At 48.2% G+C, this 204,350-nt stretch overlaps 2 protein-coding genes, 1 long non-coding RNA gene and 2 pseudogenes across 25 annotated transcripts; 4 read left to right on the plus strand and 1 right to left on the minus strand.

Annotated features, from left to right (window-relative positions):
• The first annotated feature begins 15,451 nt into the window (after positions 1-15,451).
• On the plus strand, positions 15,452-31,619 carry LOC141424808 (collagen alpha-1(XIII) chain-like). Its single transcript, XM_074079060.1, has 2 exons — positions 15,452-16,300; positions 31,363-31,619. Exons 1-2 carry the CDS (start codon positions 16,019-16,021, stop codon positions 31,504-31,506), a joined length of 426 nt encoding a protein of 141 aa, XP_073935161.1. The 5' UTR covers positions 15,452-16,018; the 3' UTR covers positions 31,507-31,619.
• A 43,314-nt stretch (positions 31,620-74,933) lies between these two features.
• Positions 74,934-156,789, plus strand: Col13a1 (collagen type XIII alpha 1 chain). 20 transcript variants are annotated; one of them, XM_074079040.1, is made up of 38 exons: positions 74,941-77,649; positions 80,560-80,595; positions 83,584-83,610; positions 85,393-85,443; positions 93,068-93,103; positions 93,926-93,952; positions 95,043-95,069; positions 99,329-99,355; positions 99,451-99,477; positions 100,142-100,168; positions 101,682-101,738; positions 105,700-105,807; positions 107,606-107,632; positions 108,406-108,441; positions 118,129-118,173; positions 119,057-119,089; positions 119,760-119,786; positions 121,735-121,788; positions 122,642-122,728; positions 124,132-124,185; positions 125,327-125,371; positions 125,711-125,779; positions 127,448-127,471; positions 129,273-129,335; positions 130,218-130,262; positions 130,557-130,709; positions 131,212-131,310; positions 132,561-132,605; positions 134,973-135,014; positions 135,821-135,847; positions 136,673-136,753; positions 139,880-139,915; positions 142,991-143,044; positions 145,167-145,220; positions 146,127-146,162; positions 151,190-151,276; positions 154,823-154,861; positions 156,486-156,789. In XM_074079040.1, exons 1-38 carry the CDS (start codon positions 77,590-77,592, stop codon positions 156,486-156,488), a joined length of 1,875 nt encoding a protein of 624 aa, XP_073935141.1. In that variant the 5' UTR covers positions 74,941-77,589; the 3' UTR covers positions 156,489-156,789. The 20 variants fall into 20 exon arrangements, with proteins under 20 accessions (XP_073935160.1, XP_073935144.1, XP_073935142.1 ...); XM_074079039.1 differs by lacking the exon at positions 101,682-101,738 and adding an exon at positions 102,933-102,998 and having other exon boundaries at positions 74,942-77,649; XM_074079043.1 differs by lacking the exons at positions 101,682-101,738; positions 107,606-107,632 and adding an exon at positions 102,933-102,998 and having other exon boundaries at positions 74,935-77,649.
• On the minus strand, positions 126,702-169,622 carry LOC141424809 (uncharacterized). 4 transcript variants are annotated; one of them, XR_012449737.1, is made up of 7 exons: positions 169,301-169,622; positions 163,388-164,121; positions 163,152-163,282; positions 159,466-159,603; positions 158,311-158,492; positions 137,459-137,656; positions 126,702-127,578 (listed from the first exon to the last, which is right to left on the minus strand). It is a non-coding gene; the product is annotated as an uncharacterized lncRNA (long non-coding RNA). The 4 variants fall into 4 exon arrangements; XR_012449734.1 differs by having other exon boundaries at positions 163,190-163,282; positions 169,301-169,620; XR_012449735.1 differs by having other exon boundaries at positions 163,190-163,282; positions 163,932-164,121; positions 169,301-169,615.
• Positions 169,623-173,664: 4,042 nt separating this feature from the next.
• Positions 173,665-174,044, plus strand: LOC109685002 (small ribosomal subunit protein bS18m pseudogene; annotated as a pseudogene).
• A 21,151-nt stretch (positions 174,045-195,195) lies between these two features.
• Positions 195,196-196,157, plus strand: LOC109685010 (N-lysine methyltransferase KMT5A pseudogene; annotated as a pseudogene).
• The last annotated feature ends 8,193 nt before the right edge of the window (positions 196,158-204,350 follow it).

The following is a 204,350-nucleotide window of genomic DNA, read 5'->3' on the forward strand; positions in this document are numbered from 1 at the left end:
CTGTTTTCTGTCTGGGGATATTGTCTCAGGAATATGGGCTAGGTTTTCATTCCATACCAGTAGTGAAGCCAGTGAACACTTTCCCTTCTCCTGCCCCCACTGATTGGCCTAGTGGTGAGCATGTGACCTGAGCTAGTCCAATCAGAATGATAACACTGAGAGAAGGCCTACTTCCTCTTTTGGCAGGATGTGAAAAGGCAGCCACATGTAGCTCTGGGAACTGTGAACAGTCATCTTGGGACCAACAGGGAGGTGAGGCTGAAGGCGTGCTGCCATATTGGAAGAATTAGGAGGAGGAAGGTGGGAAGAAAGGAGGGAGGAAGAGAAAAAAGAGGGAGGGAAGAAGGAAAAGAGTGAAGAAACAGAGCCCTTAGTGATATCATTGCATTCTAGATCAAGCATCACTTGAAGCCATCTACCTCTGGATTTTTCAATTATGTGATTTAAATGTCTTCACTTTACTGTTCCAACCAGTTGGAGTCAGGCTTTCTTTCTTGCAACTGAAATCATTCTAAGTGGTTCACTCAAAACAATTTGAGCTGCTTTGAAGTCTAGGCAACCCATGAAGTGCTGCTTGCAGGACTGTGTAACAAGTTTTCACAACAGATCAATACTGGAAGATGGTCCCTTCAGAACACTGGGGAAGAGCCACAGGTGTGGGAGAGTCAGGCCTTTCTTTAGAGACCCAGGCTCTTAAGCATGAGAAAGATGCTTTACAGACCACTTTTTTAAGTTCCTGTGGCCTGGAAAGACTGTTAGAATTGCTCTGCTGTACTGTTATGTGTCTGTATCCCAGGGGTCCTTTGGATGGAGTGCCTGGATTCAGGTAGGGAAAGTGGGGAAGAAGGGAGCTTAGATACAACCAGGGGAATGCCTGATTCCTGAATTTTCCTGGCTTACTGGCCACACAGGTGGCTGCCAGGAGTTGTGTGTGCAGCCTGGGTCTGAAAGTTCAAACAGGACTGGAGATTTTCATGAAGAGCATGCTTCTGGGGCTGGCAGAGTGGATCAAGTGGTAGAGAGCCTGCCTAGGAAGTGAGAGGCCCTGCATTCAAATCCCAGTACCTACAAAAGGAGAGAGGGAGAGAGGGAAAGAGGGAGGAAGGGAGGGAGGGAGGAAGGAAGGAAGGAAGAAAGGAAGAAAGAAACAAAAAGCTGAGCTTCTGCTCCTGTCTGCCTCCTGCTGGGCCAATTTTCACCTGAGTGCAGTGGATCCACCATCTGGCTGCTCCTGGGACAAGGTGTTGGCTGCTGAGGGTTTACACATGACAGAGGAGATGGGCCTCACCCAGTACCACACTGCCTCCGTGGGGTCATCCTTATCCTGGGACTGCTGCTAGGGCAGATGTAAGAAGCCAGCCTGGGACCCTTCAGTCCTGGGCAGTTTTGAAGGGCATCTGAGCTCCGATCTCCCCATGAGGTAGGCTAAGATCTTCCTTGCTACTGCATCACAATCAAACTTCAGTTTCCACCCAGTGCTGCTCACATTCCTTGTACCCCCTGTGTGCACATCCTGTCTCTGTCTGTCTCCTTGAGAGCCAAGGCCACAAGCCCAGGTGAGCAGGTGGTGTTCCAGGAAGCATGGTACCAGAGGGCTGTGTCCAATTATAGCTGTGTGTTGCCAAACAATGGGGATGTGCCCTGAGAATGGCATAATGAAGCACTGTCATCAATGTGCAAACATCACAGTGTGCTCATACAAACTAAGACAGCTGGGACATCACGAGACAATGTGATCCTGTGGGGCCACTGTTGGATGAGATATGTGATCCATACTCAACTGAAATGCATTATACAGTGCATAGTTACACTCCTTTTCCTAGACTCTTGGGAATACTGCTAAGAAAGGAAATGTGGTTAAGAAGCACCTTGTTTGAGTTTTAATTAAAACTTAAAGAATACTTTTTATTAGAGAAGTACTACAAGTTCATTGTAGAAAACCCAGAAAATTCCAAATAGCCAAGGTAATGAATCAATTAACTAAAAGACCCCCACATCTTTCCATAAAAAACAATGATGGCTTTGTGTGATTTGAATTTGAAAACATGTCTTGAGTCCCTTCTCTGTACTAGGCCTTCATACTCCCACAGCCCCTTATCCCTGAGGGCTACGCCGTGGAGTTTGTCCATGTCTTCTGACTCCAGATTCAGGGCTTTCCTCACCACGTCCCTGACCAACTGGTTGATGTCAGATTTTCCAAGCATATGTTTTGGTGGGGCAAGGACCCTTCCCTCCAGTCCTGGCTCTGCCATTCACTTTCCAGTTAACCTTAGACAAGTATTTTCAGCTGATGGAGTCTGTCTGTGGGGCAGCTAGCTGGGGAGTCTGAGTGCAGCATGGTAAATGTAGATAGGCGAAGAAGCAATGGCTCTGGCTGCCTGCAGGGGGCACCACTAAGAAGAAGAAAAAACTAAAAGTGGGAGATGGGACACTTCTCCCCAAACAAAAGCCAGGATTCCTACAATAGATCCCCATAGACCTCACAGGGGCATTGAGGAGGGGTTCTGGGGCTGCAGGAGCTTCCAACAAAGCTGGGGAGAGTGGGGCCCAGGGCTGGAACCTGGTATGTCTGAGCAAAAGGCTTAATTTATCTTTCTCAGTTCTCTTTGGCCAAGGGAGACGACAGGAGAATGTTTTACTTTCTTTCTCTTTTTAAAGAAAACTTTCCATTGTGGAAATGACATGTGTTTATTTTTAAGAATCCAGCCACAGGCTATGTAAGTTCTTGGGGCGGGAAAAGGGTCAGGAACCAATACTGGCCCTCTTGCCATTATAGTTGGGTCTGGCTTGCTTTAACCATTTGATTCTTTCCCCCTGGGCCTCCTTCTAGCAGAATGGAAATCTGCTAGAATGGAAAACAAGGAGAATGACAAAGAAGAGACCTGAAATCCAAGGAGTTAAAATACTATTATAATAACTAGGACTGATGTTTATTGAGTGTCTACTATGTGTCAGACACTGAGCTAGGTACTTTACACATTGTTCCAGACAATGGTGTTACTGTCTCTACACTATTGGTGTGAAAATCCACTCTCAGAGAAGTAGTTACAAGCCCACGGTGGTAGTGAAGTGACAACCACACACAGGTATGACTGATCCCAAAGTCATAGCTTAGTCTTCTGTTGTGGCAGAATCTTAGAGCTCTGTACTCACTGCCTCAGGTGGGAGCCTTCTGTTTGGGGGGAAGGACCAAGCTCCAAAGGAGGGAGCCTTTTAACAACCCAGCCTTCCTGGACAGTTCTCCCTGACATGGAGTATGCCTGGATCAGTCAGCTCCCTGAAGCAGATAGCTTCTTCTACAGGATCCATGAAAATTCACTTCCTTCCTCTTGGCCTCAGACTCCCTATGGAAAATTCTCTCCTGGGTAGAAAGGAATGAAAAAGGAGGCACTTGGGGAAGAGGCTGGATCCCACCCTGGGGACATAGGAGGAAGCTGCCCTAACTGTGATGAGCTGGAGGTGGCATCCAGAGCCCAGACCATGTGACTTCCCATCCTCCCTTCCTAAGTGCGGCCTTGAGTGAGTCTCATAACCTCTCTGTACCTGGATTTTCTCATCTGTACGGAGAGGAATAGAAACACCTACTCTTGTGAGGATTCCATCCTGTGTGATGATGTATATAATGTACTTAAAACAGTGCCTGGCACGTAGCAAATGCTTCACAAAAATTAGCATTGTTATTCTCCAGAGATGACTCATTTTCACCAAGTAGACCATGGCAAGCAAAAATTCACAGATATGCACAGCTGAAGAACAAATGGTCAGACACAAGGCCCAGTGCTGCTTAATGTTTGTTCTCCCACTGGCCCGCAATGTAGCCCCTCTCCTTTGTTCATCTTGCCTGATGGTTGATCTCTTGGATGGGGGCACTTGGAATTCTCAAAAGGATGTGCATTGGGATTGGGGACCCCAGTGTCTCTGTTTTAGAAGTATCCAATACAGTTCTGTGACCTCCCCTCCTCTCCAGGTCCAGGTTTAGCTAGAAGTTGTCCAGCTAAGAAAAGAGATAGCACCTGATATTGTAGAAGAACTTGTTGTCCCCACCTCCAGACCCTTTCTAATGATCCTTTTGTGGGTCTTTTGGGCCTGTGTTTCTAAGATGCAAATCCAGATTAAGCTGGCAAAGCTTAACATCTTTGCATTCATCACCTTCTGTCACATGATCACTGCCATCATCACCAGTATCACCCTGGTCAATGTCACCATCTAATCTAAACTACTATTGCCATCACCTCCGTTAGCAACCATCACATCCCACAACCCCCTCCATCACCCTGGTGGTCTTTCCTCTCTACCACCACTACTGCTGAGATGTCTCACAAGACCATCTTTACACTGGCATGGTGGCCACTGCTCAGAGTCACCAAAATCCATTAGCAATAAGCAACAGAAACCCAAGGCATCTAACTTAAGGAAAAAAAGTAATGGCTCCCACACTGAGAATGGAAATGGATAACATCCTCAGAGTGACTGTACCCAAGGGACTTGAACACCCGACACCAACAGGAAGCTTCCTTTCTCCCCATCTCTCATTCCTGCTTCTCTCCACTGTTCTTTCTCTTCTGAGAACAGACCCCGTGCATAAGCTTCATGGACTCACATGCTGGCTACAGAGTGGCCCCAAAATAAAAGTTTCCACCTTCCAATTGCTGATTGAAAACTCCCAAGATCCCTGATTGATTTAGTTTGGTAAGTGGGGGAAATTTGGTGAACAGGTGATCACCCTAGTTTATGTCCACATCTACCCAATGCACCAACACCACCAGCACTTACCGTCACCACTACCATCACATCACATCACACCACCACCATCACTATCACCACTGCCACTACAACCACCATCACCAGACCAAACCATCATCACCGTCATGACATCAGCACCCCCACCATTACCACCACCATTGTGACACCACCAACACCAACACCATCGGCATGATAACACCAAAATCACCATCATCACTACTACCACCACCTTCACCACACCATGCGGCTTTGTCAGCACCATCACTCTTTAGTTAAGATGATGCGTCCTGTCCTGAACCTTCACATTTAACAGCAACAGATTTGAGTTTGATGAGGTCTCCATGCCTGCAGGAAGTTACTGTCTCTGGGAAACAAAGTCAATACATTCACGGAGGTGGACTCCTGGTCCTTGGTCATAGGATGAGGGCAAAAAGAGAAGCTGTGAGGACAGGGTCTACACCCCTAACCCCTGGGCAGACCAGCATCCTTGGAAACTATCAGGGCTGTGCTGTTAGGCCAGGCCATTTGGAAAACAGCAGCCCATGCCCCAGCCCAGAGTGGGGGCCATTCCTTTATGTTTGCACAGCTCCCGCACCAACCCATTGTCCTGGGCCCCCACAGAGCCCTTGCCACATCTTCCCCTGCTAAGGGTTTGGGATTGTTTTTGACGCCATGCCTTCTACTCCTGCTCCATCTCTGAGCAAACATCTGTTTCCAGATGTTGTTTCGCAGCCTTATAAAGTTGAGGAAGGGCCTGAGCTGATTTATCTACAGCAGACCCGCCTGTCGGCAGTGAGTTAACGTCAGCCACAGATCACTCAAGGAAAGCAAGACCCTCATTTCCTGTTGGGGGTGGGGCGTACAGGAAAGACAAACAAGGCATACCCCTCCTCATTTCAGAAATAACCTTAACAAAGCAACTGCCTCAGGAAAGAGAGAGAGAGAGGGGGAGAGAAAGAGAGAGAGAGAGAAGGTCTTTGTAATGATGTTTAGAGAACCACATGTTCTGCCTTCACAGTTACTGCTGCAGATAAAAAGAGAGAGGAGAGGAAGAAAGGAGAGTTCAGTTAAGGGAGCAAAGCCTCCTCTGGGTTTATTGACCATTGGCCACAGTCCAGACCCAGGGCTGAGCATCAACCTGTAGGTGTGTGACTTGGACCACACTCTGGCCTCTCTGTGCTCAGTATCTGCAGATGTCACATGGCAGTGGCACTTCAGAAGTTGTATAAAGGTCCTTCAGGGTGACAGAGGGGTTCCTCTGCATTTCAAATGTGGAGAGCAGCTCTGAGAGGAGATTCCAAGGTTGCATTCCATGGTCAAGACAAAGGCGGGATGAGCACAGTGCCCGGGGGACAGGAAAGCGAGCAGACACAGTGCCATGGTCACAACCCAAATTCTGGTAAACAGGGATCTGCTGCAGTAAACAAATCGGCTCTTTATTATCTGTCTGTCATCAACCAAAAACATCTGTCTCTTAAACCGCAGATGTCTATCTTTCCGATAGTGCTCCCGCCTGTCACAGAGCACTCAAGTCCTGAGCTGCTTCTCCAAGCACATGTTTGGGGCTCCCTTCCACTGCCTCTGTGTGGGGGCCCGGATTCCAAGCCCTGTTTCCATGGACTGACAGCTCTGAGGGTCTGCATCTCACTCTCGCTCCTGAATTGAGTGTTCTGCCTCCAAAAAGCTGTGAACGGGGCCCGAATGGATGCATTTGCTCGTGGTTCCTGACGTCTGGCTTCAGGATGACCATCCCATGCTCTCTCCTGGATTTTGTGTTTTATTAGGGCCTCACACTCATGATCTCATTTGAGTGTTTCAGCATTCCCCTGAGTAGCAATTACTATTCCTCTGCTCTGGACAGGAAGCTGTGTTCCAGAGAGGTTAAGATATTTGCTGAAAGGTACACAGGTTGCAGATGGAGAAACCAAGGTGGAGAACTTCTGGGTGCTGGGTTTTAAACTCAACCTGACTCAACAAAATGGTTTCATCCCCAGTGCTAATCTCAATAGGTTGATGATAGCTTCCTGCTTTGAGAAGCCTAAGGTGTGTGTGGGTTGAGAATGGTGCTCTGTAGTTGATTGGTGTGGTCTGACAATGGTGTGGGAATAGGAGTGTTGGTATCTGTGCCAAATGGGTCCAGACCATCCCATCTGAGAAGGGAGAAATGGAAGGGAGTAAAAGTTCGGACTGTTTGGGTATATCATTTGATATATCTTGGCATGGATGGATCACAAAAGTTTGGAACTTCTGCTTTCCTCCTTGTCCTCCACGCCAGCTAGATCCTTCCATCTCCAAGGTCCAGCTCAGGACTTTCTCTTCCAGGAAATCTTTCTGGACCTTCACCTCAGCTCCATGTCTTAACTGGTAACTTATCCCCCTCTCCAAGTCCCAAGGTACTAGTCCTCTGTCTGCTTGTTTAGCCCTTAGCTTATGCTGCTGGGCCCTGCTTTTGTCTTCTGTACACTCAAGTCACACAGATGCCCCTGGGGCTAAGAGTCCCATGAGAAGCTGGGTCTGGGTTTTGTGCACCAGGTGCTCAATAACAAGGATGGATTGATTGATAACAATGACTTGGACTTCCAACATACATTCAAGATACCTGCACACCCATGTTTTTATCAGTAGTATACACAACAGCCAAAATATGGAATCAGCCCAAGTACTCATCAACCAATGTAGCAACAAAGAAATGTGGAATATATATACAACAGAGTATTATTCAGCCATAAAGAATGAAATTATGTCATATGTAGGAAAATGGATGAAACTAGAAATAATCATATTAAATGAAATTAACCAGACTGAGAAAGACAAGTATCACATGTGCTGTTTCATATTCAAACTCTCATCCTTAAAAATGGATGATGGTAGTACAAAACAGGTTTCTGGTTGAGGGTACATATCAGTGGGAGGGGGGGTGAAAGGAAAAAGTGTAGAGAGAGTGAACATGGTCAAAGTAATTTATACACATGCATGAAAATAGAAAATGAAACCTATTGAAATTGTTAGAAGGAGGATGAAGGATGAGGGAGAATGACAGAGGGGGTTAATTTGATCAGGGTACATTGTATCCATGTATGGAAATATCACAATGAAACCACTTTATACTGTTAATATATATTAATGAAAAAGTAAATAAAAAATAAATGATATGCAATATGAGTGGAGCTTATAAATATAATATTGGATACAATGTAATTTTAATTCTGTAACTTTATACAATAAACTTTGAAAATAAAAGTAGACTGCATTGTCCATGCAAAAAAAAAAAATGACTTGGACTTCACAAATAGGCAAGTAGCGGCCCCCTTCTCAGCTGTAGGAATGCAGAGCATCAAGGGAGGGGAGAGCCCTTGTTTGATCTTTGTCTGTGTGAGCTTTGTCATAAATGTCTTGTGTGAGCTCTGCTGTTGTCATAATGACAAAGATGCTGTGCCCCTGAGTACAGACACTGCACTTTGCATACATCATTGCTTCCAGTCCTCACAATGACACTAAGTGATATGAAGTGTTCTCTCCATCACCCACATTTTAAATTCAGAGGCAGAGGCTCCATAATTTGCCCAAAGTCACACAGGTAGTACTCAGTGGAGCTAGTAACTGAAACTACCTGGAATAGCTTCCAAGTGAATAGAAAACGAGTCCAGAACTGTCCATGTCTGACCTTGGAATAAGGCCAAGGAGGAGACGTGATCTGAGTTGTTCTCCAGCCACCTGAGACCAGAGGGCTGGGGGCTATATGGGGCCTCAGCTGCTCTTGGAAGAAGTCACAAGAGAGAGTGGTTTGGAAAGACTCTGAGGAGGGCCAAAGGCTGTTGTTGGGCATGGCCTTTGCTAACCACATTTCCCTGCATTTCAGGGTCAAATGATTACACAGGCTCCTTGCCCTCTTACCAGGCATTCACTCCTTCTTGGGGAAAACTCATCTGTGACCTCCAGTAGGCCAGACATCCTGGAATCCACAACCTTGGCTAGTTCTAGACTTGGCCATGAGTTGTTGGAGTCAATGGGACGTTGATAGCTGCATGTATGCAGATGCCTGAGAAGCCCCCCTTGGAGCTCTCCTTTTGAAAGCCAGTCATGCTGTAGGGAAGCTCAGGAGGGACTGCAGAATGTTCAGAGGCCACCTAGAGTGGCCCTTGGAGGATGAGAGGCCATCTTGGACATCCTAGTCCCAGCTGACCTCTCCACACATACACAATGCAGCCACACAAGTATCCTCAGCTACACTACTCAGAGCAGAAGAACCATTTAGCTGAGCCCTGTCAATTCATAGAATTAAGAAAAATAACAAATCAATGTTTAAGCATCTGCATTTTCGAGTTGTTTATTATGCAGCTACAGAAGACAGAAACACTATCCCTCCTTACTGCTACTCAAGACCACAGCAGATTATACACATGGAGGTCAGCACACATCCCTTTTTGGGTACATGTATAGGCACACCCCTTAACACACACACACACACACACACACACACACACACACACACACACACACACCACAAACACGGAGTCACTCATGGTCTGTAACCATAAGTGCCCAGACTCCTCCAAGCTCCCCAGTCTGTGAAAGAAAGAGTGCCCCCAAGATGTTTTCATCAGCATAGCCTCCACACTTGGCTCTGATCTTACAGAGTTTGGTTTGGCCCTAGTTAACAAGGCTCCCAAGGCCTCCTGAACAGCCTGGTCCTTCCCCATACATCTGCAGTCCCTGTCCTCAACCCCATCAGGGCCACAGCCAGTGAATTGATCCATGTGGCTATGTGGAAAGAAGTAAGAACTAGGAACACACATTTCCAAATATCTGGTCTGCTGTTTCAACAAGGAGCTTTGGCTGGCTCTGAGGCACCAAAATGCTGCACACTCCTGTCCCCAGACCTGGGACAACATTTAATCTTACAGCCTGCACAAGGGTAATTTTGAGAGTCAAGGTCACAGAGGTTGCCTGCTTTGTACATCCTAGCTCTACTTGGGATGGGCCTCAGTTCAGGCTCCCTGGGATCTGCATCTGGTACAGATGGATAATTCTACATCCGGCACAGATGCACCTTTGATGGCTCCAGTTTGCCCTCAGGAAAAGGTCAAAGTCCTTATCATGCTGAGTCCCTTTCCCTTTGCATGCCATATTTCAGCAACAGCTTCTCCAAAGTACCATGGATTTTCTCCCTCCCCACCCCAGGTCTTTGTAAAGACCTGCTTGGCAGGATTCCTAGTGTCCCTCCATCTGACTACACTGCTCACCCCTCAGTTCTTATGCCCCAAGCCTAGTAGGGGATCGTCTTCTGTGCTCCCACACACACACTGTTTCCTGCATTGTACTACTCAACAGCGTTCACTTGCCTTGTTCACGGCTGTGTCCCTAACACAGGCACAGAGCCTGGCACCAGAAAGGGCTCCAGAAGTACTTGCTGAATGGATTTTTGGAGGCTTTATATATATAAATTTGGTAGTATTAGGATTTGAACTCAGGGCTTTGCAATTGTGAGGTAGGCATTCTACTGCCTCAGCCAAGCCTCCAGTCCTTTTTACTCTGGTTATTTTTGGAGATAGGGTTTCCCTTTTTGCCCAGAGTAGCCACAACCTTGATTCTCCTATTTTAAAGTTCCCATGGTTGCTGGGATGACAGGTGTGCCATGCTGCCCAGCTCTTTATCCATTGAGATGGGGTCTCGCAAACTTTCTTTTTCAGTGGGCTGGCCTGGAACCACAGTCCTTCCCATCTCAGCCTCCCACTTAGCTTAGAATGTACATAGCTACTGACTGGATGGGATCTCATGAACTTTTTGCCTAGGCTGGCCTCAAACTGTGTGATCCTTCCAATCTCAGCCTCTGAGGTACCTAGAATTAGAGTAATTCTAGGGTACCCAGCTGAGTATGTTTTTGAACTGGGAAAGCTCTTTTTTTTTTTAAAGTAGTACTGAAGACTCAGGGCTTCAGACTTGTGAGACAGTCACTTAAGCCACACCAGACTCTACTGTTTGAGCCATGCCAGGCTCTAAGCTTGAGCCATGGCTCCAGCCCAAGCTGGGAAGGCTTTTATCCATTCTATTTTTCTCTTCTCTTCCTTGCTCACCAATCCCTCCGTGTTTCAAAAGGGGAAGTAGAGACACTGGTTAAATAGCAGAGCTGGAAGAAAGCCAGAACTCATCCATTCATCATTCACTCACTCATCCACTCCCACCACCATTTTCTGGGTCTCTACACATGCTGAGTGCTGAGGATGCAGAGGTGGGTACAGGCAACCTTCCTAGGAACTCACAGTCTCAAAGGGGATGGACACAGGTCAAGTTAGGACAAGTCTTAGGCCACAGAAGACAGTCCAGGGAGAAGGATGGCTCCACTATTTAGGTGATTTCTCCCTCATGTGAAAGTCTAGGCTTACTTGGAAACTTCACTTCATGCAGCCATCAGGGCCCAGGCCCATTCTACCTTGGTGCGCACCACATGCTAGAACTGAAGCAGAGCTGGAAAACTGTGCTGTCATACAGGGATCGTAAGGTTTGGGAAAGAAATATGAACTGGGAAACCCAGAGGGTGTGGGGAGGTTCTGGCAGGTCCCCAGCCCAGGGCCTCCTTGTGTTGGATTTTCCAGTCGTGGCTACTGTGTGGGAGAGTTTAGTCCCAGCAGCAAGGCAGAAAAACCAGAAAGGAGAACTGGGTCTGAAAGAAACCTGGCCTGTGTGATCCACAGAACCAGTCTCAGCCAGGGGAAGGAGGTTATGACAAGGGAGAGAGCAAGCATCCAGCCTGAGGCACAGGGTGACACTAATAGCCCCTACCAAGGTAACAAAAGGCAGAAAGAGCTAGGGAGGCTGCATAGAGGAGCTCCCAGAGTACCCAGGAGGCAGCTGGAGAGAGGTGGGTGACATGTGTGTGGGGCGGGGGAGAAGTAGTCTGCTTTGCACAGGAGGGTCATGGGCAGAGAGAAGGAAAGGAGCCCAGTAAGAACACATCATTCCCAGGGCCAGCGTGCAGTGACTCTACCTTGGAGGCCCCTCTAATCCTTCAGAGAGCTTCTATGAGCAGAGTGGGAACTTGTACGTCCCTGCTGCCCCTTCCACTAACCATGAAGAGATTATAAATTGGTGAGGGGCTGAGGTGACTGTTGACTTGGGCTCTTAGACTTTTAAGAAGAGAAACCCAACTCAAACTGGCTTGAGCAAAACTGATGAAAACAGCAAGAGAGCTCTGGCCTGCATGAACTTCTAGCCAGTGTGATCCAAGGGTCTAGATAATGTCTTCAGGACTCAGTCTCTCAGCACTGATTGCTTCCTCCTCAGGCTCCATCTTATTTATCAACAGTGCTAAGGTGACTACATGGTACCCTCTGTAGAAAGCCCTGCCCAAAGAAACAGCTATGCTTCCCACTCATTCCAGCTTGAACCGGGCCACTGCCCATCTCTGACCCAATCAGTGTAGTCAGGGGAGATAGAGAAGCTCATTGGTTAGGTTGGTTCATACACCCTAGGGCCAAGTACATGGGCCCCGCTAAAGCCATAAGAAGTGAGAGGAAGAAAGTTCCCCAAAGGAAACTGAGTCACAGTTACTAGGAGAATGGGAATAGGCTGGTATAAGATAAAACAGCAGGTGTCTCCTCCTCTGTGGCATCCACAGGTGTGGCTGCTGTGTGGTCATGGGCAGGATAGACCAGCAGAGGACCCACAAGGGTCCTGTGATGTCTGGCTGCCATTTTTGACATGGCGAGACTGAGAGGAGTGTTCAGGGAGGGATGGACAGAAGGCAAGAGCAACAGGAGACCTCAGCAGACTCCAGGAGCCAGGATAGAGAGGTTTCAGGAAGAAGAAAGCCAATGTTGTCAAAGCTGGAGAGAGAGAGGAAGAGAAATGGGATTTATTCAATATGACGGTCCTTAGAGCAAAAGGCAAGACTTTAAGGTGCAGACAAGTGAAGGGGGACTTCATGGCAGAGGGTCTGGCAGCAACACATGTGTAGAGGCAGAAAACCACAGAAAATTCTTGGAGAACACTACAGGTTGTATGCATAGGGAATATTTCCCTTAGTTCTCCATCCCAGAACACAGCATGGTATAGCCATTACCACAGATCAAAGTCAAATTCTTCGGGTTAACATTGAAAATAATCTATCTCTGTTGCAAACTAGAAGTTCTATTTCCTAGGGACTCTTCTTGGGCCACCAGCCCCTGCCCTTCTTCCCTGAGGTCCCCAAAGCTCCTTATTTTGGCCTTCTAGCATCTTCTGGATATTCACTACTCTGCCTTGTCTGGAAGCCACATGTGAACATGACTTAGCTTCCCCACTGGCCTCTGGACTCCTGGAAGGAAGGGTCTTTTTATGTCCAAGTCCCCAGTTTCCTGGCTCATCTCTGAAGAAACAGGAGTTGAAGATAGGCCTAGCCACACTGTAACATTTACCTGGAGTGGAAAATATTTAACTTGAAGTGACCATCTCCAGGTTAAGAATTTCAGACAATACAGAAGAAGGGAAGGGATATCTGAGACAGGACCCCTCAATGTAGGCAAAGTCTGGCTTGTCACAAGCTACTTCCCTCAGCCACCAACTGTGGAAAAGTAGAAGCTAGTTGCAACCCATTTGCTTTCTCCTGGGATCTAATTTTTTCCCAGATTTCACAACTGGGAGGTCAGAGGTAGCTGTGTCTGACACTAGCAACTAGAAATTCCTAAAATGGGTACCTTTTATTGAGTGCCTCATATACACCAGACACCACGATAAGTGCTTTACATGCATTACTCATTTACTTCTCCCAAACAGGTAGGTATTTTTATTATCTGCTCATTTTATAAATGAGAAAACTGAGGCTAGAGAAGGTTAATAACTCCAGCATTGACACAAGTGGGATTTATATCTGGGCTTCTCTGACTCCAACAGCCCCCTGGGAACCTTGGGTTTGGACAGGTTTCCAAAGCTGGAATCAGGTCAGGCAACCAGGGCACCCTTGTCCTTCAACCCCCTATCACAAAAATTCTACAGCCCCAAACATTTTAGCTTTAGCATTTTAGCTTTAGCTGAGGACCCCTAACGTCCTGACTGGAACAGATCAGTTTGCAGAACAAGGAATGAACCGAACTCCCTAGTTCAACTCCTCCATTCAGACTGTTCTGAGAGGCATGGGAGAAGCCCCAAGTCCCTGAGCTTCCTTCCCCAGCTAGAAACTCGCCAGCGCCCCCTCGTGGTATTTAATGCCGCTGTGGTCTCAAGGATTAGTACTCTGGTGACTGGTTTATCCCATCCCAGGAATGGGGACTCAGAGGTTCACTTACTCAGTGAAGCACATCAAGGAAATCCTAGAGCTGGACTGGAACCCAGAGCTTTTAACCACCAGCCCTTTCTGCAGCATCACTTTCTATCCCTGAAGTCCTCAATGGTAGCTGACTGACCTAACAGTCAATGTTACAGTTATTGTATGGAGGTACTATGTTACAAGTTCAATACACTCTATTAAGTGGGCCACGTCTATTAGAGGTATATTATATGTTAATATATGTATTATATTTAGTCTTCAATATCTACAATGGGAAGTTCTCAACGACACAGCCTGTTATTAGGAAAGGAAACCCTAATACCCCTGTCACCCCCACTTCTACTTCACGTTTCAAGCTCCAGACTTCTCTCCTCTGCCTGATGTTCCTGAGTGGTAGGCTTTCTCCAAGACCTCGACCCCACCACCTCATTTGCAGGAATGTCAAGAGGTATAAGGAGATAAAGTTTCTTGGAACACAAATGTTGCATAAAGTGGGGGGAGGTGATAAAAGGAGAGAGAAAACTACAGATGCAAAACACCCTCCAACCACCAGCTTTTTTCAAAAGGAGCGGGAATGAGAAATGACAGCAGGGTGAGTTGAGGGGGGTAGCCCTAAGGTTAACCCCGCAGGAATGGAGTGTAAGCAAGTGTAAGAATGATGACTGCGCAGTCCAGTTAGGGAGCAGTGGGAGGATGGAATGGGTCACAGATTAGTGCAGACAAGAAGGGGAGAAATCCTGCCTGCAGGCTGCAATACTGATCTGTCTCTCAGATGCCCTAGAATAAACCCAGACACGAGGGGGGGACTCCAGGCTCTGTTTCTGTTCCCCTGTACCCCTGAAAGAAAGAAAGGGGTGCCAGTTCTGCTACACCCTGGAGGTCCGACTCCCCCCCCCCCCCACATACACACTAATAAAGAAAGCTGTGGGTGGCAGAATGGTCCCAGCACAGGAGCTGCCAGAGCCCAAGGGACTCAGAAGTTCGAGCCCAAGGTGGGGTCCAGTAGGGGAGAGAAGCAAAAGGTGAGAGGTTGGCTGGGTGCAGTGCTAGCGGAAGGGATTCAGGTCGTTCTGTTCCGGAGGTGGATGTCCATGCAGATGCCTTAACAGAAACTCAGCTGGAGGCCGCGAGGGTCCTAAAGCCTGCCTTTGCCCGCTCCTGGGAAAACAAAGGGCAGTGGTGCCTGGTCCCAGGACTTTGAGGAAGGCGAAATGGGCCCTGGGTGTGAATCTAGGGAAAAGGAGAGAAGTGCAGCCCCAGCTCCACTCCACACCCCCTTCCTGCCTATAAATAACCTAAGTGTCACTTCAAAGAGGACAGGGAGCGCGGGAGAGGGGCTCCCGGGGCGGCGGGCTGGGGGCCCCAGGGCCCTGCACACCACGCCCCCCACCCGGGGCGAGTTTGCATAAATAAACAAATCCAAGTCGTTGGCCCCGCAGCAGGCGGAGGAGGAGTGGGGAGGAGGAGGAGGGAGGGGGCGGGAGAGATTAGTTTGGGAAGTAGCACGGATTGCTCATCCGATCCGTGCAGCCGCAGCGAGTGTGTCAAGTTACAGAGGCGCCGGAATCGGCCCCAGCGCTCCTCCGCAGCGGCCACGACCCACCTCAGCCCATGGAGCCCTCCATGTGCGTCCCTTCGCCCGGGGACTGAAACTGGCTTGCCTGGGAAACGCAAAACACCCAGAAGAACCGACTGCGCGACACCAGATCGAGGACTCTACAGACACTTGAAGGCAAAGACGGGCGGAGAGCCGGCCAGATTCCCCCAACTTTCCCGGACTTGGAACGTTCTTCGAAATAACTTTTTTCCCCTCACTTTGGTGTAACGATTGCCACCCGTTGTGGGTTTTGCCTTTCCCCCCCACCCTCCTATTGCTAATTTTTACGTCCTCTTTGCCGGGAGCAAAGGAAAGGGACGTTTTCCAGCAACACAAACCCTTTCCCCCTGCCCGCAGTTTGGATCGCGCCTTTTGGAGGCGGCTCTCGCCTTTATTTATTCTATTTATTTATTTATTGGTTCTCAAGACGCGAGAGAATGGTAGCGGAGCGCGCTCGCAAAGCGGCAGCGGCCGGTGCCCGCGGCCCTGGAGAGCTGGGCGCGCCGGGCACGGTGGCACGGGCGGAGCGCTGCGCGCGGTTGCCCAGCCCAGGGTCGTGCGGGCTGCTGGCGCTGGCCCTGTGCTCGCTGGCGCTCAGCCTGCTCGCTCATTTTCGGACGGCGGAGCTGCAGGCCCGGGTACTGCGCCTGGAAGCGGAGCGCGGGGAGCAGCAAATGGAGACGGCTATTTTGGGACGAGTCAACCAACTGCTGGACGAGGTCTGTGCTCTTTGTTGCTGGCTTTTATCCCTCCCCGCGGCTCCCTCTCGAGCAGCCTCTGGACTCTCGACCAGCGGGTGCCCGCGGGCGCGCAGGCTCCTCGTCGCCCAGTGCGCCCGGGGCTTGCACAAGTTGTCTGCGGGAAGAGTGGGAGCCTAGACCCACGCCGCCCTGCCAGGGACAGCAGCACCCGGTCGGCTTGCGCGTCATCCCCTGGCTCCCGCCCTCGACAGGCAACCTGCGTCCAGCGCTGGGAGGGCACTGGGCGACCTGGGCAAGTGGAGGAAGGCAGGGCGCTTTGAGGTGCGCGGAGGCGGGTGAGATCCATTTAGCCCTCCTGGGACCCGGCCGGGGTAGTGTGAGAGCTGCCTGGCGCCCACGCGACGGGAAACATGCCATGTGGGCCCAGCCTACGCTTGCTGAGCCCGGTTAGTCCTCCCCCTCCATTCCACGAGAGTGGCGCTGCCTGACTTTTATGGCTACATTGGGAAGCAGAGTGAGAGAGTTAGTCGTCCAAGTGCGCTTTGCTCGCTGCTCCAGGCCACTAGGGCCAAGGTGTGGGTCACCTGGCTCTGCTGTCCTTGGGCTCAAATTAACCCACACTTTCTTGTTTCTAAAATGGTTTTCTTACACAGTGGCCTCCGGAATGGTCCCCAACATCTCTCCCCCTCCACGCCCCTGCAAAGGATGCTGGATGGTGAACTTTCTCCCATTCCGCAAATATCCCACATCCCAGGTAGACTAAAAGCTACTCAGGTGTCTTAGCCATGCCAATCTTGGCAGTGAGAAGATGGCACCCTTCCCAGGAAGGACTAATATTCAGTCTCTGTGTGCCATCCACCAGAGGAAAGGCTGGGCCTTGACTGGGAGTGGCCTGGGGACTTTGGTGAATGTGGCCAACACAGAGGACACAGGGCCCAGACAGGGAAAGACAGGTGGGTGAGGGTGGTAGCCCCTGGGAATGTGGTCCTGGAGCAGGCTGGCATGTAAGGTTCACATGGGGAGAAGTGGGGGGGGGTCTCTTACTTAGCAGGAGGGGTGTGGAGCAGTGAAGCAGGGGGTAGGGTCCAGCAGCCCTGGGTTTTTTCCCACTCTGGTTCATCGATGCTGTGTGACCTGGGACAAAAACTCCAACCCCTGTGAGCCTGCAGAATGGTGGTGAAAATGTCAAGCATTGAGGCCCAGCTGTACTGGTGTTGATTGCCAGGACATTTTGGCACAATGCAGCCAGGTTCCTCTTCAGTGCCTCTGCCACAGCAGTTCCCTAGGGTGGCCAGGGAGGGCACGATCGCTGGCCAGAACACAAAAGATGACCAAAGGGCAAGTCATTGGTGATAATGATGCCACATGCCTGCTGCTGTCAGCTCATCTCATGCCCAGCCAGACAAGGGGGAATGCAGAGGGCTGGGTCAGGCCACCCATGTCCCCTGAGCCTGGGGACAGTCTAGGGCTCAGCCCTAAGAGGAGGCAGCCTTTGCTGGCTGACTAAGTGGGCAGAAGGCACTAGCTGGGCAGTGAAGAGGGTGGAAGACAGCTCCCCAGGTACTTCTGGCTCCTGGCTGCTACAGGACCAGTATCTGACCTTGGTGCTTTAGCTTGTTTCTCCTTCCATGCTGTTCCCTTCCTAGACCCTCTTTGAGTGAGGGTGGCCCCAGCCATTCCTATCCCTCCTAGACCCTTGCTTCCTCTGCTAAGACAGCTGTGCCAGGTTGTAGGCTCCAGAGCCTAGGATCTGACTACTTTATCTGTCATGCCAATTCCTCCTGTCCAAGCTGGAGCTTGAGGGAAATCCATTTATCCCACTGACTTCCAGACCTCCTCAGTGCCAGAGCTGAACATCTCCCCAAAGACCATCTAAAGTGACCCTCATTTTACAGACCGAAAAAGTCAGGCCCAGAGAAGGGCAGTGATTCTCAGATTCACCTGTTTTCTGACCCTATATATAATCCTGTCTTTACTGTGTCCTGCCAATGTTTCTGGCAAGCCAGCAGAGGGTCAAGCATCATAAAAGACACACTTCTGCCCTCCTTAACAAAATGGGCACAAAAAGAAAATGACCATGTTGTATGGAAAACACAATAATGCAAAGAGGCAATCTAGGAATGTTCTTATAGGCAACAAAGTCTGATGGTGCTAGGAGTCACGGTGTGCTTCCTGGGGAAGAGATTTTTAAGCAAATTGAAGGGCAAATAGGAGTTTTCCAGGCAAAAGAGGGTAAGTGTGGGGTCTTGCACTCAGAAGCTAAGGGAACAGCTTCTGAAACCAGAGGGAAGCCCTGGGAACTAAAGAACGTCCAAGATCCTGGGGGCTGAAAGAGAAGAATAGATGAAGATGTTGCTAGAGAAAGACAGGCAGTCCAGATCAAGAGAGGCCTTAGAGACAGTTAGATTTACATAAGGGCAATGGGGAGCCATCAAAGGGTTTTAAAGAAAAGCACTTATATCCCTAGGATGAAAGTTTAAGAGTCAGTTATGGTGGTGCATGCCTGTAAGCCCAGCACCTGGGAGGCTAAGGTGGGAGGATCCCAAGTTCAAGGGCAGCCTTGGCAACATAGCAAGACCAGGTCTCAAAATAAAATTTAAAACGAACTAGGAGCATGGCTTGATTGGTAGCTAGGCCTGAGATTCAGTAGAGAGACAGAGAGAAAGAAAAAGAAACAGACAAGGCTTAAGGCAGGAAGATCAGTGAGGCAGAGCAGGAGGCTGTGGTAGGCAGGGGGAAATAGGGCCTGTAGCAGAGGTGGGAGTGGGCAGAGAGAAGTGACTGTCACATCTGGGGGCAGTAGCAAAAAGTGAGGGAGCCAGAGGGAGGAGCTGTCCAGTGGGTGGAGCCTCATCTTTTGGGGCTCCTGAAGGGACACTCTAGGGTCACAGGGTCCCAAACAGTAAACACTAGTCACATGTGACTTATTATATCTACACAGAAAAATATTTGAACTTGAGTTCAACATTTGAACATGAGCCCAACATTTGAACATGAGCCCACCTGTCCAGGTCAAGGGCTTAGCTGCCAATGCAGCTAGAAGCTGCTTTTTGAGCAGTGCAAGTTCAGTGCCCATGTCCCTGCAAAAAGTCCTCTCCACAGCACTGATCTAGGGGCAGCTTCTAAACCTGCAAAGGTATCCCCAGAGCCACTCGAGGGACCCACCTGGCCTCTTCTTTCCTAGGCTGGGAGAAGAGCAAGAGAGGAATGGGTGGGACAGAAACTTCAGTGGGAGATGCACAGGCAGGTTGGAGGAGGACCATGTGGTTCTGTTACAAAACATCTCTGTGACACAGTTGTGTGAGAGGCAGCCAGTGAGCGTAGAGAGCCAAGTCTAGATTCTCCTGGGCCTTGCGGCCCTGTGACCCTAGGCAAGCTGGGCCACCCCTGCACTTGCACTTTATTCTCTGTGAAGCCCAGGCCTGCTTCCCTCCTGGGATGAGCTCCTCAGAAGGCAGCAGAGAGAATGCAGTAAGAAGCACCACCACCAAAATCCATGCTCAGAACAGGAGGATGCAAAGGGAGAGCTCTACTCCGGGGCCTGGACAGGCTGTCCTTATGGCACATGAGCCTGAGTCACTCCCCGAAGAATGGAGAAGGCATTTGAAGGACTGACGTGGTGGATGGGGGAGAGCCTGTGCAGTATCCCAGAGGCAGGAATCCAGGGGCACATGGGCAGAGATGGTATCTGTGCAGGAGGAGGATGCTAGGAGGAAAAGCCAGGACGAGGGGACCCAGTAGGTGATGAGGCCTGGAATGAGCAAGCCAGAGGCGGATCTGAGGGGCCAAGCCTCTGGGCGGGTGGGTCGGAGTGGGAGAGAAGGACGGGGGAGTTGGAAGTGTGGTTTCCAGACCTCAGCTGACTCTTCCCCCATCAGAGCCTCTCTCCTGGTCTGGGACCCTTAACGAGCACTCCAGCTGCCTGTTATTTGATTTTCTTGCTGTGACGAAAGAAACTGGAATGTCCCAAATGGAGAAAATCAGATGACACCTCGGACTGGGCAGCGGGTGTGCAGAGAGAGGAGGGAGGGGAATTGAAAAGAGCCAAACCTATGTTGGAGGCCAAGGGGGGAGCATGGATGGTCTCAGCAGCCACCTTCAAGGTGAATTGCAAGGGAGGCCAGGCAGACTCCTATCCTTGATAATAACAACAGCAACTACAATGGGACCATTCAGTGCTTGTTTCTAGGGTTCCCCACCCAGAGGCCAATGTCATGTGTCACAGGATTGCGCTTCAATCCTCACAAATTCTCGAAGGGATTAGTACTCTCATTACCCCATTTCACAGATAAGAAAATTGGCACCACTGTACCTTCCACTGCCCGTGACTCATTCTTCCCTGCATTGAGGGAGCCTGGGAAAGGAAGTGGTTGAAACTTCCAGGCTAAGATGTTGGTGGACCCCAGGCAGAGCCCTGTGTCCCAAAAAAGAATAATTGTAATGGGAATACCTCACACCTACAGGATACATGTACAAGGGCCTTCTGTAGGGTCTTAAGGGAGAGATCAAAGCAGTGACTGGAAGACTGGGGCTCTGGGTGGAGTCCCCGTAGGGCTGAAATGCTGGATGTGGATAGATGCAGGCTCTGAAAAGGGTAGAGTGGGTAGCCCATGCAGTGCCCTGGGTAGATGATGACTACTTGGGCCTCAAGAGGTGACAATACATGGCAAGTGTGCTATGCATCCAGCTCAGTGTCCAGGAAGCTACTTGCAACTAGCGAGAGTTGGTGTGAAGGGCTGTTCCATGACTTGAAATATTTTTGTTTTTTAAAATACCAAGTATAGTTAAAATGAATAAAGTCAGGGAGAGTTGTCACAACTTTACAATTTGTCTAAGGCCTTAAAACTGGCAGGTAGCTCCAAACTAGACAGAAGGCTTCATGGTAACCAGCCCTCATAGGAAGATGTTGGGAAAAGTAAAATGAGGTTCCATATGCCTGAAACATAGCTTCATGATTTTATCACTACCAGAAAGACGCCTTTATTCCCATTCTAGACTTGCCCCAAGGCCCTGCAGAGAGCCTTCTAGAACCACCTAAGCCCCTGCTCTGACTGCTTGCAGCAATTCCTGTTGTGTCTGACCTATAGGTCAGAGAAGGAAAATAGATGTGGCAAGTGCTGCTGGCTTCCCTATGTCAGAACCATGGCAGACATTACTAATAATTCACAGACTCTTTTTTCAATTGAGCCTGGAAGTCCTCAGTCCTTCTCCACTCTGGACTCCAACTACGCCCCCAGTCCATTGAAGCCAATGCATAGGTAAAATCTACTTGCCCCCTATGGCTCATCCTTAACCACACCACACAGGTGCCTTCCTCTCAATGGTCTTTGAGTGTCTGCACTCTCTCATTGCTCATCCACTCCCTGATGACAGGGACAGGGGCTTCAGGTCTCTTACTGAGTCTAGCTCAGGATTTTGCACATTGTAGGTGAACTTCTGCAATTTGTTTGATTTAAGATCTTCCTGCTGGAGGCTAGGGAGGATGTCTCAGCTACTGTGCCCCAGCTGTGGGCTCAGCATTTGCTCAGGGGTGTCCCTTGGAAGGGGTACATCACAGCAGGCAGCAGAGAGTGAGGTGAGCATCTCCTCATTGGTCAGGCTGCAGGCCTGGAACTGGCTGGAGGGTAGGATGGCTCAGGGTTGTGAGTTTCTCTTCCCCTCCCATCTCCTATGCCCAAGGGCAGGAGCTCTGTCTTCTGCCCAGGATGCCTAGAAAGATTTGGGGGTTGGGGGGTGCAAGCAAGGCCAGAGTACCCATGTCACACAGATCTCTGCCACTAATTGTGTGTGGCCTGAACCTCAGGATCCTGATCAGAACAGAAGAACAGAGATGACCATGGCCTCTTGGCAGGGTTGTTGTAAGATGAAGAAAAACTATTCAATCAGTGGTGACTCTAACCATTGCCACACATTAGGTCATTGGAGGAGATGAGATGCATCAGCACAGCTCCAGAATTTGTATTCACGATAATATTTACTGAACACCTGTTGTGTGTCTGGCACCATCCAAAGAGCTTTACATCTATTGAGCCACAAAGTCCCCAATAATCTTATGGCGTGGTCACTACTTTTACCATTCCCCTTTTACAGAGGAAAAAAATGGAGGCACAGAGAGGTTAAGTAAATTACCCAAGGTCAAATTGCTAGTAAGTAGTAGAGCCAGGCTTTGAACTCAGGCAGTGTAGACCCAGAGCTGGCATTCTGAGCCATTATCATATACTTGTCTGCATAAAGTACTGTACCCTCTAACTCTGCTGTGCTTGCCCAGTGGACCAGAGTTAGGGACTGGTCACACTTACTAAACTGACTTGGCATCAGGCCCATCTTACCATCTTTGTAGTAAGAATGACCCTGACCTTGGTAACAAGGCCCTTAGGTCTAGTCCTGGCTTCTAGAATGCTCCGAGTTCCCAGGAGAGATAGGCCGTTGCTACCTATCGCTTGGACTCAGGACCGGCTGGTAGGAGGCTCAGCACCCAGTCCAGGGTTCTCCCGATGTTATGGTATGGTCCTCTTGGCAGGTTTTGTGTAAGCCACAGTCCGTTCTGTTTGCTCCCTCAGCACTCTCTGTTCTTTTTTCCTCTCTTACCTTGCCCGTTTTACTTCCCCAAGTGTGTCTTCAGTGTCCCTCTCTGAGCTGTGCCCAGCCTCTCAGTAGGCAGTTCCACCCCTTTGTGCTCAGCTCTTGCCTTGCTCTTTGGAGGGCCAGGGCACCTGCTGCCAGCCCCCCCACTTGGGTCCCCAGAGTGCTTGGGGGGGGGCTGCGGTGGCAGTAATGAGGGTCACAGTGAGACGTCAATGCAAGTCCTTTCCGGAAAGCCTGAGAGGTTTGAGGAAGAGTCAGCTCTAGGTTCTTTGTTGCTGTGTCTTCCAAAAGATAAAGTCAACTGAAGACTTGTCACCCAGGAGAGGTCTAGGAATCCTTCTTCTCTTCTCTTCTCCTCTCCTCTCCTCTCCTCTCCTCTCCTCTCTTCTCCTCTCCTCTCCTCTCCTCTCCTCTCCCCTCCTCTCCCCTCCCCTCCCCTCCCTTCCCCTCCCCTCTCCTCTCCTCTCCCTCCCTTCTTTCCTTTTTTTTTTTTTTGTCATGCCGAGATGGAATCCGGAGTCTGACGCATGCTAGGTAAGCCCTCTACCACTGAGCTACACCCCAGCCCATTTTCTGCCTCTTTTGATTGGGTTCTGCCCCATCACAGCTTATTGCATCCTCAGTAAGTGAGAGGAGTAAGCAGGCTCCTCCAGGGGAAACTGAGGCCCCAGGCGGGGCAGGCTGGCATCCCTGGGTCTCACAGGTGTCATCTTAGCCCCCAGCAGACCCCATCAGCATCCACTCTGACACTTCCCCTTTTCCATGCAGCCAGTGCTGCCCCTCGCCCTGGGTGTGGCATCCGGCAGAGGAGCTCCCTGTGGCCCAGAGAGTGGGCAGGGCCTCTGGCAGCAGGTGCCCTGGCCCTTCAAAGAGCCAGGGCCAGCTGAGCACAAAGGGACGGAACTGCCTGCTGAGAGGCTGGGCATGGCTCAGAGAGGGACTCTGGGCTCCTGTTTCCTGCTTAGAGGCTATTGTGGGGTTTCCCGAAACCCCACAGTCCAGCTACAGTCCACTCAGGCTAGGCCTCTGCCTCTCCAGTGTTTTCCTTTCCTGGCCCCTATCCCAGCCTTGCAGGTGGAGTCACCCTGGTCCTTACTTCTTTGAGGCTTTGCTGAGATGCAGTCCACTGCCACGGGCTCTCTCTGCTCTGCTCTGCTCATCTAGCCTCACTTTTTCCTGGTCTTTAAGTTGCAGTGAGGAAAGCCGTGCGCCACTGACTCACACTCGTAATCCTAGCTACTCAGGAGGCAGAGATCAGGAGTCTTGTGGTTTGAAGCCAGCCCAGGCAAATAGTTCATGAGGCCCTATCTCAAAAAAAAAAAAAAAAACCATCACAAAAAAGGGATGGTAGAATATCTCAAGGTGTAGGCCCTGAGTTCAAGCTCCAGTGCCACAAAAAAAAGTTGCAGTGAGGAGGCCTGGCTGCTGCCATCAGCTGTCCTGGATCCTGGGCTCCTGCCAGCTGAGGGACTTTACAGCCATTGCAATCTGTTAACTCATGGGTCCTCTTGATACACTTTTTCTGACCCAGGTCATGCATCCAGATGCAGAAAGGGGACCCTGCTAAAGGAGCTTAGCTGGGGCTCTTCTCCCCTTCTTCCTGGACTGGCTCTTGGGGTTCTTGGGCATGGCTGGAGGTAGGGGAGTTTCCAAGGTGGTTCTGTCCTCTTCACCCTCTCCCTGCACCATAGGATCTGAGTGTTGGAAGGAAGGGCTCGCTTGTATGCCATGTGTAGTACCAGCATCCCTGCCATAGCCCGGTCTTCAGGCCTACCCTCATCCTCCAGGATGGGGAGTTCATTGCCATATGTCTCTGACAGTTCTGTGGTTGGACAGCTTTGATTCTTAATGTCACGTGCTCATCTGGTTCACGTCTTCTCCACACTACAATCCCACATCTCTAGCATAAGCCAAAAGCCCTCAAAGTCATCACGTATGAACTGATCAGAAAGTCTGGCCTCCCCATATGCCTTCACCTGTGAGTGCACTGGGCTCCAGGCAAGCTCTGCTGACTGTGCCTTCCAGCTTCCCACACACCTGTTGTCTTCCCTCCATCACTGGCCCCCTCCCCCAGCCTGAAGTGCCTTCCCAACTCACCCACTCTGTCCTGACCCCCTTCTCATCCACACAGCAGTCAGGCTGACCTTTTTATAATCATGCAGCCTCCCTGATTGAAACTCTTCAGCAGGGCTGTGGGTATGGCTCAAGTGGTACAGTGCCCACCTAGCAAGTTCAAGGCCCTGAGTTCAACCCCAATACTGCCAAATAAATAAATAAATAAAACTCTTCAGCGACTACCCATTGCTCTCAGGTCAGAGGCACATCTTTTCATGTGGCCTATATGGCCCACAGGGCCCAGTCCTCTCACTCTCCAGCCTCCGAGTTCACCTTTACCCTCACTTTCGGAGCCCCACCACATGGTTGTGCCCTGTCATGTTGGAGTACAGACTCTGGAATCAAAGTGCTGGTTCAAATGAAATATGTCTGTCAAATTGCTCATTACTAGCTGTGTGACCTTGAAGAAGTTATTCCACCTCTCTGTGCTTTGGGGTGATGGTAAAAGAGTATCTCTTCTTACAAGGGTTATTTTCAGAATTTAAAAAAGTTGAAACATAAATGCTTTGAGCAGTTCCTGGGGTAACAGATATTTTAATCTTGAAAGAGCCAAGATTGGCCCTTTTAGACATGGAATGGAGGGTGTGGGCTATGTCAGGCTTCCTGGGTCCAAATCCTGCCTCTGGCCCTCTAGCTGGGTGGAGGTATCTTGCAGGTCACCTCCTTTCTCTGTGCCTCAGTTTCCTTGCTCATGACATAGGTGGCTGTGAACACAAAATGAATGGCTGTAGGCAAGATGCTTGCCTGGTTCTAAGAAATGTACAGTGCCAGGTTTGAGCCATTGTCCCTTACCTGGTCCTTTCACCTGGATGCTTGCCACCTGTCATTTCCCCATGATCATTCGGGCTAGTCTGTGCTGATTGTGGCCACTTCTTGTTGCTGCGTGTGCTGGGTGAAGAAAGCTCCATATCTGCTTGGCTCAGACACACATGCCCAGCACTGCACTGCTTGGCACATGGTAGGTGCTGCATGCTCACCTCTGGAAGGGAAGAGAAGAGAGAATTGGTCTCAGACTCCACCCAGAACTCTTGCTCCCAGCCCCTCCCCACATGGTCAGGTGGCCCCTGCCTCATCCTGCATCAAGCCTAGCGATGAGCTGTGATCTCTGAGATACCTGAGGATCTGGGCCCTATGCACGTGAGCTCCCATTCACAGTCAGTGCAGGGCCCAGCTCCTCTGCTCTCCCAAGGCAACAGCAGGGCCTAGAATTAGCTGGAAGGACTTCCCCACGTGAAGGCTGGAGAGTTCCCACAGGGGTGGGCACCTCCTTTCCCCTGCCCTTTTCTGAACTGTAGAGCTTGAGTCTCTCTGAGGTTCTGATGAAGCGGGGAGGCAGGAGCAGCACTGGCATCCAGCAGACCCTCAGGCCCCTGTTTCATGGCCCTGGGAGTCTGTAATCAGGTGCCAAGTCCATTGCACAAAGAGAGCTGGGGACGGAGCAGGAAGACAGCTCCTCAGGCTCCCACAGCCCCTTTCTTCCTCCCCACTGCCACCTCTAGCACCCAAGCCCTCAGAGCAGCCCGGGCAAGTCCAGTTTGGGTGGGTGCATGTTGGATGTCTGGGTTTCCTCCACTTTGATTTCACCCTGCCAAGCTGCCTGCACCCTGGGGCGGGTGGCAGCACATGGGCCTATCGCTTAACAAACTCCTTCTGAGCCCAGCCCTCTTGTGCCATCTCTGGGTTTGGCCAGCACCTAGCAATCAGTCCTGCCTTGGAACCCTTGCTTCTCACCAGAAGACCCTTCTTCCCATCTCCAACCAACTTAATCCTGCTCAAGCCCAGCCCAAAAGCCTCCTCCTGGGACCCAGGAATTTGGCATAGAGGGCAGACCTTAAAGTGAGTGACTGGGTCTTGTGAGGACCAGAGACACCAGACACAGGCCCTGCCTCCACAGGGCCAGCTCAGTCTCCAGCCCAGGGACACTTCAGCTAAGAAAAGATGGATGTAACCAAGAACTACTCTGTGCCAGGAATGGGAGACAGGGAGCTGGCTCAGAGGCCAAGGGCCTGCCTGCCACGGTCATGTCCGTGGGTAGGCACTTCCTTTTCTTGCAGCTTTTAGGCCTCAGGATCAAAAGGGGATGCAGGTAGAGAGAGAGCTAGGTTGCCCAAGGATGGAGGGATGTAGCAAGTACAGAACCCTTGATCCCTTACTTTGCTGGTACACCCAATGCACCCAAGCAGCCAGTCCAGCAGGGGCCTTGACAGTCTTTCAGTCTTTCAGGGGTTTGTGGAGGAGACAGGCAGAGTGCCCTTCACCTGGCCACCGAGAGCACCACGGCAGCTGAGCAGGTACTCACCCGTCTTCACAGCCCTTCCGCTTGTTTCCGGCCCCACTTTCTCCTTCCAGCTGTCCTGCATGGCCTAACAGATTACTCATGTCATCCCTGTTTTATGGGTGAGCACACTGGAGCCCAGGGGGGTCTGCCTCTGCCTAACATAGTTAGGGGAAAGGTGAAGTGAGACCCCCTAAGGCCCCTACACCACCACATCAGTTCAAGCTCCTTGCCCCACACTGAGGGCACACTTCATTGGAGTTTGGGGACCGTCTTTGCCAGTCCCAAATACAGTTCTAATAGGAGTCATACTCTTAATTATATCTAAAATTAATCGTTAAGTGACATTTTTCCTAACCCACTTACCACAGTGCCTGGTGTATGGTTTCTATGTGTGTAGCTTTATCATTGGTGATTATTACAATGCTTCCTGGTTTCCATGGCAACTGTCAGCTCACTCTTGTCTCCACAGCAGTGTTTAGGAAGTTCGCAGGGGACAATACTCCACTTTGCAGGCTCCCCTTGTAGGCAGCTGCCGGGCTGAGGGTCACCGTGTGATATGCAGAGCTCACCCAGCCTGTCCCTCTGGGCTCGCTCCCCAACTATAACTTAGATCCAACCCATGTATAACAGAGGCCCAGGAGCATGCTGGGCCCCTTTAAAAGCCTTGAGGCTGGGGCAGAGTGGGGGAGTGCCCCTAAACCCAGGGCGGGCTGGAGCTGCATTCTCTGGGGGAGCCAGTGACTGCCTGGCGTTTCCCTTTGATACTGATACAGGCATTTTAATAGCTGCGACCCATCAGGCGGGTGATGTTTCAGCTCTGGCCACACAGGCCATTCCTGGAGGCCCTGGCTGCCAACTGGGGAAGCAGGCAGGCATCTTTGCCCAGTGTGATGGGGTCCACCCTGGGGTCTCAGAGAGTTTCTCACCCCACTCTAGTCTCATCCTGAGGTTCCTCACCAAATCTCAACCTCAGATGCCTAAGGGGGCCGAGCTGGCAGCCTGAGGAGGTGAGGCTTGAGGTGACATATGCTTTGTGCTAAGTCCTGTTCTAGGCACTAGGATGTGGTAGCAGGTCAAACAGAACAAATTATCCATGTCTTTGAAATTTACCTTCTGATAACAGAGGGAGACAATAAGCAAGATAAATAAGAGGAAAAAAACCCTAAAGAGAAAATGAAACAGGGAGGGGGATAGAAAGTGTCCCATCGGGAGCATGGTAGATGCAAAAGAACGTCCCAGGCAGAGACCATAAGTGTAAAGGCCATAAGGCAGGAAAAAGCCTGGCATGTGAAGGAGAGAGAAGCCTATGTGATTGTTCTGGCTGCTTTGTCAAGAACAGGTGGCGGAACAAAGGCAGAAGAGGGGGTGGATTAGAAGGTTATGGTAGTTCTTGGGAGAGAGATGAGATGTGGTTACGGTGGAGGTGGTGAGAAGAAGGCCATCTGGATGTGTCTGAGAGGCAGAGATGAGGAATTGCTCACTACTGGGCATTGGTAAGAGAGAGAGGTATTGATCATCAAGGATGAGTAATTGGTGGGATGCAGTTGTGTCACCTGTGGTGGGAAGTCACTGAAAGGGGCAGTCTGAGGAGTGGAACAGTCAGGAGCTCAGTCTTGGGTGCCAATTCTGAGATGCCCATTACTGGCAAGTCAGGTAGATATGCAGCTAGCTGTCCACCTGGAGCTGTACAGCCAAGTCTAGGCTGGAGGTGCAAATGTGGAGATGGCTTAGAAGCTGTAACACCAGGTGAGGTCCCAGATGCACCTGGACTGCTCTGGACTGGTCCCTTGCAGCCAGCAACATTTAAGCATCAAGCAAACAAGAAGGAGCCAGCAAAGGATACAGAGAGAGGGAACAGTCAGGGCAGTAGGAGGGAAAGAGAACTAGCACAGAGTCCTGGAAGCCATGTGCAAGAGGAAAAGAAGCCAGCAAATAGTGATGCTGCAGGCTGGGGAGGACAAGGACTGGCTGCCAGACTTAGCAACATGGGGACACTGGCCACTGGAGGAGAGTCCTCTGCAAGGCAGGAAGGAGTGAGAGTGGACAGGAGAGGAGAGAAGCAGAACTGCCAGGAGAATGGCTGGCATCCAGGAGTTTGTCTAGGAAAAGCACAAACTCCAGTGCGGAGATGTTTCTTTTCTTTCTCATGATGGGAGGAACAGCATGTTTGCACAATGATTGTTTTAGGGTGGGCCAACCACAGCTCAGTCCATTCGCAGCCTGTTTTTGTAAACCCCTTTTTATGGGACCACAGTCACGCTGATTTGTTTTTGAATTGTCTGTGGCTGCTTTTGTCTACCACAGAACATTTGAGTAGTTGGGGCAGGGGCTGTGGGGCTCAGAGAGCCTTAAAATACTTACCAGGGGCCTTGACAAAAAGCACGTGCTGGCTCTAGTGTAAACGATGAAATGCTACAGGCTGGGGGATTCCAGCCTGATCAGGCAGGAGGGCCAGGGACTTGCTGGTGTGACATCCCTGAACAGGCAGAAGGGTGAGATTGGGGTGCAATAGAGGGGTTGGCCTTAGTGGGGAGCACAGGCGGGGGATGCAGAGGGGCACAGACGTGGATGGACAGACATGTGTGGTGGTAGTCACCTCTGGGACTACCATGCCTGCTCCTGTTGGCATCTTGCTCCACCTGCCATTGAATGAGTGATGAGCCTTTTGTTACAGTCTTTTCCAGATTGTTGTAAACTCTACTGGCCTTGGCTTGTGGGTCATTGACTAGCTCGGTCATTTAGCAGAGTGATGTCACATGCTCACTGGGTGCCAGGCCCATAGGTTATTTGTGGGAAAGGGGTGTAGAAATAGACTCTTGAAGTCCCTTACTGGAAAGTGACATTGATGAGTCAGGCTCAGAACTGGGCATCAGAGGGCCCGTCACCAACCTTTGTCCTGGGAGGTCACATGTTTGCCCAATAGCCACTCTGTGCCTATGTGAAGTCTGGGCTCAATGTCTATCCATCTGTAGCTGCGTGCCCAGCCTAATCTCTCTAAGCAAGGATCTCTTCTTAGAAATGTTCCCCCTCTTTCTGTCTGAGACCAGACCTTCCTTCTGGTTTTTCAAGAGAAATTAGAAGTGCAAATTTGCATGGGCCACCACGTGCTTCAAAGCAGTGGTAACACATTCGATAATAATTTTAAAAGTCTCTGTGGGGATCCAATGGAATACGCTAAGGAGCACCTGGGGCTACCAGTTTCCTCCTGCTGCTCTGGAGTGAGAGTGTGAGATCACCCCAGCTCCATCCTTACTTCTTGTGACCTTGGCCAGTGGGGTCTGCCCTCCACATTTGGAGGGCACGAATGCAATCATGGCTGGCATTAATTGAGAGCCTCCTCGGTGTCAGGCACACTCTTTGTGTATACCCATCCTCCCAGTCCTCTCAGTCACCTAAGGAGGTGCTGACCGTGATCAACCAGGGTCCGGGCCTCGCATGTGAACCCAGGCAATCTGGCTCCAGAGGCTCCCTGTTGACCCCTGTGTTAGTCAGGTTGCATTGTTGCAAGGGTCACCTAAGAGTCCTGGTGAGGCTCCCTGCCTCTGCAAAGCAGGCACAGATGTTGGGCTCTGTGGGCAGCCTGCCATGCCTGGCCATTTTGCATGCACTTGTCCACTCACCATCACGCAATCAGTGGTTTCAAGCTGTGCAGGAAGAGGTTTGGTGGAGGAATGCCAAGGAGTTCACCTGCCTGTGCGGTTTTGTGAGGGACACCAGAAGACTCTGATCTGGCCTGGGAGCCCAGTCTAAGAAGGAAAACAGTTAACAGAGCACTGAGAAAAGCATGTCACTGTGTGCCTGAGTGTGGGATGCAGGCAGGTGGCCACTGGTTTCTAGGGCCCTTTGCCTGGACTTAATTTCTTTAAGCACTCTGAACATCAGACACAGATTGCCATCATAGACCCTCTCTGCTTCTTATTACCCAGATGCCTGATGGCCAATGGAGGGCCATTAACTGCCAGTCTTTGATCCAGGAGCTGTCCCCCTGCCAGTCCCCTATGCGCCCCTCTCCCCTTCCTCCCTACTGGTCCCAGATGCTTTTCAGAGCTCAGTGTTTATGAGTTCCCACTTAGTGACCCCTCTTTTCTGTCTCTTTGTGCAGAAATGGAAGCTCCATTCACGCAGGCGCCGGGAGGCCCCAAAGATGTCTTCAGGATGTAACTGCCCACCAGGTAAGGGAGTCCACGAATGGGTGAAGCCTGCATCTGTAGGACAGGCACCACACAACCAGAGGTTCTCTGCATGATCGTGCTGGATTCATGCCCTACTCAGGCCATCACTTCTTATTTGAAAGATGAGAATGACAGTATCTATGATGGCTACTTTCCAACACTCACTGAAGGACCCACCTGTCCCCATCCATCCTTCCATCCATCCAGGCATTATTTATTCAAGCATGCACTCATTCATCCAGTCATTCACAACTCTTCTTTGGACCTGGTATTCTTTAAATCAGGTTGTAGTGAAACAAGATAATTTGATAGACATGTCCATGTTTTGAAAATCATGATGAGCCACAGAGTCCAAGGGTAGATAGCCCCACAGGAGTGGGGACCTGACTTGCTATGTTCACTATTGTACCTCTAGTTCATGATGCATATAAGGTGCACAAAATGTTTGTTGCCTGAGTGAATGAATGGCCCTCAATGGTTAGACTTTGTTTGCCCTAGCTAGGTGGCTTAGGATGATACATGTCTGTTGTATGGCATCTGGGCTACCTGTGTCAAACAAGGGATCCTCAAGATACTGCTACTGGTTGCCAGGTGGTATGGTACAATACATGTAACCAGTCCAATATGGATTCGGATTCTACTTTTGTCATTTACCCCGCTTGGATGGGCAGATCCCTTACCAAGCATGACCATAATGCCAGCTGTCATTGGTCTATTCCATAGCTATGGCCTTTCATGTGTTTAAAGCTGTGTGCAGAGCACCTGTTCTGTGCTGGGTACCATGCCGAGTGCTAGATTCAAGTGTGTTGCTCACAGTTAACACCAGTGATACATGGTAGCTCAGGAGGACTTCCAGGCTCCTGATCATGTTAGTTAAGCTATGAGGATAACAGATGAGTAAGTTTCCCTGTTTCCTTGACATCTGGAAAGGAATATAGCCATGTGGGGGTAGGGAAGGAAGATCTAAAAAAGGGTCGGGGGGGACAAATAACACATGTAAGTAATTGTAGGGAGTTTAGTCCTGTTTGGGGTCTCTACCAGCCCTGTGTGGCCTTCTAGACACCTGCTAGGGTCAGGTGGCACTTGCTGGGCTTTTTGGCAGGTCCTCCTGTAGCCACAGGAGCCAAGAGCCTCAGGAACCCTCACCCAGGGTCCCCAAGCTGAGGAAGAGAGGGCAACAGATGCTAAGCACATGGGAAATAGAGGACCACATTGGCAGGAGCGTGAGCAGGCTGGGGTGGGAGTCACAGTTCAGGCATACTGCCCCAGGAGACGTGAGACTGCAAAGAGATTCAGCTGATCCCATCAGAGGAGGGTTGTCCAGGAGACCTAGGATGCTTCGCTCCCTCCCTGTGGGGCTGGCAGGTTGGGCCTTGGGATCTGGAGAAGCTTTCTGCCAGATTAATGAGATGCCAAGATTAATGAGATAAGCTGGAGACGAAGGTGACAGTGACAGTATGCATCTGGGTTTTGGGGTTGCCCGTGTTCCAAATCATGTCTGTTGTCCCTCTAATTCTTGGGCAACTGTTTTTTATTCAAAGTATAGGATGTTGCTTAAGGGCAGGAGCTTTGGAGCCAGTGATGATATAGGTGAATGCCATCTCTGACATTTCCAGCTAAGTGAACTTCAGAGAGTTTCTTCGCCTCTCTGTGTGCCTCAGTTGCCTTGTTGGGAAAACAGGAATAGCCATCTGGCCAATATGTGGTAGAGATTCAGTGAGATGATGCTGGATTATCCAGTTATTAGCACTATGCCTGATCTGTATTGAATGCTTTTTTTATTATTATTTCTTCAACTGCCTCATGTGTCAGATGCACACAATTTCTTTCCTCAAACACCATACCCTGATGTTCAGGGCAATGTGAGCTGCACATTGATGGTCAGGCAGAGGCTTGTCCTTCTCCCTTCCCTGCCTGATTGGGAAAAGAACCACAGGGGCTGGTGGCCCTCAGATGTCCTGTCCACTATCAGAGTGTCTGACCAACAAGACTCAGTTTTGTGCTTCAGAATGTCGGGTGCAGGTGCTCCTGGGAGGCTGAGCTGGGGAGGGATGGGGCAGAAAGGAAGGAGATTGGAAGAGCATGTCACCTCTTCCTTATCTCCTTGTCTGCAGATAGGCCACATGGTATCCAGGAGTCTTGGATAGTGAGGAGGACAGAGGCTGGTGGGGAGGAGGGATGCACCAGAAAAAAGGAAGGGCTTGGGGCAGGCCCTTGGTGGGGAGGAGACACCAGCAGGGCCCTGCAGAGCAGGCAGGAGGAGAGAGCAGAGAGAGGACCCTGAGGGTGGAGAGTTTTCCAGAAGGCAGTTTGATACAATAGATAGACCAAAGCCACAGAGAGGACCCAAATGGAGGCAGAATAGAAGGGTTCTAAGAGGTTTGTGGGATTTTGGAGAGCCAGCTGAGCACTGGGAAGGGTCAAGGAATCTCAGAGCATATCGTGGAATCTCAGAGCAAATGCATCTCTCAGGGTGGCTGGGTTCCACTCAGCCTGCCTCCCTCTGGCATCCTACCCCACCCTATAATAAAACAACTTCTTCAACACAAAAACCAACCCATTCTACACAAGAACAGATTTTGTCACTGTCCTCCAAGTGAGCTCCTACCGTGTGCAAGCACAGTACTGCCTCGTGTTGAGGGGTGGCCTCCAGGGGAGTTCTAACATTCCAAAGACTTGAAATTTCTCAAATGTGTCAGCAAAACACCATGCTCTTCACACCTGCCTCGTGTGTCTCTGATTATTGCCTTAGGGTTTAATAAACAGAGTTTGCTAAAGAGCTCAATTCCAAGTCTTGTTCACTCTTGTCTTGCAAGCACTTACTGTTGTCCCCATTATAGTGGGCTCTCGATGGATGCTAATTCAGTAATCATTCCTGGTGATTAGATTCTTTCTCATGGTCTCTATCTGCTGGTTAATTGGCCTCACTTGCCTGGTGCTGAAATCGCCACCACTGGGACACAGCAAATAAAGGCACTCTTCCTGCCCATGGTTGCCACTGGGATCAGAGCCTACCACCCCATACCCACGCCTGTCTCCTTTGCTTCTGTGGCAAACCAAGGCTGAGGCCAGAGTCCTGTGGCTGGGTGTGCTCTTCCTTGTGGCAGTCCTGGGCCCCTGGCCTGCATTCAGAGAGCTTGGGACACATAATCATGGGCAGAAAACCTACCTCCTTCCCTTCCTATGCTGACCTCGCCAGCATCCTCCTGGGGTCCTCCCTGTCCCAAAATAGCCCTGTCTTGGCTGAGCACTGGCTGTATCCTGCTGCTGGACTGCACACACAGTTTGCCAGGGAAGCAATAGGCTTGCAGGCCTGGGATGGGATACCAAAGGTCAGGCCTCATTGAGGAGGGTCACAGTGGCCAGAAGTTCAGAGGAATAGGTGTGGGCCCTTTGCAAAGCATATGACCCAGTGCAATAGGAGAAGGGCTTGGGAACAGATATACATACCGTGGGACTTCCTAGGCCACTTGAGACGAATACAAAGATCAGGGAAATTTGCCCATTCTCTGTCCCTGTTCTTATGAGCAAACGAGGAGCAGGACAATATATGTTCCAGCTGGCAAGGAAGCAGCTCCTTCAGGACTGCTGGGCTGGGGCTGGGCGTGGTTGGCATGCACCATGACCAAGCTGGGGCTAGTGGTGTGAGGGGTGGTACGTTGTTGCACATGGAGGAAACCAGGGCCTGCCCCTCTGCCTGTGCCTGGTCTCTAAGAGGGAAGGATAAGCCAAGGCCTTGACCACCAGGCTGAAGGGCTTTGGCTGCCCAGTGGGAGCAAGGAATCGTGGAATCAGTTCTGGGTGTCAGTGCCCTTACTGGCACCTGGGTAGAGAAAGAATGGAGTTACTTCACCTAGTCTAGTGGGAGACACCTCAGCTACTCTGGTTCACAAGTGCTGGTGAGAGTCACCTATCATGAAGGAGCTTGGGACTCTGGGAAAGCTTTCCTGAGGTGGCCAAGGAGGTTGGGCACATGGAATCAGGAAGCAGGTGGGAGGGAATAGTCACAGCTGCTACCATACTCAAAGTCCCCAAACACAGGGACTTAAAGTAGAGATCTTGCAAGGCTCTCTTACTGAGCAGGTCAAGGTACCCTGGTTGAGGATTGGGAGATGACTCCGCCATCTTTATCTTATGGCTCCCTTCTCTGGGCCCCTGGCAACTGCTTTGATTCTTGCCATCCCATGGCCAGCATGAAAGGGGGAGGGACAAGGAGAGGACATACCCCAACCCCCAAAAGCAGGACTTGAAAAAGGAGGCCTACTTTGCTCTGCCTACCTCCCCCTGGCTGGAACTTAGTTACATACTTACTCAGGTCCGTGGGAGGCCAGACAGTATTCTTTGCTGGGTGGCTAAATGCCCACTGAGAAGTGGGCATTACCCTGGGGAGTGGGAGAACAGATATTGAGGAACAACCCACAGTACACACACAGGACATCCCAGGAACTGTCAAGGACAAAAGCTTTGAAGAGCACAAATGAGACATGTGTGCTTGGGGATGCTGAGTAGTTTAAGGAACTTGGAGCCTGGCGTGTAATAGGAAATGGATGGGCAGGGACAAGGTGGAAAGAGACATTGAGACCACAAAGAGCCAGGCTGGGAAGTTTGACTTCTTTGTTCAACTGGTTTTCATGCTGGGGGTGACTGATGGCAATGGCTGCCTCGGGGAGGCTGTACTGAGTCAGCTTCAAAGGCTGTATCTGTGTTCCAAATGTGGTAATTTCTTAGTGATATCTGCCACAGATGCAGGATCAGTAGGCAATGACGCCAGTGCCCTCGGTGTTCTCACAGGACACAATGTGGCATCAGGAGTTTTGTTTCCTGAGAGCTCCTATTTGTGTTCAGGTTGGGATGGCCTCTCCAGCCTTGGTTATTTTCCACAGGTAGTGAGAACTACCAAACCCTTTTCTTTGGCTGGCCTTTCCCTATTTTTCCTGGCACCAGATTTTGCTCCCAACAGCCTCATGACATTTACATGGGCAAAACCTGTGGCCAGGGCTTTGGTCCTTTACACGGGCTCCTTGTGAGTAAACCCACAGCTGCACCCCTTCTGTTTCCAGACTCAGCTAACCCACAAAAGGGAGACTTCAAATCAGAGGATCACTTGGTGCCAGTTACAAAGAAAAGGATGGCGTCAGTGGTCGTTTCGGGAAGAACATTTAAACTAAAGAAATACTCTCTTCAGGTAGCTCAGAAACCCGGCTTTATGTGCAAACAGTTGATGGCTTACTTCTCAGTCACTCTGGTTGTTCCTTAAAGCAGGTCCCTACTACGTGATTGCTGTTGTCACTGCTGCAGTGAAGGTATGCTCCCACCAGCAATGTCAGCCTCATCACCTCCCTTGTCCCCTGACTTTGCAGTCCTTGTCTGAATTCATCTGACACCACACCCCCACCTCACCCCAGCAGCCAGGCTCAAACACACAGAAGCAGAAGCAGCAGCAATGCCTCCTTCACCCTCACCCACTGCACTCCATTCATTGCTGGGTCCTCTCACTTCTCCTCTGCTCCAGAATCATCAATGGCTCCATGTGCTTCTACCTGCCCCTCACCCCAGTGACAGGCCCACTTTCTCTCTCTAGCCTGAACTCTAACCATGGGAATTCATTACCTCCTTCTGTCCTCCTTGTCTTTCAGTAAACCAGGCTGCTCATGTGCTAGACCCTGCAGTATTCCACCTGCCCCCCACCTCTTTTCCTGCTGTTCCTCCATCTTTGTTCTCACTTTCTACCTACTGAACTCTTAACCCTTCCAAGCCTGCTGCATTGGCCCTGCAACACCTCCCGTCCATCTCGTCCTACTTAGTTCCGCTATTTGATGCTGTGTTGACTAAGCACCTGATGGATGCTCAATGCATAATCCAGGCAAAACACCTACTGAGACAAGTAGTGAGAAGTACAAACAGACCCAGATGTCTGCACCTGCAACGGTTTCTCCCTGGCTGTGGCCATTAACCCTCTGATGTAGATTCTATGGACATTTGAGAGCGAGTCACCATGAGATTGACAGGGTTAGAGCAGCTTTTGCAAGTTTTCAGCTAGAGACAGCGTCCCCGCCTACCAACCATGCTAGGCAGCCTCCTTGGCCTCTCACTCAGAAGCCACCATTCTCAAAGGGCACACGACTGAAGCCAGTATCTGCCTCCTACATTTGGTCCTTTCCCATATTCCCGGTGTCAGCCAGCACCTAAGCTGGGTCCTGGGAATGAGCCGGGACCCTACCTTTTCCCTCACATCCCATCAGTCCCCTTGGTCTCTCTCTGTCAATTCCCTCATCTCCACCATCATCGCCTGTTCACCCTGTCACCTTCTGCACTGCAGGATCCTGCTAACTGGTCCCCTCACTCCAGTGACAGGCCCATCTTCACACAGAAGCAGAATGGTGTTTTAAAATTAATGTACAACCCTAGTTAACCCAGCACTTAAGCATTTTTGCATTGCCCTCAGGATAGATGTCAAATTCCTAGCCCCTGGCTGTCATCCTTTCTGCATTGCCAGCAGGCTTCATGGGGAGACCAGCACTGCTGATCCTCTGACCACATTGGGGCTGCCGTGGCTGTGGGTGAAGGGACCATGGCCATTGGTTTTAGAGATCAGTCAGCCATCATCCCACCTCCTTCTTGTCACCTGCTTTCTCCAGAAGGGAGGGCTGCTGTTACTCTGTACTTGCAGGACCCCGCCCCCAACTCCCAGCCACAGCTCCTGTCCCCCTTGTGGGAAGGAGGGTCAGGTGACCAGCATGGAAAGAGCCAAAGAACCCACGGCTGCTGGGAGACCAGGTGCTACCTGGTTGTGAAAGTGCTTTGCCATCTGGCCCTGAAAGCGCCTCCTCTCTCCCAGACCCTTGGCTTGCATTTTAGGGCCACCAGGGGAATCCTCCTAAGCTAATTTCTTCCTCATTTCCTCCCAAAAGCACTTCCAGATCCCCAGCCCTCCTGGATAACGCTGATAATGTGTTTCTCCTAGATTAGCTCTGATAACACCTGGGTGGTCACAGAAGATTTGTAGGGAAATAAAAAAGGAAATGGAGGATTCTAAAAAGGCCAGGAGATCCTTGGACTGGGACTTAGATCGTGGGGGACTCTGAGCAGGTTGCTCTCCTCTCTCTGGACCTTCAAATCCTCACTTATATAAAGAGGCAGCTGATTTTGGAGAACCATGTGGCAATATCTGGTGAAAGGAAGAGTTGCCCCACGATGTAGCTACCCTCCTAAGCACAGCAGAGAGAACCACTCATGGGAAAGAGGAAGGATGCTCTGTGGGGCATGGTTCCTACTGAGTGAAGAAAAGGAAGGGAGCCTGAGCATCTGTCAGCAGGAGGGTGGACAGTGTGCTGTCCATGCTGTAGTACTTGTGCAAAGAAATACCATCCACGAGATTGCAGACCAGCTAGACCTAGGGATGAGCAATTTCACTGAAGAATCACATCCTATGGAGAGGAAAAAAGCAAATGACAAGAGGATATTTACAATATGAGCTAAAAACATATGCAAGAGCACAATGCATTGTTCAGGGAATATATGCGTAAGCCATAAGTATATAAAGAAATGCATGGGAATTAAAAACACCAAATTCAGAGGGGAGGAGGGACAAGGTGGACACTGAGGTCCCTAGGGAACCCTGGTGTATGGGTAATTATTCGGCTGGGTGATGACTACGCTGGATAGGTTATATGGTTTTCATAACAGCTTTATTAAGATATAATTCATCCATTTAAAGTACACAATTCAACAGGTTTTGCATAGTCACAGAATTGTGTCACCGTCACCACAGTCAATCTTAGAACATTTTCATCACCCCAAAAACGTAACCCAACCTTTTATCAGTTACCCCTCCATTTCCCACCAAGCCCCCATCCCTAGACCACCAAGAACTTCCTCCCTATCTGGTGTAGTGTAACATTTTCAAGGTTTATCCACGTGGGAGCATGTGTTACTACTTCATTCCTTTTATTGCCAAGTAACACACCTTTGTTTGGCAGTACTGGATTTTAACTCGGGGCTTTGCTCTTGCTAGGCAGGCACTCTACCATGCCTCCAGTTTCCCCGCCCCACCCCTTTCTTTGCTTTTTTTCCCAGGACAGTCTCAAACCCAGATCCTCCTACCTATGACTTCCTGCAGAGCTGGGCTCACAGATATGAGTCACCAGGCCCACCTGGCTTATTGATTGAGATGGGGGTCTAACTTTCTGCCTAATCTGTCCTTCAACTGAAATTTGTCTGACACCTTCTGAGTAGTGGAATGATGTTGTGAGCCATTGTGCCAGGGCTTAATTATTTTTAAGTTTTTTGGCTATCTGAAATGTTTCAAGATAAAACATTTTTAATCATGGAGTCGATTAGAGGATGTTGTTGGGTTAAGGGATATTAAGGATTCCTTCAGGCCTGACTATATATAATAGGTGCCTTCTACCGACAAGGATGTGTGATTGCCTGATGCTTAAATTCCTCAGCCACCTGTGGGATGCCAGTCTTCCCAGGCTCACTGGGACAAATCCTGCCTAGGGTCCCCTCTGTGGTGATGTGCTGCCCCCTTGCCCATCCTTTCCCTGCTCAGGGTCACCACCTCCTAGACATCTTCCATGAGTTCCCTGGGCATAGCTGGTGGTCCTGACTGCTGACCTCGCACAGAGCTGTGTTCTGGCAGCTGATTGGCTCCATATAAGAGACTACAGCCAGTCTCAAAGCCTGGCAAGATCCTTGACTTTTGTGAGCATCAGTCTGTACCACTGTAAGATGAAGATGTCATGCCCATCTGATAGATGATGGCAACAGTCAGCCAAGTGAGTTATACACTAAATTGTCTAGGGGCAGCATAAGGATCTGCTTGGATATCTCTGACTGCCCCCATTGGGTGGGGCTGGTCTTGGGCAGGCAGTGTGTATAAGAAGGAGTGGATGCCTGACTTCACTGGCTCTGCCTGGCATCTAGCTGACATGGCCTGCAAAAGGCAGGCTAACCCAGGGGTCATAAGTGGGGGCTCAGACTTCCAACATTTCAAGTTCAATCCCAGGAGTCCCAGTTCTACTTAAAGTACTGGGACTGTGTGTGGATGAGTCATCTCCTAACCCCATGTAGATGGAGATAATGGTAGCTCGCTGGCTGGTGGGCTCCCCATGGGGCCTGACATATACTGGGCTCCAAGTGACTGTTAGTTGGCATCAGGATAACAATAGTGATGACAATATGAGTAGAAAGCAGCTTCTGGGGACATGGGGTCATGAGGAGAGGTTATAGACTTTGCCCATTTGTGTTTATCCGGGTGGAGTCCTGGGAAGCAATGCCACTTTGTCACAAAGTGCGGTAGGGAAATGGGACCTCAGCTGGCCAAGTTGCTGCCAGCTCACTCCTACCACCTCCTCTACCCCATTGGAGGCCAGGCCACTTCAACAGGATGAAAAATTCTGATGCCTCTATTGACAATGCACCAGAGGCACTACAAGAGATGTAAAATAGGTGAGATGCCCACCCATCCTCCAAGATGTGCTGTGGGGTGAGGAGCCCTTATTTGCACCCCAGCTGTCTTGAGTCCAGCTGTCTTGAGTCCAGCTCTCCATCTCTGGAAAAGCCACTTCCCTCTCTGTGCTTCCCTTGGCAGGTTTCACCTGGTTATTGTGAGATTTCTTGATAACTCTGGAGTGCCACACAAATGGAAGCTATCAGGGTAGACTTGCTTATGCCCCCATTTAATAGAAGACAGACTGTTGAGTACTGTGGGTATAAATAAAGGGCTGTGGACCAAGGATTAATTGTGAGTGGGAGAGTGCTTATTGGCCCCTTGAAGGGGATATTGGAGTTCACTATTGATGCATAAGATTGCAGTCATGGAGCCCTAGTTTATGAAGGAAGTCTGGCCCTCCCTACCCGCCACCTATCCAGCCACCATGTAGACTGGGAGTCACTGGATAGCCAGACTTTCTCAGAGGCTACACTCTTGCCCCTTCTCTTGAAGCTTCACTGTGTGGTCAGAGGGAATGGGTTACAAGGTAGCAGCTGTTGGGTGGGTGGGATCACTCCAGATCTTTGCAGAAACTCCATTGTCCATGGACCCATGAGAGAGTCAGAAGGAGGCCACGGGACAGCTTTCTGGCAGGTGGACTCTCAGGTAGACACTAGTATTCACTGGCAGGGAGATTTCCCCCTCCTGGTACAGATCCCACATCAGAGAGGCCAGCAGAGGACACCTGAGAAACCAGAGGCCATTCATCCCTTGTTCCCAGGATGACTCTGCATTGTGGTGCTTCTAGGGGTTTGTGTCACATGCTTACTGATCAGAGCCTTTCCTTAGACTCTACACTGCAAGGACAGAAACTGCAGTCCTGGGCTGACCGTGTGCTCTGAGGGCTCCAGGCCACCCACAAGCTACATTAGCAAATGACCTGGGCCCACTCATGGGTACAGAGCTGCTCTAGGACATGCTCCTTGCCTCAGGGGACACAATGCTCAGACACAGCCCATCCTGTGCTAAACCTTCAGAGTATGCAGGGACAGGAGTGGCTACTCTTGCAGGAGAGATCAGGGAAAGCTTCCTGGAAGAAGTAGCATTTGAAGCAGGTCCTGAATTCAAGGCAAGGAAGATTTCAATAAATGAGAGCTGAGAATGTGGCTCAGTGGCCTTGCCTAGCATGTGCAAGGTTCCGAGTTCCATCCCCAGTACTGAAAAAAAAATCAGGAAGTAAAATTGTAGATAAGGACTTTTTGACAGGGAAACAATGTAATAAAGAATAGAGTATTAAAAGACCTGGAAAGCAGACTCTCTGCTGTTTGAGCCACACCTCCAGCCTTTTGTGTTCTGATTATTTTTGAGATAGGGTTTCTCTTTTTGCCCAGGCCAGTCTGGACCTTGATCCTTCTATTTTAAGCCTCCCACTGTCATTGGGGTGACAGGCACATGCCACCACACCCAGCATTTTTCTGTTGAGATGGGGTCTCACTAACTCTTTCCTCAGGCTGGCCTCAACCTGATCTTCCCCATCTTAGCCTCCTAAGTAGCTAGGAGTACAGCAGTGAGGCACTAGCACCTTGTGGCTTTTCTTTGTTTGTTTTTTCTCCTCTCCACTCCAGAATCTAGAATGCTAGAGTTAGAGATAAAACTACAAAGAAAAGTTGGGGGTTCTAGGAGGGAGGCTGCAGAGGGGTTGGACACCATCCTGAAAATCAGCTCCATTTGGTGGGCAGTGGAATTCATAGAAGTTTCCTCAGAAGTGATGTGACATGATCCAGCTGCAATGTAGAGGATAAATGAGAGGCAGGAAGAGGCTACAAAGATCCTGCCAAGGGACGACGTGGAGAAGCCTCTGGAGGGGGACAGAGAGAGTGACAAGGGAGACATGGCAGAGAGAAAATTGGCAAGCGCCAATCGCCTGGTAGGTAGGTGTGGATAAGGAAGAAGGTTACCTGAGCCCAGGTAACCAATAATAATGGAGACATGTATTTAATTAAGAGCTGAACTTGGGCCTGGCCCAGTGGCTCATGACTGTAGCCCTAGCTACTCCAAAGGCAGAGATAGGAGAATCCTGGTTCAAGGCCAGCCAGGGCAAAACGTTCTCAAGACCTGCATCCCAACCAATAGCTGGGTACAGTCACACAGACCTGTCATCCCAGCTATGTAGGATGTGTAAGTAGGAGGATCACAGCCTAGCCACCTGGGCATAAACTTGAAACCCTATTAAAAAAAAATAGCTAAAGCAAAAATGGCTGGCAGTATGGCTCAAGAGGTAGAGCACTAAAAGCGAGAGATGACCTCATAGCCTGCTTCAAAGAGAGTTGGCTTATATTCCAATCCAGCACCTTGTGATATAGGCTGAAGTTTGCAAAGATGAAAATACTGAGGCTCAGAGGTGTTAAGTGACTGTCTGTGGTCCAAGGCTAAGAGCCAGAGTCAGACTTGAAGCCAGGATGAAGCCCAATGAAGTGCCTTGCTCTTGGGGCAAGGGGCGCAGAGGGGGGTTAGGTTGGATAGAGTTCGATTTTGGATAAGCGGGAGGAGGGGATACAGGAAGCCTCTGTGGAAGTGCTAGGGGCCCTGGAAGGGCTGGTCCCAGAGAGGGGAGGAGGTCAGCTCTAATCTGGTGACCTCAGAGAAGAAAGGGCCTCTTGTAGCCATCGTCTGGCTGGCAGCCAGCGTCACCACTCAGGGCAGGGAGGGACAAGAACATCTTGCTGAAATGCAGGCTGAAGGCACAGAGACTAGAGACCTGCTGCTTCAGGAGAGGCCAAGGCCAGAGCCTCCACTCCTCTCCCACTGAGGGATTCAGGGCCTTGCCCACCAAGGGCTGTTTCACTCACTCCCTGAGCAGTTTTTAAAGCACTGGCCCTGGGCTCAGCCCTGTCCTCAGGAAGGGAGAGGTGACCCCAGCCTCAACTCATGTGTGCTACGGAGCTTGTTCTAGGCGGCTGAGGCAAGGAGCTCTGTGCCCAGACTCAGGAAGGCCACTGTGGCTTTGCCCAGAGGAAGTTCCCACAGTGATGCTAAAGGAACACGGATGCTACTTTAGAGAACAAGGTCACAAAAAAAGTAGTGCTTTTGCAGTTCTAAGGAACTAAAAAGAGGGGCACGCCTCACACATGAATGCACCCCTCAGTTGTTCCCCTTGAACTCACCCCATTGCCCTTACTGCTTGTCATAACCCTGCCAGCCTCTGTCCTTGGTTTTGTTTAGCCATCAGGGTAGCCTGATGGGCTTTGCTGGCAGCTGGCATGAGTGCCCATGTACCTCGTCCCCTCATTGCATCCTCCTATCATCTCTCTGAGGTTAAGACTCACATTCCCTGAGGCTCAGAATATTCTGCTCAAGGATACAGGATTGGGAAGAGACAGGGTGGACTGGAAGCCAGTCCTGAGACATCAGCCAGTAACTCCCCTCAGTGACTCGAGAGCTACCCTGGGGCCCAGTGGGAAACCGAGGATAAGCAATGTCTGTAAGACTTGTCCAGGGAGAGTGGTAAGGAGGAGTCAGATAAGGCAGGAGGATGTTAAGTGCTAAATGTTAAATGCTGGCTGTATTCCAGGCACGGTGGTAAGCACTTTATTGCATGATCTCATTTATTCCTCAGAAATACTGAATGTGGCAGGTACTATCACTGTCTCTACTTTACATCTGAGAAAACTGAGGCCTTGAAGAGGTCATGTAACATGGCCAAGGCCACACAGCTAGTGCATAATGGAGCCACAATTTAAACCCAAGCAGTCTGACTCCCAGCAAACCAGAGCAATGTGAGAGTGCAGACACGCTCTCCATCTCTGTCCACTGTTTTTACTCACTCACCCACCCATCAAACAAGTTTTGAGCATGGGCCCTGGGCCATGCCCTGTTGTTGGCTGCAGAGAGGAGCTCCCAGGCCAGGTAGCGGGGCACCAGGTAGAGTCGCTACTGCAGAGTGAGGACCTGGTGTGGGCATGTGAGTGCCCAGCATGGGCTGCAGTGCTGGGGTCCCATGCTCCAAGATTCTAGCCCCTGTGAAATTGGCTGCAAGTCTGGGACTAAGGCAAAGACACAGGTCTAGAGCCATCCTTTTTGACAGGTAGCTGTGGGCTCACTTTGGCCCTAAGCATCAGATCCAAGGTCAGAAGGGAACCCACAGCCCAGATGGCTGGGCTCCTTAGTGAGAAGCAGGTTCTGCAAGTGGGGGAGAGGTAGGGGCTGGGTAGAGGCAGGACAAGCAGGAAGGGAAGGGAGGATGGAGCGGGGTCAGAGCCTCCAGCTGCTGATTGGCACCAGGGCTCTGCCTGCTCATTCTTTCCAGCTCACTTCACACACTCGTTTTCAGCCTGGCTTTTCCTCCCACCCTTGCAGCTTCTGCCATCTGTCTGTGTGTGGCAGGTACACCGGGCAAGGAATTATGGGAATGTCCCTAGTGGACAAGGGACTGGTGGCTAAGGAAGAGTCTGTTGCATTCAGAACCATGATGCCTCAGTCTGGTGCAAATCCTGGAGAGCCCCCTAGAGCCTAGAATGGGAGTGGAGCCTGGGCAGGGGCTCCAGCACCTGCCCACCACTTTAAATCCCAACTGAGGAGGAAATGCGATGAGCCAGTCTGGCATGGAGCCACAGAGAATGCCCAGCAGGCAACATGTATATAAGTGGACACCAGCTCTCTACATAGTTATGTGAGCTGTCACAGGGTAGCCTGCGGCAATAGACTGGTATGTGCACCCCAAACCAACCCAAGTACTGGCATGGATGGGGTCTTCTGGCAGTGCCTCCAGGCTTCAGGATACAGAGGGCCTGAGAGCTTTGACAGGCTGAAAGCCTTCTTCATTGTCCTTTAGGCATGGAACATGGATGTGTGTCCTCCATGAAGAATTTTCTTTTCCCTCAGGGTTCTCATGAGTCTGGACAAGTGGCCATATCAATATCCCTGGGGCCCTACTGATGAGTCATTGAAGCTCTTGGGTGTGATTGGTGGGCCTCTGTTCAGGTCCACATATGTGAGCACAGCACATGTCTCAGAGACATGGATGAGTATGTGATGGTCTGTTTTACTTCAGGAACCAAGAGGCAGATGATTCATTGGGTGAAATGTGCGCTGACTCTGAAAGAAAACATTGGAAGTCCATGGAGAATTTTTTAAATCTCTATTATGCTGTTATTTTGAACTCCTGTCCCCTTTCTCCTATTAGTGTGTTGTTCTGGATAATCAAACTCATTTCTGGTTAAGGTGCGTGTGTGTGTGCGTGTTTGGTGCCCAACACACATTATTATTATTATTTGAGATACAGGTAGTTCATTTCCCATCCCCATCCACCCTTTTGTCTCTTCTTCACCAATCATGAATAGAGAGAACTTGACTTTGGAAAATCTGTTCAACTCTAGAAGAATTTGGCTCTCAGCCTGAAAATAGGAACACAGGCATCTTTCAGCTGCTCCCCAAACTTAGCAGGAGAGGGAGGACGAGGGGCCTTTGAGCTGTGTGGCAAATTTTATTTCTTTATGGCCCCTCTGACCAGGCATAGAGGAAGGGGTATCTGCTCCCTGCCCTGGCTCTCTGAGGAGCCAAGGGGAAGCATATGCTCCATCTACAGCTGCAGAGTCAGGACTGTGAACACCAAAGGGATGACAAAGGTCATCTCAGGTAGATAGGGCAGGTAGGGTAGGGCAACAACAAACCCTTTCTTTGGAGGAACTCTTACATGAAGCCCATACTTCACCATGTGTAAGAGCAGAGCCTGAGGCTAGGACTGGGGAAAGGTGAGGCATGGGGTTCCCAGACTGTGTCCCACTGGTGACTCCCTCCGGCACCTCTGGAGACCCCTAGAGCTCTATTGGCACAATATGCAGCCCACTGACAACATCCACCGCCTGCATTTTAGAGTTGAGAAACCTGAGGCTGAGAGGAAACAGGGAACCTGCTCTAGCCACATAGCCAGAGAGGGCCGGAACCACAGGCCAAGTTGGCCAGGCTCTTTCCACCATATGTCATCCCTGAACGGGTCCCCGGAGCCACTACAAGGACACAGGGAGGTAGAATTTGATGGAAACTGAGGCCAGGTGGAGGGATGTAAAACAGCCCAGAAGCCAGGGTCAGCCAGCACCATAGGCCCCTGATGGCTCCTGAGGCCAACAGCTCCCGCCAAGCCAGGCAGGTGGTTCCGGATCCATTTGGCCCTTAGACAGCTTGTCCTTCCTGACAGGTGACACCTCTGGTAAACAGAACCAAAGATGCTGCCACATCCCTGAAACTGATTGGCCCCTGAAACCACCACCCACATCACAACTATTTCTAGGGGTGAAGTCATAGCCAGTCTTCTGTTCCTTTCCCGGGGCATTTTCCTACTGTCCCTGCTGCCTGTGTCTGTGGAACACAACAGATTCCCCTAGAGAGTCAATTCTTGGTCTTGATTACTATTCTTCTCCATTCTCCAACCCCACCCTAGGGACTGAGGGGAGAGCACGTAGGGCAGTAGGATCATAAGATTCTTATTCAGAGATGCTCAGATTGGAGCTGATTTCTGATGCTTGTTTTCATAGCCCTCTAGTGGGACTGGATGTTAATCAGAGCATCTGCCCGCCTTGAAATCTGCTTGTGATATGATGAGTCACTTTCTTGGTCTTGGGAAGCCAAGGATCACCCAGCCCCTCCATGTGATCTGGTCCTTCTCTTTCAGCAAGTACAGGGGGCTGGGCCCTGTGGATTGGTTATCCCTGAGCACTCTGCCCAAAGAAGAGTGAGGGGGTCCAATCCTGCTCCCAGACATTCAGGCAGCCCCTTCCTCTTGTTGTAAGGAGCCACAGGAGCCAACTAGTGGCTGCGTCCTGCTGTCTTCCCTGTCTCACCACGTCAAAGCTGGGTAGGCCTATATAGTCTCTGGTAGGAACAGATAATCTAAACCCCAGAGAAGGCGAAAGGCTATATCAAGGCCACCAGCCATTCCTAGAAGTCCCTGGACTAATAAGTGACAGGATTGTCTACTGGCTGAGTTTCCACATCCAACTGGGTTACCATGGACAAATAAGTTGACCTCTCTGAGCTTCAGCCTTCTCATCTGTCATGGGGAATAAGGAGATGCATGAAAAGCACAGAGAAGGTGCTAATTACTGGTAAATGGTGCTGAGCTATCAATCCCAGCTCCCCTGAACCCCAACCTACTACTCTTTTGATCACTTTCATTGCCCTTCCTCCTGAGCCTCTGAAACACCACTTGCTTGGGGAGCAGCTGTTCCAGGGCAACCTGTTGGGACAGGAGCCTCTGAGCCTCCTGTTGGCTACAGTAAGGCTATCTGCAGGGAGCCCATGCTGAATACAAAACACCAGTGCTCAGGTGGGTACAAGCCCTGGTAAAGGCTTCAGATCCTCATGGGGGTGACAGGGCTGGGCCCTGCTCCCATCTGTAAAATGGGGTTATGGCCTCACCAAGTAGCTTCGAGAGGTTAGCAAGTTCACACCTGTGAAGCGTCCTTGAACACTCTGAAGTGGACTGCTGTTTGCTGCAAATGTGCCAGTTGTTATTTTCGTGTTTATGTGATGATGGACAAGACCTGACCCCTGCCTTCTAGACATAAATTCCCTGATTGTACCTCCAAACAGTGTCCACAGGAAATATCTCACCAGATTATATCCTGCAGTCCATATGTGGCAGCTGTGGAATTTAGAGGGTGCTGGTCTCAGAAGCCTCCTTGGGGCAGGTGATGCTTCACTCACTCACTCAACAAATGTTTACCACTGGCTTCCAGCTCCAGAGACACAGGGCCAACTTAATGACAAGTCTTTCCCTCTTGGAGCTTCCAGTCTAGGGAGAAAGACAAACCAAATAAGCATATAAAGAAGGAAAGAAGAAAATATCATCATTGTTATGAAAAACATAAACCAAGGGGACTTGTGTGTGTGTGTGTGTGTGTGTGTGTGTGTGTGTGTGTGTGTGTGTGTGTGAGATACCAAGTATTGAATGCAGGGCCTCATGAAAGCGCTTTACCATTTGGGCCACACCCACAACCCTTTTGCTTTTTTAGTTTGTTTTTCAGATAGGGTCTCATGCTGACTTTGCCCTGGCTGGTCTCTGACTACATCCTCCTACTTCTGCATGCCAAGTGGCTGAGATTACAGATGTGCAGCTTCACAGCCACCCTAAGGGAACTCTTTTTAAGGTTTTATTCCCACCAGCTTTATTGGAGTATAATTGGCAAATAAAAAATATGCATATTTAAAGTTTACAACTTGATCAAGGAGATATTTCCAGTAGTGCCTTGTGGGTAGCAGTGCTGTAAGTGTTGGATGGTGGTCAGGGAAGGTCTCCATGAGAAGGTGACATTAGAACTGACAAGCAGAGCTAACTATGAGAAGAGTTAACAAATGATTCAGACTGTGAGAAGTACTTAGACTGAGTCTGGCATGGAGTAAACCACCATAAAATTGTCTATTAAGTATGTTAGATAATTAAGTCCAAGCATTCCAGTCAGGCGGAAGGAACGGCTTATGCAAAGACCCTGAGACAGGAATGAGCTTGGTGTATCTGAAGAGGAGAAAGAAAGTCAGAGTGGTCTGGTGAGATGACTGAGAGGCTGCAGAGCTCAGACAGATAGTAGAGCCACCCTCTAACACTGTTTGGGACCCTGGCTTGTGGAGTATGTCAATTTCTCTCTCAATGAATCAGGAAGACTCTGGAAAGTTTTAAGAGGGGGAGCCACAGGCACTGGGTGTTCTGTTTCTTGTTCCTTTAGTGTAGATCGAATGGATTACTGAAGTGGTTTGGAGACACAGGGAGAGAGGAGCTTGCTTTGGCTGTCCAGTTAAGAGGTGATGGAGACAGAGAAGACTAGGAAAGAGGATGCATTTGGGATATGACATAAGATGGCATTGGCAGGCTTTGCTGATGGCTGGTTGTGGGATTAGAGACAGGGAGATACTAACAGGACCCAAGATCTTTTGACTTGAGCCATTGGCTATGTAATACATGAGGGGACAGAGCTGGGACTCTCTGCAGCCCAGCTTCTGGCAGGCACAGGTTTCTGAGGGCACAGGACAGGCTGGGAGAAGCCAGAGGCCAAGCCAGTGGCATGGAAGGAACTGGTGACTTAGGGGTCCTGTGAGTTGCATACCCCACTGTGAAGTCCCTTTCTAGAGAGAGAAGTCCGCAGGATGAATGTCTGGGTTCACTTCCAGATCATGAATGCATGCCTGGCTTGGAGTGGAGGGCCAGGGCTGGGAGGGAGGGTTGGCTGCCAGTCTCCAGGCCTGGTGAGAATGCAACTTGTTGGCTGGTGGGATGGAGAGACTGCTGGAGCCGACTGTCCTGAGATCCCCTTCCTACCTCAGCATCTTGGGGGCTCATTTCCTCATTCACTAAATACAGAAATACTAGGATGAGGCCCCCTTTGAAATTTGAGTGAGGTGAGTTTAGGACAAATTAAAGGAATCCCTGCTTCTCACAGTGGCTCAGGACCTCAGGGGACCCGTTACCCTGAGAGGTGGTCCTGGCTGGGAACGTCATAAGATCCCTAAGGGATCTGGGTGAAAGAAAAGAATGAGGGGCACTAAATGGCCCCAGAAAGGAAAGCTGGGACTTGTGTGGCCTTTAGGTTGACGTCAGGGAGGAAAACTAGTCTCCTGAGGTCTGTGCTGGCAGCGAAACAGAGTCATCCTACCCTGCCTGGGGCTCTCAGACCCTGGGCGCCAGACTGCCTGTTCAGTCCTCTCCTTTTACCCAGGCGGATACTGTTGGGTCGCCCCTCTGCCTGAAACCCCACAATGGCGCCAGTGCTTCATGGTCACAGCCAATCCCACCCCATCTGGCCCTGCCTCGCAGTCTTCACCCAGCTATGGAGCTTATGGAGCTGGGCTCTCCCACTACCCAATCTTCATCCCCACTCTCCCCTCCACCAGGAGCCCCATCCTTTCTCCATCTTGGCCTGTTAACTCTACTTACCCTTCAGATTTGGCCTTAGTTATGATCTCCTGGGTCCATGGCCCCTGATTCCCAGTCCTGTCCCACCTCCCTAACCAGCCTTTGCCTGGTGCTGGGGACCCATGAGGGAACAAAACATAGCCTCTGCCCTCATGGAGCTTAGCTTCGTAAGGGAGGCAGCCTCCATCTATTGCACCACCAAATGTGAAATTGCAGTAGTGACCACCAAAAGAACACACTGGGTTTCATGAACAACTAGAAAAAAATCCTCAGTCAGAGATGCAGGAAGGCCTCCTGGGGGAGGGACCCAAGCTGGAGCAGAGATCAGGCAGAGGAGTGGAATTGACCAGACACAGAGAGGGAGAGCGCTCTGAACAGCATGTACAAAAGCCCTGAGGCAGGAAGGAGAATGGAGAAATTGAAAAATGGAAGAAAGAGCAGTGTGGCTGGAGCAGGGCACCTGGGGGTAGAGAGTGGTGTGAGACAACATATGGAGCAGCAGGAGCTGGAATGTGTGGGATTTGTGGACCATGTCACAGTTTGAGTCTTTAGCCTAAGAGCAACAGGGAGTCACTGAAGTGCATTGAGCAAGGCCATGATGTAACCAGATTGGTATTGTGAAAGCTCTGATTGGCTTCTGTACAGAGAAAGGACCAGAACCCAGGTATCCTGACACAGTCCCGCTATGGTGCCCATATTCTGTAACCCTGCAAGTCACTGCACCTCTAACAACCTCCCCACCCAAAGCACTATCTGCCCAAGCTCGTTCTGGCACTCACCTTACTCCCACCTTCCAGAAGGCAAAGGCAGGACCTAAATGCTAGCTTTCCTGGGCTTATGTCATAGGCATGCTCCGTGAGGCTGGGGACCACTCTACACCCCTGTCTGCAGCAACCAAGACAGCTGTGAGTGCCCAGGTGTTGGCAGCAGCAGCACCTGTGTAAGTGAGACCTGCTTCCCCCAGAGGCTGCTCTGTCCGTGCATGGAGCCCAGATTCCTAACACACCTACTAGGTCCTGCTGCATGGGGACCTCAGATAGGGACCCCATAGGTCTGCACAAATGCATGTGCAGCAGGTTAGATCTTCCCAGTTGCCTGGCTGCAGAAATGCAGAAATCAACTGCTTGTGTTCTTCCACTTCTGAGCCTGTGACTGAAGCCCCTTGCAGAGAAATTGTAGCTCCTAGGACATCCACACTGAAAGGGGTGGATGATCTCCCCGTGCCCACTGTCACAGCAGAGCAGGGAGCCCAGGTACAGTCAGCAACCCAGTCACCTCACACTGTTCCCATGGCCACAGCATTCAGTCAGCAGCCTGCCCTGTAGCTTGCTGGTGATGTTCAATCCCTCCCCATTCCACCCATAATCTAGAGGCAAGGAAAGGAGATGTGGCTCAAGGGGAGTAATTCAAAATCTGGGTTTCAGGCTGGCATATTGTTACACGCCTGTAATTCAAGCTACTTAGGAGGCAGAGATTGGGAGGATTGCAGTTTGAGGTCAGCCTGGATCCAAAGTTCACAAGTCCATCTCAACCAATAGCTGGTTGTGGTGTCATGTGTCTGTCATCCCAACTACACTGATGAATAAAAGGGTCATGACCTAGGCTGGCCCGATATAAAGCAAGACCCTATCATTTCAAAAATAACCAATAGTCCGTGCTCTGTCCATGCACGGACAGAGCAGCCTTTGGGGAAGCGGGCCTCACTTACACCAAAAGGGTTGCAGGCATGGCTCAGGTACTAGAGCTCCTGCCTAAAAAGTGCAAAGCCCCGAGTTCAACCTCTAATACTGCAAAACAAACAAACAAACAAACAAAAAACTGGGTTTCAGACAATCCTGGGTTCAAGTCTTGCTGCTGTCACTTGTCAGCTGCAGGCTCTTGGGTGAGTTTCTTAACCTCTTGGGTCCTCATTCATCTGTACTGCAGTGTCCACTGTGTCACCAACCACATGTGACCCTTTATATTTAAGTTAATTGAAATTAAATAAAATTAGTTCCTCCACTGCATCAGTAGTATTTCAAGTGGTCTTGTGGCTGTGGCTATTGCACTGGACCTCACCCATTTAGAACATTTCCATCATCGTAATGTGTGCCCTGGGCATGATTTCAGTCTGTAAAAGGATGCTGATGAGAAGACTTGTCCCGTGGTTCTAGATGAGGATTGCATAAAACAGTGACTGTAAAGCAACCTGTCAAAGCACCGGCACATCCAAGTGCTCAACTCATTTTCACTGTGCTGTGATGCTGGTGATGGGGTGGGCGAAGTCCACTCCTTCTGCGTGCATCCTCTGCGTCCAGCACGTGAGGGGCTGCAGCCCCATAAAAAGGTGCTACAGTTGGGCTTCCATACACCTGGATTTCTTTATCCACACAAAGGTACTCATGTGCTCTGAGCCAGGTACTGGGATACGTTTGTGACATGGAACAAACTCAAATAAGACAAGGTCTTTGTCTTCCAGGAGAGATGCCCAGATAGAATAAAAATCACCCAAGGAGTGTCAGAGCAAGAGGAAAGGAGTAGCAAACCTGAGGGCTTCTTGGAAGAGATGGTATTTGCTCAAGGTCTTGAATGTGTAGGATCTGAGCCGAAGAGGGAAGGAAGACCACCAGACAAAGGGAGCAGCACATGCTGACATGTGTAGCCTGAAAAGCTGTCTGTGTCTGTGCTGGAGCTGGTGCAAAGGAGACAGGCCGCAAATCCTGTGCTCAGCAAATGCCAGTCGGTTAGCTTCTGCTCCTGAGTTCATTCGCTGTCTGCAGTGGGTTTGCTCTGGCACTTTTATTTATTTATTTTTTTAATGAAATGAAATGGGATAAAGAAAAATAAGTCACAAAAGGACTACCATCCCACAAAGCTTTTCACTTTGGTGGGTGTGTTCTAGGTTTTGATTTTCTTTTTTTCTTTTTTCTGTTTTGTTTTTGTTTTTTTTGTAGTTTTTGCCCTACTGGGGTTTGAACTCAGGGCCTACACCTTGAGCCACTCCACCAGCCCTTTTTTGTAATGGATTTTTTTCGACATAGGGTCTCATGAACTATTTTGCCCAGGCTGGCTTCAAACTGTGATTCTTCTGATCTCTGCCTCCCGAGTAGCTAGGATTCCAGGCGTGAACCACTGGCGCCTGGCTGTGATTTTCTTTTTATTTTATTATTGCCGTCATTATTTTTGGCCATGCTGGGGCTTGAACTCAGAGGGGATCTTGCCCTTACTAGGCATGCACTCTACCACTTGAGCCACACCTCCAGTTCTGGGTGTGATATTCTTACACTAGGTCAAACATTAGAAAGTCACAGACTTAGGTTCACTGTCTCGCAAACCTATGTCTTCAGCTCTTTTTCCTTCCTGTGCCCAGATTCATATGTCCACTGCCCACTTCCACTAGGAATGCCCATGGGAGCTCCAAGTTACTGGATCCAAACAAAATCTGCCATTTTCTTCCGTGAACCAGCCCATCCTATGTAAGCCCAGCCTCAGGGGTGTAGCAACATTCTGCCCATTACCCAGCCTAGAAATTCGAGAAGCATTCTAGAAGCTTCCTTCCTCTTTCTCACCTCTCACCCCTGCCAGGCCCTCTGCCTCGTAGCTTCCACCTCCTTGGCATCTTCATGCCTGTCCCTGCCTCCCACCCTGCCACTGCCTCGCTGCACCCACCATCAGTCTCGTGGAGGTTCTTGCCTTAGCCTCCTAACACGTGCCTCCCCCATGCTGCATCTCAACCATGCTCCACTGAGCCACTAGGACAAAAAGCCAGTAAAGCCCTCCTTGCTTAAGACATTGAACTGAGGAACGTCAAGACCTCATGTACCTTCTTGCTCAGCCTAGTCTTTGTTTACACTCCCAAGGCTGCTGCAGCCACACAAACGAGGAGGTATCCCTGACTCCTGAGCCTTGCCCCCCTCCTTCCTTCTTCTCCCTCTTTTCCTCCATAACCAGGTTCAGGTATCCTCCTCTGGAGAACGTTTTCTGCCTGCCATTCTGCCCTTCCACCCTATCTTAGCATTATCCTTCCATTTCAGTCTCTCCAAATCAATTCCAACACCCATCTTCAGCACAATCACTTGCTCTGCTTGAAAATGCAGGTGTGCAGGCCCCAAGTCAGCTCTGGGACACCATACTCTCCCAAGCTATGGCCTGAAGCTCTGCATTTAGATCAGAGGTCCAGGCCATCTTTTGTCATTCAGGTTCAAAAGCCACACTCTGTTCTCACCTCTCTCTTTTCCACATGACACCGAGATCTCCTGGGGGCAGGACCTAGATGGTTACAGGGACAGTGCCTTGCTATCTGTTTCCCTAGGACCTGGCACAGAACTGGTATCCAGGCATTTCTGAATGGACCATTCCTGGACAGGACACAGCCCCCATGCCTCCCTCTTTCCAGCTTGCGACGGAAATAATCTTTATGAAGGCTTTTGCATATGGTGTGAATCTCTCTTGGTTACAGATGAACCTAGACGAAGAGCGGCCCAGCCCTGAGTGCAAGGGGGGCCAGGGTAGCTGCAGGACAGGGAGCCTGGATGAGGAGGGTCTAGTGGAAGTGGAGGGGCTGGGGGAAATTGTCCTGGTTTCTTGTCAACAGGAAGAGCCTTCTTCCTCCAGGATCGCTTTTCAGCCCAGCTGCTTGGGCAGAACCTGAGCTGGGGTTGTGGGGGGAGGGGCGGTGATAGACAGACAGGCAGATGGGGAGGCCAGTGCCTGGACAGACAGCCACCAAGCTGCCCTGCCAGCTCCCACTTGTGCACCCCCAATGCCTGGAGAAGTCCTGCCCAGTAGCCAGTTCAGCCAGAAAGCACAGAGCAGCGCCCTTCTGCACCCCACCCCCAGCCCATCCTCCCCTCCTCTGCTCTCTCCAAGCTTAGGGACATTCAATCCTTCCTTTGATGGACAGCCAAGAAAAGACTTCTTCCACATCCTAAATTTGTTAGCACCCGCGCTAATCATCTTAACTTTCCTCCCTCCTGTGCTCCCAACAGGCGCCTCCTTAAAGACACAGGGTGTTTTTTTGTTCTCAGCAGAGAGCCCCAGGAGGGACTAGATCCCCAGGGCCACAGAAGTTTTCCCTCTGGGCCTCTCTATGCATTGGTGCTGAGGCCCCAGGGTGTTACGGAACTTGGGGTGGAGCCAGCAGAAGCTGTTTGCAACCCCCTACATATCCTGTCATTCATAGCTGGGGGTCTCCCTGCGGGCATCCTGGTCCTTCTGAGGGACCAACCAGGGGTGCTGCTGATAGGCTGAAAGTGGCCAAATCCAGGTGGAGCAAGCAGGAGAATGCTCCAGCTTAGACACTCACCCCTGTTTAATGCGCTATTTCCTCATCTTACCCACTGCCTCTTCTCCAGCCTTTTCCTCCTCCTTCTCCTCCTGACAGTCACCATCTACTGACTGCCTCACAGTATGAAAGACACCATGCTTAGGCGGGGCCCCAGCTCCTTCAGAATCCTAAGAGACAGGAATTCTTGTCCCCATTGTACAGAGGAGATAACTGAAACTCAAGAAGTAAAGTAACAGTCAGGCACAATGGCTCGTATCTGTAATCCCAGCTACTCCAGAAGTGGAGATCGGGAGGATCATGGTTTGAGGTCACTCTGTCAAAAATTAACAAGACTCTACCTCAACAAACAAGCACGGTGAAGTGGCATGCATGTACAATCCTAGATAGCTCTGAGGGTAGCCAAAGCAAAAATGTAAGACCTAAAAAGGACTGAAGATGTGGCTCAAGTGCTAAAGCACCTGCCTAGTGAGCACGAGGCCAGAGGCCCCAAGTTCAAACTCCAGCACCAACAGAAAGAGAAGTGAAACAGTGTGACTGTGTATGTAAAGTCAGTCCCTTAACAGGGCTGGGCTTGATGTTGAGCCCTGTCCCATCCTGTCTCCAAAACATATTTCCACAGTGCTCACACACATGCACACATTTAATCAAAGTCACTAACTGTGATCCGTTAAATAATGTCATCAATAAACGTCTTGGTCAGAGACACAAACATGGCAGGACCCTAATATGTGCATGCCCCTTCCTTCATCTCCCTTCTCTCCCCTTGCCCTTTCTTCTTCCCTCCCTGCTCACAACCCAGGTGAGAAGAGCCAGGACAGCCAAGAGTGGTCTGTGGCCTCCAGACCTCATCCTGGCCCTAAGCCGCCAATAAATAATGAATCTGTGTCAAAGCTTCGGCTCTGCAGCATCTCAGCTTGGGAGACAGATGCTTGCTTTGCTGGCTGAGGGATTAGGAGCCCTGGGAGGCAGGGCCAGAGGCCCCCCCGCCAATGCAGCAGGGGAGGGGTCCTCAACCCCTCTCCCTTTCTCCTCTCCATCTGCGACCCATAAAGGCACGGCAGGCCTGGCACAGTCAGCCAAGAAACCTAAAGAAAGTTCAATAGGTTCTCAGCATCAAGGTCTCAGTGGGGCTGGGACTGGCCCACTGGGAGAGGGGCGGGAGCTGCAGAGGGTCCTTTTCCCTGTAGAGGGCTGGACTCTGGTCCAAAGGAATGAGAGACCCAGTGTGCTTGGAATGCAGGCAGGAAATAGCCCTCCTGCCCCCTGGTTCCACCCACCTTCCTTTTCCCAGCTTGCCTGGGCTCCTATCGTGGGGTTGTCCGGCCAGATAGAGTGTGGGTCATTGTTCCAGTTCACTAAACCATGGAGGCGGGGAAGCCACCAGACCAGCTGAGATGGAGGTGCTTTGGGAAAGAGGACAGGACAAACACAGAGGCTTCCAAGAAGAATCAGATGGCTCCACAAGTGTCACAAGTCAGTACAACTAAGGTTGTTGATGAAATACAGCAAGCTGTGGGCCTGAAACGAGTTATAATCACCCTGCAGCAAATATCCTAAACCCACGTGGCTGCAGCTTAGTAATGAGAAGCAAAGCTTCTGCCTACTGAGTGTAGGGCCCTTTTGTGTACATATGGAAGTTTTGGCCTAATAACCGTCCCGCCATCTGCTGCTATGAGTTCCATTTCATCATAGAGAGGCTGTGGCTCCAAATATCAGAGGAAACCTGCCTGCAGCAACACTGCTATGGACGGTGGCAGGGGTTCACGCTCAGGTCTGTTGGTCCCCAAGCTCAAGCCCCAGGATTCCTCTGGCAGACCCTCAGCTGCAGTGTCAGGAGTGATGCTCAGAGCACAAACAGAAAACCACTCAGCGTGAGAGCGGGAGTGGCCAATGGCCACAGGGTGATGCTCTATCCCCTCAGCTGCCATCTAAGTCCCCTGTCTTCTCCACCCCAGACTCGGCTATCTTCCTGGCCCCTGGATGGGCCAGGACATTTTATTGAACCAGAAAGGAATGTCTTCCCTCTCCCCTCCATGAAAACAAAATAACCTCTCTCACAAGGAAATGTCTGGCACCAAAGCTTGAGACAAGTTGGGGGGACCACATCATCACCTCCTGATTTTCCCTACTGATGGCTCACCTTCTTCTTGGGGCCATGCCCTTGGTTACCATGGATGTCTGTACAGCCCCAAGCTGCTACCTCCAGCTGGCATTGGCTCCTGTATTGATGCCTCCTTGTGATTTCCATGGGCTGCCTCTGTACCTAAACACCTGGGATACCTTGACCCTCCTCCTCTAATTAAATACCATGCTCCCCTCCAGCTCACAAGAACTGGCATTTTCTCAACAGTTTACCAGACCCAAAGAGAAATATTAAGGGCTAGTGGAGTGGCTCTAGTGATAGAGCGCTAATCTACCAAAGAGAAATATTAAAACAATTTTTTAAATGTCTCAGAAGTCTGAAAGGGTGTTAGATAGCAGCACTTATAGAGGACAGGTTTTTAAACCAGTGGAAGATCACATCCAGGTCTCAAATCATCTCTTGACCCATCACAGACAGATGGGACAGCGCTCCCCCTTCCCATTTCTCCTAGGACACTCAGGTCACCTAGCCTGGTGCTTGGGGTGGGGGTGGGGGACAGCAATGGCACCCTTGTCATGTCCCATGGCCTAACATGAAGGCCCACACCTAGGACCCAGTTCAGTAGCCCTCTTGCCCTTTCTTTGGGGAGAGCTGTGGTTGTAGTCCCTCACAGTGGCAAGATTTCATTTTTATTTATTTTATTACAAGGAAAGGATATTATTTCTTTTTCCCATCTCCTTTTGATGTTGGCCAAGTCCTCCCCTGTCCCCAGTTCTGCAGGACTTTCTGACCTTGGTATCTTATGGAGCCTGCTTCTTCAGATGCCAACTGTATAGTCTTCTGTTGTCTTCAGGGGCTGGTGACAAGCACAGGGTCTCCTTCCATCTTCCCAGTATGCCTCAATCTGTCCCTGGGAACATGGCTGTTGTGGTCCCCCACACATTTGCTGAAGTTACAATGTTCTGGCCTGCTTCCAGGCTCCTTGCCCCAGTGAGCTGCTAGGTGACTTCAGCTTCTCCTACTTGTCCCTCCCAGTGCCTCTTGGGACAGCAGCCATCCCACAATGAGCTCCTGGGTGAGGTCAGAGGTCAGGAGAGTAGGTTGGTTCTACTTAATGATTTACTAGCCACTGTCCCCATTAGGGACCATTAGCACATCAAAGCAGTATTTGTAGAGCCTGGAAAATTAAATGTATTAGCATTAACTGGAGCTGGAGCCCAGCCATAAAACTCCCACTGGACAAAGTGGGGCAGAGTGCGTCCCCTTGGTCCTTGGCTACAGCAAAGGCTGAGGAGATCCAAACATTCACGTTCCTTCAGACAGCTCTGCACTCACACATGGATGTCTCACACCTGGAGCTCCATGGGAGTTGGGGCTGCTCAGTGCAGCATGGCTCTGAGCAAAAAGAGCAGCCACAGAACACAGAACGGGGTTCACATCCAGGTGGGACTTGCAGGTAAGAGCTTTAGAAAGGCTCTCTCAGCCTCACTTTGTCTCCAGTGGGACAGGTTGGGGTAACAACAGTGCCTGGTGAGGAACCTGGGAGCACAAACTGCCTGATACAAAAACAACACACCACAGGGCCTATACCTTACCCTATAGAGCAGGTTCAGTGTGGGTCTTCTTGGGGCTTTTCCAGTGGTAACCCCCATTGGGAAGAAGCTACCTTCTTAGAGGTCCTTGTGAATTTGGCCAGTGTGGTGCTTGACTTAGTGCTGTCACCATGGTGACTCCACTTTCCTGACTCCTGGACTGTCTCCTAACTAAGGTGAGGTGGGCTCTGGCCCTTGGCATTTTGAAGCAGGTTGGGTTTCCCGGGCAATTAGCTACCTGCTCCCTGGAGTGGCACCTTGGGAAGGGAGGGAAGAAAGCAGGCAGGCCTGGCAAAGGAGAAGCTAAGCTGTGACATGGTCTTAGTGGTGGTCACAGCCAGGCCAGGCAGTTTGGAACAGAGACAGCTCTTCAGAGTTGTCCCCAAGTATGTCATTGGGGCCGTGCCACAAGGGGACCCTGAACCAGCAGTTCCTGAAGAGGACAGACACCAGGGCCATCTGCCAGCAGCACTCTCAGAGTCTAGGGAACGAGCCTTTCAGCCCCACAGGAGAATCTGGGTGACAGTGCAGAGTCCTCTACTGGCACCAGGACAGAGGACAATGCTCTTGAGACCAGGAGCTCTACCTCTGCCTTCATTGAGGGGAACCATGTGTCCCTTGGGAGAACATGGAGTCCTCAGAGTTTTCTGTGGCTTCAGAACTTGTAGGTTGGGAAATGAGAGCTTCAGTCTCAGCGAACACATCTGTCCCCCTTCGTTCTGAGTTAGGAAGATTCTCAGGCTCAGAGAACAGGGAGGGAGGGTCAAAGTGATTTGCCAAAGTCTGGACTCCTCAAAACATTTCCAGTGTGCTCAGGAACAATGCTAGCTCCTTACTGTGGCCTTCAAGTCCTGCCGGCCCTGCCTCTCTCTCTACATCATCTCAGCCCAATCTCTTCCTTCCTCCCCAAGCCCCAGGCTCTGAGAAAATGTCCACAATGATAAAAAATATTTTATACCTGGCTAGGGGTGTAGTAAAGTGGTACAGCACCTACTTAGCATGTGCAAGGTCTTGGGTTCTATCCCACCAAAAAGAAAAAAGTATACCTGAGTTGTATACTTACCGTAGCCACTAGCCACATGGGTCAGGCATAGACTTGATAGTGAGACCAAGAAACTGAATTGAATATTTATTTTTTCTTAATTAATTTTAATTTTAATGGCTACAAGAGGCTAGCGGCTACCATATGGAACATCGCAGCTCCATCTACATAGGCTTTTTATCTGCATCCTGGATGCCCAAGGTCGTTCCTACCTCTGTGCCTTTGCACTTGCTGTTGCTTGCGTGGAATGATTGTCCATTAGATGCTCTGCAGGCTCCCTCTCACATAGGCTTCCATTTCCAGGACACATCCTAAAAGAAAGGCCTTCCTCAACTACCTAAGTCAAAGCGTTTTCCAAAATTCCAGCCCCTTCTATTGTACTTTAACCTCACCACCCATAACCAGAAATAGTAGTAATAGCAGTGTGAACACTAATGCTTACGTGGCACTTACTACATGTCAGGTGTTGGTTTAAGCACTTCACGCATGTGATCTCATTAATTCCCATACCTCTCTGAGATGAGTACTGTTTTATCCCCATTTTTACAGATGATGATGCTGGGGTTCACAGGCAACTTGCCCAAGGTCTTTTTCCTTCAGTAGTCTCAGTACCACCTTAGAGCAGCCAGGGCTCCATGCATCACCGTCACCTCAGCTGGCATTGTGCTCAGTCTTAGCTGGGCAGAGAGCCTAGGTGGGTGTGGGCCAGGAGGTCTCTGGCCCTGGCTGCAGGCACCAGCTCTGCAGCCCTATTGAAGCCCAGGCTGGAAGGATGGGCTGGGGGCAGTGATGGGGGCTTGCCCGGTGTGGCCTGTAGTCATCTCCTTCCCCATTCTAGAGCCCCCAGGGGGCTGGAAGGGGTGAGGGGTGGTGCTGACTGGGCCAAACTGGCAAGCCCTTCTCCTAGGCAGTGAGTGACACTATTGACCCAGTTGGACTCTGCCAGTTTCATTGTCCTCATCACCATCGTGTGGCTGGGGCAGAGCTGGAGCCAGTGAGGCTACACAGCCTGTTTATTGTGCTTTCCCAGTGCTGCCTCCAGCAAAAAGAGAGCTGATCTCAAGACCACCCAGTATCTTCCTCTGCAGAGCTTTCTCACGCCCACCTGCCATCCCCTCCCAAGCCTGTCCAGATGCAGGGAGTGAGGGGCCTGCACACAGAAGGAGGGCGAGATGGGGGCCAGGAGCTGCTCCATGGGAACCGGTACTGATAACACAGCCTGCCCCCACCCATCTCCAGATGCCCAGGCCTCCAAACAGCATCTCCTAATTAAAAAGTCAGGCAGGGCCTCCTGTGGAGAAGGGGCATCCTGGAGGAGGATGAGAGGAAGCGACCAGAGAACCTTTGGCCTCCTCTTATGCTGTGATGCTATGGTCCCCATTTCCTGTGCACAGTAGCCCCATCCCCCAGACCCTCCTTGCACCCAGATATCCTAAGAAAAGGCTTTGGACAAGGACCCTGAACTGCCAACCTCCAGTTCCACAAGGCTTCTTTTCTTCTAGGTGATCTGGAGCAAGCATCCTAGCCTTCTGGCCTCAGAGTTCCCATGGGTGTGCAGGAATGGTAGCTCTCCAAGGAGAACCACAGTATCCAGGGAAGTACAATACTGGAAACTCCCAAGAGTCTATGCACGTGAAGCCAAAAGCCATAACGAGGCATGCACCAATTGGCTCACACCTATAATCCTAGCTACTCAGGAAGCACAGATCAGGAGGATCAGGGTTTGAAGCCAGCTCAGGCAAATAGTTCTGCAAGACCCTATCTCAAAAAAATACCCAACCAAAAAAAAAAAAAAAAATGGGCTGGCGGAGTGTTCACTTGTAAAGCACCTGCCTAGCCAGCAAGGCCCTGAGTTGAAACCCCAGTGTTGCAAAAAAAAAAAAAAAAAAACCTTAAGGATGTTCCTACAGAGCTTTCACTAGTTGAAAAATGACTTATCAAAAGAAGAGTGCTGCATATAAATGATATTTGTTGTGCCATTGGATATAAAGGGCATAGAAACGTCATGGTGTAGTAAGCAATGAATTGTGGTTCGCAGTGCAGCTGTTTACAAAGTGTCGTTGAGTGCTGCATGAAAGGTGGGAACGTGTTTGCCTCGTGTGAAATGAAAGGAGCCTCGGGCCTGGTTATGAGCGTCTTTCTGCTTCGAGAACACAGGTATGGTTGTGGACGAGGATCAGAGGGGCCAGAGAAAAACGGAAACAGTTGTGTGCAAGCAGGGGGTGGGGATTAGCGATGATGCTGCTCTTTCACAAAATGGCCTTTAAAGTTCTCAAAGAGCTGTTTCAACAATAAATAAATGTCAGAAAAACAAGCCAACTTAAAAAAACAAAGCCAAATGTAAGTTCCAAAGAGTTTTCACTCTTCTCAGTTCAGATGGACCCAGTTCCTCAGCTCTCAGTCACCCCAGCACTGCACACACACAGCACATCTGCAAGAGGCCACACAGCTGGCTGTGCAACCGGGCACAGCCCCTGCTTGTCTGGCCAGTGTGTGCCGCTGCAGAGCCTGACTTCATTCCCCCCCTTCCCTCATCCTTTCTCCTCCCTCTTGCGTAAGCCTGAGGTAGTGGGGGTTTCTGCCCATCTCTGCTGGCCACCAGACCCTGGCCAGAGCTTCTGCATCCTCAGATATCAAAGTTCCGTCACTCACAGTTGTGCTGAGACCCCGCCATGGGTGGCACATAGGTTTCTCATAGAAGCTGCCCTGATCGATTGGTTGTGACTGCCAAAAGTACAAGAAACAGTGCCGCAAAAGACTAGTTATGTCTGCCGTGGGCCCTGGACAGAAGCTAGTAGAATGTAACCCAGACATCGTCTATCCCAGCACATTCTGGTATGAAACACAAGGGCTCCGAAGTCTCAGCTTACATGCTAACTTGCCAGTCCTTTCTGGAGGATCGTGGGCACTGCACAGCTCAGGCCTGGGTATAAGGGCACTGGAGGCTCCCATTTTCCAGGCAGTGTGCACACCTCATTTCCAGGTTGAGACAAAGACGGTCTTTGAGTCTCATGGGCCAGGCCACAGTCGCAGCTCCATTCTTTGCTAGTGATTTGACCTTGGATGATCTACCTAACCTGTGGAGCCCGGCTACTTTTATCTGTAAGTTAGAATGCTGGTGGATCAATGGAGTTACAAAGATTAGAAATAACGGCTAGAAAGGGTCCAGTCTCCTGTGGGCACATGACAGGTGTTAGACACACAGCAGCTGCTACCCTGGCCACCTGTGGGGTCCACAGGCTTTGGTGTTCTCTTTGGACAGGTGGTGTGGCGGAAGGCCCACGTCGGGGAGCCAGGATGCTGTCCCTGGGGCCATGCATTCTTTATTTCCTGGCTGCAGTTATGTGTATACACCTTGACCATGGACCTATGGGCAAATTTACACAGCTGCGTGAGGAGTGCTTAACCGAGGGACACAGACAAAAATGAGGTTTCGCTGATTATGTGATTATAAGTTAACACACTCTGCATTTTAACCAAGTATTAGCATGCATTTGTTACTAGTCACAGTATATGTTTTAAATTGTGTATAGTTGATAGTAGAATTAAGAAAAATAGGTCCAATTAAACACCATAATTATTCAGAAATAATTTAGCAGGTCTGTCTCCTCACCTGGCAGTACTTGGTTGCATGACAGGAGGTCAACCTGTTTTAGACACACAAGCAAGCCCTTGGCACCTTGCCACAGTCCCCAACATTCCCTATTGCCCCATGTATCATCTACTTCACTCACTTATCCTGCCTACCTGGTTCCTTATAGGCAATGAAGTATCCAGCAACTAATATCCTTCTACTTCTCCTGGAGTAATGACCAAAGAGGCAATGCCTAGGCCCATTGTAAATCTTACAGTTCAATGGAAAACATAAGGTAGAAAACGTGAATTGACGTCACGTGTAGAAAGGAGAATATGATGAACACACTGTTTTGGTACAAGAGCCCATTGCCTGGAGAAGGTGGTGTGGGCTGCAGTGTGCATGCTGTGTGACCTTTGCTGGAGAACTGGCTGTGCTCTGTGGTGTGGAAAATGGACCACAGCTTGCACAACTGCAGACTTCCTGAGGAGGACAGAGGTGAAGGTAGGGGGTGGGGCAGGATGTCACTTTCTTTGGGAAGATCTCTCCAGGTCATGTGGGAGGATCTGTCTGCTCCTGGGAGATTCAGTCAAGGGTGACAAGTTCAAGTTCAGAGATCCTGAGACTTCAGATCCTTATCGAAACAGAGTTGAGGGGTCGCAGCTGGCACAGTGTGATGGTGAGCCCCAGCCCTGATTGATATCCACCTTGACCTCATAAAGGCGACTTGACAGAGAACCTGACCCCCTTCCCTGGGCTGCTGCCCCCATCTGGGCTTGCAGACAACCCCTCAGCCCTGCACCGGAAACTGCTCAGCTAAGAGCAATGCCTGCTCTTGGCCTGAGTCTGCAAAACTCCCCTGTAATCACCAGCGAGACCACCCCAAGATTCTGCGCTCAGGACTTGTGACTCTGACCCTGGCCTGGAAGTGTCAGGGGCCCACGGAAGTGAGAAAATGCAGTGTGTCCCACTGAGCCCGAGCTGGTGACGCTAATCCGTACTGATTTACTCAGTGTTCCTCAGCCCCATCCCTCCTGGCTTATCTCGCCTCCTCCTGGGCAGGCCTGCTTGTTTTCCGGCTTCCAGGGCTTTGGGGGTTCACGGGAGAGGCAGGGTGGCCCAGACCCTCAGCCTGCCCTTCCTCAGTTTGTGAACCCAGCAGAGATGCCACCTCTCTGTGCCTCAGTTTCTTCATGTGCAAAATAAGGCTTGTAAGGTCAAACATGACAATACCTGTAAGTCATTAAGAAGAGTGTCTAGCAATGGGAAGAGCTGTCTGAGTGCTAGCTGGTTAGCTCTTCTGGCTAGACAGCGGAGAAAGCTGTCACATGTCATTTTTCCACTTCATACCTGTAATAATTTCTATAGCACCATGCATGGTACACTTACTCCACACCATGTATGATGCAAACAGTTTACTCAGATTCTCTCCTCTGCATCTCCAAATCCAGTGAGATAGATGCTATCATTACCTCAATTTGACAGAGAAGGACATTGAAACTCAGAGAGGCTAAGCACCTTGCCCAAGGTCACACAGCCAGTAAGTCGAAATGTCAAGGCTCTAACCTGTGACTGTGTGGCTCCAAAGCCTGTGCTTCTGACAGGAACCCAATTCCATTGCTTCTCAGGCTGATTATAGTCCTTTCTCAGATGGGCCAAGTCTGGATGGGGTTAGCAGTCAGCCCTGGAGTGGGACACTCCGGGAGCCAGTTTCAGCACAGAGATGAGAGTGATCTGAAGTTGGCCCAGGGATGAGGCCATGTGGTCCTCAAAAGGACTTGAAAGGACTGATCGCAGACTTTTCTTTTCAGCCGTCCAAACATCTCTCCCCACTCTTGATTTGCTTTCACAGCTGAAGCAATAAATGCAGGGGTCAAGAGGGAAAACTTTAGAACATCACTGATTCCAAATGCTGGCTCTGCCTCTTACCAGCTGTGTGACCTTGGGCAAATTACTTAACCTCTCTGTGCCGGAAAAGCCCCATCTGCAAAGTGGGGCAGTGAGAGCTCTCATCCTGTTGTCAGGGCAGGGAGCTAAGACATACGTTTGGAGCTACGGCCATGCCCAGGCTCCAGCTGCATGATTATGGGCCTTAGTGTCTCTGTCTGCTCTGTGTGGATAGTAGTGGGACAGTTGGGAACAGTGAAAGAGACAGCAGAGCTCAGTAATGCCAGTGTGCATGCCTGTGGTGAGACAAGGCTTGGGGAGATACCCTCCTGCCAGCGGTAGCCTGTGGGACCTGCCAGTGGAGCCCCAACTGGAGGCTGAGCTGTTCAGGCAGGGCCTCACACAGCAGCATCCGATATCGTGGTGAGATCCCATGTCAGAAAGCGGCCTGGTCGGAGGTGGTGTCCCAGAGGCTTTCCTCTGCAGGGGCCCATGTGACACTGGCGAGAGAAAGCTACCCCGGCTCAGGCTGGAGAGCTGGGCTGGCAGTCAGGAGTCTTGCTAAGCCCACCTGTGCCTCCACAGTCTAGTCGCTGGCCATGACCACAGGCAGGGAACAGGGGAGGGCTGACGAGGAGGAGACAGGATCCGCTGGAAACGCTCTAGGGGTTAAGGACCACACGCTCCCTGTCTGCACTTCACTCCTCCTCCTTTCAGGGTTTGCCTTTTCATTCAAATAAGAAAAGGTAAAACAGAGCCTCAAGAAGGAAGACAGGCTGGATGTGTATAGACAGGATCAGTCCAGCCGTGTGGCACCCCACAGATTATTCGGGCATGGGGTCCAACATGGTGGCAAAGAGAACTCAACATCACCCTGAGGTCAGCAGCAAAGCCAGCTCTAACCTGGACAGAAAGGAAGTCAGGGCCAGGGGCCTGACCCCAGGGGAGGTGCAGGAATTCCTGGCCACCATCTGCAAAGTCTTCTGGAAGCAGGCGGTTGGGAACCAGAGAGGAGCCCTGCTCCAGCCAGAAGTTGCCAGACCTCATGCCTAAGGGTCTGGGGTTGGGGGCTCTGTGGGAGGGGAATCTGAAGCCCCCTAAGGATGGGGCAGTGTCTGACTCTCCCAGCATCCGACATAGCAGCCCACACGTAGCTGGTATTGAGCAGGTGTTTCTGATGACACAACAGTCCTCCCTTTCTCATGGGGGACTTTCCCAGACCCTAGTGGAAGCCTTATATATATACAGTACTATGCTTTTCCCCGTACATACATATCTATAATAAGGTTTAATTTATAAAGTTAGGCATATAAGAAATTAACTCTGATGGCTAATGATGAAATAGGACAGTTGTAAAATATACTGTAATATAAAGTCACCAACATCACTACTCTTGCAGTTTGGGGCCACTAAGTAAAACAAGGGCTCCTTGAACACAAGCTCTGCTATACCATCACAGTTGCTCTGATGACCCAGACAGCTGTCAGTGACTGATGGACAGGTAGCATATAGAGTGTGGATACGCTGAGGACGGGTTGCTTCATGCAGCAGGCAGGACAGCAAGATGGCATGAGATTCATCGTGTTATTCAGAATGCTGTGAAATTGAAAACTTATGGATTGTTTATTTCTGGAATTTTCCATTTAATATTTTTGGGCTGCAATTGACTGCTGGTAACAGAAACCTTGAAAAGCAAAACCACCGATAAGGGGGGACTACTATAAACACTTGTGATGTGGGCATGAAGGGAACAGCTGAAGTGTGCAGAAAGGCGACTTTCTTTATCCTCCTGCTTCTGTGTTCAGCTTTGCTTTCAAGCCCCTGCCATCTGCTGAAGGGTGAGAAAATAATTCTGAGGAACTCGCCATTTCCTGTTTAATCCTCAGCCTTTCAGGCTCCTGTCAGCAGTTCAGGATGCCATTCCATTCTGTCTCCCTCTCTCCTTTTCTCCCCGCCCCCCAACTCTCCATCTCTCCTATTATCCACGATTACAACTGGGTAGGGGGACTATTGATGTTATAGGGTCAGGAGGGGACACAGATGTGTCCTCTGGCCACCTTGGGTCTGAGTTGTCCACCTTCCCTGGACTGGGCATGGCCCTCCTTCTGCAGGTGGGGCTTTGCAAGCCAGGCCTCCTCCCTCCAGCCTCTTGCGGCCACTTCCCAGCAGCCTTAGGGCTGCTTTTCCTGGTTACAGGAGACTTAGGGTGGTCATAACTACAGTAGTGGGAATGGGATCTCCTGTCCTTCTGTGTCCTTGCTGTGGGCTGTCCCTCTCTGCCCACTCATTCAAGCAGACTCCCACCAGTCATTTGCCCTCACCCCTTCCCAGCTAGGCGTGGAGTCATCCTTGGAAACACAGGGCTGTGTGGACAATGGGTAGAGGCCGGGTAAAGTCAGGGTTCTATTAGGAAGGAGAAGGGGAGCATAGCTGCTGGGGAGTCTGCCATCCTGGCATATCCTGAGCTTCCTCCCACACATCCCCAGGCATGGGGACACAAAGGGACAGCCTCCAGATTGAAGGGCAGGGTTTGCCAAAGGCAGAGTGGTAAAGGAATTCATGGAGACCCTATCAGGAGAGGAAGCCCACTTCTATGGAATCCATAGGAAAGTGGCCACTCAAATTGCTCCCCAGGAGCTCCAGGTGTGGCAGCAGCTCAGTTTGGAAGTAATGGAGATCGCCTGAGGACTTGTGGGGCCGGGGCCCAACTGAACAGGCATGACCCCTGGATCGCACCTCCCAGTCCTTCTGCCAGTCTCAACAGCTGGATAGAGAGGGGAGGCGAGGGCTATATTTCATGATCGTCCCACACTTGGTATGAGGTATGCCTGGGGGGTACAGGCCACCCAGCCTGTCCATCTCCATCTCTGCTGCTTACCAAGGTTGGACCCAGCCTGGTAAATCATAAAAGGGCCCAGCTGCTTTTGTCCCTGTGTCTCTCCCCCAAATGACTCTAGTTCTAGGTTCCATCTCATGTGCCAGTCCTGCTGATTGATAGTGGTTGTGGTGGAAAAAATTGTGAAGCCTTGTCTAGGCTCATCGAAGGAAAGTAATTGTGATTGATTAGTAACGTCTGCTATGGATGAGTGGGGAGGGGAGGCAGAGAGAGAGAGAGAGAGAGAGAGAGTTGCATGCTCCTCCAAGGACTGTTGCTCTCTTTCACCCCAAGGTGGAAAGGTCTGAGAGATGTCACCCTAGCACAGATCTGAGCTATAGTGTGCTGGCAAGTGTTTAACAACTGGCTCTCAGGATGGAGTGGAGCTGCTTTGTAGCTTTTCCCAACTTCTGCAATGGGAGTACTCCCACTGCTGCCATCGTGAAATCACCCGGCGCTGTGTTAGGAAGAGATGAATACACACTGGTTCTGGTTCTAAGCCGTCAGAGGTTTTATTTTGTTTTTGTTTTTTTCTGCCAATGGTGGGCTGTTCTGGGAAGAACACTAGGACTCCGGATCACTTACCATGAACCACTGACAAGCAACCTCCCTTCTCTGAGCCTCAGTCTCCTCATCCATGAGATAGGAGTTGGTTGTAGTGAGCTATGAGACAGGAAGTGCTTTTGTCAAAGTCACAAATCATGATTTATCGAACATATGCCCGGAGCATCCAATTCAGACTGCCCAGAAATCAGCCTCAGCCTGCCCTGTACAGCCAGGGTCAGGCTGCAGGGCTGGGGGTGGGGGGTTGGTTGCTCCCTTTGATGTCAACCTCAAAGGCTGGAGGCTGCTTCCACGAAGTTCATGTGACTTCCCTCAGCAGCCATCATGCCTGCCATGAACAAATTTCGCTAGTGTGTTTTTGAAGCTTCGCAAGAAGGAAAGATTCCCTTCTCCGAGGCTCGATGTAGCAGAGGCTGCTCCTTTGATTTCTCCTGTGTGCCAACCTCAGACTTCCATGGTCCAGTGATCCTAGGAGGCTGAGTTTCACTGAGCGAGGCTGTGTTCCTGCCGTGCAGTATCAGACCTTGACATGAGTATAAGCTCAAGCATGTGTGAGCTGTGTGACTTAACTCTCTGGGCCTTAGCTTTTTCATCTGCAGAGTGGGAATAATAACCATTGTAACTACTTTGTTGGGATGTTGGGTAGACTGAGTTCTTAGCACCAGAGTAGGGCATAGGATAAAGTCTCAATACCTGAGTGGAGGTGGATGAGGCAAAACTGTAAATGAATGGAATCCCAAAGTTGGTAAACCTCAGATCAAGTAAGGCCCAGGCCTGTAAGGGGGGCATCTCATCCTCAGCTCTATTGACATCTGACACCAGATTTGTCCCTCACCTGTACCCTCTAGAGACCATTAGCAGCCTCCTAGTTTTGACAATCAAAAATGTCACCAGACATTGTCAACTGTCCTCCAGGAGCAAAATTGGCTCCAGCTGAGAGCCCCTGCACTGCAAGCAGTGTGACTGGTACTGTTTGTCACTCTCAACGTCCAAGAGAAACCCAGATTGCAGAACATTTGTCCTGGCTGAGATGGGTGGGTCTGACATGTGGCAGAGCCAAGTGGCAGGTGCAGCCTGGCAGCAGGCACTCAGAGGCATGCCTGGGGGCTCAGACCCCCGCTGCTGGGAGCCACTGGTCCCAGCTTATGTGGCATTGAACTCCCCTGCCCAGGAGCACGCTGGGTCCAGAGACTGGCAGAGCCAAGCAGGTCACCCCTACCACCCTCAAGGACCTGCGTGACCTCCAGCCTGGAGAGCACAGGCTTTGGAGCAAGAGAGACTAGGTTCAAATCCAGGGTCCACTGAATGGAAATTAAACCTAAAACATAAAATGTGAAGAACTTCAAAAAACAGGTGTTGTCCAGTGATCTCCTTAGGGCGGTTGCTTAACCTCCACAGAATAAGTTCCACCTATGAAATGGGGACCATCCTACCACCCTCATAAGGTTGTTGGAAGAGCCACTACAACATTACAGTTACAGTCAGTCAATGGACTGACTGAGTGAACGAATGAATGATGTCTCCCAAAACAGGTCTTTCTCCCTCCATCCTCATGGCTCACTCAGTTCTCTTCTCTGGACATTCTCCAACTTTCTCACATGGGACATGTTGATTTCTCAGCAGAAGAAAAGAAGTTCTTCATCTCCATATCACCAGAACTTAGCATTGTATCTGTGGATAGTAGGTGCTTAAAAATGCAGTTTTCCATCCTTGAAGGGCAATGGCCATGTGTTATTCATCTTTAGATAGCCACAGGCCAGCACAGGGACTGACACAGAGAAGACATTCTTCAAATGTTTGCTGAATCAATGAATGACTGCACAAAATGTGCTTGAAAGGCACACCTAGCATCCACCCCAGGATTCTTCACAGGGCCATTCCTGCATTTCCTAGTGCTGCCTAGTGTGGAACACAGTGCCAGATGAAATCAAGGGGTCCCTACTGCAGACCTTTCTGGTTGACAGTTGTCAGGGGAAGGACAACAGTTGGATTCCTCAAGGGGCCTAGCTATTTTCCAGAAGGACCCATGGAAATGAGGGTGACCCCCACCATTGTCGGGGAAACATTTGTGATAGAGCCTAGAGATTCTCCGAGTCTCTTCCCTTTCCTACAGCACAGTGACAACACATAGGAGCCTTTCTCTTTCCTGAAGTCCCTGTAAGTGACAGGTGCAGGTAATGACAAGATCTTGGCAAAACTGAATTCCCTTGCATAAGTCAAAAGAGCCCCAAGAGAATAGAAGGTTGAGTATGGACAGGGGTGGAGGCTGAGTGGGTTGGACATCCCAGGGAGAAGGTTGGAAGGACATGGTCTACAGACACTTTTGGGGGTGGGGTGGCTGCTTTTTGAGTGAGAGGCACTGTAGCAAGGGGTCAAGAGCACTTCCAGTGACTAACTGCTGGGCTATGGGGGAGTTGCTTGACCTTTCCCTGCCTCAGTGTCTTGGTCTGCAAACTGGGGTCTACTTTGTAATGGAAAACACTTAGACCTGTGCCTGGCACCTGGGAAAGAGGGGTCTGTGCAGGAACGATGGTCGTGGTGATGCAACACCACCCCAGAAATCTGAAGTAGCATTTATAAACCTTGGGGAAGACCCAGAAAACTCTCTTCTGGGACCTGGCTGAGTGACCGCTCTAGCTTCAGCTATCTATGTATCTATTTAAGACTGCTAACCTTAAATAGGCTGCCACCAGAGCTCCAGCCTGTGTGACCAGGGACTTCACCAGGGCCCTGTCAGGATCAGTGGGCTCAGGGCATCTGCCCTCCATGTGGCTGAACCATCCAAAAATTGCCACAGGCTAAACTTCGTCACCAGCCTGCTTTTCATGCTGAGGACACATCCCCGACCAGGAGGCTAGGACTCCCCAGCTGGGCTGGCCCCTGGCAGGCTGCACTCAGGATACTTTCAGGTTCTGGGTGACATTTCCCTGCCCCTTTGCCTAATAGGTACCAGATGTTCCCCCTCCCTACTCCACACTACTGCTGGCTTACTCTGGAACCTTGCATGCAGGCCGGCCCACCAGCCTGGGGCTTCCCAGCCAATCACTACACAGCTTGATTTTTTTTGTTGTTGTTTTTAATTCAAAACATTTTGCTTCCCCTTAAGACGATGGCTTGATAGAGGCCAGTATGATTTGGGCTGTTTCCTCCTGTGTGGGGACCACGGGCAGATCAAGGAGAGAAGAAAGCCAGTTTGGGGAACCTGAGGAGCCAGAGGAAACATAAGTAGTCTTTATTTGCCAGGCATGAAAGTAGCACAGGAGTAGCTGTAGCCAGGTCACCGAGGCTGAACAGATGCACAGGCCCAGCTGGGAATCCCAGGGACCTGTGAGGACTCTGTGGCTCATGTGCTGCAGAAATGTCTTCTGGTTCCCTATCTTTCAGCCAGTTTGTTTCCCTGCCTTCCTATCCCACTCCCACCATTCCTCCTTCAGAATCCCTGAACTTGTAATTCTTGGCTATTGCCAGTAAAGAGATACGGCAGCTGCTGAGGCCCACTCTGGTGACACAGTAGACACAGGAGGAAGGGGAAAAGAGGCTGCAGGGACCAAAGGCTGGGCTGGAGGCCAAGAGGTGGGCCTCGGCAGACCCAGGAGCACAGGATACCTGCCTGGCTCGCTACCTGATAGAAACCAGGACAGCTGATAGACATCGGTGGTAAACCTAGTGAGGAGCTCCTCCCACACTGGCTCTCTCCTGCTCATTTTCCATTGTGGGGTGTGGGAAGCTCGCAGGGCAGTACTAACAGTCTAGACCTCCCTGGGTTCTGTTATTTTGATCTCTTTCTGTGTGCCGTGGTGCCCACCATCCCGTGCCAAGTAAAGGAACCTGAATTTAGGCAGGCCCTAAAGAGCCCATTTCTGGGGGGCAGAAAGCTGAGGCCTGGGAACCATCATTAGGTCCCCTGCAAAGCTGAGCCTGGGGCCAGACTTCTGGGCTTCCCACACAATAATGAGAATATAGAGATGAAATAAATGGAAGAGAGATTATACCAGGAAAGTGAACGAGGAAAATACAAATTTTGAGGACCAGATGGAAATCCCTCTGCTAAAATCTTAGATGCTTCTTCTAAGGCGACCTCTCTGCCGCCCCCTACTGTCAGCAGTGACGTTGATCCTGGCATTTTCTCTCTTTCAGGACCTCCTGTAAGTATGCTGCAGCCTGGTCTGGTGCATCTGAAAGCCTAAATCATCTACTGGTAACGGGGTCCTGGGTGGGGTTCTAACAGCCAGACTCTTGCAGTCTTGCAGGGGCCCTATGCAGACTGCTTCCAAGCCCCCCTAGATGGGGAAGAAGGATGCTATTTAATTTGAGCATAGCTCTGTGTACAAGAGCATAGCTGTGCAGGGCAAAGTAGGCCTAGTTTCATTCTGCAAGGCAGGTTGTCCTTGTTGTGCCAGCTCCTTTGTACCCCAAATAAGCAACTGCAGACAAAGAAGCAGCAGGTATTAGAAAGAAGAGGGTTATCACCCCGACTCAGTTCTGCCCCTGGAAAGTCTCCACCTCATCCAGAAAGCAGGTCAGGGCTTGGCTCCAAGTGTAGAGTGCCCAGGAACACTGATGTTCACACCCCTGCGTGGGCAGCTGTTCTGGCCAGGTCCCTTGGGGCAAGTGGAGCCAGTGGTGGTGGTGGTGGTAGCCATAGAGGTAGTATGTCAGTCCCAGGGTGGGCAGGGGAGCCCAGCCATTTCTAAAGAACCTGAGAAGAGCCCAAGGAGATGTCTCCCCAAGGTAATGGATCCAGAGAACAGGATTACGTGCTCTTTGAGGGACAGCATTTGATATCCCAACAAAAGACTCAAAAAGCACTGGAGGAGCTGGGGACCAGGAGATAAAAGGGCCGAGCCTCAACTCAGCTCTTTCTCAAGGTTACTGAAATCCACCCACCCCGTCCCTCATTCAGAGAAGTCTGTTCTATAGGTGATTTCCTCCCTCCCCAACACTGCCCCGGTACCTGGTACCTGGGAGAGCAGCCGCCCAGCGTTAATGAGATCATTATCTAAATTCCACCAGTGCCCTGACACCCTTGGACCAACTGAGGGTCGTGCCAAGCCCCCTGAGTGGTAAGACACAGGTGAAGAGGAAAAACCTGTCATTCTCTGAAAGGAAGAGGGTGATTCATCATGACATGTTTAGGATGTCAGATCACAATTCCTGTCATCCATCTTCTAACATTGACAGCCATAAGGGACTTTGACAGACCACCTGGGTTGTATGTCCCCTGTCTTTTTTTTTAATGAAATCTCCACCTCCCTCCTCCTGGGGCCTCCTCTACACATGATGTCCCCAGAGTTGATGGAGTTTACCCCAGTGGCAGCATTGACTCTGAGTCCTTGTCTGACTCAAGGATTTTTCCCAAGAATTTAGCATCCTGAGAACTTGTGCCAGCCTGGCCCAGGCACTGTTCCCAGCTGGAACAGGAACTGATATTCCTAGGGTCTGCAGTGTCAGACAAGAGTTGGGGGGTATGAGTCTCTGTTCACAGTCTGCCCACCTGACCACAACTGAGCCAGAAAATGAGGTGCAGGGCCCAGGTTAGCTTTCCCACCTACCCAGACTGACACTAAAGAAAAACACTGAATTTTGCCCAGCTCTGGCTGAAAGCACAAGAGAGGAAGTGGAGGGAGCGGGAAGCCCACCAGGATGGGGATAGCCTCCTCAGCCCTGTTCTCTCCACTTCCTTGAAAAGAAGGATGCCAATGGCCAGAGGTAAGGGCTAGCTGGATGCCTGTCTGCTGCCTTGAGGGTATCTCTCAGGGGCTGGCCCAGCCTCCACTCAGAAGACCCAGGTTCCCATGGGCACAAGGTTGGCTCACACCATGGAGGATGGATTGATGAGGCAACAGGAACCATGAAATTGATAGCAGATTGGTAGCCACCACTGGCCCACACTCATGCATATGCAGACATTGCCAATGGATTCAACGTAATCAGTGAGCCAGCTGACATCCATCATTCCCGGGGAACTTACTTAATACTGGGAACTGTGAGACTGAAACAGATGAAAGGGAAGTAAGGGTATACTTCTCTGGATAAATACGGAGAAAGACTTAAGGTCAGCTACCAGGCCTAGTCTCACACGATTCTCGCTGCAACGCTAGCTGACGCTGTGAGAGGCCCTGTTTTGATTTTATGCAAGCTGTGTAACAGTGATGACTTCCTGCTTCTTGTGCCCAGTCCTGGCACTGCCACTCTTAACTGTGGCTCAGCAAATTATTTATTCTCCTGTGCCTCATTTGCCTCATCTGTGGAATGGGAACAGTATTGTATCTGCCTCGTGTGGGTGTTGTGAAGACTATATATGTATATGAGTACACAGTATCGGTATATATTTTTCTGCTTGGAATATATCAACTCATTTTATCCTAGAAACGGGACTTTTCCAGCTGATCCACAAAGGTTCTCATAAGCCTTTAATTTTAAGAGAGAAATTATTATTATGTGAATTTTTGTTGATTAGTTTATTTCATTTCTTTCTGTCCCACCTCATCCCAAGGGAGGGATTTAAAACTAGATAAGGAAGCCAGAGTAGGGAATGGAGAGCAGAGCAGGAAAATTTGGCTTTGAGCTCCTCAGAGCAAAAGCAGCTTTTGCAAGATTCGGGCTGCAGTGTGGTAGGAGTACACAGAACAGTCCGTGAAGCACAGCTGTTCTTGGTCCTACACCTCCACCATCTGTCCCCTCTATTCTAATAGTGGCAGCAGCTGGCATTTACTTAGGGCTTGCCCTCTGCCAGTCCCCGAGTTCAGTGCTTTACATACATTATCTCTTTTAATTCTGAAAGATGGGTGATGACTTTTCTCCCATTTTCAAGATGAGGAAATAGAGGCACAAGGAAACCAAGCCACTTACTTAAGATCACCCAGGTAGTAAACGGCATAGCCAAGATTTGAGCACAGGTGCGCTCAGAGCTGCTGCCGAGAAGACACACTGTCTGTCTCACTGAGACACCTTCACCGCCAAGACCCTGGGTCCTGCCATGCCAGGCTGCAGCCCAACTCTTGAAGGTCTCTTAGGAGTGTCTCCCTTCTTTACAAGGGGCTTCACGATTCCCCAGGAGGCACTGCTATGGGCAGTTTCTCACCTCTGCTTCTATCAGATTCATCAGGAAGTCAGGATCCAGTGCTAAAAGGACATGACTTCCTCGTGATTTTCTTGGTTCTCAAGCTGCCTCTAAGCATATTGCTATGAGAATAATTAGTATAATTGACTTTTTTTTTCTGCACTAGTGATTCAACTCAGAGCCTTATGAAGCCACTTGAGCCACACCCCGAGTCCTCTCTGCGTTTTTTTTATTTTGTTTTGTTTAAGTTTGTCTTTCAGACAGGCTCTTGAGCTAACTTTGCCTGAGCTGGCCCTCCTATCTCTGCCTCCCTGAGTACCTAGGCCAACATAAAAGTCCCGCTGCCTGTCTTGTGATCCTCTGTGGATGCACCCACACACATATCCATGGTCTTGTACCATGGACTCAGATGTGACAGGTCCAACAGGGGCATCTCAGGGGCTGAAGGACTCTGCCCTGAACCTGGCTCCTCCAGTGTGGTGGAACAGGGAAGACCAGACCCTAACATGATAGCCCCTTACCTAGGCCATGGCCAGGATGCATGAGTGGCAGTCACTATACAGCTCTGAGTGAGGCAGTGCTCTCAGAGAGAGGGCCATGCTGGTGAGGCCCACGGGCCCAAGCAACCTTGAATCAGAAAAAGGATAGTCTCTTCTTTCCGTTTCCTGTTCCTAGAGACCTTGGCTATCTGGTTTTATTAATGAATGAATCAATTAATCAATCAATGAATAAATGCTAGGAAGTAAATAAATAAATGCCTAGTGGTCACAGCACACCTGAATTTTGCTAATTAAATAACAGAAGCTCCCAGAGCACAGGGAACCTACCCGAGCTCATGCAGGATCGAACAGTTAGCTAGTCGATATCCCGACCCATGTCGACTTCACTCTTCACCCCTTTATTTCAGGGCCCCACTGGAAGACCCGGACTCCCAGTAAGTAACTTTCTTCTTCTTTCCTCTGCTCTTCTTTCATGTGCTTTGTATTTATTCGTTTTCTTCAGTGTAGGGATGGAACCCAGTGCCTCACACATGTTAGGCAAGCACTCTGCCACCGAGCTATTCTGTAGCCCCTCACATGCTGGAGGGTGGCTGGGTTGGGTGGCTGGTTCCCTTCCAGGTGTCTCCAGGCCAGGCCTCTCCCTGGAGTCTCTAACCTGGAGCTGAGGGTGGGACCCACTGAGCCTCTCTGCCTTGGAGCCCTTGAGAAACCTGGAGCCACCAGCTGTAGCTCTTGGTCCCCAACAGCCCCCGTCACCCCTGCCCCGGGGAAATCAGGCAGGTAGGTGGATCTCAGCAGCAGACTGTCCTAAGGCTGGAACTGACCTCTAGACTAATGGTCCTGTAATTGGGTGCTGGAGGGGGCAGCAAGCCACTGACTCACTCAGATCCTCCCACATACCTCATGGCACTCAAACCACTGTCCCTCCCCTTTCTCCTCTGGCCTCTTGTGAAAGAGAGGACTCAAAACCTTTGTTTTCATCTAGTTACCATTTCTGAATTCTAAAACTACTGGGCAACAGAGACTTTGGAACAAAAGTAAGACTAATACTAATAGTTTCTTGGTGAAACTCTAATAGATCCAGCCACTAAGCTAATCATTCTTTATGCTTGATTTGTTCAACAACTCAGTGAAATGAGTATGGCTAGATCCATTTTAGAGATGAGGAAACTGAGACTCAGAGAGGCAAAATACATTGTCAACTGTCCAAGCTTCAGTGGGAGAGCTGCTGGAGACCCATGTTGTCACACACCATTCCATACTGAGATTTCTTGTGGTCCATGCTTGGTATTTGAGAGCCAGCTTCTCAAATGTCTGCACATTGTCCTGTGCATTCCTGGATAGATGAGATGAGTGCTAGACATGGATACTGTGGGCCTTCAGGTGGAGAGTGACTCAAGCAAGATGTAGCCAGTCAGAGGGCAAGGTGGAGTGTGGAAGTGGGCCTGGGGTGGCACCTAACTGCCCTGTCCCATTGCTCAAGGCTACATCCATTGAATTCCAGACCCTTCTGTTCTTTCTTCTCCACTTACTCCCCTTTTGGACATGAATTGTACTATAGCCTTTTGACTAATCCAACAGCTTCTAAAATTCATGCCCAGCAGTGTCTTTCTTAATGAAATGCATGTGGGAGAATGTTCAGCCCAGAGCACAGGAGAACTGGGGAATTGGTCCTGTGAAATCCAAGGAGGGGAAAAATCATATGATTATGGGGAATGTGGTCAGACTTTTTTTTTTTCTGACAACGTCCACCTTTAAAACACATTTAGGGGGCAATTTACAGAGCAGGGACTGCTACAGAGTTTCCAGTCTCTGGCCATTCCACGCCTGTCCCTAACCCGAGCATTTTATGGCCAAGACTGCAAAGAACATTAGTTTTTAAAAAGAAATGAAAAAGAATCCAAAACACACATCCTGAAATATCATTGAAAAGCTCAAGAGTGAGTGGAACTGTGGGGCTGTCACAGCCAAGAACCAGCACCAGCTTGGTGTTCTTAGCAGGAAACGTGGGTCTCAGACCCACAGGTCATGGTCCTGTTTAAGCTTTTCATGTGAAGGGACAGGGAGTGACCCATGAGAAGATGTGCAGACACTGGTCCTTTGTTATGAACTGCAGTGGGTGTGAGGCCCAAACATCCTTATACAATTCACCTGCCCTTGACTGTGCTGGGCTTGGCACAAGTATATGCCATTGCTCAATACATACTGAGCGACAGAGACTTCATCTCATGGGGTCCTCCCAGCAACCTCATGAGCGAGAAGCTCTGATTACCCTTGCTCCATAGAGCTGATGCCCAGGGGGGCCAAGGAAACTGTTGGTGCTACCTTGCTCTACCTTCTTCAGCAAAAGCAGAGTGCTTTGCTCAAAGACACCACTGACCTTGACAATGTATGTGTCAAGAAGCCTAAATTCAGAGCTGACTGAATTCTCTGGTGTGTTACAGACACATCTTAGGATGCCACTAGTCTGTCGAGGCATTCTTTCTCAGTGGGTCAGCAGGATCACCCAGAAATGCCCACACATCTCAGGGGAATGCTAGAATGCAGCTCTCTCCTACCCAGCAGGCTAAGAAAATATGATCTTATTTTCTGCACCCCATTGCTTTCCATCCTTCCAAGCCCCACCCCAGCTTTTATGATGTCTGCATGCATATGATTGCAAAAAAATATTTTCTACCAAAAGGGAGAGAAACAAAACTTCATAAGCAGATTTCCAGAGTGAGAAGATGTCACCCCTGGCTGCAAAACAAAGCAGCTCCCTCCAAGCATCTGAAACTCATGGTGTGGCTGAATCCACATGGCTCACGGTCCTTCCTGCCATGCTGGAGGTGGCTGTGAGGAAGGAGGGATGGAGTGGAACTCCAACCATAGTCTCTGCAGACAGAGGGGTAGGGGAGGAGAGGGGAGCGTGGATACTGCTTGCCAGCTCTGGCAGATAGACCTAGGGAGTAATTCACCCATCTGTCACATGAAAGCTGCCAGTCACTTTACTCTGTGCCTTGCAATTGAGTGTGGTGAAGCCGAGGTGCATTCTGGTCATCACTTGATTGGGTTGCAACAGGGAGAAAGGGTCTTGGAAACACAAATGACACTGGGTCCCAGACTGGGGACCAGACTCCTACATTAGCACTCATTCCACAATGAGTGTCAGCAGTCATACAGGTGGTCACTTAGTGAATAGTGTGGGAACTGCCTGGGAAATTCACCCATGTGACACTTGGGCATCATGTCCCAGCTGCCCCTGCAAAGCTGGCTAGCTGTGCCCCAAAGCAGGCACACAACTAGCCCTAGGTGCACATCTGCTAGCTCCAGCCACATCTGATTGTTTCTGCCTCCTTCATCAGGGGGACAAAGGTGCCATTGGGATGCCTGGACGTGTGGTGAGTTAGCCCCTTTAATCTGCTTGGGTGGCCATTGCTTGCTTCTCCATGCTGGCCTGTCCTCCAACATGGCAAGGCTCTGCCCACCCCAACCCCAAGAAGGGACAGCTTTAGGGAGGGACAGGAAAAAAGAAAGGAAGAAATTTTATTCCAGTCTCCAGATCTCACACTATGGCTTTACTGAAGCTCACCCTTGTCTGTGGTCAACCATGGTCTGAAAATGTTATGATACAATAAGGTATTTTGAGAAAGAGAGAGAATATATTCACGTGACTTTTAAAAACATTGTAATAATTGTTCTATTTTACTATTAGTTATTGTTGTTAGTCTCTTACTGTGCCTAATTTATAAATTAATCTTTATCATAGGTATATTTAAGAAAAACATAGTTATACACAGGGTCTGGTACAATCCATGGTTTCCAGCATCTACTGGGGGTCTTGGAACATGTCCCCTGCAAATAAGTGGGGACAACTGTACTCTGCAGACAGATGCCACAGCAAAGGAGAAATCCAAGAAAGTTGCAGAAACACAACTCTTTGCTGATCACCTACTGGATATCAGTGAGGCCTAAGCCCCAGCATCCAGAAGACTCCAATCCCCTGCACCAGGGCAAGCACCTCACCCTCTGATCTATAGCTGCTTCTGCTACCATCCCAAGTACAACTGGAGTTTCCAGAGGTGTCTTCTGTAGATGGAGAGTCACTCAAAGATGGTGAAAACCAGGCTAGGTTCCAGGATGTGCCTCCAGATCCTCACCAGGAGGCCAAGTGTGAGGACATTTAATGTTTCCTGCTGAAAAATGAAGATGGAGAAACGGAGATGAGGGTCATTTAGGGAGAGTGTTTCCCAGAAATGAGAAGGCTGGCTCCAGACCCGGTACCTGGGTCTCCCCAGCAGCCTCAAGATTATAGTCTCCAAGGGCCAGAAATGTAGCAGCCGGAGGCAGCAATGGGCATGCACCAGACTCACCAGCACACAGACTGGTCTAGGGCATGGCCAGGGCTGCCCTTTCTCCATCTGAGTCCTAGCTTCCTGCTAGCATCAGCCTCTACTTCCAGCCTGACTCCCAGCCCCCTGTCACTCCTGGCTTTGCATCTAAATCTTACCTCCTGGGCTGACATTGGCTCTAGGCATGGCTATGGCATCTGTGTGAGAATTTGCATGTCTAGTATAGGCACAGAGCCAAGGCACCCCAAACTTAGCCAAGCTCTGCAAGTGCTGACATCGTGCTGGGCGCCAGGCTAATAGCCTCACACACACAAGTGCTTTCAGTCCTCACAAGAACTGCATGTGGAGGCACAATTCCCACACCCATTTTTCAGATGAGAAAACCAAGGCCCAGAGTTAAACGTCTTTCTCAAGGCCACACAACCAGGAAGTGGCTGAGCAGGGACTTTAACCCAAGTAGCCAGACTCCACACTTGTGATTTTGCCCTTAGCCATGAACTCACAGCATCACAGTTGTAAGGAGGATCTGATCTTCGGCTGAAGCCCCAGAGACATTCCAGAGTTTAAGACAAGTGCTCCATGCCACAAAGCTGTGAGACCCCTGGGGCCCATCCTAGGCCTGTCAAGGCATGGGGGCTGGGGGCCCTTGTCCACCTCACATGAAATTCTCCCTCCAATTCCAGACCAGAACACCATGACAGCTCTGCCTGGCTCTGTTGCTTGGCTTAAGCTCTCTACCTGCCAGACCCTGAGTCCACAAACAAAAGTCTTTCTGGTGCAGAGAAGGAGACCTAGTTCTGCCATCCTTCCATGGGGGCCTGCTGGGTATGCAGCCCAGCCAGGCACAGCCTCCACCGCAATCCACTGAGAGCCCATTTTATGGATGAGAATATTGAAGCACAATTGACCAAATGGGGTAGAGTTGATTTTATACCCAAGCAGACTGTCCCACTGTCCTGGGAGTGCAACAGCAAAGTGCAAAGTTAGCACCTCCCTCCTTCTTCCTGCCCTCCTCCTTAGGCCCTTGGAAGTCTCTCCCCAGGAAGTACCCCTCAGAGCTTATTGTGACTTCAGCAGTGGGGAGACATGGGGAGCCACAGGAGGTCCCCATTTCCTTCTGGGGAAAGCTATCTTCCAGCCACTTTGGGGCTTGCACAGCTGGTACTGCTTTAAATGTGGCAATAGGCCCATTTGGCTGCCCACTAGGGGTCTTGGCATGAGCCACCTAATAAGGATTGTGGTGGCCTGTGCCTGTGAAATTCCTGGGTAATTCCCCTGCTTCGCCAGCTAGTTGCATTGGGGCTCTCCATCTCTTGGTCACTGTGGTGACAAGGGACCCTTGGCCAGGTACCCAGCTTCTTCTGCATCCCGACCTACCCTCCACCCTTGCAAGGTGTGGGTGTCCCTCTCCTGTCTGTCCACATATGTTCCTCTGCCCCTCCCTCTACCTGGCCTGGCCAGCCCTTACAGTCCCAAACTTATCTAACTTTGTGCTTGGTGCCCAGCTGGGCCTTCAAATTCCTACAGTCTTCTGGTTCAGCCTAGCCCTTGGGAAACTCTCCACCCCATCCCCACCTCCACCAACCCAGCCAGCAGGGCCCTGGCTTCTCAAGCAGATTTTCTGAACTAGCACTCACATGCACTATCTCTCTCTCTCTCTCTCTCTCTCTCTCTCTCTCTCTCTCTCTCTCTCTCACACACACACACACACACACACACACACACACACACAAACTCTTACTGAGAGGGTCTCCAGCAGCCCCAGCCACTGTTTCTCTCTGTTACCTGGAACAATCGGCTGGGGCTGAGCAGGAGTGGAACGACAGGCTTCCACATGTTGTGCTTGCTGGGCCTGGATCTGTCATGTGTTAGCATCTGTGTTCCATTGTGTTTCTTGTTTCACGGTGATTTCTTTGGTTTGGTTGCTGTGCCATTAACATGAATTCTTGTGTCCGTGCCCCTCTCTCATCCTCTTTCTTTTTTCTCTCCCTCCTTCTCTCTTCCTTGCACCCTGCGCTGCATGTGGCTGCTGCCTAGGGAGTCAAGGGCCAACCAGGCGAGAAGGTGAGTCCACCCTTTCCCTTCACCCTTCCCTGCCTCCTGGTTCACTGGAGACTCTGGGTGGGGGAAAAAGTTCCCCAACAACCCTGTCTCAGCCCTCCCCTGCTCCACCAGCCCCTGCCCAGCCCAAGGAAGTCTGCTCTGCCCTCCTAGCCTCTGGCAGCTGGTTTCCTAACAGCTTCCACACCATCAAGCAGGAGCTTGGGATTCCTGGGCATGGCCCCAGCTGTCCTGACTGAGAGGGTCTCCTGCCTCGCCTTGACCACATGGGCCTCACAGTTCTGATCCCTGGCTATGGCTGTGGGCAGTCACCCTTCCCCAAGGCAAGAAGGCCAGCCCATGGCTGCTATGTGGCTGGAAATGCCCAGGGAGCCCAGGGTTAGAGAAGCCCTTGGGGAAAAGAGAAACAGAAGGCCATCCTGGAACATTAGCCCAGGTGGGTTCTGGGAAAATTTCAGAGCACAGTGTAACCATCTCATTCAGTAGAGAAGGCACCTGATACCCAGAGGAAGGCTGGCCTCACCCAAAGTCCCAGAGCAATAGTGATGAGCAGGGCCAGAAGACAGACCTCCTGTCATCTAACTCTGACTTCCTTTCTTGTGTGTGACAATATGTCTACAACAGTCTCCAATTTCCAAAGTAACAGTGGCAACCATAAGAACAGCAGCTACCATGTATCAAGCACGAATTGTGTCAGGGAGCAGTTTTAAGTATTTTTGTCTCTTAACACTGACACCACCCTTCCAGGGAAGCTTTAATATTCCCATGTACATGAGGCATAGAAAGGCAAAGTCCCATGCCCAGTGTCACAACAGCTAGAAAGCATCAGAGCTGGAGAACACCCAAGTGTATCTGACTCCAAGGCTGGGGCTGCTGACCACCATGCTGTGCTGTCCTCTGTCTACATGGAACAAGTCTGTTGGTCCTGCCCTGGCTGGGGCAAGATTGCCCAGGAGAAAGATACACGACCTTTCCACATGCCAGGCATTGTTTTAAGCACTTTACAACATTGTCTCATGAAATCTTCCCATCCACCCAATAAGAAAGGTGCTATTTTTCCTGCCACAGATAGGAGACAGGACCAGGGAAGCTTAGGAGCCTGGCCAACTTACTTGTTCCACTCCACACAGCGCTTGGAGCTCCTACCCTGCTAGTGCTCGCCATTCTCTTAGGGCAGTCTGTTGGGCCCCAGACTCCCCCCTGTGGCATTCCCTAGGACATTCCAGGCAGTCCAGGCTTTCAGACTCTAGGCTACTGGGCCTACGTAGTCAGTATGCATCTTGTGTCCTGACTCTCTGTCTTCACAAACCCACACTTGCTCTGGACAGCTCGCCATTCGCCAATTGCAGTGTGTGCAACCAGATGGGTATTTGGGGAGGGGCAGGATAAAGAAGACCTGGGAGCTTTGAGACTTAGGTGAGGCCTGTTGCCTGGCAGCCGTTGCTCAGCCTCCCCTTCCCTGTGTCTCTTTTGGTCACTACCATGAATCCTGTTCTCTCCACTTCCTGGTCTACCACCCTCATCCTTCTGGACCCAACATCCTCTGACCTTGTTCATGTCTCTTTTCATTCCTGCCTTTCTCAACCTTTCCTGAAAATTCCATTTACTTTTTCTGTGCCCCCCCCATTCCCTCACTAACCACCACATCTCTGGTCTCCCTTTGGTCATGGGTTGGCATCCTACCTCTGCCTCTCCTGCCAGTTGCACCTTTTTTGTCTACTTTATCCCCACCCTTACCCCCCACTCTTGCCCCATGCTCCCTCTCCTCCCTCTCTCTCCCCACAGGGTGCCCCAGGAGATGCCGGAATGTCCATCATTGGTCCCCGAGGCCCCCCTGTAAGTTGTTCTCTTTTTAGGGTGGGTAGGGAAGTGGGAGAGTCAATGAGAAGGGCTTTGGGGGACGAAGGGAGATTGACTCTTGATTGTGCCTCTGGGTGTGGCACATGCAATGTGGTCAGCTCTGTGAGCCTCAGGACTGCTGTTAATGTTAAAGAAAGTAGCCTGACTAAATATACCTATGTTACAGCCTGGGGGAGGCTTCTGGGCCTCGCCTCTAGCCACAATCTCCAGCAGCTGCAAGGCGGCCCTGCTGTTTACATCAGGGAGAAAGTGCTCGCCCCCCCTGGTGAGGGCTCCAGCTTTCCTGGGAACAAGGCTTTGTTTCCGGAAGCCAGGAAGCAGAAGGCCAAGCCCAAGTTCATTGACCCCGACACCCATTCCTAGTCTGGGTGAAACCACAACCCACCATTGGCCCTCAAAGTGTCAGCCCTGCCCATCCTACGCCTGGTGACAGAGCTCCAACAGGAAATCAGTGCGGCTCCTCACAGTGTGCTTCCTTAGGTACTGGAGGGGGAGTGGGGAATATGACGGAACAGGCAAGTTTCGTGGCTGTGGAAAGAAGGATGAGTGGGTTTTCCCAGAGTGCCCCCCCTACATCTTCAATAAAATCACCAAGTGTCATGCAGGGGCAAGGATGCTCAGATGGTCTAGCACTGCTTTCTTAGAAGAGGAAACTGAGGCCCGGGAAAAGGCATGGCATGGCCCTATGTGTAGAGGTTGGGGCCACAGGCTACTGACTCCACATCCTACTGTGCACATTCCTTGACCTGAGGGCTAGCCTCTGAGAGGCTGCAGCTAGCCCAGTGGGTGGATGAAACTCAGCCCACCCATTAGCCTGTCTTCTGCAGAGAGAGCCAGAGGGAAACAGGAACCTCTGTGACCTGCAGTCTAGGGAGAAGGGTCAGAGACCAAGTTGCTAAGAGATGTCCTTCGAAGGGCTGCAGTGAGCTGAGTAGCCAAGAGACAGGCCAGGCTGACCACTGGGAGGTGAGAGGTGGAGCAATCAGGGCTGTTTGGAGACTGGGAAGATGAGAGAAGCAGCAGAAGATACAGAGAGTCAGGGCTGGCAGACAGGTCAGGGCCTGGCTGAGGCAGAGATTGAATGACTCTGGAGTCAAGAGATTCAGCACTGTTAGCAAGCTTTTCTTCTGGACTCAGACCTCACAACAGTGCTGAGAACTAATTCTTAACACCTGGTCTTTGACAGAGAGTATCCTGTGACTTTCACACATATTAATTCCCGTAATTCTCACAAGAACTCCAAGAGGTAGAGATTGTTTTCACCTCCACTTTACGGATGAGAAAAATCAAGGCACAGAGTGGCTGAGTGACTTGCCCAAGGTTGCACAACTCCACTATGGCTACCTTGAAAGTGATCACCAGCTAGGTTGTATGGCTCCAGAGTCTGTGCTCTGAACCTGCTTCTGTAAGGACCTAGCCAGGCTGTGGTATCACTGTCACATGTGCTCCTTGTGCTCATATGGCTGCTGCCCTGATGGGCATCAGGCTTCTTTATACTGCAGGAGCCATGGCGGGGTGCCCTGAGCCCAGATATTCCAGAAGAAGATGCTGATGGGAAGGTCATAGGGAAATGAGACAGTTCCTAGGCTCTGGCACCAAGAATGGAGCCTGGTATGGGCCTGTTAGGAAGAACACAGAACATAAATTACCCTGTGGCCATCATGGCTACCTGCCTTCTGGTCTTATCACAGTTGTTCTGGTGTGTGACTTGTGTTGGTCCTCTGATGCCCTTTTGGGCACATACCCATTCCTGGCCCTGTCCACAGGCTCCTAAAAGTCATTGCAAACCAGGCACAGTGGCTCATGCCTATAATCTAAGCAGAGATCAGGAGATTCAAGGCCAGCCCTGGCAAAAAGTTAGTGAGTCCCCATCTCAATTCATAAGCTGGGCATGATGCCGTGTGCCTGTGGTCCCAGCTATGAAGAAAGTGTAAATAGGAGAATTGTGGTCCCAGGCAAAAACTCAAGACCCTATCTGAAAAATAAAACTGAAGCAAAAAGGACAGGGGACATGGTTCACATGGTAGAACACTGACCTAGCAAATATAAGATCCTGAACTCAAACTCTAGTGCCACCAGAAAAAAAAAAAAAAAAAAGTCATAGCAAAGAACCTACTTCTGCAGAATGTGCTAGGTGGTGGCTGGCCTCAGCACCTTCCAACTTGGGCCCAGGGAACATGAGCTGGATTGGGAACACACCTACCACTCTGGGTTTGAAGCCACAACCTCTGTTTGAACCCATCCTTTGTTCAGGTAATAATGGTGATATTGTCTCCCAGGCACCTATCACGTACTAGGCCTCCTTCAGTCCTCCCATGGGCAGGAAGCAGCCACAACCAGCCCCTTTTACGGAAGGAAACTGGGAGTCTCACACTCGCACATGGGAGCTTGAGTCCTGCCAGCTCAACCCCATTCCTAGGCCCACATTTTTGCTCTTGCAATCCCTTCCATGCTTGAAGCACCACTGTTTATAAAGGATCTTCACCCTCAGGAGGGTGCATATGTTGGAGCTAGGAAAAGCTTTCTGGCACCAGGAGTCCTGACCAAGCCACAGTCCTCCAATATCTGCTTTTGCAGGTGACCACCAAGTCCTCAGCAGACAGCAAGCCCACCCTCTCAGCTCCTTCTGTTGTCCTGGGCTGGTGGGAGTAGGGGACAGGGAAGACAAAGGGTCTGCTTGTCATTATGAGCAGAGGTCAAGTGGTCAAGCCCTAGGTGGCAGCTGGGGATGATGGGAATGTGTGGCTTTCTGCTCAGTCAGAAAGGACCAAGAATAAATACTGCTGGTCAGAAGCAGCCTGGTGGCTCTCAAGGCCCACCTGCTCACGCTCTTGGATCTTGATAAATGGTCCAAGCAAAGGCACTTTGGAGAAGAATGGCTCACGCTCCAGTGATGCAAGAGGTTGGTGTGTGGTGTCTGGTTGTGATGACTGAAGGAGCCCTGTTAAATGGAGGGAGAGGCTGAACCTCAAGATGCTGGCAAGCCTAGCAGGCACAAGGTAGGCAGGTCATCCATCAGGATGGGCAATGCCCCCATCTCAGAGGGGCCTGGTCCCTTCCTGAGCTCCCCCAGCTTCTTCTCAGGGGCCAGAGAAGGGATCTGAGCTTTCTGTCCTCACCCACAAGGAGACAGCTGCTGAGTGTTTCTGTTAGGAACCTAGTGCATGCTGGGTAGACAGTGGAAACCTGATTACTCCTCTAGGTCCACGACCTATTTGGAGAGGCCAGTAGTCACATCAGCTACTACAATTCAGGCAGTATTGGGATGGTCAGGGAGGTGTGGGAACACGGAGGAGGCACTAAAATTGTCGTTGGGGCCAGGCAGGGAAGGCTTCCAGGAGGAAGGGATAACTGACCTGAACCCAAGGACTTACAGAGGTCACCCAGGGGATGAGGCCTGAGGAGAGGTGCTGAGCCCCTGCACGCAGAGAGGCTCCTGGAAGTTCCTGAAGAGGGAAAGCGAGTGTGGGGCTGCGAGGTGAGCAAGAGCCTGAGTATGAAGGACCTGACACACGTTCAGGAGCTGGGGCTTCATCCCTGGGGCAGTGAGGAGTCCTTGGGTTGTGTGAAGTTGATAAGGGACACAATCACATGTGCAGTTTACAAGGATGGCCTTCTCCTCCCTGCTCCTGTGGGCTCATGTCTGGAGTAGGTGACAGATGGGGATGGGTTGGACCGCCCTGATGGTAACCGAGTCAGTGGGCCTAGGGGGAGGGCTGGATGATTTGAAGGTGGAGGTGATAGGATTTAGTGATCATAAGGTGGAGCTTAGGACAGCAGCTGGCACTCAGGAAGCCCCACACTTCTGACTCGAGTAACACAGTACATGGTAGCGCTCTCCCCAAGAGAAGGAGCAGACTTTACCTGGGTAAATTAGGTTTATTAGAGCAGCATGAGTTTGAGGTGTCCTCAGGATGTCCGAGGGGAACAGTCCTTTTACTGCTGGAGGCTCAGGGTATGTGTTGTACCCAAGCCCTGCCAGCGCTCACAACAGCAGACTGTGCACACCTCCTTCCCAGCTTGTGACTTCACGCTGACAGCTAGGAACCAGCTGTGGTAGGAGAATTTATACCACAGCGTTAACAAATGCTGTGTGAGCAGGCTCTCCTCTCTTCTCCCCACCCAGGCCCCCAAGCTAGGATTAACCACTTACCAATTTCGTGGAGTCTGTTGGTCAGTACTGACTTGGAGGGAGGGGAGGCACAATGAGGCAGGCCCTGGGCAGATATGTGACTGACCCTCTTTGGAGCATCAAATAGGAATGAAGGGAAACTTCCCAGTAGGCAGTTCCCTGCCAGAACTTTCTGTGTCGCTTTACCCCACACAGCTAAAGGTAGGAGAAAGGTTGAGAATAGTAATCCAGGGGTACACTTTCAGAAAGTGAGGGCCTTCTTGGCTTCCTTTCGGCCCTGGCCTTGAGTTAAGGGAGAAGATCTCAGAGATCATTGTGTACTTTTTTTTCCTCTTGTTCTTGTGTAGAGGAATATAGGACTAATCCATAAATTAATTCTATAGGTAAATCTATTATCTATAAATGTAACGTGCTCTTAATTCCAGTGAATTTTTATGGGACTGGGAGCCAATAAAATATTGAATTTCATTCAGAAAGAAAGTAAGCTTGTGGAATGTCAGGAAAATTCTGTAAATTTGAAAAAGAGGGACAGGAAGGAGGGAAGTAGTTACACTAGATGCCAAAATGAAATGGCATAACAGACCAATCAAAACAAAGGCATAGAACAGAATGGCAAGCCAGGAATAAAGCTAAATGCATATGGGAATTTGGTGTATGATAAAGGCTTCATTTCACAGTAGGAAGGATGCTGGAGCAACTGACAGGCCATGAAGAAACAGATAAGCTAAAAGAAAGTTCTATTATTTTCTTAACAATTGAATCTCTACCCCACACATTCTATCAGGAAATATTCCCAATGAATAAAATACCTAGGTGTAAAACATGGCACTAAAATATAAGGACAGAGCAGAAGCAAATGTTTTATAAGTCTGAACAGGAGAAGGCCCTGCTGAAACATGACACAAACACATAATCCATAGGTAAACATTAATAAGTTTGTCTACATAAATGTGAGATTTCTATATGGCAGGAAATATGCCATAAACAAAAAGACAAAAGCCATGTTAGAAAATATTTGCAACACAAATGACTATCAAGGAGTCATTGCTCTTAACAAAGAGCTTCACTCAAATCAACGGGAAAAAGATAAATAAATGACCTGGTATAAATATTAGTAAAAGCTAGGCATGGTAGTACATACCTGTAGACTCAGATACAGGTGGCAGGAGGCAGAAGGATGGCTTGAGCCCAGGAGTTCAAGGCCAGCTTGGGCAACATAGAGAGACCCCCCCCCCTGCCACACAAATACATATGCCTGTCTGTACTCTTCACTGATACATGTACACATGTATGTGTCTTTAAATGTACAGGTGTATGTATGTATGAATGTATAGTATACCACTATATAGTCTAATATACTATACACTATATTCTATTATATTCTACTATATAATACATATACATATCAGTAAGGAGCACAAATAGGCGGTTCACTGGATGAGAATAAGACCAGCCATTGAACACTGGAAGAGACATCTAAGCCTAGCATATAATTGAGATGTAAATTAAAACCCAGTTCCAAGTCTCCCTGGTGCCTTCCCCATGCCCAACCTCTCCAAGAAGCACAGTTCCAGTTTCCATGTGGTCAATGACAACATCCCTCCCAAGATCCCTGAAAAAGCCCGGGTTAGTCCTGGGCTTGGCCCTGCATTGGAAAGATACACCCTGCTACCAGGCATGCTCTGTAATTAGCAAACCGTGTGATTATCCCTACCACGTAAACATTCGCTGAAGCGGCCCTTGAAGATGTTTATTGGAACCCTTTCCTCCTGACCTTTTCTTCAGGCCTCTCATGTTCAGAGCAGTTACAGAAAGTTTACACTGAGAGGTTTTGGGGATTACATTGCATGGTTTCCGGGGTTTCTCCTTAAGGCTATTCTTAGCATCACTTACCCTTGAGAGGAGAGAAGCTGGGGCCCTTCTGACATAGGAATGGCATCTCCTCCCTCTTGCCCTTGGACACCTGCCACAACAGACTTCAACTTGCTCCCTGAGGACCAGCACCCCCATCCTGACATGGCAGGGTCCCCATGCCACCCAGCCAGAGAGCAGGCAGAGGGGAGCAGAGGCTCTGGACACTCCTGTCCATGGCTCCAGGGAGGATCCAGGCAGCCTGGAGATGGACCACAGAAGATGGATCCAGAGAAGTCTTCCTCTGGATGGATCTGGCTTTGGTTCTGTTGCTTGGCTAGCATAACCCTCCACTGACCCCAAGGCCTGTTGAGCTCAAAGGCAACCTGCTTTGTTCTGGTGCCTCTCTCTCTTGAGCTCAATTCAACCAATGACGGCAGCTACCACTTAATAGGCTTTACAAGCATGTTTGAATGTATCTCAGTGACCTTATGAGGTTATACAGCTTTCCACATTCTATAGATAAGGAAATTGAGGCCCAGGGCGGTTAGACTGCTCAGAGTCACCACCTTGTTGGTGGAAGCAAAATTAGAACTCAGCCTGCCACAATCAACAGCCCATCCTCGGAAAGAGGCTACAGCCATCTACGTGTAAAAAGACCCCACATCAAGAGCTGATGTGTTCCAGGGAAAGGCAAACGAGCCATTGTGCCTGAGCAGAGACCAGGTGGATGGAGGAGCCATCCTGATGGCTCATCAGGATGCAGTGGAGGGTGACCTTGAACAATATGTGAGTAGGAAGGAGCCCTTGGTGGTTCCTGAGAGGAGGAGCAATGGCTCACATTTGTCAGCTCTCTATTACCCTTGACCTCTGATAATCTTCCCCAGATCTGGATCTATGCTCTTGTGCTGCTTCTAACCTCAGCACCTCTTTTGTTTATCTTGACCTTAAACCACGAGGCTCTGATCAATGGATCACTTCTAGTCTCCAGCCTGAGTATATGCATTACACTCTGCTCTTTCAGGGAAAGGGGCCCCCATGGCTCTCATCCCACAAACACTGGGGCATCCAGAGATTGCCCACCTGCTGGGAGAACCCCAGGGCAAGAGGAACATGAGCAGTACGACTCATTCTAGCCTGAAAGCATACATTCTGAAGGTCAAGTTCTGCTCTCTGCTGAGATCCAAACCATCCTTAGATAAGTGGTCTTAGATAAGCAAAGCCTGTTAATAAAGAGAATATGTTGGATCTTGGTCCAGGACTTGAGTGCACTGCAGGCTGAGTCCCTGCTGTTCTGGCTGGCTATTTGTCTGTTGTCTGTTTGCATGCTGAGGCTCAGAGTGCCCACAGCACTGGAGGAGTACTCCAGGGCCACTTCTAGAAGTAGGACCAAAGGATGCTGGCCCCTTCTGTCCCTCTCCCACCCTCAGTCCCTGAAGGAGATTTTTCTCTGATGTTCCCCTTCCATCTTCTCCATCCCCCTAACAGCTGGCTAACATGGTGAGAGTGCCCCACAGTTGATCATGCAGGAGCAAAGGATGGGTTCGGAAATGAGCCCCAGAGCAGGTTTTGGCTCCATCCCCTCTTCACTCATTCTCACTGCTCTGTACTTTTCAGGGTCAACCAGGCACTCGAGGCTTCCCCGGATTTCCGGTAAGTGGGGAGAGCTGAGGTTAACTGTGCCCAGATGGGCCATGGGTCTGGTTGGTTAAACTATATCCACCAAGGTCAGCCCTGGCACCACTTTCCCCTTGAACCCCTGGCCACTGAAGACCTGCTCTGTGGCCTTTCAGAGACACCAACCCAGGCGAGTAGCTCAGCACTTGGCTTCTGGTGCAAGAAAGGCCAGGTACATACACAAGCAAGGGACAGCAGGACAGGAACCTGGCGAGTGACATTGTAGGCAACATAGCCAGCATGACACTGGAATGTGGGCAGAAGATGTATCATAGGGAAAGTGACCTGGGAGTAGACCTTCAACCAGGCTCTAAGGGGAGGTTCTCCAGGGAGGTGGCAGTGGGGTGGCCATCTGAGTACCCCTTGACTCCTACTCACAAGGCCTAAGTCAGGTTCTAAGAGACAGGTCCAGAGCAGCAGCTGGCTCCACTCTTCCCCAGACCTCACTGCTGAGCAGCCAGTCTTCTAGGACCACACTATCTGCTCACTGCTTAGGACAAGGAAAGGGTCTCTGACAACAGTAACGTGCTGCCCATGAGATTCTGCCCTGTACTGGTCAGCAGGCATGTGACATTCTTTCCCTCCTCCTAAATATCCTTTGAGGAAGGTTCTAGGATTATTATTCCCATTTCAGGGTGAAAACTTGAGGCTTAGGCTCACCCACAATTACATGACAAATGTGGACCTTAACCCTAACTCGGTGTCATTAGAACCTACACTCCTACCCCTGCCCCAGTCCACCTCTTGGGAAGAAGACCTGTGGTGCTCAGGCTTTACATTTGACCTTTCTGCTTTCAGGGTCCCATTGGCCTGGACGGCAAACCGGTAAGTGGGCCCTCCCAGTCAGGGGCTCCTCCCAGTAAGTGGGTTCCCATTAACCCTGGGTCTCCTGGTCCTCTAGCAAGATCCTGACTCCTTGGAAGATGCTTTTGATAGAAAGAAAATTGCTGGCCAAAAAGGTGTCACTAGTGGGAAGGGGAGGAGAGGCTATTTGAATGAGTTACTTCTGACCCTCGTGAGCCTCCCCAGGATGCCAGCATCTGGAGCAAGAACCAGAGTTTGGTGACTCTGGGTGCATCCTGGAAGGAACTTGAGGATGGAGTAAAGCAAGCAGGCAGCAGGGAGGGTGGCTGGTGGAGGCAGAGTTCAGCAGGCTAAATGGAGAAGAGCCTGCCACTTGTCACACCCTGGCCCTGTCCCCCAGCATTGCTAAGGTGCCTCCTGTGTCTCCTGCTCTCTCTGGGTTGGGGTCACCTTCCCTAGCTGAGGCACCACAATGCACACTCAGTCCATCCCCCATGGCTCTTCTCTACGGGACTTTTGGTCTTTGTCCCTTGACACAGATGTCCTTGGGGAAAGGAAGCCCACCCCTCTCCTAGGAGGGGTAAGCTAGAGGAGAGCTGACCTTCCAAAGCCTTGGCCCCACCACAAGTATAGCTACTGGGGGACATAATACCCCCCACCCCCCACCCCTCACACTCACATTCGTCTCTCCCTGTAGCAGCTGGCGTCTACTCAGGTGGGGACCTGAACACCTGACCTGTAAACCAGGGAGCTATGTGCAACCCGGGGAACTGTGGTGGTCATTTCCCTTTATCTCAGAGGACCAGGCATTCGTCAAAGTCATCATGGGTGTGTGAATGTGGTGGGAACGGGGTTCAGGGAGACCACTCCCACCTTTACTGTCCTCTGCCAGGCAGGCAACTGCTAGTAAGGCCCAGGAAAGGGTAAGGTAAGAATGATCTGCAGAGTCACCCAGGGGGTTAGAGACTAGATGGATAAGTGAGTGATGGAGTGACCTTGTGAGAAAAGAAGGAACCAACATGGTGAGGGAGAGGGACCACATGGGGCAGGTAGAGTGGGGGGCTTCACCTCGCAAACAGTGGACCTTAAACTCACCCCCTTCTCCTTCCAGGGCTACCCTGGACCAAAAGGAGAGATGGTAAGAGCCCTGCTTTCCTGCCTTACCAAGATGGGTGTGGGGGAGGGGGAGATCATAGTCACTCCAACTGTACATAGCCATAGGCCCTGGATCCCTACAGTCTACAGGGAGGACTCCTCCATGTGACACATAAGGATGAGGTCCAGAGTGACTCACTTGGCTGGTTCCACGCTTAGTTGGTGGCTAGCTCAGAGCTCTCAGACTGCACTCTTGGGCCTGGGGAGACGGCAGACATCAAAGTCTAAAAGAGGATGGTTCCTCTAGGATATGGCAGGTCATTTGCACCTAGCCTGGCTCCCCTTTCTGGTGCCTGCTCTGCCCTGAGCCGCCCCAGAGTCCCAGGGGCTCTGAGAAGGAAAGCATTCTATGCTGCTCCTTCCACCCTGTGCAGAGCATTTGGCAGGAATGTGCTCCATCTGCAGGCCACCCCTTTGGAAAAGAAAGGGATCCGGCTGTCCACTGCCTGTGAGGGGCCAGTTCTCAACAAGGACTGATGGGTCAACAAGAGCAAATAGGATACGCTAGGCCAAGATGCGTCCTGTGTCTCCCAGGTTCTGCCTCTTGTCCTACAGACTGACGGCAGGACCAAGTTGTGCCAGGAGGTGATAGTGAGATGGCAGACTCCTCTGTCCCAGACCAGTTGGGGCCTGGCTCTTGCCTTGCTCCACATGCTGGTGTAACGACACCCTTGATCATGACCAGGGTGCTGCCAGGGTCCCGAGAGAAGCAGAGAGCCTTACAAATGGAAGATGATGGAGGAAACTGTGTTTCAGGCCAGCTCTCCCTAACATGCCCTCGGTTCTTTAGCAACCCAGCCATCTCTGGGCCTCCTGGCCTCTGGACTGTGATTCGGTGTTTGCATCTGCTGGGGTGGGCACCAGGCTGAGTACCTTACATGTACAGTCACTCGTGGCTTAATGGAAGAGATACAGGTACACTGGGTGGCTTCATCATTACAAGAACATTGTGGAGTACACTTACACAAGCTAAATGGCCATGGCATCACTATGGAATATAATCAATGCAACCACTGTCACATGCGGTACATGACTGTATTATCTCCTTTAATCCTCATTGGATTAAGTTGAGGATGAAATGAGATAATACAGGACTTGTGCTCCAGGCCCTGTCAAGATCCCCTTTGACATCTGTGGAAACTGAGGCTCAGAGAGTCAAAGTAACTTCCCTGAAGTCACACAGCCAGTAAGCATTAAACCTGATTTCCAAATTCCTTCTCTATCTTTGCTCCCTTTTAATTTCCCCCTCACCTCCCCTGCCTTCCTGCCTCCTTGCTTCCTTTAACACATTTTTATTGAGTGTTCTTGTGCGTTGGCACTGCGTCAGGTGCTAAAGACACAGACAGGAGCCAGGGGGACACTGTTCTTTTCATCCTGTTGCTCACAGCCTAGTTGGGGAGTGCCATAAAAAAGTGATCCCTGGTGTCAAGAAATCTTACTCAGTTAAGGGTCGGAGGAGGTTTTCCTGACAAGGAGACTGTGGAAGGGTGAGGATTTAGAAATAGGAAGGGAGACATAGAGAGGCATTCTGGACACGGGAGAACAGCATAGGTCCTGAGGCAGGGAAGTCCTGACATGTCCACATAATAGAAGGAAATGCAGCGAGGCACCGAAAGCAGTAGACAGGAGAGCAAGCGTTGGAAGTCAAGCCCTCCAGCAAGCTTTGCTGCATTCTGACTACCTCCCCTGCAGATGCCTCCCTTCCTGCCCAACCTGTCCCCAAGCTTCCAGTGCACATGCGTGAAGTAACAGAGGCTGAGGCGGTAAGGCACTTCCATGCATCCATTGTTACAGACGCAGAAGGGGTTTGGTTGTCTGGGCCTTTGGATCCCTTCAGCCCCTTTCCCCACCTCTTCCCCTTCCTGGCAGCTGGTGGCTCGATTCTACCATAAGGTGGCCCTTGGCATGGAAGGGAGTATAATAGTCATCCACCATTCTATAATTCTCAGAACAGCTTATCTGTATTTGACAAGAGGGGAAATTGAGATGTAGAGTGGCTTAGGTACATAGGCCACACAGCTTCCAAATACCAGAACTGAGCTTCAGATCCACTTGCAGGGTCTACCCTTGACAGCACCTCCTCTCTGAGCACCCTTTGTCATGAAGGCAAGGACCCTTCTATGGGTGCGCCTTTCCACCCTCACTCTGCCATGCACTCTGCTTTACCTGACCTCCTGTCCAGGGCCCAAGCCAACTCAGGGGACAGGGCAAGTCCCATCTCCCATGAGCCCATATCAGTGTGATGGATCCGCTATCATCAGTGTCATCATCTATCAACATTCCACAAGCCATAGAGCCATTAGACTCCTGTTTGGCTTGCCACAAGGACCCAGAGCTATCACCTCACCCCTGCTATCTCTCCTGATGATCTCAGCCTGCTTGTCATCTGTCCCTCTCATGCTTGCTCCCTGCCCAGGTGGCTCCCCTCTGCTGGGCATCCCACACTGGTCCTGGGGTTCTCCTTCACTTGCTTAAACTGTGTCCTCTCCTGTTAAATGGGGGTCATCTCTGCTGGTCAAAATACCAAAGCCCAAAGAGCCTGGCGTGAGGTATTGAGAGAATGCAATTGTACAGTCGTACAAGGGGATGTGAACAAGATTGAGGTCAGACTCTGGAGGAGCAAGGCTGTCAGTGGAGCCCAGGCTCTGAATTCAAATGTCTCCTCACCACCGTCCACAGGGCCGTCATAGGGTAAAGATGTGAATCCACGCCAGCACTGAGGGTGTGTCTGCTGTATATATAGTGCACACGCCTCAGTTCTGTTCCGGAGGTGGGTGCTAGTGACCTGCTGGTGGCCCAGTGCCAAGCACAGCACCCACAGTCATGGCTACCCAGCCAGAGCTAAGTGTTGTTGGGCTTCAACATAGTAAGAGAAGCCTGGGTTCTGATTTTTAATTGCCACTGTTTAGGACATCTGGATTCAATCTTCCAAGTCTCTTCTGTCCTAAACCAGAGAGTTATTCTCACCTCCTCCCCCCTCCCCATCTCATGACACTCTTCCCTGTCCTGAGAGAGGCTGTCATCTGCCCCTTATCCTACCAGATGAATCCAGTGCTGCTGAACTTGGTAATACTGAGCACTTTGTCAGCCTGGTGGTCTGGGATCACCCTGTGGATTTTCCCAAAAGCCTCTCCTCCCTCCCAGTGAGCCTTCTGGGAGTTTCCCAGTTTGGAGATTGGTCCAAGTCAGAAACAGGAGAAAGGCTCATCTCCCACCTCTTGGCATCTTGACCCAAATGACCCAAAACTCAGGGCCCCAGGCACAGGATGTGGCTGGAAGAAACCCCAGGGACCCAGGCAGGGGCACTGCTTGTGGTTCCAGCCAAGTCTAGAGCACTGCCTCCTGAGGTCCAGCCTAGTATAGAGGGTAGTGGACTGGAAACAGCTGAACTTCCATGGTCAGACACACCTGGGCTCACATCTCAGCACTACCGTTCATTAAGCCTTGTCTCTGTCCCGTTGTCTGGGAGATGAGCTAATGCCAGCCCTTCCTCTCTGACATGTGAAGGGGAGCTCTGCGCACATCTGCAGAGCCTGCTCAGAGGGGACGTTCCACTGATGCCTTTGTCTCCCTTTCACACTGGTCACTTGGCCTCCTGGACCTCAGCCTCAGGGCAGGCTCCCCAGAGCCAGCCAGATGCTGGGTCCTCCTCAGAGAACAAGAGTCAGACCTGACCCCATTAAGACAAACTCAAAGGAAACACCAAAACCCTGTGCCCTCCCCGGAACTTGAAACATGACTTAGGGGACTCCACTTTCAGCCTCTCTAATATTCCCTGTCCACAGCAGCGGCTTCCCACCGACATATTCCCTGAAGCCCCTTGGCTCAAAGGATTTCCCTTGATGGACTGTGCAGATGTCTCCTGCGGCTCACAGGGTACAGAAGGCAGGGTCCCTCAGAGCAGAATGCCACCTGACATCCAAGTGCAGCCTTCTATATAGCAGGCCTGTGAGGTGACAGTGGTTGGAGGAATGAATGAAGGGTGGCACCTGTGGAGACAGAGCACACCTAGCCTTGCCTATTGATGGCGAAGGAGCTGAGGCTTGTTGTCTAAGGCCACAGCAACACTGCACATGTCAGGCACGGGGAGATCTGGCCATGGCTGGCAGATCCCAGTCTTCAGGAATCGGGAACATTCTGAGAAGCACCTGGAAGCCCTGCATCTGTCACACTCGCTGTCGTGTATGTCTCTGATCTACTTATCTTCTGTCCATCACTGACCTGTGTGTGTTTCTCCCTCAGGGCCTGCCAGGTTCCCGAGGACAGCCGGTTGGTACCTCCTCTTCATATTTGTCACAGAGGGAGTTGGGGCCCCTGTGTCCTGAGCCTTAGTCCCTAACTGTCTCCTTTCCATTTCTTTGTAGGGACCGCAAGGACAAAAAGGAGAAAAGGTCAGTACAATGGGGCTTCTTAGAATCTCATTGCAGGCACAACCTTCCAAAGGCAGGAAGGGCAGAGTGGCTACTTTCAAACTTGAGTTTTTATCGACAGAACCAGGAAAGCCCTGAGGCACCACAGTATATCAAAGAGACACAGTGAAGCATTCCTGGGTGACATTGTTTCCTGCCTAGACCTGGCCCTGTCCAGCCTCATTCTGGGCTCCTTCCATGTCTTTGAATTTCTGACCAAGACTAGCAGACCTGCCTCTGGGCAGTGGTGCGGGACCTGGCAGTCTTAGCTCAGAGAAGGTGTCCCTGGAGTATCCATAACCTGCCCACATCCAGGGCCTCTGTCCAGGTCTTTCAGGTGCCTACCTGAAGGGCTGATTTCAGCCAGGCCTGAAGCATGACTCCCGACTCTACTGTCATGGCAGGTGGGGTGCGGCAAAGGCTCTCTCCTATGCCCACGGAGCCATTTCCAGGCAAGCCCTGCTGCCCAGCAATGACAAGGGAACGAACTAGTTTTCCTGCCTCAGAGGGCTCACATTTGGACCAGAGTGGCAGGGCTGGTGGATAATGAGATGGTGTGATGCATCTGTAAGTCTTGGGGGTGCCCCTCAGGGACAAGTCTCCCCCAAAAGTGCTTAATAACTCTCCTCTTTCCTCCCCTCCACAGGGTCAGTGTGGCGAGTACCCACATCGGGTAAGTGATGCTTTAAACTGAAGGGGGCTCTTTGATCCATCTCAGAGGCATAGCCCAGCCTAGTCTCATCTTCCCAGGGTCACTGTACCTAACAGAGCTAGAAGACCACAGCCTACCGCCCACTGCTCTCAGTTGCAGGAAAGGCAGTGTGGGATGCTGTGTGCCTGGCTGGGTGCAGGGTGCCTTTGGATCCATGTATGCCTTCTTGTGGAGCCAGTTTCCCATGGCTCTGTCCCTGTGCTCATCTGTCTACTGACTGAGGTGCCTGGAAGTCTCTTGAATGTGTATGTCTGCGGCTCTGGCCACTTGTACCTTGACCTCTCTGATGGCCCCAGGGCTTGTGTGTCTCTATGTGTCGACTACCTACCCTACCAATGTGGCAAGTACGTGTGCATGTGCGTGTGCATGTGTGTGTGTGTGTGTGTGATTGTGGTTGTGGTTGTGGTTGTGTCTGCATGTCTGGGTATCTGCCCTGACTGAATAAGAGGGATTTTGGAGTTAGTCATTGCTTCAAATGACCCAAACCCAAAGGAGGCGTGACTGCATCCGTGCCGGGATCAATAGACAGCATAGGCCTCCTAAGTGGCCATCTTAGCCGTCAGGGGACCCATTGTGCCCAGTAACACATGTGCAGTTTTCCTGGCTACCCACTGCTGCCAAGCAAGTCCTGGGAGTGGGGCTTAGTGGGAGAGCCAGGCACAAACTAGGCTCAGAGAAAACCTGACCGTAGAGGGCCCCAGGAGGACGTGGCTAACAGGGCTGACCTCTGCCCAGCCTCTCAGGAAGTAGGAAGGCATGCCAGCCTCTGACTTCTGGGATCCTGGGCCAGAGAGAGGCCATAATGGGCCTGGAGTGTTGAGTAGGGATAGGTTTGAGGCCCAAGCCAGGATAGAACTGGAATGAGAGGCCACCCATGAGCTGGCCCATGTGTGGCATGGGATACAAGGATGCAGGAGCCTTGGTGTTCTAGCCAGGCTGATCCTGATAAAATAACAGAAGGTCATCTGTGTTTATTTGAAATGATGGGCTCGCAGGATTGTTATGTTACCTGAGAGAAAGACAACATCCCTTAGCAGTATGCAACACCACGAGTTCAACACTTTGGCAGTGTGTTGCCTGGCCTGGTGGAATGCTCAGGGAGGATGGGCTATCTGCCCCTTGGCCCAACACAGGAAGAAGGAAAGGGGCAGTGACAGAAGCACAGCCTTAGGACTGCAGCAGTCTGGGAGTAGATTCAGGCACCCATCTGATGGGCAGGGCTGTTTACTGAGAAGAGGGTAGGAAGGCATTGGGGCATCTAGAGGCCTGCTGCAGATCCAAGGGATCTGCAGGTATGGCTGGTCTCCAGGCTGGTCCTTCTCTCTTGTCCAGCAGGAGAGGAGAGAGGTGAGGAATGGGCAAGATGGGGTCCCGTGGCACAGGCAGGGAAACTGGTGCTGGTCTGTGAGCTATTCCCCCTCACTGTCCCTGTCACCTTGTCTCTGCCACCTTCATTTCCCCCTACCCAAACCAGGAATACCTGAGCAGCACGCTAGCAGCTCTGCGCTCCAACCAGATAATTACCCTGAAGGTTTGTAGGTTCGGGAAGATCTCCAGCCTCTTTCTGCTCAGAGGCTTCCTGGACACAGAGCCTGACATTGCACATCCCCTGGCCCCAGCTCATGAGGGTGGGGTTCTGCGTGTGCCTACATGGGCAGCAGCAATGACCCGGGAGAACTAAGGTCCTATCCCAATTCTCTAGCAGGGCATAGTCTTAGCCAGGAGGCTTCTGGTTTTTAATGTTCATCCCAGGGACCTGGTGTGAGCTCAAGGGCCTTTGAAAACAAGAGGCTGATTCTGTGCCACCTTCATTTTCATGTGGGTTCTAACCCATTCCTAAAGCAATGGTCACTAGCTTCAGCGGGAAAGAGGAACTAGAAGCCACCAAGGATTTTCAGAACTGAAAATCACATTGGATAATTTGATTGCAGGTTGCCTATCCCCCCCAAAAGTGGTTGACCATTCCAGAGACATCTTTCCCAGCTTCTATTTTCTGAACATTCCAGCTCCAGACTGAGACCTCAGTAGCACATAGCACGTGCCACATGGGCCACACCCTCAGTGGGCTCAGCCTGAGAGCCAGGCCTTGACCATCCTCCTCAGATCCGCTGACATCAGCCTTTCTCATCTTGACAAAAAAGAACCCAGAGGGGACTGCACAGCAGCCTGGCTCCAAGTATCAATTTAGTTGGTCCTGTGGCTCCTTGGGTCTGCAAGCTCCAGCCCAGTAATGGTCACTGGCTTCAGTGTGGGAGAGATACTCAGAAATGAAAATCAACATTGGACAGTATGATTGCAGGTTGTCCATCCCCCCCAAAAGTGGCAGAGTCTTCTGCCGGGCAGGGATGGGTGGGGCCAGCAGTGCAATGTGAGGCTGCGTGTCAGGTGACCTCGGCAGCCCAGCATGGCCACAAAGGCAGGCCTGGCGGAGTAGGGACCTGAGGGCCAGGTACCCAGTTCCAAGCTGGAGGCCGAGCAGGGTGCAGACTGAGGGAGGGATGGCTGTGCCACCCAATGACAAGCTCAATGCTGCTTCCCACTAGCCACAAGAATGCCCTGTCCACATCTTCCCTTCTGGCCCATGCTCACACTAATCTCTTTTCTCTCTTCCTCTACTCCCTACCATCTTGGCTGCTCCGCCTTCCTGGCAACTTTTGTCATCGTTCTGAATACCTGCGATCTCTGGCCTTTGCCTTCTGGCCTTTCAACTCATCTTCCTCCTCAGCTGCTGCCTCTCCTCAATTCAGTGCGGCTGGCTCCACCCCCAGTCATTAAAAGGCGGACCTTCCAGGTAGACACCTTCCTTTGCCAAACCACCTGCTGCTTCCCCAGGGGCTTGGCAAGTCTGTGGACCTGCTGGGGTTGTCAATGAAGCCAGAATTTCCTCCCTCCAATATAGTGAAATGAAATGAGGCAAACATAGCCATGGATACCATAGACATAGAAACACACAGCACACAGGCCCAGGAAATTCACGACTTCTACCACACCATGACACCATCACAGCCACCAACAACAGCTGTCATTGTAGGCAAGCATCATGTCATCCATTTTTCAGGCCTGATTTTAATTCTCTCAATAGTTTTATGAATTGAGCATGATCATCTTTATTTCACAGATGAGGAAATCAAGGTTCAGAGAGGCTAAGTTGTCCAAAGTTACACAGCCCATAAATTGCAAAGCAGGGATTTGCACCGACTCTCTGCCTGTGAACTATTCCCACTCACTCTGTCACCTTGTCTCTGCCACCTTCATTTCCCCCTACCCAAACCAAGAGTACCTGAGCAGCACGCTAGCAGCTCTGCGCTCCAACCAGATAATTACCCTGAAGGTTCGTAGGTTCGGGAAGGTCTCCAGCCCCTCTCTGCTCATAGGCTTCCTGGACAGAGCCTGACATTGCACATCCCCTGGCCCGAGCACGTGAGGGTGGGGCTCTGTGTGTGCTCACGAGTTGTGGGGTTTTAGGCACATTAGTTGATCTTTCTGTGCCTTGGCTTCCTCCAATGTAAAATAAAGGTAATAACAGTATCTGTGTCACGGGTCTGTTATGCAAAGTATTTGTGATGGTTCCGGGCACAGTTGAAGTGCTGTAATGTTAGCCATCATTTTTACTCTTCTCCATATTTGGGAGAAGAGAAAATTGAGGTTCAGAGAAGTGAATTGACTTGCCCAAAGTCTTACAAATAGAGGAAACATTGGAGCTGGCAGCCAGATCTTCAGCCCCCACATCTAGGGCTGTCTCAGTGGGACCTACATCCTTTATGCTTAGAAATGTAGGTTGCTGCTGGGGATCCAGCTCAGTGGTAGAACACTTGCCTGGCAGGCACAGGCCTTGGGTTCTATTTCCAGTACCTCAAAAAGACAAAAAAAAAAAAAAAGAATGAAGACTGCTTACAAACTGAGTTTGAGGACCAAGGGCATTTGTAAAGGAATATAACCCATAACCAACAGGTGCAGTCACTGTGAGCAGCTGCTTCTTCTTGCCTTACTAACTCAAGAAGGCTGGGATAGGAGCAGATCACAGAAAACAAAACAATCTTGCCCTACTCTCCAAGAGGTCACAGCTCTATTCCAAGCCAAGCTGTCTGCCTTGCCCCTCACCTCCTGCACAGGAGTGCCCCAAAGCACAGGGAGCTAGGTAGCAGGGCTCTGAGATGCTCTCTGACAGCCTGTGTCTGGAGTCAGAAACCCAGGGGCCTGGATACTTAGGCACCTGATCGAATAAGGCTGACAAATCACTCCAACGAACAGCTAAAAATACAGAAGGACATGTGCTACCCAAGCCTTCAGAGTGCATATCACATTATCCCAGCCAAATCCTCGAGAGCCTCTGTGCTTACCCCAAGCAGGGCTGTTCAGGAGGCCAGCTGGCAGCTCAAAGCAGACTAGTCCACCCTACTGCCACCCATACCTGCCGGTGCTGGACCCCCACTGGGGAGAGCTGAGAAGATGACTCAGAGAAACCATCTTCCTGGATGGCCCCCAGTCTCCTGACACAAGCCACCGTATGGCTCTTTCTGCCCAGCCCTTGCTGGGTCCTAGGCCCCGTTGTGAGGACTCTCATGGATTAGCTCATGTAATCTGCATGCCAGCCACCTGATGGTGGAGATGCTGCACTTAATTGACACTTTTCGAAAAGAAGACCTTGATAGAGTCCAGGTGGTTAAGCCGGCAGTTTTTGTTCTGCGACAACCTGGTTTCCAAGGTAGAGAAGAGCAGGAGCCCATGTTCAGCTTGTTGCAAATCCTCCTGCGGAGTAAGGATTTGATCTGTTGGCCATTTCCTATCAATAACCAATATTGGTTTTATAGACTTGGCAAGATGACTTAAGATTAGTTCAAAGAGAACATTTATAAGATTTGAGGTGCTTAACAGGTGGTGTTGGAGGTCATTTCCAAAGTGCACAAAGTTGGATGGCAAGTCCTACTCCATTAAATAGTTAGCCAAACAAACTCCATGGCCTCTGACCTTAGGCTCTCATTTGACCCTTGAGACCAGATAAGCAAAGAGCAAAAAGCTAAGACAGAAAACAAGGAACCTCCGTTCCCTTCTGTGGCTGGGAGGCCAGGACTTAGAGAGATGATGTGATTTGCAACACTGAGAGGATGACAGAGGCCGCCCCAGGCTGCAGATCACCTGGGCTGGACTCTGGCTGGGCAGGAAGCAGGTTTTGGTCAGGTGGGGGTTGCCTCTCACTCACTTCCCCTGCCTCTGCCGCCCACTGCTGCCCTCTTCCCCAGAGACAGGCTGCTCTGTGCAGCAAGTCTTCTCTGAAAAGCCCCACTGCTTTGGGATCTGATGTCTTGGCCCTCTTCTTGCTGTCACCAGCCCCCGCATGCAATCACCACACAGCATCATCACCCACACTGCCACCCACCATCACCGCAGCCTTCCACAGAGCCCACGTGGGCCTCACAGATGCATGGTACTGGGGGAAAACTGGTCTGCAGCTCTGGGGTCTTCTCCCTAACACTTGTTTCTACCAACGTCAGGGTGAGCAGGGCCAGACTGGCATCCAAGGCCCACCAGGACCACCAGGTCCCCCTGGACCAAGTGGACCTCTGGGGCACCCAGGACTGCCAGGACCCATGGGGCCGCCTGTAAGTATCCCCTCTTCCTCTCCAAGATTCATCCCAAGAGTTCTCTGGAAGCCTCCAATCTGTGCATGAATAGCCAATAGGAGCCAGAGTTCCTGTTGGAACCAAGTGGAAGAAACACTTTGACAAGGCCTTGGACATAGCTAGCCACTGCAAGGAGCTAGGATATAGCTAGCCTTGGACATAGCTAGCCACTGCAAGGATGGACAGCTCCATCCCTGGTTTACCTAGGAGGGTAACTCAGCTGTTACCCTCCAGCTCTGCAAGCTTGCCTGTGGGCCCTGTCCACTCATTGCTTCCAGGGAGGCAGCACAAATAGGCTGTCCATTTCCCAGCCCCAGCAGAAAGGAGCTTGGAGAAATCCCCAGGGCCACCTATGACAGCTGTCCCTGACCCATGGGCTTAGGCAAACCTGAGTCCAAGGCAGGGGTTCTGAAAAGGCACCAGGAGTACACCATCAGCCGCTCCCCCTTCACCCCAACAAACATGACTTTCAAGGCTTGGGTGGGTGTGCTGCAGGTTTTGCACTGCTGGGTGGGCCACCTTCTAGCTAAGTTGGATGCCTGTCACCAGACCCTGCATGGAGCCTGCGGATTGGCAGGGCCACTGCTGGGAGGGAGCCTGTTGGTCTCCCTACAGGTGACAGGTCAAACCAGTGGCCACCAACTCACCATTTTTAAGCCCTGACCCAGTGTTTACACCACCTCAGCCCCTTAGTACAATAGAGAACAGGCAGGAGACATGCCTAGTGGGTAGCTGGACTTCTTCAGAGAACTGGGTCCTCCACCCAGGGGAAAACTAACACTACAGGCAATCAGATAGGCAAAGATGGTTTGCTTTGACCTCTGGGGCCTCCAACTTGGGTGGGAAGGCCAGCACTGTAGTGTGAAAACCTGAGTTGCTGGTTGCTGGTTCCTCTGTGCAACCTGACCCCCTAAAACAGATTCTAACTATTTCCATAATTCCTCCCCAGGACTCCAGAGGGGGACATTAGTTCCACTTTAATCTTTAGATGGGAAAACAAAAAACCTTAAGAGAAGTGAATTTAGAAAATTCAATCAAACCAAGCCAAGAAAACCAAAAAGTGCTCAAAATTTACTTCTTTGCTGACCACTACCCTCCCACTCTCACTCACTGAACCCAAGCCAGGTGGTTTTCTTTGGTAGGTTGTTTATAAAGAAAAAAACCCAGAAGGCATGTTTTCTAAACCTATTGAAACAGCCCAGACCTAGGCATCATAGTTTTCCCCAGCCGGTGTTTGTCATCCAGACCTCTGCCTGCAACTGCAGGGAGCCAGCCACCCCTGGCCTCTCTCTTGGGCTCCCACAAGCTCCAGGACCCACACAGCTTCACTGTGGCCAGCTACCATGGTCACAGTGTCCTGGACAGAGAGAGGCAGCAGCCTTCTCCACAGGCAGGCAGGGGCCAATGGCAAAATTAAGGCTTTGTTTGGCAAGGTCAGCTTTCCAGGGAGGGGTTCCAGTTAGGAGGTGGGTGAGTGAGGTCTTGACCAAGCCACAATGTCAATTTAGCAATTTAACTGACCTACTTTCCAGTGGACAAGCACAGCAGAGTTGCCCACGGTGCCCACATGGCTCCAAAGAGGGACATGAGCCTGTTGTCCCCATGTGCCTTCCCCAGGTTTCAGATGCACCTCAGGATACACAAGAGCATTCTTGAGCCCATTCTCTTGTTATAGCCATGTGGGGGCCAGGCTGCGCCAGCCTCCACTGCAAGCATGGCTAACCTCAACCATTTACCATGGAAGCCATCTTTACTCATCTTCTTCTTGCTTCCACAGGGCTTACCTGGGCCTCCTGGACCAAAAGTAAGAGCCCTTCTGGTGAAGCATTGAATGGCAGGGGAGCGCTCCCTACAGGCAGGAAGCAAGTGGCACTGAAGGCCACTCAGGAAGGAGCTGAAAGCCATCACAGCTGAGTGACGGCTCAAGCGTAGCCCATTTACAAACTCTACCCTCCTCTTAGGAGCTTAGGATTCCAACTCACAATGTCCTCCTTGTGTGCTCAGGCCAACCCAGCAAGCACTACAGCCAGTATAGGAGCTATGTTTTCCCGCCATGGAGCTTATGTTCTCAAAGCAGTTGCCCATGTATTGGGACTGTCACAATGTCCCAAAACAATGGTGTTCCATAAGGTGTCAGAACTAGAAGAGACCTCCAAGACCATCTAGTCTCTTGTGAAACCTTTCCCAGAAGCTCACAATGACAAAAAAAAAATTCTCACTTTGACCAGAAAGTTCAAACCACTCATCCTGCCCTACCATTTTATAAATATAGAAACAGAGTCCTGGGAAAAGGTAGCTGGTCCAGGTTCATCAGTGATGTTGATAGAACCCGTGTGTCCTGAGTCTCGACCAAGCTGGCCTCTCAGCTCTGCACAGCAGGTTTGTGCTGACCAGCAGAACAGTCTGCTAGCCTCAGAGGAGCCAAGAGCTGTTGTCACAGGAGTGTCTGGAGGAGGAGTTAAAGGTGTAGGAGGATCTAGAGTTGTTGGGAGGAAGGGGACAGCTTTGTGTGGGGAAGAGTGCCAGCCAGTTTAGCATTGGAAAACTGCTTGAATGTCCTTCTCTTTCTTCCCCCAGGGAGACCCAGGCATCCAGGGGTACCATGGCCGCAAGGTAAGAAGGGGGAGGAGGGGAGAACCTAGCCTCTCTTGTGGAGACCCCAAGTGGGGCCTCACCACAGTGCACACAGGACCAAGACTGGGTCATCACAATGCCTGTTTGCACACGCACCACCCAGCATGAGCCTCACAACACCTGTGAGGTTGCTGAACAGGGCTTAGTGTCCCCACTTGGGGAACGAGGGGACAGAGGAGCAGGGCTTTAGGCAGGTCAGTGGTCCAGCTGGACTTCAGACCAGGAGAGTCCCTCTTGCTGACCTGGGTGGCGGTGTCTAGACTAAGGAAGTCAGGTTCTCACTGGTTCCTGAGGGTCTGTCATATGGAAGCCAGATTACTTATCACCCCTTTCCCCCCCACCCCCCGCCCTCGTAAAAGTGTAGCTCCATGCTGAGTTTGCTCAGGGACATGGAATGACCCAGTCCTACTTTCTGGCAGCTCCCAGGCCAGAAGGGCAAAGCAGACTGTGTCAAATGCTACCACTGCAAAGCATCCTGTCAGGACATGGTGAAGAGAGGGACTGGAAGTGGGAGGAGTTGGGGAAGTCTCCTGGGAGAAGATAGCCAAGCGCTCAACCCTGTATCAGCTATCTCATGCTGTGTAACAAACCATCCCAGACTTACTGGCTTAGCACGATTATTTATTATGATTTTGTGATTGGTGGCCTGGGGGTCCTGCTGTTCTCACCTGCATTCACCTGTGCAGTTGCTTATCAGATGATAACTGGGAGGGCAGGAGGGTCAAGCAGACTTCATTCACCTGTCTGGTAGGTAGTGCTGACTGGAGCTTAGGACCTCTGTTCTCCTCCAAGCACTTCTCAGCTTCCAGCTGGCTAGACAGGCTTCCTCACAGCATGGCAAGCCCAGGGCCTCCTTTAGAAAAGGCAGGTCCCAGAAAGTAAGCATCTCCTCAGCATCTGCCTGCATCACATTTTCTAATGCTCTGTTGGTCAAAGCGAGGCACATGACCAAGTCACGGGCACCAGGTGGGAAGACACCTGCTCTCTGCTTCTTGATCAGAGGAATAGAAAAACATGTGTGGCCATGTTACTCCACCACTGTGGTCCTTCACCAGGAAACGTGAAGGGAAATAGTGTTGTAGACAGGGAAGCCATTTGAGCAAAGGCTTGGGTGCAGTCGTTGCAGTAATTCTAACATCATAATAATCTGATCATAGCCACACTACTTACTGAGCTCCTGCTATTGCTACATATGACCTGCATTATCTTTAATCCTAAACCAACCTGAGGCTGTTAGGACTTGCAACTACTTAGTAATCGAGGAAACCAAGGCTAGCAAAAGTAGAGCAGGGATTCAAATCAGGCCTGGGTCCTTCCCACAGTACCACCTGCTGCGAGAAGTCCATCCTTGCCCTTCAGCCCCCAGCTGGGAAGTCTAGAGCCTTCCAGTAGGGGAAAGGCAGCAGGAAGGAAAGGCACTGACTGAAAGGGGGAGGAATCCTGGAAAGGGAAGGCTTGCTCCATGCATAGCACATTCTTTGCATGCTGCAGTCAGGCAACTGCCATCATTGCGTTGTTTTATGGGTGCTTAGTGTGTGAAATGGTGAGACCTGAGCGATCTTTAATTAGTTCTGCATAAACTGAGAAGTTTGTGTTGTGTCAGGAAGTGGAAATTATAGCCCCCGAGGTTGCCTCCATCCACTCATAGAGACTCACGAAATTTACTGCCTCCTGGTTCAGTGCAGGGTTGGTTTTGCCATTAGCCACCAGACCGGCTCTTTGAAGCTGAGAAGCTGCAGAGGGTTCCCTGGGGTCATGACTGTGCCCTTGGCTGGCATTGTATCATGATAGATATCTGCACTTGCTGCAAACCAGAAGTCTTTCCTCCAAAAAGGAGCTGTTGTGCGTGGATGGAGCAGCCTCTGCTGAGAACTGGGTGTCGTGATGCTAGAGGGCCTGGGCCTGTGAGGGTGTCAATCCTAGATGCATATGGTAGCAAGAATCCTTTAATCTTGGCTGCAGTGAATTGCATGGGAAAGCCATGTGACCCTGCTGACCAAGGAGCAGCAACAGAAGGGGAGAAAAGGAGGCTGGTTCAGGGCATCCCATGACCTAATATGGAAGAGGATCACACTGCTTTCCCATGATCAAGGCTGGAGCAAGTGCCCATGGGTGACACTCCAGAAAAAGCAATCCCAGCTCCATCTAAAACTGGATTTAAATCCCTTCCCTCTCAAGAAGCCATGGCTTCCTGAAACAAACTGGCTGCACATCCCCAAGAGGCATGGTCTGGCATTGGGAGGAGACCTTGTCTTCTTGCACCTTTGTCCCAGGCTGTCAGAGCATCCCTACTCAGCTCGGGAGGAAAGTCCTGTTCCCTTCATGCTGGCCTCTCCTCCCTCCCTCCCTTCTTTCTCTGCCTTCTTTCTCTGCCCATTGCACCCTGCTCTGCTCCTCCACAATGGCTCTTCTTGTGCCATCTGCAAGAGGTGAGACCCTAGCATCCCTACTGTCTCTCTGCATCTCTGGAAGCCTCCTACAGTATCCACTCCTCACCACCACCATATCTCACAGCCACTGGGCTACAGAGGGTCTCAGCACCTCCACACCTGTGCCACCCTCACTCTGCTGGAGCCCTTATCCTGTCACCAACTCCCCAGGCACTGAGGACCAATGATGAGCAGTGAGGACCCACCCCTCAGAACCTGGAGTCATTCCTCAGGAGACTACAAGAGCCTGTACCATTGCCCCAGCCCCACTGGGACAGTGACCTCAGTGATCATGCCCACGGAGAAGTTTGCTTCCTCTCCTAATCCTAAGATGAAGCAACTGTTTGCCTTTGATGCCCAAAGACAAGTGCAGCCATATACCTCACATCTTAGTTTAGCCAAAGTTCAATCACTCTGTCTCATTTGGTCCTCCACGGCCACTGGTCAGAGCTTATCACCCCCATTTGACAGGTGAGACGCTCAGAGAGGTTAATACTTTACCCAAGGTTGCACATATGGTAAACACCCATCCTGGAATTGTAAACTCCGTCTCATGATCCAGTCCTAGACCACTCTCCTGTGCTTTCTCTGGGATGGGAAGTCTGATCCCCCAACCTCCCTCCCTTGCCCATCAGTGTTTTTTTTTTCTCTCTCTCTCTCCTCCCTCTTTGCTCTCTGCCTGGAATAAGGTGCAAGGAAAAAGCACTAACATGAAAGGGCTTGGGCACAGCTGTTGGAAAGCTGAGTTTGCTTCCATCCCACCATCCTGGAGAGGAGTGGCCACCAGAGGGTGGGAACACTGAACTGAGACAGAGCCATGTGGCTGCCCTGTGGGGTAGTGGATGGACCCTCCACATGGGCTTCATTTGCTCGGTCCCCGAGACTTGATGCACTTGCAGAGAGCCTCTCTTAAAGCAGTGGGTGAAGTTTGCTAATGATGAGTTCAGTTCACAGACCCCACTGACAGCTGGACGGAGCCTGGCATCATCTCAAAGGCCAACCAGGCAGGCTTCTCTACAAGCTCCTGGAGATCAAAGCCCAGTGTGGCCAGCACCCTCTTGCAGCCCCCGCTCGGGACCAGCCCTCCCACCTAGATACTGCAAATATTGTGGTGTGCCCATGTGGTACCCATTTGATCCAAATTTATGACATGGATCTACTTCATGTTGCAAGATGCAAAATGTGTTTAAAACATTATGACCTTGGCTCTCTTTCAAGAGGATTGAGTATGGTCAGACTGATGTGGGTCCCACAACCTGACAGCACTTTATCTCTAAGTGCATTAGAGCTGGCACTTGTCTCACAGTTGGGTGCATTTGACAGCCTGTGTCAACATGGAGGACCATGGCTGAAGAGCACCTTCCCATCCACAGGATGCAGACTGTGTGGTTTGGGACCAGGGGAAGAGGAAGGCCAGAACCTCATGTCAGAGCTACTTGTAACTGCACTTATCCTTACAGACAGTCCCCAGAGACAGAAACACCCTAGGGAGGAGTCCCAATGGGCCCTTTCAATCTTTCTACCCAAGGGCTTGATGGTTCTGATCTTCTAGTCAGAACAAGGACCCATGCACACAGGGGACACGATTCTGTAGTTGTTATAACTACTTTCTGAGCCTCTTCTACAGGCTGGGCTGAGTACCAGGTACTTCACAAGCATCATTTTACTGCTCCCTGTAACAGCCCTAGGAGGCAAGATTTACTCTTATCACAGCTAAGGAAAGTGAGGCTCACAGAGGCTCCCCCGGTCCGCAGCTAGGAAGTCATGAAGTGGGTTCTGGCCCACCCCAAAGCCTTGCTCTGAATTACTTCACTACCTGTGCCATAAGGGCCAAGGAGCCACATGGTTTCCCGTAGGCCTCCCTCTTCTGCTCCAAAAGAAAGCAAGGTGGAAGCTGAGTTGTTCTCCTTGTGAGAAAAAGGTCATGTTGGGGATCAGGCCTTGCCTGAGCCTCCCAGGCACTCCACAGGCAGCAGCTGGAGGTTGGATCTATAACAGAGAACAAGATATGGGCACTCTGGGCCTTGTTAGTAGAAGAACTGGGGAAGTGAAGTGCTTTGCCCTCGGGCACTGACTGGGAATGATTCCCCAGGGAGCTGGACAGGTCTCTGACTTCCAACACAGCAGGCAGCTGGTCTCAACCCTTGGCCACAGCTTTCCTGAAAGCTCCCCTCACCCTCTGGGGTGACCCCAGGCTTCCAGGATTGTTCACACCCAGCAGAGGGCTCCATCCAGATGGGAGCCTGCCGGTGTGTGGACAGTGTTTGCTGTCAAAGCCATGAAATCCCAGTGAGGACATACACACCATTTAAATTAAAGCAGATCAGAAAAGTGAGACGTGGGCCCCCAGATGTGAGGCCTCATGGGGGCTGACAGAACTCCAGCCCCCACCCCAGGCTCTCTGGGTCCTGTTTCTTCTGCACTCGAAAGTCCACAGATTAATTAGAGCTGACTTTTCCTTTTGGAACTAACTACAAATCAACCGTTCTCAAATTGAGATTACAGGCCAGCCGCCTTCCAAAGCCCCAGCCTTCAATAGGGCACCCGACCCCGGTAATTCCCTGGATCACTTCTTGCCTGCCCTAATTACCGGAGGACCTGGGATTTCCGTGGTTCCGGTCCTCGATGATTTGGAGAAAGGCTGGGCAGGGAAGCAGGAACTGAGTGGCCTTTTTCCCGGAAGGGCGGCCTGGGAACTGTTGACTGGGAGAAAGCCATGAGTACTCCCCACCTCCAATCCCCAGCTTTTCCAGCTCAGAATAGGGCCCTGGTCCAGGCTTACTTTTGCATGCCCTGACTGCTAGCCTCCCCAACCGCCCCCCCCACCCTGCACTGCACCCTCAGACAGGCCTCCTCCTCCCCTGCAGAGAACAAAGACTCTGTGTGCAAGGCCTCCTGCCCATGGCCCTCCCCACCCAGACTGCCTGCAGCAGGAGCCCAGGCCTCAGTTAGGGGGATCCATTCATCTCCCCAGCCCCAGCGTGACCTTTGTTTGGCTGGGGAGCTGACCCTGAAGCACCCCACCTCCCTCCAGACTGTCTTTTTTGCCAAGATCCTGCCCAGCTTGTTCAACAAACAGTAAATCACCAATTAAGAGGCCACTCCCACAGGGCCAGAGCACAAAGAGAAGCTGGTTCCAACCTGTCATCTCTATAAAAGATGGGTCTTCTCACCTGGATGCTGTGCAGAATAGAGGACCTATTGATGCTATTGGATGCTCAGGTGCAGGAACCCCTGGGGAGCCTGAGTGGCAATGCCTAAGTCAGGCCTGGGACAGGCCTTCAAGGTCATTCAGGGCAAGCCCCTCGCTACCCGCCTATGCTTCCCCAGCTTCCTTAGCAGCAATGCCTGCAATCCATTCCTGTGCATGTTTTCTTGTCACTGAGGTCAAAGAGCCAGCCTCCCACAGGAGCACCAGGCCACCTGAGGGTCACAATGTCTGCCATTAAATGCTGCCATGGAAATGAGCCAACACCCTTTGTAACATTGGAGTGCCCACTTCCTCAGCCACAGGATGGTCTGGATCAATGGATGAGAGCCTGTAAGGAAGCCCCCAGGGTCTCTGCTAGAAAGACAAGGGACCCCAGAGGTAAAAAAGTTTTGTGGTTCATAACACTTGGATCAACTGTGAGATCCAAGTCTCCCCAAAGATAAGCATAGTATGGAGCCAATGAATACAAACTGAACACAATTCCTAACCTATGCCTTTGGAACAGGAACACTTATGAGGGGCAGTAGGAAAGAAGGAGGCAGTAGATTTCACAGACATGCCACAAGGTACTACTTCAGGAATGGAAGCATGGAAGTGTGTCACTGTCCTCTTTCAGCAATGGCCACACCCCACCCCCCTACCCCCGTCTCCTACAAATGTGCCCTTGCCACAGGGCCCTGGATCATTGATGATGCCTCCAGTCCTTTTTGCCTAACCCAGCACCCATGAAGCAATGTTTCCTGGCCTAGGAGAAGCCTGGTTCCCCAGAGGTCAGGCAGGGCAAGCCCACAGACTGGAGCCCCAAGCAGTAAGACTAATGAGAATGGAGCGAGCTATAGGGCGGGTTCAGCCAGGCGCCCCTGCTTCCTGCCCAGCTGAAGGGTGGGAAGGAGGAAGGCTCTGAGACAGGGATCAAGGGAGGCTGGGTCTTTAGAGAATTAAAAGACTTGACCTAGAGGGAGGGAAGGAGCAGAGGTCAGCCACTGTAACAGGAGGCCTGCCTCCCTTGGAGGCTCCAAGGGGCCCTGTTTCCCTGAGTGCTCAGTTGTGTCTTTACACACTCAAACCACCATAACTGAAGACAATTCCAATTAGCCTGGAAGCCCTCACTCCCCAGGGCTTTGCTCTGCACAGTTTCTTCAGAGATGAGCATTAGCCATACCCTCCAGCTGTGGGGTTTTTCCCCTGCAGAAGCATCTCGAAGCTGTCCCTCTGGAGTCAGAGGGGAGAGCAGAGCCCTACTGAGACCCCTCTTAAGACCTGCATTTTTACCAAAGCTAAAATGCATTCCTCCAGGGAGCCTTCTTCTGGAGCTTCCAAGACACCAAGTGTTGTCTCGCACGCAAGCTTTGTCCTTTCTCTGTCCTTAAGGCCAAGCGGTAATGAGGACAGGGCTGGGTGGGTGAAGAAGGATGAAGGAACAGGTATCTGGTCTAACTTGCTGTGAAAATGAGGAGCCTGGACCAGAGGGAAAGTGGTTTACAAATGATTACACAGATGCCCAGCCCAGCTCCCCACAGGGCAGTTGGCGGGGGGTGGGGGCAGGAGTGGGGGGCAGAGACCTTAGAGGGTGGGGGAGCTGAGGAAAAGACAGGAAGGCGGAGAGAGGGAGAAACTAGAGGTCTTGTAACAGTCGGCCACTCCCAATGTGACCTCAGTCTGAGGGGGCTCCAGACTGAGTCAGCCTGGTGGGGTCAGTTAGAATGGTAGCTGGCAATTTGGTCCTCCAAAGGAAAGCATGACAGGGACCCTAAGCTGGCATTCCTGGAGAGGAACCTTTGAGATGTGTGGCCACGACAGAGTTCAGATGGGGTCCTGTCACGCCCTCTGCTGGCCTCAGAGCAGAAGAGTGGGTGCTGACAGGTCTGAATCAGGCTTTTCTCTGGAGCCACGAGGCAGACCCTTCCCCACTATTAGTCACAGACCTAAGCACCAGTGGAGAGGGGCTCCACCTAGTTTCAGAGCCTGTCTGATGGAGGTAGATGGAACTTTCGTGCATCTGATGTTGGGTGGCCAAGAGAAATGAGCCCCTGGGCTGCAGCAGACAACAAATGTGTGTTCAAAGCCCTGCTCTGCACGCCCTTGGCAGTCATCCCTGGCCTCTTTGAGCCGTGTTTGCAACCTCAGAGACAGGAAAGACATCCACTTCCCTGTAGAGAGGATGCGTGGAGACCCAGTAGAGGAAAGCTGGGAAGCCCAGCTCCAGACGTGGGACAGCAGAGGCAATTGATATCCGTGTTCCTCTCTGCTTTTTCCACAAGAAGGAAAACTTAAAGACTTGGGCAGACTGGACACCTGCTTGTCTGTTTTGGCCACTTCCTGGTCCAGCTCTGCCACCCCATAGTGGTTCAGGGGTTACTGGTAGGTCAGGGTGGAGGAAGGCTATGACATTTGGAGCTAAAGATCATGGCCTTCTATAGAATTCAGAAATGGCCTGGGAAGATGAAGGTGATGTGTCTATCACAGGCAGATGTGAGCCTGTGCATGCAGAGTAGAAGTGAAAAGTGGTCCTGGCTGCATTGAGGACCCAGAACTGGGTCATAAGGACAGCAAAGGGCCTCACAGAAGGATGGTATTGGACCAACACTCTAAATGATAAACAGGGCTTTAAGTTGAAGAAATAACAGAAAGCCATGAAGTTGTGAAAGTGGACTGTTTTCAAGGACACAGGTAATAGTTGATGTACACCAGGATGTCAGATAGAGAGGCAGAGAGGTAAGTGTCAGAATGCCTGCTTCTTTTTCTACAGTCAGTACCTGGCAGTGGAGGTTGTAAAATAGGGGTAAGTCCTGTTATCCAGCCTGTGTTTGGGGAAGCTTGCCAGGAAGCCAGTGTGAAAGAGCCAGTGTGAAGAAAGCCACTCTAGCCTTGGCCAGGACAAGGATGGGTCCAAGACTTCCTATAAGATGGTAGGGAGAGTGGACACCTGAAGAGATGAGCACCAGGTAGGACCAGGGGCCTCTCTGCCTTTAAGTGGAAATTGCAGCCTGGCCTACAGGCCACAGCACTTGGGACCATGTGTAGCCTAACTCAGGTCTGTCAGTACTCCATGTTACCCATCCACAACACTGGCCTTCAGATAGAGGGCTCTGCAGTAGACTGGCAGCTGCCACATGTCACTGAGCAATATCCTGGGTCTTGCTGCAGCTTCATGCCGGGGCTTCATGCATGGTTCAGCTCGGAGACAGGAGCCGCTCTCCTTGCTCCCAGATATGTTGGTTTGTAGTCCTGACTCTTGGCCCCCTTCTTGTCACTGGCTGTCATCTCCAACCCCACCTCTTTGTGGTGTGCCCTTCTTCCTGGACTCACCCCCTCCCAGATACGGCATTTTCATGGGAAGTAAAGAGGTTAAAGGTAAAGAGGGGCAGTGCTGAGATGCTAGAGCAAAGCCTGGATGTCCCAGAGATGCCACAGCTCGCTGATGCTTTTGGGCAGGCAGGTCAGGAAGGGGTGCAGAGAAGTGGGCAGCCCACAGCCCAGGTCCACAGGCCTTTGGAAGAGTTAGAACCAGGGGGGTCAGGAGGAAAATGATCCTCAGATGAAGAGAGGGGCACCCCTGTCTGGTCCAAGCAGTATATCCCATGCTAGCCAATTCACTGGAGTATAAATGGGGCACAAAGTCCACAGCACGGATGGGAAGGAAGGTGTGCAATAGGTAAGCAGCTAGCAGGTGGCTCCTGCCCATGCTTCTGCCCTTCAGCAACAAGCTCCATGCCTGGCTGGCAACCAAGTAGTATAGATCTTAAGCATGTCACCTCCCTGGCTGGACTCAGATTCCAATGGGTGGACCTCTCTCTGGGACCTTTCCAGTTCTGCATCTGTGACTTGGGTCCTCCTGCAAATTCATGTCGTGTAATCAAAGGAGTAGCCTACATGGCTGTGGCCACAGCAGGGTCCTCCGGGCTCATAGATTGCTGGGCGGCCACCCAAGCTTCCAGGCAGGCCAGCAGTTATCTCTGGCATCCTTACAGGCCACGGATCTGACTCTGGTCTTTTTCTCATGATTTCTCTTGTTTCCTCCTCCAGGGAGAGCGGGGCATGCCAGGGATGCCGGGCAAGCATGGAGCCAAGGTACCTGTCCCTCACACATCCCATACAGCCCCCAAGGTCCCTCCCCAGTGCCCATCCCTCTCTCCCAAGCTCTGGGGATCCCCCAGAGTCCTACTTCATTCTTAGACCTTCTCCTTCTCATTCCTTGCTGGAAAGATGAGGTGTACACTTCCTCTCCCAATACCTCCACTCCTGCCACACTTGCCTGTCCTTCCAGGCCAAGGCAAGGCAGGATTCATGTGTGGCCTGTGAACCATCTCCAAGACCCATCTGATGTAGCCAAGCCTCCTGCTAGGGTCTCTGAGTCATAAAAAGCCTTGGGTAACAACTCTGTCTGAAGTCCTGAGAACCACATGAAGAGTAGGGACCCTACCAAAATCACCTCCACTTGGGGTTTACTAGTTGACCATATTCACCTCAAGGAAGGTGACTTGGGGCTAATATGAAAATCGGGTGCACTTCTAGTCCATGAGGACAGAGGTCCAGAGAGCCACGAGTGAGCGTAACCCCACTTACACATTCAGGGTTCACTGTGTTAGACAGCCTCTTCCTGCCGTGTCATCTGCTGTTCTCTCCCTTGTCAGAGCCCCCACTATCTCCATCTCCTGCTTTCAGGTTTCAGCGAAGCGCTCGCCACCCTAGGGACAGCCCCTCTAACCCCACCTATGGGCCCATAGTTCCCAGTGTACCTCCCAGTGGAGCCCTGGAATCTAGCAGCCGGGCGGCTCACACTTGATCCTCTGGTGCCCTCTCTGGTGCCCCCACTGTCCCCTCCCACTTCTATTGGGCCACCAGTCACCAGGTGTGGTTTCCAGTCCTTCACACCTCACCAGGAAGAGACTGGCTACCTCCTGGTTGCAGACCCTGACTGAGGAAAACTTCACGCTTCTTTTCTCTCCACTAGGGGGCTCCTGGGATCGCAGTGGCTGGGATGAAGGTGAGTGAGTAAATGCTGAGACTCCGCAAGTCAGAGTCAGGATGGGAGAGATGGTTCCAGATGACAGACAGGGACATAGGGGCTCAGAGGGTGGTGGCTGCTGGGCCAAGGAGAGGAGTAGGAAACATTTTTCTAAAAGCAACATTCATGCCAGATGCACAACCTCGAGACAGATGTTTAACTAAGTCTTGCAAGTAAGTAACAAAGGCTTACCAGCCCCACTAAAGGCCTCACTTGCCCGCCACAAAGGAAAGCCAGCTCTTTCCTGTGCACACCACAACTCAGCAGCCACGTGTCTCCAACGCTTCAGAGAGGAGGGTAGGGGTCTTTCCCCTGAACCCCCACCCTAACCAAGCAAGTGGGGGCACCTGGCAGAACAAGTGCTCTGTGGCAGGTCTGCTTCCAGGGGCACTGCGTCCAAACCAAATGCTCATTCCTTCCTCTCCTTCCTCCTGGGGCGTGCTCTTTGCCTCTCACCTGCCGCTCCACTGAGAGGAAGAATGGGAGCTTCTGAGTGTCAGCAGCCCAGAGGCCTCCTTTCCCGGAGGACGGGGCGATCTCCACTGAGCAGAGGGAGGTATTTCACCAACACCCCACACCCACACAGGGCCCTTGCTCGTTGTTCTTTCTCTATGGTTTCTTTACCTGAGCCATTTCTCCTTCTACACAGGGTGAGCCAGGGAGTCCAGGCATCAAGGTACTAATGCAGAGGGAATGTTCTGGGCTGCGTGGAATCTGGATCTGCTGTGGGAGTGGAGATGGGAGAGGCTGCTGCTGTTTTGTTCTTGGTCCCTCTGGGGCAGCTCGGGAACTGGCTGAGCAGGGAAGGACCAGCTTTTCAGGAGCACACTGCTATCTGTTCCTCTTCCCTGGATTCTGGTCTGCACACACATCAGCTGCAGCAGGCCATGACCATTGTCCCTCCCCTACACTTCCATGGGTCTCTTTCTTGTCTAAGATAATAACAGTTGTAACATGAAAATTTTTTCAGTAGTCAAATATGCTTGAGGAATAAAGATTAAAAATATTACAAAGGTTTCTTTGCTGCAGGCCTTCACAGAGACTTTAATATGCTCAATATACAATTGGGACAACCTAAAAAGGCACTATCTTATGCAGCATTTTCAAAAATTTTTTGACCAGAGCACCCTTTGTTTAAAAAGATGTACTAAAGGTATTCTGGGAACTCTGGTCACTGCCCATCCACCTTTATCCCCCTTCCCCTTCATCTTAGTGACTTCTTGTAAGTCTCAAGGGGACACCAAGGAGCAACAGGGAAGCTGGGCTCCCCAGTTTGCTAGGAAAGAGGAGACAGAGAGCAGGATAGTGTGTTTCTGAGTGTGTACCCTCATCATCCTGGACCTTCTGATCCCCAGCCCAACCCACAGCTGCTGTGTGGCTTGCAGTGTGCTGTGAGTACATGTGTCCCAGGAGAGGAGAAGGCAGGTGGTCCGTAAAGCTGCAGAGATTGCACTTGGGAACCCACCACCCCTCCCAGAAGCCATTGGCTACCAACAAAATTCCAGTGGATGGAGAACTGCCCCCCGCAATCCATGCTCGTGAGGTTCCTTAAAGGAAGGACTTGCATCCCTTCCTTTTAACCTGCCTGCTACGGGATGCCTAGGCTAAGGAACTGCCCAGACAAGCCAGGCAGTGGGGACCACCTCAGGCCTCCCTTCCCTCCCATCACTGGGCCTCTACCTGGCCCTTCTCAGCACCCTTGGCTGCCTACAGGCTGTATCCAACCAGCCTGTACCGAGGATAGATGGCACGGGGCTGGGTATATCAAATAGCAGGAAAGTTTTCTTTCACATTCTGCAAGGCAAAGAGTACAAAACCACAGTGTAGGCAGGACTGGCTCCTTTTGAAAGGCTCTGAAAAGACTCTCCTTGGTGCTTCTCTCCTCTAGCTTTGGGTAGATTTTGGCAATCTTCAGGTCTCCTTGGCTTGTAGAAGCCCCATTCCACCTCTGTCTCCATCTTCCCATGGCGTTCTTCCTGCATGTATGCCTGTGTCCAAACTTCCCTTTCTTAGGAGGACACTCGCCAGAGTCTAGTCTGACCTCATGTTAACTAGTCACATCTTCAATGACCCAATTTCCAAATAAGGTCACTAAAGTACTGGGTATTAGGACTTCAACATTTCAATTTAGGGAGGGGGACATAATTTGATTCATAACAGGACATAGACTTCTCAAAATAGTCCATCAAAGGAGGGATACTGGTTAGATGGTTTTTGACTTCCTAGATGCAAGAGGAGGTAGACAGAAAAGCAGGGGTTGGGGAGACTTCTGAAGACCATGAAAAAGAGCACAGGAAAACAAAAGAGGCTCCCTCAAGCTCTGGCTTTCCAAACTGCTTGCCTCTCCCCACAGAAGCCCAGAAGGGTGTGAAGGCTGTTGGCTGTTGCTATGGTCTGTGGCAGGTGTTACTTCTCCATCCTATGATGGGTGAGGGCCAGGATCACAGGGAATGGAAAAACAGTGTCCAGCTGTCACCAGTGTGAAGTGGCCCAGGAGGAAGCAGGTTGGGATGGGGGCAGATAGGCATGGGTGAGGAAACAAGTGTATCTGGTTGGGGATGGCACCTGCACCAGCATCAAAGAGAAGCAGCCCCTAACCCTGCACTGTTCACCTTTCCCTGCAGGGTGAGAAGGGGGCTGCTGGTTCCCCTGGGCTCTCTGGGCTCCTTGGACAAAAGGTAGGTATGGACAAGCTCTGAATGACAACCTCTTCATAAGTCTCAGGTCTTTCCCAGTCCTGCACATTCTTTCAGGCCCCAGCATTGGAGGTATCCCTATCCCATCTAGGAAGGAGGGTGGCTAGAGCACAGTCAGATTGGGAGAAGGGGAATATCACAAGATAGGCCCCAATTGGCAAAAATAAAAACCAATTCAAAGAACTCAGTAGTGATGGCCTGGCTGGATTTCTTGATACATGTTCTGAAAACCAGCCAACAGTCCACAGGCTTTGAAAGATACTTCATCTAAAGTCATTTTTATAAGTTGATTCATTTTTAAAAGACTTGAGGTCAAATAAGTCTAGGGAAAGTTGCCTAAGCTAGTCCTGTTGGACAGTGCCAGTGCCTGAGGCTGTCAGAGGCTCCGAGCACCCTGCAGGGAAGGAGCAGGCAAAGCTTCCCATCACTGCATTTCTCAACATCCTTTAGCTACCAGACCCTTTTATCATATTACAGATATTCCCAACCCACTGGGGAGTGTTCCACAGAGCACACTTGGAGAAACGCTGCTCAAGCCTCACTGTGACAGGTCCCTTGTTTTAGTTCTAAACCTGTCCCCCTCAGTTACCAGCTCCACACTGTCCTCTGTCTGTCCCACAGGCAGGCCAGGCTAGCACAGGGTCTGAAGACCTCTGGTCTGGAGCCCAGAAGCTGGAGCTCAAGGGCCCCTTGGTGTCCCTCCTTCATTCAGCCTGGCCTTGGGGGTGACTTCCTGCCTCCACACCTCTGAACTGTGAGGGGGCAAAGCAGCAGGCCAGGGATCAACAACCCCCTCAAGCGGAGCCAGTGATGTAATTCTCCCTTCCACCCCTAGGGAGAAAAAGGTGATGCTGGCAACTCCACTGGAGGAAGCAAGGGTGAACCTGGTTCCCCAGGACTCCCTGGGCCTCCGGGGCCAAAGGTGAGTTTTTCCTGAGATAAGTGGCAAGGGAGATGTTTGCCCATGAGCTTTAGCTTCCGCATTGATCAGAGACTCTATCCTGGACACCTGGCCTTCTCTAGCCTTCTCCTGTTCCAGATGTGCAGTATTCTCCAGCAGGTTCTGGAAAAGTCACATGAACTGGGCTCCTGCTTCCAGGAGCCATGTCTCCCTAGGCAGTTGGATGGTCCCACTGATTCAGAGAGCTAAGATGGAACCAAGCCAGGGACTGAAGGCGTCAAAACCTTAGCAGAGCCAGAAAGCCTCACTGTGGCTCTGGATAAGCTGCCACTCAGTGATCAGCTGGGCCTACCTGGTGCAGACACACATGGTGGTGGGGGAAGGGAATAGTGGGGACGGCTACAGGTGGACTGCCTTCACTTTCCTTTGCAGAGGTGACACTTGTTCTTCCCAAAGCTGATGCTCCTGCATTGCTTGACACAGCAAGAAAATGAAGGCGTGAATTGTTCTCCACGATTTGAGGCAGTGCATGCATTCACTGCACCAACATTTATCATGCTGGTTGGTGGTGCTGCCCCCAGACCCATGATCCACAGGGACATTGTGTAGGGAGCACAGGAGCATGGGGGCAGGCAAGATGAGGTGGCAGGCAGGGACTCTGGCCAAGCCCCACATGCTGTCCACCTGTGGCTGGACCAGAGCTTCTCATAAGAGCAGCACCTTCGCCAAAGGCACTGAGCACACACACACACACACACACACACACACATGCCCCCAGCCCCAGGGAAGCCCACTGAGCCACAGAATATGGGCTTGCCACAGCTTGGTCCTGGGGGTTAGGGACACCTGACCACCATTGTCTGCATCCTGACAAAAAAAGGGAGGATGAGCTGGAAGTCTGGGTCCCCAAACTCAGATCCACTTTCCAGGCCCAGGCAAAATGTCTAAGTGAAGTGTTTGGAGCAAGCCTCCTCCAGTCCACCTCTTCCTGCCCTTCCCATCCTGGAGCTTCTGGAGCCCCCTCCCCAGATGTCTGGGTCCCTCATGCACCCTTCTGTCACCCAGGCAGAACCAGTTGAGGTGCTTTCCCAAGTGTCCCAGCCTCTCTGCAGTCAGGCTATTGGCAACACAAAGTCCATTCTGGGTGCCACACACTGGGCTTGTGTGTGTTAGCCAGTGGCCAAGAGGGCCTGGCAGGGTAGGAGGCAGTAATAAACACTCAAGACTCCAAGGAGGAAGGGAGTGGGCAGTGGCTTGTGCAGGGGTGCTTCCAGAAGGTGGGGCGACCCATGCCAGGCCCTTGGAGGGGTCAGAGTCCTAGGTGGGATGGTTATTTGAAGCCAGTGGGGAGAGACCCAAAGTCTTCTACCCCTTCAGCTGTCATGGTTGCTCTGTATACTTCACGCCATCTCTCTTCTTCGCAGGGAGAAGCTGGAGTGGATGGCCAGGTTGGGCCCCCAGGAAAGCAAGGAGACAAGGTACAGGAAGAGGGTTGGCTCAGGAATTCAAGCCCCAGCTCAGACACCTGCTGTCCCTAGATTGGACCCCAAGGGCTGGAACTCAGGACACAAAGAAAACCAGCCATGATCCCTGGCTTCTATTTTTTTGGTTCACTTGGGACTCAGAGAGCTATCCACTGAAACAGTGGTCATGTAAAAGGCAGTGCAGGGGCAGGACACAAGCCAGAGAGTGACCCTGAGCCTTGGCCTCTGGTATCTTCTCAAGCCACCGGTGTACACAGGCTCTCCTTTCTCTCCAGCCACTCCTATGAAAGACTGTGTGTTCCTTACAGGTGCACAATGACTAAAATGCCACTGGGGATATGGGGTGGATCAGAAGGGAGCAGGGGGGAGGCAAACGGTAAACCAGCTAACTGCACGGTCAGCAGAGTTGAGTTCCTGAAAGCATTCACTTTATCTCTTACTTTCCACTTTGATTTTTCTTTTGTCTTCACTGTTAACATCACCCCAGAAAAAGTAGACCTGCAGCTTGTTGTTCACAGTTAACACAACTGTTTTATCCATTCCCCATCACTCTGTCCTGCTTCCAATAGGATCAACACACCCCAGGCCCCAGCCTCTGGGGGAGGTTGACATCCTTCTACCTGTGTCCTGCTAACTCACCTGCCCCCCATGCGTGTCCTGCAGTTCCACTTTTTCTTGAAGAGAGTGGCTCTAAAAGCACTTCATGGGCTCTCTGGCAATTGAGTGCCAAGCAATGGGCAAAAAGGAACTGAGTCCTTGCTATCTGTGCAGAATGGAAATCAGGAGATGTAAAGGACCAGGTCCCTTCTCCCAAGGAGGTGGCTCACTTAGGGGACTGGAGAGAGGGACAAAGGGGAGTCACTAACAACTAACAGAAGGCAGAGGGAATGTCATTAAATACAAAGCAGGAAGGATCCAGAGGATTCAGAAAGGCGTGTGGGCAGGGTTTGGAGTAATGTTCCCTGAAGGGGCAGAGCCTGTACTGTAATGGACAGAGAGGTCTATGTCCTGTGGCCTCAGCTAAGATGAGCCTCCTGATCTCTCCATGGCCCCTAACAAGTGGCCTATCTGGAAACATGAGGGTCTCTTGCACTAAGGTGTACCAACTCATTTCACTCATTTTGTCATGCAACAGGGGCAGCCTGGAGCAGCTGGAGAGCAGGGACCAGCTGGCCCCAAGGTATGTGCATCCCTTACCTGGAGTCACTGCATGAAGTGCTGACCCTCAGGTTCTGAGGGTCAGGGAAGGGAAGAGTGTGCTGGAGGCAGGTAGGAGGCCCACATGTCCAGTGCGATTACACTTGGCCTGCTCCAGGCCTGTCTAGTCCCAGCTGCTCAAGCAGAGGCTGCTTTCTTGTTCTGTAACCCTGAGCATTCACAGAGACTGTCTGGAGCCCCTGACAAGCCCACTCCAACTACTCTGGGCCACCCTGTGTGCAGGCAGATGCAGGCAGTGTGTGGTATAGGCCTCAGGCTCCTCCTGCTCCAGGTCCTGAGTGAGATCTCCTCTGCCTTCTAGGGCTCCAAGGGAGAACCCGGGAAAGGAGAGATGGTGGATTACAATGGAAATATCAACGAGGCTCTCCAGGTAAGTGGGCTCCATCCCAGATCTTGTGGATGGACCTCAATACTTACTGCCCTGCAGTCAAGCCTTTGAGCTGAGCTTCCAGGACATCTCTCCCCGGCTTTCTCTCCTTTGGCTGTGCAACCTTCAAGCAAATGGCTTCCATTATTTGGCATCAAGTGACCTGGTTCTCTTTCTGGGCCCAGACAGAGAACTGGCCAATATCCAATTTTGGGTAACTAAGAGCCCTGGTAGAAGCAACCTGGCACCCATAGGGTGCTTCCCATCCAGGACTCTGGGGCCCCACATCTTCAGGCCACACCACTCATTTCCATGGTAGAATCTGTGTTCCTGGAGCATATCTTCCTTTTGTGTCAATTTCACCCTATTTCAAATTCATGAGCTCCCCACATTTTAAACTGGGCTTCTCCACCTTGGCACTCTTGACATTTGGTGCTGAATGATCATTGCAGTGGACAAGGAGGCTGTCCTGTGTGTTTCAGGACATTTAGCAGCACCCTGACCCACTAGATATGGTAGCCAACACACCTCAGTTGTGACCACCAAAATGTGTCTCCAGATGTGACCAAAGGTCCCCTGGAGACCAAAACCCTTCCAGATTGAGAACTGCTCCTTCAAAGGAATCTGTGTACCTGTGTAAAACCATTTACAAGGTGGAAAATTCTTTTTCCTAGCCAACAATCTTCCCCCTAGTCTACGTTTTGAATGGGTCTGCAGTTTGCTGTATGGCTCCGTCTGTTCAAAGGAAGGTGCAGCTTGAAATCTGGCTTCTGGGAGAAAAGGAAAGAACAAGAGAGGGTCCCTCACGGATGATTAGGAGAATAGAGCTGCTGGTTCCTTCCTCCTCTGGTAAAGAGGAGGAGAAGTTGTAGTCAGACTTTTCTTCACTGAGGAAAAATACCTGACATGAATAACTTAAGGGAAGAGAGATTTATTTTGGCTCATGGTTTCAGAGGTTTGAGTCCATCGTGGTAGGGAAGGCAAAATGGGGAGGAGAAGCTCACATCATGGCAGCCAGGAAGCAGAGAGAGAACACTTGAGCCAATGGGTTTTCTCCTTTTCCCCTTTATTCCATCTGGGTTTCCAGGCTATGGGATGGTGCTACCCGCCTTCAGGGCAGGTCTTACCCCCTTTGTTAATCCTCTCTGGAAATGCCCTCACACACACTCAGAGGTGTGCTTTACAATCTCCTACGTGCTTCTCAGTGCAATCCAGTTGACAAGATTAACCACCACAGGGCCTATTTGCATCCATTGTGGACTACACTACAGCAGCATTGGCCTTATGAGGGTTCTCTGTCAAGACTACAAACAGCCAGGCGCCAGTGGCTCATGCCCGTAATCCTAGTTACTCAGGAGACAGAGATCAGGAGGATAGTGGTTCAAATCCAGCCTACGCAAATAGTTCGAGAGACCCTATCTCAAAAAAACCATCACAAAAATAGGGCTGGTGGAATGGCTCAAGGTGTAAGCCCTGAGTTCAAACCCCAACACCGCAAAAAAAAAAATTAGGCAAACATCTGGGGTGGGAGGCTTGGGCCTGGGGCTGGGAGCCATGGAGCCCACCTATGAGGGTCTGCCTCCTCCTTCAAGGGGCCAAAAGTGAGCAGAGGGGACCTTCCAGGTGGCCCTGGATTTGCTCTTCAGCTAATTGCATGGTGTTGTTTTTCAGGAGATCCGAACATTGGCCTTGATGGTGAGTGTCCGTCCTCCTTCACTTTCCCTGGTGCTGAGCTGGGCACGAGGAGCACAGCCTAGAAGTGCTGGGCTTCTGGGCCATGCTGGGCAGAGGGTGAGCTGAGCCTGGCAGGGGCAGGACAGAAATGGCCCTCTGTAGCAACCATGCCAGGGTCAGCGCTGTCCATGGTGATGGCCTCACCTATCTAGCTGTGCACTCAGGGACGCTGTAATTATGGGCTCTGTTTACAGCTGCATTGAAGAGATAGCAGCATACAGGGGGTGTTTTTATGTTTCTCTTTTTTCCTGAAAAACGAGTAACAACCCTCCACCTGCCCCCTTTCCTAGAAATCAGCCTCACTACCTGCACTTGAATTGCATGCTGGTTTTGCACATGTACCTACCGGTGACAGAGTCTCAGGAAATATTCATTATTAAAACAACCACCACCAAGTTCAATTTCCAAGGTAGAAAGGGGAAGTCATCAACGCAGAGAAACTAAAGCAGATACCTTAAAAGCAACTGAGGCCAATAGGAGAAGGGGACCAGGAACTAGAGAAAAGGTTAGATCAAGAAGAATTAACCTAGAAGGTAACACACGTACAGGAAATCAATGTGAGTCAACTCCCTGTATAGCTATCCTTATCTCAACCAGCAAAAATCCTTGTTCCTTCCTATTATTGCTTATACGCTCTCTACAACAAAATTAGAGATAAGGGCAAAATAGTTTCTGCAGGGTATCGAGGGGGTGGGGGGGAGAAGGAGGGGGTGGGGTGGGTGGTAAGGGAGGGGTGGGGGCAGGGGGAGAAATGACCCAAGCATTGTATGCACATATGAATAATAAATAAATAAATAAATAAATAAAAAGAAAGGGGAGGTCAAACCATAAAGTCCTCAATCTCTAGGAATCTCAATTCACCTAGTAATTTTTATGGCTGCGTGAACAGAAGAATGACACACAGTGAGTCAAACACCACTTACATGATATCAGAGTCCCCGACATTAGTATAAACTATGTGATTCTGGATCCCATGAGCTTTTTTGGGGACATTAACCTATATTAGTTGAAATAGCTCTTGGAAATAAAACTTTTCTGGAAACATACCATTTTTCTTTTAAATTCAATCTTAAGTATAGCTTACAATAAAATGTACCCATTTTTAAGAACAGAGTTTGAGTTTTCATGATCGTGTACACTGTGTCCCTACTATCCCAGTATCTGCAGAATAGTCCTCCGTGAGCCCTGGGAGTTGATCCCACACCTATCCCAGCCCTAGACCACCACAGTTCTGCTTTCTGTCACTGTAAATTAAATGTGTCTTTTCTAGAGTTTCATGCAATGGAATCACACCATGCATAGTTGTCTGTGTCTGGCTTCTTTTGCTCTGCGTAATAATGTGCTTAAGGTCCATTCATCATTGCATGGATTAGTGCTTTGCTCTTTTTCCCTATTGCATCGTATGCCACTGTGTAGACATACCATACATTCACCTTTGGTGGACATTCGGGTAGTTTCCTGACAACATAAATCGTTCTCTGGGAAGGTCAAATTTATCTCCTTAGAGCCTGAGGGAAGGGAGGGAGAGGCTGTTGGCCTTGACTGTCAGCCCACCCCACTCCAACCCAACACACTCAGTGCTTATCTGTGTTTTATGATTCTCCCGTGTTATTTCTTTTGGGGAAAAAAAAAGTGTTTGTACTCCTGAAGAAATATTTGAAAACAATTCCTCCCTATAGGGCACCCTCCACCTATAGCCCTCTGTGACAGGCCACCTCTCTGCTTGGAAAGTTCTTCCATGTGTCTTTTCTTTCTTTTTTAGGGGCCTCCTGGTCTTCCTGGGCAAATAGGCCCACCTGGAGCTCCAGGGATTCCAGGCCAGAAGGTAAAAGTTGCCTTGACCAGGAGGACAAAGACCCTGCTAGGACACTGAATCCCTAATCAAGTGATCAAATGACCCCCTCATCTTCCCAAGACCACCACACTCTGCCCTAAATTCCTCCCCCATGCTCCTAGGGACCTTGGGCCCTGTTGCCCACCCCAGCCACTCTCGCTTCCCCGGCCCTGGGCTCCACCATTCTTCCCTTGCAGTCTGTATGCCTTGGGTCCTATACTCCAGAGACCCTTCTGAGGTGATGGAGCCTGGAGATGCTCCCTTGTCCCTGACCATCAGGCCCTCACCGGGGACCCCACACCATCCCCCAGAGAAGGTAGCATTTGAGACCCTCCTCACTCTCACCTTCTCTCACCCACTGCTTTTGTTTTCCTTTTCTCCTTTACCCTCCACCCACCACCATGTGTTTTTCTCAGCACTACCCACTGGTGCTTATGTGTGCCCCTGGACCATCAGGCCATTCCCCTCTGCTCCTCTCTGGAATACCTGAATCATGTTTCTACAGCTCCCCCACCTCCCCACCTCAAGGAAGGGGCCAGTTGTGAAGATGAAGGGTAGCCCCTGGACAGGAGGGTTGGGAGGTTGTGGCTAAAACATGGACCATGGATTTCGGAAGCCCAGGCTTGGATGCCCACTTCCCACATCACTAACTGTGGGTCTTGGGCACATATATACTCTGTGCTTTGAGGTCCTTTTCAGTAAATCTAAGACAACGAAAGCATGCATGCCCCAGGATGGCAGTGAGAATTAAAATTCTCTTCTGAGTTCTGTGGAAGGTGCAGAGAAGGGTGCCTGACCCCAAGGAAAGGCTGTGTAAATGACAGTTACTATTGTCGTCAGTGCTAGAGTCACCTTTACTTGTTCTGCCTACAGGGAGAGATTGGACTGCCAGGCCCTCCAGGACATGATGGGGAAAAGGTAAGAAGAGACATCTACCTCCAGGATGGCCTCTGAAAATGGTCCTCACCCTGGGAGGATGGGGGGGCAGAGCAGAAAGCTCTGGAAAAGGTCCAGTTGGGGGTCCCTGTGGGGAAGGGAGCAGAGGAGGGGCTCTTGCTGCAGCGTTGGGAGGGGTAGCAGAGCCACCTTGGGGGTCCCCTTCCTCTCCTGCTCCAATCAAGCAGCAGCAAACTGAGTCTAGACTTTCCAGTCTTTTTTGGCCTCTCACCCTCTCTCTTCTCACCTAAGAAATGCTGTTGCTATTTTCTAAAGGGACCTCGAGGCAAACCAGGAGACATGGGCCCTGCAGGCCCCCAAGGACTCCCAGGAAAGGATGGGCCTCCAGGAATAAAGGGAGAAACTGGACAACCAGGGAGCCCGGGAGAGAAAGGAGAGAAGGGGGAGACGGGACAAGCTGGCTCACCAGTGAGTGGCAGGGCTGCAGACTACTCTGCATGCACCACCTCCATCCCTGCTGCCTGGAGCCAAGGAACTGGGGCGGGGACTCACTTGGTTACACCCACACCATTGGTGTCCTGACTCAGAAGACCTGAATCCTGTTCTGTCCTTGTCTGTCTTTGTCCTTGGGAAAGTCACTGAGCTTTGCAGCGCCTCGGTTTCCTCATCTCTAAAATGGGGATAATAATGGCTTCCCCGGACTCTTCATGGGTTGTTGGAAAAGAGACAGGCAGGGGCTTCTTTGGAACACATGCAGAATGTCTATACCTGGAGAGGTTGCATGTGTGGAAAAGGAGCCTTGGCCAGTCCAGCTAAGTTACTGACTCAGTGGTTTCCATATGTAAAATGGTCACCATCCTCAACACCCAGTCTTGGAGGATGGGAGCCATGCATGTGTTCCATAGATGGTCACAGATGCCAACTGTGAGATGGTCACACCTCACTAACAGAGGTCTTTGTCAACCTGTAGGGTCTAGACGGCCCAACCGGGGAGAAAGGAGAACCAGGTGACCAAGGGAGGCCCGGAGCGACAGGATTGCCTGGTCCAATTGGGATCCCAGGATTTACAGTAAGGCGAGAGGGCTGGGTGTCAAGGGTGTTCAGGAGGCAACTGTGGATGAGAGCAAAGGTGTGAGGGCTCCTCACCGGCATCACCAGCCTAGGGTGCCTGGCACTGAGACAAGGCTACACTAACCCAAGCTCACTGTCAGGCCTGCAGGTCCTTTTGATGAGCAGCTGTTGCATTTGGGTGTAAACAGGGTTTCAGCCTCTTCCGTGCACGTCACGGACTCTGTCTTTAGCACCACCTGGTCCAAAAATGCTGGGCTCAGAGGCTTGAAATTCCCCTCTGGAACGTAGACAGAGCCTCAGAAGTCAGCAAGTCCCACATCTGGCCCAGGGTAGAAAACCTTCAGCCGACCCTGACCGTAGCTGTCTACTCAACCAGAACAGACAGGCAGCCACTCCGCAGAGGGGCATCGCCATCGATAGAAGCTGTGCTCCTGGGAGGGGCGGGGCAGCTTTCTTCTCCCCTCAGAGGTTCTGGGTTCTTGAGCCATATTCATTTTTTAGTGCTACATAACATATTACCACAAATTTAGCAGCTTAAAACAGCCCACATTCGATGTTACATAGTTTCTGTGGATCAGGAGTCCAGGCATGTTGGGTCCCTGCCCCAGGTCTCCTAAGGCTGCAGTCAAGGTGCCAGCCAGCTGTGTTCTCATCTAGAGCAGGGAGCCCTCTTCCCAGCTCACTGGATGTTGGCAGGGTTCAGTTACTTGCCATAGTAGGACTGAGTTCCACAGTTCCTAAAGTCTCCTACAGGTCCCTGCCACATAGCCCTCTCTATAGTAAGCAGCTCTCATACAGCAGCTTGCTTCTTGAAGGCCCAGGCCAGGAAAAGTGTCTCTCTAGTGTCTAGTGGTGTGTGTAACATATTCACAACATGATCGTAGCAGATGTTACATGCTTTCATGTGTATAACACATGTATTTGGTGACATTGTAATATACTCAGTGGGAGTGACAGTTGTCACCTTTGCCTCATGCCGGTCCATCCCAGGGTCCATTCACTTCAGGAATCATACAGAGCACCACTGCCTCCTCCCACTGCTAGAGCCTCAGATCCCTGAAGAAGGTGGCCACAACGCCTGCCCACAGTCCCTGTCTTGCAGGCTGACCACCTGCACAGTCCCCATGGTGTTCTGTGCTGACACCTGGAGTGGCCTAATCCCAGTCAGATTTGTCACAAACGTAAGGGTATGCCTGTGCCCAGGCCCCCCAGTGCTGGCCCTCATGTCCTGGTGTTTTGTGCCCACAGGGAGAGAAAGGAGAAGCCGGGGAGAAAGGTGAACCGGGAGCAGAGGTAGGTCACACCTGCTCTTCCTTTTGCATCATGGGCAATCGTTGGACAAGGGGCTCATCAGAGACAAAAGTCTCTCCAGGATGCTCTGTGCTCTAGAATGATACTTCAGCTGCCTAACATTGGGGAGGCAGGAAGCTCAGTGTTTGCCATGCTTCCTGAGCAGCACTGTGGCATGGCCGGACACTGAGCCCCAGGGCTGCTCCACATGCTCCACCTGACCAGTCCCAGCAGGGTTCACAGAGCACCACTGTGTTTCTGCCCTACTGCTACAGTCTGTTGCTAAAGGAAACAATCATCCCTCAACAGCCACTAGAGTAGCAGCCACTCAGGGAACCAGCATCCCAGAAGATGTGCCACTTAGGCAAAGTGGATGACTTTGTAGGAGTTTGCTGCCAAGCTTCAGAGGAAGGCTTTCGAGAGAGAGGCATGGTTCTTTGAGAAGTGTGAAAGTGAAGAGAGGAGAAAAGAACGGCAGATTGAGAGGGAGGGAAGTCAGGGCGGAAGCAAGGTTTGCAGAAGATGGAGAACATCACACATTTTGGAGGCTCAGCGGAAAGCAACAGAGCTCATGGATTCCTGAGGGAGAGATGTTTACTGAGAAGGCCTGGGCAATCCAGGAACCACCCCAGAGTGAAAGGAGAGGCCACCAAGCCTCTTCCATCTCGCAAGAGCTTCCCCAGCCCCTGTCAGTCATGGGTTTGCCAGTCCTACCTGAATTGAGTGAAATTCTACCTTACATAGGTTTCTTGTTTAGAAATGGATAACGTCCTAAAGAAATGGTCCTAAATTCAGGAAAAGCATTATACATATGCATGTTCCTTCCAGAACTATTTCAAGTACAACTCAGAACAGCCTGTTTCTAACAAGAAGGAAAGGATTAAATAACTCACACTAGCACAACTATTACTACCAATAATAATGACAGCCTCCAGTTCTGGGAGCCTTCCTCGTGCCAAGCGCTGCCAAAGCTCTGGCTAGGTGGCACATCACCATTGGAAGGAGACTCGTAGTGAGTATGCAAAAAGTGGAAAAATGGGTTTCTTGTCAAAAGGCAAAACAGTAGAAAATCAAATTACAGATCATCATAAGTATATGTGTATATTCAACTGTATTTTATGCATCAAAAAAGTGGACGCAAATAAAGCAAAAAATTAGCAGTGCTTCTCAGCTAGGTAAACCGTGTTGACCCTTTTTCTTTCAATTCTCTTTAATTTTTAAAAAAATTTTAATGAGTCTGTATTACTTTAAAGTACTTTTTAATTTTTAAAATTATTATAGAGGTAAAACTGAGTTCTTCATGAGTGTGTATATAAGTTCTATGAAACTTAATAGATGTATAGATTTGTATAACCACTACCATAATCCAATCCATGTGTTACTTATTTATAAGAAAAAAGTAAGTTAGTGTCCAAAGATTATGTTTCCTACAAAGAGATGACTGTGGAGCCAAAAAGTCCACAGGTCCAAAGGACATTATGGGTTTACCTGTCTGTTCAGTGCAAGGTGGCCTAGCAGAGGACTTGCCAGTGAGGCCACACTCCTGACAATTCTATCCCTGGAGAGGAGAAGCATCTGAGGACCTGAAGCTGAGGCAAGATGACCAGCTCAGAAAGGAGCAACCTCTGGCTAACTGTAGACAAATGGATGCCTATCTTCATCAGACACAGACTCTGCAAGGCAGCATCTCTACAGAGAAGAAGGTGGCCTGGTTTCTTCCCTCTTCACTGTCCAGTCTGAATCACTCTTGCTGCCATTTGTCCTCAAGGGAAACAAGACCAGCAGTCCCCGTCCTGTTTATTACAAACCTGGGGAGGGGGTTCTTTTGAAGAAGATTCTTCAGAGATGTCTCAGCCTCACCCCCATTCCAGATAACCAATCTCTGCTCCCTGAGCCCAGGGTTTCAAACTCAAATGTCTATGAGAACCAGGCACACAATAAGTGAATGCAAGAGGTCTGAGTTAGATAGTGGTGAGTGGTAAGGACTGGGATAAACCAAAGATCTATGCCCCACCTAGATAGAAATGCTCTTACTCCTCTCCAGGCAACTGTTCCATGCACAAACATGGCATGAATCTACTGCCACTAGATTGTCTGGTTTGTTTTTTGTTTTTGTTTTTTCAGAAAAATCTGGAAGAATAGGTGTTCTGGGTACATTTCCTGACAATGTTTATTTCCAACACTGTGCAGGCAATTGGGTTGCTATGAGTTTCTGACCTGTCCTAAACCTTCTTTTGGTAAACTGTGTGCTGGGTTGACCTCCAGTGGCAGTCCTGTGCTCCTGTGGCTTTGCAATCCCCAGTTGGATCCATGGCCGTGTCAGGAGAGAGGACCACGTGGAGTGTAACACAGCTTTCCTTTGGTTTCTAGGTTCCTGGGCCACCAGGGCCAGAGGGGCCTCCTGGACTTCCCGTAAGTTTGGAGGGCTTGTTGGCATTTTAGTCCATTATGCTTAGGTCCTTAATATCCCCTTCCCATGGCATTCACTGAGCTCACCCTCAGCGTCAGGTCACTGTCACCTCCTCCCTACTCCTCTTCCACTGCATGTTAAGCACATCCCAGTGTCCTCAAGGATCCTGGGCATTGCCCAACTCCCTGAAAACAATTAGCTGTCATGGCAGCCAAGTCTCTCTTTGCCACTGAGTTCTCCCCAACATTCACTAATCCTTTGCCATCAGAGTTCTGTTCCTCCTTCTTGCTACCCAGCCAACAAAAGGACTGGATAAAATAGAAAGTGACCCATTAAAACCAGCCCCCCATTTCTGTAATCATGGGACCCCTTTACATTGCAGCTAGAGGTCCCCAAGCATCCCATACCAACAGATGCTGGCCTGTACCTCTGCATGGTTCATGGTCTCCATGGCACTGTCACACATTGTCACTGACAGAAGCAGTAGTAACAAAAATGGTAATAGTCAACACTTATTGAAAATTCCTGTGGGCCAGACTGTTCTAAGACCTCTGCGTATGTTATTTAGATGTTGCTGTTTCCTCCATCCTCTCTTCATGAGACTCTGGGTCAGCCACGGGCCACAGAGAGATTTTCTGTCAGCCTCTGGCTGACAGACTGGCTAGGACTCGACCCCACTTAGCCTTCCAGTTTTTATGGACAGGGACCCCAGAACATACTCTGCACCTTAAAACCTTGCTCTTCTTTGATCCAAGGAAGATAGCTAGAAAGGCAGTTCTAATGTATCTTGTTTTGGTTCCAAATGCAGGGCCTCCAAGGTGTTCCTGGACCAAAGGTAAGAAAAGGTCATGTGACAGATGCTGGGCAAGGGGTGGGGGAGGGACAGCATCAATCATAGCAGAAAAGAAGGAAAGTACCTCAGAGGTCCAACTGATCTTGCTCCCTACATTGCATTATGTGATGCTCCAGTCAGTGGGTACCACTGGAGCAGAATGAAGTCCTATGGTCCCTTTAACATCCAGCATTGACATGCTTTGGATACAGAATTTTCCCATCCATCCATCCATCCATCAACCCCATGAGGTGACAAGTTAAAGTCTTAGCAAATGGTAAAACCCTTTTCACATGCCCTTTTCACCCTGTCACGCTGAAGTATAGGTGAGAGATGATGACGTGGCATGGGACCCTCTCCCCAGGGCCAAACCACTGGCCTTTGAAATAAGGCTCTTCCAATTTCCCCCAAAACATTTTAAGTGAATAAGGGGGGGCTGGAGGCTGGCGGCATGACAATGGCCCTTTCCTGTTGCCCTGCCATTCTTCAGGGAACTTTGGGGAAATCTCCTCTGGGGTGGCATTCTAGGCATCTGTCAGCAAATTTGTGGCATCCCTCCCTCCAAATGACCACCTGTGGCAAAGCCTGACCTGAAACTACCCTGTGTGTTTTCCCCACTTTCCCATCCTTTTTCCTTTTGGGGAGTTCAAAGTTACTACAGAAGATATATCTGAGGCAGGAAGGCCCATAACTCAGGGATTCTTGGAGTACCCAGCCTGCCACCCTTCTCCCTCCCTTATGAACCCCACTCCTATATCCAGGACTCCAGGACACAAGAAGGAGTTGTAATGCCCTTCTGTGATCTCCTCCTGTCTCCCTTTCCTCCAGGGGGAAGCAGGCCTAGATGGAGCAAAAGGAGAGAAGGGTGCACAAGGAGAAAAAGGAGACCGAGGGCCTCTGGGATTACCCGTAAGTACCTCAAACCCAGCAAGAGTGGGTCTCCCCTTTGGGAGAGTAAAAGAGAGTGAGGAGCCCAGCTGGCACTCTGACAAGCTAAGGGCACTGGGCAGGGGACCTGGGAGGAGGCAGTGAAAACTCAGGGTTCTGAAGTTCTAAGCATTGCAGAGCTCCAAGTGGTCTTCCTTTCCCACCAGGGCAGGACATAGGTGCTAATTCTCTTTTGAAGATCCTCCTTCAGGCCATGCCTGGTATTAGTGCTGGGAGAATGCAAAGCTAACTAAGACAGGGTCCCTACCCCCAGACAGTCCAGATGGAGAAGCAGAAGGGCCTGAGGTCAGCCTTGGGATCTGACTTGGGCCTGACTGTGGTGATAAGTCTGTCCTGTGGGGATCAAGCATGGGGTGTTTGGGAACTGTGAGACAATGGAGTATTCCCTGTCTGTGCCCTACTCTCCCCTGAAAGAACCCTGCTCTCTTCTCTTAAGCATTAGCCACAGCAGTGAAGCATGTAAGACAGATTCTGAGGTTTCCACAGACTAAGCCACTGCCACCCAGGGGTCCCGGTGCCTCTGTCTTAGCCTGTGCAGGGCTAGAAGCCCCTACTCATCTACTGAGGGCTGCTCAGGAGGCATCTACTTGTCCAGAGGGAAGGGTGAGGCTGGTCAAGTCCCCTTGCCCCACACTCCAGGGGCTTGATGGCTTCTTCCCTCTTCACCTGTTTCCAGGTGAGCACGTCCCACCCTCCTGAGGTTGGCACTCTTTCAGTTTGTTTTTCAAGAGCTGGAAGAGAAGTTGGTGGTTTGCTGGGCCAGAGGCTGCTTCTCCATTGAGGCCATGTTTTGCAGAAGGATTCCTCTTACCCTCTTGGGCTCCCTCTGTCCAGGGATCAAGGCCAGTCCCCATCCCAGGTAGCCTAAAATGCAGGGAAACAATGAGAAGCCAATTCCTCCAAATGTGCAGAACTTAAAGTTCTGGTGAATATAATCCCAGCAACCAAACTGTAAAGGCAGAAGTTTCCATTCCACCCTCTTTAATGCAACAAGTGCAGGAATATTTAAGAAGCTAATTTGCTTGACAGACTACAGAACACTGATGATTTTTGCAGACATTTTCCATGTCATAAGCTGTTTCCAAAACGACTAAGCACTCCTTCCTATGGAAGTGTCTTCTGCTTCCTTCAGCCACAGACCTCCTGTCAATTACCTTCACGGCCCCAGTTACCCCAGTGAACGCAGGACTTTTCAGCTAGAGGTTGATCCATTTCCACTGGTAACAAACAAATTAACACAAAGAAAGTGCCAGATGAAACACAAAGTACTCCCTCTATGCTTAATTTCCCAACTTTTGATGAAGCCCGGGTACAGAGAAATACCTTCCCTGGTTTAAGAAAACACTAGTTTAAGAGAGTATGCATGGTCTAGAAGGCAACTCACGTAGACTTGAGGGGGTCCACAGGGACTGATGGAGACCGTGGTACCCTAGAGACCATGCAGCCTGTGGGGAGGGGGAGCAGCCCCTTAGCCCAGCTACCTATTGGACACCTGGATTTTATCTGAAATATCTGCATTTTCTACCACCAGGTCAATATCATTTGCATACCATAAAAATATTTCAGTGGCCCACATAAATCCTGATGAAAAAGCCCTGAGTACGTGCCCTCTGTTCCAGGCCTCTCAAGACCTCTTAGTATCAATGTTGCATAGACAAAGTTTATGGCCGTCCAGCTCCACTTCTATTTTTAGACTGCACCTGGATGTCTAGCAGCTGTGGTAGCAGCCTGGTTTTCCAGGCATATCCTACTGACTTCTCCATCTTTGCCCCCAAAAAGAGTTTCTCAATGCTGGCAGCACGCTGGAGTCCCATGGGAGCTTTTCAAACATACTGTGACCTGGGCTCCACTCTTGGAAACTCTGATCAAATTAGGCCAGGGTGGGGCCCGGGCATCTGTATTGTGAACATCACCCTAGGAAACACCAATGTGCAGCAGGAGTTGAGAGTCTCAGCTCTAGCCCGTGAGTCAAAGTCAGCCCCAGAATTAGTGGTCCTAACTGAAAACTGTGTCTTACAGAATCCTTCTACTTTCTATCCTTTCTCCGGGAGAAAGAGGTCTCTGCCCTCCCTTTTCTGGGCTGTTCACACACACACACACACACACACACACACACACACACACGCTCAAGGTTTTCAGGAACTCGGTCCTTACTGGCTAGAGTGTCCCCCACTGCCTCCTTCCTGGTGTGTTGCATTGGAGTCTTTAGAGTTTCCCCCTGGTTTTTCTAGGTGAGTGACAAAGACATCTTCAGAGCCTGGCACTGGAGGAAGCCTCCATTCCCACTGTGTATGTCATGGTCAGCCAGGATGAGGAGGCTGGGGGTCCGAATAGTGTCCCACCTGCCTGCCCATTCACCATAGGGATACGCGGCCATAAACCTATAATTCAGTCAGCTGCCTCCAAAGCCTTTGTCTATAAAAAGGATCCTTTCTTCAAGCATATGGATAGATTGAGTTGGTGTAGAGCAAACTGTCAAGTGCCAGCAAAATGTCACGCGTCATTGGTTTTACTGTTCAGGGGCCGGCTCCTCCCACCAGCTGAAGTAGAAGTAGGCCAGCTTCTACCCAGGTTTTAAAACCAGATGCTGGAACTCAGGACCGAGCCCCTGGGGGAGGGGAATGGTCTGGTCTCCACAGGTGTTGAAGGAGGCTGGGAAGGTCCCCTCACCTGCACCCCCTCCACATATCCTCCCCAGTGAACCCTAGCCTGGGAAAGGTACATGGCTCTGGCTCCAGACACCTCTCCAGGAATCCTTTTCTATGTCCCTTTCGGTGGAGCACTGAAGTCCCCTGGAGGAGGGGATTCTGACAGGGGCAAGAAGAGAAAGGGGAGCAGGGGCTGCGGAGGATCAGAATAGCCATCAGCAGCTGGTCACAGCATTCAGTGTCTCCATGTTTCCGTTGGTTTCCATGTGAACACCACCCCTGTCCTCCCGAGCTCACTTCTCCCAGTGTGTTCGATTGCCAGCATTTATGTCTGTCCAGAGTCACTGCTTTACTCACCTCTCCCTCCCCCATTGTCCCCTTTTTCTCCCTCCCATTCCTCCCTTCCCCTTCTTTTGGTCAAACTGTACCCTTCGTCCAGGGAGCTTCAGGTTTGGACGGCAGGCCTGGGCCACCGGTGAGTGTCACTTCTCCATTTCTCCTCTCCGCCCCACCCCATGCCCAGCCTGTGATCCCTCTTGTCTGTCCCCGCTGTAGCCTCGTTTCCCCAGTGAGTCATGCTTTGTCCCACCATGGACACCAGAAATGTCCCAGCCATGCTAAAGTCAGAAGTGTTTTTTCAGCCCTCTTGCCCAGAGAAGGCTGCCCATCGTCTGAATTCCCCTGTCCATAGTGTGCACCCAGGGGCCACCAGGGGCAGTGGAACCACTCCAAAAGCACTGACCCTGATCCTGAAGGATGCCAAGTCCAGCCTGGGAGCCTTGTCCTGGCTTTTGGGCCAGGACATGTCCCCAGCAAACACAAGTGTCTATGTGCCCGTCACGCTGTGTTGTCTTCATGCTGTGAGTTCTGTCCATCTCCTGTCTGCCAGTGAGGGCTTTCCAGTCCTGTACAGCCACTGACCTGCTGTGGATGGGTAGGCAGTATGGAAGTTCAGCCGCAGTACATAGAGGAGCACAGGGGCCAGTCCCAGCTTGGTGTCCCGTGGGTATGCTTGAGCCAACTCCCACTGCCAGTGGCACCCCAGCTACCCTGCAGCGCAGCAAAGAGTTGATTATAGAGCAGGTGGGGGGCACTTGGGTCCACTCTATCTCCATTCCTCCTGATTCCAGAAAGCAGCCTTCACCTACTCTTGGCCAGAAAGTGTACCTCCTTTCTACCTCCAGTCCCCCACCTTGAGCACCTGTGAGGTGGTCAGGACTGTGGCTCTCCTGACTGCAACTATTACCTGTCATGGTGTTAGGATGGCTGCCTGTCCAGGGCCAGCTGGATTTCCAGCTCAGGAGCCATGCCAGGGATGTGGCATGAGTGGATGTGCCCAGCCCCTGCCACCCAGTGAGCCTGACTGCTTTCGAGGCCATATCAGCCTATGGCCTGTCCAGACAGCAAGGGTCTAGTGAGCTGTTTAGTGTGGTACTCGGGGCCAGGAGAACTTGCAGGGAGCCCTTCGTGAAGGGGAGCACGTGCAGACAGGATAGAGGGGTACTGATCTTCCCAGGGAGCCAGTGAGTGGGGGTGGGGGAGGTAAGGCGGGGCTCTCACAACTGATGCCTCACACCCAGGGCTTCTAGAGACAAGAGAACCTACAGGTGACCCCGTTAGAGCCTTGTCTTATTAAATGTCTGCTCTGTGCCCTCGTAAAGAAAAGGAGGTGTATGTGCACGGATAGTGGTACATGCCTGTTCCTAACACTCGGAAGGCTGTGTGTGTGAGGCTCACTGTGTGTCTAGCCCACCAGTGCTAGACAAACCTGGGCAGCACAGTGAGACCCAATCTCAAAGCAAGGAGTGGGGGAGAGAGAGAGAGAGAGAGAGAGAGAGAGAGAAGGAGAGAGAGGGAGAGGGAGAGAAGGAGAGGGGTAGAGAGAGAGAGAGAGATAGAGAGGGAGAGAGAGAGAGAGAGAGAGAAAGGAGAGAGGGAGAGAGGGAGATGGAGAGGGAGAGAGGGAGAGGTAGAGAGAGAGGGAGAGAGAGAGAGGAGAGAGAGAGAGATGGAGAGAGGGAGGGAGAGAGGGAGAGAGAGAGGGAGAGGGAGATAGAGAGGGAGAGGGAGAGAGAGAGGGAGAGGGAGAGGGAGAGAGAGAGAGATGGAAAGAGAGAGGGAGATGGAGAAAGAGAGAAGGAGAGGGGGGTTGGTGATGCCAAAATGACAGATCCTTTCAGAGACCCTCCTGCCATGCACTGGCATTACAGGCTCAACTGGAGCGCACATGTGTTTTCCAAGCATTCTTGTGGCCTTGCTCCTGCCAGCTGGGTCAGGGATGACCCAACTTTGGATTCAGAGAAACCAAGACCTGCCCCTCAGCTTCTCATCCCATTTATCCTGGGCAAAGAGAAGGAGCAAATTCATGTGCTCTGTCTTTTTGGAGACAACCTTAAAAGAAAATGTTTTGGGGAAAGAATCCTTCCTTGACAATATTACTGATTATTGGGCACTGCCTAGGTACCAGGCTCAGCATCCTTGCATGTAGCCCTGGCAGCAGCCTGAGGGCTGACACTCGGGAGACCTCAGGGGAAATCTGATTCTCAACAGAACTACAAACTCCTCCAATATGGAGGTGTTCTAGGCTTTATGACAAGGCTGAAACCTGGCCTGGCGACTCTGGAGCTGTCACCCTGATCTAGACTCTGGCTTTTTGCTGTGCTTTTGTCATGGATGTCCACAGCCACCCTTCTCTCTAATAGTTGCAAAGTGGGTACCAAAAACATCTCATGGCTCTATTTCCATCGAAGTAAAGCAAATCAGCAAATAGGACACTTAAACACTGAGGCAGACAAACAGGAGGCTTTGAAACACACTTGGCCTAGTTGGGCTGCAAATGGGGCCCTGGGGAAGATGTTGACACCCTAGCAATCCTTGCTCATCTCTAAGTAACGCTGCTCCAGTGCCTGCAGCCACAGTTCCCCATGGCCCTGGCTTAGTCGAGCTTAAGCCCCTCCATGCAGGCCAGGGTGGTGCAGATAGGACATCCAAAGACACTGACTCACTCCTATGCAACCTGTTCCACAGGCTTGCAGGCAGGGTTGAAGGGCCCTGGCCTAGGCCAGGTGGGTTTGCAGTGGGCTGGGTGGGTATGTGGTGCTGAATGGCCTCTCACACCTGCCTCTGTATGTGTGTCCGCATTGGTCTCTATGGCATGAAGACCGTCCTGCTGCATGTGGAGCTGACAGAAAAGGGGACCCAGCCCAGGGCCCCTACGCCTGGGATGGGGCTACCTCCCTCCCAAGTGCTTCTGGGAGCAAACTAAGCAACTGTTCTACCGTTTTCAGCCTTGGCAAGCTTAGCTGTGATGTAAAAGGGTTTCTTTCAATCTGTGAATCTGGCTCTGAGGCAGAGGGGAAGGTACTCTCCTGCAAGGTCCCCAAACCAAAAAGGATCACTCAATCAAATGACCACCCTGAACAGGCCTGGCCTTGCCAACCCTGAAAACCAGGCCTACGGCCTTGCTCATCCATCTCTGGGTGCTGGGTGGGATTCCCAGGGCTCCCCCGAGCATCTGGTCTCTCACCTCTGCATTCTTTCACCTCCTCAGGGTACTCCAGGACCAATCGGAGTTCCAGGCCCAGCGGGACCAAAGGGCGAGAGGGTGAGCCCTCAGTGAGCTGGAAGTCTGGATGGCCAAGAGAGAGGGGACAGGATGTCCTTGCTCAGTCCCAGCACCTGGGACCCAGTTAGGGTCACTGTGTCAGCCTCACAAGTCTCAGCCCTTATCCCTTCCCTCATATATCACTTCTGGTCACCCTCACAGCAGTCTGTGGGGACCAAATAAGTTGAGGAGGTGGAGCCCATTGTGTGGCTATGAGTAGATAGAGACTTGGAGAGGTGAGACAGGGAGCTCCCTCCCCCTGCTGGTCACCTGGAGCGAGCTTTTTCTCTTGCTCCCTTATTGGAGCGAGCCTTCTCTTGCTCCTGGTTATTACTGAACCTAACTGGGGCTAACTGGGTGGCAATGGGAGATGCAGAAAGGACATAGGATAGACAGACAGACAGAAAGTAGGATCAGGTGTGTTGGGTGCTTGGGTGGAGATGCACAACCCTCATTGCTTCTTTTTTCTAGTATTCTCTTCATTTACTTTACTTCTTTTCTCTATCTTTATTCTTTAAGGCCTTGCTCCTTTACAGTTCTTTAAAACCTTGCTTCTAAAGTCTTCCTTAAAACTTTGTTTCACTATTCTTTAAAACCTCTTTCCTTAAACTAGCTCTGTCCCATGTTTTCTCTTAGCTTTTCTTTAGCATAATCTCTCTTAAAGTCTTTGCTCCCAGACTTGCACTGTCCCATGTTCTCTCTTTAGCTTTCTTAAAGCCTCAGTGATCAGGCTTGCACTGTCCCATGTTCCCTTTAGCTTTTCTTTAGCTTGGCTTTTTTTTTTTTTTTTTTTTAGCTTAGCTTTTCTAAAGCCTATATATAAAGTTTTTGGTACAGACTTTCTATCAATACCTCTTTAGCAATTCCCCTTTAGCAATTCTCCTTCAGCAATCCTTGTCCCTTCAGCAATCCTTTTCCCTTCCAAAGCCTCCCACATCAAAAAGCCTCCCATTATCCAAAATCCAAAAGCCCCAAAGCCAAAAGCCTCAAAGCAAAAGCCCCCAAAGCAAAAGCCCCAAAGCAAAAAGCCTCACATCCTCCTTCAGTCTTTTATATCCAGTGGTAAACAGGGTGGAGCAGCAGTTCTTGAACATTGTTAACAGGAGAAACCTGTGTTCCTGCTTAGGAGAAGCAGCTGTTCTGCATTTTCCTCTTCTGTGGCCAGGGCTCTGCCAGTCTCGGCCTACAGATAAACATCTCACCTTACTTATGTCCAGTTCTCATAGGCTTCTCACAATCCTCTCACCACAATCACCTAGCACCTGTTGCAGTTCAGTCTAGAAAGGTCTTGGGTGCTATCGCCACTGCTCATGTCTATACTTTATGATGATCTAGAGAAACAACATGGGGCAGAGGGCAAAGTGGTATTCAGAAAGTCTCTAAAGGATGTCAAGTAGTCAGGATGCCCGAGCATTAGGCACAGCTTCCATAGTCACTGTTGAATGACCTTGACCATGTCACATGATGCCCTGAGGTCCAGCCCCATCCTTTATGGTTCTGACTTAGGTGGTGAGGGTGGAGGCAGGAGAGCTGAGGAGAGCTGGTGTCTTTCTGCACTAGCTCCTCCCAGTCAACCCTGCTACCCACAGAACCAGGGTTTGGCATCATTGAGGGGCAGGCTCTAGGCTGATCTCAAGGGACATCCATTGAGTTATCTGCCTGCACAAGCAGCAGCTCCCCCTCCATCCACCTACTCTGCTGACTGTCTCTGGAGGCTCAGGTGGGATGTGAGCAGGTTCTGCATCAGGTGTGGGCCTCTCTGAGACCATCTGCCACCTGGGGAAACCAGGACTGCTGATCCAAGGGGAGACCCTGAGGCTTCAGAGAAGAAATCAAAGCTCTTCCCTTTCTCTCCCTTTCCCTCTCCCTTCCTTCTCCCTCAAGCCAACCAGAACCCCCAGGACACTGTACAGTCCTTTTGGGGGCTTTGGGGTACTTTGCCAGAGGGACAGCAGGAGAGGTTCTAGACCCTCCAGGGCAGAGTTCGTACCAGGGGCACCCCACCTTCTATAGGACTGTAGGAGGGGGACAGTAGAGGTTTCCAGGGCTCCATATAGAATAGGAAATAGTGGGGGAGGGTGTTACCATGGCAAGAAGGTTCATGGGCTTCTTCTCATTTCAGGGCAGCAAAGGAGACCCAGGGATGACAGGACCAACGGGAGCAGCTGGACTTCCTGTGAGTCTCATGGGATCAGAGGTTTCTCTCTGCCACCCCTGCCCCACCAAAAACAAGGTCAAAACAGATGTCCAAAACCTGGTGCAAAGATCTGGGGCCAAGGGAGGATTCTCATTTCTATGACAGAGGAAGCTGCCCAGAGGCAAATGGTGATGGGAGAGAATCACTTCAGAGGGCAAGTGCTTGGCCATGGGGACCATCTCATGGAATGTAACAACATGTCCCCAGCCATTCCACTTGAGGGGCTACAACAGGTGACTGTGACACAGAAGGAGATGCTCCGTGGGCCAGACAGCTTTCCCAGGAGAGAGGGTCTTGAGGAATGAACTTGGCCTCCCAGCTGCAACACATTTGCCTGTGGCTTTGTATAAAAGCCAAGTGGCTGCCTAAAAGAGCCTGGACTTTTATTTCCATCCACCTGAAGCTTGTACACATGGCTGGCTAACCAAGCATGTCTGGGCCAGTGTCAGAAAATGCTTGTTCCCTAGAGCACTTTGCACCTTGAAAAACGTCTGAGAAGCTGTGGAGGCTTCTTGCTAGCAAGAGCTTGGCAGAAGAGCCATGAGGTACTCCTCTGCTAAGACTATTCTGGGCTCACGACCATCAGAACCCATCGCTCATCCACATGAGTGACCTGGAAAGAACATGACTACAGCACAGGTCATAGGCAGCAGAGAGAGAACACAGATCGGCGTCATTGGCTTTGCCCATAATTCATCATTTGCCTTCAGGTCAATTTCCTTGAGGGATTTCCTTCTCTGCCCCTCTTCTGTAAAATGGGGATAATCAGCCTGTCTCCAATGAAGGAGGCATCAGTAGAAAGCTTTCTGAGCTTAGAAGGAAGGACCAGATGGCCATTCTGTGTTTTTTTCATTAACGTGTCTTCGTTACTCTGATTTATTGCAGGGTTTACATGGACCACCCGGGGACAAAGGAAACCGGGTGAGTGTGAACCCTTTGGCTCTAGTTACTAACGTCTTCCCGATGGTGTGGAATGATCATTGTAGATTCCTGACCTAACATAGCAAATACAGTTTTTCCTGATAAATCATCCTAAATAGAAAGGCTTTCTAGAAGGGGCTTAATCCATGAAATGCAAGGAGCCTGGGGCCTAATTCTGAAATTGAAACGTATTTTTCCACATTTTGATGAGAGGCTCAATCCCACAGTAGCCATCAGAGTAGCATTGCCACTCAGTAACAGGAGCCATGTGTCTAGTTCTCTCCATGTTGCCCTGATAATGGGCCCCTGAGTGATATTTTCGGATCCATCATTACCTCATTCTTGTCTTCTCAAACTTAGTTTTGTCAGGCATTCCAGACCACTGGTGAACAAGAAAATAAATGCCAGCTCTGAGAACAAGCAGCAGCAGTTATGAGCAGCCAAGCCTTAAAAAGAAAAATCGCTATTTGTCACTATTTGTCTTGGAAAGAGTTGACAAAGCTATGAAAGTTTTTTTTTTAATCTCTCCCTTTGGTTTCTGCCACCTTTACCAGGTATCCACAAGCCATGTGAACACGTGACACAGGCCATGACATTGGGCATTTGGACCCAGCAGGGATAATTTAATTTAACTATGTCTGGCCAAGAGATGACTGTTGAGTTCTTTCTAGAACATCTCTGCTGCCTCCTCACAGTGGTTTATGTGTGATACATGTCCCCTAGTGGCCCAAGGGTGTCTTGTAGTGGATCATAAAACCCAAGGATCTTAGAAGAGAAAGAATGAGAGGAACAGTTGGAGAAATGCAACGCAGAATGATGATAAGACATACTGAATTCCCTCAGAGAACTAGAAGCAGATCGGGTAGATTCTAGAACCCGGGTCATGCAGCTGATCATTGAACACTGATATACTATGTCCATGGATAGAAAGTGCCAGAATCTGTATATTTATATCTGGCACCAATTTAATTCCCTTTTCTTCAGTTTAAGAGGTGTTCATTGAGCATTTATATATTCCTAGACACTCTTCACTAGCAGCTGGGCAAAAGCAACTCAATTTGTCTCACATTCTATTAACAAGTAGGAGCTGGTAGAGCTACCCCTGCCAGACTATCTATAGCATGACCAAGAATAGAATCCACTGGAAAAGACACACCTACTTCCAGACCTAGGACCAGCCTTTCAGGACTCTGCAGCCATGATCATTCCACATCTTTGTGGGCACACCACCCTCCTTTCTAACATTTCTAAAGTGTTCTGGTTTTATTCTATTCAATTAATATTTTTAACCCTATTTCTTAAGACTTTTTCAGTTGGTTTGAGGCACTGAGCCATTTGAAGGTTGCAAAAGCATTCCTTCAAGTGATGATGACATATTGCTTTAGAGGTGGAGGCAGGGCAAGCCAGATGCTATTGTCACAGATGGTGGGGGAAGAGGAAATGGATCAGGATGGTGGCTCTGATGCTAAAGGAACAGAGGTTGTTGAATAATTCACTGAGACCCCAGGAATCAGTGAGAACATTTTTCTCCTCCTCTTCCCTTTCCTGCTGCTTGACACACATTTCCCCATCCCATGTATAAATCAGAATATGCCATTTACTCAAAGTCAAGTTCATAAAGCAGTAAAGTTGCACAAAGCTTCTTTTGAGTACACCATAAAGAATTAGATGACTTACCCCAAAAGAGCAAGTTTTAGAATCTTGGACTCTTCATCCAAGAATGCTGACTCTCAGAATGCTGAATGTGCTGGAAGGGGCTCTCCTAAACCTTGCCTCCTCATTCATTCCTCTGCACGCCACCAGCCCTAATGGAATGCCAGAAGGGCTAAAACCACATTCTGATTAGAGGCTTCACTGTTTCCTGAGAAGGTGAAGCCAGAAATGTTCAAGATATTCACAACCTTAAAATCACACTGCTCTGGGTCCACCCGAGGATGGCCTTCAAGCCTTTTTCCTGTTGATGGAAGGAGGAAGTTGCTAAGGACACACAGGACAGCAAAAAGGATATTTTGCCTTTACCACTAAGGGTACCCCCCACCTTTGTCTCTAAAAGCTCTGTGAATTTGCCCTAGGAGCCATATTTAGGATAAAAACAAACAAACAAAAATGATCAAAGAATAAAGGGTAGTATGAATCTAGCAATTTAATCATCAAGAAAATTGGGTGTTACCATAACCCACAAGTCAGCCAGCTAAAAAGATCCAAGAATGCATGGAGCTGCATCACTGAGGCACCCACCTGCACAAGTGCACATGGATGTGGTGCTGTGTCTTGCTCCCCCAGAGTCATCCTTGTCTCTCCACCTCCCCTTCTCTCACTGTCTCTCTAGTCTTGGCTTGCCTCTTCTTACTTTACTTCTTTGATTCCCCTCAAATATTCACCCCATTATAATCCCATACCCCTCTCCTTTCCCTTCCCCTCCCCACCTTCCAATTTATTTCCTTTAAAACCAATTTTGTACATTTAATTTTATTGTTTAAGAAACTTCTACACTTGACTTTATTTACCTCTTCCCCCGCCCCCCCCCTTACTAGCTAGAATTCCCTCCTGCAGGGTCTCTGTGTGTCCCTTCTGGGGTGGAGAACAGCAAGCATATACATAAAACTACTGCTCTACTATCTCCTAAGGTACCCAAATTGAGGCGATCACCCAGGACGTCATGATGTAAGGGACCCATTATGAAAGTCTGGCATATAGCCTACTCTCTGTCATCTACAGCAAAGACTTAGAACCCGCCCCCACCCCCAGCAGCTTTGCCCTCCTTCTCAATTAGGAAACTGTGCTCATGACCCAAAAAGAATGAGGAGCCACACTCCTGAGGATGTGTGCCGCGGCTTTCTGTCCAAATAGCTGGTGGTTTTGCTTGTCCGCGATTTGGGGAATCTTCTTGTAGGTGCTCATGTCTTTGAGCCAATTAGATTACATGCATTATGCATGTGCATGCTTCCTCTTAAACACATGTCATTTCTAAGTAAGGATGAGTGTTCTAGAAAAATTCACTTGGAATAATGCATTGGCAATTGCAGGTGGCCTCTGGAATTGAGAAATTGGTAATTTCCAAAGATACAGGAGAATATCAAAAGTATTCTTAACCTTGACCTTCTTCTAAGAAACTCAGCCCCACGGCCTTTCGCTGTGGGAACATTGCAGATATGACAAGACCTGTGTACCCTGAGACTGGCCTCTGAGCTCCTATACTAGTCACTAAAACAGTAGTCCTTCCCACTGTCATCATGAAGCATGACCACTTTGAACTAGACTATCTGCTATCATTAAGCGTTTGCACTGCACGAAAGCTTTACAGCAAATCGTTGAAGTGCTATTGTGCCCATTTTACTGAAGAAACTGAGACCCAGAGAGGTTAAGTAGCTTCCCAAAGCTGATAATTGACACTGATAATTGACAGAACCAGCCCCAACTCCATGCTGCAGCCTCCAAGGTCTCATTACCCTGGAGTGACACTGTAGAAGTCTCCAATCCTTCCAGATAGGAGAGTGCCTGGGAAGACTCCCTGGGGACACACATGCCCCCCCCCCTTTAAGGAAATGCAACATATGAAAATCCAAATTCAAATTCATAATGAAGTGATTCGTCACTTTTGGGGGTTAGTACTGGGGTTTGAACTCAGGGCAAACAAGCACTTTGAGTTTTGTTTTGGTTTGGTTTTGGTGGTGCTGGGGTTTGAACTCAGGGCCTCATGCTTGCTAGGCAGGCACTTTACCTCCTGAGCCACACCTCCAGCCCCCCCCCCCTTTTTTTTTTGGTGGTACTGGTGTTTGAACTTATGGCTTTGTGTTTGCACAGCAGTCACCCTACCACTTGAAGCAACATCCTCAAACCTTGTTGCTTGAGTTGTTTTCCAGGTAGAGTCTTGTGCTTTTTGCCTGGGCTGGCCTTGGACCTTGATCCTCCTACCTTCTCCTCCCTCTTAGCCAAGATTACAGGAATGAACCACCATGCTTAGTTTATTTGTTCAGATGTGGTCTTCCTCACTTTTTGCCCAGGCTGGCCCCCAACCTAGATCCTCTTAATTTCCACCTACCAAGTAGCTGACAGGTGTGAGCTACTGCACCAAGCCAGTGTTTTCAATTTTAAAAATTATCTGAAGTCCTTCTTTAAATGAATCCTGACATCTAAAAAATAGGCTTTGACTTATAAGGATGACATTAGCTGAAGCTTTTCAGAAACAAATGAATGCCTTGAACCAACATGTCCAGATGCAAAAGCTGTCTGCAATAAAATAACATATTATTAAAGAGTAGTTGTCTGTGTTGGAGGCGTAGCTCAAATGCTAGGCAAGCACAAGGCCCTGAATTCAAACCTACCTGTACCACTAAAACAAATTAAAAATAAATAAAAAGCAGCTGTCTATGACTTCAGACCAGGATGACCCAGAGGCTCAGACGATTGGGAGAACAGATGAAACACACACATCTACATACACATGCATACAGGCACACACATGTGCACATGCCCGAGTGTAGACCACCCCCACAGTCTTGCACACACACATGCACAGGCATGAACGTGCCTTTGTTCACACAATGCTGCATTCACATACGGGTGTGTGCACACACCCAGGGCTCTAAACAAAACCATCTTGCCTCTAGTAGAATATCAAAAGGATGAAAATTGGGACAAAATGTTGTGAACCCAAAGCCCTTCAAAAATAGACCCTCAAAGAGATGGATAGCAGTCCCCGCTCCGTCCCTCCATGCATCACTGACCCTCTCAGATCAAAACTGAGCACCAGTATCCTCAGTCCACATGTCCCTCCACCTCTGGTTCCCAGCTGCCCCCTGGCCTCCCTGCCCCCATCCACCCTTCTTAGCCAAACTCTCAGGCGTTTAGAAGGGGGAGGTGGGTACTAACCCCAAATCTTTCTGGGGAGACTATCCTAATTTAGAAAGTGCTTTTCCCTCTTCCCTTCTATTTTTCATTTTCTGTCTCTAACCTTAACACATGAATGATCCTGAAGTGTTGATGTTTTTGTTTTTGTTTTTCTTGGACTAAACCATTATTTACAGGGGGAGAGGGGGAAGAAAGGCTCTAGAGGGCCTAAAGGGGATAAGGGAGACCAAGGAGCACCTGGATTAGATGCCCCCTGTCCGTTGGTATGTTTTCGTTTCTCACTTGCATTATTCTGGTTTTATTTCTTTGCATGAGGGTTACAAGTTGGAAACAAAGAAGGCAAATAAACTAAGATGAGAACCAAATGACTATACTGAAGATACCAAAGACTATCTGGGCATTGGAAATTCTGCCTGCTGTGGGGGGGGGGGTTGTCTTAAAACCACAGCTGCAAGTAATTTTGGCTAAATCCCTTCCCTTTGAAGATACAGAACAATGGACGTGTGGAAGTGAAGAAACCACAGAGAGAGGGCCTTTGGGAGAAGGCCTGGCTCCAGCTTGGCTTTGGAAGCCAGTGTAGCATTTGGGAGCCACGAATTTGCCTTCTTTGTTTTGTGGCCATTTCTGTGGCTAGAAGTTCTAGCTGTCTGAATCCTCACTTGGTCAGGATGCAGGATACCAGAGTTAGCGTCTCCTGAGGATCACTGATGCTCAACACTGGGCAGAACAAGGCCAGACACAGGCTTTTCATATATAGTCTTATAATGTTAACATGCCAGCTAAGACCCGGAGAGGTGCAGACCAAAATCAGTAGACAAACGCCTCCAGGAAGCCTTCTCAATGAGTCAGTAATTAATGATCCATGGCACATCTGCCAGGCTTCTTGGGTGCCTTTTCATTCCATTTGAAGGTCCTGAAAATTCTGATGCCTTGAAGTTGAAGGTTATCTGTGCTTGTTCCATGTGAGCCTGTGAATGGGGAGGGTGGGTACAGAGGGGCAGGCTGTGCGTGTACCACAGCTAAGCTGTCCTGGGCACAAAGGCTGGATTTGGAAGATGGAGGTGTCATTTGGGATTTAGCCTGTTTATAGGTGCCTCAAGTGTCCTGCATCCTGGCCAGGGTAGGGCTGGGCCTCTCCACTCCGCAGTCGGAGCTGGCCACCTTTGACTAAATAATCATCGTGGTTGGTTTTATGAACAGGGACACCGAGGTTTTAAAGGAGAGAAAGGGGAGCCGGGGTTACCCGGGCTGGACGGACTGGATGCCCCATGCCCATTGGTATGGCATCGCCCTCCCTTGCCTGTGTGGCCGATTTGGGCTACCCCACGTGTGTGGTTTGTGCCTGTGTGCCTCCTCCTGCTCCATCCACTCAGTCCCCACTGCCTGCTTCTTCTCTCTGAGACACCAAGAGTTGTCCTGCCTAGTGCTCTGGCAGCCCACAGCCTTGCTGCCCACCTGCTTGCTTGCAGGGTTTGCTAGGGCACTTTTCCAGCTTCCTCCTGCAGCTGCTTCTGAAGCCCTCACTTGGCGTCAGCCAGCCCTTCCCCACCTTGAAGCCAGCATTGGCTGCCTCTGAGTCTCATTGCTCAACTGCTTCTAAACAACTCAGTTACTAGAGTTCAAACTGGGGAAGAGCAGTCTCTGGTCAGCTCCTTAGAACTGACTTCTTTTCCTTTGTGCAATGCAGTGAGCTCTGAATGCACCAGCTGAATGCCTAGCAAAACACTGGAATGAACTGCCTGAGTCACCCCCCCACACACACACCTTACAGTTTGGCAAAGGGACAGGAGGGCATGCTTCTAGTCAGAGAAATTCTAGAACTAAAGTGGAAAAGGAGGCTACCCTGCCTACTCTTCCAGGTTGGGTCCTTGGCAGAAGGTGGCCAACAACCCCTCTTCTAGGCACATTCTGGGCTGAGGCAGAAGCTTGCTCCCACCTGGACCAGTCCCTCTCCAGGCAGGGACTTTGTTAGCCAACTGCAAAGAAACACACGGTGACACATGACTCCAAGGAGATCATCTCAACAGGCTCCTGCTCACCTATATTTCCCCTCCGTGGTTACAGATGGGGAGCTATTTTCATGCTAGAATCTCCATCGTCCCACCCCCAAGCCAGGGGTCCTCTAGGAATTCTCTTTGAATAGAAGCAAAAACAAGTGTAAGAAAATATGGGTGACTGTAGAGCTCCTTGAAGGCCACTAAGGACTTTTTAGGTACAGCGTGTATGACACAAGGTGAGCACAGGACAAGCGGACAGAGCAGCAACCTCCTAACCCTGCTGGTCCCTCCTGCTGACACCAGCATGCGTGGCTTCCCAAGTGCCTCCACTAATCACTGAGGGGTCTTCCCTGGGCCATGATCCCCTCCATCTGAGCATCTTAGCTCAGTGGCATCCACCTTGGCCTCTCTACTCCTTGCCTGCATCACGTTCGCTTTCTCCCCGCCCTCCTGCCCCTCTTCCTACACACACCTCTACCCTTTTGCCAATGAGAATGCTCCTGTGGCCCCAGGAGGCTCCTCCCCTCCCCCAGTCCTGAAGAAGGGCGTCGCGCGGTGACATGACAGACTGGGAAGGAAGCAGAGGGTCACCTCCCCAACCCAGAATGGGAAATGAAGGCCATGGTTATTTGACCCTTCAAACAAAGTGGTATTTTCTCCAGTGACACCCCATAATGATGTGTCATGAAAGTGTCAACAGCTTCCTTTCCAATGCTTCCAGCATTGTGTTCCTATGGACTTGGGAGGTCAGGGAGCTACTGATCACAACTTTTAGTACAAGATAAGTAGACTTCTTTGGCCTTCAGGCTAGAGCAGCCCCTGATGAATGCAGGGTGGTAAGAGATTTGGATGCCTGGTGTGGATGGGGAAAGTTGGTCCAGGGCACAGAGGACCCTGTTCAACTGCTCTCAAGGCTGGGCACTTACTCTTCCCCTCAAGCCCTGTGTCCACCTGTCTCCACCCTGGCACCTGCAATTCTAGGATTCAGGCTGCCTTTCTCTTAGACCTGGACAGAGACCTAGAGTTTTGCCCTAGGTCTTGCCTCATCCTCCCCACCTTGGCTCAAGAAGATTTCTAGATTGCCCCCAGGATGTGCAGAAAGGCCAGGATATACGGCCCAAGAAGACTCAGAAAGGAAGTAATGCCACAGGCAGAGCGTCCTGAGGCTGCAAGAAGCATCAGTGGTTGCCACCAATAATACACAGTTGCTTCTGTCCCTGCTACTGCATTCCATCCCAAATCCCCAGCCATGTCTGAGGCTGGGCCAGAAACCTCTGTCCTCTTGCTGAAGATATCTTAGATTCATGTCACCTACCCCTGAGGCTGCCATCCCCTTGCATTCCCAGCCCCATTTGGAACTGTCTGGATGTCCTCCTCCCATGCTTAGGATGACAAGTAAGAGATCAGACCGGCTGGGAAGGTCACTGCACACCTCCCCTGGTTTTGCAGAGGGAGAGCTGGAGGCCCAAGTGTTGAGTGACTTGAGTGTCCATCATGCTGTGGAGCTAGAGCAGAGACTGTCCTCTCACAGCACTCAAGGACATCCGTGCTTGCTGCTCCCACAGGCTAGGACAGCCCCTCTTGGCATTACACTGCAGCTACATGTGGCCTTGGCCAATGGGAAAACAGCCATATTTGTTTCCTGTCTCCTTCCAAGGTTCTGACCCAGAGTAGAGAAAAGAAATAGACAATAGTGGGTGGGTTACCTCCTAATGGGCTGCCAAAATGTTTGTGGCTCTTGTTACCCCTGTCCTGCCTGCTTAGTGGACAGTCTGGAGAGTTTGAGCGCTCCGCCTCCCTTTTTCTTTGCAGGGTGAAGACGGCTTACCAGTCCAGGGCTGTTGGAACAAGGTAAGCTTCCCAGAGACCTACACGGACTCGGACACACGAGTATATGGGTGCCCTTTCCCAACAGTGCCATAAAGCTTGTACAGTTTCCTTTCTACCTTTCTGCAGATGAGGCTAAAAAGTGCAGCTTCAAAGGTAGGGTTCCCATTAAACATCCAGGCATTGCATGTACTTGGAGAATATTTAAAAATGCTTTTTAAGGTGTCAGCCAACCCCAGTGTGTGGAATTTCCACATAGCACCTGATGACATCTTTACACTTTGTGTGGCCAATTTATGTCCTCCAAGAGCCATGGGCCATGTTTTAAAATAGGTTAGCATTAGCTACTGTCAGCATTCAAATGAGGTCATTTAAGCCACATGACGACATTTGCCCAGATGTAAGACATCTGAGTTGCTGAAGCTCCAAACCCACATGGCTTCCATACTTCTCCTACAGATTGTCCAGCTTTCCACTCTACCCTTCCCCTTGAACTTCAGCCGCCAGAGCCTTGTGCTTGTACACATGTGACCTGCAGCCAACTTCCCCTGGGTTTCCAGAGTTCCTGCAACAATGAGATTTCACCAAATCACACTTACCTGGGCATTTGCCATCATTAAAGTAGTCTGATGCCACCGTGACAGACTCTCCCACGAGATCACTCATTCAGCCACAGCTCCCCAAGACCCCCAAGGCACAGGGCTCCCCAACTTAGAGCCCATGGACCTACTAATCTGGAACCCACCTTCCAGGCTGCCTCACCCATGTGCTGCTTCCCTCCAGCTGATCTCCTATTCAGTCTTCTTTCCAACCCTCCACCACCACTGTCTCAGGGTCCTGGTGTGTAAAAAGCAGGCTGGAGACCATACCCTGCTCAGGAGTTTGCGCTTAGCTCATCCAGTTCTGTTCCAGTGACACAGTCACACTGGATAAGCAACCTGTGCACTAACCCTTGGAATCTTATTAGTTGACAGGGTTAGGAAAAAGTAGTGAAATGAACACAATGCCAGGCCTTAGGTTGAACACCTAGGTGCCAAATACCTATAGTACCCCCTAACCAAAGAAAGAAAAAGCTCAATCCTCAGGATGGGTGCTCCCCAGAAATCTGCCTCTCAAACCGAGACTCATTCTCTTGTTGATTTACAGGAAGACCTAGTTAAAGCTCCACAGGAGCTGGTCAGAGGTGTGTCCAATAAGACCCTGGCCCCCTACCCACAAAGAAAAAGATTTTCTCCTTCAAGGCTGCTGCTGATGGTCAGAAGACAGAAATAGTTGAGTTTAGCAAGGAAAAAGCAGCTGCCATCTAGAACTACATCTTGGAAAAGCAAGTAGAGAGCTTCCTGTCTGCTCATTCACACCATAGATTCCAAGAGGCTGCAACCGACAGAGTGGCCTCCAAAGACAGCGTAGAGAGAGTGCCCTCTCGTGGCCATGACGGGGAATGGCTGGGAGGTAAAAGGTGTTTCCCTCCTTTGGGGCAGGCTTAAAGTCCAGGAAAGTTTCTTCCCACTAGGGGGCTTAGGGTTCCCCAGTCTCCCTACCTAGAGATCCAACCAAGCCAGGACAGGATTGCCCTTCTTTCCTACAGGGAACTAAACATCCCAGCCCCCTGAAACTAACCACACGTTGTTTTGTTTTTGTTTTGCAGTGATGCCCCTAACCTTGGATTGGCCTGTGTGTGTGTTTGTACATAGAATATTTATTTTTATACAGTTTTCACTTTTTTGGAAATACCAGAAGTATGATGCATCTTACAGATTATTAAAAAAGAGAAAAACCTGCATATTTTGTACAGAAAATAACAACTTCTTCCCTTTTGTTTACAAGATGTTTTGTATAATCCTGTCTCTAATACACTTTCTGTTTGTGAGTACGGCCCTAATGTTTGCATGATATTTGTGCACACTTATGAAGTACCAAAGCTTAATAAATTATTGTGTTCTGGTGCCAAAGAGGGTCATCCAGCACCGAGGTGCTGCTAGCTTGTGTGTGAACTCATACAAATGAGGAGGTCCGTGACATTTGCCAGACTCCACGTGTCCAAGAATACTTTAAACTGATGGATTCTCATTATTAAAAAAATGAAACGTGACAATTCGTGATCCTGATTAATCACTAAATTGAATAGATTGTTTCTTGTGCAAGCAGGAAGTCTCAGAAGCAGAGGTCCTCAGAAGTATGGAGTCATTTTGGAAATGATATATCCATCAGAGGATGTAATGGGAGAGGACTCTATTAGGCGGTGTCATTTGCACAGTTAGGGCACAGTTATGCTGGGGGTCCCCAGGACTGGGAGGAGCCATCAGTTATTGCTTTGGGTTTTTGATAGGGCTTTTTGTTTGTTTTCTTGTTTGTTCTGTTTTGTTTTCTCCCTTTTGAGCTACCATAGATCACAGTGTTTGCTTGAGATGGAGTTGCAGGTCCACATACAAGTAGCTGGGGAGGGGCTCTGCCTCTTTAGCCATTCCACTCCAGTAAAAACAATCAGAAAACACCGCAGATGTGGGCCATTGGTGCCAACCTGAAGTTATTTTTATTTTTTAAGAAGTAATAGCAGGGCACAGTAGCTCACACCTATAATTCCAGCTACTTGGCAGACAGAGATGGGGACAACTGTAGTTCAAGGCCAGTCTAGGTTAAAAAAAAAGTTAGCGAACCCTTACCTCAAATAACAAGCAGGTGTGGTGGTGCACAACTGTAATCCTAGCTACATGGGACGCATATGTAGGAGGGTCGCAGTCCAAGGCCAACCTGGGCAAAAACATGTGACCTTATCTGAGAAATAACTAAAGCAAATAGGGCCGGAGGTGTGGCTTATGTCGGGAGTACCTGCCTAGAAAGTGCAAAGCTCTGAGTTCAAAACCCCAGTACCACCAAAAGGAAGGAAGGAAGGAAGGCAGGCAGGAAGGAAAGAGTTAAACACCCCCATCTTGTTTACATCATAGTCAGCACAAAGCTTGGCCCTGTCCGTGCACAAACTCTAAATTAGCTAGCATCACAGTGGTGAGAGCCTTGCAGGGTGTGGGGTGACCTCACACTCAGGAACTCTTACACTGATAGGACCATACACTGCCCAGATCCAAGAGCTGTGCCACCATCCTCACACACAAGGTCCACTTGATTATTCTGAAAATCACAACACTTCTTCCTCTGGGTCTTGGCTTCCTCATTTGAAAAGTGAGAAGAGTTGACCCCTGTGGACATGAATGGCACTCACATCTCACCCCGAGCCAGGCTCCCATGACCCTACCCAAGGCAAATTCCCCATCAGACTCAGTGGCCACAGAGGTTGGACCCATAACTTTTATGGGGCTTGAAAATATTTTAATCCTCACTGCTTTTAGATTCAGAAGGAAGGACATGAATATATTACAATGAACCAGACAGGATCATTGCCATCTTTCTACCAGTAGTTGTGGGGACCCGAGAAATCAGAGTGCAACCCAGTTCTCTTGAATCCACTGCCTGATTACCTTCCAGGCTCTGGTTGGAGCAATCACACCTCAGTGATGATGTCAGAATAGAGTGACACACTGGCAGGACCCCCAGAGACTGAGTGTCCACTCTAGCTGAATTTCCTGGTGGCTATGAGCAACCAGAAAACTCTCCTCTTCCATCCCAAACTCAGCCAACACCTCTGACGATTCCAGGTCACCTACAAGAATAGATGCAAGAAAACAGAAAGATGTGTGAAAATATTAAAAGTCAGACTCAAGGAGAGGTAAGGATGGAGGAGACAGCAGAGGCAGGAAACCCCTGCCTTGGCAGGGGAAGGTTCCTGCCATCACTAAGTGGGACTCCACACTTCACTTCAAGTCACCATCAGCCTGGCTGTGGTGCCTCCACCACCCACCCAGCAAGTTGCATTCCACTAAGACTTAGCCATGTGTATAAGCGCAATGTCTCCCCATGTGACTGGTGCCCCCATACCCCTCAGCCAGGACCCCACCCCATCTGTCACAGGGCAGCAAGCTGCACCCAGGATCCAGCCACCCCCACCGTGCCTGCCTGCCCCCCGGGCTTCTCCACTTGAATCTTAACTCTTTGTCCGGTGTGGTACACAGAGATTAGAAATAGGAAGACAAGTGGTCAAGAGGTTTGCAGCATAGCTAGGCATTGGTCCTAATGCCCAATGGACTGGGACTCAGGGGAGGCAGAATAATCAGCAGCCGGGACTGGTACACAGCAGCAGCCTTCAGGGAAAGGCAGTCCAGGGCTGGGGGCCCAGAAGGCTCACAGAGATTACAGATGTTCATTCCTTTCTTGGGGCCTTGCAGCACCTCCTGGTGAGAAGTGCCTGCTCAAGGAGCCAGACATACCCAACCTTGTAGGAAAAATTCCTTGTAAACTGGGCACTGGGTCTTGAAGCCTTTGCCTCACATGGGCCACTCTCCCACCCCAGGGTCAACATGCTGCTCTGTGCTCTGCCACAGGAGGACACACGTTGCCCAGCATTGTCTACCTGGAGACATGACAAACAGCTTAACAAAGACTGAACCAGTGCCCCATGGGTGACAGTGTGGCAGGCTCATCTAGGCTCATACAAGTACTGTCCCCAAAGCTGGCAATTTATGCAGCTGTGGTCACATGGGCCTACATGGCACATCTCCACCCCACCCTGCACTCACCTCCTTTCCCCACTCAATGCGATGTGGTGGGACGTTCAGGGCCAGTCCATCAGGAATAGTCCAGAGAGTTGGCTTCTGGGTCTCTAGATTGTACTGTTAACTAGCTCTCTGGCATTGAGCAACTCCAGGCCTCAGTTTCTGCAAGTGTCAAAGGAGGAAGCTAGAGTCAGATGACCTCTATGGACCTCGCTAGCTCTGATACCCTGAAACCCTCCAACTCCACCAACAGATGAGCTCCTTGGGGGGACTCTGGGTGCTGGGACATTCTTTCTCCCTCCTCCCAGAGTCATTTGGCTGAGGGCACATCATGCATGGAGTTGGCATTGCAAAATGGTGCTGCATGTGTGTGCTATAACCCTGGATAACAACACGAGTGGACCTGCACCTTGTGGGAGTGAAGGTGAACTGGGTGGGCTTCCCCAGAACAAGAATGGCAGACAAGGTTGTGGCTTGCGCTCCAGCCTGAGAGCATGTCAGGGAGCAACACAGCTGTAACCACCTGGCATGCAGGGACTCCCTGAGGCCCCCCAAAGGTTAGGTACACTGGCTGGCACAGTAAGTGTTGTCATCATCCCCATGTCCATCCCATGCACATCCCACACATTCCAATCAGCCTGGCCTCTCCCCAACCCTGGACTTTGACATATTTTCAGGCAACTTGAGACATTGAGCATCAGAGATTATATCATTTAAAAGAAGAGAAGGGCATGATGCAGAGAAGAGGAGCCTCACAATGATAGAGAGAGAATAGGGGTGTAAGGAAGGAGCCCACACTTCTCAAAGGAGCAGAATCTTCCAGGGCCACACCACTCTGGAATCTTCCAGAAGTGCTTCAGGGAAGGGAGCACTACCTCAGGTGTTTGGGCAGAAGACCACACACAGTGACCCACTGGTTCTAGAAAATCCCTGTCCCCAAGACACAGCCAAGGGCCTGTGGAAGGAGGCAGGACTGAGCAGGACCAAGGCCTTCAGCCTCCTTCCCCAAGGCTCCATCTTCCTTCCAGGGGGTGTGTTCGCTGTCCCTAGTCTCACCCTTCACTCTCCCCTCTACATGCATCTCCATGCTGGGCCCTTCTCTGGAACACTGATCTACATTGATCTTCCCCATCAGCCTTCTACCCTCCTTTCAAGGCCCTGCTAGATACTGCAACCTAGGAAGGCACTTCTGATTCGCAGTTGGATGAGTCTTTCCCTCCTTCAAACAACCTGGAACTCAGAGTTCTTTTCTTCCTCCACCTTACATTAGTTGGGGAAGAGGCTTCCACACTAGAAGGTGAAGCTGAACTTTCATATATTTACAGATTTCCAGGGACCTTACTCAGCATCTCCCATGATGGGGCTCATCCACACCTATGGCCTGCAGAATCGTCAACCAGCTTTATTAAGCACCTTCTGTGTGCACACTTTGTGCTTCCTTCTAGGCAGTAGGGAAGGGAGCGAAAAGAGTCACTGTGGACTGTAAGATACTGTCCTGCCCTCTAGAAGGTAACGATATCCAGCAATGCAAGACATGTGTGTTCAACGCTCAGTGAGGGCCTCAGCCAGCCAGCCAGGGCTCAGGGGTCCTAAAGACAGAGGACGCTGTGGTGGCCAACAAGACCAGGAGAAGAGGCCCAAGTTAGGAAGGGGGTGCAAAGCAGACCAAAAGGAGCTGGTGACTAACTGTAGGCAGTCCTTTCCTTGGCTCAGACTCCTTTCTGTGATAGAATCTTCCACTGAGCATGAGCCTGGGCCCCGCTCACTTCTCAAATTAAGAGGAGACTGCAGTGGAAGAGAGGTAGTAGAGGTCAGGTAACAACTGCAAGGGGCTAGGAGTCTAGCCAGGTAAAAGCTGGGCTGGGAGATCTATGGCCTTGGGAGATGCCCACAAAATGTGCCCATCAAGCCTCCTTCTCAAACACCTTCTTCTCTATACCTCCTCAAGGGCCAGAGTCCTTGGTTAGTTGCCAAGAAGTGAAGTCAACCAGTCCAGAGCCTTGGCAAAAGTGCCTTGCCTTGGAAGAGGACAAAGATGGAGGAACTGCCCCTGGACAGAGGGTCCCCGGCTGAACTCTTCCCAAGGGACTGGTTTGAGGGGCTGATCAGACTGGGACCACAGGACAGCCAGGATCTTCCCTCTCCACAGGTGAGAGCTCAGCTAAATGAGCCCTGGTCCACAACTGCTCCCCTCCAGCTCTCGGGCATGGAGACTGCTGTCATTGTCCACAGCCAGACTCTCTGCCATGGCCACAATTTCAAGGGCTCTTGGACTCCTCTTTCTCTGAAGAACTGCAGTTCTTTAAGGAACATTTCTGCAGGAGAGGCTGTCAGTAGCATCCTGCCTTGACCTTGGGAAGCCTCCCCAAGTGGCTGTGGCCAGAGACCTGTCACCTTTCCCAGCTCCTTTTCAACAGTTCCTTTGACATCCTTTGGTGCAGCTACCATTAACCCTTTCCCTTCCTGGGGTCTTTCAAATGTCATAAATTGACACATGTACCAAGCAGGAAGAGCAGGAAGCACTCGTCTCAGAAAGAAAGAGACAGAGACGCAATAGGAGAAAGAAGCCCACAAGCAAGGCTGGGTGACAATGTTGGCCCCCTGGGCCAACAGAAGAACCTCACACATCTCATCTGGTGCCCTGGGATGCCCTAGCCACTACTGAGCCAACACTGATGCAGCAAGGCAGCATCAGCATAGTTTCAAGAAGGTCTGGAACAAGCCCCATTCCTTTAGCAAAAACAATGAAGGCGATGGATCACCTTCCTCCTTCTTCTGTCATCATGCCTAAACTACTTCATGGAGCAGGGTAACCATACCCTTTTGTCCAACCCAGGACACTTTTAAGAAAAGGATAGCATTGTTAATGGCAAATCAGAAAGGGAGGTCACGCTAACAACAGCCCGAAGTCAGCCTCTAGCCCTCAACACCTCTCCTTTCTTAGAGCTGCAAGCATTACTGATGGCCTCAGGTTTCTAGGAACCAGGTGGACATTGTGTGGAGAGCAAAAGTGAACATCCCTGTTCTCACCTCCCCTCACCTAGGCAGGGAGATGACAGCAGAAAACAAAGAAGAGCTGTCTCCTGCACCTGAGCAGGGAGAGCAGGCCAGAGGAAGGCCTCTGGAAGGGCAGGGGTGCTCAAAGGGAAGAGAGGTCTTATGGAATAAACTGACATCCTAAAGGGATTTCTCCCAAGGCTATCCCAAAATGGACAGGCTGGGTCACTGAGAGCCAGTGATTTGACTTAAATTCCAGCATTCTGGCTTTAAATCCATTAACATCTTCCTTCAGTCCTAAGAATGCCAAAGAAAATGCACTAGAACAAGTTTAGGGCCTCTCCTTCCTAATGTCTGACCCACAAAGCTTGGCAGAACACCACCCTCATCTTCATCCCTTCTCCCTCTGAGGCTCACTGCCCAGTAGGAACAGTGGCCTCTTCACATGACTGAGAGTCACATGTCTTGGGCTGCAGACAAATCTCGTGGCTCCATCCTTGACCCCTTTAGGGTCAAAGGCACATATATGTAACTGGACATGTCAAAAGTCATGGCTAGTGGATTTAGACAGTACATGGGGCTCAGTGGGTACTGTAGGATTTTTCACAGCCATGTTAACCTGCTGTCCAACCCTTCTGCCCTCTCAGGGGACAGAAGACATAGGCAGCATCTTAGATAAAATGATGCACAGGGAATGGGCTTTGAATGATTACAGGATCCTGTGAGTAAGTGGTCAGATGGTCTCCATCACCTGCCAGCCCACCACCTGCTTGGAACCAGCAACAAAGAAGACAAACCATCTTGGCCACCTTTTTAGAGAGGAAACGGCTAGTCCCATGGCTTCCTGTAAGAAATGCAGGGAAAACACTTGTGAAGAGCCATTTTTCTCGCACTTCATTCATTCCAAAGACAAAGTGTTTTATTGAGAAGTCTGCCAAAATAAATGTACCTGAACCTCTCCCCTGCATTGCCGCAGGCTGGGAGTGAAGAAGTCTGGTGCTTGTCCTGGCTGTGGCTTGCTAGCCGGGTCACCTTGGCCAAGTGCCTCCCACACTCTGAGCCCTCATGTCTTCCATGTGATTGGGACAGGGGCCACCAATCACCACAGGTGACAAGGGGCTACCTCTGTGGAAGCACTTGGGACATGCAAAGAGCTTTACAAAGGCTTTGTGGTTGCTAATGTTCATGTTTAGAAAAAAACTCTTCCTTTTTATAGACAAACCTCAATTCACCGGAACTGCTTGAGAAGTGGTTCATTTCTGAACTTAGTTCAAACAGTCACTCATCATACCCATGCAGAAGGCCAAATTGACAAAACATATGGATGCTGAATGATGGGGATGGAGAAATGGTGGCCAGCTTAGAGCAGGACAACAAGGACAGACTGACCCCTAAGAAGTGGGATTTTTGCTTTTTTTTTTTTTTGGTGGAACTCGGGTTTGAACTTGGAGCTTCACATCTGCAAAGCAGGTACCCTACCACTTGAGCCATACCTCCAACCCATTTTGCTCTGGTTGCTTTATAGATGAGGTCTCATGAACTGTTTGCCCAGGCTGGCCTCAAATCATGATCCTCCTGATTTCAGCTACAATTACAGACAACTACTGGAGCCACTGGCATCCAGCAAGAAATGGCTTTCGAAAACTAAATTCCATAAATGTTCACTGGGTTCTTTTCTTCTCCCTAAAAGAGAAAAAGTAAGCAACTTTTAAAACAAACAAACAAAACCTTCTTGCTTTAAAATTCCAGTTACCTGGGTTCCTGGCTCCAGCCTGGTTGTTCTATGGACACCAGTGCTGCTTCCCTCTCCCCAGCAGCCTCCCTCTTCTTTCTACTGCCTACCTGTGCCCTCTTAGACACTTGGGCAGATGCCCCATGCAATCAACCTAATGGCTTAAGCTTAAAAATCATGACTCAGTGTTTCAGTAGACAAAGTTCTATGCCTTCATGTCTTGCAGGGAACTTCTGTCCAGTTAATCAAAGGTTTAAGGTTTAATGTACTTTGCTCAAAATTGGACAGAACCTAATTTTCAGAATAGCACCATGAAGGTCAACAGCTTCTCTGGCTCTGTAGGTCAGGCCGTAGGGAGAAAAAGTTTGAAAGTAACTCTCAGATAATGAAAGCTCTAGTTGGTTTTTTAAGGTGGGGGGGGGATTATTTTGGGGAAGGACCTCTCTGTACTTCAGGCAGCAGGTCATTTCTATGGAAGAAGAAAACATTAACTTGCATATAGTTTACTGATGGTTGAGGTTTTTCTGTGATTTCTGCTCTGATGTTATAGCAAGATGTCTCCTTTTACAAACTTGTCTCCCCTGAACTATCCTTTACATCAAAAGTGTCTCCTGTGAGGCCACCTAGTTTTAAGCACCCTGGCATGGGGCACCACTACCTCCTCACCTACAGCTTCCTACTCACCTGCACAGCTGCCCCCTGCAGAACCCCATGCACCCATAGTGCCTTTATCCAAAAGAGTTCATATGTCAACTCCCAGGACCTTTCCTGGGCTGACCAGCCAGTCACTGTCTCCACAGAGTGCCATTGTTACATCCACGCAGAGCTCTGTGTGCAGCTGGCTTCTGCTTGCTTCTCAACAGTGTTGAGCAGACAGTGGGGGAACAAGGAAGGTTTCCCTCTTCTTTCCTGCCTTCTTGCTGCTTTTTGGCACCTCACCAAATGCTTCCCAAAGCCCCTCCAGAAAGATGGCTCCCAGCCCTCAGTTCCTACCATCCTCTTTCCATTGCTATGCTTGGCTCTGCCCCCTTCCCTCCAGTACCCCTTGGTGGTTTCTCACCTTCTCTTGCGTCCACCTTTATTCTCTTTTTTCTTTATTTTTTCAGTTGTTACCTCTAGACCACTTGGCTTCCTCCCCTGTCCACACCCCCATATCTTTTTTTCTCCTTCCCTATCCTCCTACCCCTACCTGATGCTTCTTCCAATTCAGTCCACTGAGCCTCTTTATAGCTCACCTCTACAGGGTTTCCTTAGGGAGAGAAAAAATCTGCAATCCTGTCTACTTGTCTGATAGCTTTGTTTTCCTACCCAACACTCCTGGTGCCTTTCATTTGAATTGATTCTTTAACAGATATATTTTTTTATGGTCCCCATTAGAGGGAAAAATACACAGTTTTCTAGTTTGACTTTTAGTTTCTATCAAAATCTGATAAACATTGCAATTAGGTACTATGAGTGGAGAAATGCTGTGCTTTTTCTTCATTTTTTGGCCTATAGTTATATGCAAAGCATCTAAGGTTGCCTATAGTTGTAAAGCTCAGTAAATCTCAGCAAACCTGTGATATGCTACATCTCGGTAGATGTAGAGGAAGGCAACAAATATGTTAAAACAAAAGTGGGAGACTGGATGTCATATTTGTGATTCTATAAATCAGAAACTTTTATGTTGATTTCAGTAAGTCAAGAATACTTTTCCTTTTGTCCATTGGGGTTTTATTGTTTTTACCATGTAAGGATATTTTTTTCTAACGTAAAAAGGTGTTCCAGCTCAGGCCTGACATGATTTCCACCCCTCTTCCACCAAAACTGGATGGAAGGGTGCAGTGAACAGTGAAGAGCTACAGTTCCTGTGCTGGAAAAAACCAGTAAAACACTTCAAGGTGTGTTCTTACTATTTTATTGGGGAACCCACCTTGCTTCCCTTTGGTACATGAAACCTGGATTAGATCCTTAATAAGTAAGGAGACACCCGGAAAAACACAGTATTTGGTATTTGTGGCAGAATATAGAAGGTTTATGGCTTATCCAAAAATAAGCAAGTCAGTTTCATGGTCATCCAGATCCCCATAAAAGACCCCCAGCAGTCAAGGGTCTGCAGGATCACTGTCACCACCGCCATTAGGGTTCTGTGTGTGGTCTAGGATGCAGGTGAGATAGCCTGATGGCTCTGGAAATATGAGTGGGCATGGACCATGTTAAAGCAGGTCTCATGAGCTCTAGCCCAGCAGGGGTAGAGGCAGCACCAAGCCACATGTGCCAATACTACTTGACCAGGAAACCTGCTGTTACCAGGCACAGAAACTCGGAGGGATAGCTGTGTCTGTTTTGGGGCACAGCCTCCAGTTCCCTGTCCAAACATTAACTTATTTATAAACCAAAGATGTCCCCATTGGGAAGGGAGGTTTCTCCATTTGCTTTTTATTCTGAAAGAGCCACTTGCATGGGTGACTCTCCCCAAGTGTCTGGCTGAGGGCTCTCCAGGGGCTCCTGGGGTTGAATGTCAGTGCTCAAAGCTCTTAACCCATACATACGAGGCCACTGCCTGCGAAAGGAAGAAGTCTTCCAGGGAGTCCTATGACCTCAGACCACTGCACCAGCCATTCTCCAGATGGGAACCCAAACCACAATGACCTTTGTGGGTCTCCCACAGCCCTCATCTTAAACTCAGCCTCTCTTTACTGACAAAGGGACCCTTCTGGGGGAAATCCCTGTGTTTCAGACCACAGATTTTCTCCAACAGCCAAGAGCTAGTCATCTGTATCACTAGACTTCAACTGAAGTCTCTTTGGCTAGCCCTCTAAAAAGAACTTCAATTATTCCATATGTTGGAGAGATTTCCATATAAAAAAGACTATAGAGCCCATGTCATGTTTCAGGGACTTCATCAAAATACCATATTACCAAGAACACAACACCACAAGCAAGGTGTCCCTTCCTTTGTTTCTAACACTTCTTTCTGCCTAACACACACTGCAAACTTCCACAGGAACAGGCTGGTCCTACCAGCCTACTTACTAAAGTAATTGGATTCTAGGCATTTGATCCCTTGATTCTTTCATTTGAACTTTTTTCTTGTCTACGGCCATACCACCCTGAACGCGCCCGATCTCGTCTGAACTTTTTTCTTGCTATTTGGTGCATTTGGTGTATGATATTCATATACATTTTTTTATTTCCACAATAAACTTGGTGATGGAGTAGAGTTTATCTTGCTTCTCACAGCCTTCAGATTATTTCACAAATATTTAAATCTTCACACCCATTTTTTGTATGGTGTACTGCTGCTAATTTCATAGATATAACCTTTTAACATATCTTGGTGTTTTAAGTCTATTTCTTTTTTATTTTCATCATTATCACTATGATTCTATTATCATTCTTAATTTTGGATATTTTTCTGGTGCATTCAATTTATTTTTTAAACCACCTTGGATATTCTGAAAGCTTATGTAAGTAGACATAGAAAAGTGCTTTGCTCAAGCAGTAAACTTTTTGATAAATATTGACCTTACAAGACTGGTCCTTTCAAATGTTACCTACATGGTTTTCTTCCCATTACCAGGTGCTATTTCAACAAAACTTGTTTCTTTGCTGGATTTTTCTCTCCTTTCTATTTTTGACTTTGATGTATAATTGCCAGTGATTCAATTTGCCAATGCCTAAATTTACCAGGTCAAATATAGCTATATCCCTTTCCAATAATATCTTTTCTCCTTTCAACAACTTCCAGGCTAATTGTGACTAGCAGGAAAAAGACCCCAAGTGGCCAAAGGTCATCCTAAATTCCCACTAACCACTAGGGCTTCACATATGCTCCTCAAGTGTTGTGGGAGTTGGGGGATATTGTGCCCCCCAGCTAATGTGCAACCTATTTGAAACATCTTGCTTCCCACTTTTTCACATCTCGGTAGGTTTCAGCTTGGAACTCTAGGACTATTTGCAGGCTCTGCTCATCAATGAGGCAGCAGTTACAAAGGTGGGCAGTGTGGACTCCATTCAGAACAGACCTTCCTCTTTGACCTGATAAACCCAGCCAGCCAGTTTGACAACAGGGTAAGGGTTCTGCATATGGAGACAGAGGCTCAGATTCTAATCCCAGTTCTGTCATTGGTGTACCAAGTAGTAGCCTTTCTGGCCTCAGTTCTAGAATGTGCAGGGCTGGAAATTCATTACAACTCAAATATTCTGAATGGAAAAACTTAGCCTGTTTCTTGAATTGTAACTTTGCAACTGGCCAGATGTGGAGGACTTTAGCAAATGAACACAACCATTCTTTTAATAAGAAGTCCTACCCCTGGAAACCCATGGGGGCCATGACTCCTACCACATCTCTAGGGGTGACCTAAAGATCAAAGGTAACCCCAACAGAGTGATGTGGGAAGATCAATTACTAATCACACTAACCAAAAGATGAAACAGTAACTGGCTAAATTAGCAAAACAGTTAGACAATTATTAGCTACATGCACTTCAACTTAGGAAAAAAAAAAAAAAAGATAACCAGAAAATTCCTTGCTGAAATTGTGGCCCTTGCTGTCTGTATTGTCCTAGAGTTTTATATTGTTATTTTGTACTTATTCTCTAATTCTCTATGATGTAAATATTTTCCATTGTAAAAAAATGTAAATATTAATTATATATTTTGTTCTTGTTTTTTCTAAAAATGGAAGTTGATCCAAATAATAATAAAAATGTAAATATTAATTATATATTTTGTTCTTGCCTTTTCTAAAATGGAAGTTGATCCAAATAATAATAAAAAAGTGAAAGTAATTATATATTTTTTCTTGACTTTTCTCAAATGTATCCAAGTAATCACAAATCATCTACATCTTGTTCTTGTTTTTTTTTAGAAATTATACACTTTTACTTTAATATCTTTCATAAGAGAGTTTCATGATTAAAGAGAGCTTCATTCCTGACTAATGGAAGTAAGATGATGCCTTCTTCAGAGATGGGGGTTAGGGGTCAGGAGCCCATTTTAGTGCTGATGCTCAATGACAGGTGTGGGACCCTGACTGAGCCACTTAACCTCTTGGAGGATCTTCTAAAAGTGGAAACAGCTGCTACAGTTGTTTTAAAACTCAACAAAGTAACATATGTAAAATAATTCAAGAATAAAAAGTTGTACCTAAAGGCATGGGATTGCCACTCTTAGTTGTCATGGTGTCCACTGTTTGAGGAGTGGATATTTCACAGATGGATGGAAATTTCTGTTTAGCCTTTTATTTTGCTTGAATTCTATTTTAGGACAAAACCAACAAGAAATTGAGTGTAAAGTTAACTTTTCCTGTTAATATTTCTAACAATTCATGACTATCACAAGTATTTTGTAAGTTATAAAAAATTTGAAGAAGAAATAAGTTTTAAGAATTTTTAACAAACTAGTGAAGCTTTGAATATGTCCTTAGTTTGACCAAAATTTCTTTATCAATATCTAACATTCCATGAAGAAGGCTTTTAACCAACAGAAATATAATCAAATGATCTGAAATTGACAATCACCCTAAGTGAGCAGGAATTCCAAGGACTGTACCAGACAAACACTGAATTGAAGCCAAGGAAATCCTGTATATTTACACAGAGCTGAGAAGTGCCTTGCTATCTTTGTAAATAACCACCCCCAAAACAGGACAATTCCAAAGACAGCCATGGTGATTAGCCAGTTGCTTCCTACTTCAACAGAGCAGGAGGCACAACCTTGGATACTCACCATGCCAGAGTAGAAAGACACCTCCAAGATCATCTGTGCCCCTCTCACCTTGTGGAGGAGAGATTGGTTACTCAACACCATATTGCCTCCAGTTCATGAGAAAAACAGCTAAGAACAAAGGGACCATCTGGGCCCTGCCCAGAAGCTCTGTTTCTACCTGCTCTAGGTGTAGCCCAGGAGGTGGGCCATGCAAGGCAGGAGGAGTCAACCTACAGACCACCCTCTTCTTTGTAGGCCATTAGAAATACAGTCATTACATTGCACAGTTGGGGGTCAGGATGGGGGGTGGTATTGTGAGGAACTCCCACAGAACTTTCCAGCTTCTGAAAATCAGGGTGGACCAGGAAGAGGTGTGTTTCAGAGCTGGGTACACCATTATGTGTGACCTTAAGCCCTTCCTGCTCAGAAATGCCAGTACTCAGGCAAAGCATATAAAAGCACCATCTCTATTTTCTCTTTCCCGACTTTTCTTCTTCCTCTACTAGCACAGAACTTCTATGAGGCAAAATTGGTAAGACAGCTAGGTACCGTAGGGCACAGCCCTGTGGGTTCCAGTGAATTAACCCAACAATTCAGAAAAGAGCATCCTTACAAAGATGCCAGCTGTGTTTTATTTTCAATGACTGATGTTTAAAAGCGCTAGTTTAAAATTCTCCAGAGAACTGATCTAGGCACCCAGTCTCCAAAAGACAAGGAAAAAAAGAGTAGCTAAGCCTTTTCCACAAGCAATCAGGCTCTGGAAGAACCTGGTATTAAATGATAATGTTCAGAAAGAGGTAAAACCATCCTATCCTGCAGATATAAAAATGAACACATGTTAAAGATTTCATTTAACTCATATGATGAGGGAACCAGACAGAGGTTTTAACCAGTTCAGAAGTAAAAAAAAAAAAAAAAAAGGCACAAATCTATATGAAGTAAAGGAATGTTGAGAGGAATTGCCAATGTAAACCAAGTCAATTACATTATAAGACAGGACAAAATGTACACACCCAATCAGTAAAGGGATGAAAAAAGAGCTCACAGACCATGAACAGGTTCTAGAAGCTGGTAGTCCAGTAAGGCTATAGGTGAGGCACACAAAACTATTATCTGTGATCATAAAGCAATGCTCTGCTTTATTTAATACACAGACCTATTTCACAGACATTGAGACACATCATCGTTTTCAACTCACACATTATGCTGGTAAATGTGCAATCAGAAAAATCCCTTGGGCAGATATTGATAGAGTGGTCTATGAGTGTTAACCTTCTGACCTCTGAACTCTGAGCCCTTCCCCCTCTCTGTTCTCTGTCTCCGCATCCCCCACTCTCCTACACAGCTTGGGGCTGAGAACTCTTGACATAAAGAACTAGCTCTGCAAGGATGATCAAAAGCAGATGGGGTGGAGGACATGGTCATAGATTGCATAGCCCTCATCTCTGTCTGAGCAATAAATCTCTAAGTTTATATAGCTGGAGTCTTTCTCTGAATTAAATGTCCCTAACCCTTCACACTCAAGGCTGTTAACTGGGAATAACCTTTCTGCTGGCCCCCTTAATTTAATGTGCCAACAGTTAAGATGCTTTTAGATAATGAACTGCAGTCTCTCTTTTTTAACCCCCTAGAGACCCATCTGATGCCACCCCAGAAAGATCACCCACCTGCTGTGAACTGGCAGAATCACAGCATGTTAGTCCTGGAGACACCAACCATGTCTCTCCCCTACCCAGGCTTTTACCATTGTATTCTTGCCATGGCTCAACTGTGGTTTCCTTAGTGGTACTGGATCTTTTCAAGTTTAAATAATAAATCAGAATATTAATTCAATATGTGCTGGAGCCTTCACCAGCCATTCATCTCCCAAGGCCTCCACTTCTTCATAAAAGTGAGTACACTGCGCTCTAAATCTCTTCTGATACTGTCATGTTCTACAGTGACGGCTGGAGGTTAACTGTGGACATCCGTATTCTCAGTTTGATGCGACTGCGGTTGCAGTTGACAGCTGTTAAGTGTGGCTAAAAAAGGCAATGCACAACCTCAGCCATGGGATTTGAGGAGAGAGGTTGGCCTGGAGAGCTCCAACCAGATAGAGATCTCTTTCCTAGCTCATGCCTAACTGGAAAGAGCAATAATCCCAAAAAGTAGCTGTAGAAGGGCATCTCAGGGGTTCTGAGCTTGAACGGACCCTGGGGAGCAAGGGGATTGGATGTGCAGAAACAGATTGCTCATCTTTCTGGCTTTTGAATAGCAAGAATGGAAGATGCTGAATTAAAGCCACTCTTGTTCAGTTCTCTACCTCCAAAATTTTTCACTGGCAACATTGTTTTGAGAAGACAGTGTAACGAGAGAGAGTCAACAAAAACATTAGCCTATACCTTCAAAAAGGTCCATGTCATGAAAGACAACAGAAGACTGAGGAACTGGTCCAAGTTAGCAAAAAAAAAAATGGAGGAGACATGAAAACTGAATAGCTCCAGGAAAAATGTGCTGACAAGTTCATTACAGGGCAATTGATAACATTTAAATATGGTGTGAGGTTATGTAAGTGAATATTCTTGAATAAAATACACATCACATATTTGGAAGTAAAGAGGAAGGGTATGTATAAGTTGCTCTCAAATGGTTCAAAAATAGGAAAAGATAAAGGGAAATAATATAATAAAACAAATGTGGGAAATAATAGAAACAAGCATAAGACTGAGTGAAGGATATGTGGGAAACTAAAAATGATTAAGGACTATAAGGGAGAATACCAGCCACACTGATTGCTCACCAGGCAGGCATGTCCCATTCCTGACTTAAAGAACAAGAACAAAGCGATGGAGGCTATAGAAGGAGCTACTTCATAGAGACAGGGAGACTAACAAAAACTGTTACCAGAAGGATATTGTAAAATGATGAAAGAGCCAACCCATCATGAAGATATAATTATAAACATATGTACTCTAACAACAGATCCCCAAATACACAAAGTAAAACCTGACAGAATTGAAGGGGAAACCAGACTCTTAAGAAGTAACAGTTGTAGGTGTCAATACTCCACTTTTTAAAATGTCTAATACAAAGAATCAGGAAGGCAACAGGGAAATATTAGACTCAAATGACATTGTAAACAAACCAGATGGAGCAGATATCTGTAGAATATTACACCTAACAACAACAAAAGGCACATTCTTCTCAAAGGCATATAAAATGTTCTCAAGGACAAACCATTTCTGAGGCCACAAAACAAGTATCAATAAGTCTTAGAAGATAGAAACCGTCAAGGCAATTTTAAAATTCGTATGGAAATACAAGGAATATAAAATAGCCAAAACAATCTTGAAAAAGAATAACAAGGTTATAAGAGTCACACTTCCCACTTTCAGAACTTAGCACAAGTTTATGCTAGTCAATATTATCTGTAATAGCATAAGGATGAATAGAATGTAACAGAATTAAGTGTCCAGAAATAAAACCTCACATAAACCAATTTTCAAGGATCCCAATACCCATACAATTCAATGAGGAAAGAATAATCTTTTCAACAAATAGTATTGAAACACTAGGTGTCCCCATGAGAAAGAATAAAATTGAACTCATGCTTCATACCATGTACAAAAACTAACTCAAAATAAACTGAAGTCTAAACACTAAAACTACAAATCTCTTAAAAGAAAATATCAAAGTATATCTTTGTTATCTCAGAGTTAGGCAAAACACTTTTAGATACAACACTGAAAGCACAAGCAACCAAGAAAAAATAGATATGTTAGACTTCAACCAAATTAAAATATCTGACAGGAAGAATGGGAGCCATGGCAGCTATGCTTACTGTTTGCAGTGTTCTTGGGAGGGAGAGGTTGACACACTGAACTCACAAAGGGCATGGAGAGGAGCTTATTCACAATATAAACATCTCACTCTAAAGGAAAATCCTTATAAGAAGCCTCTTAAGAAATGTATCTTGTGTGAGAAACGTGTAGATGACAAGAGTGTATGGCTTTGGTTCCAGTTTACTTCTCCATTTACTGGATGCATCTATGGAAGGCATATCACAGGCCTTTGTGGGAAAAAAACAGAAAGAAATAGCAGAGGTGATGAAGAGAGTTCAATAATAATGATTTATGCCATCACATACAAGGATCCTGAATATCTTAAAGATTCTAAAGTTTCTAACATCTAATATCAGGACTAAATGATTTGAGGTTACTGCCAAGGAACTTGTTTTATACTAAAAAACTACAATATCAAGGACACTATCAAGAAAAGAAAGAGGCAACCAACAAAAAATGGGAAAAAAATATTTGCAAATTACATATCTGATAAGGGACTTATATTTATAACATAAAATAGAACTCTTCTAAAAAGACAAATAACTGAATGTCAAAATTGGTAAAGGATTTTAGTAGAACTTTCTGTAGATATGATACATGAATGGTCTTAAGCAGATGAAAAGACGCCCAACATCACTAACCATTATGGAAATGAGACACTCCCTCACACCCCCTCACACAACTATACCAAAGGAAATGGGAAAACAAGGATGTGGGAAATCTGGAGCCTTAAGAAACAGCTGGCAGGGATGTCAGAGGTATGACCACTTTGGAAAACACTTTAGCATTTCCTCACAAAATTATGCACAGGACTAGAGGCGTGGCTCAAGGAGTGGAACACCAGCCTAGCAAGCAAGCATGAAGCCCTAAATTCAACTCCAGTACTGCCAAATAACAAAGTTAGGCACAGAATTACTATAGGACCCAGAAATCCCACTCCTAGTACTAGGCATATAATGAGCAGAATTTGAAAACATCTGTTCTCACAAATACTTATACGCTAATGCTCACAAGCATTATTCACAATATTCAAAAAATTTAAACAACCCAAATGTTTATCAAATAAATTAATAGACAAAACATGGTATATCCATACACTGTGGATGAATCTAGTAAACGACATACTAGGTGAAAGGAATCAGAAGCAAACAGCCACATATTATGAGTTTGTTTATATGAAATATCCAGAGTAGGAAAAGTCATAGAGACAGAGGTAGATTAGTGGTTACTATGGGCTGGGTACCTTGGGCGATGGGTTAGAGAGTTACTGCCTAGCATGCACAAGGTTCCATCCTTGGGGTCCATCCCTGGCACCACCCAAAAAAGAAAAAGAATATTTAAAAATTAGATCTAGGGCTGGAGGCATGGTTCAAGCAGTAGAGAACCTGCCAAGCAAGCCCTGAGTTCAAATCCCAGTACTGACAAAATAAATAAAGTGTATCTAGAAGAGACCAGGTATGGTAGTGCATGCCTGTACCACTCCAGAAGACAAGGTAGGTGGATTGCTCTCCAAAGACAAACCAGAGAAAAGCTCAAGACACTATCTGAAAAATAAACTAAAGCAAAAGGACTCAAGGGGTAGAGCACTTGCCTAGCAAGCCCAAGGCCCTGAGTTCAAACAGCAGTACCATCCCCAAAAAATGTATGTAGGAAATCACTTTTTTAAAAAAGCTAATATGTTAAATTACCCCCCAAGATAAATACTGTTCAAAAGAAAGGCACCTAAAATTAAAGGATCCAAAAAGACAGAATAAATGCTTGAAAATACTGGGTTTGCATTATATACTGCTCAAATCATACTGGGTCAAAACAGAAAGAAAAGCAATGCAACAAAATCTCTGTAAGATATAAAAATTAAGATAGAAACATTTAAAAGAACATAGAAGTAATACTTACTAATAAAAGCTAAAATTCAATCATGAAGGCATAATAGTTATAAATTTTTATACCCAAGTATACATATGAAAGAGGAAATCTAAAAACTCAAAATAATAATGTTTTATTTTGAATCCATGTTTCTCAAATGAAGAAGGCAAAGAGGAAGAGATAAGGATAGAGATTAAAGTTTAATCAACTAGTTTTATCCATTTGGTTAGTAGGCATCCTACCGCCAAAACAAAATATGGCTTTCTTTTAAAACCTTGGGGAAGATTAGCAAAATTTGATATTTTATACCAAAAAAAGAAACTATCAAAAACAAAGAACATAAAGTCGTCATTCACTGTTCCCATGCAAGTTGTGTATCTAAATTCTGAGATAGCCAAATCATACATATATTTTTACTCACTTGGACATTTTTAAGCACCATTTTTAATAACCAGTTAAAAGAGGCAATCAAAACAAATTTCAAATATCTGTAAAGTGTGTGACACTGAGAGCACACAAAACTTACAGGTAAAAACAAAACAGTAGTCAGAGAAAACATAAAGCCTTAATTTATTTTTTCTTAAAAATAAGAAAGATGAAAACATCTCAAAAGCTGTAAAAAGGGCTGTGGAGTGGCTCAAGTGGTAGAGTGTCTGCCTAGCAAGCACAAAGCCCTGAATTCAAAACCTACTACTGCCAAGAAAAAAAAAACTATAATCTCTTTTATTCTTTTATAAATAAAAAATCCAATTAAAATAGAAGGAAAGGATCATTAAGGATAATAGAGAAATCAATTCAATTGTAAATAAATGAAAGAAAGCTGTTACTCAGTAATACCCAATCTGGTTCTTCGAAACGATCAAAAAAATAGATGAAACTCCATTTTGTATAGTTAGGAAAAAAGAGAGAAAAACAAAACAAAACTCAAGAATTCAAAACTAAGAAGTTCATTGTAAATTTAGGGGTGGATAATATATAAGATATTATGTATAATTTTATCCCAACAAAAGTGATAACCTAACTGAAATTGATGGTTTTTAAGGAAAATAAAGCATACTAGAATTGGCTCAATAAAAGATAGGAGACCTGAACAAACAAATTATTATAAGAAGTCATCAAATATTTATCAATAAAAATAGCACCATGCTCAAATATTTTTACAGACAAGTTCTGTCAAATTTTCAAGAAGTAAGTAATTGCCAAATGCATCTACTACAAAAGTATGTATATAGGATGAAAAAAATTTCGAACTTATACTGTAAAGATAGCATAGTTTTTTTTTTCAAAAAACAAGCATGATTTACAGAGTTGACTTCATTTAAATTTTAAAATTTTCACTTACCACAGGCTTCCACAGGCATTTTTTTAACTAGGAATTTTTTTTACTATGCATTATAGGACAACATACCATGAAGATCAAACAGGCATTTTAGTCGACCAATGACTCTCAGTTTTGATAAATTAATGCCACTAACTAGTTAAGAAGTACTAGATATTTTTCGAACACTAAAATGGAAAAATTGAAGGAAGCAAAAATAAGACATGACAGTTTTGCTTCAAAGAAATTGGAGCTGGGGAAGAAAGATACACAAATATACAGAACATAAGCAGAGAAGGAGGCCACCTGTCAACCAAAACTACAATGTTTGAGGAAGTCTGGAAAAAGCAGAAGCGATTACTCCAGTGAAAGATTACTCCAGTGAAAGATTACTCCGTGTCTCAGGGAAAACTGCATTTTTAGTGCATGCTCTTCCCAGGTAATCTGAACCTAGCCGCAACATCACCTTTCAGCTCACATCTCTGACAGCTCTGCAAGTCAGAGATAACTGATATTGATGCAAAATAATTCTTGCATAAACATGGAAATAAATTCTGTCTTTGGAAGGTTCGATTGACTTCTCTTTTCCATTGTGCAAGAAGTCAGTTTTCCCTCCGTTTTCACATTTATTTTAAAATTACTGATCTGTAAATGTGTCTGTTTGGATTATCCTTTCAGCTGCTTGTCACTTCTCATCATTTCCCTCAGTTAAAACGAGTCAGCATGCTAATTCTAAAAAATTTTTAATCTTTTCTTTCTTGAAAGACACAATAAAGTTAAAAAGAAAGCTAAACAGAAAAATATTGGCAATATTTTTAATAAATGTGGAAATTTCCAGAATATATGAATACCCATTAAAATATGAAAAAAGACCAACACAACTGAAAAATAATGGTTTAAAAAAACAAGTTATAGAAGAAAAAACATCCACTATGTTTTAAAAGATGCATGTAATTTTTTAGTACATGCATCAAGCTACAAGAAGAGATGTCAAAACCCAAGGACTCAATAAAGTAAATATCTGTCTCTCATGTAAGATATGGGTTCCACTTCATGAAGTAATGGTAACCATTTGAGCAGGCGAGGAAGCTTTGCCACTCTTATTACATGGCCTTCAAAAATGCTCTCTCCAGTACCTTTCCAACTGTTGGAAAGAGGAAATGATGAAAACCAATTCAACCCCATACATGACTTTTGCTTGCATTTCACTGGCCTGAACTACCTCACATGACTACAACAAGCTGCAAAGGCTTCTGGGAAATGTAGTCTTTAACTACTAAAAGGAAAATAGTGGTTATTGGAGAACAGTTAGAAGTACCTTCCATAATGCAAAGAAATACAGCTAGAAATGTGGTATTTATACACAACAGAATTTTATGCAGTCATGAAGAAGAATGAAATGTTATCATTTGCAGGTAAATGGATGGAATTGGAGAACATCATTCTGAGTGAGGTTAGCCTGGCCCAAAAGACCAAAAATTGTATGTTCTCCCTCATATGCAGACATTAGATCAAAGGCAAACACAACAAGGGGATTGGACTTTGATCACATGATAAAAGCAAGAGCACACAAGGGAGGTATGAAGATAGGTAAAACACCAAAAAACTAGACAGCATTTGTTGCCCTCAATGCAGAGAAACTAAAGCAGATACTTTAAAGCAACTGAGGCCAATAGGAGAAGGGGACCAGGAACTAGAGAAAAAGTTAGATCAAGAAGAATTAACCTAGAAGGTAACACCCACACACAGGAAATCAATGTGAGTCAACTCCCTGTATAGCTATCCTTATCTCAACCAGGAAAAACCCTTGTTCCTTCCTATTATTGCTTATACTCTCTCTACAACAAAATTAGAAATAAGGGCAAAATAGTTTCTGCCTGGTAGGGAGGGGTTGGGGAGGGTAAGGGAGGGGGCGTGAGGAAGGGGGCAGAAATGACCCAAACATTGTATGCACATAAGAATATAATAAAAAAAGAAAAGAAATACAGCTAGGCATGGTGGCACACCCCTGAATTCCAGCACTGGGGAATCAGAGGCAGGAATGGAGAAACTGAGGCCAGCCTGAGCTACATAACGAGACCCTGTCTAAAAGAAGAGGAGAGGAGAAGAGCACAGTGCTGACGTGAGACCAGAGCTAAAATATGCCGGAAACTGACTTAAGTTTTAGTAAGAGTATATTTATGTATTCTCCTGTTTTGTTAAACAAGACAAGGAAAGAAATCAAATTGGGGGGATGAGTTATAGTAGCAAAACAAAAGAGGGGGGCTGGGTCATCTTCTTCTCCTGCTCCCTCCTCTCCTGCTCTCCTCCACCTCTTCCCCCATTTCCCTCTCCTCCTCCTCCTTCTCCCTCCCCCCCAAATTTTCTGTAGCAGGACTGATTTGGTTTTAAATGAAAAACTTTTTTTCTTTTTAATTTGTCTCTGAGCTGAACAGCAAACTCATTAAGCACATGGTATGTCTCTAACGTAAATCCTGAAAAGCAGCCAAGCTCTTTTCTACAGAAGCCAGAAGCCTTACATGTCTTTGGGGTGTAGGGCATCGAGCGGTGAGAGCATTTCTATTGTATTTTAGCATGCTCTCTACAAGCAGGTAAGTAAATTTGCTATTTCATCTCTTCAGAGTAAGATGATGAAAGTCTGTAGCTACATGGAAAAATGTTCTTGACAGTTTTAAGTGGAATCTTTAAAAAGCAGGAAACAAAATTGTGGACTCTAATTACATATGAACAAAATTAACAAATGCAACTCAAAGAAAATGTAACTCACAAATGGTTCTGAGGCAGAACGATGGAATTATGAATGAGTTTTTCTTCTTTCTTTTTTTTTTTTTTTGGTCAATTTTTTAAAATTGTTCCAAGAACAGATACAAATCAAAGGGGTAGGGAAAAAACAGGCAGAAAATAAATGAGAAACAACTTTGCTGGAATAGAGAAGTATTGTCTGTGACAATGACAACAGAAAAGTTCTGATCAATGGTTCCAGAAATTGACTTTGTACAACTGTGAAATATTTTTCAACCTACCCCATTTATATATCACAACATCTCTTTTCCATTAGAAATGTAGAATTAAGAGGCATTTTCTTGGAATCAAATCTGGAGACATGAGATCTAAAAAGCCTTTGTAATCTCCTTCCAGTACATACTCAGATTAACTGGATAATTGCATTCCCAAAGGAAGTCTGTCAAACATTTCCATTTGGGGGAGAATGAAAAAACAATGCATTCCTTTCTTACTAACAAAATTGTGTTGTTTTTAATCATCGGGATAACAGCAGTCTAACAGCAAACAATACCAAAAACTACTCAAGAAAATGGATGGAATGATTTACATAAAATAAACCACAAGGACTTGGAATACAGACAATCCTCTTTTATAGGAAAACTTTGAATCCCTACAACACTCAGACTAGGAAACATCAACCACCTCAGAGAGAAGTAATTCCTACTGAGCAACTCTGAGGACCATGCCGGCTGCCACAGCTGAATATAAGACATCCATTTCCAAAAAAAACTGCCCTTCCTGCCACTCTGTGGAGAGTCTGGCTGTCCCCACATAAGAGCTCCAAGTGAATAAAGAACTTTTTTTTTCCCTTTTCTTTTTAACTTTTCCTTGTTCCTTTCTCATTTTTATTGGCATAAATTAATTGTACAATGCAGTTTCATTGTGATATTTCCATGCATACAATGTACTTTGGTTAAATTCACCCCCTGTATTATACTTTCTTGATCCTCTCTTTCTCCCCACCGCCACCTTTAGACAGTATTAGTGGGTTTCATTATGCTATATTCACATATACATGAGTATATATACTTCCACCATGTTCACTCCCCAACACCCTCTCCTTTCCCTGTACCCACCTGCTGGGTCTTCCTGCCAGACAATCCTCTTTTACATTCATGCATATTATTATTGTTGTTGTTGTTATTGTCCTCATTTTAGGTCTAGAATCTGCATGCAATATTTGTCTTTTTGAGCTGGGCTTTTTGATTTTGGTATCAAGGTAATAGTGGCTCCATAGAATTAGTTTGGTAGCATTCTCTCCCTTTCTATTTTATGGAATAGTTTGAGGAATATTAGTGTTAGTTCTTCTTTAAAGGCCTGGTAGAATTTGGCAGTAAATCCATTTGCACCAGAGATTTTCTTTGTTGGTAGACTCCTTATTACTGCTCCAATCTCACTGCTTGCTATAGATATGTTCAAGTGGTTTATATTCTCTTGGCTCAATTTTGGTAAGTCACATACACCTAGAAATGTATGTATTTCTTCTAGATTTTCCAGTTTATTAGAAAATAAGTTTTTGAATTATTCCCTGAAGATCCTCTGAATTTCATATGTATTTGTTGTGATATCCCTTTTTTCATCTCTAATTTTATTAATTCCCTCTTTCTTTTTGTGAGTTTGGCTATGGTTTGGCAATTTTGTTTACCTTTTCAAAGAACAACTTTTCTTTGTATTGTTTATTAGTCTCTATTTCATTAATTTCCGCCCTGATCTTTAGCATTTTTTCCACCTACTAATTTGAGAGCTGGCTTGTTCTTGTTTTCTAAGAGCTTGAGGTACAGCATTAGATCATTTACTTGTGATCCCTTTTATTTTTTTAATGCAGTAGCTCATAGCTGTAAACATTCCTCTTGGTACTTACTCTATTGTAGTCCAAAGATTCTGATAAGTTGTGTTTTCATTTTCATTTCATTCTAGGAATTCTACCTTCCTTATTTCTTTGATGACCCACTAATCATTGAACAGTGTTGTTCAGTCTCCAAATGTTTGAATGTTTTCTATAGTTTCTTTTGCTGTTTATTTCTAGTTTTATTACATTGTGGTCTGATAAAATATGGGAGGTTATTTCAATTTTATTGTACTTTTTAAGACTTGCTTTATGTCATAAAATATGATTTATTTTGAAGAAATTTCCCTGGGCTGCTGAGAAGAATGAGTATTGTGCAGCTATTGGTTGAAATATTCTGTAGGTGTCTGTTATGTAATTTTTCTAGTTTTATTTAATTCTGAAGTTTCTTTACTTTTTGTTTAGATGACCTATCTATTGGTGAGAGTGGGGTTTTAAAGTCACACACTCTTACTAAGTTGGGTTCTCTCTGTACTTGTATATCTAGTAGGGTTTGTTTAATGAATGAGTGTGCCAATGTTTGTTGCATAATATTTACAATTGTTATTGCCTCTTGATAGATTGTTGCCTTTATCAATATGAAGTCATGTTCTTTGTCTCTTCTGACTAATTCTGGCTTAAAGTCTTCTTTGTCAGAGATAGGTATAGCTCCTTCTGTTTATTTTAAGGCTCCATTTGCTTGGAGATTCTTTTTCCATCCTTTCCTATTAAGCCTATGTTTTCTTTGCCAGTGAGGGATGTTTCCTGTAGGCAAGAAATGGCTGGATCTTGTCTTTTAATACCACACACCAGTCTGTGTCTTTTGATTGGAAAATTGAGAAATTAACACTCAGAGAGTAATTATTTAAGGGTATTTAGTCATTCCTGTCATTCTGTTGTTCTGTGGTGTTTGATTCTTTCTTAATTCTCATTTCCATATCTACTTCTCCAGTGAGATTTATTCTTTCCCATATTCTTTTCCTAGTTGCATTTATCTTCCTCTTTTTTGTATGGATTCTTTAAGCATCTTCTGCAGTGCTGGCTTAGTGGTTATGAACTCCTTTAGTTTCTGTTTATCATGGAAGGCTTTCATTTCTCCCTCAATTATGAAGGATAGTTTGGCTGGGTACAGTAATTTAGGTTGTCAGTTATTCTATTTGAAATACATTTTTCCATGCTCTCCTTATGTTTAGAGTTTTTGTTGAGAAATGTGCTACTATTCTGATGGACTTGCCTTTATGTGTGACTTGGTGCTTCTCTCTTGCAGCTTTTAATTTTCTCTTCTTCTTCTGTATATTTAATGTTTGGCTTTTTTTGAGATGGGGTCTCACTGGGTTACCTAGGTTGGCCTGATTCCTGGGCTCAAGTGACCCTTCTGCCTCAGTCTCCCTAGTGCTGACACTACAGGTGCATGCCACTATACCCAGGTCAAAAATTACTTCTTTTCTCACATGTATACTGATAAGAGTTTCCTAGATATTTTTCTTAAGAATTACAGATTCCAGTAATGATTTTCAAACTCTACAACCTCTGTTAAACTTCTCAGCCAACTGCTAAACAATACCATTTGCAATTTACAGTCTTTGAAGCAGATTGTAAACCACGTGATTGCTTTTAATTCCAAGTCATCTTAAATTTTACTACAAAATTTTCAAACATTGTTTGAAATGTGTTGCTAACATTTATGCATATAACATCTATTGCATCCCCTCTAATTTAAAAACTATCAAAATAAACTACAAAATGTTGCCTGATACAACTTTTTCACTTTTTAAAATAAACCCTCTCTGCTCAAAACTCATGGCTTCATTATCTTACTGGTCATTAGCCAGTTCTCTCATTTACTTACCATTTACTTGAAAACATCAATGTTAGCTTTACAAATGAATATTCCCAAGATAACATTCATCTTTATAAGCATCTGCTCCTTAACTTCTAATTTTTTCTTCTAGGATGAGAAAAGAAACAGTCAAGGGTTTCAATTGCTAAATTGTTATTCTATTCTAATACCAACCCATAACAAGTGGGCAAGGGGTAGAGCTTACAGTTGGCCAAAGAAGTGTAATGCAAGTCATATCCCAAGACAGTCAGAAGCTGGGAGAGAAGAAAAGAAGCATCCTTAAAGGAGAATGCCTTGAGTTTAAGCCAGAGAGAATGGTTGCTGAAGTCAATCCCTTTTGCAAATAAAAACTGAGAGATGGAACCAAGAGTAAGGCTAAACAAAACGAGTTAAAGCTCCAGCAGCAACTCCAGATGTTAAGATAGCTATGACGTCACTAGGCAGTAGGAACTTTCCAGCTTTATTATAATCTTATGGGACCACTATGGTCTACATAGTCCATTATTGACTGAAAAATGTGGCACGTGACTGTATAAGCTCATGCTATCTCTGAACACAGTTTTATTTCTCCCTTTCCAATCTGGATGCTTCCTTCTTTGCTTTTCTCTTTTTTTCCTGATTGCCCTTGATAGACCTCTATTGCAGTTGAAAAGAAGTGGAGAGAGTGGACATCCTTCCCTTGTAACTGCTCTGGGCAGGGGAAGCATTCATGGTCACCATTAAGTGGAAAATTGTGGGTTTTTGTACATGACCCTTTCAGCTTGAACAGATTCCTGACCCCCACTTCTGGTTTGCTGAGTATCTATGCTGTGGCTTGAATGTGTCTCCTCCAAAATTTGTGTCAAAATGAGTCTCTGTTGTGATGGTTATTAAAGGTGGGACCTTTTAGGAAGCGATTAAATCACAAGAATTCCTCATTAGATAATGACAAAAGGGCTGGAGGAATTAGCTTGGGTCCTTCTGCCCTTGGCTCTTCTGCCTATGAGTCACATTTGCCTCCTTTTGTGTTTTCCATCTCTTCTGCCATATGAGGAATGAGTGAGTCCTCATCAGATACCAGACCTGCTGGGACCTGAATCCTGGACATCCCAGCCTCTGGAACTATAAGAAATGAAGTTCTATTCCTTACAAATTACCTAGTTGATGGTATTTTGTTTTAGCAACACAAATGTACTAAGACAATATAGTTTTAATTGTGAAGAAACCTTAGATAATGTCAAATGCTTTTCTGCTTCTATTAACATGACCATGTGAATTTCTCCCAAAGGCCCATGTGCTAAATGCTTGGTTCTCAGCTTGGCACTATTCGAAGTTAGTTTTAAAAAATCTTTAAGAGGTGGGCCTGATGGCAGATTTTACCTCATTGGGGGTAAGCCCTCAGAGGAGACTTGGGGACACCAGTCTCTTTCTCTTTTCTTTTTCACATCCCAGCAATGAGGTGAACAGTCTTTGCTCCATATCACACTGCTGCCAGAATGCGCTGCCTTATCACAGGCCCAAGGCAACAGGTCCAATTGATCATGGGCTGAAACCTCTGAAATCTTGAGCCAAAATAAATTTTTCCTCTTTATAAGTTGATTACCACAGGTACTGTGTTACAGTAACAGAAATGTGATTGACACAATGGCAACACTCCTCAAATTGTTCTACAGATTCAGTACAATTCTTGTCAAAAATCCAATTTTTTTCTTGCAAAAATTGACTGTTCATGCTAAAATTTATTCACAAGTTCCAGGGAGTCAGGTAGCCAAATGAATCTTGAAAAAGAAGATCAAATTTGGAAGAGTCACTTTCCAATTTCAAAATTTACTACATTTAGCAAGACAGAGAGGTACTGGCCTCAGAATAGGCATATAGGTTGATGGCCTATATATCAAACCTCTCATCAATTAATTTCAGACTAGGGTGCCAAGACATTAGTTGGGGAGAGAATCTTCATCAACAAAAGGTGCAGTGACAACTTCACAGCTACATACAGAAGAGTAGAGGTGGACTATTTCACACAGCGTCCACAATGAAAACATGCCAATTGTGTATCCCAAAGCTAAATATTACAAGCAAACCTATGAAATCTTAGAAGAAAGTACTCATGACCTTCACAGACATATAGGTTTCTCAATGCATAGCATCAACAGTGCCAGCAACAAAAGAAAAATAAATGTGACTTTGTCAAAATTTTAAACTTCTGTGCTACAAAGGATACTAAACTTTGGGCTTCACAGAAGACCATCAAGAAAGTAAAAAAGGCAAACCAGAAAGTGGGAGAAAATATGTATAAACTGTATATCCATTAAGAGATTTTTATCAAGACTGCAAAGAACTCCTACAACTCAATAATTAAAGAAACAAATTACCCAATTAAAACATAGGCAAAGGATCGCAATAGACATTTTTTCAAAAAGAAATATACAAATGCCAAAAAGCACAAGAAAAGATGCTCAAAGACATGAGCCATCAAGAAAATGTAAAACAAAGCTACAGGGTTCTCTTGTGCCACTAGAACGGCCATAATCAAAAAGATGGATAACAGCAAGGAGGAGAATTTAGAACCTACACACAGTGCTGATTAACTGTGACCTCTTTGGAAAACAACCTGACAGTTCCTCAAAGAATAAATGTCAGTTAACATGTTAATTCTAACCCTAGTATATATATCCAAGAGAAATGAGCATATCCACACAAAAAAACTTGTACATAAATATTCAGAGCAGCACTATTTATAATAGCCAAAAAAGTAGGGGAGAAAACTAATGCCACAAACTGATGAATGGATAAATAAATGGTGTTATATGCATACAATGGAATATTATTTAGCCAAATAAAAGAATGAAGTACCAACCTATGATACAACATGGATGAGCTTTGAAAATATTACAAGAGAAAGATGCAGACACAGAAGATCACATATTATTGGTTCATTTGTAACCACAAATTATTATATGGTTCCATTTACATGAAATGTCCAGAAGACAGATCCACAGAAAGCAGATGAGTGTTAGACGGGGAAATACAAAGTGACTTGTTAGGAATATAGAGTTTCTTTGAGGAATGACATAAATGTTCTGGAATTAAATAGCTGTGATGATTACACAAATTTGTGAATATACTGAAAACCACAAATCACGGTTAAAATGATTTTAAATGGTTAAAATGATGAATTTTGTTTTGTGAATTTTATGTTTTTTTTAAACTATGAACATTTACCACAAAACCAGATGACAATAAAACTCACCCAATATAATAATTAAGATCTGTGCATTTTATCGTTTGTAAATTATATAATCACTGGAGAAAACTGGATGATAGGCAATTCCCAGAAACACCAAAATACAGGAGGACAAAACCCTGATAACCACCAACCTGCATCAGCATCAGTACAGGAGCAGAGGAGAGCAATGGGACATCTGACAAATCTGGGAACAGGAGACCCCAAAATATCCAGCAGGTACTGGGTGCAAAGCAGAGTCGTTCAGTTTTAATATAGCATCTGCAGCAGGTTACTTTACATGGTCCAGTGGGTGAGTACCAGGGAGTACCAGTGAAGGAGGAAGGACAGGAGCAGAATGCACCATATGAATCTTCAAAACTGACCTACACAGGCTCCCTTTAAGGACAGAGACATCTTGCAGGGCAATAGAGATGAAGAAAAGAGAGGGTCCACATAAAAACAGAGATAAACAGAGCCACACAATGTCAGCAAGCCCTCCACCTTCAACATTCCACAAAACCACAGGAGAGATAGCTGGAACACACTAGAGAAGACTCAGAACCACACCTCCTCCTCAAAGTGCAGGAAAACCAACTTCCCATAGAAATGAGTAACAGAAAAGTATGGATGCCAAACGCCATACCAAGTTATTATTTAAATAAAGAAAGGAACAAAATAACATCCCTAAAGACAATGAATTGATCAAAATCATAACCTTCTATTTTAGCATGAAGTAAATGGGATTTTTTGTTTGGTAGGTTTTGGTTTTAGTTTTGAGATGAGGTCTCGTTTTGTTGCCCAAGCTGTCCTGGAGCTCCTGGGCTCAAGTGATTCTCCCTTCTCAGCCTCCCAAGTAATGGGACTATAACAAATGGCATTTTTAAATGACTCAAGACATGAAGTAACAATTTAAGTAAAAAATAGACCAACTCAGAAATGAGGCAACAGACAGCTCACCACTAACAACCACACCGTGACAGGTGTCTGGATAATTGTTGGACTGAGCATGCAGCAAAGGCATGTGGTCCATAAGCCTGCTGGAGATTTGTCCTTTTCTCCTTTTCTTCCTTCCCAGAAGCAGACCCGTTATTGGGACACAGACCCGAGCTAAGTAGCTGGTGTTTTTTTCACCTGGCATTACAGAGAGCTGGGCAGGGAGCCAGGTGAGAAAGGTGGCAGGACTGCCTATGGTTCCAGCACAGCCAAGCAGCCTCTGAAAGAGGTGTCTTATACATGCAGAGCTGTCTCCAGCAAACGTTTCTATGAGCCACAGCATGCTGGGCTGTTTGTTCTTATTATTTTTAAATGAAAGACAGAAAGAAATCATCCCAGATACTGTCATCCCAAGGAAAGGGAATGATTTCAGGGGTCCTCAGATGCTCTTTGGGTCACTAACCAACTGTCCACCTGGAGGAGCTGCTACCTGCCATGCTGGTGGTTCCAAAGGAGACCTGTTTCAGAGAACATGAAGTAAGAAGGAGGGCCAGGATGTGCACTATGCAGTCACCCTTGGTGTCACCGTGAGTGTGCAACAGCCACTTGAACTCCGGATTCTAAGCTCCATGCCTAGAGTAAGGCATGGGAAAGAAGCATCCGAGGAGCTGCTAAAGTGACTTCTTGTTGTCACTCTTGACCATTTTAAGGAAGTGGGGGAATTGCTTCCTAGCAAATGGTGCCATGTTGTGCCTTGTAGTGCTCCATGCCATTCAGTTAGGGGTAGATCCATTAAAAGACAGCTCACTGCTATCTACAGTTTTGTGCAACTCCCTTCTATGCTTCCACCCTCAGGCATTACTTCTCACTAGCTTGCCTTTTTTTCCTGCTTCACCCAGAGTCTTTATTCTTCAGGCCCTTCACAAAGGGCTGCCTGCATGATGCAGTCCCTTGTCCTCTGTTTCTTCTCTTCCCTTCCAAGATCCCATCACTGTCTCTATGAAGAATACTCTCTGGTGGTCCCTCTTCCCTCCCCGTTTCCATTGCCAGGTGTCTCCAGACGAGTCTGAGCCACCATACCCATCTCTGTCTGCTCACTTTAGATAAAAAGCCAGACATATTCACTTTTCATTCCATTATACATTATTGGTCAAAAGAAAAAGAATAAGTTTTCTCATCTTGAAATTCCATAGAACAGTGCTGGATGCTGTTACAACCTAAACATGTACCCTTCAGGTGAACCTGCCATCAGGATCACAAAACCTCTTGTTTGAGAAAATATAGAAAACAAAAAGGTAAAAGAGAAGAAAGAGGAGAAAGAGAAGGAAGAAGAAGAGGGGGGAAGGAAGGAAGGGAGGAAGGCAGGGAAAGAAGGGAGGGTGGGAAAGAGGAAAGGAGGGAAGCAGGGATGAAGGGGAGGGAGGAAGGAAGGGAAAATTACTGAATTGAAGTTACAATTCAGTAAAAAAATTTTTAAATGAAAGGAAAAAAAATTTTAGAAATAAACATTAAACTGGGAGGAACACAAGAGCAAGTAATCATGATAGGTAATACCTTAAAGAAAATGAGGGCCATTTCTGAAACAGAAACTTGTCCTGTCTGGTAAGGAGGTTGGAAGTCATCATTTCGTCCTAACATGCAAAAAGCTGAACAAACAGAAAAGCAACCACTTAGATCTGCCAGAGAATTAAAGTCACAGGGCAAATCCAAGCCCCCACAGACAAGAGGATATAGAGAATTACAACTTGCAAGAGCAAAAATCTCTGTGGGAGCCAAAACCAGGGTGGGAAAACTTCCACTATGATTGATGAATTACTGGAGGCTCAGTGTGGACAGCCTAAGAGTTAAAAAATGCCAGGAGCACTCACTTGTAGGGAGGGTGCCTACATTTTTGTGATTTTTTTTTTTTTTTGCCTCCAGAAGCTCTACCAAGTTTTCAGAGTAAAGAGCAGAGAAAAAAAATCCACCTGGATTCTAGAAGTGGAGGGAAAACAGCAATGGTAACAGGAGGGGGAGTACAGTAATGATGTAATTTGAAACAGAACATTCTGTTCTTAACCAGGCCTGCCCTCAAGTGACACTATTTTGTCTCAGCTTAACCTCCTGGAGTTTTATCACAGCCTAGCAAACCTGGGGGAAGGAAAATACTCAACTGTCTTATCTAAAGAGGTGAAAAAAACTGAGAAGCACTTTGGAAGTTCACAGCCCAAAGACCAAGGATCACTGAAAGACTGAAGTCATATTTTAAGACACTTTTCCTTCCCCTCACACCTCACCATCACACACTAAATGTCTTTTTGCTACAGTTCCTTTTGTCCAGTACATCATGTTTGCCTTTCAAAAAAAACTACAAAACATATTACAATGCAAAAAAAAACCACAACAATTTAATAGAAGGATGGTCAATCCATGCAATCCCATCAGCACCTGGAAGGCAGAGGCAGGAAGATCATGAGTTCGAGGCCAGCATGGACTACACAGCGAGACCATGTCTCACACACACAGATTGAAGAGGCAGAGCAAGCACCAGGACCAGAACCAGATTTTCATATGTCAAGTATGTTAGAATCATCATACCATAAATTTGAAATAACTGTATTTTATGATAAAGGAACTAATGATAGAAGTATATAACATAAAAGACAGATGAGTATTATAAGCAAAGAGATGGAAATTCTAAAAAAGAATTTTAAAATGCTTGGGAGGCTGAGATCAGAAGGATCACAGTTAGAGGTCAGCTTTGGCAAAATGTACATGAGACCCCATCTCAACAGACAGCAGGGCACTATAGCTCACTCCTGTCATCCCCATTATATGGGAAGTTGAGATCAGGATTGATGTTGCAGGCTAGACTGGAGGGAAAAAAGTTTACGAGACTCCATCAAGATGGTAAAAAGCTGGGTACACACCTGTCATCCCAGCAATGGTGGGAAGTATAAAATAGAAGGATCATGGTCCAGACCAACCTGGTCAAAATATTTTAGAGCCCATCTCTAAAATAACCATAGCAAAAGGGCTCAAGTGGTAGAGCATCTGCTTAGCAAACATGAAGCCCTGAGTTCAACTCCCAGTCTGAATTAACAAAAGAAAGCATAAAAAATAGTTAGAGATCAAAAAATGAACATTGCCTTTAATGGGCTTATTAGTGACTAGACACGACTAAGAGAAAAAAATCTCTGAGCATGAGGATATAGCAACAAAAACTTTCAAAACTGAAAAGCAAAGAGATTATAGACTTGGGGATGGTGAATGGAACTGAATATACAAGAACAGTGGTACAAGTATACAAGTTGTAATGTGGAATATTTTGAACATTAAGAATAGTCAGAACATATGAAGAAGAGTATTTTCTTTTCCAGAAGAAGAAAAATGAGAAAGGATCAGAAGAAATAGTTAAAGGAATAATAACTAAAACTTCCCCCCAGATTACTGTCAGTCACAAAGTGACAGATCCAGGAAGTTCAGAGACTACCAAGCAGAATAAATGACCCCCAAAAAAACTAGGCCCCATCATATCATATTCAAACTGAAAAAGAAACAAGAGGGGGGAAAAACCCTTACATCTAACATCTAACTTCTCCTCAAAAGACATGCAAGCAAAAAGAGAAGAGTGAAATGTAGAAAGGGTTAAAAAAGAGAGCAGAAAAAAATAGCCCACAATTCTGTGTCCTGTGAAATTGTTTTTCAAAAGTGAAAGAGAAATGAAAACTTTCTCAGGCCAAAATTGAGCGAATTTGTTGTCAGTAGACCTACTTTACAAGAAATGTTAAAAGTTCTTCAGAGGAATGGAGGCATAGCTCAGGCAGTAGAGTGCTCACTTTGCAAGTGTGGAGCCCTGAGTTCAAAACCCAGTACCATCACCAAAAAGAAAAAAAAGTGGGGGGCAATAAACTAAAAGAAGTTCTTCAGAGAAAGAAAAAACAATTCAGGTAAGAAATTCTGGTCTGTATGAAGAAAAGAACAGCAGTAGAGAACAACTAAATGAAGATAAAATTAAAACCACTTTTTTATTCTTAAATTGATCTAACAGGTAACTGTTTAATATAATAATAGTAACAATATATCTGATAATTATAGCATATATGGAAGTGAAATGAATAACAACAATGATACAAGAAAAGGAAATAGGAATGTTGCTATTATAAAATATTTGGAGTGTCAATGAAGTAGTATAGAGTTATTTGAAAGTGAACCTGGATTTGTTGTAGATGTATATTGCAAACTCTACAGTGATCACTAAACAAAGTATAACTGACATGCTGAGAAAGCAAAGAAAACAGAAATATAAAATCTCAATTAAAACTACCAAAGGGAGGCCACAAGGGGGATTCCAAGATGGCAGCTAGAGGGAGGAAGCAGAAAGCGTGCCTCCTAAAGTGAAATCTTGGAGAGACACTGGAGACACACCGTGCAGGCAAGGCCACCGAGAAGAGGCAAAACTTTGACCCCTCCACACCTCCAGCCTGCTCAGAGAATCTCTACTTCACATTAAATGGAGAAACCAGGAGGGCCCCGGGGCCGCCAGACGCCCATGCCCAGACGGCTTGGGAAGATGTGGACAAGGTGAACTAAGTGGTATGTGGTACTTCCTCAGACAACCCTGGGCCAGATCAGCATAGCCCCCTGGACAGACCGACCCCAACCCAGAGAAAAATGAGAAACCGAGTAATAAGCAATAAGAACAATAAAGACATGTGGGAAAGAGGGTAGGGCACCCTGAGTGCTGAAGAGGCAGGGAGGGGAATTCCTCCCAGAACTGTAAATAAACAACCCGGGCCTGGCCAGAGAGGGCGAGATTGGGGGCGCGCGCCCAGCAACCAGGAGCTGGAAAGCTTGTGAGAGTGGCAGAGAGAGGAAAACTCCACAGGAGAGGGGGGAAGACCCACTTCCCATGTGAGCTGTAAATAAACACGCTGGCCTGAGAAAGCTGCAGTGTCACCTCCCCAAGTGTGCTTGGAAAAGGGAAAGCTTGTAGCAGAGGCATCATGCCCAGGAGAACTCTGAGTAAACAAAGCCTGTGTGGCCAGGTGAGTGTTAAGCTCACTCCAGAGATCTGCATAAATAACACCGCCAGCAACAGCAGGCTGACAGCAGCGGGCAGGCAAGCCACAGCCTCAGATAGCCATTCACAGAACTGTCTCCAGACTCTTTTTTTTCTCTCCCTACCTTTGATGAAAAAACAACTGAACAACACCTGCATGCTGAAAAACTTACGAAACTGTATTGCATTTGAACTTGGAACACTTTGTCGGTTTTTTGTTATTGTTGTTGTTTTTGTTTTGTGTGGTTTTGTTCTACTTTATGTTTCCCCTTTGATGAGACAACTACAGAACAACATCTGAGGCACCATCTCCAGGACTGGAGGCTGAGGGACGAACACCAAAATTATTAAGACTGAAACTTCATTGCATTTGAACTTGGAGGGTTTTGGTTTTTTTTTTTAATTTTTAATTTTTTATTTTTTATTTTGTTTTACTTTATTTTATTTATATATTTTTTCTTTCATTTACTTATTTTTTATTTTTATTCTTATCTTTATTCTTCTTATTTTTTATTTTCAATCCTCTCTCTGTCTCTCTAATGCCTTTTCAGCTTACGGTTGATTAGTACACTGTCTCTCCCTGTTGAGAAACTTTTGAAACGTTTTTTGTTTGTTTGTTTTGTTGTTTTTTACTTGATTACTTGTTTTTCTCTTTTCCTCTAACTTCTTTGCTTTCTATCCCCTCTCACTGTTCCATTCTAAATATCACTAGTGCTATTATTACAAGCCAGAAAATACTTAATTGCACACAGTACAGGGACAATAACAACACCAAGGGCAATGACGGGAAGACAGAAAAAATAGGGAAACCAGTTTCCCCACAGCAAAAAATTAGTACAGGAACCAGAGGGAAATGAAGAAAACAGATACTCAGATCCAGACTCCAACAAAATGAAGATAAACTATGCCAAAGAACCCAATGAAGCCCTCAAGAATAATTTAAAAGAAGACATACTACAGGTACTCAATGAGAATTTTATAGAGATGATACTGGATAGGGTCAAGCAAAATGTACAGGAGACACTCAAGAAATTCCAAGGCAACAAAAATAGAGAATTTGAAAAAGCAAAAGAAGAAATAAAGGAAACCATAGAAGCACTGTATAAACACCAAAGTGAAACAGAGAACACGATTAATAAAGAGATAAATGAACTCAGGACAAAAATAGACAACATTAAAGAGGAAATGACCCAGGATATGGAAAACCTCAGAAAAAAGAATGAAACAGAATTGCAAAACAAAACGGAAGGCCAATCCAGCAGAAGAGAACAAACAGAAGACAGAATCTCAGAACTCGAAGATGAAATGGTAATTAAAGGAAAAACCGAAGAACTATTAATTAAACAACTCAAGACCTGTGAAAAGAAAATGCAAGAACTCACTGACTCCATTAAAAGACCAAACTTGAGAATCATGGGCTTCAAAGAAGGAGAAGAGGTACAAGCAAAGGGAATGCGTAATATATTCAACAAAATTTCCCAAATCTAGAGAAAGATAGTCCCATACAGATGCAAGAGGCCTCCAGGACACCAAACAGATCAGATCAAAATAGAACTACCCCACGACATATCATCATTAAAACAACAAGTTCAGAAACTAGGAAAAGAATATTGAAGGCTGTAAGAGAGAAAAAACAAGTAACATACAAAGGTAAACCCATCAAAATCACAGCAGACTTCTCAACAGAAACATTAAAAGCAAGAAGAGCGTGAGGTGAGATCTTCTAGGTACTGAATGAAAATAACTTCAACCCTAGGATACTCTACCCAGCAAAACTAGCATTCAAAATAGATGGAGCAATAAAAGTCTTCCATGATAAGCAGAAATTAAAACCATATGTGACCACAAAGCCACCACTACAAAAGATTCTTCAAGGGATTCTGCACACAGAAAGTGAAACCCAACATAACCATGAAAGGACAGGCAGCACGAAACTACAGGAAAAGAAAAAGCAAGAAAGTAGAGAGTGACCTCAACTTAGGTACACACAATCAAACCTTCAAACAACTAAGACAACTAAATGACAGGAATCACCACATACCTATCAGTACTAACACTTAATGTTAACGGACTTACTTCACCCATCAAAAGGCACCACTTGATGAAATGGATTAAAAAGGAAGATCCAACAATTTGTTGCTTACAGGAGACCCATCTCACCAACAGAAATAAACATAGGCTTAGGATGAAAGGCTGGAAGAAGATTTACCAAGCCAATGGCCCCCAAAAACAGGCAGGGTTAGCAAGACTTATCTCTGACAAAGTAGACTTCAAACCTACATTGATCAAATGAGATAAAGAAGGACATTCCATACTAATAAAAGGGGAAATAGACCAAAAGGAAATAATCATCAACCTGTATGCACCCAATGTCAATGCAGCCAATTACATCAAACATATCCTGAAAGACCTAAAAGCATATATTAACTCCAACACAGTGGTTGTGGGAGACTTTAACACCCCATTATCATCAATAGATAGGTCATCCAAACAAAAAATCAATAAAGAAATCCAAGATCTAAAATACACAATAGGCGCCTCCCTCCCTGCATCCCTCTCTCAGGGAGGCGCGGGGCTGCCGCGGCCCTGCTCGCAGGCCATGGGGGAAGGGGGCACCATGGGGCGCTGGTGGCGGTGGCAACAGCAGCAGCAGCGGCAGCGGCAACGCTGGTGGCCGGGCCACGGTGAGGGCGAGGGCGCCAGGCAGGCCACCATGGGCCTGGCCGGGCTGCAGGAGAACGTGTTTGCTGGGCAGTCAAAGATCTATTCCTTCATGAGCCCGAACAAATGCTCTGGAATGCGTTCCCCCTTCAGGAAGAGAATTCAGATGCACACCACAAAGTCAAATGTCAAGGGAAACCATTAGCTGGGATCTACAGGAAATGAGAAGAGAAAAGGAATGCCGGGAACACAATACAAAGCACCCTGAAGTCTGAGGAACAGAAGGTCAAAGACACCAGGAGAGGTCCCCTGGCACCTTTTCCAAACCAAAAATCCGAAGCAGCAGAACCTCCAAAATCTCCACCCTCATCATGTGATTCTACCAATACAGTGGGCGCCAAGTAAGCCCTGAAAAAACCCCTCAGGGGCAAACAGGCCCCTCGGGAAAAAGCTCAAGGGAAAACGCAACAGAATCGCAAAATCACAGATTTCTACCCAGTCCAAAGGAGCTCCAGGAAGACCAAAGCTGAGCTGCAGTATGAAGAAAGGAAAAAAATAGATGAGTTGATTGAAAGCGGGAAGGAAGAAGGCATGAAGATTGACTTAATCGATGGCAAAGGCAGGGGTGTGATTGCCACCAAGCAGTTCTCCTGGGGTGATTTTGTGGTGGAATATCACGGGGACCTCATCGAGATCACTGACGCCAAGGAGCAAGAGGCTCTGTACGCACAGGACCCCTCCATGGGCTGCTACATGTACTATTTTCAGTATCTGAGCAAGACCTACTGCATGGATGCCACTCATAAGACAAACCACCTGGGGAGGCTGATCAATCACAGCAAGTGTGGGAACTGCCAAACCAAACTACATGACATCGACGGAGTGCCTCACCTCATCCTCATCGCCTCCCGAGACATCGCCACTGGGGAGGAGTGTCTGTATGACTACAGTGACCGCAGCAAGGCCTCCATCAAAGCCTACCCATGGCTGAAGCATTAACGGTGGCCGGCAGGCCGCCACCCCTGCAAAGGACAAAGTGCTCTCAGAGGGAATGATTTTTTACACACTTCCTCTTAGCAGATCACTTCAAACGTTTTTATGAAGCATATTAAGATGCCATTTCACTGTAGTATTTAAATATCTGTAACAGGTTTCCAAGGTGGACTTGAACAGATGGCCTTATAGTACCAAAACTTTTATATTCTAGTTGTTTTTGTATCTTTTTTGCATACAAGCCAAAGGTTCATGCTTCCCGTGCATGCAGTCCAAGACTCGGCACAGGTTTTAGAAGAAGGGTCACCATGAACTAGGAGGCCAGGTGAGTCTGTGCCAGGACTGCCCACACTGATGTCCAAGGTCAGGTGGCTGCGAGGGCATCGCCCCATGCACGTCGGGCCTGGCTGGACGTCTCCAAGCTCTTGTTCTCCTCTGTCTCGACAGGCGCACGCTGACGTGCATGAATGTTTTAAAGGGTTTGCAGTAAGCTAGTCTTCTCTCTGCTTCTGAAATCTTACTGACTCTGGCCGTGCCTGCCAAGTGCACACTTCTTCCACAGGCCACTTCAGGTGGGTAGGAGCCATAGGGCCGGGAAGAGCACTGCTTCCCATCTGCGGGGGCAGGCCTCCAGAAACTGAGTTAATTCTTTATAGAAATGTGAACACTGAATTTATTTAAAAAAATAAATAAAAAGCAAACAAAAAAAGAAAAGAAAGAAAAAAAAACCACAGAAAACAACTTACATGTATATAGGTCTTGAAGTGAGTGAAGTGGCTGTGTTGTTTTGCTTTATTTTGGGCTTTTAGTTTTTGTAGAGGAGATTTGAGATGGTACTCTATTCTAATCAAAAATAAAGTTTTGTAGTGGGACCAGAAATTACTTACAGATACCCCCACTCACCTGCCCTGACGCCAAGGTCTGCAGTGTATCAGACCATCAGGTGTCCTTCCGGTGAAGATGCAGCCATGAACTGCAGTGTGAGCCTGAGAGCCCAGGACCCCTACCCTAGTGACCATGGCAAGCCTCAGGAAGTCAAAAGGTGTGCTGGGTGCCAGCAAGGTCAGGAAGCCAGGAAACAAGGAGGAGCCTCAAGTTTTCACCTACAGTGCGATAGACAGGAGAAGGTGGCTTCCTACTCCGTCCCTAGGGAGTTCAGGGCTCAGGAGCTGGAACCTGAGATCCTGCCCACCTGGTCCAGGTAAATGTAAATGACAGGTATAAGGAAAGGCTCTTCTCCTTGGTCCTCCCTCACCCCACCCTGGGACTCACGATGGTGCTACCTAAGAAAGTCTTCCCCCTGCCCCGCTAGCCTGTTCAGTGGTCAGCGAGTTGGAGGAGGATCCACAGGAGTGTGTAAATGTAAAATGAAATGTCTTGGTTGTACCTGTTTGTGGTTTAGCTTTGTATTTAAGCAAACAAATGAAGAGGAAATAAACTTGAAGATTATTTGTCATCATAAAAATGAAACAAATTAAAATATTTATTGCCCAGTGAAAATAAAATAAATTACACAATAGATCAAATGGACCTACTTGATGTCTACAGAACATTTCATCCAACTTCTACACAATATACATTCTTCTCAGCAGCCCATGGAACCTTCTCCAAAACAGATCATATCCTAGGGCACAAAGCAAACCTCAGCAATTACAAGAAAATAGAAATTATATCGTGCATACTATCTGATCATAATGCAGTAAAAATAGAACTCAACAACAAAAGTAAAGACAAAAAACATGCAAACAGCTGGAAACTAAATAACTCATTACTTAATGAACAATGGGTCATTGATGAAATAAAAGAGGAAATTAAAAAGTTCCTGGAAGTCAATGAAAATGAAAACACAACCTACCGGAACCTATGGGACACAGCAAAGGCAGTCCTGAGAGGAAAGTTTATAGCCATGAGTGCATATATTAAAAAGATTGAAAGATCCCAAATCAATGACCTAATGATACATCTCAAACTCCTAGAAAAACAAGAAAAATCAAATCCCAAAACAAATAGGAGAGAAATAATAAAAATAAGAGCTGAAATCAATGAAATAAAAACAAAAAAAAAAACATACAAAGAATCAATGAAACAAAAAGTTGTTTCTTTGAAAAAATAAACAAGGTCAACAGACCCCTGGCAAACCTGACTAAAATGAGGAGAGAAAAAAACCCAAATTAGTAAAATCAGGAATGCAAAAGGGGAGATAACAACAAACACCATGGAAGTCCAGGAAATCATCAGAGACTACTTCGAGAACCTATATTCAAATAAATTTGAAAATCTTAAAGAAATGGACAGATTCCTAGATACATATGATCATCTAAAACTGAACCAAGAGGAAATTAATCACCTGAATAGATCTATAACACAGAATGAAATTGAAGCAGCAATCAAGAGTCTCCCCAAAAAGAAAAGTCCAGGACCTGATGGATTCTCTGCTGAATTATATCAGACTTTTAAAGAAGAACTGATACCAACCCTCCTTAAACTGTTCCATGAAATAGAAAGGGAAGGAAAACTGCTTAACACATTTTATGAATCCAGTATTACACTTATCCCAAAACCAGGCAAAGACACCTCCAAAAAGGAGAACTATAGGCCAATCTCCTTAATGAACATTGATGCAAAAATCCTCAACAAAATAATGGCAAACCGAATACAACAACACATCAAAAAGATTATTAACCATGACCAAGTAGGCTTCATCCCAGGAATGCAGGGTTGGTTCAACATACGAAAATCAATAAACGTAATAAACCACATTAACAGAAGCAAAGACAAAAACCACTTGATCATCTCAATAGATGCAGAAAAAGCCTTTGATAAGATCCAACACCATTTCATGATAAAAGCTCTAAAAACTAAGAATAGAAGGAAAGTACCTCACATTATAAAAGCTATATATGACAAACCTCCAGCCAACATTATACTTAACGGAGAAAAATTAAAACCATTCCCTCTAAAATCAGGAACCAGACAAGGATGCCCACTATCTCCACTCCTATTCAACATAGTACTGGAATTCTTAGCCAGAGCAATTAGGCAAGAAGGAATAAAAGGAATACAAATAGGGTAAAGAAACTGTCAAAATATCCCTATTTGCAGACGACATGATCCTATACCTTAAAGACCCAAAAAACTCTACTCAGAAGCTTCTACACATCATCAATAGCTACAGCAAGGTAGCAGGATATAAAATCAACATAGAAAAATCATTAGCATTTCTATGCACTAATAATGAACAAACTGAAAAAGAATATATGAAAACAATTCCACTTACAAGAGCCTCAAAAAAATCAAATACCTAGGTGTAAACCTAACAAAAGATGTGAACAACCTCTACAAGGAAAACTATAAACTTCTGAAGAAAGAGATTGAGGAAGACTATAGAAAGTGGAGAGATCTCCCATGCTCATGGATTGGTAGAATCAACATAGTAAAAATGTCGATACTCCCAAAAGTAATCTACATGTTTAAAGCAATTCCCATCTAAATTCCAATGACATTCATTAAAGAGATTGAAAAAATCTACCGTGGAATTTATATGGAAACACAAGAGGCCACGAATAGCCAAGGCAATACTCAGTCAAAAGAACAATGCTGGAGGTATCACGATACCCAACTTCAAACTATATTACAAAGAAATAGCAATAAAAACAGCATGGTACTGGCACAAAAACAGACATGAAGACCAGTGGAACAGAATAGAGGACCCAGATAGGAAGCCACACAACTATAACCAACTTGTCTTTGACAAAGGTGCTAAAAATATACGATGGAGAAAAAGCAGCCTCTTCCACAAAAACTGCTGGGAAAACTGTTTAGCAGCCTGCAAAAAACTGAAACTAGATCCATGTATATCACCCTATGCCAACATTCACTCAAAATGGATCAAGGATCTTAATATCAGACCACAAACTCTAAAGTTGATACAGGAAAGAGTAGGAAATACTCTGGAGTTAGTAGGTATAGGTAAGGACTTTCTCAATGGAACCCCAGCAGCACAGCAACTAAGAGATAGCCTAGATAAATGGGACTTCATAAAACTAAAAGCTTCTGCTCATCAAAAGAAATGGTCTCTAAACTGAAGAGAACACCCACAGAGTGGGAGAAAATATTTGCTACACATCAGACAAAGGACTGATAACCAGAATATATAGGGAACTTAAAAAACTAAATTCTCCCAAAACTAATGAACCAACAAAGAAATGGGCAAGTGAACTAAACAGAACTTTCTCAAAAGAAGAAATTCAAATGGCCAAAAAACACATGAAAAAATGCTCACCATCTCTGGCCATAAAGGAAATGCAAATTAAAACCACACTAAGATTCCACCTCACCCCTGTTAGAATAGCCATCATCAGCAACACCACCAACAACAGGTGTTGGCGAGGATGCGGGGAAAAAGGAACCCTCTTACACTGTTGGTGGGAATGTAAACTAGTACAACCACTCTGGAAAAAAATTTGGAGGCTACTTAAAAAGCTAAACATTGATCTACCATTTGATTCAGCAATACCACTCTTGGGGATATACCCAAAAGACTGTGACACAGGTTATTCCAGAGGCACCTGCACACCCATGTTTATTGCAGCACTATTCACAATAGCCAAGTTATGGAAACAGCCAAGATGCCCCACTACTGATGAATGGATCAAGAAAATGTGGTATCTATAAACAACGGAATTTTATGCAGCCATGAAGAAGAACGAAATGTTATCATTCACTGATAAATGGATGAAATTGGAAAACATCATTCTGAGTGAGGTTAGCCTGGCCCAAAAGACCAAAAATCATATGTTCTCCTTCATATGCAGACATTAGATCAAGGGCAAACACAACAAACAAGGGGATTGGACTTTGAGCACATGATAAAAGCAAGAGCACACAAGGGAGGGGTGAGGATAGGTAAGACACCTAGAAAATTAGCTAGCATTTGTTGCCCTCAATGCAGAGAAACTAAAGCAGATACCTTAAAAGCAACTGAGGCCAATAGGAGAAGGGGACCAGGAACTAGAGAAAAGGTTAGATCAAAAAGAACTAACCTAGAAGGTAACACACATGCATAGGAAATCAATATGAGTCAACTCCCTGTATAGCTATCCTTATCTCAACTAGCAAAAACCCTTGTTCCTTCCTATTATTGCTTATACTCTCTCTTCAACAAAATTAGAGATAAGGGCAAAATAGTTTCTGCCAGGTATCAAGGGGGTGGGAAGAGGGAGGGGGTGGGGTGGGTGGTAAGGGAGGAGGTGGGGGCAGGGGGGAAAAATGACCCAAGCATTGTATGCACATATGAATAATAATAAAAAAAACTACCAAAGGGAGAGTAAGAGTGGAACACAAAAGTAGAAACAAAGAATAAAGGCAACAAATAGTGCACACTAATTTGTTTATGGTAGATATTAATCTACCATATGTTACAGTGGATATTAACCCAACTACAGAAGTCTTATACATTGTTTCACTATGGATTGAGTTACCCATAATTGACCATGGCCAAAAATATTAAAAGGAAATTTCCAGAAATAAAGAATTCATAAATTATGCACTGTTCGGAATAGTATGCTGAGATTTTGCACTGTCTTTCTCCATCCTGCCTAGGACAAGAATCAACCCTTTGTCTAATGTATCCATGGTGTATACATGACCCACCCAGTAGTCACTTAGTAGCTATCTTGGTTTTCAGATTGACTTGGGTAGTATTATAGTGTTTGAGTTCCAGTAAGAAGGGCAATAGTAGTCTAAAAACTATGTCACAATGCCTACATCATTATCTCATTTCCTCTCATCATATAGGAATTATATCATCTCACACTATCACAAGATCAAAGGGGACATGTCAGTCAGCTTTTCCACCTCAGTGACAAAACACCTACCTCAGTAACACAATTTCAGGAAGGAAGGATTTATTTTGACTCACAGTTTCAGAGGTTTCACTCTCTAGTCAGCTGGCTCCACTGATTTTAGACCTGTGACAAAGCAGAAACTTCATGACAGAGGACATGGCAAAGGAGAGTTATTCACCTCATGGCATCTAGGAAGCATCAAAGGAAAAGGCTAGGGACAAGATACACCCTTCAAAGACATGCTCACAGCAACCTACTTCCTCCAACTAGGCTATGAGCTCATCAGCGGATTAACAATGAGGTTAGCACACAATTGCCTATCTTAGTACCACCAGCTGGAGACCAAACACGTTAGTATTTGAGTAACTTCATACCCAAACCATAACAGATGAGTATAGTATATATATTTTTGAGAGCAAGAGGGAGAGTGTATTCACATAACTTTTATAACAGTATAGTGCCATAATTTTATATTTTATTATTAGTTATTGTTGCTAATCTCTTATTGTGCCTAATTTATAAATTGAGCTTTATCACAAGTATATATGTATAGAAAAACATAATATATGTAGAGTTCAGTACTATTCATGTTTTCAGTTGCCCACTGAGGGACTTGACCATATCCCCCTTAGATAAGGGGAAACTAACTACCACATATCACTAACAACCTTAAACATCAATGTCTAAATATATCAATTAAAGACAAAGATTGTCAAGTGTATCAAAACACAAGACCTGATTGTATGTTTTCTATAAGATACTCACTTTATTATAAAGACATAAATTAAAAATACAGGAATAGGTAGATTTGCTGATGATTTTCTGAATATGACATAAAAATCACATAATACGGAAAACAGAAATCAATAGAGAAAAAAAATCAATAAATCCAAACACTGATTCTCTGCAAATATCAACAAAACATAAACTAAGAAAAAAGGGAGAGGACACAAATTACTAATGTTAGAAGGAGAGGACATCTTCACAGGTTGCATAGACATTAAAAGAATAATAAAAGAATTCTATGAACAGTGCTATGCCCACAAATTTATTAGCAAAGTGAAATGGACCAATTCTCTAAAAGACACAGTCCACCAAAACTCATAGAAATAGACAATTTGAATACCCTCTGTCTGTCAAATAAATTGAATCAACAATGAAAAATCTTCCAAAAAATTACAAGAAACCAATCTGTTCACTGGCGAATTTTACTAAACATTTAAGGAAGGAATTATATCAGTTCTCTCCAATTTCTTCCAGAAGATAGTAGTTAAGGGACTACTTAATTCATGAGGCTAAAATTACTACAATCCCAAAATCAGACAAAGACATTACAAGAAACACACACACACACCAGTATCTCTCATGAACAGAAATGCAAATATCATTAACAAAATATTACCAAACTGAATCCAACAATATATGAAAATAATTACACACCATAATCAAGTGAGGTTTATTCCAAGTATGCAAAAATGTAACTTACCATATCAACATGCTAAGAAGAAAATCAAATGATCATATCAATAGATGCATAAAAGGCATTTGACAAAGTCCAACATCCACTTCAAATTAAAAAAAAAAACCTTAGCAAACTAGATAAACCTCCTCAACTTGATAAGGAACATTTGTAAAAACTCTACTTACATCATACTTAATGGCATAAAACTAAAAGCTTTCCCACTAAGATCAAGAATAAAACAAGGATGTCTTCCCTTACCTCTCCATTGTGTAGCAGGGAGGAGAACCAGAAAAGAAACAGACAAGCCTGTGTTCTGATAAGGTAGTTGGAGGAAGGGATGGCATAGCAGAGAGAGAAAACGTCAAGAATCTAAACGTGAAGGTCACATAGCACTGGGGGTAGAAATTCAAGTAGCACTAGGGTGAAGTAGCCTATAGAATTGCATGAAAACATATATAGGTTAAACCTTGCCTTTTGCTTCTGTAACCTGCTTGCAAGGGTATATAAGATGAGACCCTTTGTTCTTGGGGCTCAGCCTTTGGACTCAAGTCTGCTGACTCTGTGCCTGCACAATAAAACATTGCTTCCTGCTGAACTGCCTCAGTGTCCCGTGTCTCTGTTCGAGATTGCCATAACAATTGTACTAGAAGTCCTACTAATGCAATAAAAAGCATAAAGACTGGAAAGGAAGAAATCAAACCATCATTGTTCACAAATGGCATGATTACCTGTATATAGAATTCTAAAAAAACTGATGAAAAAAATCCTAGAATGAATAACTAAAAATAGCAAGATTGCAGGATACAAGGTTAATATTAAAGTCAGTTGGTTTCTTACATACTAGGAATGAATGAATGGAAACTCTTTGTACTTTCCACTCAATTTTTCTAT

The sequence above is a fragment of the Castor canadensis genome, chromosome 7 (genome assembly GCF_047511655.1).
Source record: "Castor canadensis chromosome 7, mCasCan1.hap1v2, whole genome shotgun sequence".
Classification (NCBI taxonomy): domain Eukaryota; kingdom Metazoa; phylum Chordata; class Mammalia; order Rodentia; family Castoridae; genus Castor; species Castor canadensis.

What these genes read in the sequence shown, in the direction of transcription:
- Col13a1 (XM_074079039.1), top strand. Translation starts at nt 77,590, where the DNA reads ATGTCGACTTCACTCTTCACCCCTTTATTTCAGGGCCCCACTGGAAGA. An exon ending in CGGGACAAGCTGGCTCACCA is followed by an intron (nt 130,710 to 131,211) that starts GTGAGTGGCAGG and finishes GTCAACCTGTAG; the next exon opens with GGTCTAGACGGCCCAACCGG. An exon ending in GAGGGCCTCTGGGATTACCC is followed by an intron (nt 136,754 to 139,879) that starts GTAAGTACCTCA and finishes CCCTTCGTCCAG; the next exon opens with GGAGCTTCAGGTTTGGACGG.
- LOC141424808 (XM_074079060.1), top strand. Translation starts at nt 16,019, where the DNA reads ATGGTAGCGGAGCGCGCTCGCAAAGCGGCAGCGGCCGGTGCCCGCGGC. An exon ending in TCAACCAACTGCTGGACGAG is followed by an intron (nt 16,301 to 31,362) that starts GTCTGTGCTCTT and finishes CTCTTTGTGCAG; the next exon opens with AAATGGAAGCTCCATTCACG.